The sequence below is a fragment of the Cygnus olor genome, chromosome 4, assembly GCF_009769625.2.
Source record: "Cygnus olor isolate bCygOlo1 chromosome 4, bCygOlo1.pri.v2, whole genome shotgun sequence".
In the NCBI taxonomy this organism is placed as follows: domain Eukaryota; kingdom Metazoa; phylum Chordata; class Aves; order Anseriformes; family Anatidae; genus Cygnus; species Cygnus olor.
In genome coordinates this window covers 6,885,073-7,173,430 of record NC_049172.1, presented here as the reverse complement: position 1 = coordinate 7,173,430, position 288,358 = coordinate 6,885,073, and the positions used below count along the sequence as shown (strand labels likewise).

The 288,358-nt window shown below is 41.2% G+C and overlaps 1 protein-coding gene and 1 long non-coding RNA gene across 5 annotated transcripts; both read right to left on the bottom strand.

The window, feature by feature from the left end:
* Positions 1-7,692: 7,692 nt before the first annotated feature.
* On the bottom strand, positions 7,693-18,396 carry LOC121070018. 2 transcript variants are annotated; one of them, XR_005819828.1, is made up of 5 exons: positions 17,494-18,396; positions 11,512-14,130; positions 10,390-10,494; positions 7,846-7,937; positions 7,693-7,730 (listed from the first exon to the last, which is right to left on the bottom strand). It is a non-coding gene; the product is annotated as an uncharacterized LOC121070018 (long non-coding RNA). The 2 variants fall into 2 exon arrangements; XR_005819829.1 differs by having other exon boundaries at positions 11,512-14,127.
* A 56,723-nt stretch (positions 18,397-75,119) lies between these two features.
* PPP3CA (protein phosphatase 3 catalytic subunit alpha) lies at positions 75,120-272,836 on the bottom strand. 3 transcript variants are annotated; one of them, XM_040554880.1, is made up of 14 exons: positions 272,418-272,818; positions 191,285-191,485; positions 134,868-134,992; positions 125,544-125,655; positions 124,423-124,568; positions 122,023-122,162; positions 110,313-110,390; positions 108,337-108,431; positions 98,565-98,690; positions 95,898-95,972; positions 87,009-87,093; positions 82,765-82,862; positions 80,060-80,089; positions 75,120-76,868 (listed from the first exon to the last, which is right to left on the bottom strand). In XM_040554880.1, exons 1-14 carry the CDS (start codon positions 272,473-272,475, stop codon positions 76,675-76,677), a joined length of 1,563 nt encoding a protein of 520 aa, XP_040410814.1. In that variant the 5' UTR covers positions 272,476-272,818; the 3' UTR covers positions 75,120-76,674. The 3 variants fall into 3 exon arrangements, with proteins under 3 accessions (XP_040410814.1, XP_040410816.1, XP_040410815.1); XM_040554882.1 differs by lacking the exon at positions 272,418-272,818 and adding an exon at positions 271,562-271,579; XM_040554881.1 differs by lacking the exon at positions 80,060-80,089 and having other exon boundaries at positions 272,418-272,836.
* Positions 272,837-288,358: the final 15,522 nt, after the last annotated feature.

Sequence of the window (288,358 nt, the reverse complement as noted above, 5' to 3'; positions counted from 1 at the left end):
ATGGTACTCTGCCTTCCTCTGCAACAGACAGGCACGCTGCAATCGTGTGGTTGCCAGCCTTCTCTTGCTTTCACGGCCTGGCAGACGTCTCTGTATCATGTTTCTGAGAAACAAGGTGATTGATGACCAGCTCAGAAACCCCACTACAAAAGCAAGTTGCAGAATAAGAAAACATAAGTTTAAAATACATCTGAAGCTATTCTATTCTCTGAGCTGTCACACAGGATTCCTCCGAGGTGTCTCTAAGCTGCACTAGTGCAGATAAAGCCAGTAACAGCCTCCCACTGAGATCTGGCTTCCCAAGAGGTTTCCCCTATTCCAGTTAGATCTGAGGTACCTGTTAGGACGTTACTATGTGACCTAACCTTCCAAGCAGCTCTGGAAATCTGATTTCTCCCTTTATTCTTTCTTTTTTTCTCTTTTTTTTTCTTTCCGTTCCTTCCTTCTGTCCTTTCTTCCTTCCTTCTCTCTCTCTCTTTTTCTTTGTTTCTTTCTCTTTCTCCCTTTCTCTCTTTCAGTAAATCAATCTAGGGGAACTCAAACAGGTACATGGCTTAAATGAGTTTGTGATGTTTACAAGAGTATAAATGAAACACCATTAGAAACTGTCCTGAAGGGGTCTCCAGCTGATTTCTCCAACTGGACCCCAATACCTGCTTAAGAAAAATCAGGCAAGGTTCAGAATGTATTGCATGACCGTGAACCACAGCAGGATCCTCATGTCCCATCTGAAAGGTTTCTGCACAGACCAGCTGTGTGCTTCTGTCCTCGAGTCACCTGCAGGCTGGAACTGAGCTGCTGCCTTTTGGCCTGTGTCTTTGGAAGTCCTTAACTATTCGTGGGATAATTTTAACAAGATTAGAAACACTTTGAGGTGGCTGGACTAACTTTTTCGAGCTTCTTGTGCACAAAGCTTTAACTACCAATATGTTTTTATTACTGATCAGAATAACATCAGTAATTAGAAGTATCGCTCCAGTCAGCCACAGAAAATTACAGAAATGGTGACTTTCTTTAAACTTCTTGCCTGAATCAATTGACACTGGAGAAGGACTCCCGCTGGGCTGGGGGCTTTAAGTGGGCTTTGGTTTAGATTATGCTCTCTCTATACAGTGCTATTTTGACCTGTCAGTGGGAAAATCCAACTGACTTGAGGAGGAGCAAGGGTAAGTCCCCACTGAAAATGCCACCCATAGTCTTCTTTTTATCTTCAAACAACGCACATAAGCTCAGGGAGACTATTTCAAACGAAAGAAAGTTTTAACATACAAACACTAAAAGTAGCTCCATAGTTTCAGTGGATTGCCTTTTCAACTCGTTGTTCCTTTTATGTCTTGACTCTTTTATTTTAGAAGTTTTTGCACAAAACAAATGGAATAGACTTTATTTCTGTGCTACAGAATAAGGGGCATAATTCCTCTGTATGTAAAATCAATTGGAATTTTCTCAATGCTGTTGAAAGGGGTAAATCTGGGCTCTTGTGCGTCTAACACTTGCCCTGTTAAGAGCCACGGCAAAACAGCTACTGAATTTAATGGAACCTAGATTTACCTTTAACTTCCTAGATTCTTTACTTGCATTGCAAGAATGATCTATCTGCCCTATTACATTTGCCCTTTCTTGAACAGGATCAATCACCTGTCCATGTCCAGATGTTGCCCTGTATCCAAAGCTCTGTATATATAATTTCACTCATCTCCCCATTTGCAGCGGCATAATGCCACCCTACCTAATAAAAGTACACGGTTCAGTTCTCAGCAGAATCAGGAAAACCATTTCCATTGAGATCCCAGCGATGTGAACTGGACACTGATCCATGACTGTGAGCCTTCCTCCCTGGTTCCTCTGCTCTTCAGCCTTGAATTCCTGCAGCCTGGCAGGAATCCTCCCAGCTTTTTCTTCCAAAGCTTTCAAAACAAAACCGATAAAATGATATCCTTCCCTGCAGCTCTTCAAGGTTCTTTAGGCAGAGCAACCAAACAGCAAAGGAAAAAAAAAGAAAAACACATCTGAGACAATGTTTTGCAAACAGAGGCCACTGGAGCAATATTGTGAGCAAGATAGGAGCTGCCAAGCCAGAACAGGTAAGTGGTGCCTCTGGTCCTGTGTAATTCTGTGGATTACAGATCACATCTCCTTGTCAGGTATTATTTCCACATATTTTCCTCCAAATTACTATCTGAAATACTGGAACTAGCTATGTACAAGAGTTATTTTTGTGCTTGTGGAAGTGAAGGGTAGCCACAGCTCTGGCCTCAACAAGAAGGAGCCTCTGTTGAGATTCACAACTGACTTGCTGTCCATCACAGGTCTAGCAGAGGGGCAGGGATCAAGATGATGCCACTGGAGCTCTTGAAGGGGACATACAGACCCAAAGGCACTCTGTAACTGTATGGCTCCTTGTATTTTGCAGCTACTAGCTCCTGGGAAGGAACACATTATTCTTATTCCAGACTGATACAACTTGAATTAAATTAGTCAATAAGATTTCTGTCTGCTCCAATTCCCTTACTTAGCTATTTTATAGAGAGAAAAAATATGTCTACTTGTTCCTCTAAACGGAGCGGAGGGTTCCTCATTTATGTATGTTGGTTACTTGATACCATCCTCCCAAAAACTTGCTAAAGTTTACCAGTAGCAACACTATCAATCTGTACGTGTGAGACTCCTGAGTCAATGAAACTCTGTCTCTTTCAAATTCCACTGACTTCCCTCACTACATGACGTTCAGGATGGGGTATCACATTTATAATGTGCATCATTATTATGTTAATGTGTATGTTATGTTGATATATTTTTAAGTAAACAAATGTTTCAACACTGAAATGCTGCCATTTCTGTTTCAAAGGCATTATTTTTCATTTCAAATGGTAGTTAAGCTTCATTCTTTCCTTTTTCTTTTCTTGTTGCAACCCTTCCATTCTGAAATCAAAGATGTCAAGACTTCTCCTGAAGGAATTTTCCTAACAGAATTGTGTCCCAAATATTAATAGCATTAGTATCGTCCAAGCTGGATAATTGGCAATCCCAAAAGAACTGATAGGATCTGTTGCCTATATATTACTAGCTCAGGGCTATGTAATGGCCAGTACTAATTGATTTTCTTTCTTTCCAGCCATACAAACATAAATCATAGTTAATAATTCTCTCAAGTAATTTCTAAGATAGTAAGCGTCTATAGTACGCATGCTGCCACCGCAAGTAATACTTTTGATATGCTTTCTTCCGAGGACAGACAGAAAAACATCGTTCTTCATCCTGTCATTAAGCACAGATTGGAGATTTAAGCACTTTAAGCCCAAGCTCAGACTATGGCGGTACAAGATGTATAGCAGAAGGGGCTATGGATACGTGAGTTCCATAGAAAAAGCAGACACTATTAAAATATAATGATCAAAATGCAGCCTCCCTGGCTCCCACTGCACTCAGCTGCACTTACCAAGTCGTACAGTGCAGTAACAGCTACCTCACAAAGCTTTGTCTAAAAAGTGTGGCAGAACAGCTGTAAAGTGCCAGGACTTCTAGAGCTGGTTAATTGGACCTTTAAAGTGTATTAAATGTCTATTGAAATGCAAGCCGTAATAGCTCCCAAGAGGAAAAGGGCTGTAACAGCTTTACGCATTTATGGATATAAGCTTACATATGTATTAAATGTATAAAAGAAATGTCTGTATAAACTTATTATATAAACATATGATGAAAAACACTTTTTACAAAAGCATAAATTAGTATGTGAGAAAGAGCAACATGGATGAGCACAAGATGTAAATGTCTGAGAGCTCGTTTTGCACAGAGACTTTCAGTAAGAAAAGGTCAAAGCCTTTTGTTTGAAGAACAGCCTGCAACATCTCCAGATAGGACATAAACAGCATAGCAGCCACAATGAGACACTCTACCTCCTCATGTAAACAAATGATGTTAGTTAACAATTGTTCAGAGACTGATATGAACTGAAACAGCAACCCACGTCTTTCAGATCGGTTGAGCTGTGCTGGGTGCCCATCCCAGTAGGGAAAGCAAGGAAATGTGGCACCAGCCCAGCTCCCCTCTCTGGGAGCTGCTGGCAGTCACTGGAGAGGTTCTGACATTGCTCTGCTCCATGCCCAGAGCCCCCTGGACTCTTTTCTGCCACCAGATGCTGACACAGGACGCCTTGCCTCTCACAGCTAAGGTTGGGTCCTTTCGGACCAATGAACCAAATCATGCATCAAACAGCACCCCCGTGGGTGTAGTTACCACTCCACGTGGAGTCAGCACGTTTCTCTATACTGACCTCCTTGTGTATTTAAATGGAAGTGTTGCTGGCAACTGAGTCATGTGGACCAAAGCCTGAATAAACTTAGAATATGTAGTCTCAGATTGGAGCAGCGTCCAGCAAAGCTGTTATTTGTATAACTACAGACGTGTATTGCCTTCCACAGCCTTTTTTTGGTTTTGTTCTGCTCCTTCTTGACTCAGGCAAAGCTAGTGGGAGTTTCTCCAAGGGCAAGAAATGAGCCAGTACTGGTTAAGTTAAGCATCTGCCTGATTCAGGTGGTGTCTATTTTAAGATATATGCTATGTCAAATATATGTTAGTTTTATATTAATAACACACCACACTGCATACACACACACAGATATGTGAAAATGTAAAGCTATTACATGGATATTCATAGTGAGGCAAGTCAGGAAGGCGGCTGTTACTACTGCGTAAGCAGTGTGTGGGCTGTCGCATCAGTCCCTGTTCCCATGAAATCGGCACCTTTCATAAACATTCACATGACCCTTCACAAATACTATGGCAGCAAAGATTTTCAAGTGGTCAGGCCTGGCCTGCCTCAAATTGGTGGAATCAGAGTGAGGATGAGGCTGAAGATTGTCTCCCATTCAGGTCCATTGCCCTGAGATGGCTGCTAAATTGCATCACACTTCCCAACGAGGTAAGAAATCCCTGGAAGAAATCCCACAGAGGGGCAAAGCCCCTACCCTCTACTTTCATGAGGAGTCTGGTCAGGCCCCAAGTCAACCCAGGAGAAAAGTGGTTTAATGTACTTTTAACCTTGAAATTCCCTTCTGCTTTTGGACATCAGGGTACAGCGGTTCGGCTGGTTGAAGACGCAGACCATAAACAATGTTCCCTGCTTCCATATTTACTTAGGAATGCTATACTTGGCAGCACACATTTCCAGTAGCGGAAGGCTGACTTCCTGATGTCAATATGATATTTGGCAGTTAGCACATACTCCCCAAAGTAAACCATGGCACAGCTTGGACACAGTCTGTGAGGGTCTACAATGTTCAGAAATACTGGCTAAGCTCTTATTTTTTTGACAAATCATGCACCAAAATGTGCAATACAGAAGAGAGAAGGCTTAGACACAACCCAAGCAAATAGTGGGCTGTTGTTCCAAAACCACTGACAGTAACTACTGGGAAATTTTCTTTGCATACAAATGAATTGCAATAATCCCTGAATGAAGGCAAGCTTTTTACTATTTTGTGAAATAAATATTTTCCTTGTATAACATTGCCCGGCAGATTAAAAAGCAAATAAAGTACAAGCCTGTTCCTACATTATCTAAAGCTGCAGGATCCCAGGAACCCCTGTATTGTACAGCTTCACATGTATGGAGCATCATTAAGAAATGTCAAGGCCATATTTTACTCTACTCCCTTCATACACATAAGAGAAGAAGAATTTTAGTCACAAAAACATCTCCCTATAATACACACAAAATATGCAGCTTCCCTGGGAAAATCATGAATTCTAATTTGTTTTTGAAGGAAGTAATTTTTTTCCTGGCAGATCTGATAAAAACAACAGCCCATGATTATCTAATCTGAAGGTCATGTCACACTCAAATAACTGGAGTATCTACACAGTAGATGGAAATTCTGCTGTCACCACCCATCATGACAACTGTCGGCAAAATAAAAGCAATACCACTGCCTGCCTTCCTGGTACATCCCAAATTGTCTGGATGGTAAAAATAATTCTCAAGAACAAACAAACAAAAATCTGTGAAATGCGGCTATGCCAGTAAATTTTCAGACAGGACAGAAACAGAGGTCAAGAGGAAAAGAAGCTTTAGTAATAACCAAATCTTTGCAATTGTAGTAATTAAGCTATGCTCCATTTAAGAAAGCAAGAAGCAAAGGTGGCTTAGCTCTGGGAAACAAATAACTTGTTCTGTCAGCAGATGTGTTAACGAAGTTTGGTCTTCCAAGGATTTGAGTCTTTCCCCGCTTCCTTTTCCATCTCCCATGATCTTACCCTGCCCTGGCAATACTTTTATTTCCTCTGCTCCAGTCCCTGCCCTGTGTACCTCCACCATGCCACATCTCTCATGACATCTGCCTGGGCACATCTTTTCTGCCTACCTTCAGAGCGCGTGCACTGGCTGGGCAGCAGAGAAGGCAAGGTATGGGGTCCACCATGCTGATTTCTCTCCCAAGGGACACTATTTGGAGGTCTCTGTCCTCTACCGTGCCATCTATTTTCATGAAATTTTTCATCTTTTTCATCTGGTCTTTGCCTCATTGCCAGGTATGGTTGAAGAGACCCGATGAATTCAGAAGCAGCTGAGTGAAGAGGGACAAAAGCCAAGTGTGAGGTGGGATGGTGTAATTCTGCCCTTCTGAAGAGACTCAGAAGCTACCTACACTCATGGTGCCAGAGTGGAAACCACCTCCAGGATTCACTGGGGAGACTGCACCCTCTCCATGGCCAGCTGGCCAGGGACCTGTGTTGGTGGGGAGGTGGGTGGCTCGCAGGGGTCTCAGGTGTCCCCCACTTCATCCCTGCCCACGGCTGGTGGCCCTCCACACCTCAGGGTGCTGACAAATTTTAATAACTTTGGCAAATTGAGAACATCCCTGTCAGTGAGAGGTGGTGCCTGCAGCCAGGTGTTGACAGGGAGGAGGAGAAACAGGAGTGTGGGGCAAGGACACGTTGCTGCTACCTATGTGTATGCCAACGGAGAAGAAGGGGACTGAATTTTCTCCCTGTCCAGGTGCAGAAGCTCAGGACTTACTGGACACCTTGGTGGCAGGAAGCATGGCGGGGCGGGTGAACGCTGCAATTGACATGGTCCCAAAGATGTCCACCTCCGCTGGAAGCAGCACACCACCATCGTGTTCGTTCCTCTTCCACCTCCCAATGACAGATCCCCGCTTTTTCACGGCCAGCTTGCGAAGGGGGCTTGAAACCCCCAGCTGGAGCTGGGTGCGAGGATGGATGCAGCCCTGCCGAGGGGAATAAGAGTGGGCATTAAACCAGCGTTAGGCCTGGTGACTACCAAACCGCAGAGCGTGATTTTTCCTCACAGCAGCTCACAGAGAAGAGGTGGGCAGAAGATGGCTGCCGATTCCCCCAGGCCACACCAGGTGGCACCAGCGTGTAGTGAAGGTGGCAGCCGTGCTGCATCTGCTCGCAGGTCGCAGGGCAGAGCCACCAGGCCTTCCTGCAGAAGGTATCATGCCAAAAAATGAAGGCATGGTGCCTGTTGGTACCTTAAACCAGCCCCCTTCCCCCCCCCCACCCGGTTTCATGCTGCCTCCTCCCTGGCAATGTGCAGGGAGCTGAAGCCAGCAGCTAGCTGTGGCTACTGCTCTCTGATTTCAGGTTTCGTTTTCAGCTGTTGCTGAGAGTGATTAGCTACCCCTTAGTTAACAAACCGTCCTAACATTACTAACTTGCTGCAGAAGGAAAGGGAAGGCTCGATTCATTCAAATTTCTTCAGAGCAAACCTAAACAGTGCAATTGTTAATTAAAGCACCTCATCTAATTTAACTATTTGGGGGAAAAAAAAAAATCAAAAGCAAATGAGAGAGAAGAGTTTCCCCTTTGTGTTGCCCTACTGACCTGTGCAGTCATAGACGTGTCTTCATCTTTTGCATTTTTGCTGGTTTAAACACAGTATTTCCCCCAGACCTTTTGTGTTTGCACTTGTGAACCTGGCAAGGAAATGGCAAACGAGAAGGAAAAGTTCTAGCAATTAATGGCTATGTAAAAAGCTTTTGTTTGCCACACAGCAGTGCTGGTATGGTTTTTGTGTGAGGGCTCAGTATGAGCTAGGTCCAGCAGAGGACTTTGAAGTGTACTCGAAGGACGGTTTTCTTTGTATTACAGCAACAACTGGGTGGGAAGCAAAGAGAAGCAGAAAATTCTACAAAGGTAGAAAATTCATTAAAATGTGGCTGGATTCTCACTGAGATCCATCTCTCAGGACCCTGACCTGAACAAGGTGCCTCTGAACAGGGACCTACTAAGAAAAGGGGAGGGGTTGCTTGCTCCTAGGTAAGGACCCAAGTGACTTATTCTCAGCTGAACACTGCTGTTGTACTCCAGACCTCTTTGTTGATCAAGCCTTGTGTACTTGATATCAAAGAGCAGTGATTTACATTTGGGCATTATGTTTAAACACAAAGGGCTCCGCATTTTTTTACAGTCTTTGTATCTAAATTACATCACCTCCTGCTGAAATTCAAACAGATATACTCGATATGCAAAACAGCTTTAGTCTAATTAAAAGCACTGCAGCTAGATTACCCGGCATGCTACATTGGTATCCAAAGATGATTTTATTCTGTGTGTTATGATGAGTTAGAGAGGGGCTTATGGGAGGACAACAGCATCTTAAGGACACAAACGCAAGGCAGAAAGAAAATCATGATCTAATAATATGCAATGCATTCTAATAGTAATAAATATTACAGCCTTTGTGAATTCTTATTTAATTGTAACATCCCTTTTGGATCCAGACCACAACATTGCTATCGGAGTGATGTCCAATTCAGAATTCAAGACTCTCTGCTATCGACTATGATGTTTTGTCTTTTCTGAAATGAGCGAGAGGTGGTTTTGCACAGCCAGTATAGGAACGGTTATCAAAGGTTTACTGTAGTCACTGTAGAAACTCTTCCAGTGCTCATGATAATGGGTTGTCAGATATAAGACAGCACGCAAATGGAGAGGATAAGAGAAGTAATTTAAATACAGCACTGCAGAACAAAACTCTTGAAAATATTTTTGGTTCTAGGAAAAGTAAAAAACATAACAGAATAGACCAAGGCAACTGCTGCAGAGCTAATAAAGTGTTCCTATTTCTACTCATATGTCACCTGTTTGTAAGAAATTAAATGGTACTTTCCAAGGACTCCCCTATAGCTAAAGTGATAATTCTAGTACTAGAAGCAATCTAGAAGCAATGTATATCTCAGTAGTATGCTTGGTCTCCCTTAATAAAGTTTTTCTTGCAAAGGCACAGTCTGTCACGTGCATTAATGCCTGAATTCACAGGAATATTTTTTTTATTAGTGCATTACGTATATTAGTTTTGTTCATACATGACTGAAAGAGGAAAAAATCCATTGGCTTCTTGATTATTTTGATGAAGAGAAGTGAAATCCCATTTAAAGTATTGGAAATGTTTAAAGTGTAATGCAACAAAGGGGTATGAATTTTACCAACATATAATCAGTTGCAGCTGATAATGCTAATGCTAACTTTAGTAACCATCAGCATGTCTCCACATGAATGATAAACAAGAATGAATATTTGCCTCCAGCTAATTCTTAGTTCCTACCCAGTGAAATAGATAGTTGGTCACAGATATGTCATTGTTTGATCACGGAAGTCTGTAACAAAATCTTTCAAATAACTTTCCTTATCTTCTCAAAGAAATTTCAGAATATTTGACATCCCATTCTGTCTGCTTTGTGTGCATGTTCCCACAGCCTCGTTAACTTTGCATCCTTCTCTTGGATGGTCTTCATTATGCTCCTTTTATTAGATATGATATTTTACATTAGATAAAGATTATGCAATTGGAGTTTCTAAGTAATTCAAAATGCAGAAGATGGAATGATAAAAAACCTTTACAGTGATGGAACACAACCAAAATTTCTTTCAAAACTTTCTTTAAGGATTTTATAGCATGGCTCAGACAAACAAGACTGGCTAGCCTCATACATGCTGAAGTTCACGTTAATGGCTTGACTGAGGTAACTGCAACAAAAAGTTAATGACAAATCACTTCCTCAAATATACTCTTTCTTTGGAAAAAAAAAAAACAAAACTCATAATGAAGCAGGAAAACTAGTAAAGGGTTTTTTTTTTTTCCCCAATGAAACTCTTCCCATCTAATTGTGGAAAAACAAAGTTGCCTTAATAGTTGTTTACTTATTTACTTTTGAAAACAAAAATTAGGACATCAAAACAGTTTTTAAGAGTTCAGTAGTGTTTGTATTAATAATATTGTGCAGTGTATATAATGTGTGTATGCACTCATCCTTGAATCAAGAAATGGTCTGACATTCTATAGAAAATCATAAACTAGTTTTCTATGTTTTTAGAGATTTCCCTGCTTATACAATATAACAAATCTTTTAACCTACTTTAGCATACCTGAATAGATCACAGAAATCTTCTAAATACTGATTCTTTGAGAGTTGTCATCTCCAACCATTTGTGTAAAGAGCACCACAAACTGGTTTCAGTGAGCAGAGGTACCTGAAATATACTCAAATTAATAACCCTCATATTCAGTAATGCACTTAAGATGGCTGTCTTCAGATGTATATTAGAAAAGAGTGTCTTTTTTCATTTTTTAAGAAAAATTACATACAAATTTACATGAAATGAGAGTTTCTTTAAAACGTCCCTTAGTATGCAGACACTATTGGCTCTTACCTTTCATGTACTTGTCCAAGCAAACATGCTCATTGTAACAGTAGTGCTAGTAGGTAGCAGACCTTCTTTTAGAAGGGCTTAAGCAAGCACTGGTTTGCAGCTGATTTTTTTAGCAGAACTACTCAGCCCAGTGCTTATGCCACGGGGCTGGAGGCTGCAGGGAGCTGGTAGAAAACCAGCTGCCAGGTTTCTGGTTTGCAACAGGTATCGTCCTGAGCTTTGCTGGGCCTTTGCAGGATTATGGCACTTACAAGTGATCCAGGGAGGGGACAAATAGAGAAGAGAGAGACAACACCCCAGCAAGAAGCAACCTTAATAAAGTGAGAAGTTAGGAGAGCAGCATGAGGAAAGTAGGAAGAACTGAAGCAGAGTAGCAAGCTTTGAGATGTTTAGAGGAGTATGCCCTGCTATCGTGGGCCAGCTCTTCTTCACAAGGGTCACTTGTGAAGTGCTACACAGGAGCTAATTGGGGCAGATGAACACTATATTCAGGTACCAAAAAATATCTAAGTTGGTATCGATAGGAAAAATGGGGACTGCAGTTGATAGCTGATGGGAAAAATAATTGTGGCTATTCTTTGTAAGGGCAAGATCACAGAAGAAATGGGATTTTGCGTATAGCTAGGATTTTCTTCTATTTGCAGCTTCTGTGGAAAGGCTTTTTCCACTTCAACTTGCCAACGTGTGAGCTAAATAAATACGTGGGCAATGGCAGCCCCTATCCTACAGGGAGCATGCTGGAAAATATGTTTGTTCAAATAACACTCAGTGGAACAAAAAATACATTTAACTCACAGTTAAGGGGCCACAGAGTTCAGCCACATTTGACCAACTTACCGCATGCTGATTCAAGCCTGCTGAAGACAATTTTTTGAAGTTCAGTAAATACCTGCCGATGCCAGTGGTGCAGAGTCATTGCTATATACAAGCATCTTTCAGATGAACTCTTCGGTAAGCAAAAAATTTCCATTAAGAATGCAGCCTAGTCCCCAGCATCTCCACAACACTTCGCAGTCATCGCACCTGGTGCTCTGATCTAAGCTCTGGTGAAACAAACAGAGACTCGATTGCTTTAAAAGCCCTTGTTCAGCTTTGGCTGACGCCCAGGAGACATAGGCAAGGGTGGAGAGCAGGGGCCTGGAGCGCTGCCCTGCACAACACTGGAGACTCTCTGGAGCTGTGCAATGGTGTGGGTATGGCTCTTGGGAGCAGTAGAAAGTTGGGAGCTTCACAAACACCTTCCTGTTTTTTGCCTTTCCTCAAAGAAGTCACCAGTGCTGCATAGATGGCAGAGAGCAGGTTGCGTGGTGAACCGAGTTCTTCTTTGCCCAGCCTAATGCAAGAAAGAGGTGACGAAAACTTCACACTGATTTTTAACCACTCCCATGCACCCTTGGACAGGAACTGCACTGTGCTGGGTAAAGAAAATAAACACTTGGCATAAACATTAGAGAAAAAGAAAAAAACTTCTATTTTTCCTTTCCCATTCTATTTTCTTGATGTTACTTCACTGTCCCCTGATAGTTCCTGCTCCTGTGCCATGCTCCTCTTTTAACATGCAACATCTTACCCCTCCTCAGAGCTCCTGATTTTCATAACCAGCCTTCAGCTTTTACCCTGTAAATTTCTCCTCCTCTCCACATCACCTTTGTCATCTTGGGCTATCTTTTCTATCTTTTTTTTTTTTTTTCCATTACCCCTCCACCTGCACCTCCATGTGTCACTGCGAGGTGCCTCCTACACCACACCAATGGCCCACAGCAGAGGGGCCCCTGAGTATGGGCTCCATGGGGATGCAGAGCAGCACAGGGGGGGAAACCCTCACCAGTTCCAACTCAGGACACATCTGGCAAGAGAAAATCCTGAAGAAATGCAGAACCAAAGTCTCTGCTGGACATAAGTGTGTTCTGCTTCTGCTTTAAGAGCTTATTGTTACTGCTTTTTTTTTTTTTTTTAATGTTGGCTAAATGTGCTCGGTTTGCCATATGTTCAGCAAACAGCACTGTGACCTAAATGCTACCACCATGCCAACTTTCAAAGCAAAGCGATTGCAGTGATCTTTTAATATGGAATAAAATACTCCTCCCACTTGGCTTTGAGCTGGGGAAAAATACATTGCTTGATTTTGACTTATACTTTGCATGGTCTGCCCCATCCCAGGATGGTCAGTCTCGTCCTAAATGGTTAATGCTTGGCTAAACTATAAGCATCTAAAAACAGGATATTACAGCAGAAAACTGGATAAGCACAGTAACAGTGGGAGCTGCAAGGCCCTCCCCCGTTGTCTCCTCTTCCCCACCCATCAGAACAAGTAGAGATAATATCTGAATGTGTTTGTGTCCAGTTAAAATCCTGCACAAGCTCATAGACAAATTAAATGCAGACTTCTAGCTTCCAGCAAGTTTTGTTTGTGATTATCAGTGCTGCAAAAATTGACATGGACAACCAGGACTGCGGTGGAAAGAGTGCTTCTCAAAGGCATTCCCATCAACACCCTGAAAAACAGCGTTTCCTCCTCTCACCATGAAAAGGGGACTGGCCACGATGGGTGACCATCAAGCAGCTCCAGGCTGGATGTGCCATGTCCTTCCACACCCACGTTTTTCTGCCTAGCTGGTGGGCTCAACTTTACACTGCAATATGAGGCAGGAGGTAGCAGCCTGTCCCAATAGTTCAAGGAAACAAAATGGAAAGAAGTGGCTATGTCTGCCCTAAATCCATTCCACACCACTTGCTCTCCAGTGGGGCAAGAGGAGACTGCTCACCTTGGTGCCTCACCTTGGTGGCTCACCTGGGCCAGCTGATGCAGGCAGGAGATGACACCAGCCCAACACATGGCTTTGGAGGAAGGGATGCAGTAGCACTGACACAAGTTCAAGTTGTCTGTCCCAACCATGTATGTAGGAAAATGAAGGGGACGATGTTCCCCTTGCCTCCTTTTTCTTTCTCCTGCAGCATAAGAGCCAACCTCACTCCCAGTCTTCAAATCTTCCTGGACACTGAACTGTTTACACGAGTGCTGAGGGCCAGAGATGCTTGTGGTGGCATAGGAGCTGCTGGGATGGCAGGGGATGAGCGAGTACAATCATCGTGCCGGAGCTAGATTTATTCTCTAAGAACCTTTTATTTTGTGTGGTTTAAGCCACGTTTGCTTTTGCTGCTCAGATCTGTTTGTTGGGTGTCATTATGCCACCACAAGAAAGGGATAAAATTCATCACTTTCTAGAAATTCAGTCTTTCTGTGAGAATTCCTGAAGTTCCTCCCTTTATTCAACTTTGTGGCTTTTTGTTTTGACTTTGCTTTGGGTTTTGTTTGTTTGTTTTTTCACTTTTGCTTTTTTTTTTCAATGTAGAGGTTCCTAAAGCTGTAAAGCAAGAGGCTGATCTTTTCCATTGCACTCAGCTGCTTCTATGCCAAATCCTAACACATCCAGAGTCATGCACGCTTCTTCCCTGCTTTAAAATAAACAAAGGAATCCATGTTTCCCAGAAGAGTCATGAAAAAAAGGAAACCTTTATAATAAGCCACATTTCTTCCTGAAAGGGAAAAGTAGCAGAGAAGGGAAGAGGGAAAAATACTAATGTAGGATGTGTTCATGCTATTAGCCTAGCAACGAAACACACTGGAAGGCAACAGCACTTTCAGCGTTAAACACACTGAAAGTCCTCATGTCAACAAAACAAAACAAAAACGCATTTGTGATGAGAAAATTTCACCTTAACTTGATGTGTGCAATTTTGCCACTGCCACCAGTGGGGAAATAAATCCCGCGATATCCATTGTATGCGAGAGTGTATTTACCATAACAAGATAGATTTGTTCTGGAAAATTTTTTGTCACTATATCCTTTGTTAGGCAGTATCTTCATCTCCTAGCAACAGCGTGGGGAAATCCATCAGAGACATGGAATTTAACTGCAAGATATGAAGGCTCACCGCAGCTCGGACATTTTCTGAAATCTTTACTGACATGCAAATACCTTTGTGCACTTATGTGTGTGCCCACTGATGAACAGATAAATTGGTCTAGAGAATGGAAACGGTGAAAAAACACTCTGTCTATCATTAAATACAAATTGAACAAGACACATGAAATGCTGGAAGAACTGCTCTACCTCTCTCTCCTCAGAAGGCTCTTTCACACCCATACACATTACACACGCCTCGTGGGAAATTGGACACACACAAGCCACATTTAAAATGCTTAAATGCAATCACAAAGCAGTTTTCCCAGCCTCCTAGCTTTGCAGTGTCACATTTCAGAAGACGGGAAAGCAATAACAAGCCTCCTGCAAGCAGCGCAGGCAGGGCTGCAGAAGGTGGCAGCGGTCCCCAGGTGCCTGTGCTTTTCAAGGCACGTCCCTGCCTCTGCTTTTATTTCATTTTTCTCTCTTCCCGGAGAGAACTTGTGCGCCGTTTTAAGGAAGTTAAGGGTGAACTGAAATGCTCTAAGAGTCACTGAGGGACCTCTTTCAGCTGCGCTCTGTAACACCCCTTTGGTCTGCAGGACATCCTGCTGGCTGTGTTTCAAGGCTGCTCCTGTCCCCCTGGCTGGTCCCAGCTCCCCAGGAGGTGGCTCGCCTGCCTTGGCTCAGCTTGGAGCAGAGGGACGGTGCTGCAGCCTGGTGGCTTGCCTGTGGCACCAGGAGATGGACGGTCCCTTTCTGATGGGTCCTGCTCATACCTGGAGCCTCGCAGCGGGTAAAGCTCACCTGTGTCTCAGGTCACCCCATAAAGGTACGAGCCCCTCACTTCATAAGCTGCATGGCTGCAGAAAGACCAGGGCTGCAAGAGAAGGTGTGGGATGTGGCAGTAGGCTTTGCATAAGGGATTTGCCAGAGAATTTGGGGAGAGATTAAGGATTTCTGACTGAAGACATCCTCCAGCACATGAGAGCATCCATGCAAGCACTGGTGAGAGATTCACCCCTCTGCTCCCTATCACACAATGCTGTCTCAACCAGTCCCTCACCTAAAACAGGCTTTTATGAACAAAATTCAAAGCCCAGTAAGGCCTCCTGAAATCTTCATGTGAGGGGGCACAAAGACAGTTGAAATTGCCTTTATATGTTTAGTCAAACGTCCCTCGGGATTTAAATTCTCCCAACATACATTGTGGAGGGATTTTCCTACCGAGAGGAGAGGTGGCCCAGAGGTCCCATCAGTTCCCCTGAGGCACTGAGCTGGCGTATGTTGTTCTCATGGACCCTTATTTCGGTTGGGAAGAGATGAGCCAGCTGCGGGAGCACCTCCACATTGCTGAGCCAGCCTGAGGCTGGGGCTGCTCCCCAGAGGACTTTAAGAGCATCATCAAATCAAAAAGAGTTGCGGTTTGTTGTTGTTTGTTTTTTAATTATGCCTTATAGACTTGCACGGGCTGGAGGGGAGGGTTAATTGGCAGCAGAACGATTTAATAGCTCCTGATATAAAAACAACTATTCCAATCTCTGCTGAAAATGCAGCAGGGGAGACAGGCAGGGGAGAAGGCCTTTGTCAGAAGTCTGTGCTTGCAAGAGAAACATATTATCTGATTGTTGGCTATTGCTGCTGTACTGGGGACATCTGAGCATGGGCCTGAACTCATTCCTGCCCATACCTGGAGCAAATAGGCTTTCGCTGCAAGGAAATGGCAAGCCTCTCCTCTCAGCTTGCCTGGCCCTCAAGCATCTGCAGAGGACATGGGACCCATCCCATGTAAGCCTCCCGCTTTAAAAAGGAGTTTAAATGGGTGTTTGCTCCTCAGCTGCCCTCGATGAAATTAGCTTTCTGACTCGGGCGTAATGATTTCAGGCACCGTGAATTTGTTTCCACCGAAGCTGTGTTTGCTCTTGAACTTTTTGCTATTGACTCGCACACATGTTCAGTATATAGAGCAAACACTTTGGTGTGAAACAACATCATACACAATGAGTCATCTGTGCTCTGGTCCCCAGCCATCCCACGGAGAGCTTGTGCTGTCAGTCACGCTGTCATTTGCAAACATAGCTACAAACACTCAAAACCAGACAGTTATCTTGTATAACACCTTATGGAGAATCTGCCTTAAGCAAACAGGAACCATGTTAATGTATTTTTGGAAGAGCTAGAATAGAGGGATAGATTTTTTTTTTTTTTAAGGAATCAGGTTTTGGACAAGTTCTGTCTAAACTGATGCCTTTTAGTGAGATGATTTTAAAAATAATTATAAATTAACCTTTGACTTACAGCTGAACCTGTCCTAGTTTCTATGGCAATGTGCAGCTATCATCAACCATTATCTTCTAGTGTGCAGAAAAAATGCATTTACTCATCCTGGGGAATTGCATTAAATAAATTAACAGTACTCACTCCAGACATCCTGATGCCACTGCATTATTGACTGATAAACCTTGAGATCCCTTCATCATGCACATCCAATCATGTCAGAGCTCACACCAGTCAAAAAGGCAGCAGTATTTGGGAACTAAAGTGTTGGTGAAGTTTGGGTGCCACCATTTAGTCAATTATTTAATGAAAAGTAGCCACAGACTGGTAAAGCGATGTCAGGCAAGATGCCTTTATAAATTAAATATATATATAATATAGCATAAGGTCTATATTTTTCTTTAAACCATTCAGAGATTGAAGTAACACATAGTTTGCATGCCCTCAGCACCAGGGCACTCATCAGTCAGTGTTAGCAAATACTTTACTTGGCATGTCACTGCAAAATTTGGCAACTCTAATCCCAAGCAAGCAGCTTGCCACCGGCATAATTCTGCACAGAAAACAATCACGAGAATGATCACCACTACTGATGTCAATGATATGCATTCTCTGACATTAAAAAGTTTGGTAATACCTGGTCGTTCACTGCCACAGAATCCAGTCCAAAACAGTTCACTCCAAGATCATCCCACCAGGTCTGGTGGCCAAGCTCTAGTGTAACATAGTGATGTAGAAACCCTGCCAGGTTTTGCCTCCCCAAAACAGCCGTGACCTTTGAGAGTTTGAGAGTTGACAGTCACATTTCAGCAGATGCAGTGATTAAACAATGTTAGGAATAGTTAATCGGTGCACAAGCCTCTCTAAAAACATTATTGCCTGCAACAATAGAAACACAGGCTGGTGTACAATTATGCCATCCCCTGAGAAACAGGCACCCAGCTTTTGTCCCTCCATCCCTGCCACCAAAACAGCAATCCCCCCCTGCAGACATCCCATAGGATCATTAGGAAGCAAGAAGAACCTCTCAGCCCTGAATTGTAATCCCAAAAAGTGCTTGTGTGCTACCTCCACTACACCAACCCAGGCTGTGGTCTGTCAATTTTAACCTGCCATGGATTTAAATTTTTTTTTTCCTATCAGCACATAGCCTGGCTCCAGGGATACAAGCTGAAGTGCTTGGAAGCGCAGATGGCCCAGCTTCTGCTCAGAAACGTGGCTTTGCAATCCTGCGCAGCCAGAAACAAAAGCTTCACCTCTCTTCAGAGAACAGGCTCTGCTTCACAAAATTTACAGGTTTTTTTTTTCGACGCGGTAACCAGTTCTTCCCCAGGAGACCTTTGTGTCACGAAAGACGGAGGGGAAATCATTTCAAACTTCACACTTAGGTCCATATTGACACACACAGCCCATCTGCAGAGCCACGTGCTGTTGCTGAGGGGAGAGAGCTGCTGCCTCCCCTGCAAATGAATTCATTTGGGTGCACAAAGATTGGCCTGGAACGAAGCAGAAATCCAAAATCCTCGCCAGAAAGGCTTTATTCTCAGTATTCTCAGACCTCTCTGCAATAGAGGCAGCCTCAACTTCTGCCCACATGAGTCCAAAAACACAGAGCAGATCCAATTACCTGATAGCAGAATCTGGATCGATGCAAATTTTTTTTTTTTTTTTTGTCCAGCCAATATGCCCTGCTGCTACTTATTTATCTAGATCAGAATCGCAAAAATTAAACAGTCAAAGATCGTAAATTCTCTTTCCCAATATTGGCACGGAGGGGGTATTAGGGAAATCCATTCTGCAATTGATCAGAGTTGCTTTAGGATCCATGATCGGCGCAGTTAAACTCATTTCCTCCCATAAAATATATATGCAATTTCCATCCCGAATGGGAAACCTGGGAGTTTTGCTCTCCTCACCCTCCACCCCAGCCCTTTCCCTTTCCGATCTGGGAGCAGAGAATTCACATTCCAGTCAGTTAGCCCTGTCACAGCACACCATTTCCAAACCATCTGCTATCTAATAAAACAGCCCGTCTAGACAAAACCCCAGCCGGGCAGCAAATCCAATATTGCACTTGAAGCCATCAGAAGTATTAATAACCTGCCATTGCTAACCTGTCAAGCCTCTTCCCTGGGAAAAAGGCTTGTCTTTGCCGTCCCAGGCACCGGGTGTTCACAGCAACAGGAGCCCCCTTGCTTCCACATGTCCCGGGAGAAAGCTGGAAATGCTTTTGGTTAGCTACCTCTGTCTTCAGGAGGCATCCTGGGTTTACTGAGCTCAGGCTCGCTTGTGAGAAAGAGATTAAAAATATTGCCCGTATCCAACAACACGATAAAAGCAGTTTTGTGTTTTGTGAGCTGAGAGCTTTTTCTTCCCCATCCTCTCTTATTTTTTTCCCCTTAAGTGAGTTGATTTGAAAAGAAAGCTGTCATCTCTCCTTGATGAAAGAGCTCTTAAATACCCAGAAGCACCGATGAAACAGGGCTCCAGTTTGCAAGCAACTGTGCAATTCAGCACCAAAGTCAGAGGGCAGCAATCTTTCCAGGGAGGGTCACAAGGCCTAGAAATAAGCTCAATTCCAGATATTTCAGGGAAACCGTATTATGGAAGTACGTAGGCTCTTAAAAGGCATTCCTGAAACTTATTTTATTCTCTTCAGAAAAAGTCAGCTAGGGGATAAAAGAGCACAGTAAGAATAAGCATAGTTCTGTAACACTTGGACTTGGGTTATTTATCTAGAAGCTCAATTTTCTAGCAGTTTGGTCCACTGAATCTACATCCACAAAGAAAACACCTCTAGCCAGGCCTGGCCTAGCACCTCCTTGAAAGCCTCCATCACTACCAAACCAAGCAGCCACAGAAATGCAGTCAAGATGGGCATCTATTTCACTGGGAGCTTTTGCATAGCCTACAAAGCGTTGGTCTGCATCAGGATACCATATTATATCTGATGAATCAATCAGTGTTTGCCTGTCCAAAGCTTTGCTCAGGGATGGAAGGCCAAAGAGATGCTGCAATGCTTGCAAGTTGGGTCACTGCATTACAGACCGGTCTGAAATGGAGAACAAATAGTTGGCCTAAATTGTGAATTGAGGTCGCAAGCACTGTTCAAGGCTTTTCAGATGTGACCGGTGAGGTCAAAGCAGTGACTTCGTCACTCTGCGAAAACTGCAATCTGAGTTTTCAGGAATGAGCTGAGTTTGACCTGAAGCTCTTCACAGTGAAATTGAGCTTGATCTTGAGAAAAAAAAATGTTGGAGAACTAGTAGAGATAAATCTGGAACAGAAAAGCATATTTGGAAACTGAAGCGAATGGCAATGCTCATCCAAATGGGAAGAAGTCTGCCGGCCGAGGCCCACCAGCACCTCCTCCTCTGCCATACCATACGTGGGTTACAACGATGGATTCAGTCACAAGATGTTTCACAATTTGCCATCATGATACAGTGTCACCACTCATTCAGTCAAGTCCAGGTGAAGAAAAGGTGGTAGAAATGAGAGGGGGAAAAAATATTAAGAATCTGTAAGTAAATCTTGCTGTGTTGATACCTGGAAGTGGGATGAAACAACAGACTGTTTGGAAATGGATTCTGTAGATGACAAATTACAAGACAGCCATGTCACCCTTAGCAGCACAGGCAAGGCCATTTAAAATCCTATTTAAATTCCAAGAATTATAGCTATATTGATTAGGAATTGCAGTCAATTTAGTGGTTTCTTTGTAGTAAAGTAAAACTAAGCTGTTTCTAAACTGCAGTAAGTGTTATAAACACATCCAATTTTGATTAAACTGCTACCAATGTAAACACATCATTATAATGAAATTAAAGTAGTAGCAAGAATTGTGGTATGAAGCCCTAGCCAGATCTCAGTGACATTGAGATAATAGGTGGAAGTGCAGAAAGTATTGATTGTGTGTGACTAATAGGCTGCTTCATAAAGGGAGAAAGACTTGCACATTGAAGAACTGAAGATAAAAAGTATTAATAGCAAACCTGTAAGTGCTGCTGCAGTGCATGCATGAAATATCAAATGTTAGAAAAGCCCATTTCCAAATTAATATTCCTTTCATAATTATGAAGCATGAGAATCTAAGGTAGCATATCTGTTATTGGCGCACAGGACATTGAAAAGATTTAAATTAGACATAAGTGTATTGGGGAGGGGTTATACATTTATAATCCGAGCATAAAGGAAGAATGTATTTCTGTTTAGAGAGAGTGCACAAAATACGCTTTTTCTTTCCATCTCACTTAACATCATAAATCATTGGTCTATGTCCCTCCATTTTTTTCCATTTGTAAGCTGGAGCTAATATTGCTGTGACATTTAAAAGGCCTGCTCCTAGAAGGGAGTCATGAAGACGGAGAATTCAGACATTGGTGCAATGAGTACTATCTTAATTATGTATTTATTTCTTCTCAGTGCGTCTCAGGATGCAAACATTTGCTGTTTATTTTCCATCTGCGAGAGCTATGCCCAGTCCAAATTCCCTTTTTTTCCTGCAAAGATAACTTTGGGAGCAATGCTTCCAGCCTTTGCACACAGCCAAGGAGAGGTTAGGGGACCCTTACCCGCTCATAAATGCTGGTGAACGCTGTTCCAGGTTTCCTGATGCCGAGCGTGACCCAGCTGCAAATCACTCTGTCACAGCAAGACAATATAACCGCGCTCAGAGGAAGCCATCAAAGACTTCCAAAAGAAACCTGCTTGGAGATGAAAGAGAAAATTATGATGGTAATCATCTTTACTAAGAGAAAAGGAAAGCTCTTTGGGAAAATTTCCAGTGTTCAAGAAAGGGGGAGAAGGCGGGGAGGGAGCATGATAAGGTCTCACACGTTCGATTGATTGTTCACATCTAACAAAAATAGCCCCAGCCTGCTCCCATTGTCCTGCAGCTGCTGGCTTCATTATGCTCATTGTGTGTTTCCTCGTGGCCCAGCAGCGCGGTTGCCCAGTTTCCTCTCCTTCATTTCCTAACAAGATCCGTGATGAACTGTAGGAAGAGCCAGCAGCACTTCAAAACAACGCTTTGCAAGTCTTGCTGTGGCTCTGCAAAAAAAAAAAACAAAGAACAGGCAGCTTGCTCATAGCATTGCAAGGCTATTTCAGGCAAGCAGTCATTGCAGGTAGCTGGGCACTGTCCTGAATCGGGGTTCCATTGCTTGCATGTACGTATGTATTTATTTATTTTGGTAATTCCCAGGGCATGTTTGTATTCCGTGTGTATTTCACACTTGCTCATTAGGTGACAGGAGAAGCCTCCTGCAATCGAGGCCAAAAGATCTTAATCTTGGGAAAAGAATCTGTGCACAGAGATGTGAACATTGGGTTTAAAAGGTCCCCCTCGCCTTTATGCACTTAACAGCGAGTGTTAACTCTCTGAAGGATCATTCCTCTCTATGCAAGCAGTTTTAGGATAAAGAACAAGGTGTGGAGTGGGGTTCCCCCCCGCTCATTTGCTGCTGCTAGAACCATTTAAGCTACTGCTGAAATATCAAACTGACCTGGTGCAGCTGGATTACTTGTATGGCGAGGCTGCCCGGCCCCTGTGGACAGAAGCCGTAGAAAGCAAATGATCACTCCCAAGAGTGGTATTTTCTGCATACAGAAGTTAAACATCAGAGCATAGTAAATGAATGCTGTGAGATGGCTGAAAAAAAATCCTACAAATATTTTGCATTCTATTAAATCCTCTTTAGCTGAATTTCTCTCTGTCTTTTTTTCCATCCCTTACGAAATTACAAAAAACTTTTCTATAGAGAATTTACAGAGACCACTAGTGTGCATGTATGCCTTTCTTCCAGCATGGATTGAAGATTCAAGCTCCTTGTCATACCCCACCATGTTTCTTGTTCTTTAAGAAATGTTTTCTTCATGAGAGAGTTCCATTTGTGCAGAAATAATCTCAGATGTTTCAAATAAAACCAGCTGAGGGAAAGATTTGTTATTTCAATCTGTGTTTCTTTGTTATTCTTTATTATTTGTCAATGCCTCAATAGTTCCACCAATAAAATCAGCTTGAACAAATCCTGTAGGTGAAACAATCAGTTTCTGATGTGAGGTGCTAGATAAGACCAGACAGCTATGGACCAATCTCATGGCTAGGGCGGAGCCTTCTGCCCTGATATTTCATCAAAATGTCACCCTTTAGGAGCAAACACTGGCACCCAGATGTAGGTGAGCCTTACACAGATGGAGGGGGAAAAAAGCAGTGTGGGAATAATCAGCAAAAGGGAAGAGCACCTTTGAAAGCATCCTCAGTAAAAAAAATACTTTTCCAGCCCCACTCCTCCCTCAGCAATCAGTCTGCTTCCTGGATGAGTGACTTGTTAGCCCTGGAAACCCAGCCAAACAGATAAGCTACACTTCAGTTCACCTTATTTGCTGCCAGATATTCAGTCCCAAAAACACTTGGTGATCAACAATTCTTAATCCAAATGTCAGCCTTCTCTTCTCTACTCCTCTCACATATTTCACGTAGCTTTGAGCAAGGAAATTCTTCGCAGGCGTCTTCAGAGATGCTCACAACCCTCCCCACAGCCCCTTCCTGCTCATGGTCCTTACTGAGGGCACCAGACCCTTGAAACATTCATACTTGTAAACAGGGATTTAAAAACACATCAAGCCTCCAAGAATAATGGAAAGGGTGAACAAATACTTTTTGTGTTTCAAATAACAAACGAGGAAAGGAGATAACATAAATCACTGACCAGTTCCTGAGTTATCCATGATTTCACAACACCTCACACAAAGCTCATTCGAGAATCTGAAGCCCACAGACTAACTGGGGTCTTAAAACTGCTGTAAAACTCTATTCAGAGTCTGTCCTTGCTGTAGCTTGACCTAAATTCTCCAATATCCAACAAAAGCCCTGATTTGACAGGAGGCAACATAAAATAAGCTTCCTTTAAATGCTGCTACTAATTCTCTGGCATATGTTTTAGCAGCTTTCCTAATACTTTTGTTCAACATCATAGCAATGTATTCATTCTCCCAATATTAAGACCCTTGAATTTTTACTCCCAAAGTAAAACTAAAATTAAAATACAAAACAAAACAAAAAACAACACCCTGCATTAATTAGATAACAACAGAGAAAAACAACAAAGTAATTGTTATATCTACCTCATCAACTAAATGGCTTTTTCAAACACACAATACTTCATTTAGTTGAATTAAGAACAATAAAGATCAATTAATATTGATTAAATGTTAAAAAAAAAAAAAGATGACATTAAATAAATGGCAGGTCAGTTCCTACTGCATAAAAAAATGAACTCTGCTGAATGTTTAGGCAAGGCACTCTCTTTTGAGTTAAGTTAAAAACCTATCTAAAAACAAAAGCAAATTTGTTCAACAGGCAATCCCTGTCCATCTTGGGAGATGTAGATAAAGCAAAGATCAGGTGTGCAAATGAATGGGGCCTGTGGTTACTTCTCTCTAAGACATCCAGAGAAGCAATCCAGTACAGCCTCCACCTAATGACTTCTTTCTTGGATACTCTTTGTACTATACTGTCCATTTGTTGTCCCTAAAAATCTCCAAGTCCTTGCAGATATTTTTCATTACTATGGTAACTGTTTTGAGAACAGCTGGTGATACAATCAGAGACAACCGTCACTAGCCAGACTAAATCAATCACTGTTTTATTAGTTGTATTGGTTCCTTCATACTCTCACAGAGAGCTAAAATGGGAAAACTGAGAACCTGCTTACTCCCAGGCCTGAGGCAGTTTGCACCACGTGTTGGGCAGGCTGTGTAATGAGAAACAGGCTTTGTAGCCAACCAAAACCCATCACAACAACTGCCTAAAAATACTGTGTCCTCCAATAGCCCACAATTTATTTAGTTTTCCTGCTACGTCTTACTCCTCAGGCACATCAGGGTAAGCCTCGTGGAAGACTATGCTTGAGATGCCCAGGCTCAGTCTGCCCAAGGCAAACCAATTGCTGGAAGCAACTTTCATGTTGGAAAGGTCCACATCTGAGCATGTGCACAGCTGTCTTATTTTGACACCTCATGTTTATGCCCCATTGGTCTTAGGAAATGAAATCAGGAAACACTGGTGTGAGCTTTGAGGAAGACATCTCTTGTTCTCACACTGACAGCTTGGAAACTCTCTTTGGAGATCAAAAATTTAGCTTTAAATCTTCTTAGGCTGAGGGAAGATTTGGACAATGTACTACCGATATCCCAAAAATGCCTTCAAGTGAGAGTTACTGCAAGTACCCTTCATGTTTTTCAAAAAAATCTCTCTCTCCTCGCTCCTTGAAAGACTGAGGAGAAACCATTTTCCTCAGGAGAGGCGGGCAGCTGCTGGCCTTCCTCACAGCCCCGAGTGAGGAACCTGCACGTAACAGTGATTCCAGATCTTCCGATACAAACTATTTTTCCCCACGACCGTTCTGGGCAGTGTCACCATGACGGTTTGCCACAGAATCCAAAACGAGGTAGGCCGACACCCGATGGTTTGTGTCTCCTGTTCTCCAGTTTGGCTCATGTCTTTTCTTGCATGCATGACTGTTGAAAAATAACTTTTCAGTTCTTAGACAGGATGCCTCCTGACATCTGACAGGGTACCAACAGTCCATGAACCAGAGTCCAAAAAGACTTATTTATCCACACTGAGGTACCAAGCACCTATCCTGTTCCAGGCCTAGGTATCTGTCTCTTGAACCTAGACACCAAGCACTGCTGTCCTGTGAGGTAAATGAAGGCATTTAGGCTGTTGATTGACTCCAGCTCTACAACCGTCACAAAAGATCTCTCAGTCTAAAAAATGTGCCAGAGTTACATATTTCTTCCTGCCCCAGGAGTGCCGGAATGATCTCAGGTGCGTTTTGGAAGGATTAAGTACATCTGACCTGGTAACAGCTTGCTGATGTTCTCAAATACTGTAGGGAATCACGATACTGAAACTCTCCTTGCTAGCTCATCTTTCCACAGCATATAACCTATAAAAATCCTGCATTGCCTTTTTGGGACTGAACTGAGAATTTTGGCTGGAAAGGGACTGTCTCCCACTCTTCTGCAGGCTGCTAAATAAAGCCAGAAGAGAGGTATAGACCTTTGCGAAGACTCACACAGCTGTGGTCATACTTTGCATCAATAGAGGTTTTTACCAACTGGTTTTCCTTTTAGGTCTGCTGCAGATCCCTGTGATTGCCAGTGCCACCTCCTGGTACTGAAATGTACTGAAATCCAGCCATGTAGGAATGCCAGAATAAGGAAATGCAAAATGTCCCACACCCCAAGTTACGTTCAATTTCTGTTGTTCTCCACAGCCTTTCATAAGCAGCTATTTATTTTGCAGATAATCAAAAAGTTAAATATTCTTGTACCTATAAATGAATGAAATGGCAGAGGAGCTGTCAAAGGCAAGAGGTCACTATGGACTTTCCTTTCCGAGGTGTTCGTAACACAGCTAAACCCAAAACAAAAATGGCAATCAAATTAGCAGGAGCCAAACAAGAAAAAACCTTGGGAGTTTAAAGTTTTAGTGAGAAATGCCTGCATTCACTGAAGGACCGAGGAAATTCCTGCAGCATGTATGAACATTGGAAACAAAAATGGAGATTTTGATCGAAGATTTGAGAAGCCCCTTAAGGAATTACCCCAGAACCCCCATACCACTACTCATCTCCTGGAGCAGGTCAAATTTTTGCCAGCCTATTTACAAAAATCACATCCTGAAAAGACATGTGGAAGAGGAAAACTGGCATGTATCCACAAAACCAAACAATCCCAAAAATTGAAGCACAGAGCATGTTTGATTTTTGTTTTCAGCAATACCTTCCCACCTCTTTCCTGTATGTCTCACAGCCTCAGGTCTGAAGGAGCAGCAGTCTTCTCTCTTTGCCATCATATGAAATAAATCTTTGCTAATGCTGCAGTAAAGGGCCTAAAATGCAGCCGAGCATTCAACCTCTGGCTCCAGGAGAGGGCAGTGAAACACGGTTAAACTTGGAAATGGCAAACGCACACTGAAGTGCTCAGCGACGCCTGCTAAGTCAACCCAGGCATTGACCTTGGTGGCACCGGCGTGGGCAGATTCAGCGGGAGGAGCTGCAAGAGAGTGCACGTGTTGCGAGCACCATAAATTGATTTGTGTCACTATTTCCCAGGAAAAAAAAAATTATGCAACCACTTTCTCTCTGCCCACAGAGAGGAAAAAATGTCATTAGGAGGCGGTGTTCACTTACACTTGGGTTAATAGGTCTCATTTGTTCTGCCAGTGTGGAGGGAGGCAGAACCAATGGAAGAACTTGTAATTCTGCTTTATAATTAAGATAATGTGCCATACCAGCCCTCAATCATACTTTTGGACGCTGCAGTGTCCATGACACATCTTGGAGAGACCGTGGCTGCGATTAAATATTTTTGATAACCCATAAATATAACATTAGTTGCCTGGGTTAGGTTTCTGATAACATCATTCATTTCAGATCATTCAATTAGCGCAGACAAAGGGGCTCTTTCCAGGAGACATAATGTCATTGTCTCTGGAAAGGAACGCACTTCCCAATGACTGTTTATCACTCTGTAATTACAGGGCTGTAGCAGCCATTCTCTATATTACAAGGAGTCCTTTCTGTGCCCAAGGATCCAGCAGTTCTTTGTTTTAATTTATTTTCCTCTTAAATACCTCCTGCTATTTAAGCAATAATTCCCTGTAAATCAATTGTTAGCAGCAGTTAATGACTGGTTGGTTAATTAATAACTGAAAGCAAAGCGGAGGGTGTTCGCCGCTCTAATAAACCACCCCATGTTAACCATGGTATTATTGCCAACGTACCCTATAATCAATGACTTCTCCTGGCAGTGGCGTAGCCTATGTATCATTTAAAGAAGGGACCGGCTGAGTTGCAATAGGTGACGGCACGAGGAAAAAAAAGTCACCAAGGTAGCTGTCAACACTGCTGAACCATGGTGTCAACCTGAACGGGGCTGTCCCCGTGCTCTCCCTGATGCCTCCATCCGAGTGATTTTGGTCCCACAGATCGCTCAGCCTCGTCTCTTGCTCGCCCTGGGGTCAGCCAGGAGCTGGCTACTGAAATCCCTGCCAGCAACACGACAAAAAAGCCCTGGGTCTTTGCCTGTGTCAGAATCTGATTACTGGAGTACTCAGGGGTGTCTGTGCTCTGCTGGAGAGCTGCATTAAGATGTTTTTAATGCGAGGGTCTGCTCTGCTTCTCTCTCCAAGGGACAGATTCTCGGATAATCTCTTTTCACAACATTCTCATTTAATATTTATATAAGCCTGTTTTGTCTCTTATCTTCCACGAAATAAGGTTTGGAGTGATGCTGCCATGGAGAACGAAGGAGAGTCTAAAGCAGGCAGTAATTGATGTTCACAAAGAGAGTATGTGTAATGGACCAGCTGGCTTATTATGAACTAAAATACTGCAGTATCTTTAGTACAGAGGATGGTAACAGAGAATAAATGTTGACATTTTCGTGGTGAGCAATGTAAGACCATCAAATCAAACAATTTCTGGCATATAGTCAAAGCAGTGTTAAAATGGAAACTCTAGCGATAAGAACAGTTTTGCCTTTTTTTTTTGCCTTTTTTTTTTCGCCTTTTTTTTTTCCTGAGCAGAAATGTGAGGCTGTATGAAACCTCATGGAATGAGCTCCCTGCACTGAAACAGAGCCAGGGCCTCCCAACAGGCACTGTCTGACTTGTCTGAAAGAGAGAAAAGGAAAAAAAAACAACAGCAAGGAGCATCCTTGCATGACTGCGCCAACTCTTCTCACCCTGATATTAAGTGGCAAATTAAGATAATTTCTGCTTGTTATCCTCTCTGTGACCAAAGAGAACAATTGATCACTGTCTTGTTCATAGCCACCACTTATGTATGTATATACACACACATTTATATATACTGGAAGTCTTACCATATTTCTCTCTCAGCCTTCCCTTTCCTGAAGTAAACAAACCCAATTCCAAATTCAGCATCTCCTCGCAGTTCGTGCTTCTCAGCACTCTACGTGCTGACTGCTTTCCTTGTATTTTCTCTGTTTCCTCTTCATTTGCAGCAAAAGGTGGCACCCACAAGTGGATGCAGTACCACAAGTGAAGCAAAAACAGGAAAGTAGTCATAGGCTGTGTCTCAAGGATGGCACTCCTCATACAACCCAGAACATTTAATTCATGATTCCCTGCAATCCTCAAGTCCTTTACAAACATACTGCTGCCTAGTTATTCCCCCCAGCCACCACCACCCCACATCATGTCTCTGCATCTCGTCTTCCCAGGTACAGCACTTTGGACTGTTCCTGAGAGAATTTCATTTTAATATTTCAGAATCATTTCCCCAAGCTGTAAAGATCATTTCAAGTTCAGATCCTGGCCTCCTTGGTCTTTCGGTATCTCCTAATTGTGCCATCCACAGGTTGCACTTGTTTGCTTGCTGTTCAGCTTCCAAGAAAAAATATTTATTAAAACCTGGGTATAAGACAAGCTGCTGAATTACATACTTGAAATATCCTCCCTGACAGTGATCCAGCACTAGCTGTTGCTACAGAGCTATTTTTCAACAGGCTACACACCTATTCCATTGTAATTATATCTATACCATACTCCTTAGCCTGTCATATATGTCAAAAAGTGTTACTAAAATCAAGCACTGTTGCATTTGCTGCTTCCTCTTTATTCACTAGACAAGCTACTGTGACAAAGAAGGAAATGAGATTGATTTGACATCAATTGTTCTTGACAAGTCTACGTTTTCTTTCTTTTTCCTCTCTTTTTTTGTTTCATCACCACATCAGCTGGCTACTTGTAAATTGATTGTTTAATGATTTGTTCCTGCATCTTTTAAGGACCTAAGTTAGACTGACAGGTCTGTAATTCCCAGGGTCCTCCTTCTCCCCTCTTTAAAGCGTAATACACTGTGTTTGCCCTTCTCATGTCTTCAGGGACCTCCTCTCTCCTCCATGAGTTCTTAAAGATAATCACTAATGGCTCAGAGATTGCTTCAGACAGCACCTTAAGTACTCTGGGGTGAACTCCATCAGGCCCTGCTGACTACACTACATCCATCTTATCTGAATATTCTTTAATCTATTCCTCTCCTGTTCCAGTCTCTACTTATGACCCTTTGAAAAAACGCAGTTTAAACCACTGGTAACTGATAAAATTTGTAATTTAAAACAATTGGACATTTTACAATATATTCTTTAATAATTAGCCAGGTTTATATTTCCTTTCTACGAGTTACAATTCTAAAAAATATATAAACTCTTTGCCTGTACTCATAGAGCCCTATTCACTAGCTGCTAAACCAAGACTTATGGATAGTTTCACAACCAAGAAAGGAGCAGAAAGAGGAAAAGCAAGTAAAACATTGTGTTTTTCCACTCAGGACTCCAACATCCACTTATATACTTGCACTGATTGCAGAAATAAAGGTTTCCATTTCTCCCTACAGCTGTTCCTAAAATTATGCTAGCACCTTCATATCCAAAACTGTACCTCTGGCAGCGTCCGTGATCCAAGTACTGTCCTTAATGAACAGCTAGGGTAGCTTGAATTTGTGAAACTGTTGGACCTGTCTCTGGAAGTCCTCTAAATTACAATGTACTAAGTCAACATGTTTTTTGTGTGTTTTGTTTTGTTTCTTTCCTTCGTTTTAAAACAGCAAGATCTGCCAAAAATTATGATGGGTTTTCCACGTAAGTGTGATGTGAAGACTCACTCTGTTTTGCTCTATCAACCACCTGATGCTGCAGTAGTCAATGGGAAGGTAACTCAGGTTTCTGCCTATGGTAGCAGAACAGAACAATTTCTATAGCTGTCTTTAATAAAGTCTGTTTTTGCCCACCTTTCTCTTCAATAATTCACAATCATTAAAGATTTCAGGTGCATGCTTAAGGCTCTAAACTCAATGTCCTGCTGTGCCAAAGCCTGGATTTCAGTATAGCTCTACCAGCAATTGCTGCATGTTTCTGAAACAAGGCAGTCCGTACAACCTAGGATGAAGCTTGGGATGGCTCACAAGAAGCATTCTCATTTGAAGGGATCTATCTCTGGAAGCACACACACATTCAGAGGCTGTAGGTAAAACAAAAATATAATCCTTTTTCCAAAAAGCTTTTCCCCTTCAGAAAGAATGACATTTGAAATGACAGCTGGCTTGGGAATTTTCTACCTACCTTTTTCATCAAAATTGCATGATGAGTCAAAAGTGACCCTTTGTGCTGGAATGTTGGTTGTGGTGAAACCCTCACTGGCAGCATCTCTGTCGTCTTGAACCGAAATTATATGAAATTGAAGAAGGGGAGAGGTGTACCACAGAACAGGCAGTTGCCAATTGGAAGGACACATGCAAGACATAGGAACCTCTCATTTGCATTCATGAATATCCACACACTGCTCATCAGATCTACCTTCTGATACGGAGATTTTCAAAACCCCCACAACAGACAAACTCACTGCCACTTAAACCAAAATAGATTGGAAACTCTCATGTCTGGGATGTTGTCCTATGGAAAACTCCACTTTAGAGCCATACTTGGAAGAGCTAACTACCACATAAAACAAATACTTTCCCACAGCATCCCCAACTTACTTTCTCATTCCTCTCTTGGACTGGAAATGACACTGTCGAGTTCCTCATCTTAGACAGTTGGCTGATATCTATTCTTTGCAGCTCGCTTGGAACAATTACTATGTTCATCTGTGTTTTCTGAATTTGGAAAAACATAAAAAAGGAGTAATTTTTGTCCCATGAATCTTCAATGCCTCATCTGATATACAAACATAAATGCTGCCTAAAGGACCCTTTTCTCTGAGCTTCACAGCCATCCTCCTTTCATATCCTTTGTTCTTTCCACTACTTTTTCAGCCATTTTACTTTGAAGCACCCCCATCAGTCTAAAAATGCTCTTTTTTCCTCTTTTCCTTTCTTCTTCTCTTCCCTTCCTTTTCCTTCCCTTCCATTTTTTTTTTTTTTAAATTTATTTCAAGAATCTGTCCAACCTACACTCAGGTTATCCATCTCTGGATTTTGCAATTTCATAATCTATTTGAGGATGACTGTATTATTAACTCCCACTAGTAATTTTGTCTTCTGTTACAAAACCACCTTCATAAATTTTTGATGAAGAAGAAGATAAACAATCCTTTATCCCGTTACCATCTTCCTCAAAGTTCAGTAACTCAGCAGGCCAGCTTTAGCAGTAAGCTTCAAGTTCTGCTTTTTCCAGTTCTTGAAGCACTGGAGGAGCCAAGATTGTAAATCAGCTTAAGATTCAGTTGATAACAACCTATCCAACTGACAGGTTGGCCTTAACCAGCATTGAGTCAGTTTAGAAGTATTCAGGACTTTTCCCCTTGTCCACATTCCCAGTAATCCTTTAAATCAGAGTTTTCGTGGTAAGTATCAGGAACAAAATCAAGCATATCTCACTGGAATTAGGAACGTCTCGTTGTTTGTTACATCTTTAGAGATCATCATTATTTCTGGGAAGGTAGAGTGGCCCACAAAGCTTTGCTCCCCATAGAAGGCACATTAGACAGGCCCCTTAACGTCTCTGCATGAATTTGCTCATCAGGAACAGAGGGGAACACCTGACTACTCCCATTGTCTTGGGTAACTGGTGCTGGTTTAGTGATTTTTTTAATGCTACACTTCCAGTCTTTAGGAATAGTAAGTTTTCCAGTAGAATAAATTCCCTGCTACTGCAAGCACTATTCAGAGCATCCCACTGAGCTGTTCAATAACTACTTAAAAAAAGGGGGGAGCCACTGTTACCTTTATCAGGAGGAAGAAAGTGTAGCCCTTGGATCAAGCAGCTGTTCCTGGCATCCGATTATTTGTTTTCATTGCATAATAATAATAATAATAATAAAAGAAAATTAGCTACATTGATTCATGCATTGATTGCTGGCTGGGGTTTCATTTTGGGTTGCTGCTGGGACTGCAGCATCAGCAGGAGCGGTTACTTAGTCATGGATGTGCTGCACAGCCAGTAACCTGATCATGCTGTGTGAGGAGCAGGGCTTTCTTCTGGTCTCTCCTTGTCTGAGGAGGAAACCCAGCTCCTCCTAATCACAGGCTGCCACCGCAGGGACACAACTCACTCCTACAGCACATCAACTACTACAGTCTTTATTATATGGTTCCCCAAAATAAAAAGGCCCTGTTGGTCTTGGCTGTGGGGTAGCTTGGAAGTGGATGCACGTCTCTGATGAGAACGCCGTCCTGGACTTCCCCAGACTCTTGCAATGGTTTGTTGGTTCAGCCTTTTTCAAAGAGGCACAAGCCAAAATACGTCACTATGAAGTTAATGCTATCCAAAGTACAATTCCAGCAGACTGCCTTAACTCTGCTTTTAAGCTTCTTTGAAACCTGGACATTTTTAGTTGTATCTTGAAAAATCTCTCTGTAATAGGCTCCCGATTACAAAACCCTCATTATAATATGATAGCATATTAAAGCTGCAGTCATGCTCAGCTTCCCCTCATGCCAGAAACCCTACAATGGACTCACAGTGCCCTTCCTCAAATAGTAGTTACACAAAAGCACAATAGAAAAAATAAAGCCTAATAAGTAGTCAGGAGGAAGAGAACAACTCTAAGCCAAGCAAAAAGAAAAAATCAAAGCGGGCCAGAAATCCAGCACTAGGCTCGTACACTGGCCAGGTTTCAGACACAAGATACTACTAAATAATCTCTCCTCATTTAGAAGTCATCTTCCTGGAAGTGAGTTTGTCCTTGTAAAACATATAGTAACTTGCCTTATAAGATAGGTGTACATTCTTCATACTACAAAATACAAATTCACGTTATTTGTGAGAAATTAGATGAGTCTCTAGCTACATAATGCATTTAGTATGCATCCCATCAATTGATGCTTATGAAGTTGAACGTTACGTGAATTACTCAGGTTTCCCTCTGCTGAAAGTAAAAAACTACTTCAGATACTGTGCCCTTTAATATGCTCAGGTATAGCAATTAAGGGTTCAGTAAAATTGGGAATGTTTTTATTTATTTATTTATTTTAATTGGACATGTTAACTTTAGAACCACTGAGAAAAGAAGTACACTATAAGAGCATCAAATCTATAATGGAAAAAAATAGCCTTCCCTGAAAAAAAACACGCCTGTAATTAACTACAGATACTACATTCTGCAAATTGCTGTTTTTCCATATCTTGAACTAATCATCAATGCTTACAGTCATGCTTGAGCAAAACTCTGAATTCTTTGCAAAAAGAAACTTCAGTATGCCAGTACGCTTTACTAAACTAACTTTAAAATACACATTCTAATGCAAAAATCCAAGTGTTTTCAACATTTCACCTGCTTGGCCAGGTGAAGCCAAGGGACAGACGGATGGAAAGGGGAGGCTGCGGTTTAGGCATAGCCCCAGTGTGCCTAGGCACTGCATTATCCTCCAAATTGAAACGAAAATAACCACGAGTAGCACAGCACATCTTAATCTTCACTGCCGGTAGTGACAGCTTTACTCAATTTTAGTCAGCTATCAAGTAATCAAAATGGATTAAGCAGCAGAAGGAAGGACTGCGCTTGGCTCCAATAAAGCAGTGGGCACTCAAGCGCTTCGGGGAGCCTCCGCACAGCTCCCTCTCTTCATTATCGCTGCAGATTCCCCATTGCTGCCCTTAGGCAACTCCCATCCACCAGGAAGCCAGCTTCTCCCACCACACCTAACACACACCTTCAGAAATAGCGGTGGGTCTGTATGCATGCGTGCCTGCGTTTATGTGTTTTGAAGAGTCTAATAAGAAGGCTTAAAGCATTACTAGGTCCCAGCAAGGCCCTCTCACACCTTAAACAAGGAACAGTGCTTGCACTTGGTCAGGTTTCCTCACCCCACACGTGCTCCAAGAGCTGGGACGGACACGCTGGGACATTCAGCTGCTTGCCTTCATGCGAGCCACGACAGCACGTATAAGCACGCAATTAGGGTATGAATTAGGACAGCTCTTGTGAAGTCTCTGACTTTAACTGCAGTTTACCACTGCCATTAAGCTGTCACATATGGACTGTGATCTGCAGTAATTTCATGCGACTGTACATACAAGGCAAGTGGTTAATGTCTCCTCCATAAATCCTGATGGCCGAGCTGTAAGTAGGCTGTGGACACAGGCTCTGCTAATTCAGTCGAGCATAAACCTGTTCTTTATAATACTAATAAACAACTATGCCCATTTCCCTGGGAACAGGGCTGAAAGCACTTGACGGAAAATGTTCATGACGGGTTAAAAAAATAGAAATCTAGAGGAAAGTGACTTTCAGCACAAGATGGCTTCTCTTCATCGTTCAGGTAGCTTCCCTTATGCAGGGAAATTCAGGCCCCTGCTACCTCTGGAGAGAAAATAGATTTAAAGACAAATCCATCTCGAAAGTGATGGAAAACGCTTCTGAAAGTATCTGAAGAACGTTCAAATAGCCTTTGATTATGGATCATTACAAAATTACCTTGATCCGAGGCCCTAATTTCTTCTCCAACAGCTATCTGCCTCCTCCTAGCTGCAGCACCCCCACCCCTTGGTACCTCCCTCTTGAAGCTCTGTGCAACATCTCAGAAAATTCAAGTGTCTGCTCTTAGAGGAAAATAGTTTCTAATTAAGCATATTGTGTGGGTGTGAATAAAGCTGGGCCCACTCCTTGCTGCACTGATGTCAACAGAGAAATGCTTTTTTTTCTTCTTTACCATGAGTGTCAGCAGAGGCAGGGGTACTGGTGCATTGCTGCTAGCTGTGGTTTTGAAGGAACAGAGGTCCTACACTACTGACAAAGAACGTGGATTTTCTGTAGGTTTGGTGAAAGACTCTAAAGCTTTCTAAATTTTAGATTTAGGGTCCACGTTTGACTGGGATGGAGTGCACCAAAGAGCCACACCGGAGGTCAGAATGAACCCACTGAGCAGATAGCCAAGGAAGATGGTTGTTCACCTACATGTTAGGTACCTGTGGGTCCACTCCAGACGTGGACATCGGAGAGAGTCTTAAAAACCTTTCCTGTACCAGATCAGAGCACGATTTTGTGGATTTTGAATCAAATGTATATATTCAGGGAATGCTCTGCAGTGTTTTCATGGTAAAATAGGTTATTTTGCAGACTGACAATCTAGCTGAATCATTTTCAGATTTATTCCTTTGTTGATTTGAGGACTGAGCTCAAAAGATAATCCTATATTTCCTCATTTTTCTCTATTATAATCCTTCCACAGACACATCCAAAAAAAAAATAACAGAAAATTGTTGTTATAAATGCAGACAAATAGACACAAACCTTGCAACATCACAATGTAATACAGAAAGGTGAAGATACAGTACCTTTCATCTAGGTGGCCGTCCCCTTAGGCCAGAGTAGCTTTAGATGGTGTTGAAGCTCCCGATGATTCGATCTCCGTCTCCTCAGTTCCCTCCCTCATCTTCTTGTGCACCACTGCCACAATCCTCTCCGCAGCTGGAGCAGCACAGCAGCATCTTGATCACTTTTGGTGTAGGTCACGTTCGGTAGTAGCTCCACGGAAGATACCCATTTGGAAAACAAAAGGAAAAAAATAAGAAGCTGAAAGCCTTGCCTGACACCACCAGAAACCACGTAGTTACTTTGTTGGGAATAACTTAGTTTTACAGGGCCACCATGACTCCTGGTGAGATAAGAAGAGAGCTCTGCCTCTATTCTAGATATATCTCATACATTGCATGAAAGAAAAGCGGAGTTTGCTGAATGGTCACAACTCATATTCCATTTAAATTCTCAGTTACGAGCACTCTAGTTATTTCTGCAATAGTAGCTGGTAAAGTTAGGGCCTGCGTGAAATATTAAGAAATTTATTATATTTCAGTAACACAAAATTACATTTTCCTTGTAGAGCTACACAGACTCTTAGAAAAAAAAAATAAAATCAGTAGCTGATCTCTGGAGGTCCATGCAGTCCTATAAGTTCATCAAAGTTCATATTCCTGCATCTAACCATATATTTTGCTTCAGAGCTTAGCTTGTCTGGAGCTGGGAAGTAGTGATCTGGTTTTTCATTTTGATGAGGCTAGCACTTCTCAAAGTTCACCTATGAATAATGTCGGCAGGGAGAAGTGCATCTAGATGATTCAGAAGACACATTTGTGTCAAAATCCATCTCTCCTGATTTTCAATGAAGTGTTTTGATATGCTATGGTACTTCACAAGACTGAAATAAGTGCATTTCATAGCCCTCATCTCCAACTCCCACCTACCCTATCACTAAATTTCCATCTTTTTTTTTTTTTTCTTTTCAGAAATACCTGAGGCTACTTTTTGTTTTTCTTAGCACAAGATGCAGGGTAATTTGAAGACTTGTCTCTCAGACTTGTTTCCCTACAAGCCATTGTTCATCGGTATGGCAGCATCTTTCTGCACAAAAGCATCTCTGGGGTCTTTCAGGTGCTGTTTCCCAGAGGAAAGTGATGCCAAGACAGTACTTTCCTGCAATAATTGAATTATGCATTTCTTTTTTTTCCCCTCAAATGAAAACTTGTCATGGTGGTTGTTCTCATTTAAGGACCAGCTGGGTTTGGTGGAAAAAAGAAAAAAAAAAAAAAGGTTTTCCTTCATCTGCAATGGACACCGTGGCCAAATTTTTGAAATTATCAGAGGATATAGTTAGGCACTTTTAAAATCCTGCAAATGAGAGCTTAATTACCTTCAGGACTACCACCGGAACTGTTGCTCCAGCTGTTTTAACTTTCGTCTCAGCCCCTTGGAGGATTGATTAAAGCCAAAGACTGAGTGATGTTGATGCAAGGCTTCAAGGTATTCCCTCCCCCAGCTGCCACCCTATCAAAAATTATTTTTCTCACAGGAAAAGCAGCAAAACAAGCTGTGTGAGCATGTTTTGGCCACCTGGGTTCACAGTCCTGATGTGATGCGAAACACTGATCAGTTGTTTCGTACTATGCCACCAGTTTTGGTAAAACTTTAGCTGGAAAGCAGTAGCCATGGGCTGCGTGTTCTCGTTCAGCTAAACAAGGAACCCTTCTCCTTTCTAGCACCGGTGGGACATGAAGGGAGCTCAGGAACGAGTGAGCATCAGGGGCAAACACTCCTTTAACCTTCACGTTCTCAGCAGTCACCAGCAGGGCTGCCAGTGCCCTGGACCTAATTACCTGCGCCTATGTGGCATTTCATACTGACTCCTTGAACTCCACAGCATACACTGTTCATGACATTAATTCTTCTTATTAGAATAAGTTGGAGGACACAAGTGGAATAAAATATACTTCTTACTAGAAGAATTTATCTTTTCCCCGTGTGTAAGGGAGAGCCTTGCATACAGCATAGAAATCCTGCAGTGATATTTGAGAAAGGGACAGAGCTATTGATAGCAAAGGACAAAAGTTTTGGGTTTTGTTTTTGTTTTTAATGTTAACCAAACTGCATTATTCCTCAGACTTATTTAAAACTGAACCAATTCCATCTGGCTTAAAGAGTCCTCCAACAGTGTTTCTGTATCATGCCAGGAAAGATTTGCTGTGCCCCTGGGATAGGAGCTGGACTCCTACAGATGTCATGTAGGAAAGCAGAATAATGAGTATAGTGGGACAAACAAGACAGAGAAAAAGAATAGAAGTATTCTCCAACCCTGGCTCTTTTTTTTTTTTTTTATAAACTAAATTTGAATTTCACTTATGTGAAAGTGTGGGGTTCACCTTGGCTTTCTGTGACCTTGTCACGGCGTGATGGCTGGGCTTTGCCTGTTTGTTGTGTTCCATCAGCACAGGGCATAATGAGTACCAGAAAACCCATGCATGAGCTTGAGGGGGGTGGAGGTAGAAAAAACACATTAATTCAGCTGGTTCAAGAGTTTCGAATACTCACTAAAGTTGCTGAATTCTTGTTCAGCTTAAACCTCGAGGGGATGGCTACTGGTTTGCCACATGGACACCAGGGTTGCAGGGTTACACGCACCCTGCATGGCAAGCAAGTCCCAACCCCATTTCCCCATATGCCTGAGCTTCACACAGCCCCACATGTGATATGGCATGCTGGTCCAGAGTAGAAATTTGCCCTGAGGACGGATGATGTTACTTTATCTCTTCAGTAAGAGAACAAATCTTTTTTTTTTTTTTCTGAAAACAGTTTCATTTCCTAAAAATAAATAAATAAATAAATAATAATAAAATATGTAGGTCTTGGGCTGGGCTGTTACAGATCCTGAGTAATAGAGACTCCCCATGAAATAACATCCAGGCCCCTCGGGAGGTTTTGAATATCACAGGCTTGCTGTCAGTGCTAGCCCAAAAAGCACTACACAAAGCCTTGCTGAAAAACATGAGGTATCTCATGGCAGGCAGTGAATTTAAAGTGGAAGAAGGGTCCAGGAGAAGGGAAGCAATGGCAAAAGGAGTCTTGTGGGTTGTAAGAGCTCTAAACAAGAACGCTTTAGTGACCCTCAGGTAGGCCTGATTCCCTGAAACAAGGGAGAGTGTAGAGACAAAAAGGATGTAAGGAATGGGGGCTACTCCCTGTCCCTGTTTCTGTATCCCAAGAAAACATAAGAAGATCCTTCACAAGGACTCAGCTCCATGCACCATTTTTTTTCCCATTCTAGCAAAAATGTTATCATTGTAGAATTTAAGCAAAATGGTTTATGGTATACGAAACTCAAAATTTTGATCTTATAAGATAGTCCAAATATTACTGTGGGAATATGAGCTAAAACAGCATAAAACAGAGACAAAACACTAATGAATCAGATAATTTTTCTTTACCCAGATCCCCTTTTATCACCACCCCAGTTTTCTCAGCAGATCCACATGTGCACAGGAGTTATTCCATGTTGTTGCTGCCCCCCCCAGTTCAGGTGCCAGTTTTGTGAGATGACTTTCACCACCCTGCGTAGCTGCACACCACAAAATGGCTGCAGAACTTATGGCCTACTTAAACTTTTTGGGATTGAAGCTATTCAAGAGTTTTCCACTGAACTGCTGGAGAGGAATGAAATCCAACTTTGGCATTGGTCTTTCCTAGGCTGTAGCTTCCCTTTCTCTCTTTTCCCCTCTCTGTAGGGGAAAAATAGCCCAAACAACAAGCACAGAAGTTTATCCATTGAGTAAAATTTCACAGCTTGCTACAGGTTTCACAGAATGACTCAAAGAGCCTATTAATTTGATTTTCAAATTTTGCAGGTTTAAAAAAGGAACGTCTGGCAAATCCTACAGTCACTCCGCAGTGCCCTCCCGGTTGTGCTCCTCCTGGAGTCAAGTCTTCCTGCTCATCTCCTCAGCTAGAGAAACCCACCACCTCCTCCACCTTAATTTAGATTTTGCTTCTGACAGAGCAACATGAGATGCACCACGGCTTCCTAGTGGGAGATATGCTCCCTCCATCACAGACAGCTGTGCTCTGCCGGTCTCTCCATTTTCTTTGTTCAAGGTGAGGACCAGCACGGTCCTACCCTAGCTCAGCTTGCCCTGTCAACACTAGACTAAGCAAACACAGAAGGTTCATTCAGTTCTGAAATGAACTTAATTTTACTTTAGAGAGAGAAGACGGGGGAAAGAAAACTGCCTGTGATTCTCCAAAAAAACGCTGATTAAATACAACTTGCTCCATAAAGATTTGTTGCCATCTCTTGACAAGGATGATCTGGTGCTTGCAGCTTCCACTGAATTTCATTCCTATTGTAGCTGAACTTGGGAGAAGTGACAGGGGAAGGATATTAATATATCTCAGGGCTGAGAGGGAGATGTTTTTCAAGTGAGACAGAAGCAATGAGTGTTTTGAACACCCCATACTTCAGAGAAATCCAATTTTCTGTCACAGGCTTTGCAGCGAAGCAAGAATGCTCTTGGAAGTCAGAGACTGGGATGCTATGTGGCATCTCTAAACCACACAGGAGATGAATGTCTTCTCCTCCTTTGTTGCTTGCAAATGTACCCTTCAGTCTGCAGCAGGAGCGAACATTAGCCCTTGGCACAAGGCTTTGTGCTCAGAGGGTTTTGCACAGAATCCAAATTGCAGCTTACAGCTCCTCATGAAGGCTAATGAAAATGCCTGTGAATTCCCATGCTCGGGAATAATGCAACGCCTTCAAATGTTTCTAGAAGGCAGGGCATCTCTGCTGAGACTACGGCTGATGAAGGCAAGCTTGGGCCAGCAAACATCTGTGTTTAACCCTTGGAGGGCTCTCCGTGCCCCATCTGCTCGCCAGCTCTGGCCAGCCCCGAGGGGAGCCAAGGGGTGCACAGAGGGTGCCCGCTTATGGGCAGCAAACACGAACTGTTTGGGACGGGAAGGCAGCCTGCAATCTTCTGACCAAATCCATCCTGGCAAAGAGCACAACAGTAATAACAGCCCTCTTAAAAGGATAAAGGCAAATCCCAGCGCTGAAGTCAGTGGGATCTCCGAATTCCTGGCGGCTTAATCACAGAAAAGTGCTCAACCACTGGGGCCACTCTGCAGGCTGTGCGATGGATGCACCACACGGCAGACCTGCAGCCATCTCTTCTAACCCAGCTGCTGCCCCGCTCCTCAAACCCCTCACACTGAAGGCGTTAGCACAGGCAGGGCAGCTCCTTCGGGCAGAGGTCTCTGCCCCTCGGGCTGAAATGTTTCATTAACTTCAGCTGAACTAGATACAGCTAAGCCCTCTGTGTCCAGAAGTAATATGCTTTTTACCTCCTGCCCAATTCACTAGTATAAACAAATTAGATATACATTTTAAGCATGTCATAGACCACACCTGGCTTAAATTTATGCAGTCTTAATAGCACCACATTTAGAATAAACTCCCAAGTGAGGTAAACATGGTTAGAAAATAAGGCTTTGGCTCTCCTGGAAACAAAATATATTCTTTTGTCACTGCTAAATAATGAGACCATTAGTACAAAACATCAGGAAGCATTTAATAGGACATAAGTGGAAGATTTAGTTAAAAGACTATGTAATGGGAAATATTTTCTGTCCAGGGGAGAAGAGCCTGGGAGAAACCAAGCCAAGCCAGGCCATGCCGGAGAGCATGGCCCTGCTCGTCCCTTCTGCCTCTCCACCCCGGGAGCAGGAGCCACGTACGAGCACAAAAGACGGTTATTTAAAATGGGGTCAGTGACCTGAATGCAGGAGCTGCTGGAGCTTGAAGCTTTGTTTTATTAATCAGTTTTCATGCATTTAGTTGGGGATTAGCAGAGGCTGCCAGCTTTATCGGCATTAATTTAGAGTACCTTGAGGTATTGGGGGCAGAGCTGCCTGCTGCTCCTGTAATTTCAGTGCATCGCCCGCATCCTGGATTAAGAAACAGATTAAGAAACAGGGTAGAGAAGAGTAGATGCCTCGCATACAGGGTATTTTGGCACTGCTCAGCCTTGCTTGCCTTCATTTTGGTGTCTAATCAGGGCTTTGCAAGTGCACTCATAGCAGGAGCTGTGCGCACAGCTGTCGTGCACGGCGAGGCCTGCTAGACCCGGGTGGGGAGATGGAGAAGGAAGACAGCAGGAGAAGAGATTTGGGGTTTGCAGTGTGCAACCACATGGAAACCCTTCAAACAGGAGCCCATAATGGCACAGCTGATGCAAGGGCAACCTGAGGTGTTGGGCAATGAGAAAAAGCAGGGTCCTGGTCAGTGGGAAGGGATGTTTCCTCGTGCTGGACACCACAGAAGGTGGAACCATAACCGCATTTTTAGTACCTGATGGAAGACAAGCAATTAGTAACAAAGTTAATGACCATAAATGCTAGTATTTTCAAGACTCTGAGATTTTCTGTGGAAAAGAGCAGACCTTTGTGTGTGCAAAGGTCAGAGGAATGTAAGCTCTTGGCTCCTCCAGCTGAAAATCCAAGCACCTACTCCCATTTCTCTGGGTTAACACCTTTTCCTCTAAAAGAAGCAAAGGCTGACTATGAAGTAATGATCCACTACTCCCAGGTGGACACTGAACCAGGAAATATAGCTTCATTTTCAAACACAGGCCAAACTTTTCTGCCTCTTCATATTTTGCTCTTTGACCTTTGTGACTTCCTGCTCCGCCTGCCGATGTCGGAGAGGTGACGCAGGCCTCTGAGGTGCAGGCCTGCAGCCAGGCCTGGGCCTCTGGGCCATGATGGTGGCTGCAGAAACCACGGTCTGGGGGGCAAGCTGACACGACAAGAGATCAAACAGGGAAATGCTGTTGTGGTGAACCAAATGGATAAATTAAAGGCAGTAGGCCCCCTGCCCAAGCACACTCTTTGCAGCTGGTGTGGATTCAGAGATGGAAATGTGCACCAGACCATCGCAAAGGTGCCCCAGATCCTGAAGCTACCGTGTGTGGCCAAGCTTTTGTACACCTCCTCACTGAAGGAACAGGCTACTCCCACAGGAGCTATTGGGCAGAGGGAGAAAATAACCCATTAGCCACAAAAGCCTGGGGAGGGGCTGGCTCTGCTCCCTGCAGATGGAGGAGCCGGCAGCACACTGCAAACACCATACCAGGAGCACTTCTCCCCTCATCCACCGGCCGCTGGTGCCGACTCTACGTTTAGCACAAGCGCTGCAAGCAGTCTCTAGGGCTCCGTCTCAGAAGTTGGATTAAATTAATGTAAATTAAATTAATTAATCCTTAGATATGTCTCTGGTTACTGTGCTAGGCCTTTGCCAGCCAAATGGAGGAGACAGAAGAGGCAAGTGTGGCGTGACGAGGGCCAGTGAGCTGAAAAATTCCACACAAATTTTTGCAGAAATTAACTCCAGCTGGAAAAGGCATCCTGACAAAGCTCTGCTGTCTCGTTCATAAATCGTCGTCTTCACTGATGTGAGGCTTACCTGCTCAGCAACTGAAGGAAGTCAAGCCAAATGACCCTACAGAAACCAAGCACCTTGACTGGTGCACTGCCCAACTCCAAATCGCCCTTTCAGCCTCGTCCCCGAGGTCTTGGGATTAATCCCACCTCTCAACTCCATCTCTACATGTCCCCCAGGCTGTGCGACCACACCAAAGTGTTTGCTTAGGATACAGCCCTGCTGAAGAGGAGAATGAGAAAATCTGCCACCAGCCAGCTGCTGCTTCCTATTTGGGGCTGGTTCGGGGGGAGGCTTCTGTTATTTAAGCCCTGAATAACCTGGGGGTACCCTCGGCCCCATCGAGCTCTCCCCACAAGCTCCTCTTCAGCTGATGCTTTGCTGCAAAGCCCATGCGAGAGGGGACCTCTCCCTGCATGGAGGCATCTCCCAGCCCCAGGAGGTGCCTACAGGTTTCCCCTACCGGTGCTAGTGCCACCTCTGTGGGCACCTGAAGCACAGAGGGCCCTGGCGACCAACTGGGCAGAGAGCACGCCTCGATTTTTTGTTTTAGTGATAAATATAAAATACTCATCAAATATGTTATTAACCTTACAAATACTTATCAAATATTCAAGATCAGACACAGCTGCTTTGAGCCAAGTCAGGAAGATGGGCTCAAGGAAGTCATCTGGAGAGCTTGGCCAGCCAAATTTGCAAGACAGAGAATTAGGCAAGTGAGCTCCCCGCGGAGTTCCCAGTTAGCACATGCTCTTGATCGGCTTCTTGCTCAGGGATGGCTCTTCTGTCAGCATGTGCTTGTTCTTTTAAAAAGCTGTTTCTTACAACAGACTGGAGCATTATTTAACCCTGTCCAAAATTACAGGAGCCTGCTACTCCTGTAATTTCATTGCATCACCCGCATCCTGGATTAAAAAACCACCAAGACAAAGCAAACACCTCGAGCGTGCTCTGCTGGTTTTGGCTTTGGGGTCACAGCAGAGCGGAGAGGACAACGCGATGAAAGCAGCACACGCATGTTACTTTGCAGAGGCAGGATGAGGCTGCCGAGCAGCACCCCCTGCATTTTCTTACAAGAGCCCTGCAAATGTCTTGCACCACTTGTCTCCATCAAAGCAAAATGGATGCCCCCACAAGAGGTCACTACCTCCTGTGTATCCTCTAGGAGGTGGGTGCCAGTGCAGCTTGCTCCCCTGAGGGCTCAGCTACCTTCTGGCTGGCGAACCATGTCTTGCCAAAACCAACCCAGCACACCGCCATGGCCACTCACTCCCCTTCTGTCTCATTTGGATTTATTTTTTTTAAATTATTTTAACCACAGGGAAGGTTTCCATGCTGTAACAATCTGTGTGGACCCTGTAAACAGTCTTGAGGGCAGAAGGCATCAGGTGATAGTCTGTTTGCCTACAGCTTGAAATAGTCACCCACAGCTGCAACAACACAATAATTAACACCTCCCTGTTTGAGGGATTAACAGTTCCCTATTCAACAAGGACAGACAACAAGTCTCTCAAGCTCCAAGGCCTCAAACCTGCTGTGTAAGGGCACCTGGGAAGGCAAGTCTGTTAGGGAGGGGGGTTCCCTGCAACGCTGAGCAGGGACCTGTTTCTCTCCTAGGTCCCCTCCCTCTGCCCAACAGCGACAGGGCAGGGGGTCCACCACTGTCTGGGGTGCCTCACCCCAGTGCCTTTCTTTCAGGCCTGGCAGGGAGTTGCTCCACCAGTCTATCTCCCGCTCACACTCCCTGATAGCCCTTAACCTCTCCACCTCCTCCTCGAGCTCTGCCACCAGGCTGAGCAGGCCATCCACCTGCTCGCACCTCACACACACAGTGTCTCTGCCACCCTCAGATGGCAGCAACAGGCTCAGGCACTCCCTGCACCCAGAGACCTGAACTGCCGCATTTTTGAGCGGGCAGTCAGTCTGGGTCACCACAGACTTTCTAGAAAGAGCTTTCTGCCTAGTGCAGACCATGGCGGTTTAGCTACAGACAGCCGGTAGACGAGCTGTTCTCCTGAGCGGGGAGGGACGCTCTGCTCTGTCTGAGTGCGCCCTGCCCGTGCACAGTGCCGCGCCCTGCCTGAGGCGCCATGCCCTGCCTGCCCGGTCTGGTGGCCGCGCTCCCCAGGGGCTGCCTTTGTACAACATGGAGGGGTCACTGCTGGCTCCGTCCACATCTCCTCAGCCTCCCTCACGAGGGCTTCCAGGCCCTGGGGGCTCCCTCGGCTGTCTCGAGTGGCCTCGATGCCGGAAAAAAAGCCCTGCCCACCTCCATCCCATGGCTCCGCTGCACAATGCGTCTGTCCCGGAGCCGATCGCCTCGGCGAGTGAAATTAAAACACTCAGAACACTGTAAAAAAGCACCATTTTCCCTGTACTCGGCTTGTTGCAAGTGCCAGAAATATCAGGTGCCTTTAAGCAGAAGGATTTGGAGCTGCGATCAGACAAAAGTGATAATTTGGGCGCTGAGGGGTGACGGAACACCCTCATAATGCTCTTTTTGCCAGACTATGTGGCAGACCTGGAAGAGTGACTTAAACCTTGTGTTTCTGTACTACGCTCAGTGTTTCTTCTGGGATGTAATTATGAGATTAGAACAAATTAAAGTCAGATGTAGGTGTGCCACCTGCATAGTAAAGTTCACACCCTTCCATAAAATAAAAGACAAAAATCTCTAGAAAGTCAGGACAAAGAGGGCATAATTAAAAAGCAACTATAGTTTGTCAAAGCCTGGTTGCTTTAGACCCAAGCCCTACCTGATCCAAGAATCTTTTTGCCAACACTGAAGCAAAATATGAATAGCTACCTTGGGCCTGGTGGATGCCTCAGTTGGACATCACAGTGCCACAGACACCAGAGTGTATCTGGAGCATCCACGTGGCTTGGGATCTCCTCGGAGCATCTCGTCTGGAGGCAGGTGTGCCAGATAGAGTGGCCTGGGCTCTCAGCCCACCTCCAAGCTCACCACTGACGTCACCACGTCCCCCCCAGACCAGCAGCCCTTAGGTGTGTTCATTTACAACCAGCTGGTCACTCTGCCCACCAGCTGATGCTGCTTTGGCTCCTTTGGATGGACAGAGGTTAGAGAAGGACCTACCTGGTGCCTCGTGCCATGTGGTTGGAGGTGGTGGTCCTCTACGGTTATTTTCCCATGCTGTTGTACCGTCTTGTCTGGTTCACTCCCAGAGTAAGCACATCTGGATTGCTTACTTCTCACAGACTGTAGGGGTGACTTAAAATGGATAATCCTGGAGTCCCTTGGTGGCCCCAGGTAACAGCCCCATGGCTTCTGCATCGCTCTGGCCCATTCGGTTCAGGATGCAGGCAGTGGCCTGGGGGCCTGCGCCTAACAGTGTCATCATGCCGCACAAGAGGCACTGCCAGCTCCAAGCAGTGACAGCCCCCAGTGCTCAGCAGCAAATAAAGCCTTCTTAGGGATAAGCTTCCCATTAATTGTTTCTTTGAAGTCCTATCTGGGGAGACTGCCATGAAATCTAGCAAGAGAATGAGATGATTGCTCTCATGCCACCTTGCGTGACTCACTAGAGAGACAGGAGCACAGCGGTGTGGAGAAGATAATTACTCTTTTGTGAGTATGTGCCTGGTTTCAGTTTGTTTAAGTGTCTAGTTCTTGGCCGTTGTATTCAATCTTATTTTTATTAGGGTCTTAAAATTGTACAGCATGGAGAAGTTTGTACCTCAATGGGAGCTTTCATAATGCAGTAAAACACCATCATAAATAGCAGAAGTGCAGGTTGCTCTCTGGCATTTACATATAGTGCTCTTCTCTTGCCTCATTAATTTTGTAAGCATTTGGGTTTGCTAGAAATCAGCGTAATTTATACTAAAGCAGTAAAGCGAGCAAGCCGAAACACAAACATATCAGAGCCACTCTCGCTGCTGCATTGCACGTTGCTGCAGACAGAAAACGGGCTGCTTGAGGCAGAGCGAGGGAGGCCTCCAAGGCTGTGTGGTTTTGGTGACAAACATCCCGCTGGACATGCGCTGAGGTGTCACAGGAAGGGACGTGGCTGCAAAACAGGGACAGAGAGGTGACACAAGGCAGTGGTGGGCACGAGCACTACTACACACAGCGCGGGATATACTCTGTCCTCTCTGCAGAAGAGCTGCTGCTCCAGCCATTGAACAGCGGTGTGCAATACCCTCTCTCTAGATCAGTTTCTTCTGCCTGTATCCTTTTTTTTTTTTTTCAGTGGTTCAAATCTGAGGAAGGAAAATGGCCAGCCTGTTCTGCTTTGTGGGCTATATTCCTATGGGATGCTGCTCCTTAAAGAACACAGCTGCATGGCTGTGAGGCAAATGATCCCACCCACCAGGACTTGTGTTTGTTCTCTATGGGTGGCCAGATTATATTCTCTAAAACACACAAAAACCCCTAACCTCACAGATAAATTATCAGCAGGCATGTCCTAGTTTCAGTTAGGACAGAGTTAATTTCCCTCCTAGTAGCTGGTAGGGTGCTATGTTTTGGATTAGGATGAGAAGAGCGCTGATAACATGCTGATGTTTTAATTGTTGCAGAGCAGTGCTTACACCAAGCCAAGGACTTTTCAGCTTCTCGCTCTGTCCTGCCAGCGGGCAGGCTGGGGGTGCAGCAGGAGCTGGGAGGGGACAGACCCAGGACAGCTGACCCAAACTGGCCAAAGGGGTATTCCATACCATCTGGCGTCATGCTGAACAATATATAGGGGTGGCTAGCCGGGGTGGGGGGCCGGCTGCTCGGGGATAGGCTGGGCATCGATCAGCGGGTGGTGAGCAATTGCATTGTGCATCACTTGTTTCATACACATTATTATTAGTAGTACTATTATCATTATTATTATTATTATTGTTATTATTATTTTCCTGTCTTAATAAACTGTCTTTATCTCAACTCACAGGTTCACTTTCCCATTTCTCTCCCTCATCCCAGAGAGGGAGGGGGGAGGGTGAGTGAATGGCTGTGTGGTGTTTAGCTGCCGACTGGGTTAAACCACAACAAGGCATGTAGCCCTTCCACACACTCCCCTTCCTAGCTCTGCATAAACATCAAAATTTAATTTTTCTCTCTCATTGCCATATGCATTTTTAACCAGCTGTGTATCATTCCTGCCATAGAAAATCCTTGGGGAAAAAAAAAAAAAGGCAAAAGCAAAAGAGTGTGCAAAGAGACTTCACTTTTACTGCAGGACACATTATGAGGTGTGATGCACAGGCCCAGTACCCTTGGTTCTCTAAAGAGGACCACTCGGAGCACATCACAGCTCCTTCCCTGCCTGTGTTTCATTGCCTTCTCTGGAGTAAGATGGTGTGGTTTGCCTTTTCGTGGAGTAAGACCACAGGTGGAGCAGGGGCTGAGGGCCAGGGCCGTGGGTTACAGCTGACTGCTAAATGGATGCAACAGCCTGCCCCGAAAACGTGGAGCCCAGATTTTGACCCTTGCTGTTTGGAAGAGGAAAATCTGTCTGCAGGGAGAGCAGCGAGTGCTGCTGGCAAATGCACACTGCTCCAACCCTGCTCCGGTGCTGGGTTAATACAGGCCATTCAGTGCTTGGAGGCGCGGGCAGGTAGCCAGGCACTGTTGAAAATCCATTACATAGAAATAGTCAGAAGCACATTTCCAGTCTTTGCAAATTTTTTTTTTGTATTTCCTTTGACCAAAGAAGTCACTAAGAACAATATGTGTTCGTGAAGTCCACCTAGCCCACTACCCTGCCCCTGTGAAGGACAGTAACGAATGCTAGGAAAAGACCTTCAGGAAATAAGAAATAGGACCCTAGTGAGCAACCCTACCTGGTCAGCTTCCTCACCTGCTGGTTGCTGTTCAGAATGCTGTGTTTTCTTCCAATGGTCAGCCAATGCAATAGGGTTTTTGAGCAGGAAAACTGGATTTTAGAAAGAAATCTGGATTAATGAGTTAGGATTTATGAATGGATTTAATGAATTCTTAATAGCTACCACTCAGCTGACAGCATCTTTAGCTCTGCTGGCTGAAGGTTGCAAGTGGACGCTATACCACTGGTCAGACCTGCTCAGTAGAGACGAGAGGACCTCCAAAAAACTGATGGACATCGCAAGTCAGTTGTCTCTGCATTGCTCTTAGAGAATCCTTATCTTTCCCATTTCTAAAGGCAGGAAGGAATAACAATGCCATAATTTCCTTGGAAGGGCATCAGAAAGCTTAATGAAACAATGTTTGTCAAGCACATTAAGGTCATTGGGTGCTCCGAGTGGTTTTTGTCTTATTACTCCATTCCAGCGCTTGTCCTTCACAAAAAGACAGAAGCAAAGGGCAGTGCCTAGAAATGGTTATTTCTACAGCCCTCGGCGTTCAGTCTTTGTGGGCTGCAGCACAGGGGCACCCCCAAGCCTGCTTGTTCTGGTCTGTCCCATGGTAGTTAATGTTTGCCAGGTGTTGAAATGCACAGACACATTTCACCCTGAGGTTATTTAGAGCCGAAATCCACGGAGGCAAATGAGAGCGGTGTACTAGGGAACATATTTGAGTTCTTCCTGCGATCTTGTGATTCTTTCCCTTGACATTTTTGCACAGTTTCAAGCCAATGATTAACTTTCCATTAGCAAAATAAGGGCCATAAACCACCAAGAGAACTTGCTAGGCGTGCTCTTGAAATAACGTTTCGGGCTGAGCTGGCTCCAGCACTGATGCATAGAGGAAGAGCAGGGGTTATAAAGCATGCTACTGCTTCGGTTAAAAGCCAGACAAAACTTCAGCTCAAGGGAGCACAGGGACTGCTTTTTCCCCTGTGGTGGCTGATAAGCCAGGTTAGGCAACGTCCCTTGCAAGTTGAGCAAGGAGGAGGAACCTCGGGTGGAAGAGGAGGGAATTTAGCAAAACAACCCCCACAGCCCAATGAGAAAACCTGCCAAAAATAAAACGAACAAGCAAAAAAAGCACAAACAGGAAGATAAGAGCTGCTGAGGGTCCCGAGACAGTGGTGGCTGTGGTTGACCACCACGGAGGGGAACGGCATGAGTCAGAGGCACGTGGGGACCATCCTCTGCTAGGCTGACCAGGGTGGCCCTGGCAGCCCCTGGGATGGAGCAGCGTGGAGAGATGACCCAGGCAGTGTATCCACCACGCACCGTGGCTTGGTGACTGACTGACCTCAGCCTTCATTAGCTGCTAAGAATACAGGGGCCACCAGTCCATCCGTACGGCAAAGCTCAGTGTTTTTCCACTTGGGTTCAGTCACGTAGACGCCCAGCTTCTGAGCCAGGGCCCCGTATATAACGGGTAGCACTTTAATAAAATTGTTCACATGAGCAAACGCCAGTAGGTGAGGATAAGGATGGCAGAATCGGGTTCTTAACAATCTTGAGAGATGCTGTAAGCAGCCTAAAGAGAAGCCTAATTCAGATGCCTCGGTATGCAGCCTTTTTTATTACACCCACAAACCACCCACAACCTCCAAATTGCTATTCTTTAGAAACACCCTGCAGCACTTTCTGGTTTCCAATATACAGCAGTGCTGTAGGCTTAGCTGCTGGATTTGTGCATGCACATGCAAAAATAACTAATGGTGAGCTTGATCAGACAGCAGGATTTTCTCTCAAATGATACATTTTAGTATTAAAGTAAATGTATTCTGTTATCCTGCTAGCATGGAATAATGAAACCAGAGCTTTTCCTTCCCAGCCTTTTTTTTTTTTTTTTCCCTTTCCTCTCTTCTGAGCCTTGCAAAGCAGCAACGCTCCTTGGCTCGTAGGCTGCAGCAGCCCACAGAAGCTTTGAGAATAGTGTCAGAAACCCACAAACCCGCGTCGTTAATTGGGGACTGGATTGCTGGTGACGCTCTGGAGCGCCGGGCTGTCATTTCAAAGCAGCAAGGTGCTCTGCAGATGCCAACGCCTGACATTTAGCGGCGGAGGGCGGACGGGGAGAAATGTTCGTTTTGCAGCTTTTCTCTGCGAGATCAAATCCCTCCTCCTGTGGGGCCCTACCAGCAAACCCCAGCCCCATGCGCCTCCTAGGGGACGCGCGGCCATCGTGAGAAATGGTGACCGTGACATGGCCGAGGTTTCCTTTTAAGACATGCATGCTGCTTCTCAAATCTGCTGCTCGACACTGCTGCATTCACTGTCCAATTGCTGTAATACTCGAGGGGAAAGACTAGAGGAAAACAAGAAGAGGCTGATATTTAGGCCACCCCGCAAATTTCTGTTTTGTTTCTTGGGCAACTGGGCTTTTTTTAATTGTGGTTTCGGTTTAAGGCACAGGAGGGAAGAAGATTGAGGAGGGAAAAAAAAAGCCTGGATTTTCTTCCATTTCACACTGTTGGGTGTGGCTGAAGAACAAAATCTTCCCAGAGAGCATAAATGCATCTATAAGGAGAAAGAAAAGAAAAACAGAAAAACCCTGCTCCTGGCTTTTAAACAGACTTTTAAAGGATGTCGGTGTTCCTCTGGCCTCCCTGCTCACTTTAGACCTCCATCGGGCTCCCTGCAGCTTGGTGGTGCCCTCCCCAGCTCTTCCTGCAGGTGCCCCTCTCTCCATCCATTGCCCATGCAGCATGCTGCTCCGAACCCACATGGCGCCAGAAAACACATACTCTGAGCAACATATAATGTCCACCAAAACCAGTCGTTTTTCTTACTGGAAGAAGAAAAACGGATGTTTCTGTGGAGCCATTTCTGCAATGGAATGTTAAGAAAAGAAATACCTAATAGGGAAGTTAGGGGTCAGACCAAAAAAAAAAAAAATCCTTTTATAATGCACTGAAATCAGCAGCTCTTCCATTATGCCACTGCCCTTGGTCTCAGGCAGAGGAACCTCTCCCTCCATCCTTGTACCCTCTCTCTCAGCACTGCCTCCTGCAGCAGAGAAATGCCCCTTATTGTATCCTAAATAGCACTCCCTCCATTCCTGCAGTGCCCTGCGGTTGTAAAGCAGTCGCCCCACGACTTATTTCCATCTTTGCTCTGTGTATATTAGATTATTCTGTGGACAGAAGTGCAGTTCAGGGACTGGGAATTGCCTTACGCTGTCGTGTTAGAAAAGACTTCAGTTATAACTCCACATTTATTAGCACCTCCACCAAAGGAATCTGATAGTAAGAAACACAACTTGTACTCTGTAGCACAGAAATACCATCGCCTCATCAAAACAAGAGCACCAGAGGATCCTCAGCTCAAGCCACCTCTCAACTAACTCTGCCTCTACGGCTGCCCCCAGACTATGGCATCCTCACGTCTCGGCTCTCCTCCTCCAGCAGCCGCCTCTGCCAGCCCTGCAGCGGCAGCAGAACAGCCCAGCCACCCTCGTGCTGAGTTTTCCCAGCGCAACTCACTCCTACGTTTGTAATTAGGTTCCTTGCCTCGCTAATGATTACATAAGCTACCTGGGAGGCCAGAAACAAGAAGCTAATGCCTCTGCAAAGTGAGAATTGTTTCAGGCACGCAAAAAGGTGCTGCGCTCTCCTAGCAACCGGAGTTGTAAAATAATGTAATCACAGCCAAAATAATGTGATAAAAGATGATGCGACGCTTGTATCAGGTTGTTATGGCAACTGAAATAAGCTTAAATGCATGTATCTAGAGTTTCAAGCAAATAACCTGATTGTATGCAAAGGTGCATTTCTAATTAATCCCATTCAGTTTACCTTCATCTCCATTCACGCTTACTCCAGGTCTGCTGTTAGGTCTTATTTTAACAGCCTTTGCCCTCTTCCTGCCTGACCCAGTTCTTATTTTGTTTTCAACTTTCTGTTCTTTGACCCTGGAGATGTACAATTGTTATTTCATCCCTGAGAGCCTGGTAGAGACAAGAGATTTGCATTTCAATGCATCATCTGTAACCTGACCTTATTTCATTTTCTTTTTGAAACAAATTCCTTGCTTGGGGAAATGTTGCCATAAGGTGTCAGGGTTTCCTCAGCTCCCCCCACCACACACACACACACACACACACACACATTTCTCCCACACCGGCACTCATCACGAGGAGAGCCCACCCTAGGGAGATGCAGGAGCCTTGTCCACAACTGTCTCTGGTCAAATCAGCTGCCTTGCTCTCGAATTCTGCATTCTCATCAGGAGACACACTTTAAAAACAAACAAACAAATAACAATGAAAAAACTCAACATGTTTTCCACGTCTCTTGATTCCTCCCCTTCTAGACTGAATAAAACTCTAATTTCCATAGAGTGCCATCCTGAAATCACCCCATTTCCTGTAATGGTCCCAGCTGAGTTATGTGAAAAACTGATTAGAAAACTGGTTAGAAAAACTGATTGTTTTCTGGATCCGGGTTCTATTTTCCCATTTCATACCTGAGCTGTTATTTTTGAACTGAATCAAAGAGACAGATACACTATTTTAACCACTACCTCCATTAAAATTTCAGGGTGAACTTCCAGCAGTAGCATTCTCAAGACATGAAGGCAAGGACAGCTTCATTCATGCTGTGCTGCCTTCCCCATCACCCCAAAAGCTGTGTTTGACAGATATAGCCCCTTGAAGGAGGCTCAACAGGTGCAGACCAGTCCCAAAATCTGGTCAGGCACATCTGGGGCTGGCCATTTCCCTGCTGCTGGCTTCCAGAGCAAAGCAGCATGTGTGGCCAGGGACTGCTGTGGACAGGGATGTAAAGCACCGGTAATGCAGCTCAGCTCCGTATGGCGTTCCAAAACTCACCCTGTCATCCCTCCCCAGGGCTAAACTCAGCTTTTACTACTAGTTTTTTGCATGATAATGAAAATAGGACTGGTAACATACAGTCTTTGAAGGTATGAGTAGCTCTTCTGATGCACTAAAAATGCTTTTGCGAAAGAGTTAGTGCCATAAGGGTTTTTTAAATAGGATGCCCTATCACCAAATCACAGTAGCAGCATGTGTAATGTTCCTAGCATTTACCCATAACCTTCCATCTATCAACACAATTTGGGGAACAGAAAAATTGGCTTAATTTCACTCTGATATTGTACTAAGACCCAGGGAAACGCCTGGCTGCATGACGTTGCGTACATATGGTTCATACCACTCGCATCATCCTTCTGTACTCACAGTCTCACCAATTAACTCCAGGCCGTGACACCTCTCCTCCATCTCAGCGTTATCCCAGGGGCCATCCCACTAGACTCGACGGGAGCACCCAACAGATTACTTTCACATTTAAATACATAAACTATAACACAGGGTAGGCATTGCACAGGTACGTTTTTAAACCAAAGATCAGAAGCTCTAATTCCCTGAACACATGCTCATGCTTGAAGGACAGCTATGGTACGTGCAGTAGATGACATTTCCTTTATTTACATCTTCTCTGAGTGCCACTAAACAGGACATATGCTTGACAAAGGGTTATGCCATTTTATTTTGCCTCAGTATGCTACCTCAAAATCAATTACCTTTGTGGATTACATAAAATATACAATTTCTTTGTAAAATTACAAGTCATCCCTAGGAGGCTAGCACCTCCTTTTACCCTTCTGTTTCTGTTTTTTACAGAGACATCTTTAACTGATTTCCCTTCTGTCCCACTGATGTCCCTAGCAGTTAAATGCACTCCTAAGGAAGCGTGCGCTCAGACCCAGCTGTCACCCCAGGGTCGGCAGTTTCACACTCACTGCACCCGACCTAAGGCACCCTGCCAATCCCCACCAGGACGTTATTTTATATATATCCCATTCCCAGCCAGGTAACATGGCAGACAGGTCTGGGTTACAGCCCCAACTATCACTCATTGCATTTCGTCAATCAGGATGGGATGGGGAAAGCCACAACACAAGGTATCGAGGAGCAGCTCCCTGCATCTCATCTCACTTTGATGGGGCCATCGCAGGGAAGATGGGGGAGGCTTGCTGGCTGTGGTTGAGCTCTTCAAACAGTAAAGCAGAATAGGCTGAAGAATGAGCACTCAGCAGCCAGGAATGATGGCTGCATTGGCAGGGAAGGAGATTTGAGATCATGAAAGGTCATGGTAGAACCCAACATCTGTATGGGCTGGGTAAGAAGGTGAAAGGGGATCTGTGGTTTCCATTGTGAAGAGATCTGACGTTGGCTCCCAGAAAAAGAAAAACCAATTCCACATGCTAGGAGAAATAACTTTTACAATATTTTAATTTTTTAATGTCATTACTTTTTTTCAGACAAAATGTCAAGTTCATATTTATCTGGAATTTAACTAAAAAGGGAAACCTGCATGTGAATTTGATTTTTGATTGGTATGTTCTGCAGCCAAGAAAACATCAAAACCAGCCTATAATTTGGTTTGCTCATGTATAAACACTAAAGTGAAAAAGAAAAAAAAAAAAAAAAGATCATTTATCTTTGCATCCTTAGGGCTCTCAAACATTGTTTGAAAGCCCAAAGTCTCCAAGCACTTCCTAATAATCCTAGTGGTGATATGTAAATTATTGGAGAAGTTTCATGCAAAAACATCTTGTGCTAGTTGGTTATCCCTTTGAGGCTCTTTGTGTGGCTTCATTGAAGCAACTTATGCCAGCAGTATCAGAGCGGGTCATTTATAAAGCGCTCATAAATGATGCACTTGGAGAGCATTTCTTGTTCTAGTTGATAAAAGTTAATTGTATGCAAAATGGCAGACAGCAACTCATCCCATATCTTCCTTGCAAGGTAGTAATCACCATCCAGGTAGGAAGACCATTTATCTGGATATTTCCAAGCTAATCTTAAAAGCATTTTAAGCACTTTCTTTAAGAAATTAGCAAAGTACTATTTGTCCGGTTGCTATAAATATTAATAAAAGATGCAAATCGAGTCGTCGGCATGCAGGAAATTGGAAGCTATGAAAAACTGTTTCTAATCCAAATCCCTGCACTGAGTCCCTCTGCAGCAGCAAGGAAATTATTATCTCTGTTCTCAGCCCCAGTTTTCCCCCTAAAGTGCTAATGCTAATTATACCTGCTTCGCAGAGGTTTTGTAACAAACAGCCTGTGTGTGAAAAATACTTTGATGCAAGCAAGTGCCAAGTTTCAGTAATAAACATATGGTGAATGACATTTTGTCTGGATTTATACACTGTAAGAGCTTATTTAAATCAGATTTGGAAACCAATAGTGAATCAGAGGAACACTGGGTTGTTTCTCAATCGATAAATAAATACTTCCTTGTATCCCTTGCTCCAAATACCAGAAGCCGTGGTTCTGCTATAGGCATTAGGCAGATGGCGTGCCCAATTTTTTTTGCTCATAGCTTCAGTTATTTGCTGCGTAACATTTTTTTCAAAAGCATTTTTTTTTCCTTTCCAGAGGGTCTTCATCCTATTCTTTTCCCCCCCTTTAATTAGAAGTGCTTAAAGGGAAGAAGCTACTGTAATCTATGGCCACCATATTTGTAACCTATATCCAGGTTGTATGCATTTGAAGTGCAGCTATCACTTAAGTCTCTAAATGCTAATTCTGGCTAAGTTATGAGCATTTCACTAAAGACATTGAGGACTCAGGTCTGGCGAAAGCAGACCAGGAAACAGGACAGAATAAAATAGCTGTCCTCGCTGACACAAGAAGCCACCACTAGCTCAGCAGAGGTGGAAGTGTGCTTTGGTAACTTTTCCAGTAGGCAGGCTAGTCTGGCCAGAAACATCCTGAAATAAAATAACTGGTATCTGCTGAGTTACATTAGTGCACTTAAAGACTCATTGTCTTAAAAGGCAGTTACTGACTTGGACAATCTACAAACCTGAATTATTTACAACATCTATTCCTCAGAGCAGCAGGAGTAGGAAGTGAGGAGACTGAACCCTGACACAGACGTAACTGTGATGGCCGCGTGCAAAATCATAAGTGCACGGAGATTTTCACCAGCACAAAGAGCTCAACCCCAAAATGCTTTGTTTTAATTACAAACCTCCGAGGAGACAGGCCAACTTTCTATCATTCTTTGATCTGGAACCTATCTTTAATTTCCACCTTGCTTGGGCCAGGTTGAATTCATGGCTGAGGTCTTAGCCCTGCTGAAGGGAGCAGCAACTGCCTGATTCCCTCCAACCAGGCCAGGATGCTCCTGCCCTGCAAACACCTTCCTGACTGCTTCGCAGCCGCACTGTGAACACTCAGCAGAAATTGCCTTTGTTCTTTTGTTAATATTTAATGCGAAATTTTAGTCTCTGAGGAGAACGACCTCTTGATTCTGAGGCAAATATAAAATGATTATCGTATTAAGGCTCTCAATTATTTCTTCCCAAATAAGCGTTTCCATATGGGCAGTTGTATGACAAGTGGGATAGAGCTGTTTCTGCCTCCTTCAGCTGCAGCTGTTGACAATTTTCATCACTCAGGATGGATTCCTGCACTTCAGCCCCAAATTAATGTTCCAAGATTTGCGCATCTTCTCCTACCCCACATCTTAAATTACCAACACCACAGTCCCACTGGAGAACTGGGAAGCCGAGGTTATAAAAATGTTTAATATTTCTAATAGTTTTAATTACCATGTATTTTTAAAAAGCTGTGATTTCTCATGTCCCTGTGGGATAACTGTTCTAATTTGAGTGGTGACAATGTACGTGGGTATAGAATTAAATTTAAATCTTTCATGGTTGCTAACAACTATATAGCTAAGCTCTTCCGGCAAAGTAAAGCACCCATACCATCCCAACACCATGGTAACTGGACATGTTAAGATGTCCGTGCTGACGCTTGTCCATATCCCAACAGTCATCAATGCTGTGCAGAACACGGGTAAGAGCCAGCTAAATCTCACAGCAGGCAAGGCCTGCAGGAGGTGGGGCCTGCATGGAAAACCACCAGGTCCAGCATCACTGACCACTGGGCCATCCAGAGCTGTTTTCATACCTGAAATGATTCTGAAGGTGCAGCCAACCAAAGTCACTCACCTGCCTGTGGTTTTCTGCAGGCTTCCCCTCGCTGCAGGACAGGGCCCATCCATCCTCGTGCTGTGGTGAATGCTGTTTAGGCAGTGCTCGTAGTGGTTATGCGCCAGCGCAGCAGCAACCAGGTCTTCACTGGCACCCTTACAGCCCCTCTGGTCCACAACATAGTGTGTTATGTGCCACCCCTTGAAATACAAGGGAGAAGAAAGACTTCTGTATTTCTTGGGTGCTTGCTTTTACTTATCCCTTATTGTACATGCTTTTGGGGATCAGAAGTCACGTTACTTGGAGTTGCGCTGCTTACCAGACAGAGCAGAGCCTCTTCCCAATCTGCCCATGCTCCCAAGCTTTCACCACTCAACTCCACACAGAACAACCTTACCCTTTGCCTTGGGGCCTCCCTTTCCGTGGCTAGTTCTTCCCGTCTCGATATTTAAAAGGGATCCTAGTGCCTGAATCTCACCAGTTCTTCTATCCAGGCCATGGATACCACACTCACCCACACAATGCTCTGGGACCTCTTTATCTGGCCATGGGGCTGCTCTTGATTACATTAGAGGTAAGAGCCTGACCAAGACACACCATAAGCCTTTTTGATGTTTTTCTGTTGTATTTCCCTCTTCAAACCTATTATCTGTGGTTTGAGACATGCAGACATGAGAGATGAGTTCACAAAGTTACTCAGAATGGGGCATGTCCTGGAGGACACTTCTCCCCTATTAGATATAGAGGGGGGATCAAACAACCAGCAGCCTGTCTTTGATGCTGATACTGCATGGCTTCGTAATGGCACATTGTACGTAAAACCATTCAACCACAGAGTTCAGATGACAGCCGTGCTATTTGTCTGAAGCTCGCAAGAAACCACTTCCAAGGCATAACTACTCATCCACTGTAACTCCCAGTCCTCCCAAGGCCAGGCTGGGAATGATGTTACGTATTCCCAAATGCCTTGGATCAGCATTTTCCTGTCTGTGTGCACAGGCATCCCACTGTGCTCGTCAGACAGGCGTCGATTGCCTACCAGCTTTCTACAAAAGCCTTTCACTGAGCTTCATGAGACCAAACCAAAAGGAGGTGGTGTTGGCAAATTTGTTGCTTCTCAATGTGTCAAAATTTTAATGCCCAGTGATTTCAGACAGGACTTGAGAATGACAAAATTTTTGGTGGTAGGAGGAATGTCCCTCAAGGAAAGCCAGACTAGCAAAATGGCTTCACTCCTTATCTACTGCAGTCTAAAATCACTTGGAAGAACAAAGCCAAACAGTTTTCCTTCAGTAAACATAATGATTGCGCTGACCATTCCTCCTTTTTTTTTTTGTCTACTCTTAATATTTACAAATGCATCAAAGCCTACAGGAACTGTGGGCCCCAAAGCCATCATCCCCATAGCACAGATGAGGCTTTCCCACCCAGCTGAACTAGAGCATGGACATTGCTGATAGTGACAGTCCTAATCCAAGGTCCCCAGGCTTCCAGAAACCGTTACCTTCCCAGGTGATCTTTCCCAATGGCTTAAGTTGCACCCTAATACTGAACACCTGCACTGGATTTTTGCCTGTGCTGCAAAAGACATGGTGAATGTGCTCATTACAGCAACTCCTCCCAGCCCTCTTCCTGGTGTGCGCCGAGCTCTGGGGCACACAGCAGAATAAGTTTCCTATGCATCAAAGACTAACAAGGAAAAATAAAAGCCAAACAATAACAACAACAAGGGGAGCAAAGTAACATCATAAATTACAATGTAATATAAACACATCTATAAATTACAGGTATAATATCTTTTAAATTATCACTTTATAGCTGATCTATTACTGCATTAGAGACAGTATTTTATACTCAATAGGAATTGTACTGTTTTACAAATATTGACTTTTCTAATTCCCCATCAGAAAATTAAAATGCTGATCCAGATGACACAGCTGGTTAGAATAAGCATTGTATTTGCGGATTTCCAAGAAGACTGTCAGGATGACTTGAAAAAATATTTGGTTTATTATTTATAAGAAATACTAGCTTTCCAATGCCAGCTAATTCACTTAAGATGCTATACCAATGTGCTAGGTTCAGCTGAGCAAGGGATTTCCAGTTTTGCACTATTATAGTTTTGGCAGATAATACTGCTTGCAGCAGGGTTTTTAGGGGTTTGTTCTTTTTTTTTTTCTTTTTTAATGCGAGTTAGCTAAATCCCCGAGTTTCTTCACATGCCCCAGAATATAAATCTGCCGTTTTCAAGGCCAATTTGTTTTCTTTTAAATCATATCAATTCTCTCTTGAACTTAAACCCAGGAATACTTAACTACTTGGAAATACTCTGAACTCGCTGCCCTGCGGGGTGTTTCCCAAGTCAGCTCAGATGCTGAGGTGAGGGTACCTGGGAAACGGCAGCCCCTGTGCTCATGCCGAGGTTGGAAGAAGTGTTTTGGGGTAGAGAAGAGTAGATGCCTCACATACAGGGTATTTTGGCACTGCTCAGCCTTGCTTGCCTTCATTTTGGTGTCTAATCAGGGCTTTGCAAGTGCACTCATAGCAGGAGCTGTGCGCACAGCTGTCGTGCATGGCGAGGCCTGCTAGACCCGGGTGGGGAGATGGAGAAGGAAGACAGCAGGAGAAGAGATTTGGGGTTTGCAGTGTGCAACCACATGGAAACCCTTCAAACAGGAGCCCATAATGGCACAGCTGATGCAAGGGCAACCTGAGGTGTTGGGCAATGAGAAAAAGCAGGGTCCTGGTCAGTGGGAAGGGATGTTTCCTCGTGCTGGACACCACAGAAGGTGGAACCATAACCGCATTTTTAGTACCTGATGGAAGACAAGTAATTAGTAACAAAGTTAATGACCATAAATGCTAGTATTTTCAAGACTCTGAGATTTTCTGTGGAAAAGAGCAGACCTTTGTGTGTGCAAAGGTCAGAGGAATGTAAGCTCTTGGCTCCTCCAGCTGAAAATCCAAGCACCTACTCCCATTTCTCTGGGTTAACACCTTTTCCTCTAAAAGAAGCAAAGGCTGACTATGAAGTAATGATCCAATACTCCCAGGTGGACACTGAACCAGGAAATTAGCTTCATTTTCAAACACAGGCCAAACTTTTCTGCCTCTTCATATTTTGCTCTTTGACCTTTGTGACTTCCTGCTCCGCCTGCCGAAGTCGGAGAGGTGACGCAGGCCTCTGAGGTGCAGGCCTGCAGCCAGGCCTGGGCCTCTGGGCCATGATGGTGGCTGCAGAAACCACGGTCTGGGGGGCAAGCTGACACGACAAGAGATCAAACAGGGAAATGCTGTTGTGGTGAACCAAATGGATAAATTAAAGGCAGTAGGCCCCCTGCCCAAGCACACTCTTTGCAGCTGGTGTGGATTCAGAGATGGAAATGTGCACCAGACCATCGCAAAGGTGCCCCAGATCCTGAAGCTACCGTGTGTGGCCAAGCTTTTGTACACCTCCTCACTGAAGGAACAGGCTACTCCCACAGGAGCTATTGGGCAGAGGGAGAAAATAACCCATTAGCCACAAAAGCCTGGGGAGGGGCTGGCTCTGCTCCCTGCAGATGGAGGAGCCGGCAGCACACTGCAAACACCATACCAGGAGCACTTCTCCCCTCATCCACCGGCCGCTGGTGCCGACTCTACGTTTAGCACAAGCGCTGCAAGCAGTCTCTAGGGCTCCGTCTCAGAAGTTGGATTAAATTAATGTAAATTAAATTAATTAATCCTTAGATATGTCTCTGGTTACTGTGCTAGGCCTTCGCCAGCCAAATGGAGGAGACAGAAGAGGCAAGTGTGGCGTGACGAGGGCCAGTGAGCTGAAAAATTCCACACAAATTTTTGCAGAAATTAACTCCAGCTGGAAAAGGCATCCTGACAAAGCTCTGCTGTCTCGTTCATAAATCGTCGTCTTCACTGATGTGAGGCTTACCTGCTCAGCAACTGAAGGAAGTCAAGCCAAATGACCCTACAGAAACCAAGCACCTTGACTGGTGCACTGCCCAACTCCAAATCGCCCTTTCAGCCTCGTCCCCGAGGTCTTGGGATTAATCCCACCTCTCAACTCCATCTCTACATGTCCCCCAGGCTGTGCGACCACACCAAAGTGTTTGCTTAGGATACAGCCCTGCTGAAGAGGAGAATGAGAAAATCTCCCACCAGCCGGCTGCTGCTTCCTATTTGGGGCTGGTTCGGGGGGGGGGGCTTCTGTTATTTAAGCCCTGAATAACCTGGGGGCACCCTCGGCCCCATCGAGCTCTCCCCACAAGCCCCTCTTCAGCTGACGCTTTGCTGCAAAGCCCATGTGAGAGGGGACCTCTCCCTGCATGGAGGCATCTCCCAGCCCCAGGAGGTGCCTACAGGTTTCCCCTACCGGTGCTAGTGCCACCTCCGTGGGCACCTGAAGCACAGAGGGCCCTGGCGACCAACTGGGCAGAGAGCACGCCTCGATTTTTTGTTTTAGTGATAAATATAAAATACTTATCCTCGACCCAAGGTCAGACACAGCTGCTTTGAGCCAAGTCAGGAAGATGGGCTCAAGGAAGTCATCTGGAGAGCTTGGCCAGCCAAATTTGCAAGACAGAGAATTAGGCAGGGGAAACACCTATGCCTCTGTTTTGTGCATATTTTGCATGATTTTTCGCTGGACCTTTAGGGCTTTCCACCTCTGCTGGACTGAGGCAGCCTGCTGAGGGGCCTGGAGCCAGAAAGGAAAGGGAATAAAACCAGTCACAGATGATGACATGCTGCAGGGAGAACAAACCGACAGAAATGGCGGATGAGGTAAGAGACGGGGAAGCTCTGTTAATTACTTAACTGGCATAGGAACCGGGCTGGCACCCCTGCCCCATAGGTGAGCCACTGCAGCTCACCAAGCCCTAAACCAGCTGGGCTGCGAGGGGTCACCACCTGTGACTTGAAACCTCCCTGGAAATGTGCCAGCAGCCTTTGGAAAAAGATTGGGGCCCAGATTTACTGCAATGGGGTTTTCTATTAATTTACATATGTATAATTTTTAACCTCCCTCCATGGCTGCATGTCCAAACAGCCCTGGGTGGTAAAACCAGGGCGTTGCTTTCACACAGCTTTACAAAAGCACAGAGAAAATCAGAACATAGTGGGCAGGAAAACGCAAATGGGATTAAATACCATCCTAAATAATTCTGAGGGTGTAGGACTGAGAGCAATTTCATTTTGCACATTTCACACAAAAAGCAAAACCACCTCCAAGCTCCACATGACACCTCCTCACCTCTGTTTTGAAATGGAAACGAGGGCGACACGAGGGGAGCACAGCAGTCCCAATGCCATCCTTGAGCCTCCCTCATACTGAATTACATGCAGTCATCTCCTTTTTGCCCCCTTGGATGTCACTGGCTACAGCTCAGCCCTGGTAATGCGTGCTTGGCCATGCGCCTTGGATCAACCTAGAGACCAGACCCAGTGCTGAAGCTGGTGGTCCTCCCAGGGAAGATGTCCCCAGTGTCCTTTCAGTCTTTAAAAAATTCCTGTTGCTGTCCTCTCTTTTGTACGTACGTGTTTGTTTTTTTTTCATCTGACAAATTCATGGTCCCCCTTTTCTGTCCCTTCGCTTCTCCAGCGAGCAACTGCACCAGTCCAGGACTGCCCTACAGGCTTCATTCCTCCCCGTCTGGCTTTGCTTCTGGTTTTATTATTTATTAGCTGCAATGGCTTGTGGAAGGTTCGTGGCATCATATTTCTAACTCCCCCCCCCCCATGCCTCATACCTCAAATATGAGCTATTTGTCCTTTTGCAGGAAATCTGACATTTATGAAGGTTTTGGCTGCTCTGAGAAGCTGGGAAGCTCTGGGAAGCAGATCAAGCAGAAGCTGACCTCTGCCATACTCTGTCCTCCTCCTCTTGTGGCAATGCCAAGGGGTCTCCTCGCTTTGTGCCCTCTCCCGTTGCTTTCCACCTCCATCTCACCCCACAAATCATCTTGTATTGCTTGCAAAGTCCTGCATATGCCTCCTGCTGAACTTCTTGTCGGTCAGGGCCAAATCCTGATGCCTTGGCCCACACTGAGGACAGCCTGGCACTAAAATAAGCCTTAGTAGGGGACCCCAGAATACCTTACACTGAGGAAAGGGGTCTTAGGAACTCTGCAGGATATTTTTTTTTGTCTTTACAACCTGCAGAGCAGAGCCCGTCACTCATGATGACAATGCACCAGGCTCAGATCTTGCGCCTGGATCTGAGCTTGTCAAAGACGAGAAGTATTCTATAAATGTCTCTGGCGATTACATAAAGCTATGATTTCTGCCCCAGAAACACAGCTCCAGTGCTTGAGGGGCGGCTGGGCACACACAGACAGCGTTCACACCTTGCAAGGTGGTTTCTCACCCTCAGGCACGTGACAGCAGGACGACAGCTGGTACAGACAGACAGAAATGTGCAAGGCAGGCGCTGCTGCTTCAAACACGTCGTGGCATTTCACACTGCAGCTCTTACTGAAAGGTGTACGCAGAGGTTGGGCAGACACAGGTTTCACTAATGCTCCCGTACCTGACTCTTGGTGGATTCAGATGCTCGTTCTGGGGCTTTTTTGTATGCAATTATACAGCTGATAATTATATACGCTGCTTTAAGTGAGAGGAGGAACCCAGCAACATCAGTTACTTAATGCAGCGCAAATGCCCGTGCGTATCTGTAAGATAAATACAGCGTAGCTCCTCATCACCCTCAGCGTGCAGGGCCCCACAGCTGTCACCTCCGTGTCCTGGCCTGGAGAGCACCTGCTGCGTTGTGGGAGATGGGAATCAACATCCTGTGGCTAACACCAGCTCAGCAAGTTCACACGCCAGCGCCAACACTTTCCTTCCAGACAAGCCCCGACAGCAGGCCTCCGATGGCTCAAAGGACTCTACACGCACCTCAACAGTTAACGTGAAGGGGATTTTGGACATCACATGCCGAATTTAGAAAGCCCCTAGTCGCCATGGAAACAGGTTTCTCTTACACATAGTGATGCGCGCAGGGGCTGTGCCGAACCCCGGGAGGAAGGAGACGACAGCAGAGCTTGTGGCAAGGCTGCTGCAGCACAGTCAAGGTCCACGATCATGAACGGCTTGGCCTTTCTGGGCGTTTTTGCTGGATGTTCAAATGGGTTGCCTGGCCTTGGCAGCATCGTCGGCGTGAATATAGGTGGGCACAAGCCCCTCACCCTTCACAGCCCTTAGGACTGTATTAAAATTGACGTGAAAAGCCCATAGGACTGATAGCTCCAGCTGGGCTTGGTTTTCCTTCATGTTGTTACCATCTAGATCAGCTCTCCTTTGGCTTCTCCAAGCCCTCCCAGCCTTGGCCATTCATCTGCCCACAGAAGAACCTGAGCACTTCACAAGGAAATACTGCCTTGCTTTCCAGCTCGCTCAGCAGCACCAATTGCGTGGAGGGAGCAGAGTTTTAGCACTACTGGGTTTTTTAAAACACTTTAAGAAGGTGTGACTGAGCTTGGCAAAATTGGAAAGTCCCAAGTGACCATGTTCCACTTGAAGCCAGATCCTGGCTGGGGATGGAGGAGGGCGGGACTTCGGGGCCTTCAAATATGAAGCCTGGCCACCTTAGCTCATCTACACATGCGCAGCACTTCCAGCATTAATGGGCAAGTCCATGTAGATGGCCAGAGCCCATCACGCTGCCACGAATGGCCCTGCTCATCACTGGGGATCACAAGGTCCTCCCGATGGCCTTGAAGGCTCGGGCACCAGCAGAAGACATCACATTGGATGGAAATGAGCAGGGCTGAATTTAGAGTACCAATGTACATCTAAAAATATATATTATTCCCAGTGTCTTCTGACTGTTGGTGTCACACTGTGCAACACCACGTAGCTTTACAGAATGGAAAGATGGGTGACACATTTCATGCTGTGACTTTTCCACTTGTTTTCTTTGCATTTGGGAGGGCTCGTGTCCTGCCTGTGAGCCCACTGGAGAGAAGGGAAGGCAAAATTGCTCCCTGGAAAAGTGGCAAGGTCCCCAGACAGGTGGTGTCCAGCAGCAGCACGAGCTTTTCATCTGTAATGCTCACACCATCGCATCCCCGACAGTCGTGAAGGATGGAGCTGCTGGCAGAGCAGCAGCCAGTGCACAACCAGGCAAGTCCACCCCGTAACAGCCATCCCAAAGGGTTCCGCATCCAAACCAATTACAAAACCCAAGGGTTTCATTCAAACAACATACAACTGCTCACATGAGCATAACTTAATTTAATTTTCAGTACTCAGCAGAATGTATTTTTCACTGCACCTCAGCTGCGGCGTAGAGATAAATGATGGATTTAGTCTTCTGACAATTTTGCTAAAGCTTCATTCCCAGCTGATCTCCTTTCAAATGATCCATATTTCAGGGATTTTTATCCTTAATTAATCTTGGTGATAAAAAAAAAAAAAATTGAAATGGGGATTTGGGAAAATGTTTTCTGCTGTTAAAATTTTATTTTTTTCCATTCCTATTTTGTTAAGCATCCCCAACCTTAGCCTTTTGCTGCCCTTGCAGCTATGCAATACACAAGACCTCTCCAGTACATGTGATACTGCAGGAGACTGGAAATATTTCTGAGCCAGGAAACAATGACAGTTGTTCCATTAGGTACAAAGGTTTTCCTCCACAAGCTTCACTAAAAAGGCATTATACAGTTAATAATATTACCTAAACCTCACTACCAGCTCTAAAATGGCCCAGATATCCTTTTGTCCTGCTGCTCCGTGCTATATCGTTCTCTGCTTCCAATAACGCTTTGGCCAAAGAGTATTTTCACAGCAATAAACATGCTCTCATACGCTTGATGCAAATCCCAGCCACTGCGCAGGCAGCTCTGCTGGGTTCCTGCAGGTCCAGGATTTTTGGAAATATCTGCAGCGCACTCCACACAGGCAAGCTCCTGACCTGCCTGTTGGCTTGGGCTCCTCTGTAGCACATCGCCACGTACACAGGGTAATTTATAGCACATTGCTCCAGCTGCATTAAGTGGAATACAGGCAGGAAGCGCCTGCGTGGCCACTGCAGTGGAACAGCAAGAAAAATAATAATATTACACAGACACATGCTTTTCAGCCCAAAAGCTCTGTTTGCTGGGCTGTGGTCTGGTTCCCAAAAAATTTTTAGCTTAGGCAGATCCAATCTAAAGAGCTGAAAAAAATATCATATTCTCTCTCTCTCTAAAACATCAGTGTTTTATATGTGTGTGTATATATATATATATATAATATATATATATATATTTATCCATCCTTGCAGCACCTTGTGCTGATGCTAAATTCACACTCCTGATTAAGCTGTGAGGAGCCTTAGCTGGGAGTAATTCCTACACTGTAGGTACAAAGGTTAAGTCGGGTTAACTGTGTTTAAAAACAGCAATAAAAGCACAACCCATAGGAAGAAGGAAAAAAAATAAATAAATTCCATGGATAGTTTTGCCCAAATCTTTGTACTCCAGGACCGGCAGAGGCACAACGATGCCAAAGACCAACCCAGCAAGGAATCCCCAGCGGTGCACAGCACTTGCGTGCTCTGTAAGTAGTGCGTGGGTATCTGTATTGTAATGGATATCCATGCCTTAATAGAATAATATGTTAGACCGAGTAGCACATATTCTCACTCCTCATGGAAGACCAGCACAGGGGAGCTCTTTCACAAGGGCGAACCCCCTCAAGCCTTGGAGAAGCCACCCCTGACCCAGGCGGTTTAACAGAGAACGCATCACTTGGCAGCCAGCAGCCCCGCCACGGCAGGCATGGGAGCCGGGAAGCTGCAAGAATCATAACTGCGATTACACAAATCTTTCCCCCTTCGGGAAAGCTCTTGCCCAAAGCTCCTGGCAGGAGTTTTGCAGACCCATGCCCTTGCCCAGGCATGGGAAAGGATCCTCATCTCTGAAGCAGAAAAGGTCTGCCCTGAGGGCAACTGGGACATGTTCTCCAGTCTTGGGGGAGAAAGGGTATGTTTAGCATGCAGGATTGCTTCAGACTGTCCTCAGCTCCCGTCCCTCACTGCCCGTCTCCTCCAAATCTCGGTCCCTGCAGATGCCATTTGCTCTGACAGCTCAGCGGTGTTTCAGCCGCCGCCGAGCCCTCCCTGCAGCTGGGCTTTCTGGGGACAGGAATCCCCCTGCCCTCCCCAGAGCACCTGTGAGTCATGGAGGAGGTTATTTCTGGATGGAGCTTTCTGGACTTGGGGAATCGCTGCCACGCCAGCGCCCAGCTGCACTTTCAAGAGGTGCATTGTTTGGCCAGCCTCGCAAATCTATTTCCATATGAAAGCACCCGCATGAATCGCTCCTCATAAGAAAAAGCTGTGGAAGTGAAATGGGCAAGAAAAATGGTTTGCTGGGAGATAAGGAAGGGAAAACTGACAGTTACTTTTTCTCCTTTGTAATTAAATAGCCACGTGGAGTCAGAAAAGACCACAAGAAGCCCCCCTTTCTCCCTTCCTGACCCGATCCCTTTTGTGCTTCTCCCCACCAGCTCCTCGGGAAGGATCTGCACTACCACTTACTAACGCCAACCTACTTCTGGGGCAATGTCAGCACTTCTCACTACATATATGAAAACTTTTGTTACCAACATTATTTCCTCATCTCAGGAGGAAAAAAAAAAAAAGACATTTTCCTGCAACTCATCCTCTCCCTGCAAATATCAGTGTATTCCAAAGGAGCACAAATTGTTAATAGGAATAAAAAACTGGAACTGATCAGCCACTAGTGTTGCTCCTAAAGTTTGGGCCAGTCTTTGTGGAATTCACCAAGTTGTTTTTTTTGTTTGTTTTCCTCACCTCTGAGATCACGTGAAGGGCTACTGCACACTAGCATATTGCTACTGTGAGGCATCACCTTAACGTCCTTACGACAATTCCCACTGTCCCTAACTTGATTCTGATGCCCATACGGCACTGTAGCAAATAGCCACCCCCTCGCACATTTTGGTCAGCAGTTCCCCTCAAAATTTTCTTTAAAGCTTTGCATATGATTACACTCAGACCAATGAGCCTGCAGTTGCTCCTTATTTATATATCCTTCTGTACTTACATACTCTGCAAGTATATTTTCAAAATACACCACCCACTCAGAGAAGTGTTAAAGAGCACTGCCATTTGACCATTAAGCATATGTGGTATTTCTGTTGCAGCTTCAGGAGAGAAACTATTGCATTTTCCTGGAAAAAAGAGCATTAAACGCTGAATTTGCCTGTGCCTTGATTCTGGTAGTTCTTGTTTCCATATCCTAAATTTCATCCTTGGCTCTTCTTCCATGGTCCTTTAGCCAATACATTTACTTTAAATCTTTCCCTTACCCTTATTGCATCATTTCCCTTCTTTATACCTTGCTCTTCCTATTTAAGGGTCTGGAAAAGTTCTGTGCTGCTTTTTGACCACGATCAGCAAAGAAACTTAGCTGGACTCATGCTGATTTTCACTGTATTCTTAGACTTTTCTGGCAATCCACAGCTTGCTTGGCTGCCAGGTCATTTTTCCAAACACAAAACAGTGCCACCTCTTACTGATTCTGTGACTACAATTTGAAGACTTTTGTCTGCTGTTTTATCTGAGATTAACAGCGTCCAAATATTGCTAACCAATGCCTATCCATCAGTTCTTGTGCTAGGAATTAGCCTTCCAGAGAGACAGAACTTCTGGTGCTACTTTCTCTCTCTAACATCATGACAGGCATGATGTGGTGGATTTGGGTATGGCTTGTAAAGTTGCCGTTCTTCTATTTCTCCCCCAGCAAGTGAAAGCAAAGCAAGCACAGGCAGAACTGAGTTGTGTCTTCACTTCACAGCCCACCGTGCCACCAAACCACATCAGGGAACCAGCTCTGTAAGCTGTACTTGCCTCACCTCTTGGCAGCAAAGCCGTGCCTCTTTTCCCTTCTGATTCTGCTTGTTCCTTCTCTTCTGTCTCCCCAGCAGTGAGATGGTCCCTGCTCTCACCATCCAGCTCTTACCCAGTGTCCTCTGCCTTTGCCATGGTCCTGTCTCTGGCTCCACAGTCCAAGGTTACAGGACTTCCTCAGACTTTTGCCTAAATGTCAGCTCTGCAGCCGTATTTCAGCTCAGCTGGAGCGTCAGCCCGATATTCCCTTCAGAAGGCACTTTCTTCTCATTTCAGAAAAATGCAGTCCAAGTGCAAAGCTTATTAAATAAGCACAGAAAGCAATAAACCACCAACTGGCAGATAAACAAATTACCTTCTCCTCAGGCAACCTCCTTGGAAGGTTACTTCTCTGTCCCCAGGGAGGCACAAGATCTCTCATTTATCTCATATCCTGATAATACTCGCAAATCTGCACTATAATAATGACTGTATACAAATCACATGCTTCAGGGCTTCATCCATTTGCCTGCTGAATCCAAGAAGGGACTGTTTCCCTCAGTAAAGCATTGGCCAGACTTCTTCACCTTCTGAAGCCCTGAGGACCAGCAGTAGGTGGGACACAATGCATGACAGAACTGTACTGAGATGGTGAAGTGGATCCCTTTGCACTGATACCTATCTGGACGATCTGTGATCCAATTTATTATCAGATTTGTCAATAAATACTATTCCTGGTCTTCCACTGTTCTCTCAGACCAGTGAGGCCTTCATTTTCTTACCTTCTTCAATCTGTATCTCAGTACACCCCTGCTCTGCTACTGCAGTATACCTCTGCTTCCCCTGTTTTCTGATATACAGCTCTCCTCATTCTGACTTCCAAAGCTGGAAATGTCTTCTTCTGTCTTAAATTACTGGTACCAACATACGTGATCAGCATTTAATAGTATACAATGGAAACCAGGCAGGTAATTTAACTTTACCATGAAGGTGTTAAGGGACGGGAGCCTCTGACTTATGAGGAGAGATGGAACTATTCAGTCTAGAGCAAAGGAGGCTCAGCGTGGACTCATCAATGTGTATAAATACCTGATGCCAGGAGTAAAGAAGGGGGAGCCAGGCTCTGCTCAGTGGGACCCCATGACAGGACAAGAGACAATGGACACAAACTCAAGTACAGGGTATTAAATGCAAGAAAAAGCTTTTTGTTGCTGTTTTATTTCCCTGAGAGGTTGTGGAGTTTCCCTTCTCAGATGCCCAGAACCCAATTAGACACGGCCCTGATCAGCCCGCTCCAGCACTGCGTGAGCGGTTGAATTGGTCTGGACCACCTCATCTCTTCTGACCTAAAGCTGTGAAATTATTCTGAGTCACAATGTTCAGCTGCTCACACAAAGCAAAAAGAGACTATTAAATACCCAGATGCTGAGAAAAACAGGTTTGCTTGATCGCATAATGGCTGTCTGCATTGACTATGTCTGAAATGACCAGCTCTTGCTCAAGTTTTTCTGCTGTAAAAATGGCCCAGCTGGGAACACAGCCCCGAACCTCCAGCAAACAGGCACACAAGACTCCATCCAAACGGGAGGAGGAGGCCTCGGTGAGCCCCAGCACAGCTAGTGATGGCCTGTGACAAAGGAGTAGGCACTGTCACCTCTTCCACCATGCTTGTAGACTTGTCACTGGTGGCAAAGCCAGTCCTTTAGCATTTTCTTGGCGAAGTTGTGTTACCAAAAACAAGCTTTTGAACAAGGATGACAGAGCCGAGCCAGCCCCTCCTCCCTTTGCAGGCTTGTGTCAGAGCAGAGTACTGCCCAGAGCACGCAGTTATCCTTCAGCTTGATGAAACATGATGTCCTGTATAAAACTGAAACTGCCCCCAAGTTATTTTAACAAAACAGAAATAAATCAAAGCCTCATAAACCATATATTTTAAAATACTTAGCGGGCTTGATACTGCAAAGTCAGCTCAGCAAGACTAATAAAACCCAATCTCTACCTCCATCAAATCCTCCTCCTTTGTGTCCCCCATGGGGACGAGTACAGTCCTCTGTATTTTCACACACATGCGAACATACACATATGAACACATGCAAACTGGCACATTTTTTCTAAACCTTTCAAGTTCCAGAAACTTCATCCTTTTGCACACTGAAAATGGACTTTTTTTTTTAATGAAGAATTAAACACCCTCCCAAAAACAACTGAGAAAGTGATCTGCAAACTATTTTCAAAACAGCTGCTTTGGTGCCTTTTTTTTTTTTTTTTTTTTTTACATTTGAAATAACTGATTCTCACATCCCTCTCTTTGTGAAAAAGTGGGACGATTCATAGATCTGACTAATCTGAGCAACAGTACCTTGAAAAAGACGGGAAACAGATTTCTAAAAACTAAAAGTATGAATTCAGTTTGAACCTAAAAAGTGTCCCTGAAGTTTCACTGTGAACTCCACCCTCTCACCAAAAACAAATCTGAAGCTATGGAAGAGAGAGATCAAGTCTATACTAACAAGCAGCTCTTTTCTGACCTCAATTTAGCTGGCCAGGTTCTCAGGAGAATTATGCCTAAACTGCTTTGGAGGTTGCAGACAAATCTCTGTCGGCAATAAAAAAGGGAGTAAAAGAAAACACTGAAAGAGTTTGTGCCTGTGTGTGACAGCTGGCAGTTATGATACAACCTTAAGCAGGTTTGACTCTAGCACAATTTGGGGGAAACCCTGGACAATAATCAAGATTGTCTCCTTCGAAGAACATACACTAAAAGCTTACACACTTGATAGCTGTTGAAAAGGAAAATTATCGTCGTGCAGAAAATATAATACACGTATCCAATATACCATATCCCACAGTGGAAACCTAGAAATTAAAAAAATAATAATCCAGTAAATCCTGATGTAGATACCAATGATGCAAAGAAACCTGTAAAGGGAGATGTACTTCAGTGTGTGGCATTTCACTGAGTTAGACCATCCAAAATTCAGCCTTCAGTGGCACCATGGTTTTTCTTCAAATTCATCTTTGGCTCTTTCTGTAGCAGGAAAAAGGACGGCTGGAAGAAATGGGATGCCCTGGAAAGAGATGACTTTTGAAAAATGGTTTTATCCTTTTAGAACATTTAATTATGGAGTAGAATACCCCTCAGAGCTCACCCAGAACCTGCCCCACGTTAGGAGAGTGGGACCCAGTCCTGCAGAGCTGGGCCATCTTACCTGGACCCATGGGAAACTGCTATTTCATATGCTCAGGACATTTTCTATTCTTCCAAGACAGAAAAAGTTAAATAAATGTATATATTTCCTTACTGACCACACAGAATTTGTACATTTCCTGATGCAGTACTCAGCCTGGGCTCCCTTGCTTACTCTTAAGCTCTTGAGCAACTGCAGAAGGCATTTGCAAACCCACTGCTGATTTTTAGCTTTGATAGTTTGGGTTAAGCTGACTGATTGAGAGGTCTAAGCAACACCACCACTGCTGATGGAAAAGCTCCTTTCTTCCTATTAAATTGAGTTAGGCAACTGCCAGGGCCCGAGTTAAACGAATCCAGACAACATTTTGCACTGACAAACAACTTGGCTTTATGTTGCACAAACTAGCTGCTGAGTGCTAGCTCAGACATCTCTACAGAAAAACTCACACAAGGTAACCTACAGTTGTTCAGCTAGCACGTCCCTAGGACTGATTTGACAAATAATCACTCAGTTTTACCATTACTTTTTCCAGAGACCATTTTCATTCACCAGATGAGCAGTTCCACCGATCAGATGAATAGTTAGACCCTGCATGTCTCCCCTTTGTGTTTTATTTCTATATAAGCCTAAATAAAACTTTAAATCTAAAATTAATCCAACTTCGTAGCCATGGATATTATGAATTCACTGTATTTTTGCCACCATTCCTACCTTGCCAAAAATAACAAGACAGAGCTAAAGTGGGAAGAACACATAAGAAAACAGGCACCAGGCCAACATTTAATAATGCTACCTGAAAGGAAGACTAAAGCAATACCCACGTTGTCACACCGTTTGGCATTTTCCATCACTTCTTCACAGGATGATGGACTGTGGAAGGATGCTGAGCACAGTCAGGGAGAAAATGAGAAAAAAAACACAGAGCTTTGATAATTCATCTCTGACTAAAAGACAGCATTTGAAATCTGATACTGAAAAGCATCGATTTTTTTTTTCTTTTCCTAAAGGAACATTGCAAATGATACTAATTCACCTTTTCAAATACAGGAAGAGAGCTGGCTAGGAACATTTGTGAGGTCTGTCCATACCATTTCCTTGTTTCCACAGAGGGTGGGATGCTAGTCACATACTGTAATTACATCTTCATAATTCACAAGTCACAATGGAAAAAGAGGAACCTGTATTTGAACTGGAATTTTCTCTCTGCCGTGAGAGCCTAAGATGAATCTTTCTGCTACCAATTCCAAGCTTTCTCTGTCAGTTTAGATTTCCAGGTATGAATCATCTATATTTGTTTCTAATAAAAAAGTCTGCAACAACATTGGGGGGATAGAAAAGCAAATTACAATCACAGGGCACTGTAGATGAGAGAGCAAAGCACACAGAAAGCACACAATTTCTTGTGCACTCTATTAGTGGGATACATTCTACTCATTTCAGAGAAAAAACACCTTTTTAACTAGAACTTGGGGGAAAAAAATCAGACATACAGGGAATTTGCAGAAGCAGCGTTCAGTAGCTTAGTACAGCTAGGTAATAAATGCATTTTTCTTAGTAAAGAACTGACCTTGAACTGTGAAACGTGTCCTTCTTCCTTTACACAGATGGTCTCCACTTGTTCAAAAGCAAAAGAGAGCAACAAACGCACGTACGTGTGCGCACACTTCTGTGATTTAGTCAGCAAGAAAGGGAAGAGCACTTACGTTCATGCACATTTTTATTGAGTAGTAATATAAAATGCTTCTTTCATTGTTACAAGTGCATGCTTTTGATTGCCAACATTTCGAAGTCAAATTACAAAGGCAAGGCTGTAGGCTGTAGTGAATTACTTGGGCACTTATACAATTGTTAAAAAATATCAATGGACTGTTGTTTTGTTTCTTTTTCTTTTTTAGAATGAACCAGTCGAAACCCGTAACTGATATACAAAGGGAAAAAAGTGAAAAAATTACACATTTTGTGGCACATGACAGAACATAACAAAATGACCAAACCATTATGACATTAACAGTTATCATGCATTTAGAATTTCACATGTAACTACAAACTTATTTAAATTTCACAAGGTTTGCTAAACATGCTACCCATCTATATGTGCACTGACAAGCTTATGTTAAAAACTTTAAGAATACTCTCCCCTTAGATTTTTCAAAGCTTTTTTTTCGATTACAAAATTTCAAAGGCATTAAGCATTTTTTTTAGAGAATATAAAGTACGCCAGTATACATACATTTCCAGTATAAGTCAGACCACTAAGCGCATTACAGTCCCATACAGGCCTATACAGCCATTTTTTTCTTAAAAAACATGCATAGGCAGATTTTTACAGAATATAGATGCTTTTCACTGCACTTAATATGGTGTCTTGTTCACTATACTTAAAAATGCACCACTCATAAATATTTAAATTCAGCAAGCCACAACCAAGACTTGATTTACCAAAAAAAAAAAAAAAAAGAAAACCCCCCAAACCAAACCCCCCCTAAATATAAACAGCAAAAAAAGATAATTGTTATCATTATTCCAGTTTTTTTTTTAAAACAAAGAAAAGGATAATCGCTGCCAAATTAGTAAGATAAGTGTTATATTTAAAGAAGGGCATTGAAGCACACTAAAGAAACCTGAGGTAAGCATAATCTGTACAAAATTAAACTGTCTCTCTCTCACTCTCTCTCTCTTTCTCTCTCTCTTTTTTTGGCATTTTAAACAAATTTCCAACATTCTTTTTTTTTCTTTTTTTCTATATTTTTTAAGACTGCCTAATTTATTTCATAGCCATTGTCTGACAAGAGTAGCAAAACATTATCAATAAATAGTCCTTATTTAGTTTGTACATTTTGTTAAAAATGTTTTGATGTTGTCCATGTTTAGTGCTGCAACTGTAAACGTACAATAGTTAGTAAGAAATTAAACAAAGTTTTCATGTCCAGTAACATAACAAAAGGCCTTTCAGTAACATATCTAGAAGTTCCCAATGCAGTAGGAAAACATGTTCATTCCCCTAACTTTGCAATATATACCAGCATTAGCTTTCATTTTTCTACAAGCATTTTAAAGGCATATCCAAAGGAGGTGTCTATCCCCCACCCCCCTCCCACCAAATTAAAGTTTACGATCTCTTCGTAGATGATTTTGTAAACTGAATCCAACACCTGGCCCCCAGAGCAAGTAAGCTATTATCAGAGGCAAGAACATCCAACTGCTGATGTGCAGCAACCCCATCGCGCCCTGCAGCTCAACCCCCCGCCCAGGAAGTGGTCACTGAATATTGCTGCTATTACTGCCGTTGCTGTCAGTGCCATTAGTCTCTGTGGAGATTGCCTTGTTGATGGAGTTAAGGTTGGCATCAGATGGCACATCTCTGCGCGGAGGCATTCGCTCATTAATTCGATCTAAGCCTTTGGCCTCTTCGAAGCTAGTGATCTTATGCTGGGGTGAAAATCCTTTGATAGCTAAATAAAGGATTATTAAAAAGTACAATTAGCAACGTAGAACTCTTGGCAGTTTTTCCCCCAACTCAGCAATGTCCTTCTTTGCGAAGAAGGCAATGAGAAGATCTGACAACACCACGGACTCCTTACCGTATGCAGAAAGAGCTGGGGGCAAGCCACCACCGTCTCTTGCAACCCAACCCAACTATGTTTTTCAAACAAGACCAGCTTCCACTACTTTGCTGTCCTCTGAGGCTCAGCTTAAAGTACTAAGAGGCTGCTGTGATGCTCCGGTCTGTAAGTCGGAACAATGCTTAGGGCAAGCAGTGACCCGGTGAGGTGGCTTTGGTTGTCACGGCCTACAGCCTGAAAAACGTTAGGCCTCTCCATAACATCCTTACTCAGGGAAAACTCCCCTTTGATTTTCAAAGCCCACACAAAATCTGGAAGCACTGGCCAGTTACAAACAGTGATGATGTGATGTGGCCAGTCTTCACGTTAAAGCTATAGGGCATTTGGGCTGACCCTATAACAGCTTGGCCTAGGGTCTCAGTGCAGGCGAGCCACTTGCCGGTCAGTCACTCCCCAACCTCCCTGGACTCTAAAAAGCAGTTTGAGTCAAACAGCAGTAATGCCGTGCAACGCAGATGAGGGCTATCGTTATTTTGTCATATCGGTACAACTGAACTTTGAGAATAAATTCACAAAGGACCAAAGTTCCAACTGAATTTGAGGACTTTTGAACGGCAGCAGCACCGATGAGGCCACATTGACCTCAGAAGGCAGCCGCAGGCTCAGGAATGTATTCACAGAGTGTGATTTATTTATTTATTTATTTTCTTTGATTGATGAGTTTAAGATATTTAGATTTAAAGCAAAAGAGAAAAAAGCACTGTAGGCAAACAGCAGCTCACAGCTCCATAGCAAATTTGTAATAGCCTTCTGTGTGCTTTTCTCTTATCTACACCAAATCCGTGTGCTGTACTTCCAGAACGCTGGTTGCACTTTTGTTATGCCTCTATCTTAACATGCCATATAGCAGAAATGGTGTGTTAGTACCAGGAAACTGCAAACTCCCTGGGTAGAAAAGTGGTAGGGGAGTTTCAAAGATCAAATTCAATATTCTTTCCCACCTTTTACCTTCTCCCCTCTCTTCCCTAAAGTACCCCTCATCTCCTTCCAATATGAAGTCCCAATTCTGTACAAGCTTGTACTTCTGCTAACCAAAAAAACAGCAAACAAAACCAAACCCCCCAGACCTCCAAACATCCCTGGTACCAATCTACCACTCCTTGCATTTTGTGGGGAGTGAGAAAAGCATTTTCATGCTGATATTTTTGCCAACCATTCCTGTGAAAATGGATAGATCCTGTTTGCCTCAGGATTTAGTTCCGTAACCAGTTTCACAAATGTTATATTGGAACTTTGAAGTGCATGGTTTTAACATGTATCATACTTTAACTTAGAAAAACAACAACAACAACATAATGGTGATTAGTCAAGTGAGCAGGGATGGAGCAGTGAAAACAGAACAGGCCCTATGATAAGTTTTTTCAAGTACTTTTTCTTTATCGTCTATCACAAAAATGAAGATGTCTAACAAGCACCCAGGCCAATCCCTTAAAGCAACAGTTTAATGGATGGCCATGTTGAAGCTGAAACAGTTGCTGTGTTCTGGAGCTTGCAAGTAGCACAGCCCAGTTGGAATTACAGGTATGGAGCACCTGGTGTCATCATGCCCTGAATCAAACTGCAGAGGGACAATTAGAAAAGGACGAAACATTTTCTCCATCGTTAGCTTCGTCTGTGTAGACTAGTCGTTATGACTATGGTTACGTGCCTAACTAGCGAGGATGGCAAATCAAGAATTAACTTGAAGAGTGCGTATTCCTGGAACAGGATCATGTTCAACCAATTGTATTTCAAGCAGACACATTATCATCTGTAATACTGAAGAAGGTGCTCTGCTGTAGTTGCTGGTCAGACAACGAGTATTAGCAGTTTACATTGAGAGTATACTAAACACAACACATAGTCACAGAAAATCACAGAAAACAGCCAAACTGTCAACGAGAATGCACACTGCAGATTAGAGATTGCCGATAGGAATAGATAATTCCAACATAAATAGCAGCTTACTCACTGCTATTTAGAAAGCAGTTGTATTTTCTCTTACTTATTTGTTCTAGAATCTTATTCACTGCTTTACAAAAATCAAAAACAAATTCAACTGGCCAAAAGGGCACATCTCACCAACAGACAGCAATCATCAGATTTTATTTTTTTTTAAATTAACTAAAAAAATACCCGCAGAAAATTTGAGAGGGGCAAGAACAAAATACAACTGAAGAATTTTGTTTTAAAGGGGAATTATGAAAATTCTTCTTCCAAAACTTTATAATGCTGAATGAATATTGTACATCTGTACTGCAATATGTAATTACTTAGGTCTTAGCTGTGTAGTTAAAAATTGCTTAGGGGTTAAATTAGAGGTCTGTCAATAAAGCACCATAGCTTTTGATACTAAACACTCAGAAACCTTCTGAGGCAGCCATTCTCTTTATGTTTGTAGCTAAAATGGTGCTAGTGTTAGTGGTTGCTCTAATGTAAATATCCAGTGTGTAAACTGCCACTACCAGAGGAAACAGACGTCTTACAGACAAATGTGTCATGTTGTTTTACTTAAAGAGAAACAAACATGCTGAACTTTAACAAAAGACCAATAAAAATTTTTCAATAGTGACCTAAAAGTAAAAGAAAAAACAAACTGAAAAAAAGAAAAAAACAACAAAAAATATTTAAAAAAGTTGTGTGTTTTCCTTGACCAGAGATTGCTGAGAATGATTAGAGGCAGAGCCAGCCTTTAGCGTACAGCTTTGGAGCTATGTGTCACAGAGTATTTATGAGCTGCTGCCGAGTTATGTCCCTTGAGATCCAAGTCCCCTGATCTCCTACTGTGGCATTACTCAGTGCTTGGTTCAACATACAGGAAGAATTCCAACATGATTGTAACTTTCAGAAAGAAAAAACAGACAACAACAACAACAAAAAAAATACATTTTCCCCTTTAAAGCAATTACATTTTGGTTAATACCGAGCCACAATTGTTAGCCCAACACCCACACAATCTGTACAAGCTACAGCAAAATGAATACACCCAGCAGAGCCCTTATCTGTTGTAGCACCAACAGAAAGGGGACTGGCCAATTTACCTTCATCAGCCTCAATAGCCTCAACAGTTGCTGAAGAGAAGAAAGGGGTAGCAAAACGAATGAGAAAAATGAGCAGAGGATTTTAACTCTAAGAACAAGTCAGTGAATAGCAAAGGAGCTAACACACTAATGTTACTGTAAGTGCTGGATTTTGGCAAAACAGACACACACAGGAATGCTACACAAAAACAATAAATTGCAGATTGAATTAAGCTACAGTTTGTTTTGAAGCAGAAAGATTCACAAAGTTCATAAACGCATATTTGAATAGTTTTCTTTTGACTCAAAAAAAAAAAAAACTTAAAAAATGAAAATGTCTTCCATATCGTATATCTGACCTGCAATGTTTATTGTATAATTCTCACAGTTTTAAATAAGAGTGGTTTGATTTGCTCTGTCAAAAGAGAACAAAAAATGGCATAAAGCCATCACACAAAATTCATACCACTTACAAAGTCAGCTTGAAAAGTATTCACTGCTGGTACAGGGCAAAAGAACCACATCTGCAACTTCTAAGAAAGTTTTTTCTCTCTCCTGACTAAAAGAAACCTCCCCACAACATGGGAAAGAGTTTGCTCAGAGAGCTTTTTTCTTTGCTTGCAATCTCACTCAGTCTGCTCCATCGGTAAGCATCCTTTATGGCAACCTAATCTTTGAAAATAAAATTCTTTTAATGTTTTCAATTGATGGACATAGATACCATATTGAAAACCCTTGGGCCCCCAGAATTGCGAAGCCTGGTCAGAGAGAGAAAATTTTGTAATCAGGAGATTGCTGCAGTGTTACGAATACACCGTATGTTACCACTGTTTTGAAAACTTCATTGTTCTTAAAAAACATAGCCTTCATTTGAATTCTAACCATCAGTTCTGGTTTCAATTTGTTTCTACAGTAGTCAGAGATTTAGAAGCTGAAGCAAATCAGCAAATGTGATCTAATACAGCACTGCTATTGTTAAATATTTAAAGAAATTTTGATTTTCAAGAATTTTGCTGGTGTAGAGAATAGCTCAAGAAGCAGTTTTTTTTTGTTGTTTTTTTTAGGAATTTCTCTTTTTATCTTATTTTTCTCCACAGAGAAGCTTTTTTGCCCTCCAATGGATTGAGATCAATATTAAAAGATACATACCGTTATCTTGCTGCATGGGGAAATTAGAGAAGCTAATCCACATGCATCAAGGTAATCTTATGCCTCTCAAGCTACAGAGCAAGAGAGATGGCAAAAATCAAGGAACTAAACCAATACAAGCATAAAAGAAAAGGAAACATGACAACTACGATGAGAAACTAAAATGAATAACCAGATCCAAACCAGCACTGACACATTAGGGAAAAAAAAAAAAAAAAGACAGCTAAGATGCATTACTTCCACAGAACATACTACTCATATTTTCTGTTAAAACACGTAACAATGTGTGCTTAACAGAAACTATGTAAATTTCGGATTTAGTGAATGAGGTACTACGTGTTAACCAATGCAGGAGCTTGTGTATAGTAATGTTTTACTATGCTAGAATACTGCAGTATGAGGAGATATTACTTTCAGTCATGGTAAACAAGAAGTGTAGGCAATTTTCTCCAATTCATTTCAATTCCTAATATTTTGCTAGGGCAACAATAGCAGTTTTCCTGGACAAAATTTTCTGACAAACATAAAGCAACTATACAGTGAAAAGCCTAGATAACAAACGCGACCCTGTGGAATCATATTGCAGCATTTTCAAAGCAGAACGTTACTATGTCTGTAACACACAAGTTGTCAAAAAAGAAAAAAGGGAAGGAAAAAAGGGGAAACAAAAGTTTACCACAGAATACCTGAATCTTCTAGGTAAGAAAAGAGACAGTAAAGGGGAAAAAATACAGAGAAAAGAATGCTCCAGGAAGGAAATAATAAAATCAGAGGCTGAGACTCTGTTAAGATTATAAAACATTTCTATTTCTAACATCTACTGCCAATAGAACCTCAGTAAGTGAGAGACATTCTTGCGTGCCTGGTATATACGGTACAGTAATACACACAGAAAAAAGGAGAGCTTATAGTAGTAAATTAAATACTTTGCAGCTCCTCATCCCACAAGGAATATTTCATCAAAGGCAGACTTACAGATTTCCTGTAACAAAAAGCACTTGGTATAAAACTGAACTGACAATCTGTATTGTGTTTGTGCGCAAGGCAAACACAGTGTTTGTAAGAGCCTCCCTTCACTTTGGTTTAAATCAGAATGTGAAATTGTTCTCATGCTGTCACCTAGAATTGCTAGAAGATAAAATCTACTTCTAGAACTATTTTCATTGGTGATTCTCTGTGAGGAAGAACAAATCAGATAAAATAAGAGTTTGAGTGTCATTATCTAAGCTGAATCTTCTGTACTCAGTGTATCAAAAGCTGCTCTTGAGAAAAATAAAAGACTACTATGAACTGTGGAAAGAGTGCACTTCACATGTGATGCTGATCTACCATTCTGAACAGTTGATTCTCAGGGACTTTTTTTCTCTCCTTCTTTGAAAATCAGTGGTACGTAATAAGTCTTAAGAAATGGCCTTACGTGAACTGCTCCAAATGCTCCAGTACAGCAAGCCATCTGTTTTATTCTGTCCTTTATTTATTTATTTCTGAGAAGAGTGTGGTTATTTTCCTTGGGTTCTCCAGTTAAAAATCAATTGTTACTTTTACACATAATGACACACAGAGGCAAACATGCTTACCGCTTTGCAGTGTTTGTTTTCCTCCAGAGAGCACACCACTGGGCAGCATTCCTGTTGGAGTCAGACCTTTCAGCGTCAGCACACTTTCACTCTCTTCTCTGCAGAAGAAAAAATATAGCAAAATCATTGTTTTTTGTGTTGATTTATTTTTTTCCACCCAAAAAATACAGAAAGCGTTCTAGCTACACCTCATGCTACACCTGTCCTGCAATAATTTATCTCCTATCTCCTTACCAGGAAATAGAGAATCTTCTGTTGGTGCAGTTCCAGCATTGATGCAGTTTCCCCTCACAACATTTGGGATTTCTCCTTTATATATGTAAGTACTTCACCTTGGCACCACACAATACACAGACTCCCCCTATAGCAACAGTATAACCTGCATCTATCAAACAGCGTATGCAAATACACACATTGGAATACAGTGCTGAAACCACAAACTTGAAAGGAGGAAGACCAAAGGAGCAGTTATTGCCAACAATATATTTAAATCTGTCTTAGTAGTTGATTCTTGGATCACACAATAAGTTGTTGTTTTGTTTTTGTCTATGCTAGCACTAAGATGCATTATTTATTATTGATCATCAGCCACTTAAAAAAAAAAGAGCTAGAAACTCATTAAAATTAATGAGCACTTTCAACCTTGCTAGTACTCTTATAGTTTTGTATGCTGAAAATGATACAGGATTTAAGGAAAATATTTTAGGAAATATAAATATGTTTTACAGGTCCCCAAATACATATAGTTTTCAATATATGCCAGGAGGAATACAACAGCTCTATCCAGACAAAGTTACATACAGCCTTCTGCAAGCACTGTAATGCTGATGACATACTTTCTCAGCAGCAAAATTGACCCCAATTCTTTAAGAGAAGAATATTTTGAAATGTTTTACTTTGAAATATATAGTGACATTAAACTGGAGGAAGCAAACACAAAGGCAGAATTTAGTTCCGCATTCACTCGAGGATAATGTGGTTTTGTCTATCAAAATTGTCTCTCAACAATTCTAGCACATACAATTTTCTTTAGACCTCTACATGTCCTGAATTAATCATGTATTTCAAACTACTCTTGTTTATCTATGACATATACTCTTCAAGTTCCATTTTTAGTTTGAAAATGTTTCTTCTTGTAGACATACTTTTCCTAGTGTAAAAGTCAAAATTAGACTGTGACTGTTTTCAAGCTGCCCAGGCAATTAGAACTAAAGCAATAGCCCAATATTGCCTGAACTAACAGGGTATTGTAACGCCACTACAGAGTGTGACACGTTAAAAGATTTGCTTGCTCTTGATTATTTGCCTCTACAAGAAAATGTAGAATCTGCATTTTCAATTCAATCAATTTCTTCTCTTTTTTGAATTAAACTGCAGTATCACTTTTAGCTTCACCTTCAAAGGAAATGTTTATCCATTGTATTTTTTATTATCTTTAAAATACATGTCCCCAACGAATCTCTGATTTGATCTCAACAAACTTTAAAGACTTTTAGCTAGCCTTCAGTGTTCTTAATTTTGTATTTCACCTCCTTTATTTAATTTTTTAAAATAAAAATGAACTGATTAAGTATTTTATTTGCTTCCCCCCTGTCTAGATACATCCATAGAAAAGCTAGACTGGAAAATACAAAGTTACAGAGAGGCAATGACAGAGAATCACAAGGTCTTCCACTGAGCTTAAGTCTTATGGCTTTCTTATGGCTTTTCCTTGAAAAGCTCATCTACAACCTTTGAAACTGAATATAGTGCTTTTTTGATACCTAATTTTGAGATGGAAGTGGCTGAAATGATCTCAGATATGAGCTTTATATTCAGGTTACATTTAAAACATATCTCAAGGGAGGTGGCCATTCTGGCTCAGAGAAGAGAGTCCTTTGAATGCGGTCAGATCAGGTGAAGATTATTTGGAAAAGCTTTTCAAGAATTAGTGAAACAGGTTTCACAGAACAGCAATGACAATCAGGAACCTCAAAGATTTCTGAAATATGTTGTTTTAGATGACAGTGTCACCTCAGTCTTTGTAGGGTTATACACCGTTATCAAACACTCGGGTGTTAAATGTGGACTGTGCTGGCAAGACTGAAAAAATAATCCAGGCTATTCTGTAGGAATAGTACTTGGAGGATTAACCTCACGTAATTTTATCTGTGTAGAAGTCTAGCATCAATTTGAGGAGAATCAACCTTTACCAGGCAAGAGAATAGGTACACCCAATGGTGGCTGGAATGAAGTGGCACTCATCTACCTGGAAGACTGGTCAGCAAAATTGTCCATTTGATGTACCTGTTTATCTGCCTATTATACCCGACCACAGTGAGGGTGTGCTATATTTGCTGGTTAAAGTTAAGGGAGAACAAATATACTCTTTGTATTCACTCCATCCTGCAAAGTTTTAAGGCCCATCAGTATCAAAAAAAATCTATCCAAGACTCAGCAGCTTCAGTGAGCGAACCACTGGCTTCTCTACCAGATACAGTCCATTCTGGGCTTCTGGAGATGTTGGGATGCATGTAGTAGTGGTAAGAAAAAAAAAAGTCTCATGAAACACTGAGATAAATTAGGCTGATTTTCAGGAAAAGATAAAGCCTGATTTCCATTAGTACCTCAAAACATTACACTGATTTTCATGAAATAATTTAAGAGAGCTCCAAGCTTCAAATGGTGCTAGTATCCTGAGCTATGAGGCTCGTGCATGTCACTTAAAACAGGGCACAAACAAGAATTACACTGTATTCTTACTCCATGCATGAAATGATTCCTGCCCCACGGTTCCTTCTGAAAGTCTTTGACATATAGGTGATGAGAATCATTGGCAAATTATCAAAAAAAACAAAAACATCAGCTGACCATCAAATTCCAGACCCTTCTGTTTCTGCATATTAAAGGCCAGGTTTCTGTTAAATTCATCCTATATTTCAAAATGCAATCCAGAGCAAAATACAGTGGGGATCCAAAAGCTACAGTTCAAGGGCATGGGGAAAGCCAGGTTTCCCAAACTTTGTTTGCTCAACTATCACCAGAGAAAAATAATTGTGCTGTTTTATGAAGGTGGTTACAATGTCAGCTCCAGGCTCTCTGCCAGATTTAATACAGAGGAACAGGTGGAAACATTTGATTGCTCCCCCATCTTGTTTAGGGAAAAGGCATTATGCCAACTTTTAAAAAATTATTTATTTTTATTTTTTTATGGGTACCACTGAACTGATAGTTCGCATATAACAGTTTTGGAACCCCAGGTATAAGGTTCTCCAACTCAGTATGCAATTTAAAGCTGTGCTGCTGCACTCCGTAACGCACAGGTGAACTGCTGTGTCCATGAGAAGCCCCAGTGAAAACCTGCCCAAGGTGCATGCTCCAGGAGAGTCTCAAAACAAAAAAATTTCTAAGTTTCATCTGAAATCAAGAACGTATTCTTGAAGTAACTATTTTTATTCCCTTCTCTTATATCAATCATAACTATCATACCAATACATTAAAAAAATTAAACACCCCAAAAACCCAAACCTCAATTTTATACCAACTGTAGAAGCCATAAACTGACTACAGCAGAGCAACATACAATTTCCTGGAAAAATTCCCTCTGCTGAAAGGGAGGAAGAACTGTATTTTCTATATTTAGACCTCAGCACAGTACAGCATGTTTTCTATTCTACTCAGAGACATCAAATGGAAAGTTCTAAACATTGGCTAGCAATTAGTTACTCATGTTCATGTGTTTGGGGGAGTGCAGCTGAAGGTAATGAGTTGCTGTTGTTTGCGCTGATTTCCTGGATTTTTAGTTAAATGACCCTAATGCTTTCATATTTAATCATCTTTACTCGTGGCTGTAGCAATAACTATAGGTGACAGTGGTTCAGCTGGCTTCCTTTTTAATGGGATGTTATGTGGAAGATGCTCTCTCTCCATTTAACTCTTGCCTCACAGTTAGAAGCTAAAAGAGTTAACTTGCACACCTGGACAGAAAAGGACTTCAGAAAAGGGTAATTGCAATTTTCTTTGCTGATGTCTTTTGTCTGTCTGTTGGTTTCAAGTTCAGCAAAAACACTGAGGAAGATTTTTCAGAGCCATAATAAACAACAGCACTGTCTAAATAAAACAGTCTTTAAAAGGTTCCAGCAAAGCTCAGTTGGGTGGTAGATTAAAATATTAAGTTTGCTGTTTGATGAACAGTAGAGCTCTAAGTAATCATTAAAAGCTGTCCTTTAACAGAAAATAAAAGAACAACAACAAAAAAACCTTACCTTAGCACTGAGAAAACTCTAGCCATTTTTCCTATTGCTCTTATCTTGTTCCTTATAACCTCCTTTCGAGCAGCAGCTGTTGCTCCTACGGAAAATACATTAAAAATAGTTACAGAGACTTGTAAATAATACATCACTGTTCTGAACTCTAAGTAAAAGAAACATCATTTTTATACTTCAGTTTGCCAAACTAAGCCATATCTGCTCTCAGAGCCAAAAATATTTTTTTATTACTTACAACTCAAGACTAATCACTTTTGAACAATCTAGTTATTAGCAACTTTACAGTTGCAATCCTTCTTCTGCTACACATTAAACCAGCATGTTTTTCATCAATATATTCTAATTTTCCATTTAAAAAACATTTTCAGAGATCAAACTCTTTTGAAAACAAGTTACTTCGAAAATTGTCAAAATGTCAAAAGATATTCAACATGAACAGTGTTCAAACCATGAAGTTAAAAAAAAGTGGGATTTTAAAAACTATTTCTTAAACTTGCTATTTCAAGTGAAAAATAATCATGTTTCACTTAATTTTCTACAAAAGGGATTGGGGTACATTTAAGGCCAAGAGGATCCTAATACATCTTTCACATCCCTAGCTGAAAAGCTTTTAAAAGGTTATGAAACCTAAAAGACAGAGCCCTGAAAACCAGCATGATAACGTAAGGATAGTGTTGGCTGGTAGTAATTGACAGATTTCTTTAGATAAAACTTTCTTTTCATCATGCTATAGCCTGCTCAAACTTACAATTACTCTCAAATTTATGAACTCACAAAATACATTGCCTTAAAAACATCATACACTGTAACAGTGACTGTAGTTCAGCTGATTTTGCATGTGTAATTGCTACCAACAATATTATATATGTATAAAAAAAGAAAACCACCTTAATGGGGAAAACCTATAATCGTAGAACTAAGTTATCAGAACTACCCATTTCTTTTAACAAGGAAAAGTAAAACACTCTACAAGAAAATGCCACAGTATACTAAGTAAACAGCTTCACTTAATTATCAAAACCATAACCACATACATCCAAAAGTTCTCCCCAAAGCATTATTAACAAAAGGTGACCTCGGCTCATATGGATGCTGACAGCTCCTACCTCAGAGGTTCAAGAGCGCAACTAGAAAAATACCACACCAAGATACTACTTCCTTCTTTGCTGTGCCAGAATTCAATGGCAAAATGAAAATTCCTATCTTCAGTTCCTAGGAAAGCCCTCCGTTTTATTAAGCAGAATCCATTGTAGAAGCTAAAATAGCAGAAAGAGCCAAAAATCAGGGAGCCAGAGCAGCAGCAGAGATGTGCCGCAGAGGAGCAAGGTGCTGCTGAATGCCAGTGATGGATGGAGTAGGTGAAGAGCAGCAGAAAACATGGGGCCTTGCCATGCAGGCCTTCTTTCACTATATTTAAAACATGAAGTGACCTCAGACAGAAGGGGTTGGAAGGAAACACTGGCTCCAGCCATTTGGCAGAGCGCAGGAGAGGTCCGATAGTGCAATGCAGGAGATTTGTTGGGTACTTCTCAGGGCCAACTGTAAGATAATTCTCATCGTTGTGGTTTTCTCCACACTTCTCTGCTGATGGCAGCCCCATGGTTCCACTATCAAGCGCTGTTACTTCCCCTACTGCAAATCTCTCAATTACAATTACACTCATAACAGCTTGAGACAACTCCTGGAAACACAAGGATTGCTTAATGCTATTTACCAGCTGACTAGGTGGTCTGGCTGATACTCTGGCATTTTAGAAGAGGTGAAAAGGATGTATTTTTTTTTTCCTGTGCTTGGATTTCAAAACAAATAACAATCCTTTGCAAAACTTTCAAAACTGAAAATAACTCAAACTCTAGAGCTGTTCAAAAGAAGGCTAAATAACCTGAAGAACAAATATCACAGGTAACAACACAATATCTTGGGATGAATCACACTGCAACTCTTAATATCATGGTGGAGAGCAAGTTCAACCCCTTAACAGAACAAGGGATATTTTATAAAATGGGAGCTTGATAGACGCACAAAGAATTTTGCAGAGCTCTTTGTACACTTGCACGTCCCCAGCCAGCCTGCATACAAATGGGGACACATGAACTACCTTGCATGCACCCGCAGCTACCACAATCTGCATGCTGAAATGCTGGTAACTCTATGCTTACACACTGGTATATCTTCATCCATGTGTCAAGGAGCACAAACTAACTGTCTTATAATCATGCATGCTACTTTTGCCTTTCCATCTCTTGGGGCAGCTATTAAATGTGTTATTTCCAGACATTTCTAACTGTTGTTCTAACCTGCCTGAATTAAGAGTCCATTTCTTGAAGTTCAAACTGAAAGAAACTATGCTTAGAACAATGTCTTTCAAATAGAAGGCTAGTTTGGGGCATAAATGCATCATTCTAGATGATAAAGAGTGGGAGAAAGGGCTGTAATTCATCTGTAACTGAATTATATCTAAACCTATTAGTAAGAGCTTAATGAAAAATTTAATTTAAACAGCAACAGGTTCATCAGGAAATAGAGGGGATACATTCCTACCTCAGTTCCTAGAATCTCACGAGGCCACTGAAACCACAAGGTATGTAAGACAAGGTTTTCATCCCTTTTTTTCCCCCCACGAAAGCATTAAAACACAACTTGTACTTTCTTTCAGGTCTCACTACTCCTTTATTACAAGCCCACACTGTTCTAGTTGATCTTATAAGTACTTTTGACCTTTTTCCAACCAGTGTTTAATTTCTAGAAGAGTTGAGAACTGGAAACCAGGAATATAATTTATTACTGAAGTAAAATACAATGCTCTACCCACAAATGAAAAATAAGAAATAAAACCACCCTCAATCATAAAACAGAGCAGGCTCAGAACGACTACTTTATTTCTCATCAATACATATACTTTACTAAAAGATACACTAAAAGATTTCTGTCTCTATTGAATTCCCTAATTTATAATAGATCTGTGTTATTTTTTTTTAATGTTCACTGCTCAATTATTGGTAATGATTTTATTTATCCTTATTTTTTAAGAAAACTTTATGTGCTAAATAATGCACCTACTATTGCCACGTGACATTGCCCTGCTACTTTTGACTCAATGCTGCTAACCTGATAATATCTGGATTCCCTAATTATATATACACAAAACTTAGACTCATGTTTCAAGTGCGTCTACTCTATTTTCATATTCGGAAATTCACCATTATGGAAAATCTTTATGAATTACTTCAGCTACACTTAAACATACATGTATATGAAAGTAAATAGGTCATAACTTGAGAACTGACTATGGGTAAAATGGTTAATTTTCATGTCGGCAAACATTGTCGAATATCCCCATATATACTTTTAAAAACAAACTATTCTTTCAATACCTTAAACCCTATTTGCATGAAGAGAACTAAAATAAACAAAGCAAAAAAGTGTTATGAACACAATCACGGTTAAAATTGGACAAATATGGGGGGGGATGTAGAATAAAAGCTTTGAACCTTACTTCAGAAATTTAACAAGTTCTATTGGAGCTCAGATTTGTAGCATCTAAGCAAGTATTTTGCAAGCTGGATATGTAGGACTTAGGTAAAATGTAATTTAGACCTTCAGATTAAGAAGTAGAACAATGAAAAAAGACGGTAAACTCTGAAAATATTCTGAGAGGTAGGATTGAATGGATAGATAATACTGATTAAAAAACAACAAAAAATAAATCTCTCAATGATATCCTAATATATTATGTATGATCTAATTAAGCATTAGGAAAATGATATGAAAGCAAATTAATTAAACTTAAGCCTTCCAATTTAATACCTTTCTTCTGTGCATAAATGGGATCTTCTTATGAATTCCAAAGGGGGGGAAAGAAAAAGATCAGTGATGTTTGCAGAATGAAAACAAAAAATAATAAAGAACATTTGACAACATCAATGGAAACGCAATGTTTAAGTAAAGTCTGAAAAACAGAAAAGAAACAAGTTAGGCAGGGAACATCCAAAAGGAAAGAAACAGATTGAGAACTATGGGGAAAAAAGAAAAAAAATAAACAACCGTTTTCAGGTTAAAGACTTGTTAGTAGATTTGTAGGAAACTAACATGCAGGCAGATCAGCGTGTAAGCTTAGCCTTGGTGCTATGATCTCTTGAATGCATATTTTCTTCTACATTATTGCAGCTGCTTTGATAAGGCTCAATCACTTCTCAAAAACAGCAGATATTAAAAGATCTCCATCCCTCATCCCACACTCCATTTGGGGGTGTGCCTGCCTGATGACGCCTCTTTTTCTTAGAGTGATCAAGCTGATTCTTCCAGTTTATTTACATCTGATATCCGAAAGAATTGCTTACTATCACAGACGTATGCTGCCTCTACCAAAATCAGTGTTACCTAGGGTACCCATGCATTTGTCAGAATCATCCAGCAGCTTACAGTTAGCAAATCCAAGCGGCTACAAGGTACTGCATTTTAAAATCAGCTATTTTTGAGAGCAAGATGAGAGCAACCCTCAGAGCCCTGGCACAATTCCACCATAAGAAGTGTTTTGGGGACATGGGTTGTCTAGTGCATACTACTAGGCCGGTTCAAATGCGGAGCACACCGATGTGCTGTATTGGCTGTTGTGAAAAAGATTTTGGGTATGGAACAACTAGACCCCACCAGGAAAAAATAAAAATGCCATTAAAATGCCCCTCTGCTACTAATTCACAGAGGGGAGGTATGCATTGCTGCCCAACGTTGCTGCTTTGCAGGAAGAACAAGAGTAATACAGTGAAAAATAACCTCCTTGTCTTTCCTAGCTAAAAATTAACTTATTCAAAAGCTAAGTCTATCCTGTCTGCCTAGCTAGCATCATGAACGCTCTGATCAAGGCATTGGTAAGTGACCATGACCTAAAGACAAAGGCTTGACTTTTAGTTGATCAGTCTCCGTGTTAGTTGCTGCAGAGCTTTCCTGGGTGTAGTTTATTGCACTGAAGACCTGTGGAAACTCACGTGCTGCTGTTCATATTGGAACCAGGTTACGATCAACAGCACACGTTTGACATGGTAATTCAGTTTAGTCTCAGACTACAGCACTTTGCTGCGGAAGCTGTGTTCCAACCGAGGAATAAATGCTGCACCTAGTGTTATGCCAGTAGCTTTTTCCGCAAGAAGGCTGTGAGCTACGATGTTGAAGGCAATACAGAAATTAACGCAGGTAATTTAGAAGTGCCTTTATGCCAAATCATGACAGCGATGCATACAAAGCAAGGAGAGCATTTGTGTCAAGTTGTCTATTACATTATTGCACACTTTTAATTAGCAGCTTCGTTTTTCAATCAAATGCATGAGGCCAGAAATGTTACTAATTAAAATAAACCAGGATTCTGACTACATGCTGGCTGGATACAAGTATTTGTAGCTCCTGTTGCTAAGCAATACGTTTGATGCACAAACCACTAGCTAATGTTCACCTAAGACATTTTTTACTGGATCCGATTATGTTGCAACCACCGTAGTGAACAGGAAAGAAAAGGTACAGCAAGAGGAAGCTATCAGAGATGAGAAAATTTAACGTACCATAACCTCTCATTTTTAAAGCAAGTGAAACCAAAAGGCCAATGCAGGCCACCAGGGAGATATGGTCTAAAGGGCACTGCAATCACTATTTAGGTTCTCTTCTGCTAAACATACACAGAAACCACCTCTAACAAACTGATCATATCCCCACGATATATCTCCTTAAGCAAAAAAAAAAAACAAAAAACAAAAAAAACACAGGGAAAAAGAAAGGAATACATGCTGTTGGGCATCCTGCTCATGGCTAGATGCAACATGCATGACTTGGAACAAAAAGATATATATAAAAAAAAAAAGGCTCACAAACACCATGCAGTGAGGTCAGGCAGTACTGATGGGGCTTTGTTTTGAAAGGGAAAGTGAGTGAGAGGGGAAGACAGAGGGCAAGGAAGTGTAAGAGAAGATAACAAATGAATGATCAGTGCAAACCATAGCGATGGATCATTCTTACTACATGTGGGAACCCAGGTCAGGGCATGTTCAAACTGCAAGGAGAGAAAGGAAATCAGCAGCGAGCCCTGAAAGCTACAGATGTTGCAAAAATACTCATTGATTTTAAAGAATCATTCCATCAAACAAAATGCATCTGCTGTTGCAGGTATCAGGCATTTCCTTCTACGGGAAATACTGCTAAAGAAAAATGTCAGTGGTGAGCAGGACTGTGCTGCTGCAGTCCTCCAAGGAAGGTGGACAGAAATTGTGAAAGAATAGTGGAAATGTTGAACCACTACAAGACAGTCAACACACCGCCCTTACAGGAAGTTTTAAACCGATAATCATTCCAGTTTGCTTCACCAAGAACACAAATAAAACACCTTGTACTTTCTCCCCCTAAAAGGCAATGCTCTAAGTATAAATAAATAAAAAAATAAAAATGAGGAAAAAAAAGAGGAAATAACTACCTCTGAGAGAAAGATAATTTTCCTTTGTTGTACAGAAAATAAATCAGAATGCACTGGGAAGTCATTACAGATATCAGCCTCTATTTAAATTTAAATCAACTCTCAAATTTACTTTTATGCCTGAATCCTTCAGTCTCTCCCATGTGTACAGTCCCCACAGGCCCAGTGCTCCCAGTGGGCTGGAGGAACAAGAGTACACGCTCTACAAGCTGCAGCACCGCTGCCACAGATTCCACTTTAGAGCTGTAAGGGGATTATCTGGGGATACAGACATGAATGTACATCAACTGCGGTTTTAGCTGCACATCCTAAAGAGGAAGACACTGCTAATAACTTTCTTAAAATTATGTTTTACACAGAGAAAGCATTCATACCAAAAAATCTTGAAGTAGATTTAGACAACGGTATTAGCTTTACAGTACCAGGAACGGTTTAATTATTCCTCATCTAGAAATTTTAACACTGCTGGATATAATTATGGAGTATACACACATGCAAGCCAAGGGGATTTCAGCCTGCGTTCCTGCTTAGGCACCTGTAATGCTGCAAACTCCACGCCTGGAAGCGTGCCATGGCAAAACTCACTGGGAGACAGCTGGTTCACACTCCTCACAGCACACAGCGAGGAAAATACACAGGAAACACAGAGCCCTCCTGCAGCTGGGGAGAACTCCTCTCATGGTCACTGCAGAATTATCCGCCACAAGAGCATCTGTCCTGAAAGACCCCTAATGCCTCTTCGTTTGTGGCCGTGGGTTTGAAAACCTGCTGCTGAGCTGTAACCTAGGCATAGGAACGATGAGGCAGTAAAATTTCAGAAAAGGTCTACAGCCACTGGCCTACGTATGCTCTGTTCAGTGTCAATGGAAGTTTATAGCACAACTTTAAGAGAAAATGTTAGGCCAATGCTGAAGTGATTTAAAAATCCTTCCCATAAAACCTTTGCTTTGGCAATGAATTCAGTGAAATTTCAGCCCATGCTTAAGTGCTTTCTTGAGCCAAGGATTTTAAGCACATGGTATTCCTGCTACTGTATTTAATTTGACACAGTTTTTACTCATTGTATGCCTCTGTGCTGTTTCACACACTGCTTTAATTACACAGTAGCTACTTATCTAAATTTCATGAGAAAAAATTCAGGCACAATATTCAAACAGGTGTTTTCTTCTTTGCACTGATTACTGGTTTCAGTAAATCCAGTCTTTGTCCCAAGTCCTGCAAGATAATTGTTCACGTCCACACTGTGGCGGCTACAGAACAGGGGAATCCAATTGGCTTTTCAGAGTAAATGCAAAGTGCTATAATCCGTATCCTTCCTTCCCATCATAAAGGAAACATGTCAAAATCCATGATTTAACTTCCTCTTCTAAAGATTAAGAATAAAGGCTCTGAGAGGGAACTTTTAATTATTAATTATAATTTCATTAAATATTTGTCTTACTTGATAGCTTTTCATTCTCCCCATTCTATCATTCTACCTACAGACATCATGAAAATATTTCTAGTGGTTGCTTGGTAGTCCTATTTTTCCATATTAAAACCTAAATAAATTCCTGTTCTCTAGATTTTTATTTTTTAAATATTGAAAGCATCCATAGTAAGAACAGCAGCGATGCATGGTTTTTTTTTTTTCCAGTTTTGCTCAATTGAAAAGGAATATTCTGGAGAGCTGCAATTTTCTGTTAAGCTGTGCAAGAGTAAGTAATGGCTAATGAAATAAATTTACTTCCAAGAAATTCCAAATTGCAAGATATAAAGTGTCCTTTACCATCAAACCAACAGGAACATGGCAACTTATCATCATATAAATTCCAGCCCAAGTGATAACAGAAGTGAACGTTCCTTTCTTCGTAGCAGAAATGTCAGGTCAGAACATTCTCTGCATCTGTACAGGTTGATTTTTATTGATTAAATGGATTCTTAAAGCCTTTTAAATACACAAGTGCATTAAAAGATGTGACGAACAAAATATTTCAAGTACAATTCTTCCAAAGGTACAGCATCTACATTTTGGAATGAGCTCTGCAAGAAGCTGATTTTATCGTAAAAAGATAATTTCATTGATATAATTATATTTTCTATAGGAATTGCTGGCATATTATGCATAAAATCAACACCGTATCCCCTCATGACATCACAACCGAGATTTCATGGAGGGCAAATTTTTATTTTATTTTATTTTTTAAAATCAAAACCAAAGGAGTGAGACCAAGGAAAGATTTGTACTTTTGGCTAGGGTTAGAACAGGGCAAAATTTCCATTAATTCTTTCCAACACATGCAGTAAGTAAATCCATTGGAGTCCAGCACAACAGTTGCTTTCAGCAGCACAGAACTTAAACGGGACCCAGAAAATTATCCCAGGGTTAGTAAATAAACCTTTTAAAGTAGTTTCAAGGCGAACAATCTCAACCAATGGCAGGAGGCTCTTACCATCAAAACCATCTTCCTCTGTCCCTAATTCATCATCTGAGCAGATGTTCAGCACATTTACCAGCATCTCTGTCACTGAAATAGAAAACAAAATGCAAGATGTTGATGTCAGGCTTCCCTGGTCAGTCAGAGAGCAAACTCTAGCTGTAGTAGCGTTAATGAAAATTCAGTACACAAATGGCACTCGCTTTTTAAACATGGACCTTATTTTATGCATGTAGTAATATAAGCATGAACTGTCTGGTGTAGTTTTTAAAAGGGCAGTCTGTATAATTTTACATAAAAATTGTTGCAAATATACCAATCACTGCAACAAATGATTTTTTTTTCTAAAGAAGTGTTTACAATCTCTCTTTTTGCAACTGCCAACCAAGTACCTAACTTTTGTTTTCTCCCCCTCTGTCAATTTTTGATTTTCAGTCAAGTTAGAATTGACTGCTCTTCTCTTGCTGCTACATTGCAGTAGGATTTGAATTCCCTGCATAGCAAATGGAATATCAATCCAAATCAAAAAGTTACAGCAAGAAGGATGTCCAGAAGCTTTCATTTCTACAGAGGTTTTAGACACTGTAGTTTTTGTTCAAAAAATATTAAACCTTTTGAGATATCTATAAAGGGACAGCATCCCTAGAAATCTAGGACAAATAGCACCAATACAAATGTCATTATTGGTAAATTCAGAATATGTTCAGCTTGCTTACTTTGCAACTCGGGCATGCAAAGATCAGCATCAGGCTACCCCTAATCCCAGCCCATTTGGAAATGGCAAGAGTGAGATGTGAACCAGAGAGCACACAGAGTGAGAACAGCAGGGAAAAAAAATCACAATCAAATAAATGGAATTCAGAGATCAAAAGCCAAAGTTATGAGGTAAAATGTAAAATCATTAGCAAATTGATAAAAACTCCACTACATCTACATGTAGTAAGCACCATTAAAACTGTTACCCGGAATGTCTAGACTTGCACTAGCTACACAGGCTGAAAATTTAATTTTTTAAATCAAGTGTTTGTTAAAATTCTCTTCTGTGACAACTATGATGTTTGAAACATTTGAAGGGCAGGGCAAAGCCAGATTTTTCCTAAATTAGTGAAAGATTTAACATTTTCCTTTGACAGTATTAGTGGAAAGACTTTCCACACTAACATTGACCAGTGTTACTAACTGCTTCCTACCTTGGTTGGCCTTTGAGGAATAAAAAAAATCTATAAAAGAAATAAATAAAAAGCTGTGTAGAACATCGACTCTTACACCCAGTGAGTTTTGTTTTGCAGAAAAAGGGAAAACACTAATTTTACTTCCTCTTTCCCTTCTTGGGGCTTCAAAGTTTCCAAGCAATTGGCAAGAATGACTGCTGAGAAGACGGGGAAAAAAAAGAAAAAAAGACCAAAAAGGAGTGTTCATGGCCTTGGGATCTCACTGAATCTTGACTATCCATTCTGCAGCCTCAACTGAGGAGGCCACCTATGGGAAATGATCTTACAGAGCATGTCACAGAACTGCAGTGTGTCATGAGAACAGGCTTGTCCTAAGAACAGGGCCTGACTGAATTTATGGCCGAACAAAATGAAAGCGTTTTATCTGCCTCACAAGTCTGAAACATGCATCAGCATGGATTATGTAACGTCTCCATTAGTGGAAACAGCTGTCTCTTCTTCGTTAATCCCCGCTTTATTGTCTATCTGTTCTGTCTGTTCTGTTCACAGAGGCCTCAGGCATGTCACCAGCAGCTTTCCTAGTACAAAAGAGTAGCTGCAAACAAAGCTGGTCATGACTGCAGGTAAGAGCCATAGCTGGCTGTACTTCCACAGTTGCTTATTAAGAGAGAACTATTTTTCCAAGCAGCTTTTATGAGTTTATTATAGTTTTCTGGCAGTAATTGCTGTTGCAGCAACATACTATAATGGATGGATCAAAGCAAGTCTCATCTCAGGCCTTGAATAAAATGACTTGGAGTTTAAGCAGTTTGCACTATGTATTCATTTAATATGTTAGACTAAAGTTTTCTTCATGCCTTTTATGTGCTTGCCATTCATAGCATGAAGTCGTCTTCAGGCAAGATCAGGAGCATCATGTTTCAATAAAACATCCACTATGTTTTAGGGCGAGTCCTCTGAGGCACCATACGCTCTGGGTGGAGACAGGGCTGAGAAGCAGATTTTCCTTCTGGACATCCCTCTGCTCTCAAGGAACAGTAAACCAGAGCAGGTCTTAGCATCACCAGCTCTGTATTTACTGATGAAAAAGCAACCCATCATCATCTTATTGAGACAGGTCAGCGAGCTAAGGCTGTAACCATGATGTAGTGAAGTCTGATGTGCTGTCCTTCAAGCAGTGGACAACATCCATGGGAATTCCCAAAAGCTTATAAAGTAACAAGCAGTAAGAATTTTATTCAGTGAATTCACCTCTGGCCTGCAATGACATAAAAATCTATTTCCACTGCAGAAACAATATCATAGCCTGGAAAAAGTGGAAATCAAAAACATGACAAGTGTGATTAACCATTGGTAATTGCTTGTCCCTATGGCCTGTTTCTTCCAATTTGTCCTCAAAAGCAAATGATCTATCTTCAAATTATTCTTGTCAGTTCAAATAAACTAGGCCACATGCACAGTGACTTGCAAACCATTCTGCAGCTTCTATGAACACAGCAAATTTACATACCTTTCTCACCCACAAATGGCAAGGACCAGGTAAACACATCCATGAAATTTGGAAGCCAATACGGATGCGGGGAGCAGTTGAACTGCCTGATATTCATAACGTTGTTTTCGTATTTCAATACTGCAGCTAAAATGGGGAAAAGAAACAAAAGAGATGTCAGCAACATGTACGACTCGCTACCAGACCAGTAGCGCTGGTAGTGTTCACAGCCTTCTGGCTGCAACACCGGCTTTCAACCACTTGACCCAGCAGCAGCACTTGACCACTAGTTATGATAGGATACAGCCTCAAAGAAGTCACAATTCATTTCCAAGCTGAAAGCGGTGTTGTCAGCTTTCCCTTGCACTAAGATGCATTGTTAAGTGAATTAATAACTCTTTGAACAGACGCGAGCACAGGCTCTAGGATCTGCCACCACAAGGGAATCAGGCAGACTTCCATTCCACAGTTATCTGAGCTCCTCACAGCCACATTGGAGATAATAAATGAAAATGTTAATCATTCAGATTCTGAATGCTGCTCTTTCAGGGAACATTTTCCACATATTTCATTCATAGTTAATGTACAACACATGATACTTTCTTCTCACATTATTTAAGCTATATGCACATGAGACTGTCCCCTATAATAGAAATGCATAATAATATGAATTTTAAATGCTACAAATCCTATCATTCTTGTCAACAACTGTCAACAGAAAAAGGAAAAAAAGACTACACCTGTTAATAGGCAGAAATATAGGTATTTATGACATAGCTACATATAAGCTTTTTAAAGCACCTTGTCAAGTTCAGTGCTAACTCGTGATAATGGACTTCAGGCTCATACCTGAAACAGGACCTGATTGACTTTAAGTTGTCTATCCAATACTCAGAACAAAGGAAAACAAAGTGTCACAAAGGACATCAGTAAAAAAAACAGCTAATTGTTTCCAGAAGAGACCACGCAGTACCCAGGCCCAGTGCAGCTGAAAGTCTGATGAAGGAGGAAAGGCATGAACAGTGCTTGGGTATTATTAAGACAGCCAAGAGTGAAAGCAGGAGAGAAAGGGGAAATATCAATTTGGCTAGAAAGGGGTAAAGTAATAACAATGAAAAAGCAACAGATGACATAAAACAAAGTCTACAATAAACCTAGATAACTGCCCCTATCAAAGCTCGTTTTCTGAAGCATGAAGTTTGCCCAACATTATGCTAATACCATGTTCCACAGCATTTCTAGACTTCTATGCACTTTGAAATTATTATTATTATTTTTTAATAGCTGTAATTATTAGGTTGCTGTAGATGACTAAAATTTCAGGTCATTTACTGAGACCACCTGGAAGAACACAGAATGGGGATGGGTGCAACAGGTGTTTGGATCACAGGTCTATTTGTTGGCTTTAAAAGAATATATTGAGGGAGAGCTTTCAATAATATGGTGTTTCAATAAAAATCACCGAGCGCTGGATTTCTATTGTTTGCTTTATGGGCTATCTGCTCCCATTTGGGAAAGAGTAAAGCAGTAAATCTTATCCTTTCCTTCTCCACTCCTTCAAAAAAAATTTTTTTTGTCTTCTCATAAAAACCTTGATAATCTTCTTGTAAAATCTTAATAATGCAGTTGAAGACTCAACCTGGTAACAGCATCTCTAACATAATTAGGGTATAATTTAATTTACAGATTGTGCTTTTTAAAAGTCAGTAGTTTCTCAAATTATGCACATGCACAGAATAAATGTTCTGCATGGATGTGAACAGAGCCATTTATGAACAGAAGAGAAAATATTTCTTTGCTCATGGAGAGAAAGGTAATTTTGAGAAGACCATCTAAAACTGAAGGGACTCATAACTATCTCCAACATAAATAAAAGTTCCTAAATAATATAGGTACAGGATCGCAGACAAGATTTTTGATCAACACGGGACTAAGTCAATACATCTGAAGGTTACATCCATTGTAAAAGGTGCTAGTGCCTTACATTTTTATTACTGGTAAAAAAAAGTGGGTTTTCAGTTTAAAAGACAGCTCAATGGACTTAAAATCAAGTTCACTGGTTAACTCACTACTAGCATCTACATATAGCTGTGAACATAATTCCCATTCAAGTGCTTACCTTCACATAAAAATTACTTCGCTGTGTTCTGCTGTTAATGACCTGATCATGTCACAATTCTAGTTCTGTAGCTGTAGACAAGCTGTCATCAAATACTGTTTATGCTGGAGACAACATGCTGCACGTTTTGGACAACATATATGTAACTGTAAATAGGCTTCAATTTGCCTTTTGAAGCTCTGAATTAAGCCATCCTAATGAAAACTAGGAACCTGTGACCCTGGGAACGATCCTCTTCAGCTTTAGTCAAAGAAAAATGACTCAGAGAAGGAGCATGCATGATAATACCATCATAAATGAAACAGCAAGAATCAAGAGTATGTCAGAAATATACAGATTAGAAGATATATCATTCCTTGTTTTCCCCTTTCCACCTGCCTTTGCATTTGTGCCTCACCTAGGAGGAGCATAGTTCTGCAGCTGGTTATTCCTCAACAACCAGTACTGGCAATGAAGTTGTATGACTGCAATATGTCAAATAATATAGGAGATGCCATGTATCACAACATTGACTGAAGGGGGTGAACAATCAATTTAATTATTCATCTATTTCCATTGACTAAAGAGTGTTTCAATTGGACAATAAACTTTTTTTTTTTGTAATGCACTACATTGTCAGTTAGCACAAAAATTCAATAGCTTGCTAAAGGTCTTCCATTTTGTGGCTGATTTGCTAACATTTACATGAACTTTTGCCAAACACCCTTCATTTAAATAAACCACATTTGACTCTTGCCCATTCAATCTCTTTTGGCAGCCATTCTGCTTTTCAGTAAAAATGGTTTAATACTGGTATTAGCAAAAATGAGAGAACTAGTATCAATGCTCTTAATATTTCCATCGTTTTTTGGCTGAAATTACCTAGGGCAGATCAAAAATCATTTTCCTTCCATTACAGTGACACAATTGCATAATAAAAATAAATAGCTTGTGGCTTTATAGTAAAAATGAATCAAAACCACACAAAAAGGACTATTTAATGGATGTGAAGATTCATTTAGGAATAAAACTTCAACTTCATCATCTTAGTGAGCTGAGGTAGAGTTTTTTTTTCCTTTCTGCTATTTCTTCAATTTATCAAGTTTATTTCTAAATTATATGAAAGTTGAATAATTCAATTTTATAAGATTTTTTTAAAAATTAACTAGCCTCTAAAAAGGACCAATCTGTAAACAGAACATTTGGCAAAAATCAGATTAAATGGTTTTAGGGCTTTTATTTGGTTGGGTGGTTTGTTCTGAAGGAAGATAATTTGAGATTACTGTCCAAAAAAATCTTCACAACATCTTATTAATTTATATACCTGAATATCTTACTAAAGCAAGTTCCAACAACAGTATTTCAGAAACTTTTCCCCTCTGCAAATGACCTGTACAGGTCCTCCAATGACTTCAAGAGCCACTTGAAGGAAAATAACACTGAACAATAGAGCAGTGTAATAACAAAGAAGGAAGTCTTCTAAAATAACTCTACTCTTAAGAGAATAAAATAAGGTAGGTTAGTTACCAGTGTCACAAATGCTTTTATGAATTTGTAATTTTAAATCTTTACTCTATATGTATAATGTAGACAAAATATTTTTTTTTTATTAAATAACTAGTATGATGCTTTGTAGTCAGAAGAAGAAAATGTTAGCTTGGTCGAGAAAAAAGTCCTTCTCTGGTATAGCAGCAGTTTCTCTGAGGTTTTCTGGCCCCTTGCTTTCTTCTGGTCATAGCTCTGTTCTTTCTTTGTTGGCTCAGAAAAGGTTTGGGCGTTTCACCTCTTCTTCATTCTGAAGTCCACATTAATCCGATGCCTAAGTAGCTACAGGAGACCTCAAAGGCCCTGAAGGAGGAGGAATTGTTTGAGGATTATATGACTATGGGCCACATGGTTGCTGGTTGAGGAGATAAAAAAGCGGGATGGGTTCCTTTGATTATGAAACTGGTAACTGAGGAAAACCCAACTCTCTCAAACTTTAATTTCCAAGTTTAGTTCCTCGTTATCCAGTCCCTAAACTTCTCTTTCTAAAGCTGTACTCAGACAGATGCTAGCAGACTAAGCCACCAGTAACAGTTTTATAGTCTATAATCACAAACCAGAGCAAGAACCTTATTTTATTATTCCTAAACAGCCACACACATTTTAATGTAATTTTGGTACTTGCTCTTGTAAATGAGTTTTAGAAGCCAATGTTTTCTAAAGTGAAGATGTGCAGATATCCCAAATGACATTATACCTCTTTCCAATGCTTGTAAACTGAGATATCGGATGCTGAAATCACATTAGAATGAAATGAAACACTAATGAAGCAGACAAGGGGCATTCATACTGTTTAGCTTTAAGCATTTTACCTTGGTACCTATGGCTGGACATACAGGTGATGAAAAATAGGCAGGTGAGAAGCCTCCTTCCTTCAGCTAGGAACAGAGACAGTTCTTCTAACCTTCTCAGGGTCAAATGTAAGCACCTGGTGCCACCTGAGATCCCCTGGGGGATCTCCTTGGCCTCCCTCTGTTAAAGATGAGTCTAGATCACTCATCTTGTGTCATACCTGTCAGATCTGAGTGGATGTCAGATCCTTCTGGCATCTCAAATAGCACTTTAAAAGCCTATATATTGGGAGCTGAATTAAGGCCTTAGGCAAAGTTAACAACATTGAACTGTATGACCTGTAGTTCAGAATTACTGAAATACATTACACAACCTGCTTCAAGTACTGCTGTGTAATTGTTCAGTAATTGAAAAAATGTTTGTCAGAAGAAAAAAGTTGAGCATGGCAGAAATATTAGCCTAGGATGAACTATATGTTTTTAGGTAAACAACCTCAAAGTAATTTTCACAAACAAGTTAACTAATTTTCCCATCATTTTTCAGAACACCCATCCTGCATTTAGGAAATAAAAGCAGTGAAAGGTCTCAACTTCTTCACGTTTAATGAAGACTTGCAATTCCTGATTTAGTGCCAAGTTAACTAGCACTAGCTGCGCACTGGGGAGCAGCGCTCTCTCCTCCAGCAGAGTTGCCAAGTAACCACCGTGTTTTCTGCCGGAGACAGGTCGGTGAGAAGGGTTAGCAAAATGCTTAACAGAGTTTAAACATTGTCAAAGGCAAAAAAAAAAAAAAAAGCCTTACAATGCCAAGGTAATGATGTAAATAACACAATACCAAAGTAGGGCTAATTGCAGTTGGAAAATCTTCCCTTACAGAAATCAGAAGGTTTTTATTTTACACGTACAATTGTGTCTTCAAAAGAAATAGTGCCACAGTGTTCAAGATTTTATCAACTGCCCACAAAAAAATCACTTGTAACAAACATCTCTGCGTTGGCAATGAGATGGCCAAGATAGCCCAGCAGGTTCCCTTTAAAAGGTTTTGTTTCCACGAGAAGGCCTCATCACAAAAGCAGTGATAAAGCATTCAAGAAAACTGATTGGGCCAACAGAAGGTTGCACAGCTTTTCGTTCTCCTGAAGTGCTGTTATTTCTCAAAGATCATCCTTGCCTTCCAGGTACATTGCTCTGCCTTTTTCCAATAAGAAAACAACTTTCCCATCAGATTCGTTTGCATCAGGTATATTTCTTAACATATATCTACAGTATACCACATGCTGATACTTTACACACGCTTCATTGATATGTTACTTATCGGATTTGTTAACAAGCACACCAATGTACATCTGTTCTTGATTTTTGTAGTCTTCCAAACCCCCCTCTCCCCTGCATATTTCCTTCGTTTCTTTCCATCATCTGCATCCTTTCAGCAGCAGCACATGTACTTTGAAGAATGTTGGAAGAGACACCGTGTTATTTTTTTCAATAGCTTTGGATTCTCTGGTGGTTATCTCGTCACTGTGAAACCTAATCTTTTAAAAATGTTCAAAAGATAATAGTCTGTGTCTTTAGACAGCTAGTTAAAATTGTTCACTCAGCCAAAAAGCATGCACATACATGCATGACACTGACATGACAGCCAGACACTGAAATATTAAGTACTGGCAATAATTTACAAATAAATTGCCTGACTCTCTAGATCCTCTCTAAAATCTTTTTGTTGTTGTTGTGGCACAAAGAGCATTACAGCTAGCCCTAATTAAGGCAGCAAGAGACACTAAAAATTGAAGTGTGGGAATGAATGTTTAAAAGCTGTACAAGGCCAATAGATCACACAATGCAGTACGTTCTGGCAACCTCTTGCTCTGTTGCTATACAGAATTCCTCCTGATGGTGGGCGCCCTAAAATCTAGAGGTAAATCTGTACTTATGCAGCTTTCTCGAAGTTTCTTGACCAGTACAGCCTTAAACTGAGGCCTCAAAGTCACCAGTAGCTATCACAAAATCAACTACCACAATCAGCAGGAAGATTTTTGATCCTCTCCAACAACAGCAGTCTTAGAAGATAATCAATGTACCTGTATTTCCTGTAAAAAGTTTTAATAATTATCTTATATTATTAAAAGTCATAAAGAAAAAGATACTTTAATGCACAGAGGTTTGAGAAAGCTATGAAACAATGAACAGAAGCTCAGAAGTTGCCAAAAACGTATGTACACATTCCTCACCTTTGCCAATGTTCTTCATTATAATGAATATGGAAGGCATTAATAACAATAATGAAGAAGGATAGTGTTGGAAAGAGGAGATGCACTAGACTCCACATATCTAGGTCATTTCTGAGTCTTTGAATACTCTGAAAGCATCTGTCTCCATTAACTGCAATAGGAACCCCTGACAGTAGCCTCCTAATTGAAAAACCTAACTTTGGCACCTGAAGTCATGTATGTGGGTGGGCTGGGGTTGCAGCAGGACCAGCAGCCACATGACAGATGAATTACTCATGCAGCCTTCAAGACACCATGGCCAAAGGGATACCAAAGGGATACAGAAAACTCCCTTCAGTGCCAGCATCCAAGCAGTCCCAGCCAAAAGACATTCCCATGGCCGATCAGTACTGTGTGACAGCATATGCAAAGGGTCCATAACAGCATTATTAACAGCAGATATGCTGAACGTGGTCTTCTTTGGGTACCTTATCTCAAGCTATTCCTGCTGAATCCCCTTTTGCTCTAGTAATGTTCCCTATCTACTACTCTCTGAGTGATTATCTGAATCCACTGATTGCCCTCCAGTGAGGACTGAATAAACCCTGAAAGCTGGCAGCCAAGCTCAGTCCTTGAAGTGCTCTGAAAACACACAGAAAAGTATACGTGCTTTAATGGGTATAAGAACTATCAACCTAGGATAGAAAATGAGCGTTCTTAGCCCCTTGCAGCTTTTAATTTCATTTTATTTTTTAAGCAACACCATTTTTAAAAATGACCCTGGAACACATCATTCATATCAGTGGGAGATGGAGCCTCCCATGAATTTATGTAGGGTTATTTTACTAGCTAAAGTGACAACCAGAAGCATACTAAGAACGTATTCTAGAAATGACAGGCACTTACTAGGACAGTAACTACCTTTCCAAAACCTGACAGTAACTGAAAATCCAATGATTTGGTTTAAAAATCAATCAGGTTCTGCACCAATGCACAATGAGTCAGATACAGCAATTGTTCTGTAACACCTCTGCACGGACAAGCCTTCCTTCACTTACTGAAATCAGTCTGTCCGTCAGAAGCTGTGTTCTTTGCTAGTTCATTTGCTGCAAATCAAGGAAGTCAACAAGTGGCCATTTTTTTGTTTTGGTTTGGTTTTAGCTGATTTAGGATGGCCGAGTTTTTCTTTCTTGAACAGGGAAGCAAGCACCCAAATGCTATCCAGATGAAGATGCATGAGTAAGATGCAGCATGAAAAAATATGCATGATGTACTTCATAAGCCAAGAGACAGTGCAATCAGTCTCATGAAATAACACATCTAAAACTTCTAATGAGAGAAAAGGAGGCAGTTAAACTGAACAGAAACGCATTAGAAATCCAGTAAAGGTCAGCCTCTACATTTACAAAAAGTGATACATTAAAGTGGCACATCAGCACTGCTCTCGCACCGCTGCAATCTCGCTTGAGCTCACTCAGACCAGATATGCCCAGCAGTGCCTCCAAACTTCACTTGTGACCGCAGATAGTCATTACCTCTCAGAAGCTGGCCTTGAGCCTCTTACCAGAAAAAACTTTCCACCAGTTTTAAAGCCTGCCCACCACAGCAGAGAACCTGAGACAAGTGAAATGACTCTGCTCTGAAGCAGAGATAACAGAAAGGCAGCTCTTTTTACCACCCAAACTTTGTGGTTTAAAATTCAAGATTTTGAATATTATAAATCATTACTTTATAATTAACATTTGCTGACATGACAAAATCTCATGTTGTTCACTCATTGCCTTCATGTGCATAGAACTGCCTTCACGTATTATGAAACAAGAGGCAAATGCTTTATGTCAGATTACTTCTACAGACCTGTCATCGGTCTGTGCTCTACCCAAAGCAGCCAACTCAGAAAATAAACACTTTTCCACTAAGAACAACGATGCTGCCAAGAAAGGTAACGCATTCCTTGTTTCATTCTGCTCTTCTTGTGTTGCTAACAAGTCCATATACTATTTACTTTTACAAAAATAGCTACTGAAAGCTCTACTTGGGTGGTGTTTTTTGTTGTTTTTTTGTTTTTACAGAATGCTCTCGTTAATTTTTCCACAAGTTAACATACATTTTGAGAACTAAGTGTACAAAACCCACTACCTAACAGTGAACTATCTGAACTGTTTTCTCCCCATGCACACAGTTCACGGAATAACACCTTTTAGGTTAAAGGTTTTGTAATACAAAATGATGCCTGAGGAAGCTTTCTTTTGGGAGAAAGAAAAAAAAAGCTTACTCCCTTTGTAGGCAAGTATCCAAATTAAAAATGTCTCTGTTCAAGAAAGATTGATCTCTCTGCAATGAAACTGCTTTCAATAATACCACTGGGAAAAAAATATTTTCCTTTTCTCACAAACACAATAACGTTACCTTTACTAGGAATAGGAGAAAGGAGATATTATTGCTCATTTCAAGATATAAGAGGACAGATTTATTAGAAAGCGTTATTTTTAGAAACACGATTTTTTTTTCCAGTTCGTTAGAGAAGATTTTAAGAGAAGCTGCAAGCACTTGTATTTAATGGAGTCTTTATAGAGTGACCAGTGACTGCTAATTCGTGCAACAACTTATTTTTGGCTAATGATATTTTATTTCCTACATAATAGTTTTCAATTGATTAATAAACAAAGCACAGGTATTCCACTCCTTATCCACTGATGCTCTGTCAATGTTTGTTAGCTGGGTAGAGGGTTTGTGTGTACAAACCCCATTAATTTTAAGGGGAGGAGCAAAGGGACAAACAATTGATTATAAGGAGCACTGGTCTCCAAACACCTCAACCACAGCATTTCATAATATACTTCTCTTAGTTAATAGAGCTGTTTTTAATTTTGTTTCCTGTATAACGTTTACTTAATAACTTGCAGTCAAAATACAGAAATATCCTAAGGCATATTAGAATCTACAGTATATTCAGAGGCGTACATCTGCCTGTAATAAATTTAATTAGATTTGCATTATGTAATAAATTGAATGGGCATGAACTAATAAATAGAGGAAAGAAATGGACATGAAGTAATGAAGAGAGAAAGAAGAGAAAAGGAAAAACAATGTAAAACATTTGAGTAAAGAGAAGTACAGTCTACTGTATATTAACAGAAATTAAATCTTACCTTTGTTATTGTATACATCTAGATAGTTTGGTGCTGAAAAAATTGTGATTAGTGAAGGGAAGCCTGTTGTTTGGCTTTTCCTGTACATACGATACCTAAAGGAAAGAGAAGGTATTAGCATCCTGCGTTGAAAGTGCACTTGTCACTGACCAAACGCAGTGCAAAAAAAACTAGTAAATTACTGCACTGGGTTTTACAAATGCCAAGACAGAAAGCATGCATATATGCTTTTTAAAATCACAAGAAAAAAGATTCTTCCTGCAGATTTATTCATTATTTCCACTCGGAGTGGCAAGGGAACCACACCATACTCAAAAGTACACCTCTGTCTGCAATTTAGCATTGCAGAGGTTGTTTTTTTGTCACGGATTTGCTCAGTGCCCATCTCCGGCGTCAGGTGGCCTGCACATGTGCACACCCTGGGATGCTCCCAGCACTTTGCCTTCCACAGGACTGCGAGTAAAGGCTAGCACCAGTATGTGCCTCAGAGGTGACTGTACCAAAGGGAAGGGCATGTCCTCCCATGACCTCCCAGGTGCTTGCCCTTCTGCATGTGCAAGTGAAGGCAAGGCCAGGGTAGAAAGCATGAGAAAGGAAGGGGAAACAAAGGGTCAGATATTTTCGGTGCTATGTCTAATCTAATTTGGTCTATTAGCCACCTTATTAATGCTTGCATATTTTCATTACTTAACCTTGCTGCCTTTTGTAAAATAAAAGGCTTACTGGTCCAACAGAGCAACATACAATCGGTCAAGCATTAAACCTGCAAGTAACTGGAAGCAAACCAACCAAGGAGTACTTTTGTCTTACTTAGAGACAAGTAACACTAAGTACTCCTCTTTAGTCCTCAGTGACAAGAAACTGAAGAGTCTGGCAACCATCCACAATAGTTGCACTGAAACCATTGTACAGTCTCAGTGCAATCCCTTCTACAAAATTTTATTTTTCACCATTTATTGGAAAGCAATACAATAAAAATGAAATTTCATTACCCTTGGGTATTTTATGCCAGTTATTTTTGGCAGAGTAATCGATTGCTTTTAATTGCATTGAGGTTTTTAAGTATGTGATAATTCAAGCATTCAGAACAGCTTTTTATATGCGCAGTGAGTATCGACCTCATTCCTATAAACTTGTTACTTTATCTTTCATTACTCTTCTGATCGGGTAAAGTTTGTACCTCCAAATAAACACAATAAACACATTAGTAATTTATGCAAGATATGCAAAACTATTTATTCAGGTACCAATCCTTCATTATAGTCTCACAAGTGTGGTACATTTCCCCAAAGAGATAATTTTTTTGATTTTTTTTGAGGTGGCAGAAAGAAATGCTGTCTTTACACTGGCAGTAGTTTCATGACCAAACTATCAACAATACCCAGTACCTGACCTGGATTGTTTTTGCACACAGTATCTTTAATAAGACTCCTTAAATTCATTACTGATACTCCTGCACAAAAATAATGTGTGGCCATTTTGAGTTCCCTTAGATTATTTTCTTGCTAAAATGTAAAACCAGTAGGCCCAGAAGTTTTGTTCATGTACGTATTGAGAGAAGACAGTTCTGACCATCAGAAGCCAAATCTTTTCCTAGGCATTATGGCAGTCTGTGTGTCAGAAGTCTCAGCCACACTTGCAAAATTTCTTTTGCTGAGCTGAATTAGTTTTTCCCCCAACACTTGCCAACCAAATCACTTTGGGTCACTGTATGCCACTTAAAATCGCTAAGGCTAAGTGGGATATATAAGGATTCATTAAGTCCTGTAACTCAAGTAGCAATCATGTACAAGACTGCACATTCTAATGCCAGTGTATGCTTTTGTATCGTTAATGAAACGCAAGAGCTGTTGCAAATTAAAATTAAGTTTTCCAGTTCACTCTCACTCAGTTATTCTTTCTTTCCTTGCCATGTCTGACAACAACGAGCCATTATTCATTATTAGTGCCCCCTTTCCCTCTCCACATGCACTTACCCAGCATCCTGGGCTTCATGAGCTCGAAGTATAGATAACAAGTTATTGTGCTGGAGGAATTCACATACAGCAGGGTAACTGTTGGAAGAAAATAACAGCACCTGTTATGGTATTATCAGAAACACCACATTTAGTTCTAGCTTTCAAAAAATGTTTCATCCAAAATGCATCATTCATGAAATCAGCCCCTGCTCTGCTGGCAGATTTCTGTAGAGACAACACTAGAAGCAGTACTTTTTTCCCCCACCCCATAATTGCATGGAGAGGAATACTGTAAAGTTGCAATTCATTACAGTAATCACCTTGTAGCTTGTGGGAAATTTCTTCCACTGTGCTTTACGATTCAATGAGCTCAGAAAAAGAAAAAAAGCAATACAATGGTTGCTTGCAACAAACAACCTTGCACACACTAACTGCAGCATACACAGTTTGCTTACGGACACCAGATAATGTGGTATGTGAGAAGAGTAGGAGAAAGAACGAAGAAAGGCAGAACTGCTTCCAAATTACAGATTTGTGATCTTCTGAACATCATCTCCCTGGTAAACAAGAATCATCTTTCCCCTTAGCAACTTCAAATGTAAATTGCATGACTTCTGAAAACCCCCAAAGCATGCCCATCAAATACATCCTCACAAGGCCTGTTCTACAGCATGAATGTAAACAAAATCATTAGATGAAATGTACAAATTCCTCTGTCATGATAATTTTCACTGCACATGAACAGTGTTGCTTTCAAAGAAAAATTAGGAGCCTTTTGTCACCACCTCTGCACCATGAAACCCCTTCGTACCATTAAAGACGCTGACCATGAACGAAAAGCATGTGCAACAAAAACACAAAACAACCTGTACGCAGTTTTGACAGCACAAGTGTGAAATATCATTATTTTAGATATTTATTTAAAATTATACCTAAATAAATGTTACAGAAATTGAAATTGCTCCATATTGTTGCTTTCTAAAATAAGTTGTTTACTTCTGTAACGACTGTTTTCTTCTTGCTTTTAAATAACTGATGACTTTCCATGTTCAAGGACAACCAGCATGATGGCCATCTATCACCTCAAGTCAGGAAGCAAAACAACTCTTCTATCTGTAGTAATTTAATGCAGAACTGTCCTGGTTTCCCCTGTCAAAAGCCAACTATAGCAAGAACAAAACAGGACTAAGAACATGCTTGTAAACGCGTAAAGTAGAAGTAGCAAGGGAATTAAAAATATGCTTCACAGATCTGACAAATCCTTATCAGGCCTGTTAAAGGCATCTAGGATGGGAAAGACTTTATCCAGATGACATCTAGAGGCTCTTCTCTTTTTTCCCCCCCTTCAGGTCAATTCTATGCAATTTGTTTTGCTTTATGCAGATTTATTTGCCACCCTTGAAACCCAGCAATCATTAAGTTAAAATGCTGTATCTTTCACGATCGTTCATCCTGGCAGGGAAGTGGGCACCCCATGAGGTAGCAGACAGCCTCATTCCAAATCCCGGCACCTGGTGACCCTACGTCTGAAAGGCACTTCTGAATTTAGCCTTCCTCGCTGGCAAAGATCCAGCACAGTACTGGCCCCACGCTCACAGGAGCCTAAAGAAGTTGCATTTAAAACATTAATCCTGGGGAGACGGCAAGTGTTACCACCTCCTGTCACTTGCTTCTGTTTGATTAACGCTCACATAAAGACAAAATTCCATAATAACCAGATAAGAGTGCTAGTGTGCTGTGTTGTCCTGCCCTCAGCAGTGCTTCTCAGCACCAGCAGACGAGCCATTTGTGGAATCAAGGCCAGAGATTCTTCAGCCTGCCATTATCAGGCAGCAGATATATCCAGGAGACATGTTTTCCTGGAATGAAGGCCCAGGATATGGCACACAGATGTTACAATTCCCTCGTCTCACTGCTGGACAAGCTGGAGAGCAAAAATCAAACCTGCTGCAAAAAAAAAAAAAGCTGATGACAAATGGTGTAAACTTCACAAAACAGCTCTGAAATTTCACCTGATGGCTGAAGAAAAAGCAGAACAGACCCTGCATTAACATCCATTCACCATGTTATTTTCCAGTATTGATTCAACGTCTCCTGTAGTTCAAATAATAGAACAGGCGGAAAGGTTTAAAAGAGGAAATAGAAGGTGTCGGGGAAGACACCAAGGCATCTCCGCGATCACTTCTGTGCTGGCTCTGCAGCACAATAGGCTCACGGCATGCCTGTAAGTAACACAAACCAACCTGCAGAGTCTCTGAATCTCTACGTGTAACTCACACACAGGTATTATGTTATGGGGCTGTACGTAGTATCGAAGAGACTAGTACGAGTACACTATTTTGCAGAACCTTAGGAACAAGATGCAGCCATACAGTAGTAGCACGGTTAAGCAAAATACATAAGTAAAAACTGTTGTTAAATATTATGACCAAGTTTTAAAAAAAATATCTCAACCAAACATTATAAAAAAGACCTGCTGTCCCAGCCATGATTTCATGGGCCACCTTCAGAGCCTACTTACAACCACTTAACAGCTCCATCCCATTTCTCGCTACATGCATGAAAGAGATGAAAATTCATGAGAAAAAAAAGCATAATCTAATGTATCATCTTTCTTTGGTTTATCCAAGGGAAATGCTACTGTTCACTTCCAACCTTCCTGCACATTTTGAAGCTGAAATGTTCTCTGCAGCTAGAGCCTACAAACCCACTCAAAGGATATATTGCTGGTTCCAGATATGGCCCACCTCCTGTATATTCTCAGGCACAGGTACGGTATACGGAATTGTCTAAAAAGATTGGAAGTTATAAAATAACTTAAACTTCCAGATTAGATAGGATATAGTTTTGGCAACTGCAGTGATCTCAAATGCTGACAGGCTGCCATTCAAACCACTGGCAAATGAGATCTAATTTGCATACATTTCTCTTCATAATTAATTGTGACTAAATGTAGACTTATGGTACATTTTGTTTAGAAATTTTTACATTAACTTCTGAAAACTGGGGTCTATAATGAAAAATCTGATAGACAGTTGATTATGTTCATTATCAGTGCAGCTGCTCAAAATGTCTAGACTATTATTTTTTTTTCTATGGTATTCTTTTCATCCAGTGTTAAGTACTGCTTTTAAAGAAGATATAATGAAGTGGTAAAAAAAATGCTTCTAAATAGGTTCTTCTTTCCATTTCAAAGTAGAAAAGTTATTTTTTTTTTTTTAAATCTTTATCTTATTCTTTATACAACCATGGAAAATAGACTTCTATTAGCAGGTGTTGGCTCTTTTTCAGATTCTATAGGGTCCACTACCTAGAAGGACAGAGAGGCCAAATAGTGCTCCATGCACATGGAGGAAAATTGGGCTGCCATCTTTTCCTGCAAGTGAAGCATGATAATACTCCTATTACCAAACCTCAGCAGATGAGCAGCCTATCTGAATATTTTAGTTTAAAAAATGCAAAGCAACTCTGACTTATTTTTTCTTTAGCTGCTTGCTGAAGTGAGGGCTGGGGAGAAGCAAAGTTTTCAGCTGTATGCAGCTGTTACATATGCTTTACCAGTTTGACAAATACAGGACTTTAATTTTCAGCACTTTGTAAATATGAGTTTGCTCCTGCCTAAATGTGATTTCATGTTAAATAATATCCTTCAACACAAAATATAGAAAAACATTCTACAGTAATCTAGAGAAGCAAATCCAGAGATATAAAATATGAAATCCCGACGTTCTGGGCCTTGGGAGGACAGGATCTCACAGCCTTCAGACAAACAGCAGTAAGCCCTGGAAACTGCCAAACAACCAAAGATTATGGCAAAGGTTAATAGAAACAAGCTTCTACAGAAGAGAATTTCTACTTGGATTCTTGATTTTTTTTTCCTAATTAAAATTGCTGGATTTTCAAATCTTTCTTATCAAAACGGTCCTCCTGTAAGCAAATTCCCAACTTTTTTTCATGATTGCTACCCTTCCAGAAAGCCTCTCCTCCTTGCCCTGCTTTGCAGAGCCCAGGCTGTAATTCAGCTGAGCCAGAAATAAAACAGTTGGCCAAGAGAGAAAACAAACAAACAGAACCCCCCCACGCAACAGGCTTTTCCAGAACAACCTACCGCTCTGCCTGCGCTTCATGTGTCACGCTGAATCACAGAAGAGCAGTGACTCACAGAGAAAACAAAATACCCCAGTGCTAAACTAGAGATGTTATTCTCCATGGACTGTGTGTGTTATTCCCTCCTTCTGCACCCCTTTTTCATTAAAATTTCTCATGCATATTTTACTAGTTCGGAGGTATCTTTTGCATGATCCATTTCTTCTGTACAATTGTGAAATAGAAACAATACTTTGCTAATATGAACCAAAATGTTAGATACTGTCAAGCTGGTCTTCCAACAGCTGGAAAAATTGAATGGACTGCACAGCAAGCACACTCAGCTACACGTATACCTCAATAATTTCTACTTGTGTGCTGATCCACCACAAGGCTGTGCTGCCATTCAGAGAGACCTGGACAGGCTGGAGAGTTGGGCAGAGAGGAACCTCATGAAGCTCAGCAGAGGTGAATGCAGGGTCCTGCATCTAGGGAGGAATCACGGCATGCACCAGGGCAGGTTGGGGGCTGGCCTGCTGAAAAGCAGCCCTGTGGAGAAGGACCTGGAAGTCCTGGTAGACAACAGGTTAACCGTGAGCCAGCAATGGGCCCCTGTGGCCAAGAAGGCCGGTGGGATCCTGCCCTTCTTCTCAGCCCTGGAGAGGCCACATCTGGAGTGTCGTGTCCAGTGATGGGCTCCCCAGTACAAGAGAGACCTGGAGCTCCTGGAGAGAGCCCAGCAGAGGGCTACAAAGATGGTTAGGGGACTGGAGCATGCCTCTTATGAGGAAAGGCTGAGGGAGTTGAGCTTGTTTAGGCTGGAGAAGAGAGGGCTGAGAGGGGATTTTATCCCTATGTATAAATATCTGAAGGGAGGGTGTCAAGAGGATGAGGACAGACTCTCTTCAGTGGTGCCCACCAACAGAACAAGAGGCAATGGGCGCAAACTGCAACACAGGAAGTTCCACTTGAATATGTGAGGGTGACAGAGCACTGGAACAGGTTGCCCCAAGAGGTTGTGGAGTCTCCTTCTCTGGAGATACTCAGAACCCACCTGGATCTGATCCTGTGCAATGTGCTCTAGGTGACCCTGCTTGACAGGGGGTTGGACTAGATGATCTCCAGAGGTCCCTTCAAACCTTAACCATTCTGTGATTCTGTATTATTATTTGAACAAAGTTTATTTTGCATCCAGAAATGTTCTTACACTTTAAGACAACAGGCACAAGCACCTTGGGAGCATGGTTCTCCTTCATTCTGCATCAACACCATATCCTGAAGGCACTAACTCTTCAGGAAGCCTTTCAAAGCTACAAAAATACCAACAGTACATAAGAATAACAGCTTCCATCTCAGCCTCTGTTAGATCTCCCCAAATTACAGTGAATGATCCTACGCTCCAAGAGCCCAGTGATCTCCACCTCCCGCATGGCCTCAGAGGTCAGTTCCTAGCAGGCATAATTTAAAGGTTTCAGCCAAGCACAACTAGAGCCCTCGGCTAGATCTAGGATTAGAGGAAATGTGAAGATGGAGCTAAGCAACCTATCTGACATGGACAGGACAGAAAATGAGTCATACATTCGATAACGATGCTTTAAATATATTTTGAAATGTTTGTAACATAAAACAAACAAAAGAGGGTATCTACACATACTGGTTTTCTAGAAGGTAGGAGGAAATGACAAAGATCTACCAAGACAGTTGGCTTTCTTCCCCCCACATTCGCCCCCAGATGACTTTTTGGAAGCTGTAGAAGCAGCCATAGCAGGACAACAGCAGAACGTTCTGGCAACTTTTCTGCTCTTCACTAACCTGCCTTTAACCCTGCTACGTGCACCTGGCTAAATGCAACTTGGACAGGTGGCTAGTGTCATAGTAGTAACTTCAGAGCTTGATAATATATGTTAACATATTCACAAATTGCTCTTTTGATTAAATGTTTAATCATGAAAGCTCTTTTCAATATATGAGACAGAATGAATTTCTTAAAGGAATGATAATGACAAAATTCCCCGTCCTAATTAAAATAATCTTGTTTCTCCCTTTTATACTCATGACATCCAGCAGATTTTTACTACTGGTTAGCCAAATAACTGTGTATGCAGTTTTAACAGTTACAAATAATTACAAAGTTGTAAACCATTTACATTTTCTTCTCTTTTAGTGTTACACGATAATAACTGAAAAGACAAATCTTTGCCAAGCACAAGAAACTTTGGAAGCATCAGAGGAAAAGATGAGTAAGTAGTAAATCAAGTATTTCTTAGGAACACATGGCCTTGGAAATAGGCTTGATCTCCCACTGTGAACCAGTACCAAAAAAAAATTAATTTTTCTTCATATCCTTCACCATACCAATAATAAGGTGATGTGAACATTTCCTTAAAAAGAAGGCATTCAAATTTAACCCAACAACTTCATAAGATTGGATGCAGGTATAAAAAAGGTTTTCATCAAAACTGATTGACCTTGCACTTCAGTCATCAAAGGCCAAAGTCAAAAGCAAATGCTTTTGCTACTCCACAGTCCTAGGCAGCTGCTATCACAGCTCTTACTGCCTGTTTTCTCTTGCCCTTCATCGTGCTGTCTGCACTCAGAAATGGACTAGGGAGCTGCACTGGATTAGAACACAAACACGTATTTTTTTTCTGCAAAGTCATTCTTTTTAAGACTGGATGTGTTCCCAGGTCTGATGAAGTACATGAGCAATCCTACTAATACAGCTGATTGCATAATATGAAGGCAGCATAAGACTTCTGGCCTTGGAGATGGCAGAATGAAAAGGTGGGCAAAATAATCTGTTCAAAATGCTGCTAAAGCTCAAAAACATTCATGTAACTATGCCTCACACCTTAAGGTGAAAGGTGCTACAATCTTCAAAAGCTTTTTAGCACACATTTATCTAGTGCTTGCATACTCACAAACTCAAAATATGTGTAAAGTAAGCCACTGAAATGATGTGCTGGCAGGTCTAGAATTATTATTCTAACCCACAGCATCTGTAAGGCCAAGTCATTTCACTTTTGCCCAAGGCTAGCAAATGAAGAACATTCAGGGGTCTGCAACGCCAGCCACTCTTTGCTACCATTAAACATCTCTGCCTTCCTTTTTTTATTGCTTTTTAAAAATATAACAATGTAATCAACAGCCAAACACCTTTATATATCTCAGCATTCCCTAAGAACTAATATGAAGCTCACTAACAAGACCCATGAACCTAGAGTGCAATACCTGCAGAAAATTTCCAAGTAGTTGCTCTAGTTCTAAGTCCATCCGTTGGCTTGGGCCGGACTCGTGCCACTCTTGTGCTCTTGTTAACAGTTATTAATTAACCAAGTCTCATACACATAAATCAATCCCAGAAAGCGAGTGTTTAGCTTCTGCATGTGCTTACTCCTGATAGGAAGCCCTTTCCACAGGACAAGACACAGTTAATTACCTCAGTGGCGTAACCAAACTCCTGAAATTCTTTACCAGAGCTTTGACACAAAGGAAATTAAACAAGCTGGGCTCAGATCCAATTGCAATTTTCACGGTTAGGACTACATTCGCTCATAGTAACTTTGTCTAAATGTGATGAAAGAATATTTTAATTCTTCATCCGTCCCATAAATCTCCTGGGAACAATGACATTCATGATCCTAGTATGGTTTGGAAAGGAGAGTTTTCCCTCCTGCCTCACAATTGCCTAAACCCACTTACTGGCTGTCTCTCCTTAAGTTAGTACTATTTTTCTGAGGGGAAAAAAGTCTAGCTGACTTCTTCAAGCTTTCCGTTCAGTGAAAGAAGCCATTCTCAATATAAGTAGCAGCATACCTTGTCAGGTTAGATGCATTTCTCACAGAAATGCTCAAGTTACTGTAACCCTTCTCCATGAAGTAAGTGCAATGGGTCATTGGCAAGATCAGTACAACCAGCCAAGCACAAATAAATATACACTAAATAAATACAAAGCAAAGCTACATACTCTGATAAACAAAGAGGAAACACCTTTACTGGCAATCGGCTGAAAAATATGTTAAAAAAAAAGACAAAACAAAAACAACACACTCAAGGAAAAATTACTTCCTTTGTTTGTAACATTTCCTGAATACAAAGTAATTTTCTATGGGTTAGGATGGAAGAAAAGTTTGCTTTAATAATTAAAAACTAATTTACACAACTAGCACTCCATTAATTATTTTTTACTCTTTCAAGAAATTGCATCAACTAACATGACCAAAACTGTAAAGGTCATATGAGCTTTTATTTCAGAAAAGGGAAATGAAATCTCATCACTGTTGTTCTTTGTTTACTTTAAGGTACAAAGAAATTAAATACATTTCCAAAAATTACTTTTTTCTCTAGCATTGTGTTACTGCTATTTCCCAGGATGCACAGATTTTGGCAATCTACAGTGTGAATTGTTGCTGGATACAAAAGACATTTATTAAGTCCTCACTCTTAGCACCCTTGAAAATTAAGCTATTCTTTACATCTCTAAATGACAGGTTAGGTCTGTAATTTCCAGAACTGAGATTTTACAGTGCTAGCCATACTAGCTTCAAGGACTGTTATACAAAAGGAAATTTCTTGAAGAAAACCTTGATCAGTTTGAAATTCAATAGACTGTGAGAGATCACCTAATAAAAGTAGTGAAAAGATTGTCAGATTAATGTAAACTACATTCTTTGTAATTTCTCATATATATTTAGCTCATACAAATGGCTCAACAGTTCACAAATGAGTTGTGGATGAATAGAGAAGACTGAATGTACTACTGAGCTGGAAAGCCCAATTAACACATTGCATGTACACGGAAAGCTGCATTACTGTTGAATGCATCTTTCTCATAGCATTTTGTTATAACTCTAAAATCACTTTAAAAGTCACTTGGAATTTGCCATGATCATGAACATGTCTGACAAAATGACAACTATCTATTACTGATTCTTCCTGTAATTAAGAGATCTTAATCATCTAGAAATCATTTTTCTGGCTTGCATGTCTCTGAAATCTTTCTGACCTTCCTACAAAATGCCCACTGCTATCTTTTAACTTTCCATTCTGGAAATGGCTAAGAACTTTTATTTATCAAAGAATAAACAAAGTCCATTCTACCAACGGACAGGAAGGACAGCCTTGAGGAAGGACAGCCTAATTAAGTCATTTCTCTACAAGCTGAGCTGCTGTTTAGGAAAACATGCTCCTTTTCTTAGGAGCTAACTAGAAAAGGCAAGCAAAACTAGATGCTGCACTGTGTAATCATGGATTCTTTTATTATTATTATTATTATTTTTTGCCATGAATTATCATTAGGTAAGCAATTAGTGAACTTAAAAACAATTAGGTACTTCTTTTTAGAGTAACACTTGCTTTTATATAATCTCGGATAAAGTTGGCACCAAGCTAGGCATCTGCTAGTGTCGTTACGCAGTTCCATTTCCCCTCACACGTTACCTCACAACTAGGCATCTTGCAAATATTTCATCTTTTCCTGAATATGCACTTTTCTGAATATGAAACAGAATACAGACTAGATCTGATATCTTACATTTTCAGGAGAAAAATGGATATATACTTTAGGGGAATTTTAGGGTAATTTTGAGAAACAACCCTGGAAGACAACCCTAAAATCTAAAAGGTGCTCTGAAGAAGTACATAACAAGCATCTGAGCACAAGGCATGTCTGCAAGGCTTTTCACATTTCAAGAGAGGTTCATGAGAGGAAACTGCTATTACTCATTATTTGTAGTGAACAGTGCCTGGGAGTCCTAGGCATGCGTCAAGCGCAGTGTTCAGTGTTATTCAAAGGAAGAGGAATGATTTTAGCCCTCGGAGTCATAAGCCCATTTCTCCACAGATCAATTGTTTGCAACAGTTTGACACCTTCTTTCATAATGAGACCAAACACATTTATTGAGCACATTCCAGGCTTTATTGATCTGAGCACTGTGGTATTACTTATCCACAAAAGGTGCGTGTGGACAGCACAGGCTGCGGTACAAACTGCTTTGTTCTCAGCCCATCCCATGCTGGAGCAATTACAGCTCAGAGAAAGGAGTAGGTAAACTAATTTCTATAGGTCAACCCATCAGTTACCTTTCTGCTAACATTACCAACTAGGGGGCCGATTCTAGCAGCTCTGTCTCCTGGTTACTGGTGGAAGTCATTGATTTCTTTCCACATGTTACTAAACAGCTAAGGGTCAGCTGCATTCCAGGTGAGGTCTTCTGAGATCACTAAAAAAGCTGGATTCCTCATTTCTGATGACGTCTTATGGAAAACTTAGACCTGCATATCGCTAGCATGGACTGAAGTAGAACTGATCCCTTCAGAAGATTCAACAACCTCTTAACATTTTGACTGAACCCTTTTTTTAAAAAAATGAAGATTTCACTGAATACATTTCTCATTCTGCCACTCAACCTCCCCCTCTGTCAGTTCCATTCCACTCTTTTCCTTGCAAGCTTGCCTGAACTACCCTAACAACAACAAAAAAACCTCAAAATCCCTACAGTGTACACCTCAAAATCACCACCACTGTTCATAAGGTAACACAGACTCTTCTTATGATGAAGAGAGAACGGAAGCAGCACTTGAGTAGTTCTTCACCAGCAGCTCAAGCACACCTGCAGGGTTTCTACTGCCTGGTGTCCACAGGACTCTAGAAACCAAGAAACCTACCACTGGGAATGGAAAAAGGCAGCAACCAGCTACACGTCAGACCAAACTGAGAAAAGGGAACTGGTTGATTGCTTTGGTTTCCCTGTGTGCTGACAAGGGCACATTCCCCATCACCCAAAGAAAGGCACTGCTTCAATGTACAGTAGTTAGAGTCTCCCGACTCTTTACACTGATAGAGACACATAAAAACCATGCTTAAAGGATAGAATTTTACAATAACTACTAAGCAGAAAAGGAACAGAAAGCTTCCTTTAAACAGTCAGAAACTGACCCACAGGTTTCTTTTAGATTTGCTTCTATACCCACTACTATTACTTTTCGGTAATATTCTCAGGTTTATTTTTAACACATATAAAAAGAAATCACTTAAAGATAATTATAATTTGATGTCCTTGCATTTAAATCCATACACGTTTCTGCAAGAACATCACAGGCAAGTTGTCTACATTTCAGCTCTTAGCAAGTCCGATTTAACCAATACTGTTCAAATACTAAATTTCATGGGAAGAACTAGTCCCAAATTTAAGCAGAAGTTCAACAGACCTGGAAAAAACGTGCCTGTGTGGAGAAATCAATTTTTACCTACCCTGCAGAGCAATAGGTAGTGAGTCTTCTAACGCTAGTATTTTTCATTCAAAATTAACTACATTTCTAGTTTGAAACTTAAAAGTTAACTACCCCTTTTTAAAAGAATCAAGTTCATTCCCTACCTTCCAAGGAGAAAAATAAATGAAATACATGGGCTTTGGTGAATAAAATTAAGTCATTTAGGTTTTTACAGTTGTATGAAGAAGGCAAGAGACAAATAAAAGACGAATTTACTTGAAAGTAAGCCCAGCCTGCAGGGAAAAAAAAGGGCCAGACCTCTTCACAACCCAATTATCTAAGAAGCACTGTAAACTTCAAGCGAACATTTATACCAAACCAGAACAAGTTGACACAGAGAAATCCATTAAATCAAAGAAGTAATGTTCACCTGTAGAAGTACGAGCACCCCCTGACTGTGTTGTGAGTAAAGTGTTCCTGAGTCTTCTCATTTCCAAAGTCCTCTAATGGATCTGACCACAGGATGTCACACATAGGTCCGTATGCAGGTGGTTCCTTGAATCGATCTAACTAAGAAAAATAGGAGACAAAGAAATACTAACTTCTTTCAATAGAAACACTGAAGCAAAGGTATTATTTTTTTCATTCCATAGGTTGCCAAACTAACACCCAAAGCAAACTACTTTTCAGCTTTGGGTTACTCTCAGCTTTAAAGCACCGAATTTTGAATAACAGTAAAATGTTCCTTGCTAACACTGATGAAGAGAAGCAGTACTAGATATAGATGAAAAATGAAGAGATACAGTGGATTCCCATTCAATGTGATTTTTTTTCCTTTTTTTTATGTTTTTTGTGAATATGGAAAAAAGATAGTAATTCTGTATTTTGTGATTTTTCAAATATCATTGCACTTGATTAATGTGACAGACAATTCAAGAAAAAAATACAAGTTATTTCAAAACTAGCTCCCATTTTAATTTCAATACATTCATATATATACACACATATATATATACATTCATATATATAAACATTTCTGCATTACAGCATCTTGCCATGGTATTCCTGTTGCTCCCATAACACTAGCTCTAATTAAGCAGCTAAAAATTAGTGTTTCTGCCTGGTATTAAAAGACCACTGGCATTAAAAATTTAAATTATATAGAATCACACTGCATATAAGAGTATAACAAAATATGAAAATATTAGAAAGCAGTATTCCTCTGTAAGCATCCTTTAATACAAAAACAGTCCTTGTTAAGATGGCTGTAAGAGTGAAGCCAGCAGTCCAAAACATTCTCTAGAAAGAAAGAGGATCTTTCTCTCCAGAAAGATCAAGTGAAGATTTGATAATTTAAAAAAAAAAAAAAAAGTAATTTTCAACCAGAAAGAAGTGGTCTTACCTGTTTGCAACACCAAGTTAAAGAGTCTTAATGAGACCACCACAATTTTATCTTTGCATCCTCATTATGAAATATTCATAGCATACCTACACTTCTAACTTATTTCAACCCTCTAAGCAATTAATGCTTTTGTAGCTATAACTCATTTAAATTAAATAACAATTCATAAATATGCAAAAACAATTCCTACTGATTGCCAAAGATGAATAAACCTGCTGGGGAAGGGGGGGGGGAGGGGGTTGAAGTGAAGATGTTAATGATCCTAATCTAGAATCTAAGCACTAAACAATGTTGCAAACAATGTTGCTCTGCTATTACACTGTGCAAAGCCAGCTAATTTTCAGGCAGAGAATATTTTAGCTTAATGAGATAGTGACCCTTTAACTCAGAAACCAAACTTTGTATTCAGTAATTTTTGAAAGTGCTGTCAATATCTTAATCTAATTGCATTTAAATCAGAATATGTAATTACTGGTTTAAGAATTATATTTTTAAACAATATTTATTTCTTAGTAGGCTAAAAATTAACCTTAGAATACAATTCATCTTTCAGTATCTGTAAGTTTCAGAAGTGTATACCCATATTTACAAGTTTCAAACTGCATGCAAGAAATATGAAATCTTTACTACTAGAAACACTAAAAACGAATGGGTTAAATATCTCTTTTACCAAAACACATGAAAAGAATTAATCCTTGATAGCATGCAACAACACTAGAGTGCATAAAGATACTGTTTGATATTGTCTAAGTGGGGCTCAGTAAATTGGTGCTTATATTATACTCTTGCGTTATGAAAAGTTTCTTATAAGCACTGCACACCGAAGCACAGTACTATTAAAATCATGGCAGAAAATTTTGACAATGAAGCTCTTGACTTTTTTTTTTTTTTAAGTAATAATGTTTTGACTACAATTATTGCTATCATATCACAATTTTTATTATATTATTTAGGTATTGTGAGATTTTTCTAGAAATTATATATATATATATATATATATATATATATATATATATATATATATATATTTAACTTCTCTCCAAGAGTGCAGAATGCGTAACAAGGTGCAAGGAATCATCAGGTGGTATGCTCACAATCTGCCAATAGATTTTACTTAAAGAAATTAATGTTGTGTTCATTTGTTCCTAAATACTGATTTCCCTAATGCAGTTTTTTTTTCAGAAAAAAAGATGATAAATCCTGCGTTATACTGGATGCTGGTGATTTCTTCACCTCAATAAAACACCACTAATTGCAGCAATTCCTTTTACATTCTATTTAAAAAGACCTTTAAAAGACACTAATGTCAATGTGAATGTCAAAATGACATACAAGCATCTTACACAAATGAAAGTGAGAAAGGATTCAATTTCTAGTTATCAGTGATTAACCGTTCTCTCATTAGACCTAAGCACTACTCAGACTTACTTTTCTGATGTCATCTAAGGTGTTGATCTCTGGAGACAAGCCACCATGTACACACAAGAATTGTTGGTTCATCAGAGCAGCCAAGGGAAGGCAGTCAAAGGCATCCATGCAGGCATCGTATACTCGTTCTGAATATTTGATTTTACCTTTTAAAGATTAAAATGGTATCAAAAAGTGCAACCAACGCTTAAGAGGAAAACAACAATAGAATGCTACTTAACCCTAATCTTGCTGTCACTGCTCTCTCTTGCACTGAGAACTACAGCGAAGCTTGCTTCATGCAAAAAAAACCTTTAAGGCTACTGTTATTCATTGGTGGAAAAATTCTTCATTTACTATTTGAGGCGAAACTAACAGAAGTTCTGCAAAGTTCATTACATTTTTCTTAAAAACTGTAAATAACCAATTTAATATGCCATTGTTGTCTCCCATGAAACCTATACAGCAAGGCTTAAAAAGTCTGCTGAATGGTAATCAGCTACTACATTTTCACTCAAAGCTCTCTATGAAGTAATCAGAACTTTAGCCCAGTCCCTTACAATTAATTATCTACCGAAAGACCATTATGAAATGAATGAGGTGGTACAATGAAGCTGAAATGTTAATTTACCAATGTGCATATTAAAGTCAGAAAACCATGAAGCCTTTGAGCCAATTAACATTTCCTTTATACCCACTGCTAAAAAGGCAACAGAGGAGTATGGCAATAGCTTCAGTTTACAGTGCCACAGAAAAAAGTTTCATTGTGCAAGTGAAGGTCTACACTTAATGAGCTTTTGTGTGTCACTGCATCCTTTCTTGCAATACAGAAAGGAATTCCTATAAAAAGAGCATACCAAGAAGTGTAAACCAACTTACAGGGCAAGAGTGAATTGCACTTCTGATCAGAAGTTAGCTCAGAGACTAATCCCCTCCTTTCTCCACCACCGAGACACCCTCCCCAACCCCTGCAGGATGACGGCCCACTCGGGGAACAGGGATGACAACTGAAAATTGCTCAGAGTAAACATTAGGAGTACCTTAAAAATTACTGATAGTTAAAGCAAGTATCAAATACAAAATAACAAAACGAAGCCGTTGAACAGGGATTAAAGACAAGACAGGCTATAAGGTACACTTACATTCTTGCTTAAATGTGAAATACTCTGTTAAATGTCTACATTCATGATTCCCACGAAGTAAAAACAGTGTTTTGGGGTAAAGGATTTTCAAGGCCCACAAGTACAGCACACACTGCAAAGCAGAAACAAGAAAGAGAAACATAATTTATAATTCATTACAAAATTCAACCACTATGTTCCCCCCCCCAACACCAAAAAGAAGCAGCAGCAGAAAAAGTACTCTGCATGAAACATGTTTTCAACACTTAAACTTCATTGTTCATGTATTTATTACATGCAAACATCTCTCCTTGGTGAAACCCGGACTGGCAGAAGCTAGTATCAGTGTTCTCTGATATCAAAGTCTCTGACTTTGGCTAAATGAATCCCTGCTCAGCCTTCAGTTGTTACAGCTATCAAGAATGCCATGCATCTCCAAAACAAAATGCGTACACTCCACCTGGAAGGCGAGGCAGAAATCTGCTGTGGAAACCATTTCACCGGAAGATCTGCATATCCTGCCTGAAGAAAGACTGTTGCCCTAGAACAATTTAACCCACACTTCAGGAAATACCTTAGCTTCCAGTATTACAGAATTTCTACAGGAATACTTGTAACAAACACTTGCTTGTTATTCGCTTTATGCTGTTCCGCACAGACAAGAAAAAAAAATCCATAAAGCTCTTGCATTAAATGCAGTTACTACAAAGCTTCAGATAAAGCCTTTTGTCTTTCCAGACTTCGATTTGAGATGACATTTCTTATAGACATGTTTTTAAAAGGTAGAAAAGAAGACTTGGAGGGGCAGTCTGTGGTGAGACCTCTCGAGAACATCTGAACAAAATAGTTGTTTTGAAACAAAATTGACATGGCACCAACGTCAAAGCATTAAGAAGCTCCTGACAGATGAATAAATTTGCAACCTTCACAGAATATTTATCCCTTGCATGACGGCCCTGGCCAGGTACCTGGCTGACAAGCTGGCAGCTCCAGGGAAGCCAATGGAAATGAGACACGTCCCATCTCATCCCACAAGACTGCTGGATGCGCTCAGCCTTCCCACTGCTGCCAAGCTGATGAGCCCACTGTTCAGAAGAACGTGGCAAGGACCATGATGGCGTGGGGAAAAGTGAGCTACAAAACTGTCTGAACGATTTCTCCTCCAGCCCTTCCTTTTGTAAGTACCCACCAACTGCACGATTGTTGCACAAGAAACAAAAGGTGTCAAAATTCAACACTTTCATTAGCAACCATCCCCTAATTACCTCCCTTCATTCTGTTGGGGAGTTTAGTTACCTTAATAACCAACAGCCCGGAATCTGGAAATGTACTTCTAATAGTGGTTTCTGCCTAGGGGAAACCCAGCATTTTTGTCAGTTTCATGCCTCTAAATATAAACAGTATGAATTCCCTTCTATGATTCAGAATGTCTTCATAAAAAGGAATAGAAGATTTATGTTAATCATATCTGAACATTTTGATCTCTGCTCTCATTTGCTTTACAGTCATCATCTTAAAGAAAACATAATGCCGCATTTTTCCATTTGTGCTAAAACTCACACTATCTATAGATAATTACACAGCAGCAGGGGTTTTACAATGCTGCACTTTGTCTTGAATTTATTGTGCGTAAACATCTAGATGCTCTGTCTGGACTCCGTAATTTGTTTGTTTATTCAGAGGCTTTAGAGGTAGGTTAAAAAGTAGAGAAGATACAGGCAGCACCCTCCAGTACTTAAAAATATAAATAAATAAATAAATAAAAATCAATCCTCCCACTTGGGAAGGTAAGGAAGGGCTCCCAGGCTCACATTGCCTCCTCCACCTACCAGGTGTTACTGCCACCCCAGGCAGCAAGAAGAAATGTCCAAACACTACGCACACGATGTTGACCTAATCCAGTGGGAAATTATGCTGTTGGGTTGCAGGCTTTAACGGCCTCAGGTTGTGCCAGGGGAGGTTTAGATTGGTATTAGGAGGAATTTCTTCATGGAGAAGGTGGTCAAGCCTTGGAACGGGCTGCCCAGGGAAGTGGTGGAGTCCCCATCCCTGGAGGTACTTAAGAGAGGTGTGGACATGGCTCTGAGGGACATGGTTTAGCGATGGGACGTGGCAGGTCAGGCTGATGGTTGGACTTGATGAACTTGAAGGTCATTCCCAACCTAGATGAGTCTATGAATTACGTGCTGTGGCTCAAAACAATCATGAGGGGTGTGCCTAGGGAAGGCTGCATAGACAGGGAAGACTTGGCTTTGAGGATTTCACTTCAATAGGCAAGAAAGCCTGGACTCTCCACGTTACCAGCAAAATTCTCCAAATCTGACGATGACTGCTTGGTTTCATCATTTTTCCAAGAACTCAATTCTTTTAACTTATAGGTTAATGCAAAAATTTGAGGTAAATGCTGCAAGACAAGATGATTAAAGTGACACCTCCATTCATCCAAAAAAAGTTCCAACCATAAAAAAAGTTGTATTGAAGCTACCCTAGAGCTTCTAGTTCTGCCAAATCACTTTATAATTTAGGAAAGCACAACATTTAGTGCATAGATGAAAAGCTTCATTAAGAAAAAAAAATAGAGTTGGTTATATTTTCCTTTTAAGTTTTTCAAATTCATAACGCCTTGGCAAGATTGAAATGAGCACAAAATACTTAAAGTATCATCCAGGTCTAGGAAGCAAGGCAAATAAGGAAAACTAAGTTTTATCTTTTTTTGCATTTGGTACTTGCTTATAGTTAGATCACTTTGTTTGCTTATCATACTTTTATTTTTCCATGTTCTCTTTGAAGCATTCAAGAGAACTGGAGAAGATAAGGGGGAAGCAACACAGTCCAGAAAATACCATATTTCAAAGCTACTCCTCAAGAAACATAAGCCCAGCCTTCACAATTTGTGTTGTTTTCAGTACTATCATATTTAAGGCTTATTTTCTTTAGATATTTCCTTTGTCTCCCTTTTCTGTTCAGAAGTCCACTGACGTAATATCATAAGAATAAACGAGAGCTAATTAGCAGATTTTTTTACCTTGCAAACTAAACAACAAATATGAAGGTGACAGTTTTTCATGGCTTTTCAACTTAGTCATTTATATACAAAAAAGTAAAGTCCAGAAAGCATAAGAAAACTTGTTTAAAACAAATGAACAAAAAAATGAACATTTACTGAAGTCAATTTGCTGTTGAAAATCTGAGTTTATAATCTCTGGTTATTTGGTAGTGTTGCTTCCCAGTAGCAAAACTTTAAAATCTCTTCTTTTCTCCAAGTTTTGTTATTATTAATAATATGCTACACGTCATCTTTGCTGTGGCTCTCCATAAAACGTACAGGAGTAACTTTGCAACCCAGACGTCCCTAAGGTAAGAACAAAGAGGTGATCTGCCCGGCTCCCAGCTCCTACAGTAGTCAAGCTGTTTTCCTGCTGAGGCTCTGGCAGCCTCACCACCAGGAAAAAAGGTCTATGCAATTAAGTGCTATGTAAGCCAAAGAAGCATATTTTCAAAATGGACTAGGGATTTAACTCCATTGTTGCATGCTGAGTTGGAGCCTTCTCACAATTTTAAGTCTCAGCTCCTTCTGAAAAGGGAAAGCAAGAATCCCAGACCTCCTTCCACAAATCTCACATTAAGTGCTCAAAGCAAGTAACCTTGAAAAAGTTACCCTTGCCACTAGATTGCAACCACAGCAACACAGCCCTCTGCCTCCTGTGTGCTCTTTCACTGATGATGCCAAGAAGAAAAAGCTGTAGCTCACTGCTAGCTCTACAGCTTTGTACGTGTAACAAAAGATGAACTCTTCCTCCAAATGACCGATGCCATCGGGCACTCCCCCAGCACAAGAAGTTCAATGTGAATAAACACAAGGTAATTCATACTCAAAAAGATAATTTGAGCCATACGTTACTAAGATCTCTACTGACGCTCTCTGAACAGTATTTTAGCACAGCTCCTTCACTCTACCTAACACACATCTCATCTAAATATAAAAACTGCATTATTTTAACTGCACTGCAGTAATTGTATCATTGCAGTACCTAGTACAGATGCAGCTTTCTAAAATGGAATAGTTATCCCGAAGGAAACTATGTGCCTTTTTACACACAACTGCACTCACACTACTAGTACCATTCATTGTGGCATTATTTCAGAGACAAATAAAGACAGGTTGCATCTGTCACCAAAACACATGCCACTGATGCAAATACTTTTCTGAACTACCTACATCAACCACACCTTCAGTGACAACTTACAGTTCTTGCCACAAGTATTCTTTGCCAACGTGCTCTTATTTTGCCAGTTCTTTGTGTTTCAAAAAGAAGTGCTCAAAAACGTAGAGGTTGGATGTTTAAAAATTAAAAAGGCTACTGCCGTGGAAATCTACTTCTCGTGGACTAACGGTGAAACCGTTCCTTGCAGTCAGGGTCTCAGCTGGTTCCAAAATGTTGTTGAAGAATTCAGTTCTAATCATTCAACCTTTGTTTAATTTATTGTTTTTAAACATCTGCTGAATATTCCCAAGCTGCTTTGGGAACTTGTTTTGACACTTGCACGGTACTTTAGCACCTCTAGATTTTAATTACTGAAACACACTCTTCTAGCTGGTCTCCCAGATGGTTTTATTAAAAACGATCACATGCAAAACATCGCTACTCGCCTTATACTCTTTCCTAGTGTTTAAAACACATTACACCCATTTCAGCCTTTTGGAAGGATTTCAATTTATACCAAAAAGGTGAGCAGATAATTTTTGTTTTTAATGTTCCACTAATTCTTATAAGTAGTACTTTCTAAACAAAAATTTAAGTGCTGGCTCCTAGCTCTCTTTATTGGACCTCGTGTCTTGGCCCAAGCTGTTTTCTATGGAAAAAAGTCCCAGAGAGATATGGAAGAAATGAGGGGAAAACAGTGCAAGTGACCTTCACAGCACCGTCCTGCGCTCTCTCCCTGCATCCCAAATGTGTTCTTGGTACGCTGGTGGCTCACTCTGGAAGAGCTGATGCAGGCTGCTACCTGGGAGGACAGTCCTGACACAAACAGGTGTTCTAATCTGGGAATCTGATATAGAGAAAAATAACTTGAATTTGCTGAATTACTGAATATTCAAGGTTCTGAGAATTATTGCCCAGCAAAAATAAGATCTTACAAGATGCAAACTCTTGATACACAGGAACACATCTGGTACTGCCAGAAAAAAGAAAAGGGCAAGGAAATTTAGGATAATGAAGTTCCTAGGACTTTATTTGCTCTGAAAGAAGTAAACAAAACAATTGACTTCAATGAACTCCTGACTGACCAAAAATATTTCAAGCTTTTTATTAGGAAACATTAATACTCTGGAGCTATGGAGAAAAAGGTGCTTATTCCTCCAATAAAGCCCTCAGAAGTGCATGAAGACTTGAGAGATGGTAAACACATGACTTCGCCAGCATTCACTTCACCCACAGCTTACTAACATGAATTTATTACATGCAACTCTTTTCTTGGGAGAGATCAGTCAAATTCTAAAAGCTCAGCGTTCGTAAGCATCTAAAGTGCCAGGTGCTTTTTTTTTTTTTTTTTTTAACTGAACTAAGGTCTGATGGTCAAATTCCTGATCTTCAGACTTACTCCAAACACCTCACTTTGTTCTTGCCAGAAACACCACAAAAGCAGCTTCTCCTTTTGGAATGTCAGTCTTTGTATTTGGGAAGTGAACAAGTATACATATTTTGAACCTTAATTAAGCACATTTCCACTTCTGTTCGTTTTGAACTTTTGTTTAATTCTACATATCTCATCTGTGCTCTGTCAAAAATGATCAGAAGGGTGTGCAATTAAAATTTAAGCCTGTGTGTTTTTATGTGGGATTGAGCAGGAAGAGAATTCCAACAGTTCCTCTACGTGATATTAATGCATTACATTTGGCATTTACTGTGATTGTCATTTTTCAAACATTGATGAAAAGCAGTCTACACACATACTCCTTTGCACTGCATTGCATTTGTCTGACTTTCAAAAGAGTTTTCAGACTCAGGTAAAGACCAGTTGTTCTTCCTTACAATCCATTCCTGCAGAAACACTTACAATCTAACTGTTCTTTGGATTTAAAAATAGCCCTCTGTTTTGATCATTTGGATTTCTTTTATCCATGACCATAAACTTGTTTTAAAGGGAGAAGTGAGGGGTTTCTACTCTGGAGTCAAAACCCTGGAACAGTGCACAAGCATAGCCTGGAAATGTTATCAGTTACAGAGCTGAGGAAACAAGTGCACCACATCAGATACTGCAAGTTGCAGAAGTCTGTTTTTCTAAGAGAAGAAACGCGAGAAGAAACGCTCAGGCTCTGCCAAAAGGTCAAATGGAAAAGAGTGCAGCTAAGGGATAAAGATTTGGTCTGTGCCAAGAAAGCTTGTCTCATTGTATCTACAGTTTTGAATTTATTTTTTTTTTTTTTAGCTATTGTAGTTTCTTTACTAGTCTTTCATCCCGCAACACTGTGCTTAGAAGTAATTTTACAGGCATAAAACACCCTCTACAAGCAATGGAGCTAACTCTGCCTGGTAAAAATGGAGCACACATGTGAAGGATTGAGCCCTTAGATCAAAAGCTCTGTGGGGCAAGGACTGTCATTTCTGCTGAGTGCCTTATACAAATACTTTTCTCTTTTTCCCTTTGCATTATCAAATGCCTTCCACCTACCTTATGCAATTTCTTCTTCTGTTCTTAATGATAATAGCTTACATTATATAGTACCTTTCATCCAGAAGAATCCCAAATGCTTTGCAGCCCACAGACGGGGATTATCTCGCCCACTGCCAGAACTCAGCTAGGTTTAGGCTCAATGGTGTCACTTTTACGCTAGATAGCTCACGGCAGTTGAAGGGATTTTTAAAAAGCTCGTATTACTCGTGATTAGTACCTTGGACCACCTACTTAATTCTTTTGGAAAGACCCCAAAACTGCGATTGTGTCACGTCTACACTGGCAGAAAGAAGAGCCAACAGATATATGGAATAAAGATCACAGGGTGACTGCCATGGTGCAAATAGGTACTGAGGCCAGGCTGGGTTGTTTTCCACCATGACTTCTACACCAGCACAAAGTCCTGGCAAGAGCTGGCGCCTGCTAGACGTGCTCAGGACCCCTTCTCCACCAAAAGCATCCCCCCAGCCTGCCAAAGTGCATTCCTCTCCATTTTCCTCTCCTTGTCACTACTTATTCTGCTGAGTTCATGCCTGAATGCATAGCTGTAAATCCGAATACAGTTATGAAATAGAAACCTTCCTCTTCTTTCAAAGGCATTGTTTAATCAAGGTGACAGGTGGGGACAATCAGTTATGCACCAGAAAAGTAGTACTTTGAGCATCCTACATACAAAAAGGAATAATATAAGGGACAGTTCAGGTATTTCCTTTGCTCTAGAAGAAGCCAGCGCAGCTTCCAGTGAAAAAGCAGTGTTCCAGAACGGAAAATCTAAATGCAGAATATAACTTGCTAAATGTGTATGTGCAGATTGCAAAATGAATTATTTTAAGGGGCTTGTTCCCCACCCATAAGCTATTTTGCCATGTTATATGGCTTGCTCTTGTCTGTAACCAGTAATAGCCCTAAAGCAGATTTTGGCAAACTGTCAGACAGGCACTTGAAAGCTGGAGCAAACCACTTGTTCATTCTCTTCTAATAAAAGGTATAAGGAAATGGAGACAAAACTCTAATCTTCCAGATATAATTTGCTTCAGTCAAAGTCTTCATGAGATAAACCTTAGGCTATCACAACTGAAAAATGGTAGTGCAAGATTCAGTCACACAGCAACGTAAGCCTGCAAAGGCATCTTCCACATTCCCACCCTTCTTCCAGCAGTCCCGTACGGCAATCCACGCAGTGATGATTTAGCCCACAGCTCGCCAAAGACCAGAGAAGGGAGAAAGCAGACGCATGGTACAACAAAAAGCCTGATCGCAGCATTGACTTTAGTGTAAGACTAAATCCTGACTATATTAAACATTTATGGTATGTGGGCTAAAGAACCTTGCAATTTTGCATTTGAAACGGTGTATTTCTACTTGTAGAATGTATCACCTCCCAAAGATGCTGTTAACACTTAAAAGTTAGTTTTTAAAAAATCAGCCAATAAAGCATAAGTAGTTTTATAGAATCTTATTTTTAAGAAACTTCTCTGCATAGTGTAAATATAGAACTGGCAAGATAATGCACTGATCCATTTTACAAACACATTGCAAGTAACTCAGCTGTTTGGGACTACATGTTTTTATATCAATGTGACAGAAGTGTACTAAGATGTCATTTGTAAAACGAAACAGCAGTGTATGCTGCCATCTTAACTAGTCACTGCTACACAACCATGTACCATAGGACCTATGTTGTTTCTAACATAACTCCCTTGGCTCAGAGGGAGTTCAAGTCTGAACTCTTCAAAGGAAAGACTCAAACTATAGCTCAAAAGCTGCTGCAAGGTTTTCTGATGGACCATTGAGTGGTCAATCAGATGAGATCCAGACCAGCTATGATCTGGATGAACAAATCTAGATTAGATTTTATTGGGTAACTGTGCACCTCAATTGTCAGTTTGCAAAACCAGGCAACAAAACAACTAAAGAAATCCAGTTTGTTTTATGAGCACTCTAACAATGCATTTGTGCCTGGTAGTTGACTTTCTTCTAGTCAAAGGTAGGTATGTTGGGCAGGACAGTTTTCTTCATAGATTTTCCGTCACAAGCCAGCTAAAAATGCTACCATTTGACCTCTGCATTCTACATCCTGATGCTTGCGTCTGCACCGGGTCTCAGCTCTTTCAACAGGGCACATGTCCATCACTGCTCTGTGGATTCAAGTGCCAGAGATCACGCACTGCTGCAACCCAGATTTAAACAGAACTCTTTCATTCTCTCCAGCACAGCATGTTATGTTGCTGGCTTTTTTGTTCTCTTTCTATATCTAGTCCTTCCATTTCATAAAAATTTTGCATACAGGAGGCTCAGATCAACTAAGTCAGTACGTCAAATTGTGTGTCACTTTATTCCTCTACATCTCTTTTCTTACAGCTCATGTCTATTAATCCTACTTAACTTAAGCTGCAGAGCAGACTGCCTTCTGTGCTATATTTGGATGGTCGCTATAAGTTCCTAGGACTGTTCTCCATCAGCTCTCTTGCATAGATGTAGCAGGATTTGGCTGGATACCACACAGCCTTTATGAAAACCCCAACAGTGACATTTAACACGGACCTCTTTTGCTCACGGTGGTATCCGCAAAGAGCCTCTATTCCTGAAGTGGTTAAATTACTATGTCAAATACACACAATAGGCTGCAAGCAGTTTCACAGCCAAAAAAAGAAATAAGAAACTTACTTCAATGCTGAAGTACCCTCTGTCCACATAGTCCCCCAGGAAGAGGTACCGCGTGTTGGCAGGAGAACCTCCCACTTCAAATAGTTTCATCAAGTCAAAGAATTGGCCATGGATGTCTCCACAAACTGGAAGAAAAAGAAAAGAAGGAGCTGTATTCAGTTTCACCATGCTTCACAATCATCTTAGACACCCACATTCTGAAGTCAGTCTCTCTTATAAGAAACGTTATGGCAATTTGTGCATCGTCCTCTAGATAAATGATCAGTGAGAGCTGGCAGCTGTTCAGCAGAAGCAGTTTTTCTATGACGTGCATCCACCTAAGTGTGCAAGATGCTACCAACTAATTAGAGGAGAGCTATCAAGCAAACCTGACCAATATTTATTTCCACAGACATCTATCCACACCTTCTGCTGCCCAGCAGAGCACACAATACTGGCAATAGGAATAAGATGAGCCAAAGAAGGCCTGAAAAGAGAAAATGCTGAAGCAAATTTACTCTTCCTTTCACCATCATGCCTCTGTTCATCTCAGCCCCAGATGAACAAGGCCAGGCTTAACGGGAAAGATGAAACATGCCAGTCCTGTGTATGCTACTGCTTCATAACTGACAAATTTTGGACTTAAGGTTCCTTTAGAACTGGAAGAAACCATACAAAAAATGGCCTGCTTGCTTCTCTAAAGCATGTCTTAGACAAGACGACACAGATTTTTCATGCTTTAACCTTTACCACTTTATGTAACCTTGCATAATTATGATTTGTTTCACTTCATTACAATGAAGTCAACCTAACCAGCAGCACCTCTAAAAAGAGCAGTTCCCAGGACACCAGGCAGAGCACAAACGATGTGCAGCCAGGGCTAAGCAGAGATGCCTCTTTTTGTGTCTCAGACTCAATAGATTGGCTCTGCTATCTTGTGAAATTTCATACTCACTAGTGGGTGATTTCAAACATCTGCAGGAAGGAAGGCAAAGCTTTTGGAGTCCCCCATGGAAGCTTAACTAACAATGCTGTGTCAAAACCTGGTTTGTTTTGTTTCCTCTACCCAAGGGAAGGGGAGAAAAAAACAAAACAACCTGGCCCCAGTTTAGGGCCAAGTCCAGGCCTTTTCAGGCAACAAGCTTTAAAAAAGGAAAAATGTTAACAGCCTTAAGGCCTGAAACTGAAAGAGATAAGAGATGGAAGGAGAAGCACTGCAGCTTGGTCCCCCAGGAGAGTGGATGCAAAGGAGTTTAGCCTAAGAACGTCTGTCAAACACCAGTCTTAGGTATGTCAATATCCAGACCAATTTTGGGCTGCTCCTGATTAAGTCTTTCCTCCAATGCTGTTCTATTCCCAAGGTGAACAACATGTCGTGGTTTAACAAAACTGGTTTGTTACCATTGGCTTCTGGGGATTTTCACAAGCTTCTGAAGCAAAGTGGCTTCCCTTTCTCCAGGCCTTTTTGGTAAGCACAAAGACACCTGCATGAATCTCATTCCTCCCACTTTTAGACTGGGTCTCCCTTCAGCAACTCTAAATATTCTGATTTGCCAACTGGAAGGGTGATTACAAAGAGACCGAATAAAGCAAGGGTCAAAGATGTACCTTATCTTGCAACAGCAATACAACTAGTTTACTGCTAACTATAAATTCAGAAGACTTCAGATGCTTTCTTTGATTTTTTTTATTTTTTTTTGTACTCAAGCAGTACTCGTATTTGAGCTTTTATTTGGAAGTCAATACTGAGGTCTTGTACCATCACAGATGAATAAACCTCAAATTTATTTCATGCCATGGAGAAGCTGAAGTCACATCTCCACATAGATACAATAGAACAGTATAGATGATACAGAACAACAGTTGTAACACTAAATACAACAGCCTTGCAGTGCAGTGCAGTCTCCATGCTTTGTCTTTCACTGCAGTTCATTTTCGCATTATATTGTTAACTTCCATCGCTTTTCTCTGAATGCCTACATCAACAATAGGACTGATGTAACATTGTCATACCATCCAAAACCTAACTAAATAAAATCAACAAAACAGAAAAAAAATCATTGATCTTGCAGTCGCTGTTTTCATGAATATTTATGTGAAATGGGTGACAATTCATAACTGCTGGCTAGCTGAGCAGTTTTCCGTGAGAGCAACAGGGTATTTTCAAAATGCTCTTATCACCACTGAATTACATTGCATAATCTCTTTTTCCAAGTCGATTTTTTCCCCCATGAGTTTTAGATGACAGCCTTCATGTTGAAGCCATCAACAGCTAGAATTTCTAGCTAAGAATAATAACTGCCATAATTTATGCAACATAAATACTATTTAAATCCTCAAGTAGTACAAAACCACTCCTATTTCTTTAAAAAAATAAAATGTGTACCCCAAAAGGAAAAATATTTTTATCGTGTCTTCATTTGAACATGTTCATCCACGAAACCAAAGCACAGTGCCTGACTGTACTCCTCTGCATGGACACTGTGGGAAGATTACGAACATGTGTCGCACATTGATGGCCAGGCAATCTGCTCTCCTAACTTCCAACAGAAAAGCTTTTAGTTATATAACTGTACAGTTCTCCCAATTATCGCCCGCCCCCATTTGCTCCAACCATAAAAAAAAAACACTGAAGTTGAACGAGACTGAAAGATTTTAGATGGATTTAACTTTTGCTCTTTCCCAAAACCACCAAGAAAGAAGGCTAGTTATTTATTTATCGCTCTGTATGTGGACAGGTAAGTACACCGAGGCCATTACAGAGAAACCAGCACGGTTAAAAAGCTTTCTCCAAGTAGCTACACGTCCACAAGCTTGTCACAAGTCAGAAAAGCAGAGAGCAAACCGGTGAAGAGGACAGAAAAAAACCGCAGAGCCTTGCAACCCCACAGCTTGCAAAAATTCTGAATCGGACTGGAGAATCAATAGCTGATGGGAACTCCAGACGTTTTACACACAGCAGCCTATTCTTTCCAGACTTGACAACAGATCCAGAAATACATCCAAGAAAAAAAAGAGAAAGCTAAAAAGCCCTCGAGCTCAGTCTTGCCAAGCAATTTCAGTAGTTCCAAAATAGAAGCATAACATCAGTAGGTAAAAGCAGTGGGAGCAAGAGAAGATGCTCAAAATTAAGAGTTAACACAGATTTAATTTTCAGTGAGATCCCAGAATTCCTACTGAAAGACCACAGTGTTACATACAGGCAACCCAAGCCAATATTTTGCTTTGGAACAGCGTGAAGTACTTTACGGATCTTACACTTTCCAGGTCTGAATGTACAGACCTGAAACGTCCTTTGACTGTGAAGTCTGGGTACCCACGTTCTGATGGGTGGTCTTATTCGGAAACAAATTCAAGAGCGATTTCTTAAGAACTGTATGCAGTTTGAAATCAACTGCTTTAAAGCTATAGTTTTGCCTTCTTTCTTTTCCAACTCTAAACCCATACAAATCTCCCATCTGGAAGATTTCCCAGGCAGCTGAATCAATACTTCATCTTTCCTTAGGTGGGGACAGAAGAGATCCAGCATTGTATTTCCATTCATAAAGGCAGAAACATCCATCAGCCATAGCTCTGCTGTGTCCCTTCAGGTCTTTGAGCTTCTGATCGCTCGCACTCTTGCAGCACAGTCCAACTAACAGCCTACAGCAGAGGTCCACATCCACACCACCTTTCCCCTTCATGTTACAGACGAAAATTTTGAAAGCCCAGTGATTACTGTGGGTCTGTGTTTATTCTTGGACAAGCATTACCACTGGATCTCTGGTTCCTTTCAGTTTTACTGAAAACTTCCCTTTGTATACTCTTTTGGTATTGGAACACTAGCTATTGAACAACCTATTATGCAAAATATGAACATTTTTTCCATTAAATGATAACAAAATAAAACCTCTGCACTCCAACAGCACAGTGAAGCAGGAAATTCAATTCTTAATGAAAATCTCCAGGATCAATGTACTTATGGATTTAAAGTATGAACACGGGGGACATAAAACACAGTTTGTGTGTGTGTGTGTGGAATTAACATTAGAAGCAGCTGTGTTTATACAAAAACAAATTCCTCAAAAGGAGGAATACTGTATATGGTATGTCTTCTATTAGGACTGCCCATGTTTTCCTGTATTACTGGATTCCTGAAAGTGCCATCGTGTCATGACACTAAACTGATTTTTATGTTCATCAGTTTGTAACTACATCTGAGTGCCTTTTTTTTTTTTTTTTAACCCCCTCCCCAAAAGGGACTTTTTCATTTATCCAGTGCTTTACAACCTTCTTTGTGCCCTTCCATTACCACCTGCACAACAGCAATTTTTCTAACAACAAAGCAACGCTTCCTCCAATTTACCATTCTCAGCACCAAGCTTCAGTTCTGGCCCCAAGCTTGTTAACCACGAATTTGTGTATCTGGATAATCTGATAGTGTCTACCTACCTAACCTCTCGTGGCACCAAGCCCACAAGTGCACTACAAGCTCCGTGAAGAAAACTAATTTTAGAAAGTTTTACAGTCATCTACTGACTTCATTGAGGCAATAAAAAGGTTTAAGAAACACTGTTTATTCGGGGACTCATTAGAAATTTACCTTTGTTGAGGAAGTTTTCACAGATAAAATGGGCCCCTCCAAAAGATCCAGGGTTACAGGACTGTCCATGCTATTACTGGCACTGTCTCCTACTTGTTATAATGAGTCCTTTAATACACTACGCTTTCTTGCACTATACCACCAGAACTTGTCCAATGAAACAGTGCGTAATACCATTTTAATATAAAAATAGGGATTGGACACAAAGGAGAGAAGGTATTCTCTCTTTTTCTTGTAAGAAATTGTCACCCTAATACAAATTAATTTATGTTTCGGATGGCTTCACAGAGAGGATGTCCCTCTGAATTATGTCAATGGAACAACAATAGTGAACTAGTGAGTTAAAGCTGCACTAGCAGTGGAGGAAGCCCAAAGCTCAGCAGTTGTATTGCCACACTATTTAGAGAAGAAAGTGGCAGAGTAGCAATTTAGATTGCATTATTATTGGAACAAATAAAAGTCTGCAAATGCTCTTCAGATGTCTTAGTTCACAGAAATAATGCTCTTCACTACATACAATCTCAGTCCAGAGACAATTATGTGCAGTTTCCCACTGCAGTTGAAAATTAAGAACAGAATGCATATTCATAGTACATTGAACACATTCAATTCAAAATTTTTCTGTATGTACGAGCTTGGATATACTGCACTTATTTTCACATTTATCATGTAATTATTTAATTGGTATGAATTATGGTCCAATAGTAAGACGCTATTAGTATTTCAAATGAATTCACATTCCATGTACCACAAGATTATGTTGCCTCTTCAAATAGCATCAGGGATTAGCAGCAGATATGTAACACTCCATCATCAGCGTCAGAAGCAACATCTGCAAATTCATATTGTTATAACAATTAACAATAATGAAACAAAGCTACCTTTTAAATTTGAAACTAGCACTGTGTAGGGAGTATTATGCATTGCTTGAAAACTTGTTATTTTCGTTCACTAAGCCAGGAATGTCTTTGCACAGAGCTCAAAGAGATTGTGCTTCAGCAAAGAAGCATGCAATTCTTTAAATCTAGAGGGAGAAAACCATCCTATTGAGTTACACTGCAGAATGCAGACTGCAAACAGGTTTTCTTCATACACTGCTCAAGAACTGTGTAGCTACTCATGGTTCCACTACTCGGTACGTGCTTCCAAGAGCTTCCCATTTTCCAAGGACCTACAAGGCCTTACTGACAAAGGGACGAGCACACTGTAAACCTGCACATCTCTGAGCTTACTCTGTGGATGTTCTGAAAACCTACTGCATTCATCCAGGGCTGCTGGATAACGTGGTAAAGAGGCTGCACACCCCAATGAGGAGTATGCCCCCATCCGCTTCTCCAGGGAAGCGGTCTGTAGCAATAAAAAGTTACTGAAGGCTGAATGGAAAAGCCAAGTGAGAAAGGAGCATGTACGAGCAAGAGTGGACACACAAAAGGAAAGCAAAACCAAATAGATGAAGAGAAAGAAGTGAAAGACTGAGCTTAGCCGACTGATAAATATGAGGAAAAACACCTGCAAGAGCTATATGCATTAAATTGTCAAAAACTCTGCTTCAAGGAAAAGTACTGCATTGCTGCTGATGGGTTCAACTGCTAACCAGAAGGCTCTCATTTTTCCCGAGATTTAAGAACAAAAGACTTCTATAGAAGTCACGTGTCCTTCATAATGCAATCTTCGAGTTTGAAAGAACTTCATTTCCAAGTGTACCTACTTCAGAGAAACATTATGTTGCCACAGCAGTATGAAATATTTTAAATGCCACAGATTTGTTCCACGCAATTTTTTTATTGCTAAAGATTGAGAGATTTTCTTTACTTTTTGGAGAATGAGGAAAAGTACAAAATAAAGGAAGGAACTCCAAAAATTTTGATCAGTAGCTGCTCATTGTAACACTACTCAAGACAAGCCCAGTGGTTACGTTGTATATATTACTTTACAGTCACACACTTTTATTTCTCTTCATGTGTAAGTAATGAAGTCTGCAAGTTCTTTAGTTTGAGTCAGAAGCATTTAGACAGCTCACTAGGTAACATATCATCCTAAGAAAACATCTACTAGACTTGACACAATGGTCTTTCATATGAATGTTTGTTATATGAAGTGTATTTAACAGCATAGCTCTGTAGTTCCAAAGGAACCGTGATTTCATTCATATCTGTATCTGCTTATCTTACATGGTTATAATAGGCTTTCGTGCATCTTTTTCTTTCACTTCATGCAAACTGATGAGCTGATCCTACTAGGGACAATTGGCGTTAACAAAAAACTGCAATTAAATATTTTTATAAAGAGGCCTGCCTTATCAAAGATAATGCCAGAAACCATTAGACCCTACAGTGCAGCAAAGGAAACCGCAAATGGACCATCGATGTCGCAGTTGACAACACTGTTTGGTTGCCATCTTTCCTTCTTTGTACTGAGCAAAACCAAGTGTCTTGGGAAAAGCTGTTTTCTGTGCAACAGAGGAGGATGCTGTACCACATTCTGGTCTGTGAACAACTGAAATGCTAGTGCCTATAAAGATCAACCCACACTCGCTCTTGGTAATAGGAGTTAGCTTTCTCCCACCATCCCCTGAAGGCTAGAACAAATTAATGACACTTGATTTGGGAAGGTAGAGTGAAAGAGAGTGGGGAAGGGAAAACATTGCATCAGAAAAGACCTTCAGGACAGCAGTCAGTAACATTCTCTAGGGAAGGAGAAAGCAAAAACCCAAGACACACTGCAGCAAACTCTTCAGATGTTAAGGCTACAAAAATATCTTCAGCAAGAAGTTTTTAAAAATAGCTCTGCAAAACTACTTTCCCATTTGCATCATAAAATTACTTGCAATGTCCCAAAACAACAACAACAAAGGTATACAAACCTGGCAAGCAGAGCAACTTTCTATACTCAGGAGATCACCAGAAACAGCAGTTCTCAATAAACAGCCTCTACCAACTGCTGTAAAACCTACACCAGCAGAGAAAAATCCCCTCGGCCCCAACTCCTACCCCACCTGCATTTTTCAGGAGAGCAAGCAGGTACCACAGCAGTGAGGTGGCAAACAGAGACTTTCAATTCCCAGTCAAAGCAACGTAGCAGTAGAAATGGAATGTCGGTCTAGTGAATTCCCCCAGCCCACACCCAACTGCTGTAAAATCAGTGGGGAAAGGTCCTCTCATCACTCACACACCAGAAGATGCTGAATCAGGCTGTGGGGACAGGACCAAAACAAGGTGGGAGCAAACAGCATTCACTCCCATGTGCATCAAAAACTACTGGCTCTTTCCCTGCCACCCTCCAAGGTCAGCACTGCCCCTGAGCATCTTCCACAGCAAATGGAAAAGCAAGCACGCTGTCATCGTCTCTTGTTAATGCATCCTCAGTATCAGCGAGCAATGCTTATTCCCCAAATAACCTCATCAAAGGATTACTTGCGAGGAAAGTGCTTCACTGGTGTATGGGCTAGGATTCCCAGTTCATATCCTTAGACCAAGGTTATTTATAGCAGTAGGGAAATTCTCTTATCCCCAGTTTTACAGACGTGAAAAGCAAAGGCCTGAAGAAGCTTAATAATTTATAAGGTCACAAGCTCAGTCAGCGGAAGAGCAGGGATAGCCAGAGAGGGAATAATGCATCCTCAGAGTGCTTCATCCAGTCTCACCAGAGCAATGGATACCTTTCTGTAGAGGAGGAAGGTCCTGCACAAGAAGCAGGCACAGACTAGCCTTGCACAGTGCTCCAAATGAAATGGAGGGGAAGACAGAACAGGGGAAAGGGCTTTTGAAAAAGAAAAGCTCTGATATGCTCGTTTGATCTTCTTAAAGTAGAATTTCAGAGCATTATTTCCCTAGCAGATTGCAATCTAATTATCTTCCAAATACCCAAGTATTTACAAGATTTTAAAGGTAGCAGCATTAGCATGTCAAGCTTCAATATATCAATGCCTGGCATCTAAAAACCTAACCACAAAAAAAAGTGACGTTCACGTTGGCTTGTAATAAGTATTTTCCATTTTTACCAGAGAATATTGTGTTGTCACAGTCTCTTTATTCTAAACCATAACTAATTTGCTTCATGCTCCATCCCACCCCCAACTTGGTGTTTCATTAAGAATCAGAAGCAGTATTCTGTGACAAAAAGCATCCTTCTTCCTTCAGCATGACAGTTTGTCTTATCAATGGGAGGTGAACATTTGCTCGACATGAACCAATGCATTTATTACCCTTAGATCTGTAGCACTCTGCCTGCATTTCACAGAAACAGCCGTTAAAGGAAAATAAAAATAGTGTCTCTCATATTCCCGGGCTTTTAATAAGCAACTGGCAGTATCAATATGACACTCGTATGCACCCTTTCTGGCAGGAGACAGCACGACTAATTTCTAAGGAATGCTGTGAAATTCAGCATTCGGCTTTAATGACCTGTATTGAGAGCCATGGGAGAAAAGAACAGGCAGTGAGGGCCTACTGAGCTTTAACCTCAGCTTGTGCACCCATGTCTTTAATGGGCTCCAACTATTATTTTATTCCAACAGTTTTTTACTACAGGTGTTCATACGCTAAGAGGCTACCTCCAGGACAGTGACTGCGTAGGGTTAAGGAAAGCAAATATTTTCACATTTTTAACTCAAGCCACATAAGATGACCTTTTCAAATTACAGAATCCAAATTCCACAACCAAAATCTTATACAAAACTCAAGTAAAATTAACCATTTATTAAAGATTATAGAGTACTTATGTTATCCAGGAAGTACTGATGTTGCACTACGCTGAGAAAATGTAATCCTCTGTGAAAAAAAGATTAAATTCTGAGAAAAGAGAAAGCTCTCCACAGTAATTTCTATCCTGGTAAAAGCTCATCTTACAATTATTGAAAAGAAGAGTTGACCACATTAATTTCTTCTTGCTGAAAACATATGCCTAAACATGATCTTGAGTAGGTGGTAAAATTCATATGCTGATTCTAATTCAACATGACTATGTTAAAAAGCTTGTTTGTTTCCAAAAAGCTAACACTGATTAAGGAAAGACATGTCATGCTTTATGGCAGACTGGTATGAGCATGGACAAAATTGTGCAAATGGATTTGAAACTGATGAAGAACAAGATTATGAAATAGCTGGATTTTTCAGCTTTGCTGAAATGATCTTTAAAAACAAATGGTATAGTAAATATATATATCATCTTAAACATAGCACTGAAAAAATTAGCCCATTTAAAAAACTTATTACTTAATGACAATTATGAAAATGAGCCCCTCCAAAAAAGCGAGGCTGATGAACAAATTAGCCACCTTAACTACATTTCTTCCTACAACTTTGTTATTAAGGATATAAAAGAGTGGACACAATCTCAGCAGCACTCTAGTATTTGGGGTGGCAACCAGGCAGATTTGGGCTAGGTGTGCCTTGCTCCTCAAGCAAACTAGGCTCTCTCTCCCACTATATCAAACTGGCCGAGGAAGAAAAAATAAATATGTATGTATGTATGTAAGTAAGTCAGAGGGAAGAAGTATTTTTTTTTTTTTTTTTTTTTTGCAAATAGCGGCCAACCACACCCTATACAGTAAGCTGTTCTGGGAGGGAGCAGAGTACTGCTATTCATAAACAGAGGAAAGAAGACAACGTCACCATCAAAAGTACTTTGCAAAGAGAACATTGGGTGAAAAATACTCTATTATTATACTGAATTAGTCTTTATGGTCTGTAGTCTTATCAGTAATTTCAAATGTGAGATCTTTTCAGGTTTCTGGTTTAGAGTTATCAGATGCATTTTTAATAATTACAGACCAAGCATTCCAAATAGAGGTAAATGTTTAAGTATCTTACCAATCAAACAGGATTTCACTGGCATTTGACTAGGATAAACATTGCATGCAAATCAAGTGTATGCGAATTAAGCATCTCCATCATCTTACTCTTTGCACTTGCAGGATCAAGGCCTGCTTCAATTAGCCTCATGTGAACAGATCACATGTACGTAAATAGGCAATAACAACACATATGGCCTGAAAACTCCCCCAAACACAGCGCCACATAAGAAAAATCATCTCACAGACTTGATATTTTAATGAAAAAATGTATGTACGGAGAGCAAATAAACTCCTGAGTCAGCTTTTGTAATACTGTGTATTGCAACAACGTGATTTTCAGGCAGTTCAGAATTTATTAATTCTGATAGGAGCTACGTGATTATTTCTTCCACAGCACTTCCCAGACTATCTAGTTACAAAGAACAAAATCCCAGACATATATAATCTAAATATGAAACAGTATTTACACGACCTTATGACTTTTTTTCCCCAATATCATATATAACCATTTTAATGAAGCCTTTACAATAAAGGAAGTATCTGATAATACAATGCTTTTCTTCTTAAAGCAACATTCAGAAGCACATGCTTTTAGCAGAAAACACAAAAGAAAATGCAATAGACCAGCAACCGATTCCCTCAGACACCAGCTCTTTTCTGAGAGCAATTCCAACAGTAAATGTGAAAGAAGCAGAAACTAACTGCACTGTGCATCAGAAGAAACAATTACCATCCTTTACCGCAAAAATATTCAAAGTTGCTGACAAAAAAATGCATAAAACCCCTCAAATATAGATTTTTGCAAACTAAAACTACACTGCAATTGTAGGTGCGTGTTCCTGATGGCAGTGGCCAGACCTGTATGGCCATACCAAAAGGCTGCCATAGCAATACAAAATAAAGCCTTTTATCGATGTCACATTACAGAGAAGTGCCTAGCGCTGCACACTGCTGCTCTGCTGACTGCTGTAATACCCAAACCAGAAAGTATTTGGGCCAACTTAATGCTACAAAATGCCCATTTCCTTGCTTCTTTCTTAGCTTTGAGAGCGGACTTCAGGGATGTGAAGACACACAGCTTCACCCTGCACCCACTGGCATTGATTGCCAACAGCTGCACAAGCCAAATTAGTTTCTGCTCCACTTGATCAATACAACCCTGTCATCTGTTACAGGGATTTCTAAACTACATCGGAGTAGATACACAACTTACTTCCTAAATTTTCATTTTGTCAAGTCATATCGACCAAGGGAAAGCTTGCCAAGAGAAGGATTGCCATTAAAGTTGCTTGGCTGCTTCCAAAAGTTTGGGAATTACCTATTGCCTTGTCTTTTTCCAGATGTACCGGTCAGTATTAGTGCCGTAAGTCACATTGTCCTCTCAGCACCACGACAGTATAAACAAGCTAAACCTTAGTTCAACTCTTCCCAGTTCAGGGACAAGTTCCAATCTTTTACACCTGTTGGTTTTAATAATGAAATTACAGATAAACTTAAAATATGTCAGCCAAGGAAAACTTTTTTTTTTTTGACTTACTGAAATCATTTCTGAACGTGTCCCTTGTGCTTGTTCTTCTTGGAGGATGGTGCACGAACTGATACTAGACACAAGCAAAATACTCCGGCTCTTGTAAGACATTACGTATTTAAGGAGTACAGTACTGCTACAAGACTACTACTCCCAGTGCAATAAGACAAATCTGTATTTTAGCAGGAGATGCTTACTGTTCAGAACCTTGCTGGGTTAATATCTGCTGTATTTCCACAACACACTAGGATAACTAAAGCTAAGTGTGCTCTGTGATCATTGTTTCAGACCACAATGCATATACTCCTTTGAATATTTTATGTAACACTGTTCTATCACAGCATACAAGAAAACAATGTCTTAATGGGGCAATAAAAAGATGACCATTTTCCTGCTTCTACTCCATGCAAGTTATGTACTGGTCATTTGTTAACCCAACACAATGCAGTGACTGAAGAAGTCAAGCCCTTCTTTCATTAGAATTTTCTTCTTCTTTTTATTTTTTAATTATTATTATTCTATATACGTATATATATATATATATACACACATACATTTTAACTCTGTTCCTCTCTAGAGTGACTCATTTTTCAGAAAAAAACATTGTCTACTTCTGGCTAAGATAAAAAACATACTATTATCAGTTCAGTTCATTCCAAAAATGTTCTTTTCAACTACAACTACTACAATACTAACCCCAAACCCTGCTTATAGTTTGCTTCACTTTTGTCCTGCACACATACACAGACAAATAAAAAATGATAAAAAAAATCAAGCTGTGCTAACCTGGTCAACTCCAAGCAAAACCACAAAAAAGTGCACCCTCCACTCCGACTACGATATCACTCACTAGAACGGTAAATTATCACGGGGAGCTGAACGTTCATTAGGAAACAAAAACTACAAGCAAAAAAAAAGCCAAATGAAGAGAGCCAACCTTCTCATGCATTCAGGAAAAATATACTTAATCCCGCATCTGTACCATTTCTCGTGCAATAAAACTCCTGTCACTAGCAAGGAAAGAAGTCGACAAACAAAGCTCCATCATCTTTTCAAGAAATAACGTTTTTGTTCCCCCCCCTCCATCTGCCTCATGTTTATAAGCCTTTCTTGGTATATTGAAACTTCCAGACGCTTAAGTTTTAGGACTACTGCTACTACTGCTAAAAAAAAATCAAGAAATGTTTTCAAGAGTTGAAACTGGTGGTTATTGTCTGTAAAGCCATGGTTTTAAGAACAATACCCCCATCCACGCAGTATAAGTCAGGAAGCCCAGGCTTCAGCATCTAGTAAGAAATCAGAGCTCCAACATGAGCTCAACAGGCTTTCACTACAAAAATTAGGTCCAACCAAATTTCTTTTGTTTACTCATTTATTCATTAGTTCCTTTATCTGCCTTGTTTATTTTCTACAACACATATGTACCTTACCTAACCTGCTCCCTTACAGGAAAAAAAAAAAGCTGACCTGCTATCTTCTACATTGACAACACATTTTTAGGATGGAAATTGTCTATGCTCATCTTTTACGTATGTTTCTAGCTACTGCAGTCCTAGATGTAATAAGCAAGCAAAAAGATTTTATTCCCAAGAACATGCTGTCTTGATTTTATGCAATCTTTTGCCCGCATTATACATTCCTCTATGAAGCACAGTTTCTGCTGCTGATTCTCCGCTGTATTAGTTAGCACGACTGATTGGTCAAATTTGGCTCTCAGCAGCCCAGCAATTCAAGGGAAACCATTCTCTCATGGATTTGTTACTGTCAAGTGAAAAATGCGTGCTAAGAAAAAAATGCACTATTTGCACTTCAGTGGCTTTTCAGACTACTCCCCCTGGATTGCAATAGCAAGGTTATTGAAGTGACTGCAAAGCAGAAACCTTACAGGCACATAAAAATAATAAAATTCTAATGTATTCATATGTTTGTTAAAGATTGTCTGCACTTAACTGAAACTTTAGATATTGCTTGGCAGTCTCTTTTTTAGCCTCTTATCCGGCCAGGTAATAAAAAAATAATACCTCCTGGATCATAAACCTGTATTTATTACACCCAAATGTTTTCATGGACTCCAAAGGTTTTACAACCTATACTTTCATGGAAATTTTAATGATTTTCCTGTATATACATTTTGAATTGAAATATTTGTTACCAAATTTTGTACACAAAAATCATTAAAGACCTTAGACTGACAACATTTGATCTGCTGCTGCACATAGCTTGCTAGAAAGCTCAAGAGCATGTGTATCAGGAGGGAAAAAAGAGCCACCAAAACAAAAACTTTATATATATAAAAAAAAGCAGGACGCACAGTCATGTTTAAAAACATGAGCCAGTACAGATAGGATCTTATCTTCAGAAAACAAGCAGGTAAGGTAATTGGGTCTCAGAAGATCATCACCCACTAAAGAATGTAATTGTGGGTGTGTCTTTCTGGTGTGTAAGAGAACACGGGAGTGTCTAATCACAGGACACTCAGTTGATGAATCTGCTATGAAAAAATACAATTCAGGAAGAATAGGCTTTCAATCCTTTTTTTTTTTTCCTTCCTTTTTATGCAGTCTCAGACAATACATGATTTCTAAATACAATCCAAAAATAAATATTCTTTTAACTCAAAAGAAAGCTTGTAGATCTAGGAAATAGTTGAGTTTTTTCATCAAAGTAAAAAGCTATATAACAGAGCCAGTTAAGTATGAAAACATCTATATAGAAGATGAGTACACATTCCTTGGCATAGCATTTTATCAAGACTACAAACGAATCTCCACAACCACTGCTAAGAAGAAGAGACAACGCCACCTTTCATAAATGTTAGTACTTTGTTTAAGAATTATTTAAGTCTAAAAGACTAAGAGCTAAATACATGAAAAAAGTCCTCTTGGTTCATGTCACACGTCTTCAGCTTTGATTAAACTCTTATTTAAAAGACACTGTGAAAATGGACCAAATGACAAAATCTAAAACTCTAGAGCTGTTTAGACAACTTCTCTAAGAGGTCAGAGGATTAGAAACCTCCTGTGGACTACTTTGCTATAAACCATTCCATCAAGGACTGAGAAAGCAAACACAGAGCTAGAAGGGATCTCATGGTCTGGACAGTCTAGAAGATCCTCCTCCAACATACAGAGAGCCTGAGTTGTCCCTCCCAAGCTGAACAAGGCATCACAGGATCATAAGGGTTAGAAAAGACCTCCAAGATCATCTGATCTAGCCATCACCCTACTATCAATGTCACCCACTAAAAGGAGCAGCTTCTAGTCCCGACCTTCATCACAGCTTCCTTTCAACCCCTGTCATCCACCGATCTTTACAAGCCAACAGCAGCAATAAGGCAATGGAAGACCAAAGCCCAAAACTTTGTCCAGAGGGCTTCTGCTGTGTAGCAAGTCTTCAGTACCAGACATTAAACAAATCTCACAGGAGTCAAGAAAGCAGTTTTCACTTGTTCACCTGTAGAAATGCAGTTCTACTACAGCTATTCATGATATCTCAGCTAAAAACAAACTGTTTAAATTGCATGTTCTTAGCAAGCCATCAGTAACACTGGTAAACAATAAGGAACAAATGTGATTTGTATTGGATCAATGATTGTTAATATTCACTGAACTTCTCTCAAGATTGTTTGCTGCCCGGCTTGCTGTATATAGCTGAATACAAATAAAACTGTCTCAGCTAAAGAATATATTTTTTTGCCATTAAAAAAAAAATACTGTGTAGTTTATACACAAGAAACTAAATAGGGTTCAGCATTCCCTTCAAAGGAAAGTCTTTATCCACTTACAAAAATATCTGACTCACACAGGTCTCGCTTAGACTACTGTCAGTTCAGAAAAAATCTCAGAAAAATCAGAAAAAATACTTGCCAAAGAGGGAAAAAAACCACCAAAACAAACATTTACTGCTTGTTTTCTGTTTTTGCTTGGTTGGTTTGTTGCTTTTGGTAGTTACAGCTAATAAATATGATCAACTTACTTGCCTCTCTTTAATCACAGTGTCCCTTAGGCATAGAAGGCGAGGTTGTGAAACTTCAAGAGTCTAGCACCACTGAAGAAGCACTACAAGATGCAGCCATGAACTGGACTAGCCCTGCCTTCTTTCTGTAGAGCACTCATAGTTACAATTTGTGCTATCGTTTCATACCTGAGTAGCCAAAATACTTCAAACTGAGGTTCTGTTGCTGCCAGAGGTTTTATTTGCCACCTACAAATCACACCATTTCTGGGAAGTTTCTTTTAGGTAAGAGGGTAAGGAGCCATCATTTAAGGTAACTTTTTGAATGGACTGTACAATAGCTGCACTTTTCTAGGCAGCCATTAAACATGGATGCACTAATGACGTGGGTTCATTAACTGCAAAGATATAAATCATTATTACAACAGGAAATAGACTGCAACATTTAAAACTCAATTAGTGACAACGCAAGTACATGGTAAAACTCGTCTTTTCAGCTGAATCAGGAATGTAATAGAAGAATCCACACCAGTCTGTTTTTCTACTTCAGTTTACTGGTTAATCAAGAAATATTTCTACATTGAAAATTGCAACAGTAAAGAGTTTATTGGGTACCTTAAAAGGCCATTTCTGTTTGAGAATATAATATTCTCCCTGTATCCTCATTTTAAGTTTCTCATCATTCTTACATACAGTATTCTAATATTCATTACTGACTGACATGGTTTTTGAGTTGCTAGCCAGCATGAAGTCATTCTGTTAGCCATTGTAAGAAGCAGAGAGTGATTTCACACAAGACTGCGTATTGCCTTTTTTAAATGTTTTAATTTAGTAAACCTCTAGAAAGTGAAAATTCATATTTTGGAATCGCTGAAGGACACATTTGTCAAAACAGAGAAATGGTGGAAGTGCTGGGAGAAGGGAGGAAAGCACAAGAGAAGAACCTGATGAGATGCAGGAGGTCATGCTGCCTGTCCCCTAAACTTCTGGGATGAAGTCTTCAGTTCCTTGGAAACACACCCACTTGGGGTGAGAGATCAGAACTCACCAGGTTTACAGGGATTCTTCCTTTTTTTTTTTTTAAATAACCTCAGCCTAATTTGATGCTCTTCAGGTTGCCAAAATCACGCAAAGCACAAGCTTTTCAGAGTGCCACTGAATTCTAAATCAGTACAAGGAATTTTTCTACAAATAATCATTTTCTTATCACCAATTCCTGTATGTGTCTCATATCACTACCCTTATCACCACAAAATCAGGCTGTTAAATTATTATTTTTTAAACAAAATACATCAAAAGAAAAGTAAAAATAATTTTAAAAAATCTTGGTTCATTGTTGCATCTGAGAACCTCATGCAGAAGAAGTTACTGTAAGAAACCTGCTTTGCAAATGTGAAGTCTTCTGAACTGTATATAAGATTAATTCATTCAACAGGAATACAAATTATGAGCTGGCAGCGGTCAGAAAGGTCTCTTTCCAACTTACTGCCCTTAGAAAGGGTGACTTGTTTAAACTATTGCCCGCTTTCAGAGTACTTTAAACATACTGGCCTGGCCAGAACAAAAAGAGAGTAATGAATAAGGGAGGTACATGAGACACATCTTCCTTATTAAATTATTGGGCAAAATGATCTTGCAATGTACAAGTGTTGCTTTGTCCACACAATCTGAGAACTAGGTATCTCCTAATTAGATAGTCTGGAATTATTAAAGGAAACTACACCAGCAATTATGCAGATCATTTTCATATTGTGCCACTGTAGCTTGGCAGACTAAATAAGGTAGAGAAAAAGAACAGACTGGTCATTTTCTGCATCCACAAAAAAAAAAAAAAAACTAATTTAAATAAAAAGCAAAATGGTATTTTTCTCTCAAGACCATGTGTATCCTGAAGAAAATACATATAAAAATAATGCAAGGAAAAAATGTTTTCTTCTGCTACTTGGATAATCATTACAGGAGGAAAAATGCTGCCTAAAAACAGCTGAGGGGAAAAATTCAGTGATTTCATCACACAGGTTAGCTATCTGATGTTGACTTTACTCTTCAGTAATAAAGATAGTGAGTGGTTTCAAGTGGTAGATGCAGACCTTGTCAGAAATTACAGCAAGAGCAATGCTAAGAAAAATAAATATATATGGTCATGCAAAAGTATTGATACACTTTCAAAATGAAGTACAAGCACAATGTTAAAATTGATCTAAAGACAGGGCTTTACAACTGTTTTAATTCCCACTCTTATTATTTTGTTCTTTCCCTTGTGCTTTTTTTTTTGCCCTATTTTTCAACTCATCTGGACAACGATGAAAGTGCTACTGCGGGAGGGAAGGAAAAGAGTGCACATTTCAAGGCTCCTGTTTGCACTGAAACTTGGACTGCATCAAAATCTGGGTCAACCAGAATCAATTTGCATCATCTCAGGACAGGAACAGGTCCACACTTAAGTGGAAGGCCAAGAGTAAATGAAGCACAGAAGTGAGAAAAAAATGGTTTTCTGAAAAAAAAAAAAGCCTGAGACAACAACCATTATTTAATAATCCACTACTATGCACTATCATTATTTTTTAAAATGCTGTAAGCTGGGAAGAAATACTTTATCCTGAAAGGAACTGAGCAAACAAAATATATATTCAAGCTATATTCAATATCAAGTTTCATGCTTAGTTCAATGCATTTTTAGAGAAAATATGTCTTCTGCAATCAACAGTCTAATGCTACCCGTAGGCATGAGTCATACACAGATCTTGCATCCCAGATAAAACCAGTTCTCCCTCATGGCTTTCCTCTTATTATTAGACAGAAGCTTATTTCAGCAGAAAACAATACAAAAGAAGCATTTCATTGTTTCCCTTGAAAACCATCAAGAAAACAAAGTGGAAATTAGCAGCTTCAAAATACAGAAATGCAGATGAAGCTGCAAAACATCATTAAAGTTTTATCATCTCTTCAGGTCTTTAAGCTCTGCTGGGGTCCTCTAATTTCCATAAGTTTACCTATCACAAATAGCTGCATCAGCTCAGACTCTGGTTTGGTAGTCATCAAACTTCCTAAGTAAGGCTCAGTATGAAGGCCTTGTCACCATGAAGACATCACCCCCACTTCCACATCCATTTACACTGCAGCCTCCTTCTGCAAAAGTAACATCATAAGTGATAAATGAACCGTGGCACTGCACCACATGGTCTGGCACCAGAGCATCCTGCCTCGTGCTGCCAGGCCAAGCATGGAAAGGAGGCTCAGGTTGGTGGCATTCATTCCCAGGAATCATCTGCACCCTCCTTAGTTTTTGTTTGAGAAAATAAAAGCACTTCTGGAGAAGTACTTCTTCGGAAAGATTTTGTGCAGTTAGTTTCTCAGTGCACAACACTCAGTGCAGAACAGCTGTGGCACATTAGGTGGATAGCCTACAATAAAGTCAGGTAATATCTGCTGGCAGCACTTCAAATTCATTTTTAAGGACTGTAAAGGACAATGTCAATAGAGTGCAGGGGTAGGCACCATGCTATGCTGAGTAGCTGCAGTTACATTAGTCACTGTATTAAGCAGTTTTACAGCCTACAATACAATACACTCAACCCTCACCTCAGAAATTCATGCGTTTTCTTTCTCTCTCCTTTTCAATTCTGCTTTATTTGATTTTCCATTCAAACCTAATTCTGTTTCTCTGCACCTCCAGGGGAAACAGTTTCTGTTTTATTAAGTGTACAAAGGGTGTGCCTGATGTTGATATGGGAACACATTTGATAGTCAGATCCATTATTTGAAAAGGCTTCATAGGATTCCTGGTTGAAAAGAAACAATGTAAACCAGAAATCACAAAATCCAAACAAAACCTGTTTTTAAACTGCCTAGACATGAACAGGAATTAAGGAAGACATCCAGAGTACACCCTCTTTTTACAACTAATTTTCAACAAGTATCATTAGATCCTTATCCCTCACCTCACCTATTCATCTCAAGGGGTTACATTTGGCAGAGCGACAGCACAAGGAAACAAATCCGAGCTTATAGTCACTTAAGTCAACTTTTGTTTAAAGAGCAGAAATCCACAGCTCAAAATAAAATCTACTGCATGACATAATAAACTAACCTTAGAACAGCTGTTTGTTTTGCTTGGTCTAGTAACTCTTACCCTTGGGATGACTAAAACTCCAGAAAGGAGACACTAAGAAACAGCACCTATAGATTTAAAATAAAGGAAATGAAAGACCCATAAGGTAAGGCTGTATTTTCAAACATGGCAAGTAAAGCCGTAACATCATCACTGGCCACATCGGATTAAGTACTAACCAACACGAGCTGTTAGAAGCTGGAGAGGGACCAGGAGACTACAACTAAACGGAGAGTTCACGGTGAGTAACCTCCTCTGCCTTAGGTGTCCATCCAATCCCAGTAGCACCAGCTTTACGGAAATCTGGACACTGTTACTGAATGGTGTATCACCTTTTGCAGCTTATGTTCCTCTTACACAAAAGCTTTCCACATATTTTGCAAGATTGAGAAGTCCATTAGCATCTCTATTAAAAAGGTTTTGAAATCAAATCCTGGAGTTAACAAGCATGAAACAACAACCACAAAAGTCTAAAAAGCTTTTGGTTTTCCAAGAAGGGTTGTTTTTTTTTTTTTTTTCTTTTTACTTCTTTTTTCTTTCTATTTTCCTTATCAGCAAATGAAATAATAACAACAAATGGTTCTGATAATTAAATGCCTCCACATGTTCTGGACATACACAGACAAGTAAAGTAACTGTATGGTATGTTGCATGAGAGTTTTTTCTTTAAGAGTGTTTATGTCCTCTCTCAGGAAAGGAAACAATTAAATCACCGGATGCTACAGATATTGACATCTCTCTATCATGCGGATCATGCCAAAACTTAAGCAGACATTCACACAATACAAATTATAATTTGCCTTCATTTCTCTTTAGAAACCTGTATTAAAGTTTAAAAAAAAAAAAAAGGCAGCAGAAGCTATTCCTCACCTGACAGAAATTTCAGCAGTTCCTTGTTAAGCTGCATGACTTAACCCAAGTCTTTGTGCAACAAATGACTTCTGGATGGATTTGTAGAGAAGACTGGGTAGGCTCTGCCTGCCTTCCAAAACATAAGCTAGAACATTCACTGCCAAGGTCACAAAAGATGGTATGTTGCCTTGTGACTCCAAACAGATGACTAGACAGGCCACTAAAAGCAAGTAGAAAAATACAAGCACCAAAGAAAATCTCTGTTTCCCTAATGTTAGTGTAAAAAAGTCTGTGACCATATGATGTTGATAATCACAGGAAGAAAAAATAACTTAAAAATATTTTCAATAACTTTCAGAGAGCCTAAAAACATGCATGATATTAAATTCATGAAAAGGCAGAAATATCAGTGTCCCGCTTCTTACTTCCCTTCTCAATAATTTCAGGTAAGCAATCTCATAACAGAATCTGTCCCGTCTTCCATCTTACTGAACTCAACTCACCGAATTAGCTACCAGAAGTGTAATTTACTCCTTGTGCAACGCTACATGACTTGCAAAAAGCTGTCTGCCTTGCCAGCTATGACAACTTTGCATCTTTTTGGTGATGCCAGACATTTGGTGCTAAAATAAATAAGAGCACAGTACAGTTTTGCAGAAATGAATCTATATCTTCTCCAAATTGGCTCCCTGCAATCCTGTCCTCCAACACGTAATAGCAAGGTTTATATCCTCGGCAGGAGGCTGTGTTAATAGCACTGCATTTCCCACATGGGAAGGGCAGCTCTAAGAACAAGTGCATTAGCAGATCCAAAACATGCGATTATTGGTTTGAATAAGATAAAGTGTTAAAAGATCTTAACGGGTAAAAAGCAAAAACTGAGTTTCCCACTGATGCTGAGTGATCCCCAGGACAGACATCTTTAATCTCTATCTCCTTCCTCCCACCCAGACTGATAGCATCCTCTTCTGGCACAAGTATTGTTATTAGTCACATAAGCCTTTTATTATTATTATTATTTATTTACTCAAGTTTCTCCAGCCAAGAAATCACAGGCACATAGCCTTGTCAACAGGGAGAACAGATGGACATTCCCAACAGAGTCTCCTGTCCCCTCACCCCAGCCTCCTCTTCCAAACCTATTTGATATTCCTAAGTGATGGGATAGAGGTTTGGCTGCCAGCACGACTACCCATGTGCTCAATTTGCAGAGTGCCCACTGCAGTTATCTGGCCTGCTCAGCCGTGTCATAGGTGCCAAATATTGGTGACTTGGGATGTTCAGGCTGCTTTCCTTGAAATTTCTGCTGCTGATGCGCTAGTATGCCAAAGGATAGAAAAGTAAATAAAAATAACACAAGCAAGACCACACACACCCCAAGAGGACACAAAAAATGAACAAACAAGTATCCGTTGTCCAAAGCTAGTTACATTGAACAGTTAAGCGTGTAACACCAGCTCCTTCACAAAGCTGCGATTCCCTCACAGCATGTTACATGTAGAGCATTGGGCTATGGGTTCATTTCCTGGCCATGTTAGAGATCTCTGCACGATCACTATCAGACCACTTAAGTTCACAGCCACATTCACACTTAAAGAACTCGAGCAGTTCTCATGAAATCAAACTGAAATTTATCTCTGCTTGTTTAATGCAACTTGAGCACTAGTACCTCTCTGTTCCCTGCTTCAGATAAGGAAGATACCACTTCCCCAGTGCACACAGTAAGATACCACCAAAATGCTTTAGATAAATGTACAACATTCAACTTTGTACACATTCTCTTGCACCTCTAATATTACACCACCATAATTAAATGCATAGCAAAGACCAGAAAGGGATCATTTGCTGAAAATCAGAGCAGCATATTTTTACAAAGGCCATCAGTACAGACTCTGGAGACTTTGAACCATAGAATATCCCGAGTTGGAAGGGACCCAAAAGGATCATCGAGTCCAACTCCTGGCACCACACAGGTCTACCCAAAAATTCAGACCATATGACTAAGAGCACAGTCCAAACACTTCTTAAACTCTGACAGGCTTGGTGCCGTGACTACTTCACTGGGGAGCCTGTTCAAGTGCGCGACAACCCTCTCAGTGAAGAACCTCTTCCTGATAGCCAGCCTGAACTTCCCCTGTCACAGCTTGACACCATTCCCTTGGATCCTACCACTTGCCGCTAAAGAGAATAGATCAGCGTCTGCCCCTCCACTCCCCCTCGTGAGGAAGCTGTAGGCCATGATGAGGTCTCCCCTCAGCCTCCTCTTTTCCAGGCTGAACAGGCCAAGTGACCTCAGCCGCTCCTCGTACGTCTTTCACTCTAGGCCCTTCACCATCTTTGTAGCCCTCCTCTGGACACTCTCCAACAGTTTCACATCCTTTTCATATTGTGGTGCCCAGAACTGCACTAGAGGTGAGACCGCACCAGTGTGGAGCAGAGCGGGACAATCCCTTCCCTTGACCAACTAGCAATGCCGTGCTTGATGCACCCCAGGGTACAGCTGGCCCTCCTGGCTGCCAGGGCACACTGCTGGCTCATGTTCAACTTGCTGTCAACCACAGCCCCCAGATCCCTCTCTGCAGGGCTGCTCTCCAGCATCTCGTTCCCCCAGTCTGCACGTACAGCCAGGGTTGCCCTGTCCCAGGTGCAGGACCCGGCACTTGCTCGTTAAACTTCATGCGGTTGGTGATCGCCCAGCTCTCCAATCTGTCCAGATCTCTCTGCAAGGCCTTTCCACCCTCATCCGAGTCCACAACTCCTCCAAGTTTAGTGTCATCGGCAAATCTGCTCAAAACACCTTCTAGTCCTACATCCTACATTGTTTATCAAAACATTGAAGAGAACTGGCCCTAAAATGGAGCCTTGGGGGGAACCCCAGTGGTGACCGGCTGCCAGCCTGATGCAGCCCCATTTACCATAACCCTTTGAGCCCTTCCCATCAGCCAGTTATTCATCCATCATAAGATGTTTTTGTCTAGCTGTATACTGGACATTTTGTCTGACTTAAAGAATTTCCTTACCATCTTAGATAAAGGAGTTGTGCCCCTGCCTCTGAACTTATATCCTCCTTTGCATGAAACTTAAGCTTCCCCACCCCTTTTCAAAGTGGCTATTTCAGCTTAAAGAACTCCTTTTAATCCACAAAAGGAGTCACACAGAGCTCGAAACCTTCATTTTGGGGCTTATTCTCTGCAGTTGACCTCTTCTTTTGATATTAATTTTCCCCCTTCTGTTTGGAGTGAAAGTATGGAACTTCATGATTTTTATTTTTTTTTAAATCCTTGTCTGCATTAACCCAAATAATAGTCCTAAATTGTAGGCACTGTATAAGAGTTAAAAGAACATTTCAAAAATGCAAAGTAAAGTATTCAGCATCAGAGTTCAGTCGTCTTTGCATGCATTATCGGAGACAAGGGTATCATCTCCTTTCCTCCCCAGGCATCTTGCCCCATGGAGTGCAAAGGATGGACCGTGCTCATTTCAAAGAGCCATGTTCTGTTTTTCTCCTACTGCAACACATGGGTCCATGCTGAAGCTTTGCACTCTCACATCAGGATTCAAGCAGTGAAGTGGTCATTTTCCTCAGAGATTCTTCCTAATGCGTGCAGCAACAGACACAAGGGGGGCTTCAGGTGGATTCCTGACAAAAAACCTATCAGTTCTACACATCAACTTGATATATTTGCAAGGCTAACTCAAACTCTTAGAAGGAAAACAAAGAAAAAACAACCACAAACATTCAGGCCTTGATGAACTCAAGCACACACCCTAACAACTTCATGTGCAGAAATGATTAACCAGCAATTCAGCAAAATCAAAACCCAGGGTTTCAACTCAGGAGCCCACAAAATGAGACAAAAATCTGATGAAGAGCCTGCTGTAAAATGCCTGGTCTGCACCAACAGGCAGGCTGCTCTGCTCTGCCAGTGGGAGAGGCCTGGGCAGACAGGAAGATTTCAGTATCAGCAGAGGCACTATGAAAACCTCACACCTTCATAATTACCTTGCAGTGACTTGTTCGTCTGCTTGTGTCCTTTCTTTTGGGATGCCTTTGAATCACAACTCTTACAAGTACAAGCAAAGCCATGGTCACGTACCTTGTCTACATCAACATTTTAACAGTGTTAGTGGGGGCTCCCTCATTTACGCTACACATGTGAAATTAGAATGAGGTAATGAAGCCTAAAGTTCTCTCTACAGCTAAAGTTAGCCCAGATGCCATAAGTTAACATCCCTGGTACTTCTACCAATGCTGTACTGCAGAAATTAAATATAGTGAGAACCGTCTGGTGATCTTTACAGCCTCCATGCTGCAAAACCCAACAGAATTCCTTTTGGACTTCTGCCATATCATCTCCAACATCTTAAACTACGATACGTAAGATTTCAAACCTCTAAGTATGCCAGCAATGTTTTGAAATGGAAACACTGATTAAGTAGATAGCTCTCTCATTCTTCCATTCCAGATTTTTAATTCTGTTCAGTGTCCAGTGAACCCCTGTAAATCAGTTAGATTCCCACCAGCAGCTACAACTATAAGTGTTTACAATAGACTCGTGCTTCTAAATTTTGTAGATAATTCTCTTTGTTCTTTCCTTTCTGAAGCAATTTTTTTCCTTTCAAGATTATTTGCTGTTGTTCTTCAACAGGTTCTTTCCTCACTAAAGCTACTCTGAAGTCTTTTGAGCTTATTTTTCATAATCGGCATACTTTTTCATTTTTTATACTGCAATATGAAATCTTAACAAGAACCACCAACAGGAATTCTGCCTCATGTGCTACTAAATTTAAAAAAAAACACACTACCATGTGGCTACTTCTCCCCTAAGATTGCTTTCTGAGGAAAAAAATTAAAAGATCTTCCAGTGATATGATATTGTGGGAAGAATTCATTTGAGCACTGAGAACAAATCAGTTGACAATCTACGCATGTCAGAATTCAGCTGCCTTCCTATAGCAGTCCAGTTTAAGCCACAAGCACATACATAGATTAAATATTTAAAAACAAACAAAAATCTTTAATTGGTCAAGGCTTGTTAAATATACGTGAGCACTCAGTTATGACTCTTAGAGGCACTGCAATATAGGATTGAGATGGTCAAAGCCCACAGACCTCACAAACACCTTTTGTGTTAAAAAATCTGTTTAAAAAACAAAAAACAAAAACTAACCAAGTCCATTTTTAAACTAATTCATTTTTTGTTTCTACTAATTCTAATGGAATCATTCCAGAACATTTTTGCTGTGAAGATGAGGAACATTTCTTCCCACTCACAGCTCAGTTCTTATCTTTATTAATAGGTGACCATCAGTTCTTGTACCAACACTGTCTTTTAAATAAAGTAGGTCATCTTCCCTTAACCTTTTGTTTTCGGACTCGCCTGTTCCATCAGTCCTCCATCATTTGTCCTTGTGGCCTTTTCACTATTCCTGTTTCTGTTTAACTTTACCTTGAACACAAACAAATCAGAACTCTGTGCTTCACTCCAGACAGGGTTTCACCAGAGCTTTGAACCACACAGACACACAGATGAAAATCAGCTTAACACTTCTGTGTTTATTGGAAATGTTTTTTCCAGATAGGACAGAATTCACCTTTCTCGCAATTACAGCCATTCTGCCATTAGCCACCAAACCCAGGACTTTCTCCCCGACAGACAAGCTGAGGAACAACCTGCTCGCAGCAGATACTCTCAGCTTCATGCTATGAAACCAAAGAATTTCATCCTTTTCCTACTACTGCAACCTTTCATACATTCCAGTTCTTCCCTCATTTCCAATCCTTCTCTATCTGACAGTGCCTCCCACAATGTGTCCCCTGCAAATTTTATTAGCACATTCCCTCTTTCTTATGCCAAGATAATCAATGAAAATATTATACGTAAGTCGTCTCTTGATAAACCTCTGAGCCTTCTGGAAAGAGGCTTTTCTGCTTCAACAGTTTCATACCACCTCATCTCCTCATTACAAGGCTGACAGAGTTTTAGCAAGAATCACAAGCCTGATGACCAGATGACCTAAATGCCCAGCCTACACCAAAACTCTCACGCGGCCAGTCAGTCATAGAGCAAACTGATTGCAATATTACAATCACTAAATCTTTACCTTAAGTTCTGGTATCTTGTGATACTCACCTGGCATTCATCTTTTATCCCTGGTGCTAAATTCCAGCTTGGAAGGATGTGACCTAGCAGCTTGTCTTATTACCCTTCCCCTTCCTCAGAGCTACCTCCCCTCACCAGCACCTGCACACGCAGACTGACAGCTGCAGCTCCATTGGGAGAAAATGGAGCAGGCAATTTGGCAAAATGCAACCCATCAGCCACTATACCTGCTCACTTTTTTTTTTTTCCTTTTTCTGTCTTTTATTAGTCTGGCCCCTTCTTTCTGACCAACTTCCTTGCATCTCCTTGTTGCACATTCAGAGGTTGACCACATCATACTCAGCAGGAATGCTGCAGCCACCTTTGTAATGGAGCAACCTGACAGTTAGACTCCTACTCACATACCTTTCCCCCGACCCTCTAATCTGTGACCAACATTGCCCTCAGTACCCTTTCCTTGGCTGCAATGCCCACTGTGTCCAACAACAGAAGATAAATCAGATCATTCACATGTTCACTGAAAGTAAAAAATACAATCAGCTAGGCAGTGAAAAACAGCTGGGTTATCCTCTCCTCAGTACATACCTTAATAAGAACTGATCATCAGGATAAAACCCACAAGAGGTAGCAATACAACAGTTCTGAAACTCTAGCTAAGACACTTGCAATTCACACAGCTATTTACAAGCCTCAAATGTGATTAGCCTCCAGTACCTAACATCACCATGAAAAACTGTCAATGCACAGCCAGCTATAATCATACCACAGGGAGTATAAGATGGAATTTCAGACGCACAAATTGCTTTTGCAGGGCATTACAAGTCAGGTTTGCCTCCTTCCTTGTTCCTTTTAGGTGCCAAGGTCCTCCAGTCACACAACACAGCTGACCGTGCCCATGGCGATGTGCCTGTGCATGACTTGGCTTCATTTGGCTTTCTTCCATCCATGTCGCTTGGTCCTGCAGGTCAGGACTGCAGAACTCTATTGGCACTGTCTGCAGAACTGAATATGTTTTCTAATCAAACACTGTGTCCTAAATTACAGCCTTAAATCCAGAAATGTGAACACAGTCAAAAAGAACAACTACACACCATGACACAAAATATAAAACCATAAATAAATGATTTCTAAAATGGTAGAGGATTCCATCACTTGTGGTAAGAGGACTTTCAAGTTTCAGCATCTCCCATGCTTAGGAAGAAGTCCTGTGGATGAGGACAGAAAAAACTGGGACAAAGGCAATGTATTTGTAATATATATGTTCATATTTTCTGTATAAAATACAGAACAATTAGAACAACAGAGTAACTGCTTGCTGCTTCTCTCTGTTAAAAGCACATCCAGGGCCTTCAAAACTAGGAACGGAGGGAAAATAACCCAAAGTAAGCATTTGGTATCTTTGTGTAACTCCCAGGACAGTAGGCAATTTCTCCATCCTCCCATTTCTCAACACAAGAGGCAGGCCATTTGCAAGATCTGAAAAGGACAGAGAAATGCACAAGGGAGAGCAAATGGAGAAACATCGTACAGCTGTAATATGTGAGCTATGTAACAACTGGCAGCCTTCTAGTTACTGACCATCGGTTGGTTCCCTTTGTCTCCCAAAACACCATGCTGTCATCCCAGCTTGGCTCAACAAATCCCTTAAAGAACTACAGTACCACAGACTAAGTGTATTTTTTCTATGTTGGGTGGAAGGGATATCAAGCAAACCTCAGGAAAACTTTAGCAGCTTGTATAATTCTGGTGAACTGAAACAGCTCCACTGAAGTACAACAGAGAAGTTCATCTTTCTTCTTATACGCCTGCTGCAAATTTTATCCACAATCTCGGAAAACACTAGCAACCTGCTTTACCTCAGCTGCACTGATAGAAACCACATGCAAAAATCACTGATTGTATCTTGAAAAACTGGCAAGCTCTGAAAGATGCACTGACAGCACCCTCTTAGCACGAGGACAAAGCTCCTCCCAAAGCCTCGCTATGCATCCATCATCAGGGAACGGTTTGTAGGATGGCCAAAGTTCAGCTGTCCAGATGGACAGCTAAAGCCACATCCTTCCAAACACCTCAAAGGAGGCCTCCTGCCTGCAGGCTGCTGCAGCGTCTCAGGGCAGGCACCTTCAGCAACTGCGGGGAACAGTCCACCACCATCCCAGGTGTTTGTCTCCAAGTGTTTCAGAGCATCCCAGGATGAAACATCCTGTCAGCACACAGTGCAGAGAAGAGGCTTTGCGCAGCAAGCTGACTACAGCCCTCAAGAGCTGGTTGTTTCTTTTATCCTCATTCTCTTTTTGGTGCAACTTCAGATAAACGGCAAGGCTGCAGACATTACCGCAGCACATCAGCTGGCGGGCACAAGACAGCCATCACATATGAAGGGGGCAAACATCTGCACAGCAGCCAAGTACTGCCTGGTATTAGCATGGCAAGGGGGAGCACCACTTGCCGGGAGCGATCCATTACCTATTTGACAAAAGCATCAGCTACGCAACGTGAGTCAGACACCTCCGTAGGCGACTCAAGAAAGGAATTAAGGGTTGGCTTGTTTTTTCTTGACATCGACACCAAGGCAAGGAATTGCAGAGACTTTCTGTTCACCTCCTCTCTGCGCTCCACCTCCCACGGCGAGAACAACCCCCGGCGCACACAATCGAGCGGTGGTGGTGAGCAGCACGGGCCATCCACCCACACCACTGAGCTCACTCTCTGAAAGAATTTTAACCCTTCCCCAAACTAACTTGCACTGCAATAAAGAACTTACACGAGGCACCTGCTTCATACCATTTAGTACAAAGCCACTGCAACACTTCTGTCGAGAAAACACCCTTCTGTAGCTAACACGATGCTATTTGAAACCCTGTTGTTCAGCCAGACTCGGAAACACATTGCTGGGGAGTGTGCAACTGTACGTAACAGAGCTTTACCACGGGTGAATGCACGGATGAGGGATTATTCTGCTGGCATTTCAGTTACTGCTCTCAGTAAATTGTGTGCCTGTCTCCAGAAACCCCTCACCTTTAACTGTACCAGGTAAAGCACCCTGCCCTGGCAACAAGCAGCTGCTGATGTGAGCAATGCTGATGTCCCTGCAATCACAGCTACATGTCCAGGAACTAAAACTTACCCCTTAAAGCGTGCATTAGCAACAGCTGATCAACCATTTGTATGCTCCTTAGACAGTTTTCCAAGACAGCATCTTTTACTGTTTCAATTTCAAGACCAGTCAAAACTTGGCGCACATATTCACACTGCACAGTAGTGATTAGCATAAGAGAATGTAATGTAAAGTAATACTCTAAGAAGAGCAGGCCTACTTTTCCATTAAATTCAGAAATTCACATTGTCAATTTTAAATATATTCATTTTATTGAGAGAGATCATGGTTAAATTCATTCCCCATTCCTCCCTCCATTAAAAAAAATAATTAAAAAAACACTCAGTCTATCAAGAATCCCATTTAGACAATAAAAATCTGAATCTGAATTTAAGCAATTCCTCATCCCCTTTTATTCACACATACTTAATGTTGTATTATATTTTATATAGAAATAAAACTAAACTTGCTCTATGCTTTTGTTTCTCACAACCTAGTTTGCAACTGCTGGATTTCCCTACACAAATCTAACCTATTTGGATGTAAGTAGAAACCGCCATCTTCACCAATGGCCTCTAGTAAAAAATAAAATAATGTTTGTAGATGCACATTAGAACTGGGAGGCTTAATTCTACACTGTCAGTAGTTTCAATAGCTTCCTAGTACAGTATATACCTGGGGATAAAGAGCTGGAAATATTTTTTCCTTCAATTCAATTTTTAAGATTTCTATAATTCCCACATGTAGTTCTCTGACCTCGTCTCCCTTCACAAATCTCCCTCTTCACTTCTTGGGCTGAATCAGTTGTATCAGCCTAACCTGCAAAAGCTGCCTCACATATCTGTAGAGCCAAAATGGTCATAAGGTTGACAATCTCCACATCATGTAGCTGATACTACCCATACTGAACCTCCAGACTTAAAATCCGAGAGAATGGAAATATTTGTAAATCAAGAAAGTTGCAAAAACCATGGAAAAATTGCTTAAAGTATTTTATAGAAAACATGAAATTAAACTGTCACATACATGCTAAATATTTGCCTCTTCTCTGGCTCCATACTAATGCATGTTTATCCTTCTCTTCCATGCAACTATCTAAAAGCAGAGCATCCTCTTCTGTGTCATGCACCATACATTCCTACCGACTCACAGCTAAATTTGAATAAATTTGCTCAATTATTATGGCTCTAGAGATGTATTTAGCAGAATACAAAAGCAGTATGCCCAGCTGAGCCAAACAACCCCTCAGTGCTCTGCCTGACCTCCTGGGCACTGACATACCAACCATGGCTGCAGCCCAAAGCTGGTAGGACTCAGCTGATGCACAGGTGCTGCTCTCAGAGGGGTGGAAGACAACTTGGGGTCTTCCTGAGACTGGACCTACCAAGTGACACACAGACTTGGTTCTCTGCTTGTAGAACAAAACATCACCAACAACAGTTATTTAATGGAAATGAAAGCCACAGAAAAAAATTACAGCTTGAATCCACTTTTCTCCTTGAACCCACTTTTCTTCTCCATGGTGATTTTCAAAACAATTTCTGTTGCTTCTCTAGAAGCACTGAGAGAAACTGTGTGTATCAGGCACGCGTGCTTCACCTTGACTCTTTTCCTGTTCCATTCCTCATCTCTCTCTCCCTTCTCTTTATACTCTGATAAAAGATGTCAAGTCATACAAAATGATAAACCTTCTTACTCTCCTTTGGAAGGAGCAAAGGCACACCATTCAACACTACTTCCCCAATGCCCACACAACGATGAGTTGAAAGCAAAGGCCAACGTTACTTTAAAAATCACATCAGAAAAGGTTCAGGAGCAACACAGGATAAAAGAGAAGACTTTAAAGGCTTTCTAAATAAAGGATTATACAGTGCCTTAAAATATTGTTTGGATCAAAAAAGAATACTTTCACTCTCAGCTGGTAATGAAAAACTGGAAAACACCAATCATTTCCCTCTATCCAATGTACCTCTGAAAAAAAACGTGCTGGGTAACAGCACGTGAAGTTTGCTCCAAATGCTGGTTAGCTCAAATTTTTACCTTGACTCCTTAGCACCAGTTAGCACCTTAGCACATAAGCAAAAGCAAGCAGGCAAACAAAAACAGAGGGGACAAGAATGAGTGGGAAAGTGATCTATTTGTGAAGCAGAAATTGCCTTTTTCTAGATGACTGCAGAGAGCTTGGCATAATGGTGCTGCAATCTGATTAGCATGGCTCACTACTACTTTTATTAAATAATAATTTACAGTAATGAACTCTCAGACGGTAGAAATTAAAATAATTCAATATTGCAGTAAGTTCGGGGGTGCTAAGTACATGACCAAATTTGATTTCTCAGAGAGATTCAAGCATATATGTTAACTGATCATCAGGACCCTCCCTCTCCAAATTAACTGCTCCATGTCACCTGTATGTATACATCACAGCAGGGACGCTGACCCCTATGGCTTTGTCTCCACGCCTGCTGCCTCGCTCAAGTACTGACACACCCACACACCTAGCAAAAACCCATCTTGGCAGTGGATATGCAGCTAAAATGAGGCCAGGACTACAGCCCAAGCTGTCCTCTCCTTCACGCGCACCGCACCGCTGCTTCCTGCCTGGATGCGTGGCTGACAGGCCCACCTCAGGCGCTGGGTGACGCGGACCCGCTGCTCTGCACAAGGAAAAATCTTGTCAACAGGAGAAAGCAGTAGGCTAAGGGCATGTACAAGAAGCCCCCGTGGAAGATGCCTGTGTTTCAGTATCGTATTTAGCCCTACAGCCACTTGCCTTACGCCAAACAGAGCCATTACAGGCAGATGAACAAGACACCATCGGCAGAGCTTGGCCCAGAGTCCTAGGGAACACTGACGTACAGCAGAGAGGTCCATGAGCTCTCCCTGGACAGACACATATCAGTACCTGCTCTCTCCTGGATCTTTCAACCCAAGGGAGAGGGAGAAGTCTTTTATTCTAAACAAGACAACAAAACCTTGTACTTCTTTTTGACAGTCTCACACTTACACGTATGTCAGCAAAAGGAAGTACAAAAGCAAAATATGCCCCAAGTAGGAAGCAGCATGTGCTTGTAAATTAATTATATTCTTTCAACCATCAGCTGCTTAGGAAGGACTACTGCATAGATCAAAGCACTGTTACACACCAGAATTCTTGGTTGCTGCAAACAGAATTAAATTGAAAGGAAAAACGCCTCATACTTATCTTAAGTTTTAAGACAGAACAACAGACATTAATCAGTTGAAAAACCAACATAATGCACCACTTCAAGAAACCTCTCCAGCTAGCAATGCTGCAAGATGCATTCCTTCTGACTTCCATTCCTAGTTGAGTTTCCATCTGCTGCCTGATTTTCATCAAACCTACCTACTTGCTACAAAGACATTAAATTAACACTGGCCTGCCTTGAGAGCCTGCTCTCTGAGATGCAAACCCACCCCATCTCTCAGACAGGACATCATGAGCCTCCCAAAGGCAAACATAATGCAGATACGCTGAAGAATATGAGAAAAGCTAATATGAGCAAGCCCACATTTCTAATGCAGAGGCCTTTCAAACTCTGCTTGTGCACCTGCGGAAGAGACATAAAATGTGATTGAAGGCCAAAGAAAATAATAAAAAAGATGCTTCCATGGTGAGATGGGAAGCACCACCATTTTGATACAAGGTATAGTTACATTATCTGCAGAAAATTCTGCAATTTAAAGAGCGTAACAGAAAGGAGAGGAATGTAGCCCCTCAAATAAACAAATGCATGACTGCATAAAGGACTGGACTTCGCTTTCAGAGAAGGGGAGAAAGTGTAAAACACAAGATTTGCAGGACTTACTATATGGCCAAAAATGGAAGGATTCCTTCTACATCTATTTATGCGCGAGGTGGTCAGCAAAGCACGTGTTTATGGGCTCATCACAGGAAAGGGGGTGACAGCTCTTAAAAGTAATCTTTCCTCACTGTACAGTTTGGCCACTCAGTAGGTAAAATAGGTAAAAGCAGGGAAATAAATTCAAATACAATTATACATTTAAAATCCATTCTCTCCTACCGCTATTCAAGCATTTATTTGTGTTCCCCAGGAAATACTCCATTAAATTTTATTCTGTCCCACTTTGGACTGTGACTGTTTTTCATCTGTGAATTCTGGGTTGTTCCTATTCTGCTTTTAAGGCAAGCTTAGGCAACAGATTGTCCTGCATGGTCTGGCACCATTAGATTGCACTCTGCATTTCTGCATTTCACTCTCCTGGTGAGAACCATCTGCTCCACAGGTTCAAGATGCTGACTGCCTGGGTGGAAGCAACTTCATTAAAGAAAAAAAAGGAAAAGAAAAGGAAAAAGTACTTCTGCACCATACTCCCCCTTACTTAGGATGTACATCTGTAACATACTCTCTGTATTTTTAAAAATACATTACATATACAATAGTGTATATGTAATGTATTTTAATATATATTTTTTTAATATATATAGTAACTTTCTAGTTACTATAGCATGTATTTGATGAGTTCTTGGTTTTATTGCTTTGTTTCAATTTAGGGTATTTCTGAGCAGTGCAATAACCTTCTGCAGAATTTGATGGATTCTTTCAGATCAGATCTACTGTCTTTTCATCAGGGCAGATATCTAGAAAACGTATGTGAAGGTTCTATATTCATTTAAAATTCAGAAGGAATAGTCAAAAATGAAGCTTGGACAGGTAAATGGAATAGTTATATCAAAGACTAGTAATAACAAAAGGAATTTTTTTTTTTTTAAGTTGAAAAAGATAAACAGCATATACAATTATGCTCTGAGCTGAGAAATGCCTCGTTAATCCAGTCAGCATGTAGGAACAGGGAGCTTTTCAAAACCTTTCAACATTTGCCTGATTCTGTCCCTTGGAAATCCTTTTCCATTTCAGCAGGATGAAACAAAGACCTAGGCAGAGTACTTTCTAAAAGCCTTTGGCTACAGACAACCTGCTGTATACATCATTATACACAAGTCCTCAGGGAAAAAAGGCACAAGAAAATTAACTCAGTCTACAAATCCCAGCATTTTCTTGAGTGCTGTTCCCTGAGAGCTCAAAATCCATTCAATTTCGCCTTTTTCACTCCTGGAATATTCTATTTTCCAGAATGTTACCATTATTACGTGCATTGCCCATTTGATACTGTGCTCCTCTGAACAACAACTAAGCAAAATGCACGCCTTCTCAGTGTCCTCTTTCCATCACACATTTATGGGGTACTCCATGTGAGTCACCTACTGACAAAAGCTTTTTGATGAACATCAAGTTAATGTGCCTTTCCAAAGAACAAAACATACTCCAAGAGAATACAAAAGGTCATACCATGCAACTTTCAATTTTTTTTTTTTCTGGTGGTGGTAGTTGGTTTTCTTGGTGTTTTGTTTTGTTTGTTTTAATAGCACGTGCCTAAGCCTTTGGCACAAAGCTTAGAGCAATACACCTGGCCACTCTATACAGTACACACATTCTGCTGTTTCTTTCAAATTCATTTTCCATCGGAGCATCTAAACCAGATCATTCTTTAGCACCTCCTCATCTCTGTTGGGATGAAACAGCAGTCCAAACGAACAGATCTAATTAAAAAAAATCAATACATATAGAGAGATGCATATGTAGCATAACAAGCATGATTAAGAACAGTGCTTAAACACCATTTAGGGTTCATCTGTTCTGAGACGACTATACTGAACCTCGTAAAATATTACATGCAATCACTGACTATGCTTGATTCAAATGTTAAGGGTAATAGCAACCACAAAAGATAAATATCTCCAGGAATGTTTACACCAAGGAATAAGCACATGGACTTGTGTTCTTCCCAGGTTGACTGAATGCATAAAATAATGTTTTTATCTTTAGAAGAGGCTTTCCTTCAAGAATTCCCAGTTAGTTTATTGACCAATACACTAAGTTTCCCAGTGACCGCTCTGTAGTAGGGCCCTCCCGTACCCACTCTTTTGCCCCTCTCCAGACACTGCTGCGTGAAGGTGCCCTGGCACTGTCCCAGCAGTGGTTGGACACTGCAGTCCCTGCAACCTCTGGGGTTCAGGGCTTACAGCTTCATCCTGCTACCACAGAGTTAACTCAGCCTGTCAGAAATAACTGTTTTTTTCTTCTACTGGAGAAAATCCAGTGCGTGACATGTCATCGCAAGCAGGACACTCAGTAGAACTACAGCTAGCCCTGAATCATGTCAAGCACCAATAATGTGAGTGGTCGCTTCCATAGTCAATATTGTTACAACCCAAGAAAACCCAAACCCAACAGCAAAGTGGCTGCCTGTGAGCTGCCTGTGCTAAGAACAGCAAAGAGCTGCCAAGAGCAATCAGTCTGCCCAAGCAATATATAATGAGCTAACAAATAAAATAAGGAATGGAAAAGGAACATTAGATTCCAGAAAAAAATTGCTACTAACACAGGAATCAAAGCAGTATTAATTCATAGTTCTGTGACATTTATTGCTATATACTGTGTTAGCTATCTCATGGAAAAAGAAGAAACAGAACTCAGTACAGTTTTCTCCCGCTGCTAGAAGCACCACAAGTGGAAGGCTGCGCAGTACCTTGGGACAGCAATTAACCTTCAGATTACCTGCTTCAACCTTGCCTGCAGCTCCACTATGACAAAATTAGGAGGCACCTAAAAGGTGCCTGCAAGATGAAGTACTTGGAATAAAATCTAAGTAAATAAAAGCACAGCTGAAAGCTCTGCAAACACGAGCAGTGACACAGAAGAGAAAACGTGTGCTCTGCTCTGTCAGAACACACACGGGTACAGAGCCCCTAAGCTATTCCCAAAACCAGGGCCCACTATATTAAAACTCCCTTCAGCAAACACACTGCCTGGTTATGAAATATTAACTACAGCAAGAATCATCACTCAGGATTAACAGCAGTCATCCATTAGAGGGAGAGAGCCAAGCTTTACATGTCCTTTGAGAACTGCTGCAAACAGTGCTTGCTGCAATTCTTATTTCAAAAGCAGCTCTCAGTAAATGAATTAGAAGTTTATTCTTTTTAAGCTGGGAGCAGAGAACACTCATGCCCGATTCCAGAGAAAAAGAGGCCTGATAATGTCTGATTCCGGAAGTACAAAGGCCATTTAATATCCCTTTAAATGAGATACTGTACTAGGTACTTTAGGAATGTCACATCCACTACTGCAGTATAACATGGATATAACATCCCAAATGACTCCACAGCAGTACTTCAGTGCTAGCTGAATTACTACTACTACCATTACCAAATGCAGACAAAATGTATTTCATACTATGGGATATGAAGAAAAAAATGACCTAAAACCTGTTTAAATACCATAGTTGTCATAGCTGCTCATCTTGTAAGAAAAGTCTGAGATAAGAACTATAATAAACTCAAACTCCTTCACAAAGAATTTTTTTTTTTTTTTTTTAATTTTTAAGCACAATTCCCCCTCCTCACCTCCTGCTTAGAGACATCTAAAGCATAACCCATTTTCCTTGAGGAAGATAGAAGCAGAGACACTTATTTACATTAAGATTTTGCTTTTTTTTTTTTTTTTAAGGCAACATTGCATTTTTCTCCAGAATTTCCTAAAATCTGTTAACAAGCATAATCGATATTAACTAATCCATCTCCACATTTCCTCACACAGGAGGCAAGTTATACAGCTTGTTTTCAAACTGTACCAGACAAACTTGTTGAATATTTGTGCACAGAAAATACAATGTGCCAAGGCAACTCAATGAGATTGAGTGTAAATGAGACTGCTGAAGTGATCAGGATTAAAGACAGAACTAGAATGGGTTTTCTTTGTTTTTAAGATGCAAGTCCTTTCAATTCTGTTTATAATGGGACTTGGCACACACACCAAATTCAACAACAACAAAAACCACCACCAAACACACACACTCCAAACTAAAAAACAAGCAATTGCCTTTCAAAAGAAGGAAGAAGGCTGTTGAACTTCATACATAAACCGCAACAGCTGATGAAGAACTGACATACTAGTCCTAGAAAGGTGCAGCTTGGTTTCACTAAAATAAAGAATTTCAAACGAAGTTGTACATAATCCACATACCAGCCTTTGGCCACAGCATGCAAATGACAGCCAAAATAAAGTGAACACTTGCACTGATCTCACGTGTCTCTGCGGAAGGATGTGACTGAGAGGAAGCGGGCTTCAGATAGCAAAAAGAAACAATGAGAAGAGCCAAGACCAGATGTGCTGAGAAAACAGAAGTGAGCAGAAGGTCAGAGAGAGCTTTGAAAACTCTCACAGGAGAACTGGGGAAAGATGACTGGAAGAGAACTTGCACAGGGCTTTTGACAAACAAAGGCATTGTAATTTCAACAAGAAGAATTAGCAAGACAAATTGTTACAGAAAAACATTGCATGATGCAGTAAGAAGCAGACATTTCTGGGTGATTTAGATTTTCTTGTTTGAAAGGGGCTGCTTTTTAATTTAAGAGAACACATGAGAGAGTGTGCAAAGTTCTCCCCAACATGAGATTTTTTTGATTTTTCCATGCTTTCAGCAAAAGGTTCTGATGAAACAAAATGGGACAAAAAATTAAATTAGACCTGAGTATTTCTTGGCCCCAGTATTCAGGCAGCCTCCACCCAAGCATGCAATAGAAAAGATGAAATGCCAGGTGCCTGCCCCTAAAAGGACACAAGCACGAGATCAACCTACTTATACTCAGCAAAAATGGAAAACACAGGGGAGGAGATAACATCAAAAAAATCTCCACTTCAGGTCACCACAGCCTACATGAAGAATATAGCTAAAAGCTTCCTGCCGGAACTAATTGCAGAGTTAACTACGTGTTGACATTCCTAACCTTACACAAGGTTAGCTGGCTTCTTTAAGGACATCGTAGAGACAACACAGCCAAGAGGAAGTAGATCATTTATCACCAGAGACAAACAATCTCTATAAACAGACTTCATGGCTGAAAACAAGAAAAAGTAGCGAATGGATGCTAAGCTATCAGAAATTACTTTCTCATTGATATTCCTTGTAGTACAACAAAATGAAACTTGCAAGGATAGAATTCAAAACCCCAGGAAGTCTGCAGCAAAAGATATATCTAGTATATAATCATATGGTATTTAGAATACAAGTTACAAACAATTGCAAGCCAAGCCATAATTTCGAGCACTTGCACAAGTGACTCTGCTACTTTTGAAGAAGAATGCAGGCTTATTTACTATCAATACTTCACATACCTTTAAAAAAAGATAAAATATATATTCTGATGCCTCACTAGGATAAAGTGTAATGTGTGTGTGTGTGCTTATACACACAATTGCATGAAACCCAGGCCAAAATAAATTCTGTCTCGTGTGTTCATATACCCATACTGATTTCAGATTCTCTTTAAGCCTACAAGTGAACAGTTGACCTCCATTACATTGGTTCCACAGAGAATTATTTCAGCGAAACCAAATGCAACCTTTTCATCTTTTGAGCAAATTTCACGAGTATAATTTCAGCATATTTACCAGATAGAAATCATTGTGAAGAAGCGTCATGCTGTACTGAATTCCTTGATGACAAAAGCATCACAGCTCATTTGAAACAGGATGACTCAAATATTGAGTCTAGGATAATTCTACAACAGTCAGAAAAATATCAGCAGATTTTCCATATAATAGCAATACTTCAACACAGGACCACAGCAAATTACTTTTCAAGAAGTACTGAATCTCTCCTATAATTTAAATATCATACCATAAGAAAATGAGAAAAGCATTACACACTTTGGCTATGCATATTAAACAAGCCTCGATTATATATTTGACTTTCTTGCACATTTGAGGTACTGGTATTTATTCTTTCCTGAGCATTCAGGAAAACACCTTATTTCCAAGAAACACAGTAGCTTTAGCTTCCCTAATAAGTAAAAGTAATTTCAGCCTGAGGTTTTGTGGCAGTCTCAGCTCATCATGCCCTTGGCCAGCATAGTCCCCCTTGCTCCAGCTCCTGATCCCAACCACCCTTGAGCAGAATGAACCATTTCAGCACAGCTCAAGGACAAAAAGTCAGTCGCTATATTTAATTATGTAATTTTTGCCAGGTTAGGTCTCAGCATGCTTAGCGCACTGAAACAGCTGCGGACAGGTTCAGAGGTGCTCCAGAGCCTGGGGAGCCCCGACAGCCAGCAGGTAGGTCAGGCTGCTGCCACACAAATGAGTCAGAAAGCCAAGGTGGCAGCAACCTCAGCTCCAGGGGTCACCACCACACTGGAGGAAATGTCACTTACATGGGCTCAGCAGTTCCTCAGCAGATGAGGGAAAATGAAGGCCTCAAGATGCTCAGTTCTGCTAACCTGAGGAAGCAGCTTCTGAAGGACTTGTTTCACCCTTCAACCAACAACAGGTATAATGTTGTTAGAATAACTCCAGGATTGCATCAGACCAAAAAGGAGAGTAGTTATGCAGCTGGCAAACTAGCAGTGGGGATTGCACCAGAACATGCTCTAAATTCCTTATGTAATGAGCGGAACTTACTATTACAGCCAATTTCACAAAACTGTCTCAGCATTTTAACTTTAAACCTAAAAAAGTAACAGTATTCATTGAAAAAAAAATATGAAGAGCAATCTCTTCATATATCTCAAAAAAAAGGAAGCAATTAAGCCTTGTACTTTTTCCAATATCATCAAAGACACTGGAAAATTGCAGAGAAAATACGAAGATTGCCAGGAATTATACTATTTTTGTAGATGAAAAGATGGGGAAGAAGTGGGAGGAGAATGAGCTATCTTCCATACTGTGCTGCTAATTTTCCAATTGAATTGTCATAGCAATGCTTGTACTTCAGAGTTTACCACACAACTGCAGAAACATGAACTGCTACCCAATCTTGCAAATGCAGCTCAGATTTTCAGTCCAGATCTAAACTATCTTTATACTAAATTTCACAAGATAAGCCATGCTGAAAATTCACAGAAACAAGGTGAGGTTGCTCCTAACCCAAATGTAACAAGCGTGGCTTGATTGGCCAGGTTCTCCACCTCCCTGCTTTTTCCATACAACAATTAACCCGGTAACACTTTTATTTTTTCGTTTTTTTATCAAGATACTCAGCTATAACCTCTGAAAGACTGTACTCGACTAGTCAGGCTTCAGATCATGTTTTTTTTTTTTTTTTTTTTTTTTTGACAGTGGAGCTCTCTCACCTGCAAGAATCCTCTGATGCTGCTGAATTTGGACTGTAAGATGCATTACACGCGTAGCTTCAAAAGCATACTTAAGAAGAAGAAAGGACAGATAACAGATAGCATCCTCCAACAGACACACAAACACAGGTTGACTGCATCTGCAGGATAAGAAAGTGCTGAAAAATATACAGCAGCATGATAATAAAAATACATATATATCTGCTCCCTTCTGTTTGACCCAAGAATCTCCCCCAAACCACATTCTGTTCACATTATGATCAGCACGTGGAAGTACTGTAGGTAGCTGGTACCATGAAGACACAGCCTAGGGAGCCATCTTCCACATACACAAGCCAATGAGATTAATATACTAATTATACATAATTAAACCATCTTATACAGCCACAATACTTAAGGAAAGGACAGGAGACAGCAGTTGTTTTCCTGCAGTTTAGTGCTAGTTTTCCTGCACGTTTAAACTAAAGGGACTACCATCATTTGCCGTGGCTTCTATCAAAAAATTTAAAAGTCACTGAAAATACATGATGATGCTAGAGAATTATGAATCTCCCAAAACTTCCTTCTCGCACCATCTTACTCATCCTTTTATCCTCATGAAAAGGAATAAAATTACCTGTACTGGAAAACACCTAAGTAGACAGCTGTTTTCCCTTGCATAGTTTATTAGCCCGAAGACTAGGCTTTTCCTCTTTCATACGATTTTCACTGTGTTTTTCCCTCTCATTTCTTATTTATGCTTTTAAACCAAACATCTGCTTTATTTGTGACATGAAATGTGATGCCTCGGCAAAAAAAAATGGTAATAATAAAACATTCTTTCATCTAACTGCATCATAGTGAAGGGTTTTCTTCTGTTTGTTTTACAAGTCTTCTTGCTGCAGCGGTGCAGGAAACAATGCACTCTTGGTGTATCTGATGGATCAGAATAGGAGGGTTTGGGGCACAAAGTGTCATATATTACTTCTTCCTTACTTAGTTTCACAAAATAAAGTTTTTGTTGTTGTCTTTTTTTATGTTTGTTTTTGTTTTTTAAATATACTAACCTATAAAACTTTACTCTTCAATCAAAGCATCAAAGCACAACACCCAGTTTAACAAAAGGAATCTCTGGTACCCAAAGTTTCATAAGGAGGCTTCCCACCCCATTATTCAACCTCTAGTAGAAATTTCATATTGGAGAGTATTGAGCAATTCAGAGAGTCAGCTTTGGAATTCCTCTTGGTTGTAATTTCTAAATTGTTCTCCTCCGCGTTCTCTTTTCTAATATTTACCTTTGCACCAGGCTTTCTGTGCCTGTTTCTAAATGACATAGATATCATGTGAGTAATCTCTTCTGGTTGAAAATGTAATTTATTTTAATTGGAACTGAAAACTTGTTTGAGGGGTGGCAGGAGGAAACTGTTCCTATTTCCTGCTATAGTTCTCTCAGCATCTAATTACACCCATAAAGAGGAACAATGGGGAGGCTGTGTATTATTCAGTTTAATGTGGTTAATTACATGATTCCCTGTATGCATGCAAATACACCAGAGCCTCACAACTGATACAGCACCCACACAGCACATTCATCAGTTACAATAATCATGCTTTGAGATCACATATAGTATGCCCTGTAAATATAAATACTTATTTACTGGAAGAAGGCTTCACCAGGAAGAAATGGAAGAGGATGGACACTGAACGAAAAATTCTAACATTAGCGTCTATAGTTTCCACAAACTTCTCAATGTGAATTCATTTCTTGCAACTAGAAACATGCCCTTCTTAACTACTTCTCCCCATACTGTTCCTGTAGACAAACACGTTGAGGAGACAACTTGTTTTTATACCCCTATAACCCAAACTGCTAACAGGAGCTGAACCTAACACTTCACTTCCAAAGGTTCAAAAGATTTAGGCCGTGACTTTAAAACATAAAAAAAGGGATAAGTCAGATTTTTTGCAAGTCAGATTCCATATCCAAGTACACCTCAGGACACAAAACTCAAATTTTAAATATTATCTGTTAGCGAGGCCAAGGTTTCAGTTGGAATAACGACCCATCAGGTGGATCCTCTTTGTTATTAAAATATCTTCAAAGTCTTCTACAAGCAATGCTTTACAACTCCAAAGGCAGACAGAGGAGGCAGCTACTCAAGGAAGGTACAGACAAGACAGCTACAGAAAGGCACGACTGTCTTTCTGAATAACATGCTCTCCCCTAAACCCTTCTGTACGCTTAATGGTGAATAATCATCAGTCAGGCACTGCAAAGCGGTAGCTATTAACAACGGTTTGTGTCAGCACTGCCTGCCCCAGGAAATACATGTGAAAGAACCTGGTCTTTAGAAGAGAGACAAGCCAGTGCACTGAAAAAAATTACTCGTCCACGGCCAGACTTTTTCACGGATAAAGTCACAAGGAGAAGAGGGAAAAGACAAAAAAACAAGGGGTAGGGGGATGGGGGGAAGAAGAGAGGGAGTACTGCATATTAGTCCTCCTTGTCCAAAGAGTCAAAGAAATGTTTCATAGGCTTAGTGTGAAACGGTCTGAGCTCAGAATGAGTCACTGGGGTTCGTGGAGCAAAACAGACAATGTGGATAATTGATAACACGGGATAGGCTTGATGCTTAAAGAATATGATTCCTTCCCTCGTTATACAGTTGGAACAGTAGGATGTCTGTTCAGAAACATGGTGTCAGAAGAAGGAATGCATGCAAGTTGGAAGATGGGAGCCGAGAAACAAAGCAGCAGAGCTTAGCCCTGACCTAACTTTGAAGCTGGCCCTGCTTCGAGCAAGGGACTGGACCAGATGACTTCCAAAGCACCTTCCAACCTAAATTATTCTGTGATTTTGAGGAAAGGGCTTGTGTAGCGAGAACATAACAAAAACATTATCATCTTCATTACTGAACGAAATCCCATGCTGAAAATAAAGACTTAGTTTGGAGAACAAGTCACTGATGCCTGGGGAAAGCATGTGATGAAATGAGAACAAAAGAACCTGCAAATGTGACAGAAGATAGATGTCTTTTGGCAGACTAATGCTTTGATTTTGTTTAAACTAGCTTAAGTGAGTAATTTAGCTTCAAAAGCACAGTGAAGAACTGCTACTGCTACAACGTTTTAACCTTTACCCACTCAATTAATATTAGACTTTAAGACCACTTCTCAAAGATAAAACGCCTTATATAAAAATCAGGAAAGATGATATATTCCTGATATTCTTACTGATTTTTTAAAATACAGCCCTTGAGGTGCTACAACACACTCAGAGGCAACAAGGTTGGATCAACTAAAGTCAAAACTTAAAATTTCCGCTTAGGCGATTGAAACAAATTTCCTTCTGCAATAAAAATGTGCGCCAAGCAAAGGTGGCAGATTTTCATCATGTCATCGCCACCTCTATCCAATACAAACCCTGTTTGTCCCTGCCTGCGCCATTAAGATAACCAAAACTTCTCTGAAATGCGCAATTTGAAAAAGGAAATTGCACTTCAAAAATAAAAGGCTGACTTGCATTAAGTGTTTATACTCATATTCTCACGCACGCTTGTTGGAGTTTTCTGGCCTATGACTGCAGCAACAGCTGGAGACCTTTGTGTTCTGGACTTACCATAATGGCTGTGGCTATTCCTGCTCTCATGCGTATGGAGGAATATATGGCCTTGATGGAGGCAGCCAGGTGTACCAAACGCATACCACCAGATGACATCTGCAATCAGTTACACTTGAAACAGCTAGTATCTTCAGAAGATCTTGCATTTGACATAGCCTCCATATTTTGCAGCCTCAAGCCTCTAAACTACAAAAAGCAGAGGCACTTACACATGCCTAGACTAGAGGCAGTGGTCACAAGACATTTTGTATTGCTAAAGTCATCAGTTTACTGAGGATAGATCTGTTCCCTTAACAAGAATTCAGGGAGCAATACAAATAGTCTACACCATGCTTCGTTGGTGACTTCTCCCCACACGTCCTTAGTGCTTCCTCTTTAATTTTACGAAAAAAAAAAACAAACTAGGTGCATTGCCACTGGATTGCCATGGAGGGACTACTGACTTACAAAGGATTTAATTTGTTTGATTCTGACCCTTTATATTAAGAGGCATTTTTGGCCCTAAGTAACTTCCATATGCATTTAGAAATTAAGCTATTGTTTTTGTTGTTTTTTTATCCTGTAATTAGCAACTCTATTTCCAGTAGTTACCTTAATGAAAACAAAAACAAACAAAAAGTGATTGTAAGAGTACCAGCAGACTACAAACCTATTTTTAATCTGCTGCAATCCATCATTAAAATAACAAGCATCACATACAAACCACCTTCAAATTCTTAACAATGATCGTATTAGCTATAATTAAAGAGCAGCCTACTCTCATTTCAACACTGGCTTATCATGCTAATCTCATTGATTGAAGGTAAAATTTTGGTTAAACGGCTATCACCTGTCTTAGGCTCTAATAATTAATAACAATATACATTTTCTCACTTGTTCAAAATCTAAAGAAGGCAAGATTCTCAAAAGTATTTTACCCTTTCAACCACAGTTGTTGAGTTTCTTCAGGGAAAAAATATACTCAAGTTTTAAGTATGTAGGCTAACCTCACAAACAGCTCTCCAGTCTTTTTTTCTTTATTTTTAATTGTGTTATCTGCATTGAGGCTAGCCTTTTCTCTCTTAAGCCTGATAAAAAAAATAAAAATGAAATGAAGTGGAACAAAGAAGCAACATTAACTTTCATAATTCATTGTTTTAGACAACCCCGACTATTGCCTGTGACAGAAAGTAAGCCAAGCAGAAAGAAAATAGAAGTGTTTTTGCATTGCCACTTTGCCAAAGGATGAAGTCACAGGATTGATTTCTGTGACCACCGGCAGTGCCTCCCACCCATGCTGCCACCCTGCAGTTCTCAGACTGCTGTACAGAGGGCACGGAACACAGGAGAACACGCATGAAAGATGAGCTGAAATGTGCTTGGCTTGGTTTTTAAGTTTCAACATTTAAAACGATACTTGAAAGTTTTCTTTATTAATACAGGTTAATAAAGAATAAATCTGACAGTGCACTCAATTCTATCTCCTTCATTATTCAGACAATAATTTTTGATCTGGCAGAATAAACCCCTGCTGTGAATTCTCATGAGCAATTCATTTGGGTTTCAGAGTTCTGTGCCTTTTGATTGGAACAATCCTTTCGTGGTGTTTTCCACCTGTAAAAGTAGAATTTCATATAGAGGTAGATTTGGAGAAGGAGCAGAGGGGAAAAAGTGTCTACCCAGTAATCAACATAGCAATTTTCAGACATAACCTCTGAAAGCAATGATACTGATGTACCTAACAAGCCAGAAGGACTCTCTGTAGTGCCTTCCCTTGAGCTAAGCACCAGAAGAATATTTTTGATATTTAGTCACAGGCTCTTAAGCGGAGCTTACTCCACTGCTGTTGTTGCCTTAGGTTGCCTCTTTTAAAGGTGACTGTGCAAGCTGGATTCAAAAAACCTCACAGAAAGCCACAACACTCAGAGCGAGTGATGCATGAAGTTCAACACAACTGCTAAGCTCCAGGTATTACTTACGCAATAAAGAAAGGCAGTAACCAAACAGCATAGGACTTCCTGCTTCAGGACCAGGAACAAGATGCTCCTCACTTACCAAGAGTATTTTCACAAAGTAATTAGCATCCTGAATGGTATCAACGCATAAATTTCAACTAGCTTTGGATGCCAAAAGAAAAAAAAAAAAAGCAACAAGGAACAATTTGAAACTCATTCACCCTTTAATAGTTTGGTACCCTAAAAAGGCAGATAATGACCCTTAGAGTCAGTGGAAGACTGTATGGCTGGACACACCATCAGTACAAATCACATACACTACTGCCACAATCCTATCAGTGACACTTGCCAAGATTCTCTGAAATCAACTGCAGATTGAAAACATGCTCCTGTTCAGCACAATGAATCTTCACAATTGGTGCATTTATGTAAAGAGCACGGATTTTACAGAGTTTAAAGGCAATTTAGAAGTACTAGATTCTTTTAAACTAATTAAAATGTTTTGAACTATAGCAGTTTTTCCATTTAAAAGGCAAAATCTTCACAGAGAATATTATATACACTTGAAAATTATTCTATAAATGTTTTATCTTGATAAATCGCAGAAAACCAAATAGAGGAAGTATCCATCTCAGCTCTGATAGCATTTTTTTAAATGATTAAAATGCTAATGAAAAAGCATCTAAAGGCAGGGAGAAGCAGAAAAAGAACCCAGCCCAGAATAACATCCTTCTATAAGCATCACTTCCAACTACTAACGCTCTCGGAGTCATGCTCTTCCTAAGTGAAGGCAGGTAATATTTATAGTATCTCTTAATAAAGAGCCTGCCAGCGATCTCCTTTGCACTTGCCAGGCTTTGGTGAAAGGCTAGCTGCACAACCATCAAGCACAGATGAAAACAGGAGACAGCTTGTGTTAGCTCCGAAAATGCAACAGGATTCTAAGCAATAGGGGAACGCATCTGCACAGCAGCTCCCAAATCAGATAAACGTAGTGGTTTATCTCATCAGGATATAGTCTCCAAGTGGCAATGATCAGCTAACACAAATGCTGTTTGTCTCTGTCTTGCTATTAGTCCACCCCCTCACACTCCTCCAGTTCCTTTTCTTCTCTCTTTTAACTGTTCCCAGCTTGATTTCTATACTCTGGCTGCTCTACAGTTGCAGGTATGGTGTGAATAACACAGAATCAATTCCCTTTCCCTTCCCTTATACATAAAGTCCTTATCCTCTATTTTTTCCTCACGTGCATGTACACACACACACACACGCACAAAGGGGAGGGACACTCCAGTTCGTGCACGACTGTTAGATTTTGGGTTGGCCAGGGGCGAAGGACTAAAAGGCAAACATATGCTGGAATTTCCCTCTACCCCCTTCTGTCTTACTCATTTCAGCAGCTCCGCAATCCAAACTGGGGGAGGAGGAGGGAACGTGGGTGGCTGTGATTTCAGCAGCAATCCCACTGGATTCCCACACCTCCTTCCAATATAAACTATGACTTAAGATGGAGCTAAATTAACCTGAGGCCAGAATCAAAAGGAGAGATAACCAGGCAAAGTGAAGAAAGCACAAAAGGCAAGAACAAAGGATCTCTTTATCTCTAACAAGCACTACACAGCGCAAACATCATGCTTGTTTTTGAAAAGAAACCCAAGGAGCAAAACTACAGAACCACCGAGTGCTAACCCCAGTTGTGCCACTGATTAAATGATCATAAAACAAATATCCAAGTTTCAAAAAAAAATATCTTTGAGAAACAAAATAAATAATGTACTGTTCTGTGTCTTCATGAAGTAGCCCTAGATGAAATGCTAACATGCTATATTGAGTCATTGGCATTTACATGATGAAGAAGCATCCCTACGTTAAAATAAAAGTTAAATGGTCAGAACGAAGGCCTAAAAGGGCTAGGTATTTGCAAGCAGGTTTTTTTTTTGGTTTTGTTTTTTGTATTTTCACTGGTGGTTATTTTTAAAATCAATACAACTTGTGTGCTGACTTGAAGCCCAATACAGATTTGATCCTCCATTTCACAGCCTCAAATTAAGCTTCATACCTGAAGGGAATCTACGACTCCACGATTTCACTTTGGATTATTTGACTATGATTTCTGCACCACAGCAAGTTAACTATAAATGGCTTATTTATAAGAACAAGTGAGGTAGTTGTAAAGAACACTGTCTGTAGTATCCACTGCCTTGGCAATAATGATAGATTTAGGCAGCTGCTACTAGAAAACATCAGCTCTGCCAAAATGTCAGATGCTAATGTCTGAGGCAGCTCAATTAAGCTACAAGACGCAATCACTTTGTTCTACCAGGGATGCAGGCAGGCATATTTCAATCCATATCTGGAACTGACAGAAGCATTTAGCGAAGGAACAGATCAAAAAACTGCAATGCATACAGCCTTACATCTTCACCTTGTTTCAGAAGTCTCAGTTTTTAAGTCGCGAGTGATTCGACTTATTATGAGTTCTCAATAAAGCATGCAAAATAGCTGGAGCAGTGTCAGCTTTAATCAGCAAGCCAATTAAAGGATTTAATCAAGTTCACTTTAGCTGTTCAACAGTATGTTTATATCAAATTATTTTTTAACAGAAGTTTAACATGGAGGTTCTCTATTCTAATAACATTTTCAGCAGTGATATGTAAACGTAAATAACTGCTACAATAGTAAACTTCACTCATGCATACACAGAGTAAACCTAACCACTTTAAAAATTATAGCAAATACGTCTTCATAACGTCTAGTTTATTTATTGAGTCAAAGAACTGCCTTACACAGCCATGTAAAAGCAGTGTAGCATCATTTGTTTTAAATAAGGATGCAAGTGTACAATACAGTTAAAGCAGCTGAAGTTACTCAAGTGAAAGATACCACTACTTTGCTGAGGTACAGAAAATGACATTACATGGGACCCCCCGCACCCTGCTCAGAGTGCAGACCCATGTGATATAGCATCTGTATAGACCCATGTGATAGCATCACAAACAGCATTAAAGACAGCCTTTAAAGATAATTTTAATGAATGCGATATGGCAAAGATGGGAAAATAAAAATTCTTGTGATTAACACTTACCCTCAGAAGCAGCAGGCGTCCAGACTTCCGACTAGCATTAAAGCATTTAGGCTTGGCGTCTGAAAACACCAGCTACTTGGGAGGAAGTTTTAGGATTTGACCATGCAAATGGTTTTCTTCGAGACAAGTAAATATTTTAGTTATAACAGTGTCCTGGAAATTCAATAGTGTCCTCAACAGTAATCATGGTATGTTAGGTTTAGAGTATAAATTAAATCACTGAAGTGTGAAATAGAAAAGTTTTAACTAAAATTGCTTTTACTGAAATGTTAATTTCAGACAAACTTTGATGTTGTGCTAATATAGACAGACTTTACATTACTCGTAGGCCGCTAATAAGTGATCTTGTTTATTTTCCATGCTGGAATTCTATCTCAAACTGCTTCAAAAGTAAAAAACAGAAAGAATTGTTTTAGTTCAGCTCCTCAATTGCATCAGATCATTTAAATGTGTGCTACAGTTTGAGGCAATTTTAAGCATTATTGCCTTTTTACTATAACGTGGGCATAAATACTTGTATTAGCTCATCTTAGCATTCATCACTTTAGCTAGAAGCTTTCTATGCTTACAAAGTTCTAACTGATGCAGTTTAAAGGAGAAATGTACGTGGAACATGAGGAAACATTCAGACCCAGGAGGCCTGACCATCCCATGGAATAATGCCTCTGGGGAATATCCAGAAGCCTCAAAGATCAGAAAGGCACATGCTGGCAGGAAAGGGCTTTCCCTCTATAGTTTTTATGAGCCTACAATCCAACAAATGATTCTGACGGTCACCAGAGCTGCTGCGGTTGTTCCCACACAGGCCATTCTCAGATGCCTACAGCCTCCCCCCAGCCAATCAGTTTCTCATTCAAATTGCTGAAACTCTGTGTCCTCAGTACAATACAAACATAGCAAGCAAAACAAGTATTTAAGTTATATTTCTGTACCATTCTGACATTCAACCAACCCAATGAAATTCTGCGCCCTCTCCCAAAGACAGTACAATGAAACTGGAAGTGTGTTAAAGGATAACGCACCCACTTACATACCTATTGGAAATGTGTATTTACCGACCTTAAATTATGCAATGCAAATAACAAGGAAGGCTCTGCAAGCAACAGTGTTTTCTGTGTGTCTACAACATCTATAAACATGCAAACTCCAAAAACTAGCACTTGTAGAGGCAAACAACGCAGCCAAGGAACCGACCATTTCAGAAAGCTTTGCACACAGGATAGCACACGGTAAGTGCATTCTCAACAAAGGACGTGGAAGTTTAGGTAAAACAAATATATGCTCTGATTCTATTTTCCTGTTCTTCTAAATGAGAGACTGATAGATGCTAGCTCCACGCCATGCCTGCACGTGGCCTGGCTACTGTCACCATGCCAGAAACTGCTGTCATTGCTACTGCTGGTGATGGTACCCAGGCAAACAGAATTGAGAATATCTATACACAGGCAGCTAGCTGCCTGTGTAATGTGGGTGTATTACATGTAAGCACCATATGCAAAAATGCACAGGTTTATAAAGATGCGTATGACTTCGATTTTTGTGTTCTTAGTTCACTAGAGGAAACTTTTCTTAATAATGATGGGCAGAGACTAACCAAAAGGTACGTACACTGAGTATACATTGAGAGATGCCACATGTTACAGGAATAAACGGAGTACATGCTAATTTCTTTTAAAATAGATAAACAGGAAAAACAGACTTACCTTAAAAACCCCAACACAAATCTCTTACAAATTTATTCACTTGTGCTATCATATATACAAAAGATATCATGGTATTTCCTTTCAGTATCTGTAAAACTAACAACGTCTTCAAGAAACATAACTCAAAAGGTAAAAGATGCACAATGAAATATATTAGACAAACCACTCAAGTTCTAGGTCTACTCTGGAGTTGATGTCGTTTAAGAAGGTATAAATTTGAATCACAGAAATGTTAAGGTTGGAAGGTCATCAAGTGCAACACACTAGACTCAAAACTGGGCCAATTTCAAAATTAGATCCAGCTTTAAAGTTAGAATTGGCTGTTACCATCAGTTACTTTACTGTTGAAATAAAATTGTGCAATATGACTGTTCACCGCTTCTATTTTATTAATCTGGAGGGGATGGAATAACACTATTTAACCTTTTGTAGAGATTTTTGCAGATGTAGGAAAACAACAATATATAATGTTTCAAAAGGTTTTGTTGCTCTGAAAAGGACCTGTGAATTGAGGCCCACTAATGACAATAAATCATACACCTAGTAATTAAAGAGAACACTACAAATATGATGAGGAGAAAAAAACCCTCCATATGTAGGATGTGACAAAATTAAGGTTTCAAGTACAACCTCTCTTGCATATGCTACAAATTCCTTCATCATATTGTCACTTTCCACTTTTTTCAATGCAGTGGACAGAATAAACCATTGACAGTGACCAATTTCCAAGTTGTGGTCTCTTCACTTGCATGAAGTATGCTTTAGTTACAAAACTTTTATAAACCCTGGTCTGAAGACAGCATGGTCAACTTGCTCACATCCGTTCAACACCACTCAGCATAACAGTATCTCATCACTTCAAAAAGACATGCATGACTTACTGTCTTTGCAACACAAGCAAGCCAAGGGGTCTGTTTTACAGCTTGGGACTAAGCAAGACAACACTCCCATCAAAGCCTCTACCTACATTTTTTTTTCCTGACTGAACACATTCAAAACTCCCCAAAATTACCATTTTATAGATAATGCCACAGAAGTCGACACATACACCTGTGCACTGAAGTCAAAGAGGCAAGTGCTCAGCATGCAGGTAAGAGCGTTCAATGAAATGCATATAATAAGGCCATATAAAACTATTCAGGCAATCCTAAATCTGGCATTCCCAAGTGTTCTGCAGTGTCACTCCAGTAATATTGCCATCAGGGAGGTTCAGAGTTGTGCTTCCTTAGCCTTTTGAAAGAACCAATTAAAAAGGAGCTAATTTCACCACAAGCCATTATATTGCTAAGTACATAATATAGGATGGGGAATTCTAAGGCTGCTATACAGACATCTTTCATCTGAACACTGAACAGCTGTAGGCTAGTGGTACATTAACCTCATCGAACCCATGAGCTTAAGAAAAAGACCACATGCCTCCAAGAGAAGATGGTGTAGATGAAGTCAGAAACAATTCAAAGCCACGGAAGGTGGCAGCATCCCTGTTCCCTTGCTGGCTGCCCATTCCCCTGGGGATGAAGGCTGGCAGGGATACTTACTTCCAAGGTGCTGCAGGCAACCAGACAGCATCCTGGTAGCCCAGGGTGCCTGGCTCACTTCTTCCCCAGGCTAGGGACCTAGAAGCCCCCACAACCCTTGTGGAGCCCACCACTGCTGTCATGAGCACATGAGACAGGTCTGTGCTGGTAACTGCTCCTCCCACAGGCAGCTGCCACTGCAGCCAGGCCCACACCACCATGTGCCCCCTCCGCCTCCCAGCCCAGGTGCCTTGCCCAGCTACCCCAGTACCCCGTCAATCTCCTGCTTGGCCTGCACAGCCACCAGCCATCGCCTGCTGCCTCAGCGCTCTTGGCTCCTCATTCCCCTCATCTCCCAAGCTTTCCACCTCCATCATGTTCTCGACCAAGACAAGTGGCCAGTCTCAACCATTTTCCTGCTGTCTTCTGAGCAGTTCTTGGGACCATTTTTAATACCTACTTTCAGCCTTCCCCTCTACATAGCTTTTATTATTTTGACGCAATTCTCTCCATCCTTCCAAACTCACCTTCAAAAGTCAAAACAAAGTTGCCTAAATGCTTTCCAGACGTAAAAAGAGATCCCTGAAAGCATGGACTTGGAGTCTCTTCTTAGTTCAGGCTCTGGTCAGACTCATACCAGCAAACAGCAGCCCTGAGGAACAACTGCAGGATACTTCACCTTGATTATAAGCCAGAGCTGTAACATACATACATGCATAGTTTGCATGTAGCAAACTGTAGGAATTTGAGCTAAAGTCTCAAATGAATTAATCAGGAGAATTTGGAAAGCCCTGACAAATTTGAAAATAAAATATATTAACTCAAAATGACAATCATATTGGTACTTCCAGCTCACCACAGAATCAGAATAAATTTTGCACAGATACAAAATAATGGATTATGCATTCCACATTAAGACTCTTCTCAGAACCTCTGCCCCATCCCCTAATTATACAAATCATCTTCTCCCTCTAATCAGGGTCTTCTATGTACCCTCTATCTCACATTACTTCTTATAAGCAGAACTATGATATTTTTTTCTGAGGAAAATTATCTCGCCCCTCAAAATGAACAAAAAGAGACATTTCAAGCTAAGGGGTAGCTGCACAAGGCTTCAAGAAAAATAAACTTTTCATGTTTTTTAACAAGTATCAGATCGCACTAATCCACAATGCTCTTATTTCAAGAGTTAGTTTTCTCTCTCCTCCTTCCCTTTTTGATGATCATCATCTCATCAACCAGCTACAGGGATATGTTTCTAAGAGATGAATGCATCTCCCACAAAGGATCTCATATTAATGATTAATGACTGACACTCTTCAACAAGACTGCCTGCCATGTCTAAAATCTATAAATTTATTCTCTTCTCCACTATATCAGTGATTTTATTTTTCTGTATGCTTGAAAAAAGCCTTCCTCCATTCCATAGTTATTTCTTGATTGCCTGTATACCTTGCACTTCCACCACACCATCGGTCAACTGATATTCTCATTATCCAGTCATCTGCTGTCATACTACTCATACAAAGCAAATTGTCAGGCCTGCAATGTCTCACAAGCTTTGCCAACCTCCCTTCATATTTTTTTCTTCTTTTGATGATCACTTTCACAACTCCAGCTTTCATGTTTGTTCATACAGAACATTAGCACTTCTCAGCTACCCCACTAACAAGCATTAGGAGTCCAGCCTTCCTACGCTAGCTTAAAAGAGAATACCTATCAGCTACCCTGAAGAATGCTGCAGTACCACAATCATCACATAAGAATAATTTCAAAAGCAAGACGTAGGCTAAACTGAAAAAAGAATCAAAGACTTAAATTATACCAGTGATATACAATCGGGTAACCTTCAGGAGATTAATCGCCAAAATACAATTCAAAACAAGCCACACACCTTCAAAAGCATTTAAGAAGCAATAAAATTAATGTTCTCTTTGTTTGTTTTTAAGTATGGACTTATGGAAATGAGTCAGGACACAGCAGACCTATCCCACAGTCTCTGTCTCTCAGTAGATTAAATATTCCACAGAACAGCAGGCAGAATTTCTGCACGTCTGCCACTCAGTTACGGACAACGGTACTGCCTCTCCACAACTTCTTCCATTTAACATCCTGAACAGCCTGTATTCTCCCTTCAAAGAAAATGTCTGTTGAACACTATTCTCAGTCTACTCAGGGGATCCTTTTATTCGTCCTATTCCCTTTATTCATCCTTGAGCTGCAATATGATTGACATCTTTTCCATCAGAATTGTAAGGCAGCGTGACAAGCTAATTATTACATAAGAGATGATATACATTACCTCTCCAGGTCAGCCCAGAATCCCTTATTTGGATGTCATTTTAAAAATTACAGGCTTTAATAACTTCTGCATCATTCTAGTCCAGACACTACGCTCTTTGGTGAGAAGAAAAGTTTTCCTGAAAATGAAGGCTATTTCTATGTATTTTTTTGTGAATGCTACCAGTACAAGACAATAAATACGGGTAACCCTTCTAGGTTAGAAAGAATAGAAGAAAATATTGCTTTGATTTTTTGTTCATTTGCCTGGGGAGGTGAGCGGGGCCTCCCCAGGAACAAAAGAAGTGACAAAAAGACTTGCCTTTTTAAATCAAGTTCATGGTTTGGTTTCACAGTTTAATCTGACTAAAATTAGTTATCTTTTGCCCCACAACTAACTTTCTATGCCACAGATAGATCTCATGCCAAAAATGTATTAATATCTGATAACAGCAACAAAACAGGGGAGGAGGCACATTAGAGCAAGCAAATGCTTTCATACGTTCAGAATGTAGTCGAGGCAGGAGACAATTAGAGAAGGAAATTCAAAATATAAGGCATTTCCTGAGGATTAATGAGTGGGTGGTAGTATTTGATAGTCAAGGGCAGAATGGGTTCTGCAGCCAGCACAATTCATTAATTCCCCAGGCAACACAAACTGGGATTCTGTTAATTTTTTTCCTTTTTGCTGTACTCATTATTTTCCTCAACTTTTAATTAAAATTTCCATTTACTGTACCACCATCGTTCCTTCAGAGCCAAACTGTGTATGTCTGAATAGTGCTACTATGGTAAAGGACATCTATAACATTTTTGGATTAATTCCTGGTACAAAAGGCCAGACACCTTTTTCAAGTTTAAGAAAGTTCTTCTAATCATCTCATATAGGCTAAAAACATTGTCTGATTTAGAAACATTGGGAGTTCAGGAGATATGATCATTTCCTCTCTTACAAGCTGCTTGATGGCCTCCATTAACTTAGTGGTAAGAAACGAAGAGAGTAAGTTATTTTCAAGCTTCCTTTCAGCTCCTTAGGAAGCTGCATCCACTAATGTATTATTTAACATGTCCCAAAACAACAACCATCACCTCCATCATCATAAAAAAACTCCATACTAACCTGTGACTGGTGCATCTATGTCCAGCAAATTTTTTTCCTGACGAAGAATTGAAGCTCCCTCTGTTATTATTCTCAAAGCAACGCTTTCTTCCAGTCTCCCTTCTTTCATAAGGTGTGCCTTTAAGATATCCACACGGGGTTTTCCATCATTATCAAACACTTCCTTAGCTGTGAGCCGGTGACTTGGAGGAAATGGGACAGCTGCATGAAGAAAAAAAAGTGTCATCAGTTTTTACAGTAAAGCCTCTATTACTAATCATGACACATTTCAAAAAAAGTCATCTCTGCTGCTGAACAGTACTGGAATGAATTTCCTACTGCCTCTTATATCTTGTGGGTTAAAGTGTACATAAATGAAGATATCACTGAAGCATACGTATTCTGCAGGCTGAGTTATCCACGCATACGAGAACAACTACTTTGTGTTTATAACAAAATTGAAAGGAAGACTTATGCCACATTTACATATAGATATGTGCAAACAAAACAAAAAAAGGCATGGGAATTTCAGGGAAAGAAGGGAGTGGAGCTTCCAGTGCTCGGTAGCACTGCAAAGCATCGACATGAATACACAAACCAGTGTGATATTTAATTTCTGTGCACAGACATGCACAGATACACTCCAATTAAAATGCTGAACTCCAAGACAGTCCTCTCTCTAATGACTTGGGAGGAGGTAGAAGATGTCTTCTCCAGATCAGTTACACAAGACACATTCCACCACCACCAAAGCACACCTGCACGCAAAGCAGACCACTCTAGCAAAAGCTGCATCGGTCTGGAGTTTTAAATAAATTAATAAATCAGCTGGTTGCCCTAGCAACACAGCAATGACTAGCAATCTGCGCACTGCCATCACGTAAGGGCTCAGGCTTAGAGCAAACTTCAGACGCTCACGCCTTCCCTCTCCCAAAGCCAGCTGGAGCAAGAAGGCTCTGAGGTGATGCTGTCGGCTGCCAGGATGAGGCTGGAGCATTATCCCAGCTTAACCCCCTTTCCCTCACGGTTCAGTCAGAGCAGCATTAGGCGCTGCCTGCTGCAGGGTAATTACACTGCTCCCTGCCACAGCTGCAGGACAGTCAGATTATAGGGGAGCTCTGAGAGGGAAGAGGCAGCTGCAGGGCTGACCTCGGCCCTGCATCCCCTGAGCAACCTGGGCCCTGCCAAGGGCCTTTGTCCCCTGCTGAGCCTCTTCCTGGGAGCTCTGCTGTGAGAAATGAAACACAGCAGACCAGTATGTCTGTTGGTTTCAATTTTCTTCACATTTCACGATCCCTGTGCGTTGGAAGCAGCCCACAGATCACACACATCGTTTAAAGCCTGGACCCAAGAACTTCTACCAGAAGTATCGGAGCAGATAATAAACAATTTCATTTTGTGCAGTTGTTTTCCACTGATACTTGAAACACATATGTCTTCAGAAAACACTTTCTTTTTTTGTCTCAACTTTTTGCTGCCCTGACTCCAGTAGTCCATGCACTGAAATACTCTGGTGTGGACTAACGAATACGGGTCTATGAAATTCACTGGAACTGGAGAACAGACTGAAAAGGGAACAAAATTGGGAAGAGGTGAAGTGCTGTCAAGCCCCAGACCCCACCTGGATTCATGTGTGCAGCAAACAATGAAGTTGAAACGCAGCCCTTGGTTTCAGAAGGGCCTTCCCCAGATCCATTACAGTTTTCTCACGCAATCTACAAGAACTCCTAAACTGCTTTAAATTAGTTCATGCTTTGACTGCTACTTCTATAATTAAACTGGTAAAGACCAAAACCTCATTTTACTTTTTGCAACTACTGTGGTTAGGCGTAGCCCACGACACTCACAAAAATCAGGAGGTTTTGTGCTTTGTGTCTCTTTCAGGTATATCCACTGTAGGCCTCAATTCCTCAAAAGCAAGTCAACGATCTACACAAGCTATGAACAATTCGTTATATAACACAGAAAAAAAACCAAATCATTGTGAGATAAATGAAGGTGAGGGAGAACTCAGCAGTTCTCCACGTCTTAATCGTCCTGCTGGAGAAGAACTTAAATAAAAGGCCAGCTAGTTATAATAATCCTTCATCCTTCCTGAATGGGGGAAGGAGAGGAGAAAGTTATTGCTTATCTCCAGTCCACGTGGCTGGAAGAAGCGCTACCATTAGCTTGCATTCCTTGGCAAGACAGCAGCCTCTCTTCTTCCCCCTAAGGGATCACGGTATAAAAACCTATGCAGCATATTGCTTCTTGGAGGTAACCGCCATACACAAATGCATGCCACGAGGAGATTTTTACATTTATAAAGACAGAGAGCAAAACAAACAAGCAAGCAAGCACACAAACAAAGCAAGCTATAAGACGTTACCTACTGATTAACAGAAAAATATGGCCCACACTGCAGCACTGGAAAAGCTCTGCAGACAGATTTCTAACAAACATGTACCAGTGGCTAATTAAAGGAAAAAAGATACTGTTCCAACAGCGGATGATTAATGATTAATTAGCACAAACATGAGCGACTGAATAGAGCACAAATTGCATCTTCCATTATGAGAATATTAATTTTGTATATACACATACACAGCGCTTCCACAGAACAACATAAGAAATGGTCATGTTCACGTGGAAATCAGTTCAACAGAGTTCATTACTGGAATCGCCAACAAATGCCAGGATCAATCACAGTCCTCTTATAAATATAACAAACATTTAGTTTACATTGCTTTATACAGCGTTACCATCCAAATACACAGGCATCTATCAGCTTCTCCATACCTGCTTGCTTTTTCTGCTTTTCCTTAAACCTATGATATTAGTGCAAGCAACAAATAACTATCTCTCTCCCAGTGGTTTAGTATTTGTCAGAAATAAAACTGAGAGCCTAACCAGACAGCAACTGTGCACACAGCATGCACAATAGGGAAAAGTATGTAGCTAAGACCAAAAAAAAAAAAAGAGAGAATCAGTTGCAACCTTTTTTCCCCTCTTTACAAAAAAATGACCTAAGTTTTGATCTCTTTGTGAAGCAAAATCTTCTGGTACTTGAATAATTCTCTGCTAGATACTCTGATTATCTAGAGGTGAGGAAAAATACTGCAGCAGCCTCTGTGTTAGCAGGAAAAAACCCTGGGAGGGAAAATGCTGGAGGCAGAGGCTGGGGAGAGCAGAGCCAGGACTGGGTGGCTGGCGAAGGCTTTGCTGGAGGAGCCCTGGAGAAGAGCCCAAGGAGGTGATGGCTGCTTAGGGCTGCTGGCACTGCCCCGGTGGGTGCTTCTGTAACGAGAGTTGGGGTCTCTGCTGCACAAAGATGGGGATGCAACCTCAGATGAAGAAAAGGGAGAGGCCATAAAACATGTGTGCATATAGCAAACACGTTTTGAAGAAGTTTGATGACAAATCCCACAAGAACACTAGACAAAGAAGTCATGCACGCTATCCATACGCTGGAAAATATAAGGCCTGGTCGCTACCTCCATTTATAGTTGTTTGAAACGTTTTAAAGGCATACCATTTGTTTCCTGGTATTGGCATTAAACAAGAAAAACTGCTCGCCATATGAAATACTATCACCAGGATGTGGTAATAAAACACAGACCATAGCAAAAAGCAATGAAACAGATTTTTAACCCTTTACCTCACCGTGTCAGTAGCATCCTCCCAAGACCTGAAAACACAAGAAAACTGTTGAGCCACTCGCTGTTTTTTTGGTGGTGGTGGCAGTTGTTTTTCTTGTGCTTTCAGGTCTCTTGAACGTGTTCCAGCAAATGGAGAAAAAGATCAACCTGCTATTTTCCTGTTCTTGCAGACTCCTGCAGAACCCATCTTACTGATAACACAGCCACGGTAAAGGTCAGACACATTGTTACTGCTTCTCTCAAATATTAAGCAGCATCTCCAGAACAAATAAATAAACCATAAAGAGCTGTGCTTAATTAGTGTTGAACATGTGCACACACATAAATAAAATACAAGCATGCGACAAAGAATGCATTATTTTGTTTATATATTATTCATTTCAAAATGAAGCTGTACACTAGATTAATACTCTCAGAGGTGGCTGCCCATAAGAAAAACTATCTTTCATCAATATCCAAGTTCCTTGCATTTTATCTCCCCTCTGTAACAAACTTGTCCTGTAATTTCATACAACTAATGCCATATGTCTATTTGTAACTATGTCTAGAGCATGACGGACTTCTAGGGGAAATAAGTAAATGCTTTCTTCTTCATTTGTAGGGGAAACACACCAGTGCCTACCATCATCTCAGTATTACAATATATTGCCTTTGTTTGATGGCAATTTGCAATTCTGCACTTCAAGAAACATTGGCACAGCAGCAGTGGTGACAGCACGGGTTCGTGAACAGGTCGATGCTTCCTCCACATGCAGAAGAAAAGCTCACAAAAGGGTCGCTGCAGCTTTCCCCACCCCACTCCCATCTACTTATTCATAATCTTTGGACCCAGATACATGCAATTTCTCCCTGCCACCTCAGAAACTCCAACAAAACCGTGTTTTCAAAGGACAGTAACATTTTTAATAGCTACCTAAATACTTTTTTCAGGCTGACTTTGAAGTCTACCCCCATTTCACATACACTGTGCATGGTCATGCTGGCCAATACATAAAGCAGCAGACGGATCACCTTTCGACCTACTTTCAACATTTTGTGATCTGATTGTCTACGTTCTTATACATTTACCTGTGAATTTCTGGCTTACAAGGTTTCTATGAACCAAAAGGGAAAGGATGAAGTAAATATTTTTTTCCATGACTTACTTCAGGTGACAGATAGGAGCTAGAGAATGAATCACTGTCACTGATAGCTGCTAGAAGAACAGAGCGAAGCCTCCCAGGCAGCACAGAGCTCACCAAAGCAGGGAGAGGGGGAAAAAGCACTGCCAAAATCTCTCTTAATGCTGACACGTATAGAAAGTGCGTAGAATTGCCACATGACAAACATCCCTTTCCACAGATTTCCTCAGGCAGCATATAGATGGAGGATGTTTTTGTCTCCACATACAAGTTATCCAGTGACAGATTAGCCATTCAATCCAACCAGATCACTATGATCTTCTCTTAACCTGCACATTTTCCTAGCAGGTATTTTAAAGAGCAATAGACAGGAGAGTGAGTTACTTAGAAGACATCATTTCTTTAAATATAAAATTTTGTACAATAGCACTTTAACATATGCAAGTTCTTGTTTTCTTTTTTTTTTTGTCCATTTGAGTTGAGAGTAAAAATGTCATTAACTGGTAAAAATCCAAATATTCGTACGAGAGTGAAAAACTCAACTCAGAATAAAATTTTCTCAGTGGAACTACAAGTGGAACTCATTCTGCTATTTCTGAAGAACTCTCGGGTTTCACCTTACAATAGCTAGTTTCATTAAGGCTAGGCACAGCTGATACAAACCCTAGCCTGAAGCTATTACTGACTCTGAAACATCACTGGAATTAGCAACACACCTCTAAAAGATCAAACTCTAATGTGCCGTTTTAAGACATTATGTACCTGAGGACTACTTCTTTATTTATTTTATTAAACACGTTCATCAGACTTTCACAAAAACAGTTTGACTAAACTAAATAATTGCCAATACGGTGAAAACAGCAAAACTGAAGTCTGGAAAACGTATCTACAGTATAAAATAAACTATGAGGATTACAAATTATCTACAGAAATTTAGCATCAATTTTCCCATGGCCAAGAAGTTCTTGCAGCATAGTTGGAAGTGCTCGGCACAGATGTATTTGTTTAAAGATGTAATTAGATCAATCTCCCAGAGAACAAGGCATGCTACTTCACAGAAAGCTGCCTGTTACCAGGGGCGAGCTAGTCAATAACCTATCAAGAAACAGTCCATCAAAAAGAAGGTGCTGCTACATGAAGTCACCTCAGAGTAACAGCATCTGCAAACCAAATCAGGAAGCAGACAGAAGGGTCATTCCCCAGTCAAGCCCACATATACTGAACTTACGAGAAAAATAGAAAGAATAGAGTTCCTTCGACAGATATGTTAAACAGCTGTCTCATTTGGCAGCATGGAAAGTGGGGCACTTGAGAAGAGGTGATAATACCTGCAGCCCAAAATTAACCACTACCAATAGAGTGAGCAGTCAGTTGTGTTAAAAATAGTTAACTCATAGTCCTTTTAACATAACACATGTACAAAACCCACCACAGCAGGGTTGCTTTATTGTTGTTGAAGAGGTTAACCAATTTTAGTCATTTATATCATCACCAAAAGGTACTACGAGTTGGCATGGAAGTTGCTGCACAAAACAGACAGAGATAAGTTGTGCTAGCAGCATTTCTCAATATCTGTAGGCTCAGAAAAAAAAATAATAAAAAAAAGAAATAACTAGCCAAGACACTTCATCAAGTATTACAGCTCTGAGGAGTTAGCTCACTATTTTTAATACCTTTTGACATTTCAATCACAACTAGAGAACACAACAGCAACGATGGGAGTGCCCCCCGACCAGCTTGCCTAGCTCTGGATAGAGGCTGTGCTGGGAAGGTGTTTGTAAAAGGAAGGCCTAAGTCCATCACGCAGCGCCCTCAACCTAGCACCAAGTTGTTTCCAGATGCTAAAGCTCTTGAAGTGGCCACCTAATTAAAATGCTGAGTTGTGCACTTTCTCTACCTGCTTTTCTGAATTAAATCATCAGTTTCACTTGGAATAATGGCACTTTTGCAGAAGATTGATCCCTGAAATAAATCGCTAGCAGTTCCTTCACTTCCACTACTTGGGCAACTTTTCACCTTGAGGTTGGAAGCTACGTGTGAGCTCAGGAGCCAGAAGGCCACGTGGCACATCCTGTAAACAGGATGAACTGGAATCCCTAGCCACACGAACAGGGGCAGTGCAAGCTCCTCCATCCATCTCTAGCCAGCACACATCACCTCCTCACCCCTCACTTGCATTGCCTTACTTAAGCCAATCTGCCTGAGCACACCACAAGCAGTACTCATGCAGCATAGCTCTGTGATACATATAGGAAGACAATCCTTCACACAAAGCACTTCTGCAGGATATGACCCTCAAGCTTGCAAAGGAATGACCGATTCTCCCCCCATAACACCTAACCCTTGCTACTTTACAGGAGAAAGTCGCATCCCACCAGCCACAAAGCAGGGACTGTACTGTTTTGTCACCTCTCAATGATGAGGCTACATTTTGGACAGGATAATCTTGTCTCAACTACCTCTGTTATTTGAATAAGCACAAATGGCCCCTTCTGCAAGCGTATTTGTGACACAGTGTACAGAAAGGACGCCAGAAGTCCCCATTAGCTTGGAACCCACAGAACAGGGCTGAAATTCTGTTATTTCTGTTGAATTATTTGGCTCAGCTAAGAGATTATTTTCAGCAACTTCAAATCTGAATTACTGTCAGTCTTTCCATTAAAGTTACCCATTCTCATAGCTATCAGGCAAGAGGATTAAATGTCACAGTGCTACCCCTTTCCACCATTTCAAGAATCAGTCTGGTCTTTTCATCAAATTATTGGCCTCTTCCAGACCTAACAATAAGCCAAGTACATAGCAACCCTTGTCTTCAATTCTTCAAAAGAATAAAGACAAAATAACCAATGCCTCCATAAACTCCTCATAAAAATCTTACTTAAGAACAACCATAAGTAGCTATTCCAATTTAAGCCACCACAAAGAAATAGTCATTAAAAACAAAACAGAACCACCCACCAGTACAGGACTGGGTATAATTTATATTCAATGTGGGAAACCTTAAGAGCCATAAAGACGAATTCAGATATAGGGGTTCTTTAAGGAGGTTAGAGCAGTGAAACATTCTTACTCAGAGCTCCAATCAAGAGTAATAAAACATACCAAGACCTGGATAAACACAGAAAACTGCTTCGGTTGTTTGATTTTAGTCTGATGAAGTGATTGACATGTATCCATCCCAACTGCTCTGAACACTCTTCATATCAGTAACAAATATAAATTTTCATTACTGCTAGTTGAAGCGAAGGAGTTTTTAGACTGGAATCATTACAAGCCAAATCTAACTTGAATCTTGCCTCCACAATCATTATCAATCAGCAATAAAAAAAATTATTTTCTCAAGAAAAAAATCTAAAAAGGCACAGAAAGACATCTACAGGCAACATACACATCACACAGAACACCCTGGGAACCTAGGAAAAAGCACACATTGGAAAGGGGAAGGGAAAGAGGTACACTTTTTAAAAGCTGCCTTAAAGGAACGTTTCAAAAGTCAAAGAACTGGGTTTGTTTGAAATATAAAATTGTAGGGTGTGTGGTTATTTAGCAACAGCATTGCCGAAGTATCTTTTGGCCAACTGTTGGAATAAACAAACAAATCCTAACAGTCTTACTGAGCGCAAAACAACGTGTGTTCCTGTAAAATATTATAAAAATACATCCTTTCCCTATGTTCAAGATCATACATGAATATTTTTGACATTTAATGTTCCCTCCTGTCCACAGTTTATGGATAAAAAACAACTACAAAGTCAAAGAGAGAGGAAAAATTAAGTTTTTCAGGAAACCTTTCCAATTAGGACCAAAACATACAGCTAAAACTGGAAAATGTGATTGTAGCTTCCTGGCCTCATCAGCAAAGTTTGTTTTTCTACTTTGTGTGTTACACCCAAGTTTTTCCATAGGCCTCTAACTGCATACTGTTGAGCTTTGTTTTTATTAGCTTTTGGAACAGAGAACAATCATTATCCACAGTTTAAATTCCTTTATAGGAACAATTCATTTGGAGAAAACAAAGTCAGAGGAAAAAAGCCCTGTAACAATGGAAAATACCAAAGATCTTCCAAGACTCAGATAAGGAATCAGGCGTACTCCTCCATCCCCCAAGATACTTGAGTGATGGATAACTTCTCTTCTATGGTAAGACTGAACTATTGTTCCCAATTGGAAGCAATTAAGAAGCAATTGCATGTGGGTAATAACTGAAATTATTTAAATATATTGGGAAAAAAATATCAATTCTTGGACCTGAATAACCTACAGGTATCAACACAGATTATGGAACTGTTTTGCTCTGAATTTCTTGTTCAACCCATTTCAGTCCATAGACACTAATAAATCTATCTCAGTCTCGTATCTGGCAACACATATAGAAGAAGCACTGCTGACAATTCCTCACCTAGAAACCGAAATCTTAGTTCGGTCCCTCTCACAGATTTTGGGCACCGTGAGGTACCATAACCAAGTCTGACCAGAAATCAGCTTAGTTCAGGTGAAAGCCTGCTGTGCGCCATGCAAAGGGGAAGAAAAGCACACATCTTTTCCTTTCCAAAGTTGTTCAATCAGGACAAGACTCAACTACAAGGAAATTTCAGCATGCAAACACTGACCACTGTGCATTATCTCACATTAGTCCATGAAGTTGTTAAAAAGGGTCTTAGACAGAAAGATGAAGTTATAACATTTATGGTTAAATGTTTTATTACAGAAGTTGCTTTGGTTAAACATCATACTACAAAAGTCACTTCCTGGAACACAAAACAGTAGCTCACCTATCCCTGTTACATGAAAATCGTGAAGCTATTTACCAAGCAGAGGAAGTAGAACTTCCTGCTATCCTTGCAAAGTAATCCCTAAAAAAAAATGTACCTTTATGTTGTCACATTTCAAATTTAGGATGTTTTGGCATCTAGCAATCAACACATTGCCCAAAGAGCCTGCAGCCAACAGAACAAAGACACTGGGATAGGAACACTAACAGATCTTGGTGTTAGTCTGACTGCTTCTTCCAGGCTCTAAGCCGCTAGTGCTGACCAATGCCACCCTCAAGTAGCACGTCTGAATCGTTCAAATTTTGATTTATCCAGCCCCCTCTCCTCAAAACCTTCAGGGGAAAAAACAAAAAAGAATAAAAGGAAAAAAAAGCAGCACACCTTACCTAAGCCAGTAACTTTCAGGACATGAAAAACATTATAACATTAATGTCTGAACTACTCCATGTGAACTAAATAAAAAAAATCATGTTGATTCATAAATGGCAATATGGTTTATTATTTTGCTGGTCACGAGAAATGCAGAAAGTAGATCTACAACATCACTTTCCACATCAGTCAGACAAGGCCAAAAACTGTATAAAGAGTAAAGGCTTACAACCATAGATACGTGCCTGGCCTAAGTGCACCAAGAGCCAAATTAACCTTAAAATGTAGTTGGAAACTGCAGTTGATGGATTATTTATTTATTCGGTCCCAAATGGCTTTGCTTTAGTAGCATTTTTTGCCTTTGACAGAGATTTTAAATCAGCATAAAAGTGTATCTACATGGACTCACACTGGCCGACGCTTTGAATACTCAAATACAGTTCAAATGACTGGCTTCTCCTGGAACTGAACTTTAATCAACTCACCACACGCTCAACACAATTTGTTCTGTCTTGCCTGATAGCCGAGATACTGCTTGCTAGTTCAGACTAATACCCCCACTTGAAAGTCTATTCAAGACCTACGAGAACCTTCACTAAGGGAATTCGGCACAGCATTTTCAGAAGGGGTACAAGAAGAATAGAAAGGGTACCCAAGTCCTCCACTGGCCCTGTAAACAATAGTGCCTTTCACTCCTGACGAAAAGAATTGAAACTATTCCAATATATTGTATGAACCAATTCCCAACAACTCCTTGTTCTTCCTTCAACATACTTGAGAACTAATTTTCTTGTGATGTTACTGCAGTTCACATAGATCAGTGCTAAAGATTATGGACCCCATTCATCACTGTGTTATGCCACTATAATTCCATTAAACAAATGGTCTTTCTAATCCAGCCTTAGCAGATCATGCTGCGAGCTTTGAAACAGGGTTCAGCCTGCTCTAGATGTCTAAATAAAACTTACCAAACCAAATTGAGTTACGCTGGCACTAATCTGAAGTAATGTGGCCATGAATCAGCCCTGGTATTTTTGTTCTGTTTTCATGGCTCGGCTCTACTGGCAGTTACACCACTGCGTGTCAACACAGAAATTTTCCCCTGGAATCGTCTCCAAAGTAGCACCTCTCAGCGTCCATATTTATTTCCATCAGCTAACCTGGACTGCTGTAAAAAGCTGCTTTTAGTTTAAAAAAAATCTTGGGAAAACACATGCAGGATGTAAATAAAAAAGGGTGGTTTTTTTGTTTTGTTTTTTAAACTGTTGTTCAGCAGTGTTTTATCTGGGCATACGTGGCAGAAACAGAGACAGTTTCAAAGCCCTTGGTATAAGCCTCTAGTCCTGTATTTAAAAGGATATTGAAGCCAAATCCTCCTTTTTTGTCCTAAAGATGCTTTTATATTTTTGTAAACCGTATCTCCCCTCAAATCTCAATCGCCATGTAATAAACATGTTGGATAAAAATAAATCTGTCTAAACTTATCATTTTGCTGATACTCAGTGAAACATCCTGTTCTTAAGCAGAGCATTTGAGTTTGAAAAAGCTTTATTAGGCTATGAGAGAGGAGGAGATGTGTGCTTCACTCCTAGCTCTGTCATGTACAAGCAATTTAATCTTCACTTGCCGATGACTACATCCAGAGACCTCAGCACCGGGGTGCTCGCTTCTGCATCCCGCAGGTGTGTGTCAGGCACGTGGCTACGTGAAGGATGCCCCAGGAGAGATCAGCACCGCAGAAGAGATCTCCCAATGTGCTCACCAAGTCAGCAAAGCTATGAGAGAGACAGGGACCCGCGGAGAGAGGAACCGTGCTGCTGCAGCCTAGGCAGGCGCAGTCCCCGTGCAGAGAAGAAGCTGAACTTACACGGTCTGCTCCAAAGCCTGTCCCATATTTAACGCTCAGGAGTTGCTGGAGAAAAAATGGGTTCATCTGTTCTAGGGCCAGGAAGGTGGGCAGCGCTCCTCTCCTGCACAAACAACTTGTCTCCAGTCCTTAGCTGACTGGGGTCTTTTGGGCTCCCATCCCCACCAAGCAGTAAATTTTCAAGTTTCTTCAGCTTCTTTAAGCTGAAGAAATTGTCTTCTCCTCCAGGAAGAGATAGAGTGCCAGTGCACCTTCCCTGGAAGTGAAAGTTTCACTCCTCTTTAAACTGATGAGCTTTGATTAACTTGGGATGCAGCTATGGCTACAGGATGAATTGGGGGGAGGACGAGGAGGAGAAGAAGGGGTGGACAATTGTGCAAGTTGATGGTGCAGCAGGGCAGGCTTGCAGTGTGTGCACATTTATAGAAATTATTATTAATAATGAACATTAGAACAGATATAAAATGAACATGTTTTTCACAAAGGAAACAGCAAAAAGAAAAGTAGCAAATAGGACTCAAGGGTTGTAGCAAAGCTCTCAAGTCAGGTTTTCTGTAATATTTCTGCTAATGCATGAAAGTAATCATCATTAGCCAGCAGAGAAGCCACAGATGATGTTGTCATGGAAATAACAACAACAGATCCATTCACCAATGGATGGCAAACAATAAAACTAGCCTACACATTTGCACTGGTTCTTAATCTCTCAAAATTATTCATTTGCTGCGTTACCAAGATATGAGCTTACCTCTAAAGGTTTACCAGAATTTTTTTGAATAGATGACCTTAGCAAGAAACAGGACTTTTATCCAAAATTATATATAGCTGATACTACTGATCTAAATAATAGAGCTGGTCTATTACACTATTACCGACATAAAGCAATGCAGCAAGCCTTATTCAAAGCCTAGCACCAAGAAGTGACCCAGCACATACAATCACAAATGTGCGAGCTGTTTTTTTGTTGTTGTGGTTTTTTTTTTCTTTTTTTTTCTCCTCTGAGAGATAGTACTGTGCTGTTCTACTCTGTTAGACACGTTACTTCATTTCTGCATATCTTGAGTCACAAAAACCAACTTTGACTTAAGTGGAACATGGAGCTGTTAGTGCTTTTATTCAAATATCAAGGGGCTAGTTCCTGCTACTAGTGAATTAAAGAAGCATCCTTCCAAGACTGCAGTTATCTTTATCATTGAAAAAACGGCTTTGCATTAAGTGTATAATAAAGACCACAGATGAAAGGCATACTTCACAGCTCGAACAAGGGGGAACAATAAGGCACAATGCAAGAGGATTCACTGGCTGTTGCTTTATGCAGATCTCCAGCCCCACGATGACACAAGAGAGGCAGCAGCAGCAGCAGGAAGATCAGAGACACTCCGGGAGAAAGAAAAATTCACAGCCTGAACAAGTAGGGGGAAAACAAGCAGGATAAAAGGTAGGAAAAAGTTTGATAAATGCAGCAAAATGTCTGCGACAATGCTGCATTCTAACACCCTGATGCAAGCCAGACTAGACTAGGTGAACACATCACATAAAACACAATATTTGCCTCATCTCTCAGCTGAGCCTCTACCGTGGATCCTGCAGATGTCTGTTATTTACGCACAACACAAGCACTTTATACCATCTCTGTCAAGGCTTGCTGTAGTTTTCTCCTAGGTAAGAGAACAAAGGCTTTTGCAAAGGGGTTTGTTTAGAGAAGAGACAAACCCCTTCTAGCTTTGAATGTGCACACGAATGACATTAAAAAAAATGACACAATATCCACAATATCATTAACTGGAAGATAGAGTTGAAAGACCTTAGAAAGGTATGTGAAGAATTACACAGCCAGTACCTCAAACCCATTTCTCTGGATATGATATGACCAAAGTAATAGTTACTATAGTGGATGGAGTAACAAAAGGGGGCACCTTTAAAAATTACAGTGATATCCCACAGCCAGTAATTCCCCCTACATTTTCAAAATCAGCAGGGTTCTATATAAAGATATACTTCCAGCTTTGCAATATTAAAACATTTGCAAAAATTACAGTGATTATGTCTCTTAGAGTGACTTCTCTGCTTTTAACTTCTGTTATCCTGCACCATCTGCAATCCACAGAAGTACCTATCAGGTGGACAGACTGCACCTGGACGTGAAATATTTAGAATAATCTACACAATTATTCTAAATAAAACATTATTAAATGCAAAATATAACAATCTATTGAAGAAAGAAAATCTATACCACAGTGGTATCAAGACATACTGCCTATGCTCTTAACACTCGCATGTCTAGTAACAAAGAAAGGAATTACGACTACAGAAATAATGCATTCATACACCTGTATTTGTGTTTTCATTCACACAAAACCTATATAGATTACAGATTGTATCTATTTATCTATCTATACACACGTAGAGAAAAGTACCAACACCTATAACGACTTCTAGATCCTTTCCACACACACACAAAAAACTTAAAATCACACCGCACATAGCTGAGAAATCAAGAGCACTTCTCTAGGTTTGCTGAACGGTAACATCATCAACTGGTCACTTCTAAGACTGACACTCTAAGAAGTTCTTAGAATCAATCGCAGAACGGTTTGGGTTGGAAGGGACCTCAAGGGTCATTCAGTTCAACCGCTCCTGCCATGGGCATGGACACCTCCCAGCAGACCAGGTTGCCCAAAGCCCCATCCAGCCTGGCCTTGAACACTTCCAGGGCATCCACAGCTTCTCTGGACAACCTGTGCCAGTTCCTCACCACCCTCAGAGTAAACAATTTCCTCCCAACATCTAATCTATATTTCCCCTCTTTTAGTTTAAAACCTTTCCCCCTTGTCCTGTCATTACCTGATTCAGCAACGAGTTGCTCCCATCCTTTCTATAAGCCCCCTTTAAGTATTGAAAAGCTGCAGTGAGGTCATCCCAGAGCCTTCTCTTCTTTAGGCTGAACATCCCCAGCCCTCTCAGCCTGTCTTCGTAGGAGAGGTGCTCCAGCCCTCTGATCATCTTTGTGGTCCTCCTCTGGACCCGCTTGAACAGCCGCACATCCTCCTTGTGCTGGGGGCCCCAGCCCTGGCTGCAGCACTCAAGGTGGGGCCTCACAAGGGCAGGGCAGAGGAGGACAGTCACCTCCCTCCCCTGCTGCCCACCCCTCTGTTGGTGCAGCCCAGGACGCAGCTGGCCTTCTGGGCTGCAAGCTCACACTGCTGGCTCGTGTCAAGCTTTTTGTCCACCAGAACCCCCAGGTCCTTCTCTGCAGGGCTGCTCTCAGTGAGTTCTTCTCCCACTCTGTCCTCATGTCTGGGACTGCCCCAATCCAGGTGCAGCACCTTGCGCTTAGACTTGTGGAACCTCATTTGGTTCAAATGGGCCAAAATTAAATCAATTTTTTAAAAGTTTGAGGGAAGTATACGTCAAAGTCTCACCACTTCAAATGAGATACTCCATCTGAATTCAAAGGGCAATGGACACTACTCCACATGCTCCCAAAAGCTTCAAGGATCATAACTAGCAAACACAATGAACAGCTGTAAGGCTTCTAAACAGTACTAACTTCCAATCGATGCGAATTCAAGCACAAACTCCCAAATGCACATTACCACCAGAAATTCCTATTCCATTTGAACAAGTTTTCAAGTGAAGATGTAAAAAAAGAAATGTACCCTGGAGCTTTGAGTACCCCAGGCAATTTGGATCCTTCAGATCCTTCTAAAATAACGTGTACTACACCCAAAGTGCATACTGAAAGGAATTTCTCAGTGCCAGTTACCTTCATTTTGACCCAAATCACTACAACAGCCTTGTCTCTGTTCAAAGAGCATCTTAAGGAAAGCCATTATCTCTACAAGCAATATTACTTTGAGAGGAACGCAGAGAAGAGTCTCTCATGTTCCATGGGCAGCCAGTGGGTAGCTCCACGTTTGAAGTACCCTCTTTTATCACCAGAAAACTCTAGGGCCCTAAGGAGAAGGTGAGTCTTTCGAGGGCCTCCATTTAGGCACAGCTAAACCAGTCATACACTGCAGGTAAGTGCTCAGCTGAGGGACAGATGCTTGTCTCCTCCTCACCCTTGGGAGTAATCTTAGATCAGCTATAAGGTCTTAGCCCTGTTATGAAGGTCTCAAAATACAATCAAAAAGGTACTGAATACCCCCATTTCCAATTTTAAAATAAAATTGATTTTTAAAATAAATTCTCCAAGGCAAAACAAATTAGTATGGTGATAGCAGCTCCCAGCTCTTCCATTCTGCTAATTGGACTTCTGGAGTGCCACTGGAGAGCTGAAACAGTATTTAAATTTGCCTTCACACCTTTTTATAGTCTTTTCGTATTTGTAACGTAAGAGACACTAAGCACAGTAGACTGTCTGGTTTTCATGACTAAACGGCAGCTTTTTCTAATGGCCTACACTATTTCCTTAGAAATGCAGCTGTTCTGAATGTCTGGTATGACCAGACAAAACCAACAGTTGTCATTATTAACGCATCATACGCACATTACCAAAAAGATAAAATAATCCAGTATAAAAAAATGCTTAAGGAGAAATAAATTTATAAATAGAGTTGATAGAGATCAATAACCATCTTTGCATTAGGAATAACTTTGTTCTTCCCCTAGAGCACGTTATGACTGGAGACAACAGCATTTTTCTATACTTGGCAAAATCACACTCTTGTAGACTTCATAGTAAAAGTTAGAATAACAACATCAAAAAAACTGTGCTCCAGACCAGAATGCTCCCAGTCCATTAATCTGGTTCCAGTCCTGACATGCAAGAAAGCACATATTTTACTCTGTACTTCACATTTATGAATGGCTTCCAGTAGCACATGTCTAAAAAAGACTGCAGAATCTCCCTCTATCTCATATACACAAACACACAATCTCGACTACATTTTACCATAGGATAAAACTAATTTTCACAATGCTTATACTGTATAGCACAAGACTTACTTAACTGAACTAATTCCTGTCATCAAACACCTGCAAAATCTTAACAGAAGCTGCAAAGGCCTAGCTGACTGGCATATAATTTTGTCTTGAAAACACATCACTGATGTATACTTCGGGACACTGAAGTCTAATTTGTGTCTTTTTATTACAATGCAACAAACTACTCCTCGGTGGGCAGCCAGGAGGGAAATCCAGCCTCCTCTCCAAGCGTAACTCATTCTGTGCCTCCTGGCCTACCGCCCACAGGTGGCCTGGTAGTCTTCTGGCGTCTGTGACACAAGTTTTTCTATTGGTTTTCTGCCTGTAGAAGTATATCCAAGAATTAATCCATCTTTGAATACTTAAGTACTGCAATTCAGCTCAATGTATATTTAAGCTCCAGAGAGTCTGGGTTTTCGCTCTTCTTTTTTTACCACAGCTGATTTCCTTCTGCCACAGCAGTAAGGAGGTCTCCACCGCAGGAGACAATGCACAACCCAGCATACTCCAGCTGAAAGTAGCACATTTAACCACTCATGCCTCCCACCGCCTGCACAGAGCCTCTGTTCGTGTTCATCCCTGCTTGGAAAGGTGACTGTGCTCTGGTACAAGCCGTGGCAAAAGCTTGTCCAGCAGTCTTCCCCCAGCATAACAGCCCACATGCCTTTTCCAACATGCTTGCCCCCGAGGTTTTCATTAATGATGCTAATGTTGCTACGTGACCTCTTGATTCAGTGCAGCAGTCAAAGAGAAGGCACTGTTAGGATGATTTTAGCCCTGCCTGAGCCTCACGATCTTTACATGACTTGCTTTGTTGGGCACAGGGACCAGACAAGACCTGTGGAAACCCCTTGACAGAGAAGCTCTGCAGTGCACTGTCTCAAATTCCTGACCAGAGTTGGTAGGCTCAAGCTTCTTGAACCATTTTCTGAATAATTTTAAATGAATGCTTGAATTGACAAGGGTTTATGGCATGCAACCATGGACTTCCCTCTGTCTTTAAGTGAAAACCCACATTTCTCCCCTATATTACTTCTTAGTCAATGCCCCCAAAAGTAATGCACAGTAGCAGCAATATAGCACCAACTGTTGAAGGAACATCTTTCACCTCACAACTGAGAGGTTATTTCAGATTTCATTTAAACTAAAAAATAGTAGGTTAATTACAGTCATTATTTGCTTAAAAGTTTTACCCTTCCTCTACCTCCCTCAAACATTATTAATCTCATAGACTGTTCTGTTCATAAACCGTATCTGATCGTTTTTATCAGACATTTTGTTTTCCTGAATATCTTTAAAGAACAGTCTTCAAACCATCACCATTTTGTTAGACAACAGGGGGACAACTATTTTTTAACAAAGAGGATGGTGAAGGTCAGGGACAAAATTTGCTCTGTTGAGGATGGGGTAATATTTCTAGCATTGCCTTCTGGGGGAAAGTACAGAACACCCTAAACTTTATAAGGAAAAAAGAAAGGACAAGATACTTGTTTCTCTCTGGTGAAAAAGCAGCACTGGGGGCATGCAAGTGAGACACTCTCGGCAGTATCAAGACAATTGCAATGACTTAGATGACAACTGGCTGGGAACTCATGTTACAGAACCAGCACCCTGATCGACCTTCTGGCAAACCAATATCTGTGAAGAAAGCAGCAGAAACAATCCCAGCCAATTACACGTTCCCTTCGCACATCCTTTTCAAATTGCTTTCATAAATGAACAAAAAGAGATTTGCTATAAAAATCTAGAAATCGCCAGGTAACAAATCAACTATTAGCCACCTTATAGCCAGCGACAACTTGCATGAATTACTAATTCAATGTTCACACCACAGGAGAGTGAATAATGCAACAAATACGTTTTAGAAGCATGTTTAACTGGCTGCTCCATGGGCTCTGGATCGAGCCCATAAATGGCTTAGTTTGCCAGCACAGTTCACATTACAAGTAAGATCCACTGACCTTTAGGAGGGAGCAAAAAACAAAAGAGCAAACCAAAGCCTGGTTTAACTACAACTTTCTGAAGCACAAGTTGAGGCATTTTCAATTATCTTTTATCAAATACTCAGTGAAACAGAGGAGATTAAATTAAGTGCACTTCAACTGAATCATTTTCTGCAGAATGAAGCAGTCTCAAATTGCTTGGCAACTTGATAAAGAGTAGAAAATCCTACCCTTCTGTCACTCAAGTGAAAGGCAAGTATTTATTACATATTACATTTGCATGACACAAAGGCTTTTCTAAGCCTAATATTATCTTAGCATTAAGAACATAAAGTTACAATGTTTACTAAGTAGGGTTTATGACACAAACAAAATCCTTTATGCTTAATTTCTTGAATGTCTGTTAACAAAGTCCAAGACCTCCTCTGGGAATTTCCCAAAGCAGCAGAGAATCCACCCTGTCCTTTCCTAGGTGTAAGTAAGGTTATAGATTCCATCCATACTCATACTAGTCCAGTATAGCATGTCAGAAATAATATGATTATTTAGCCTCTAAGGTTTAACTTTTAGTAATATTAACTTTTGACTTCTGCCTTGTTGCCATTTTCCACCTGAGGCACCGTCACACTGCATGCTTTGGCAAATACCCCATCATCACCCAAAGCCATACTCGGTTACTACCTTTCATGGACTTACTCTTATAGAAAGCCTAAAAGGCCCCAAAACAAGGGAATCCACAACAGAAGGGCAGTTAGCACACTTTTAAGGACTTCAAGTCAAACTCAGACCTGTTTCATGGTTGTACCCCGCAGGATGCTTTAAAGAATCACAGTACGTGGATATCCATTCTTTTTTCATTATCTGAAGATCTTAAAAGATCCACGTCACTGTCCTAATCATTTAAAATATTTAAATATTAAAATAAATTCTTAATGGCAAATTCAAAAAGGATAAATTCTTCATTTAAAACTTTAATGGTCAAAGTTAATGTCTTCTGATTTAACTCCTTTTGAGAAAAAAAAAAGCTATTTAATTCTCAGCTTTACAAAAATGCTATTTCTAAATTACTTGTGTCCTACACTTCGTATGTTGGTAGTATCACTGTTAGAATCCACCCTGCCTATAGTCGGGGGCAGATATGCTGGGAGATTTGTTAAACTGCATCCCAAATTCTCAACCAGCAGTCATCGCTTGAATCTGCGACCTCGTCTGACAGGACAAACAAAACATTACTGAATTTACAGTTTTAGTATTTCCCTATTCCGCAGGCAGCCAAAATGATCTGACACATTCACGCACATCAACTTTAGCAGCAGATGTCAGCAAGTTAAGTTGTTTGTCGATTCTTCCCCCTGCTTAAGACCTTCCAAATGGAATCCCAGAATGCTTCCTGGCTGGAAGCTATATATTGAGCTATGTTTTCAAGGAGAAGAAAAAATTGTTTGGACTAATCCAGTAAGCAAGAAGAAAATGTTGTTCCTCACAAAAAATGCAAGCAAGGAAATGGATTAAGGTGTTTTCTGAGGTTCACAGACTCCCAGAAAGTGGAAAGAAAACATTTCATATCCATCTTTTCCATGTGAGGGCTGTGCATTATATATTTTATAATGCACAAGTGTAGACAAAACAGATTATGCCTTCTCCTACAAAGGAATGACCTTGGCAGAGATCCTGCAAAAAGAAACTGAACTAGTTTCTACAGCAGTCCCTCTTTCTTTAAGCTTCACCCTGAAATTTTTGTGATGCACATTGGACTGCATTCAATTGTGCTCTCATCTGTGGGATTCCCTATTAACCTAGTGAACATACTGAACTCACAAATCCAGCAATGCTCATACAGCAACTTACAAATCAATTAAACCTAACTTGCTTGGGTTACAGGTAGACATCTCAGCACAACTGCAAAAGGCTTGCTTTCCAGTCTACCAGGTCTACAAACTGCTAGTAACACTAATTTTCACATTTTCCAGAAAGAAAAAAAAACAACAACACATAATATAGAAGCATGTTGAAGATGTATTCATTGCAAAAATCTTGCCACAGGGGAAAAAATGGCTATGAAAAAGCAAAATCTATGCTTATACATACATATGTTGATGGAGACAACTTTGAATCCTTCCCTCTGGAATTCAAAATGAACCAGGACATGCAATCACACTTCTATCTTCTCTTTTTGAAACACTAAGAAACAGTCTGCTGCCATCAAGGCCATTTAACTCTACCTGATTACTTGAGAAATGATGTTTCAAACCATATTTGAAAAGCACTCTATCCCTCATCTTTCCGCATTCAGGAATTTAGATTAGAAAACCTTAATGGCAAACCACAAAGCACAGAATAAACGCATCTATGAGGCAAGGACAGAACAGGGGCCTACGTGTTTCTCTGAAAACAGGCGGATACACTTGGTTCAAAATACAAGACAAAATAAGACTACATTCAGAAACGAGAAGTAACCTCTCCTGTAGGCAACACACTATTTCCAAACAGTTATTGTGGTGTAAGTACTGAACAGCTCTTTGAAGATAAATTTATACCTAACGCACATGCAAGTCCTTCTTTCAAACAGAAGGCTGCATTGCATTCCTTTGTAGGCTCTTGATGTTTTTCCTTCACTTACTTCCTTTGCAGGAAGCCTTAGAGCCCAAGGAAAGGCTTAATCTTTTCCAAAATTGAAAATACTCCCTCAACATCTGGCAGCTTGCATTACCTCAGCACTCCAAGGTTTGCCACAAAAGTGAGGCAACATTCACGCTTGGAGACTTCGCCAAGAAAATTCCTAACTATTTTCTCCTCCCTAATATAAGGGTTTCCAATCAGCATTTGTTCCTAAGAGGTAAAAAAGTATTTGTAACATTGTGCATCATTCTGCAGGGCTTTATAACCGTCATGGTGTGGGTACTTTTTTTTTTTCTTTTCCTTTCTTAATAACCAAACCAGGTATCAAACCAATCTCATCACATTTATATAAACAAGCAGCAGCAGCACAATACCAGGACAACCACGCTTTTTGTTAGATTAGGATTAACACCTACTCTTAAAAATAGGAAGGGAAACACAGATGCAGACCCACTGAGGCTAGATCCCTTCCAAATTCTGGTTTACAAAGCCCAAACTTCACTATGCACAATCTCACAGGGCCCTCCTGGTCTCACTGCTACACATGGTTGGGAAAATGGAAAGCTCAATTTAGGATCCTCATGGAGAACTAGGGAAAAGATTGTGTCTGCATGCACGTGAAAGGGGGGAGGGAAGGCGAGATGGAGGGGAGAAAAAAAACACAAATTGCAGACACACACAAAAGGCTAGAGCAACCAAAGCAAAGTAACTTTTCTCCTTGCCCTAAACACAGAAAACAGCTTGAGTGACTTATTTCATACTCAATGTTGGGGAAAGAAAAAAAAAAAAAAAAAAACCTTTAAAAGTGTTTCCTTCCCCCCACCCCAACTAAGCTTTTATTTCTACAACTGTTTCTGTTCCAGGGCTTTTGAGATCCACCCAAACACAAACAATATTCAGAGCTATTTTATCTTCATCCAGAACATGAAATCGACTACTTGCTATTAGGAGAAATAAAACAAACCAAAACTCTTTTAAATAGAAACCTATACTTTGGAACGGTTCTCTTTTCCCCTTCCCCTCCATCTCAGAGGGAGAAAAAACATCCTCTTAAACAACAAAACACAAATGAAGAAAATCAAGTCTACAATGAGCCTTGAGAGGACAGAGGTTAGTGCCTTCTATACAAAGAAAAGAGCTCAGAGCCAAGGAAATAAGTCACATATACACCTACACATAAATACCCACCTAACACAATCTACCCTAAATAAAATGAAATATTACCCTTCCAATCTACTCTGTAAAAAGGACTCAAAAAAAAAAAAAAAGGCTTAACCACAGCCAGCAGCCCAACTAGCCCCATGGTCTTTGTTCTGGCAAGCCACCCCAGCACCAGGGGGCTAAGTGAAGCAACAGGGATTTGAGGTTCCCTTTGACTGTGCTCATCATGTGCTGACTTTTGTCTTATCTGTCTGCAGTCATCTTTTCCCAGGCTTGGGGATCCCGACTATGCGCTTCCCCTGTGCATGGGTGCTGTTTCACACATCTGATCCTGTTATTTTACTCCACTTTTCCACATCCATTCCGATGGAATAGCCCAGAACTGCTCTGAATATTTAAGATGTTGGCACAGCGCTGTGCAATGTCATCTCATCATTTGTTCTTCATCTTTCCCCTACTAACACCTGGTGTTCAATTTGCCTTATACTACCACTAAGTGCTACTGAGCACAGAGCTCATGCTTCCCCAGAGCCACCTATGGGAAGATGATCCCACAGTAACCATAAAGTGGTACGAGCCAGAGCCCACCCCAGCAGAGCTGTAATGTCTTGATGCTTCCCATTCCTACGTGCACACTTGCACTTACTTTTCTCTACATCAAGTACCATTTACAATTTTGTGGCTTAGTTAAGCAGCACTGTAGGGTAGTTGCACAATTCTTCAGAGCTGGCTCTTAAATACTCTGACCGAATTAGGACTTCATTACCTCACTGTTCACTTGCTCTTCCAGATCATTTATATGGCCAATGATAAAGTAAGCAGAAATTATCTCATTTTTCCAATATATATTGCAAGATTTCCAGCTTTCCAAAGCACAGTTGATAGTGTCTATTATAAAGTGTATTTATACTTGGAAGTTACCGTTTAATTTGACATTTAGGGCTATGGAACACAGTGCTTTTCTGCAGGGAAAAAACCCACTGTCTTACTCATACTCTTCATTTTTGGCAGTCTCTCTCAGAAACACTTTGTCTCATCACGGAGATCATTATCCTGAGATGATGCAGCCTGCATGCAGGAATGAGCTATATGCCATTATGTCTCACAGTAACAGACCTGATTCCAGTTTCACACTGTTACAACACATTGCACTTCGTCCTCCTTTTATTGCTCTTGACTCCATTAAGAATGACAGTTTGATCTATTATCAGGGACTTGGCTCAAAGGGAATGCAAAATAAGGAACTCCAACTTCAGGCTAAGTACACTAAGCCATGCTCCCTGCAAAACTAGAATAAGATTGTTCAAATGTCATTTCAGCACAAGAAAAAGCTTTTTCCAAGCTTACAATAAATACTTTAGCTTTTGCTAACAGATCTTCAGTCCCATTTCATGAAATTTCAGTATAGTAGCTTCAAGATAGTAGCTACTGAAATTTCACTGCAAGATGCACTAACAATCAAGTGGGCCTCCTCCCCCAGTGACCTGGGAAATACATGGATTAATTTTGAAAACAGTTAACAAAACACAACACTGGCAAAAAGGGTGAGATTTCTCACACTTGAGCAAGGTAGTTGGTAAGATTAGAGAGGAAAAACAGTCAAACGGTTGCCTACACTCAAAAAGAAATCTAACTTAGCAGCACATATCTAATTGGCAGACTATACAGGAATTAATACATTAATAAAGGAGGAATCTCATACACTTGAAGTACTTGGTTGAGGCTTGGATTTATGTACAAGACCTAGCAGATGAAGATGAAATCAGCAGCTACAGAAGCCAACAATAAAACTTCTGCTCAGCCACGTCTTGCTTTCATGCAATATATAGGTAAAACTAATAATGGATTTTACTCTGTGCCCATCAATTTCAGCAGCTGATAGTTGCGTTGTTTTTTTTAAGTAATAAAGAACAGGTACAAACAAAAAACTTGTGTTTCATCACAAACATAGTGGTGAATTGGCAATCCATGTAGCAGTAAGAGGTCTTCCTGATGCACACAATCAAAAGTCATTTATTAACTGCTGTAGCATCTGAGCCTGGAGAAAAGGAGGTCTCCAGTCGTCTGAGTGAAAGCAAGTTTTGGGCCCATGAATAAATGCCTTACTAGGTATCTACATGTGTCTGGGATTACAAAGCACACAAAAGAAATCAAGAGTGATTATTCCCCTATGCAGTGAAATATCCTGGCTGTTCCTGATGCTGGTAGGTTACCCTAGTCTCTTCAACACTAGACGTTATCAAACATTTCAGAAGAAAATACTAGAGGCCTACACTGGAGGGGGCTGAGGTCTAACTGTACCACTGCTCTTCACCTCTAGTAGCTAGAAACTGGCTAGAAACTGGCTTAAACAGAGAAAAACGAATTTTTATAGTTTTTATATTTCATTTTTTTAATTTTTATTTTTATTTTAAATTTTTATATTATATATATTTTATTTTTATTTTTTTTATATTATATATATTTTATTTTTAATTTTTTATATTTCATAACACTAGCTCTGTACTGTAGCCATATCGTATCATTCATCAGAATAGAGGCAACCAAACAGCAGGAACAAGTGTGAGCTGGAAGCTAACTTTTTGTTGTTGCTGTTATTTTCTGAAAAATGTCTTCATTCTGTGATTTACTTAGTGCTTTCTCAGTTTTCTCTTTCTATTCTGATTTTAACAGAAATTACTGATTGTAGCAGAATGCAAGAGACATGGAGAAAGAGCTCAATTAGAAACTAAAACACTGCATTTGGGGAAGACTTATTTTCCTTTTGCAACTCTGCACTTCAAATGGTAGATAGTTTTTGGTCTGGCTTCTCCACACAATTAATCTTTACTTCCTTTTGTCTCCCTCTACCCCTGCCTTATTACAGAAAGGGAGAACCGGTGCCATACCCGTGTGCCTTTTTTCCTTAGCCTTATTCCTCATTCATTCTCTTACTTGTGAGCATTTTAAAGGTCTGCATAAAACATTGGGCTGCCCAAATATTTAATCTTACTGACTTTTCAACCCATTAAATCGTGGTTCATGATGTTATCATTTATAATCTCTTCATACATCACTCTTCCAATTTTTCAGTAGTAGCATATTCTCTTAGGTAGTTTATTTTCAGAACTTCAGTAATAAGAGGACAGGAGAAGAAATCATTTTCTTAAATTCTAAATGTTAGATTCACTTCCTAGATTTCATAATTTGGCACAGAGGAAGGAAAAGGAGAACAGAAGACTCGCAACAGATGCAATGTGGAGTTAGTTATGGAGATGAAGATGATATCCACGTCTGTGGGACATGCATAAGATGACGCATAGTGAGACGTGAATTAGCCCTGTCGTGTAGAAGGCGTGTAACCACTTGTGGATGGCACCTGCCCTAATGTCCTGCTTAAGCAGAGCGTGTGCTTCAGCTCAGGGCGCTGCTTTCTGTTCACAGGCCAAGTTTGCTTGCATTTCCTTTAAACGTACCACACAAGTATCCTGGAAGAGCAGAATCTGTGCGTCTGGTCTTTAAAGGTGTCCTCAGGCACATCCTGAACAAGAGTGGCTTTACGAACTGTGAGCATTTGTGACAAAGGGTATGAGTAGCACAGGGTATCCAGACCGTGGCCTGTCTGAAGTGCGGTGCCTGAACACTTCTCTGGGTGCTCTGGAAGCACACGGCCTCTGACAGTCAGCCATTAATGTGGTTAGCTTGCATGGGGATTGTGACAGACGTTATGACAAGATTACACCACTTTAGTCCAGTAACAAGGGGAAGATGGCAAAGGGAACTGCAGTGGAGGACACAAGGGGGTCAAACGGAAGAGCAAAGACAAAAGCAGAGGAGGCGGCAGGCAGCCTGTGCTCCACAGCCTCCATCAGCCCAAGTCAAGTGGCTGCAGAAAAGCAAGTGCAATAGCAAGAACTGGTAAATGCGACTAAATGATTTCACCTAAAGTAGAAAACTATACTACCGTCATTTTCCAAACTTACTACCTTTAACATTTACGTTAATCCTGCATTGTTTTCCATTTACATTGTCAGATTCTCACGAAAGGAAAAGTGCCGAAGCTGACAAACTTGTCCAGTCATTTCTGAGCATCACAAAGGATGAAGACTGCACAGCCTCTCTGAGCAACCTGTGCCAGTGTTTGACAACCACCACAGTCAAATGATTTCTTCAAACCACTTTAAAACAAAGTTTTAGCGTTTCACTTTGTGCCCACTGCCTCTTGTCCTGTCAGTGGCCACCACTGACAAGAACCTGGCTCTGCTTTCTTTATTCCCCTGGTGGAGATGCATGTGTTTCACACCTTGTACAAAGACACCCGTTGATATTTAATAATGAGCATATGTCTGAATCACTATAGATTGTCCTACAGCACAGAGCGATCTGATGTACTGCTGGCCTGTAGTAATTAATATCACTCTAATAGAATACTGTCATCACAGTCTGAGACAACAAACAAACTGAAGTTTCCTACTGAAAGTTAGCAGAATTGGTCAAGAAGTGACCAAAAGCACAAAAATCTGAGTTACAAACAGGGATTTAAGTTTACATTTGCTACGCTCTGGCTAACCAGAATATCCATTTGCACTCTGACTCAACTGACTACTCAGCTCATATTCTGACACACAGAAAGACAGATCTGCTGACATTGAGAATTGCTTGCCAAAGGAAATCTGTCAATAAGGAACATTTATAACTTTCTTAATAAAAAGCAGAGTAGCTACAAGAAGTCAACTGTGTAAAACAATATCTTCCTTACTCAATGGCACACAAACAGGAGCTAATATTCAGAGGCAAACGGAAAGTGAATCACAAAGGACACGAGGAACTGAGACAAGGGCAGACTGAAAAAAGATCTTGGGAAATTCAGTTGTGATCACACAATGGACGTTGTGATTGTACTGTGATGCATATGCGAGCAGCAGCTGAACGAGTATTCCCACTTTAGGGACGCTTGGTCTGTAAGCTTTAATGTTTTCTACTGATTTTACATCACCTGCTTTGAGATAAAACTGTGTCCTACTATTCTTACTAACAATACAGAATTAGCAACTGAAACCTATAGGAATAGGTGATAGATTCTATTCTGACTCATGCATCATCAAAAGATCTCTTTAAATTTAATTGCAGAACTTCTACTCAACAGGAATAATGTATCTACTAAAAATATTTCTTTCTTCCATTTTCATGCTCTAGGCTAGGACTGAAGAGTTGGCAATTACAAGCTGAGAAACATCATATTTTTACCTTCAGACTGAGCAAGTTTGTTCTAGAGAGTCTCTGAAAGCACAACTCAGTCATGATTATTCACGCTTTAAAAAGCAACTGTTGGTATATTGTTGCAAATAACGTTTTCTAATGTTATTAAAAAAATTCTCACCTCTAAGCGCCTAAAGTCTCTTTTGTCACAAAAGGTATTACTTACTGTCAGTAAGGGCTAAACAAAGTTGTAGATTCAATCTCATGGTTGTCATTTCACTCAACACATAGCTAAAACATCAAATAACATGCACACACAAACTTAGCAATAAAACTAGAACTACTTTGGCCTCACTATTTATTAGACCACAGGAAACAATCTTAAAAGAGCAGGAAAAGCAATACCTACACCCATTGCAAAAAAAGTACTAGTCTGTTATTGACTGGAATAAAACATTGAGAAAGGTTACCCACCCCATCATATAGGGCAAGTATACAAAAGCAGCAGCACAGCCTGATTAGTATCAGAAGCTAATCAGGCATTTCTTTTAGGACACAACTTGATGTTACATCTCATTGGGAGTTAACTAACATAGAAAAACCTGCAACCCAAAAAAAAAACTTAAGCAGCAGTAGTGCTTGGTTTGTGCAATCCTCAGATGTGACTGTGTTCCTATTTTTTCAATAACTTACAACAACAGGAAACATCAGCAAATTTTGATTAGAGCTTACTGTGCTCTCATTCCAAGAGGACCAAAAAAAAGAGCATATTAACAGCCAAACCAGATAGGGCACACATGTTGATCAATTGGTTGTCGATTTGTACACTATCTTTTTTATCCCTAGCATATGATGGAAAGGGAGAAATCACTCTGCAGCTTTCCCTAGTAATGATAAACTGCCTTTGTTCTTCTAAGAAAATAAACAAACACCAAAACAGCCCACAAGTTTTGATTTAAGTATCCCTACAGAAGAGTGGAGTGGGGACTGTGTTATTCTTAAAATATGTACACAAGCATGTTCTTGGAAATTTAAATAGGCTAATGACAGGTTTCAGGTCTGATACTACTACCTCTAGAATAAGGCCAGTCAGCATTTCTCATTCTCTGTTTTAATGCATCTTTTGCAATCAATTAGAGCAAAAACAAGTACATCTTTCACTGAGCCGCATTCACTACTGCCCTAATTTCTTTGCACACACGACAGATTGACTTTACCACTTGAATACCTAGGCCTTTACGTACTTGGCCCGTCTGATGTCCTTGCTCTTCAACGGTTACAATCACAGGCATTCCTATTCATATTTAATATTGCTCTCCATATGCCACGAACGTCTGTAAATGGAAGAGGCAGCTGCAAGAAGCCATTAGAAACTTCATTCCTTTGAACACTGACATTGCTGTCACTGGAAAAAGGGGCAAGGAAGACGAACAAATTCCAAGCAGGTTGCTTGTTCACAGCCAAGACCTGCACATGCCATTCATTTGGGTACCATCAGAAATCACTGTGAGACCAAGGCATCAAGCGCCCACCTCCCATCCGGAACACAGCAGCCATGGAAGGGGAGAACGTGCTGCTAGCACCATGGGACAGCAGCACTCACCTGAGTGGCAACTTCACATCCACTTTTAAAGTCTCCTGGAAGTACCAGCCACAAGGGTTATACAGCTTTTTATCTGCTTTACAGCAAACAAAGCAGTTGCCAAGATAAAGCCATTGTGTGCAGCCCAGCACGGTCACAAACATACACCAGCAAGCTTACAAGGTAACACGAACAGCAATAGACTTATTATCCACCTCTCTCCTCTAACTCTAAGGCTATTATATTGGTCAAAATATGAAAATAGTCTTGGGGTTTTGAAGAAGAGGGATGAGGAGGAAGAGAAGTAGATAATCTCCGATTGTTTACAGGATTCTGCTGTGCAGACAGACCCATCTCCTACCTCCTGCACCCTGACGCCAGGCCATGACTCGGCCAGGGGCTCTCTTCCCCTCCTAGGTGCTTCTGCAATGCTTGCACATACAAGGTATTAGGACAACTTCATCAACTGCTGTTAAATGTTCTCACGCAAAACTACCTTTACATCACATAACAAATCACAAAAGCACAAACATGCTGTTAACTCCAGCCATATTTTTTCTCGCTTTTCTTTTTCCTTGACAGATTTTTTTGGAATTGGAATAAAAGGCAGACAAAGAGACAATGAGGCTTTAGCCCAAACCCTAATTATGACTGAATCTGCAACCAAGAAGTCTTCCTAGCTTTAAATCTCGTTATCCACCATTAAGGGCAGGAATTTACAAAGCAGAAATTAAACGCCAGGTTTTAAAAATTACAGTTGCACATAGGTTTCAGTATGCTTTTGTCACTGTAAATCTATTTAGCTTGTTACTGTCCCCGTTATTTACTTGCAAAAGTGGGTTTCCAGTTTTGGTTTACATCTATCAGTTGCAAGTGTCATTTTTTTTTTTCCTCTGCTGGGAGACAAAATATAGGACATTATGCATCTAATCTATACATTAGCATAAGCAGCATATCCATCTTTTCACAGCATGCAGGAGAAAGCAGCTGAAACACTCAGATACGTTCATTTCCAAGTAAAATACAAAATAGAGGAAGTTGTGTTTCTAAGTTGTGGGTTTTGTTTGTTTTTAACTTAGAAAAGAGGGTTAAGGGAATGGTTTCCCATCCCACCCATCCATGGTTTCATCCTCAACATGGTGGATCTCCTGTATTTTACTGAAGACCTCATAACATTCAGTATGTCAAAATGAGGATCAAAAAGCTCTGTCTGACCCAGTTATAAAATTATAGTTAGGTCATACTTATACTTACAGATATGACCTAGCATATGGAATATCAAAGCAAGACCAACCTATTTATTCATGCTTTGCTAGATGAACCTAACGGTTCTGTCCACAGGACTACGTCCCTTGTCAGGTACGCTTTCTTGGCTCTGTCATAAACCTGCTCTGTGACTCCAAGCAAACGCTGCTGCTTTCCTGTACTCTTTGCTTGCCCACATTGCATTTTGACCTAAAATATCTGAACACAGATCATAAAACCACCTCAATGACCATCTCAGACACAACTGCACTAAACACTTTTCAAGCCCCCTGGAATTCTCCATTAATGTGACAAATGCTGAGATGCTGTCCTAAAGCAAAACATGCTCCCATAACAGAGATTTCCACTGCCAGACCACCTAAGCACCTAGAGAAGAGGTGGAAGTGAGTAGCTGAAATGGAGTCACAGGGCAAGATGAATCCAGCCCTAAGTCTCTATACATACCCCTTAAAACAGTCTCCTTTTCAGCTACAGCCTCTACCTGCTACCACCACACATTTAAAAAGATTTAAGTCAGTGGAGAAGAAGAAAAGTCCCCCAATCACGGCCCATCCTCTGGTTACATACAATGTGGCAGATGTAGATGTAAACCTCTAGATCTAAAAGCTGGGCTGCTGGCCCATCTGGTTTGAATCCTTACATGACAAGGTTTTTATCATATATCTACATTTCTTTCTGTGAATTTCTTTTGAAGAAGATGGCAGCCACACTACCCTCATGCATAATTCCTAACACAGGAGAGAGTCAGCCTCCACGAACACAGCTGACACCATCTCAGCTCTGAGACGATCTGATTCAAGTCTACCTACCTCCTGAACCACACTCAAAACATATTTTACCTTTTCTCTTTCAGGAATTCCTTCTTCCCTCTACTACAGGCACGTTATCTAGTAACTGAGCAATGCTCTCTTCTTGAAACAGATTTTTTAAGTGGCTTGACAGACTGAACTGTGAAGAAGGAAAAATTAATGCCTTCATTTCCAGCCTATATACTCAAGATGTAGCTTTCCACATGTCTATTACTAGACAGCAAAAATAAGTATAAAGCCCTGACAGCATGACAAATATCAGTTAGAGGTAATGGGTACACTCTAAATGCAAACTTAATTAGAATGGAATTGAAAAGTTAAGAAGCCATAAAAAAACATTAATAAAATATTGCCAAAAAGTACAGATAATGGATTAAAAAAAAAAAAACTACTCATTTTTTCCTCCCTCCTTCCCCCAAGCCTTTCCGTGTTGCTTGTACAGACATATTTTACTCAGTTGTCCGTTTGTTAAACTGCTTAAATGCAGTAAGGCTCTGCCCCTGGGATAAAAATCTAGGGTAGTACCTTCTTCCACAACCAAATCAATTTGTAAAGGGCAGAAGTGATCTCCTACCCCATCTTGCAAGTTTTCGCATAGACATCCATCAGCTGCAGGACTCTAAATAACCCCCAACTGAGAGGATGGACAGGCCATCCTTAGAAGCAATATGGGCAAGCCAACACAGTTAAGCTTCAAGTCACCTCCTTAATACGACCTGAAAACATAACCCCACAGCTACAATCCCATTTTCATGTTACACTTGCCATAATTCAAGCAAGGACTGCATTGTCCACAGACAATAGCCTTGAAAACATAAAGCAAAACTAGCCTTGCATATGAAATAACATGAAATTGAGAGATGAGTGCCTGGGCAAGCAGCATTTTTTCTCCACATTTCAATTTTACTTTTAAATTTATGTTTATAGTTTTTCTTTTAAAGGAAATAGCAGATATTCGGTAATCAAGGAGAGCTTTTAAAGATGCTGCCAAGACAACAGTCTACGTCTCCAGTTTTCCTCAGAGCTGAAGGGAGAAATATTGGATATTTTTACTGGGTAAAATTAGTCACAATTCTCCCCCCAGCCCCCAATAGGGACTCCTGCATTTAATGAACCCTTCTTTCCCTTTTCGTGTTAAACTACTAAAATCCAGACAAAGTTATGAAGTATCACTGCAAGTAACAAGAAGGTGTTATTTATTAGCACCAGAAATAAGCAACATACTTCATGTGTAGGTCACTACCCATTTCATTCAAACATTATACAGTTCAAAGATCAATTATTCACTTGCTTTAGAACAATGCAGAGTTTTAGAATAGCAACACATTTGCTTCATCTCAAGATCTATCATAAAAGTGTTCCTTTGTGCAAATGCTTTATTTTATCTCTTGCTCGCTCTTAAACTTTATTGCAAAAAGAAAAAAAAAAAGGACAAATCCCCCTGTTATCATGGAATACTGTATTGAGGACTTTTGATATATTTTCTTTATACTTATATTCTTACAAATTATGTATGTGAGGAGCAGATGATGAGCGGCAATTTGGCAGCACTTCACCATCTGCTATTTGCAGATCTAGTCAAATTCAGAGAGTTAATTAAAGATTAAAGACAGGGACCGATACTGTTGAAGCAAAGAGCCATCTTCTTTACTGTTATGACTGTAAATAAATAATTTTGGTAGCTGGTTCTGACTCACTCCAATACAATCGTAAATCTGCAGCATCGCAAGGGCAACGCAACTTGCATTCGTAATATACCTGTGTATCTTCTATTGGAATCAATAACAGGGCACTAAAAATCACATCGGCTTTGTTAGCATGCCACCATCACAACAGGATACCATGGCTGCATGCAGGAGAAAAGAGGAACACATCTACCACAGCAAGGAACAGAATTATAACTGAAAACCCCTTGCAGGAGGGGTTGGAGAAAATCCTAGCTGGAAAGGATTTTTAGTCAGCTTGCAACGATTTTCCTATTCCATTACACAGGGATCTAAGCAAGTGACATCTACGGGTGAATGAAGAGCGAGGTGGTTCCGACAGCTCTCTTGCATCACTACCTTGATGGCAGGCTGCCTCCTTGCCTTCCAGCCTACATCTCCTACATCCCTTCTCCAGAGACAGCCCATTTTGAGCATCTCCCTCCCTCCTCCGGGCCCCCCAGCCCCTCTCCTCCACAGCCTTGCTTCAGTTGTCTCCCCCATTCACTGCACCCACTCCATCAGGGCTGGGAAGGAGGAACAAAAGAGCACCAACTGGAAGGGGTGCAGGTCCTTGCAAGATGCTGATTCAGGTGCACAAAGCGATGGTTCCTGCTCTACGTCAGTGAGCAGAAACCAAGTTTGCTCCTTCCAGCTGGTCTGCGAGCATCACACTGCTTCCCCAGTGTGCCAAGGCCAAGACCTGCACGGTGCTGCTGCCATTGGCTCACTTTGGGCAATCAGAGCAACCCCAATGGAGCTAGGGGCTCCTCAGCCACCAGAGACCCATCGGTACAAACATCACAGCCCCACTGCTGGGCACAGAAGTTATTTGGGGTGGGGAGCTGCAGGGAGAAAGCAGGAGAGGTCTACAAGCGAGGTCTATGAGCTGAAAAATGGAAAACTCCTCCCCCTCTCCCCATCAAACAGAAGCTGCTGATGGGTAGAGAAGTAATTACTGAACAGTAATTACACCAGGAACAGATTACTTCTGTCGATTGCCAGATTTTTTTTTTTTTTTTAATTAAATTCCATCAAAAGCCCGTCCCAAGAAAACATCAGTCTTCCTGCTTTCTCCTGCTCTTTTTCCCAGCAATAAAAAATTTGAGAACTCGCTGTGAGAGCATTATGGCAGCAAACAAGCTCTGGTTCACTAGCACTTCATTGAAGCTTAGCTCCTACAGGATTGTTACACAGGAAACGGGTCAAACAAAGCATTTGTGGAGCTTATTTTGTTGAGGCTAAGAGAAGTTGAACCAATGAAAAATGTACATCAAAATATTTCTTTCTAAATGTCAAGGTTAGGTTTCCCTTAACTTTTGAAATGTCATCTCCCTGCAAGAGATAAACCGCTGCACAAAATCAAAATTAATTCCAGAAATATTTTAGTGTTTCTAAAACTGCATTTTTGGCTGCAGGCACCAACTGAAAGCTCTGCCCAGTTCCAGCCTCTATGAGCTCAGAGTGCTGAGCTGAGTTTCAGGGGGTGAAGAGGAAAAGGAAGGAAAGAATTCTGACACATTTTGTTAAGGTTTAGACCAAACCCAAGATTTTCAGTGGTCCCATGGCGGGGAGGAACCACACAGCCAGAATGACTCACTCATGGTGAAAACCTCTATGCGAGGAAGCTGCAAAAGTCTCTCAGATTTCTTTAAATGATTCCTTAGCTGAAGGGTATTACCTGTCAAAAGTAGACACACAGGCATGTTGTGAACCTACAGCTCCTAACTGCAAAACAGAACTCAATTTACACAAGCAATACAGTTTTTGGCCCTGTATATTTCATATTTGCTTGCTACACAAGAGAAGTTCCCAAGAAGTATTCATTGTGGACATAATATTCTGCAAAGAACTGAACTGCCAAGCAAACCTTGTACTACGCTAACTATGAATGACTTATTCACCCCCAGAGAAAAATATCTAGATTAATTAGAAATGGATTTGCCACCACTTACAAAGTAGAATTGCTGCCAATGTAAATTCTGCGTTGAAATCACGGAGTCGCAGTGTGAGGACTTAAATGAAGAAAAAAACTAGGTTGTTTTCTAGTTCTTGTACCTAAACCGATTCTTCGGAAACGATGTAGGCAGATACTAATGCCTCGTGCCGTTTCACTGCAGGGAACTCCTCAGCCCTGCAGGCATGCCACAGCCCCCACCACATGCAGCCCACAGCAGCAGCGGGAGACCCTTGCGAGGTTTGAGCAGGATGCTATTTCCAATGGAGTGGTCAGAAACGGTTTTTATAGTCCCAACCCTACACGAGCATCCACAACAATTCAGCCAACAGCACAGTTGTGTGTCCCCCAGACCTTCCCCCAGTTTTGGGATCAGAGGTTCAGGTGTTGCCACACAAGGGGTTCCTATCTACTTGCTACCTGTATAACTTGGGCTATTACCTCATTTTACCAACATTTGCTTTGCTACTAGATTTCTCCCTCTCACCTGTAAGAGTTCACACCAAGCTCAAGAGATTTCTGTAAGCAATGCTTACAGCTACCAATACGACAGAGGAATTTTGAATAACTAAGATTGTGTGAGGCTTTTCGAGTTAAATGAGGTTAAAAAATAAAATAAAAAAATCATGTTTAATATAAAAGTAACCGCATCTCATCCACAATGACAGCAATTATATAGGGTTGAGGCAAATCTTTGCTAGGCTAGGCCTTCAGAAGGCCAGAGTTACTTTGAAATTTGTGATGACTGTTCTTTCGTGACCACAGCAATTCTTAAAAATTGAAAGATTTGTTTGCTTTCAAACTGTGCCGCTCCCCCTACTCCCGCCCCCCCCCCCCCCCCAAAAAAAAAAAAGGAGAGGGAAACAACAGCTTGACAAAAAAAAATTGAGGTGTGTATTCCCACAGTACCAAATGCAAGCACTCAAGGTCTCCACCACTACATCCTAAACACCGAAATCTGCAATACGGCAGGTTTTTGATGTGCAAAAATCCAGCTGATAGTTCCCCTCAAGCTGCTTACTGCACTTAGAGACTTGGTGCATCACATCCAAGAATGTTTTTAGGCTGTTTCCACTGCAGTATTTATTTCAGACTGCTTCTGTACATGATTTTCTGAAGTGAATATCAATGGTATATTGCAGAAATAGAGGTTAAAAAAGGAAATGCTGATTGCATCACCCCAAGCATTCTCCTGACAGGGCAGGATTTTGTTCCTATTTGTAAATTTAGGACATTTTGCAGTTTGACTTGACAAATATTTAGCAATATTATTTTGAACTGCTCTTGTCACTGATTATCTGTTGGCTAGTGGAGGTTTGAGGGTCTTTTGCTTTTTTTCCGCCGCAAGACTCCACGTTTTTTCATTTCATTAGTCCAAGTTTTATGTTTCTATTTCTTCAGCTTCGTATTTTCAAAACGCGTCCTGGTCCTATATGCTCACTGTCAGCTTACCTCTTGCAAACAACATGCGTTGTCTTTGTCTCTAAATACATTTAAAGGAGAGGGAAGAACAGCACAAGTTATTTACCATGCACAACCCTGGGATGCGTGAGGCAGGTTCGAGATGCAGTAATTAGGAGGGCTCTGGAGAGAGATGGCTGCAAGTACCAAGTACAGCTCTGGCCACCTGTGTTCAGGAAAATCTCATATCCTGACAGGTGCAGAGCAGGGCTGGGGAGATGATCACAGCAGCCCTGGGTCTGTTTTATGAGAAGCTGCAAGAGTTTGCATTGTTCTGCTACGCAAAATGGAAGGGGGGGAAGGGAGAAAGATGACTGCCTGCTATAAATAATTTGGATCCAGCAGGGGGGAAAGATGAACTAGGGATAAATTGGTGGGCAACGCTGACCAGAGAAGTGGGTATAAGTCTGGCCAATGATAAACTTTAAATAAGAACTCTTCATGATTCACGTTTGTAGTCTTTGAACACAGCAAATGGGGAAACAGATCTCAACAGTGTTAAAGTGGAATGTGAGCAATTCTTGGAAATAATTTGCAAGAACACTGGAAGGTGACAGGTGAGAGGATTCAGTGCTCCAGGAGATGTCTTCCCCATGCCCACATATCCTGTACCTCCTCGTTTTGAGATTTATTGTATACCCCCCTCCAGGTTCTTGGTCGGTTGCCATCATTACTGGGCATGTTCCTCCGCTCTGTCAGCTGTGCCATGCAGATGCTGGTTGCCTTTTCAATCAAGCCACAGGGTTCACATCCACAGCTTCCCAGAGGAAGCCATTTCAAGTGCACAACACTTTGCATTGTCCTACCGAGAGCAGAAACAATGCTGCATTTTCTTGAGCAGCAACTGCTAGTTCATCATCAACCAAGAGTTTGCATATTCACAAACACAGGGAAGAGCCCTGATGATGAACGGCAAGGCAGGGAGAGGGCAGCAGCTCCTGGCTTTGAGGCAGGGCTTTCTTCAGAGATCAGATTTGCATTTATGGGTCAGATTTCTGCCATACTGCCTGGTCAAGTCTGATCTTACTCAGTGACCACTGTAATAAAATATTTTAATATAGTTTTATACGTATTTATATGACTTCAAATTTTATTATATGTGTACTACATACACAATAGATATTGCATGTGTAAATAAAACATAAAATGTTCCCATTCAAAAGTCGCTCCAGATAAATATTTAGGAAAATACTATTGCAAAATATGGTTCCACTGAAATACATAAAAAATTCCTAATATTAGGTATAAAACCATGAATAATTGTATGATGTGGCTTTAAATAACACCATGCCCTGTGTACCTTTCCACTTTTTGTGCAATGCATGTAAGTGAATCCATTTTACCAAGTAAGGCTCTTGCTTTTTCAGCCAGCAGTAACCCATCTGCTAAATATTTTTTCTAATTACTGCCATTTTTGTTCCATTGATAACATATTACCCTCTGAGAACCTCTTGCAACTGCTTCCATTATGAAATCCTGCTATATATTAGGCACCATTCACAAAGTTCATTTGGCTTAGCAGGAGGAGAATTGTTACTTTCATTTTATCCAGTCGATTATTTCTGAGATTTAACACACAGAGGCAGGAAGGGTCTATAGTCTTAAGATCCGCATTTTTCAACAGATGTTTATCTATAAAACTAGACTGCTTCCACCTTTAAGACTGCATTTTGGGAATTCTCCCTTCTTCCACCAAGACCAGATTTATTGTATTCACACACAAGGAAAACATCACCTTAGTTAATCCCCATATATAGAAGTATTCCTCAGGCCTCTATGAAATATAATGCATATAGACACGTTTCAAACGTCATTAAGACTTCAAATACTTGATGCATAAGAATTTCTAAATTATTAATTAGTCAACTTCTTCAGTTAATGTGCCAAACAATTTGATTAACTTACACACAGGTCAGCACATTTCTGACAAGCAGTTCAGCAACTAAAATTATCACATCATTTACCCAACCTAATTTCTCCGAAATAAACTAATAGTGAAGGACCTAATTACTAGTCAAAAACTTAGATATTTGCTTAGAAATGCACAATTAACTGAGAGGCTTGGTATCTCCCAGCTCAATTACTGAAAGAAATGTGGTAATTTAACAAGTATTGAAAAAAATAAGAAAACTTAGCCATGAAAGAAGATGATCATTTTAACAGATGTGTACTTAAAATCTTAAAAAGAAATCCATCCATTGCTCTACTGTTTCTCTCGAAAGGATAGAGAGCTCTGAACTGGACAGAAAAACATATAGTCATGATTCTGAGAGAGCAGTTGGTTTAGAGTTTTTTATTATTATTATTATTTATTTTTTCAAGTGAAGGAAAATTTTCCTTCCCATAATTCAAGACAACCTGCTCTACATTCTTGGGGGAGGAAAAAAAAGAAAAGTTACTGTTAAGATACTCGTAAGCCTGGTTTTGTTTATTCCAACACATCAGTCGGTGGCTTTGGTTATGACCTAGCAGGACTATCAGTTGATCAGACCACATGTGAACGTGGGTCGGGTTTGACACCTCTGTGCATCCCGCAGGCAGCAGCGTGCAGTCCTCGCCTCGGTGCATCACCCAGCAGCTAACTGCGCAGTCCTCAGGTAGCAACACCGCTTAGACAGGTCTTCCTCTTTTTATCACTGAGATGTATTAAATAGCTTGGAGCATGCTGAACACCTTTGGTTCAGGGAACAGCTGTATCAAGTATTTCAAGACTGACCTTTTGTCCATGAACAAGACTATTTCCCAAACACAACTTAACTTCCTCTCAGAATATGCGGGCATCTCAAGACTTACTTATTTTGGTAGACTTTTATATTTATTTCTTTTTCTTAGCTATCACAGTATCATCATCATAGATAACAGAAATAATTCTAAGTAAAACTAAGTATTAAAATGGCAGCATCTATTTGAAACTGCATCACAGACTGATTTGAGAATTCACTCTCAGCTAAAATTTTAATGGAGCTTTCAAGGAGACTTGAGATCAGTCTGTCAATAAGATAGCAATACAGAAAACAATCAAAATTGAGAATTTTGGTATTTACACAATTCACATATTCCCATAGTGCCTTTTTGTTCTCCCTTTCCAGTAGGAAAACTACATGCAGACTTTTATTAAGTTTTTCCAGGTTTTGTGCCCTGTGTTGAAAGGTTAACATTTTACCAATTTAAGAAAGGAAAACAAATGGTACTGCTGCAGAACAAACCGAACAGATTTCCCATATATCCTAATATTTTAAATGATCTAGTGAACTAAAACAAATGGCAGAACAAAACGATGGCCTGCGTGCTGCAGAAAACGGTGAGCAGGATGTAATTTTGGAGCCTATGCGCCAATCGAGTCCCTTTGGTAGGAAAAGCCTTTTCAAAAATATATAATAATTAATCCCCAAACAATAAAGTCATCCAGTTGAGTTTTTAAATGGCGGGTGGAGCAAAAACCTGCCTTGTTAATGTTTCCCAGCCAAGAAGGCACTGTGCTACATCTTCCCAGGACTCCAAAGGTCGAGCTATGCAGCAGTCTGAAACTAACAGATGGCACCACACTACTTTTTTCCAATGCAACAGGAACAAGCAAATCCAAGCGAGGAAAGCAAATACTTAAATAGTGCTAACAATTATCTGAGTAAAGAACTAACACAGACCAAAACACCTACACACACTCATGTCCTGGTACATGCACAGCATGTTACTGCAAATCTGACATTAAGAAACCAGAGGGAAAAAAGAAAAAAAAATCAGTTGACTTGAGTTATGGAACACATTAGAACAAATGCCAAAATAAGTCTCAGCATTAGAATTCAGAAAGTGAGACCAAGCAAATCTAAAAGTTGGATTCTGTGAAAATTATTCTATTAAAAACACACTCATTACCAAGAGATAACCAAGAGACTTTTTCCTCTTAGCAGCCGTTACTACTGAAATCCACAAACAGCTGTGCCAAGGACGAGTTCAGTGCTGGGTGTCCTGACAGCCACACAGGATCTGAATGCAGGTGGCCCAGTGCATCTTCCTTTGCAAGCACGAGGCCCAAATGTTTTGACACGGAGTGGGGAGACTGCCAATTTGTTCTGCATGGCATGTTTCTCAGACTTTGCTAATGCCAGAAACCACAGTATACCCAAACACAAGATTCAACATAGACATCATTAGAAATCAATGTGTAGGTCAAGAGGAACTATTGATATTGATATAGAGGAGATCACATCATCCCAAAAATGCTCAGCATGGGGCTTTTTTTTGGAAGATGATTATTGAAAGGCAAAGTTGAGACACTTCATTAATTTCATTAAAGTAAATGAAAACCACCAAATGAACCACAAAAACCAGTTCTTGGAGCCACTGCCAAGCTTAATGGGGTTAAGAAGAGTGCTGTTATCAAAATTAGGTCAAATTGGAAAGTTTAGCAGTACTACCAGTAATTACATAAAGTTATACTGCCCAAGTTAAAAAAGTGAATAATCTGAAAGTTTTAACATCTAGAATAGTTAGTAATCACTCCACTTCATTTCATCCCCAGTAAAGTGGCTTACACAGACAAGAATGCAATTAGCACTTCAATGAAGATTTTATTTCATAAAGAAGAAATTGCATAGCCAAGACCCAAGCTCAAGAGCCACGCCCATTTATCCCTTTGGATTTCCAAGTAATAAATAATCTTACTGCTCTTCCTTCCCTTCTACCCTAACACAGCTACAGGCAAAAGCAGAGCACTAAAGGAAAATTGTCAAATTCTGCCTATGTTAGTACACGCAGGTATAGAAAAGCTCTCCAAGCACAACAAACCCAGTCCCCTCACACACTCCAGGAGATCAGGCACCCCAGCAGCCACTGAATTCAAGGCACAGCTTTAAACCCATCCAATTCAGGAGCTTCCTCCCTGCTACCAGCACTCCGATGAACACACAAGACACGGACATACATGCTCCAACTCCACCACTCCTAAGGCAGAAAAACACAAATATAAAGCTTCCCTGTACTATGAAAGCAAGAGAAAAAGCAAAACAAAGCCAGACCCATGAAATACAGACAAGCCTCCCTATAGCCTCCCACCTACTATGGTCTCTGCATCCATCAAGCAAACCGTAATTAGTACCACATTCCACTATGACAGGCTATAGTGACTGTACTCATCTTTTAGCATCTTTTCTTTAACGTTCCTGATCAATCTAAAGGTTTTGTTGTCCTATCAGTCCCTTTTAAGCATTTATGATTTTTTTCCTGATGTTTAAAGTGATGATAATCAGCAAGCACAAGGCATACCTAAATATATTCTGCTACATCTACTGCAAAAATTTAAGTAGACAAAACAGCTTCAGGGAAACTGAGTAGCTGCAGGAGAAACTGCAGGAGACTCTCTTAAATAGAGTCTAAAAATATTATCAATGGACTCGGCAAATTCCAAGTAGACAGCACAAAAGCCAAACTCAGTTTATACCTGTAGATTTTCAAAGGCAGTAGTGTGAAAGACATCCCTTCAGGTCTTGACCACTATCAAGAAATTGAAAAGGTGGGAGACTAAAAAAGGCCTACAAGCAATTTTTACTTTCACTCACATGGCTTACCAAACAAAATTGAGGATTTAACCCTGCCTTACAAGGAAGCAGTGTTTACAGGTTGGGTGCCAGTGCGGGCATTTCCAGCGTGCACCACAGAAAAGCCTGATCTATGTAAAGGCACCTGCCTTAGGACTCCGGTTCTGAAAATTTTTAAAGAACTCTATATGTATTGTCAAGCCAAAAAAAAAATAAATCCCTTTTTCCAGAGTATGTTTTATTTATTTTAACATTGCCAACATGCAAGCCTGCTCCCCACCCCTCTCTCTCTCAAAAAAAATAAATCTGAAACAAAACTGCTCATATACATCCTTACTGGTAGCTTAACCTTTCTCCAGAGGCTAGTGGTAAAGTGTCTACCTTATCCCTCCTCTCCTTAACATGTCTAGGAAGCACTGTACATGAGTATTCAGCTCTTCTTTGTGATATTAAAATGCATTTTAACCTTTCACAGTTTGAAATAATAAAATTCAGATTTTACATTATGCAAAACAACAGAACCTATGATATCATCAGTATACAGACTGTTTTCTTCACCTTTTTTTTTAAAAAGTTTGTCACAGTATTAAAAAGTGTAAATAATAATAGGAGACTGATCATCTTTCCATAGCCTTAGAGAGACTTTTACTGACTGTACATCAATAGTATGAATAATAACAAGCATCCTTTTCAGTTTTCAGACCACAAGCACACTGCTAAGCACCTTTTCCTTTTAAATATGCTTTAGTCTTTTATTTCATGTAATCTGCTCAATGGTTTCGAATCTGTGAAAACACTCTGGCTTGTTTGCATTACCTTTCTAAAAACAGGTCATGACAGCTGTTACAGTCTTAAAATGCAACCCCCCCCCCCCCGCAGAGTCCAGGCATCTTTCCACCTCTCCAGGTGGCTTTCAGAGGTTAACAATTACAATTCTGTCTAATTCCAATTCTGGACTCAGCATTTGCAAGTTGAAATCTAACTTTTTAGATTTGCTGTTCTCCATCACTGTATCTGGGAAGACAAAGCAAGAGGCAAGAGAAGGACTGATGCCAGCTAAAGAGGAAATTATGCAGGCTCTCTTCTTTCTCCTAACACTTTAAAAAATCTAGAAGGTGATTTCTGAACACAAAAGATATATGTGCTTGCAAAAGACTGCTCGGTAGGTGAGATCAGGAAGGAGCACTTAGTGGAGATTTGATTCAGCAGCCCCGTTGTGTTCAATTACTGCCATATTTGTCCACCGAGCCCAGTCTCAGAATGACTGTGCTCTGGGTACATACTGCAAGTCAAAGAGCTCGACTGAGTGCTTACTGCACGTACGGCGACAGAACTGCACTGACAGTTTAATATCACTAGCATGAGTAAGACATGAAACAAAATGCATTTCCTTCACTGAGAATCATCTCTCTCAAAACCGAGTTACAAAGCTTAATCACATACACACGTATTTAAATGGGATACCCCCTTCAAGCTGCAAGTAGATGTACCTTGCCAACAGGTAGCTTTGCTTCCTTCCTCTCAAACACCCAACTCTTTAGGCAGCTTTAGCCCATGCAAAGCGGATCATGCCTGCAGCTGGGTGCCCCATGGCCCTGGGTTCCCTCCCAGATGCACACAGAGCACCTTGTCCTGGTGTGCTGTTATGGCAGGCATCACTGGGTGGCACTGTTAGACAATCTTCGCTTCCTTTGCGGGGGAAGCAATATGCTCTCTCTCCCCCCACAACCACAGGTTTTTAACTGCTGGGAGTTCAGCTGTGCAGCTTTTCAAGGATGCTGTTGCAAGCAGCAGCAGCGTTGCTCTCCGACGGCCTCTTTCTCACTGCAGCACACGCCAAAATAGCACCTTTTCCTCAGAATACATGAAAGCATGCACTTGCCAAAAATTCCAGAAAGCATTTTTTTTTTTCTTTGAGTACTGTAGGTGTATAGCACTAAATTTAGAAATCCTCAAATACAAAATAGTCATACTGGAATTCCAACATCGCTCCATGATTTTCTTCTGTCAATACAGCAGCTGCCCAGACCATCCTAAAGATCTGCTGTCTGAAGGACCACATGCATTATTAGTGTTACACAGGCACTCCCAACTTTGCCCTGTCTGCACTCAGAAGTCCATTTTGCCCAGCTAAATAGAGAGAAAATACTCATTATGTATTGTTGTGCTCATTGAGACATGTCAACTGCTAATCATTGAACTTGGCCAGATACCATACAAAGCAAAACTCATTATAGAATAAAAACAAACTACCTAAATACAGATACATTAGTAGCAATTACTTAGAGTAATATTCTTTACAAATTAGTACATGCTCAGCAATATGCTCAAAAATCCTAGTAATACACTTATTGAAGACAACCACTCCTGACTGACCAAATGTGTGGGCTAATAATTACCCCAAGTTTCATGTAGATTCTTCACCTCCCAGCAAGAACAGCAAAGTTAAGTAATATTACGGGATAAATGTAGAAAATCAGAAGCCAGTGCTAAGATAATGACTACAGAACTTCAAATACAGCTATTATTTGACTAAGAGCAGATTTGACTCATGGCAAAAAAAAAATCCAACTCTACAAAGATGTGTGAGGGTCAGAAGTCAGCTGCTGTATTTCATTATTGCAAACAGTATAAACAGTATAACACATTTAAGAATAATGTTCAAAAGCTTATGTAGTGCCATTAACTATTTGTATCCACCACGTTATACAACTTTGTAAGCATAATTAACAGCTCTGCTGAAAAAGCATCCCTTTCTTTTCAAAGAAAGAGGATGGAGTAGAGGTTGAAAAATGATGTCGAAATATAATACTTCTACCGATTACAGGTTTTCAGTGCTGTGCTATGCACAAAGAATTTGGAGTAGTCACAAACACTAAATTTGGAGCCATACAGACCTCATGACACAATACCTCTGTGGAGATGGAAATTAGAGTTGCAAATGATGTGGATGCAGCAGGCTGGGTCACCCAAGGATTCCCCCCCACCTCCCACAAAAAGACACATTAGATATCACGCATGGCATCTGACTTCCAGAGAAGGAAATGGCAGCTCCTGAGTGACTGAAGGAGATACTCTATTAGGACTTTGTTCTCAGCCTCTTGAACTTCACAGGCTCAATTACTTTCTATTCCTGAATTTTGCTCTTGGGGTTGAGACAAGCCAGAGCTGCTTGGAAGAGAAGTCTAAATGCAACCACTGACTGCGTGTCTTGAACTGATCTTGGCAGAGCATCTCCCCTCACACCTACCACCATGCCACAGGCTCCTGGCAGGAGGAGAGTTGAAGACCATGGGGTGTGGGCCTGCTGGGAATTATCATGAACAAATTGACTTTGGAGAAGCCAGGTTGTATGGAAAGGACAATTCCAAGAAGGAAATCCAAAGCCCACGGACATAGGCTTTCCACAATCATTGCAGTACACATGCTTTAAGAATGCTGGTAAAATCTTCACAATTTGTTCTGCAGCCGACAGCTTTCTGATGCCGCAAATCAACCTCTACCACAGCCTCGTCTACACTGCGTTGGACACTTGAGCATCTCAGCGCTCAGGAGGCCAAACGCGCTTACCGGAGTCATGGCAACCTGAGGAGCCAGAGGACTGCCAGCCTTAACTTAACCCGAACTGTTCTCTGTTCATTTCCATGCTGTCACAGCCTGGCAGCTAACCAGAAAAGCCAACCAAAACAAAGGAAGCAGGGCTACCAAACAAGCACAACATCTGAGCTGCTGCCTGCAACATACTGCTCAGCCACAAAGCACGATTCTGAAGTCCTGCAGAAGCTTGTTTTTTCTTCACTCTGTCAGTTTTGGTGTAAGAGTTCATATTTTGCTTTCATTTAAAAAAATGAAATCTCAATGGTTAAGTGAGCTGAGAATTATCTGTTTTATCCTGTTCTCCCCATCATCACACAGTCCCCTAACATCACACACACACAAAAGGAGCAGAGCAGAGGTGGAGGGGGGAGCAGCAAACCCAAAAAAAACCCACACCATTCCGGGAAATTTAAGTCCTCCTATTAGCCATCTCCAAACTTGGGATCTGCCCTCTGAACAGAAACGAATGCCATATCAGGACTGAACTGTGAGGAGTCCCAGCCCAGCAGCTTGCACTTGGACACCAACATGAGCTGCTTTACCCTCACTGCACAACGCCCTCATTAACATCAAGTCACTACAGTGAAAAGCAACCTTTACAGGGTGTTGAAAATATTTTTCATTTTCTAATTGACAAGCGTATTTCTCTTCTGCCTTACGCTCATGTTGTTTTCAAGTTGGTCAAACCCACAAGATCTTGAATCAACCAAATTGCCATCAAGGACTACGGGGCCCCTAGCAGGATCTGCTCACGAAGCAGAGATTTCAGATCTATTAACATACATCCATTGAGGTCTGGTTTTGAAATAGAGACACAAAGAGAGGGACCACACAGACAGATGGAGGGATACACAGATGGAGATCTTTGTTTTACCTAAAAGGAATAGTAACAGGTTCCCTCACAAGGCACAGCTAGGGAGCACTGGCACCAGTGCCAATAAAAGCTGTGCTTTGGGCAGTTTCATTGGTCTGATCCCTCTTGGCTTCTTTACCTCTTCTCGCAGAAATAGGATAAAAGCCTACACGAAAAAATTCTAAGAGGCTACGCTGTACACAGGCATTATTTCCTTTATTTTAAGGCTCATGAAAACATCAGTTCTTTACAGAGAAAATTACTGAACTGCACAGTATGACTAATGGCCCCGGCTGAAGAAAGCATTCCAGCTTGCACTCAGCCCCAAGCACGCACTCAAGGCCCAGTGATACGAAGAGGAACTAATTGTTTTCCTTCCTCGGGATTACTGTCAGAGAGAGCGCAGGGCATGCGATACATTTCCAATTCCACTTGACTGACTTAAATGGCCAACACACAAGCGACAATAATGAAAGTCCTACTGATGTGGTGCCTCTCCCTCCCTCCCACTGCAGTCCTGAAAACAAGTAAATTAGGAGCACACAGTGATAGGCCTCTGCTAACATTTGATGGGAATTAATATGTTCTTTGAAGCAATTAGCAAGCTAAGAGAGGACAATTAATCAGGACTGGCAGTACGAGAGCCTGAGCACATACGTCACCTTATGCAACTAAATAAATTGGCTTATTTCAAGGAGTTTAAAAAGGAGCAAAGCACCATTTTTATTGGCATTTAAATATATATACGTATATATACACACACACACATATATTTAAAGGATATGGAAGTTACTCTGTGAAGTGGTATCATCCATGGATTGGGATTTCCTTCCTTCTACAGCCTCTCAGCTGCCAACCAGCCTCCTTGGGCACAAGCTCATGTGGAGTAGGACTTAACAGCACACCTTACCCCTTTCCTCTCCCCCCGTCTGCTACCCAGTCCAGCTGAAGGTACCACACCACCATTAATTGTGGTGAGGGGCCAGTGGCCTCCCCTAGGGCAGGATGTATTTTTTGGCTAAGAAATTGGCTTTTTCGCGCCCCCTCACCTTGGTTTTATAAAAGGAATGACAGGAGCAGGAAGTCCTTAGGCTACTGCAGGCAACACCTCTTCCCCTCCACTGTCTGCTGTCTGTTTTGGAGACTTGCACAAGAATTAAAATGCAAGAATTGGTAATTTTAAAGAAGACAAACACTAATATAGTCAGTATTTTCAAGTCTGGAAACACCCCTAATATTTTTTTTGCCTACCTAAGCCTAACACATCATGCCTCAGTACATAATCAAATCAGGGAGGGAAGCAAAGTCGTACTTACAACTTTAAGTAACCTCCAAAATACCCCCATTTGATTATATATACCATCTACTCTTATAGTCCTGCCAGAAAAAATAAACACCCTAATATCTATCACATCAGTTTTTTTTCCTTTAAAACGCCTATTCCAAACTCTGTTCTTCTTGCACAAACATTCCTGAAATGCACATATCACTGTGGGCATGTTATTTTTAAGTGATAGTTTTCACTGCATTTTAGCTACAGCTTTGTCCATCACCTGACTCACCACAACTGAAGTCTCTAGAGCAAGCAGCACTACCTTAAACTTGAGCTTGCTGGACCACTGCGGGACAAGGAGGGGGAAGATGGGTTGGAGTTCAAGTCCTCTGACACTCAAGCAAGTGAAGAAGTGGGGATACAACTGCTCAGGTTTCATCAGCTCATCAGCTGCTGCTCCAGTCCTGCCACACTGCAATCAAGATTCATCCTGGGGAGCCCAAGTGCTGCTTTTGCTATGCGGTCACTGCCCCTTTACTTAGCTCACTTATCTGCACCCAGGGCTTCAGCAAAGGCAAACCTCAAATGCAGAAAGCTGGATCCCATTCCGTTTTGGGTTTGAGAATTATTTTTTAAAAAGAAGAAAAAAACAACACGCCTCTATGCACTCTAAATCCATATCTGCAAGATGGGACAAGGTTATCCTCCCTCCTCCAGTACTTGGACTTTCCTAGACAAGGTTCATGAATAGGAGAAAATGTTTATCTCCCTTTTTCCCCATAAAAAGCATTTCTCTTCCTTGTATATAAAAATATGCATGTCAAGTAAGCTACCTAAGCGCCTCATGTACATCTCCTCCTCTGACGATACCTTCTAGCCATTGGATGTGAGGGGCAGGGGCAGCCTGGGAGCAGCGAGCATCCAGGAGGACAAGACAACACCACCACCCATATCTCCCTCAGCCCTACCTGCCACTGAATGCACATCTATTGCCAGCATGAAGCGTCTCGAGTTCCATCCAATTCATGTGCCACCGCTTGGAAGACAAGGAAATTAAAATCTATTCTCCCCTCTACTCACTTCAAAAAAAGCTTTTAAGTTCCACTTGAAAAGGAATACAAAGGAGTCTTCAGGAAGAAAGAAGGAGTAGGTGGACAGTTTAAAAATTCAAGACCAAGCCTGCAACGGGAGTTTTGAGACATTATTTCTTCAGAAAGCGAGAAGCAGGTAAGATGTTCCACCTTTGCACGTATTCTCTTTATTTTGCAAGCACTCTCATCTCGTCTGCAGGGAAGGGTTTCTCCCTCCTCGCCATGCCAGCAGGAGGCTGATTTGCCGAGCGGGTGATGTCACCTCCAGGAATCCCCCCCAAGCCCTGCCAGCTGAGTCTTCCCAGTAACTGAGACACTGGCTATAAATAGGCACCTGGGGAAAACACGGGCAGTTAAGGAATTCTGAGGAAAACAATAAAACGAGGAAGGCTTAAAAAAATATATATATTTTCAGTGAACCCCTCTAAAAAAAAGGAAAAAAATGCAGGTAAGGAGAGAGACTGCTTTACATCAGTTTGCTCAGAAGAAACCTGCCAACATAGTGTTTCATCATCTTCGCATGTCAGATGTTTTCAGATTCTTATCAAAAGGAGACAACCACCAGGAGAACGCCTCTGCCATATGATAACTCTACAAAGCCCAGTATCCAGATTTGCTGCCATTTTTAAAGTTATCTGAAGGGGAAAAGAAGATGAGCAGATACAAGGTCAGATTCATATAAACGTGCTTCTATCATACAAATCTGCTATCAAAAACAAATCTCTGGCAAACACAGATATTGCATGCCAAGTAACATTAACCCATGCTTCACAACCTCGCAACATAAAGATTTCTAACTATGAAGGCCTTGTTTTGGAGGGCCCTGTACTGATTTCCTACCATTGCATACATTTCACACTCTAGCTTTGCGTGCCTTAAAGAACATTTTGAAAGCTCCATGGAACTGCAAGCAGCGAAAGGTTTTAACAATTCAGAGAACTTAGGACTCATGCTGCAGAGAATTATTTGGCCTACATAGAATCAGAGATTAAAAAATCCTCCCATGTAACTCCTTTGGTGACTACACGTTGTCATTAAGCACGCAATGTTCACAGCGGGACTGACAGCACGTGCTTCTCTCAGAGGAGATCAAGCAAACCTCGACCAGGAGCACCTAGGGCTTGGATGTGCAAGGACACACCAGCTGAAGACATGTCTGAAGTACGCATCATATTTAAATAGGTATAATGAAGTATATACCATATTTAAGTAGTCTATTTACACCTTGCAAGAGTAGCAAGTACAGCCGGTATGTAAAATCCTATTGGACATGAACAAATGCCCTTCACTTAACATGGAGAGCATTCGGTGTGCTCTGGGAGGGATTTGCAGTAGCGTTGGTGTGCAAAACCCAACACTAAGCTCTGCCTATGCTGGTTAAGAGCACACTGCTCACACTTTGGTGCAACAGTCTTATTTCAGATGCATATAAAATATGTACAGAGCCCGAATTTACAACACTGAACATTATTACTTCAGGTTTTCAGGGAAGTCAAGCCCCATCTCCAACACCATCTGATATTACACATGCCAAATCCCTTGGTGAAATACCTGCTGTGCCTCACACAGCGAAAGCAGAGAGCGGTGTGGGGAAATAAAGAACAGACTATCATAAACCAATTGTCTTAGCGCAGAGAAGGAAGAATAACAAGCCAAATGAATTAATGAGTTAGTTTAAGAGCACAGTGTCAGGATAGTAAAAATATCCTCTTTAGTGCTGTACTGAATAGAGGAAACAGCTGTCTAAATATTTGAGTTTTTCTGAAAAATATTTAGATACTATCATGAACAGCAAAGCTAATACTTTCACACACTGAAGGACTGACCAAAACCAAAGGGAACCCTAATGGTGACGTTAACAAATTAACAAAGCTATTTCCACTTGATGAAAACTGCCTGATAAACTTGTGTAGGTATTCTGTCAAGGAAGGAAATGAAATTAAAACGCAGTAGGCTAATGCAAGTCGCTAAATGAAGTAGTCAGGTCTGCTGAAACCGGCCTTACTACTGACAAACTGCACTGAAACAGCTCATTAGAGGCCTCCTGTCACTTTATCATTTAAGCTTCATCTCGATGACTGTCACAAAACAGATCTAGGGACTATCTGGAAAAACCTTTCCACTATTAATTTTACTCCTAGCAGTGAGATAGACTTCCAACATAATCTTTAAATCAGTTGAAGAGGCAGCTGCAAAAAGCATTGAATCACATCCACAGTGGAGATACAGAAGCCCCACTGAAGAGAAAATAGAGGCATTGAGCCTACTTCTCATTTCGTGCCAACAAGTCATACAGACAAGTCGTGATCAACGACAAGTAATAAAACATGCACTGGAAGGCCTTTGTGCACAGGGTCTAATTGAGTTTGATCAAGGTTAGGCAAATTTTGGTTAAAAAGATGTGCTACAGGAGTAGGAGAAAAGCCAAGAGACACAGAGAGAGAACCAACCCAGATACCACGATGCAAATAAATCAGCAGCCTGAATACCACTACAAGCAATTGTTCAAAACATTGTTTTCCAAACAAGATGCACCTTTCTCCTCAAGTAGCACCTGAATGAGGAATTAATGATAGCAGCCTAGAAATGACACTGTGCTAATTTATAATAACAACCTCCTATTAATCATTTGGAATGCGTGTTCCTTATGCATGAGGCCGTTTAACTTGATTTCCTTGAGACCAACGCAAATGATCAACGGCCTCAACATTGATTTTGTACACATGGCCATTATCAAGTGCTATAGAAAGACAAATTTTGTATTTAGAACATTTTGAAAATTAGGCCCTTATGTGAAAAATTTGTATGAATACAAGAGTTTCAAAATGTTAGCTTCTGCACGTTACACGATCAGTTAAAAAGCTAATTTGTTGTCTGAATGAGTTTAAGTATCATCATTTCACTTTTATGCACTTTCCTCCATCTCCAAGGATATAAAATCACTTCACACAAGACTCAGATTAATCTTCCCTCCTTAACTTACTTTCTCTTTTTGAAAAAGCACCTAAGTTGAAAATGACTTCACTGAAATCAAAAGCCAATCTCTAGTAAAACTTGTTTGGTTTTCTTTTTTTTTGGTAAAAAAAAAAAAAGAGCTCTACAGCTTCTATAGAACAGCTCATCTCATTTTCCCTGAAATTGTCTTATCCTCCCTTTTGTGTGCAAGAGATGAGACATTCATTTCAAAAATAGCAACTATATTTAAAAAGCAAAAGTCATTAGGATCTATAATCAGGAATTTTATTTCCTGTGATGTTCAAATATAACTAATGCTTTAATCTACTGCTCTGTTGTTTAAGGCCAGTGGAGGGAAAAAGAAAGAAAAACCATCTCTTACTCATCAGTGCAAGCAGCTCCTAGTACAAGTCACAGCAAAAAAGGAGTAAATAGTTTATCTGTGTCCAGTATTCCACGCAGCTGGATAGATGTGGACAGGAAAAGAAAAAGCACTGCGATTCCAGGTACCACCTAACTCTCCAAAGACACTAGTTAGCATAGGCTGGCTGAAAGAAGCAATCCTGCCAAACACAGATCAAAGGAAAGACTGCTTTTTTCTCTACACAGCAGCTGCAGGGCTGGGGAACATGCCCGAGACTCAGGTAGGTCAACCCTACGGAGACACACAAGCCAATTCTGAATGTGCTAGGTCAGGCACAAGTAGTAATTTAGCCATTGTAGCGCCAAGTCTCATTTAGGCAAATTTACCTAGCCAAGGACCTAACTCCGCATTGACTCAGATGGGTACACTACAGCCTGCTCTACTGTTTAACTTCCTTTAGGTTGGTAAACTAAACGCTTCTTATGAATCCAAGACTTGTTTTAAAGCCGCAAGCTAATCCTCATATAGTCATTTTCCTAACTTTGAAATGCACCTTTAGATAAAACTGAAAAACATCCAAGAAATAATCACTCAGTACTATTTAGAGAACATGAAAACTATCCAATTAAAGCATTCACACACAGAGAGAATCCAGAAGTACATGCTGTACTCTTCAGAAATAAAAAAGGAAGCAATAAAACTACCACTTGCTACAGAACTTCAATTCGTTGCCTAGTTGGACACAGCTTTACCAAAGCTAAAGGGACAACACAAATCCCAATAACCTTAAATCCCAAGACCGAAGAATCTGTATAATAAGGAAGAAATAAAGAAAGAGGTAGAAAAGAAGCATATTTTTTTAATGATAAATTCAATACTAGAATGACCACAATGAATATGGAGCTGTTTGAGTGTGCATCACATTAGCTTATCAAACACAGTTCATAAGACACTGGAGAAAAAAAGTGAGAATAATAATCTGTGTATACAAACATATAATAACTGTTAATAACATCTTAAAAGCAATATTACTAATGCTAATGCTAGGTAGATGAAAGATGCTGCCCTGAAAGAAGCTACTGCACAAACATTAAAAAAAATGAAAGAGATAGATTTAAGGTTTCAGATTCAGTCAGTTGCAAACAGTCTTGAGTTATACAAAGAGAAAACCGCAGCTGATCATTTTAACACAGAACGACAGAAACCCAGAACTCCAAAATACCCTCCGGCAGTCGTCTAAGCCTGTTCCTCCCAACTTGCAAGGTGTACTTCACTGCCGCAGCACCGCAGGAGACAAGTGAAGCACGAAGACCCTTCCTCACTCTAGGAAGCACACATTATAACAAGACAAGAATTTTTAATACAAAAAGCTGGGTATGGACTAGAAAGGCTGAGAAGCCCTGAATATACCAGCCCCTGCCCCCAAGGCAGACTCTGGCATCTTTAGGGCACCTCCGTAACTCTCAGCAGAGCCCTCAGCAGAAGCACTCAGGGCAGCTACATCAACAGAACCAGATATCCCTGGCTACGTCAGTGCAGCTCTGAGGCTGAGAGCACAGGCTCTTAATGGGGTTAACTCACCCCTCTGCTGTTCCGAGTCCAGCTGAAATCTCCTTTCCTATGCCGTACCATGGCGGGGGGGGCGAGGGGCTGCTACCTATTTAGGTCAGCTTTAATTTGTACATCTTTGCAATAGTGTCAATGCATCCATCTGCGAGTCTCTGGAGAACGTCCTTCAGTCCTAAAAACATTTTCAGTGCTGGAAAATTTCGGTTCTGCATAATCTAAATGGCCTCCACTGCAAATTAAAACAATTTGTTTTCGTCTCAGCCTCAACAGAAATGAGGAATAGAGTTGATCTCTATCTTCCTTACACCATCTTTTCACATCACTGAAGATTTAGGCATTCCCCAAGCTTTCAGTTTTCTGGATTAAAGAAACTCAGAGCTTTCAAATTTTCCCCAAAGGCTGAGTTTTTCAAGTCTCATATCCTATCCTCATTGCTGCCACTGAAACCCTGCCCCCTCTGTCTACCACATACTTCTTTATTAAGTGTAAAACAGAGAGCAAACACACAGCACTAAGCACAACAGAATAGTTATCTCCTCAGCTATTTATCTGACATGTTTATCAGCTACACAGCACTAATGAAATCTCAGTGCTATACACACCACCCCAACAAACTCAGTCTTTGATCCACTGCAATTCCTGGGTCCTTCCTGGCCAGGATGCTGCCTTGCCCATTTATATTTGTGCATTTGATTTCTCCTAAGTGTAACACTTTACAGTTGTCTTTATTAAATTGCATCTCATCGATTTCAGACCATTTTTCCAATTCATCATCTTAAATTCTCAATCTGTCCTCTTAACTGTTTATAATCCCTTCCAGCTTTGTCTTCCAAAAATGCTCAAATTATCCCCGTTGACAGTAACAAATGGATGATAATGACAATATTGACTAGTAAGCAACCTAAGCCAGCCTCCTTCAGGAATTAACTTAATAGTCTGACAGCAAACTACTGAGCTTAGCTCAACCTTTCAGACTAATTTCTCAGTGGACTGTGCGTTGCCTGCCATCATGCAGGCAATGGAAAGAAATCATTTCTTCAGCGGCTGTGTTACCAAGCTGGTCTCATCCTGTCAATGTGAGCACTTCTTTCCCTCGCCGAGTTTGTTGATACACTACTGAATGCCAGCATTACTTCAGTGGTCAGAGTTTGAACAGGGCATATTTTTAAATGCGTGTGCCTATTTACTGTCCTAAAAACATCCTTGTGGCCGCAAGTCAGTAATTAAGCAGAAACCGAAATGATATCTGGAGAAGTCCCTATTTAGGAATGGAACTGACTACATGAGCTGCAGACTCCTTGCCAAGTTTTCAGATGTAAGGCAACTCTCCTGAAACCATGCACTCCCCCAGATGGGACAGAGGGGAGGGGGGAGAAAAACCTCCCCAAATGCACAAAAGACACAGGTAATAAAATTATGCTAAAGGATCCATGTACTTGAAATAAAGCCAGAGCACATCTGTGTAGATTTGTAGCTCCACAGTCAAGAGAATAGGCTATTTCATATTTGTGAAGTTACTCAAAAAACAATTTACTGTTTAAGACCAAAAATAGCAACTGATCTTCAACCTGAACACCATGCATGCTTCGTAAACAGAGATGAAAATGATTTTATTTAATTAAAGACCTACACCTTCAACTGGAATTACTGAACCTTAGAGGAAAAAAAATCTATATAAACAAACTGCAGTTTAATCTACCAAAATTCTGTGATGTCAGCAGGCTACTGTAACATTATACAGATCACTTCAGTAGGACAAGTGCCAGCCTTTTCAGAAGCTAAGCATATCTTCCTGTTGCTCTATTCTGCACATGAACGCTCAGTTCTTTTTTTTCCCCAATGCCTATTATTGGCACTATTTCTTACCTCTACAATGCCCTGGATTTGTTTCTGGGTTCAAAACAAGAATAAGGTGAGCTCAGGCCCTTCCCTCAGTATCCCCCTCCCTGCAGAGGACACATTTGGGCTCCTCTCCTTCACCCAGGGGAGCCCGCAGGGAAGCCCAGCTGGGTGGCACTGCTGGCCACGCACCCTAGGGCAAGCTGCAGGCACCCAGGCACCCTGCCAACGCCACCCATGAGCTTCTTTGTGTTGGAAAACACAACAAAACTGAGTCCAGGCAAGGGAAAAGACGCTAGATGTCATGTCTTGTCCTGAGACAGAGTCATGGTGTAACTAGAAGGCAGATGCAGGCCTAGGAAGCAGCCTTGATCTTTGGAAGAGTCACACCAGTATTTTTAACAACCTTTGTACAATATACCTATTTTATAATTTAAATAAAATTTTGTGCAGTTTCCCCCTCTTCCATTCAAGAGTACCAAGGGAGACAAAATAGTAATAGAGCTGTTACATTCTAAAGCAAGCAATACATTTGTAAAATAAACCCTACTCCTTAGGACAGCAATTAAAACCTTGGTTTTATTCATAGAGGAAAAGAAATGTACATTTCCCCTGCACAGTTCACATATTCCTTTTTCTATAAATTATACACCAAAACACACAAGGACCACCTACTAAATAACTTAAGGTCATTCAGGCTTCATTTCCCGTAAGTGAACTAAAGCAATATTTGATATATACGCAATACAACGCATCATAATGAAAGTAAGCTTCTTAGCAAATGCACTCCGGATTTCTTCAAAACGCAGAACTACTAAACACAGTCATGTAAGTTGGCAAATTTATTTCAAAAGGATGTTTTTAGGTCACGTGAATCTTGCCGCTGCCAAATTAAGTTAAACTCAGAATAATGATAAAACAGGAAACACATGAATACTGTCTTCCTTTTCAATGGTTTTTATTTCTTATCGCTACACTTCTGCTTAACAAGGTTTGAAAGTCCACTTGCAAAAAAGAAAGCTAATAACAGCATGCTTCTAGTTGAAATATTTTTTCTACTCCCAGTTTTCAAAAGCTTCATTTTAATTCTTTGCAAGTAGTCATCTTACCAATCACAAAAATCACAAGAGCACTGCTTCTTGTCAACCACTAGTTAGAATTGCATGAAAAATTCAGACTTTATTGAGCACAGCAAAGACAAGATCTGGTATTTATGCAGACTGAACAACAAGAGAGGCATCCTGAAAGAAATGCAAACTCCACCTTTAGGATGAAGCCAAGCTTCTCATTCATTATGTGCTTCATGCAAAGGCTCCCTCAGGATGTCACTACGAGAGCCTGGTCTTTGCACACAATCATGAAATGCACACATTAAAATGCACCAAGCAGGAGGATTTCACCAATCTGAGACGTGGCACCACATTTGTACCCCAGCTCTTCCTCCTCTCCTCTTGCTCCCATGCCATAAGTGAGGGCCAACACACAGCCAAGGCAAGGGGCTGCATACCAAGAGCCACATTCTCCTCCTTCCAGCTCTGTGACCTTGCCAAATATCTCTACGCCTAGAACAAAGGAAGCAAGGAGCTCTACTGAGGCCCCATCCAGAGGCAGGTGAGAAGAGCCTCGATCCAGCCTGCTGACTGCACGAGCACCCATCTCAGCACCGCAGCGCACCCCACTCGATGCCTGGCAGCAGCTGGGTGGTTTTGCTGTTATCACACCCCCAAGGGATCACTTAATCAGACAAAAACAGGTGAAGGAATAAGACAGGCATTTCACCCATACCTCTTTCTATAGTGTCAAGAAAAACCTGACCACCACCAATCCGACAAGTTACCACAGAAAACCTAGCAGACTTTAAAACACCATCTGAAATGTATTCATACTGCACTAGTAGACATCACAAGTTCTATCATTATTATTTTGTACTTCAAAGGAAAGTCAGCGACTAAAGAACAGAATGAGAGGTTCTCACACCACTGTAAATCCAGTAGAAAACAGTACTTTCGGTCAGCTGCCTTGTGAATAGCCAAGTATCTTCATTTTTGTTTCGTCAACTTAGGAATTTCATACATTCCTGTGCATCATTTCAAACATACGAATTATGTATAGGCTCTATATTAAAACTAATTCTAATGAGGTACAAATAATTAGGGCTAATGTAACTTTTGTTCAGCCTGAGTCATTTGGAACCCTAAGAAGAGAATTTGATGCAAAAAAGCTCAGCCTGGAAGGACAGGTCTGTATTCCTGAAAAGCAAAACTACGAGAACTTTATGTACAAACCTTCACATACGTTTAAGAACTCTATTGGTTGAGGATGTTTTGCTCAAAACTTTAGGGGGAAATTGCAATGTGCTAAAGTGGTTAGTTTCTGTCTCTACCCATTTTACTAACTGCAACCAGGGACAGACTCTTCAATACTGACGCTTTTTCCACCTGTAACTTGCATGAATAAAACAAGCAAACATCTAGACTATTATCGTGAAACTGTCAGACTTCCTTGTTTGTTTACTTTTCGATGACCACTTATTTTTTTTCTTCCTAGGAAAACAGCAGATAAGAAAAGTTGAGGCAGGAAGGAAATGTCCACTCTTCAACCTCTATGTCTACGTCTTCAGGATTACAGAAGATTCCTAGGAACAAAGGGACCAAATGCTCCAGCCCTTAATAAGCTGGAAAAAAACTTCCCTGGGTAAGGCAAAAAGCATTTGGGAAGCCATTGGCTTCTAAATATCAGTAAGAGAAGCATGTCCACCTAATTCAATTTTGCAGCCCTTTGAGCCATGCTATAGGTACTGCAGCTGCTTGTCTGAAGACTCCAGATTTAAAAAAAAGAAAAAAAAAAGAAAAACGTGTTCCCACCCACAACATGGATTTGGATCTGTTTCCAGAGCCCTCATTTTTACTGCTGCATTCATAAGCAGTAAGAAGCGTTTTTAAAAGTCACAATAGCCTATGCTCTGCACATGGCTAGAGAAAAATTCTGCTACAACACTGTAAGAAGGATTTGTAAGACAACTTCCCTACCTAGAGACAACTGATGCTGTGTAAGCACAGCTCTGCATCATATCAGGACTTTCCAGCATAGTGGGGAGGTTTTGCTGGAATAAAATTTAAAAAAGGTAAAATACTGGATTTAGATTTCTTTAGTGATTTTAGGAAACCCTTACCACTTCTTCCATATACTTCATCTTTGGAGAATATTAAATTTCATATATTGTGCTTGGTGAGTTAAAGCTGAAAAGTTCAGCCCAATGAAATCTTTTTGAAGAAATTACTGAAGATTTTCAAATACACAAAAACCACTAAAAAGGGACAAGAAATAGCACATCCATAACAAATAGAGCCCTATACTTTATGAGCTCCAGATTTGATCTCGAATATTCTAGTAAGTCTTAAAATCCCTCATTTTAGGATAAATATTTAAGAGTAGTAGTTATTGTGACTTTTGCCTGGCATCATGGATACAACTGCTGCAAGTCTGGGCAATCAGCTAGAAAGCTGCTTCTTGTTGGAAATGAGGAGGAAGCTCAGAAGACCCATCTCCTCTTCTCACTCCTCTTTCTCCAGGAGGATTTCAAACTGGCAGAGAGGCTTTGAAGAACCCTACAGCACAGCGGACTACAGGCCATTCCCACCCTCAGATGAGAACTTATCTGGCCTGCAATCTATGACAGAGGACATGGCAACAGCACCAGAAATACTGAAGCTGCTCCATCTGAACAGTGGGTGACTACAGAAGGAAGCAAGCCACCAGGCAGCATCTCTTCCTCTCATATCAGGTCAACAGCACCTAAGACATCCTCGGCTAGCAGGTGACTAGTATCAAGTCTTTCAGAAATGCTGGGCAGCCACCTGTTATCCCTGCAGAAGGACAGGCGGCTTCAGGTTTAAAACATACTTCTAACAAGTTATCATAAAACAGAAGGATGTCACAAATCAAGCAAAGCAAGAAAATGGCTAGCAATGTTCCTGGTGTTTTACAGGAGAAAGATTAAGCAAGAGGATGACAGATTTAAAATCAAAATAAAAAGAACTGTAACTCTTTTATAATCAGCAAGACTTCACGAGCTGAACAAGACCTGGCAACACTACCAGAAACACATCATTAAGTCGCTGAACAAGCACTTTATACTTGGCTTTAGGCAAGACCCTGAAAAAACAAGCCATCTTCTAGCCTTTGCAAGAATGTGTCGAGGGCTGTATCTTCCTCATGGCCAAGACCCCACATCTCTTAATTACCCTCTCAGCAGACCACAGAGCAGCAAATGAGACATCAGCAGGAAAAAAACTTCTGGTCCAGCCCTGCTCCTATGAAACGACAATGTAACATACTTCAACCTTTTGCAGATGTTTGCAAAAGCACTGCGCTTAAATTGTTCTGAGGGGATGCTAAAACTCTTACAATCCCTGCAAGCTTCTGTAAGCCATCAGATCATACACTTCTGGAAAAATAACTAAGCCTTTAGGAACAAAAATAAGGAAGAGAAGTCATGGCATCACAGAGTTTAAGAGTCCAAATATAGTTAATTAGCCTGACTCGAGACCACCCATGCACGATTTTGTGATTTATTTGAGAACTTGCCATCACAGAGAAGTAAACCCTGGCTGGCCTCTTAAACTCATTTAAAATCAAATACTTCATTTTCATAGAACCTAGTCGAGATCATTTACCAGCAGCCATTTAGAGGAATTGTTTAGGTTAACAGAGATAAGGCAAACAATATTTACCAGTCCTTAAGTGAATTTCCTCAGCCCTCTGTAAACTGTTATGCTTACCCGATACATTAAGACAGGGCTGCCTGCCGATACAGAGGGCAACACAGCAAACTCCCGTGTGGCACGTCGTACGGAAGGGGCTCCAGAGCCACACCAGGAACCAGCGTTAGCGAGTAACAAAAGAAAAGAAATACAAGGTTGCAGCTGCCATTTTGATAAGCTGACTCGATAACAGGCCTATGAGCTGGGAAGACTCAACAGCAAGCTTGTCATCTTTCAGCGAGGAGGCTTTCTTGCAAGAAGCCCACATGGACTGCTGGGGCTGCGCTACACCATCGTACTTAGCAGGCATTGCTCTGCCCTGCTGCGTGGCCAGGCTGTTTCTTCTTCCACTGCTACCTGTTGGAGAGCTCTCATCAGCTCTTAGTCGGATTAAGAGCACAGCAGTCTCTGCACAGCTGAAGCAAATACTTCATTAGACAAGAGTGAAGAAAGGTCTGTTTCCATGCATGGCCAATCCAGGATGCTAACACCCAGGAATACTGCTCCTCCATGAAACACTGCAAAACCTCCATAAGAGTGATTTACACAAATACCCACAATTATCCCCTTCAGCTTACTTTCAGATGACTAAGTTCACACAAAATGCTGGTTAATGCACAAAATTGCAACTTAACAGCAATGCAGAGAGAGAATCCCACCCTACAACTACACAATCAGCCCTTTCCACTTTAGTATACCCATGTCCCCAGAAGGACAATACCACTGACAGCCCACCTCAGCTACAACACCCATAACAACTCGTCCCTATTTTGCAGTGACCAAAATGCAAGCAGTCTCCCATACAGTATTTGATCTGACTTTTTGTACGTGTTAGGACTAGGTGTTTTTCCAAAAGCCTCCTGGCACCAAAGCTCAGTGAATGCCAACCTGTCAACACACTTTGTTTTCATTGTGTTTCAGATCATGTCACAAATCAACACTGTTCAGTTAAGAATGAAAAAAAAAAAGCGAGAGACAAAGTAGAAGGAAAGATAAAATAGGACAGGGTTTCTTCTCTGGACAGTGCCACTCCTCTAAGCCAGCATCTCCAACCCACAGAATGATTTTTTCCTGCAAACAGACCCAATGAATCTTGGTAGCCCTTTTCAGAAGTCAAATACTTTACAAATAGCAATTTCAACTTCTGCTTGAAAAGTAAAACTCCTTTTTTTAATTGTTGTCACCACCTCCCCCAAGGAAAGCATTAGAAAAAAAAGTCATTTATTAGTTGTCCTCCTTAATGCTGTAAATTGATTGCACTTACAAATCGTAACAATACTTTCTCCCTTAGAGGAGCAGAGAGCAATATATGCTCTATGCACAGCTCTGCTATGAATTTATTGTAGATTTTCTTAAGGGAGAAAAATCACCACAAGCGAGTCAGATTCTACAGAATAATCACTTTGCCTTAGGAAAAATCTATATTTTAAAAAAGACCTTTCTCAAATTTTAAGAGCCTTTTCAGGCGGCATTTGCTGTAATTAGTCACTGCTAGATAAAAACAAAGTACCTACGAAAGACTGCAAACTATACTGGGATCTAACCAGTTTTCAAGGGCCGTGATACTCCGTGTTTGGCTGAATGCCTAAGAACACATTCAAGGTCTGAGGAAATAACAGTGATGCACAGAGCCTTAAGATACAGGAAAGCCTTCGGGGAGTTAAGTGACTGCTCACCTGAGCCACTGCCTGAAGGAGACACTCTGCCGTTCAAACCTACTTCCCAGTGCCAGAGAGACTGGGTTTGGACCAAGTTAGAGACATCAAAAACAAAAGCCGCTGTGAAAAAAAAAAAGCAACAGACTTTAAATATACATTGTAAATCTTCAAATACTGTGCTGTGAGCAGCTCAACTGCTTTCCATCCTAAAATGTCAAGTAAAGTTAAAAAAAAGTAGCAAGTTTCCTTTTTTTTTTTTTTTTAATTGGAATAAAAATTAACTGTGACCATTCTGGAAAAGAGATTTGCTACTGAAAACACAAGGACACCTGAATGTATTTAAAGTCCAGGCTTTGCTGTAATGATTCAGACTCTCATTTAAAGATCAATCCTTGTTTCCGTTCTGGAATCCCAGCTGGGGAGAGCAGGACTGTGTTCCTAGAGGATAAAATACGTGCTTCGACTTAGGCAAGAGGCAAAGCGGGCGTGTGCCAGACCAAACTGTTCTGTCACACAGGTAGCACCAGACACCACTATTTTGAGCAGCGTTGACACAACAGATTGGGGCACTGGGCTGCAACTCAGGAGGCAAAACGCTGCTGGTTTCCTGCAAGACCACGGGAAAGCCACTGAGCACGTGTGGACTTGGAGATATAAGAATTTCTTCTGTGTTTCAGAGAAGTTAAAGAAAAAAAAACAAAAACAAAAAACAGCCTGCATATTAGCAAGAGTACCAGCATAGCAAAATACAATTTATGTTGTCATTTCCTTTGATGTGCAATGTCACACAACAAACCCCAGTAACTAACATCGCATTTTCAGAATTTGCTGTGGATCCCAGCACGTGTTACTCCCACTGAGGCCACCTGATCCATTTCTCCTTTCAGTAACTTGTATTGAGAACAGAAGGAGGATGCCAACATATAATAGAGTAGCTAGAAACAGAAAAATATAACTTTCCCCCTTCTTGCTGGGCTTAAAATGAAAACAAAAAATAAATTGGTAGAGAACAAAACATTGTATTGTCTATTCTTTCCCCTCTTCCCCCTTTCTGAAGGTTCTCTCTCCATGCAGCACTTCTGTTAATCTCATGGTCCCCCCAATAAAACCCTAAAACGCCTGAAAACCTGAATAATACTCCATAAACAGATACAAAGAAAGATGCTCACAAGAGTTATTTAAATATGTATTTGAATTTATAATATTTAAAATCAGGTCAAAATAACCAATGGCTATACAGGTAAGGTGAACCCTAATTACCTATTCCATGAGCCAATAACTTAACCACACAGGGATCAAGCAAATGAAAGACCAATAACAATGTCTGAGTGAGGTTAAACATCAGATATGTTTGTAACACCTGGCTTTTTTTTTTTTTAAACCCTTACAACAATTTCTGGTAGATTTATTGTAAGAAAAATAAAAGTCCATATTGGATTGTATTCTGCACAAGAGGAAATTAAAAGTGATTTATGAGAAATCTTCCTGACTGTTTAACAAGGCATAGGAAGGAACAAAACCAGAAGAGAAGCTAAAGGAATATGACTGACCTCACTGAGATTTCCTCCTGGGAGAACTAGTGGGCTTGCTTCCACTATTCTTTAAGAAAACCTTGAGGTAGTTTATGTACATCACCATCAAGAGATGTTTTGGAGAAGGGAATAGACTGCTAAATAAACAACTGAAAAATGGAAATTTCTCAGACAGAGGTGAAAAACTGTTAGGGAAGACTGACTCCACAGTCAGGCAGTGAAGACCAGGTGACTAAGGCAGACACGAACAGAGAATCTCTGAAGGAAGACAGAAGTTAGATCACTGTATATCCAGGCATGACTTGTTTCTATTTATACTTATCTTCTCTTCACTGTTTCTTCTTCTTGCATCATCCTTCTTGCCATAAAACCTGAGCTGAATTAAACAACAATCAGCATCTGCAAACTGATATCTAAACTCTTGGCCTTTCCACAGAGGGAGTGGCAAGCAAAAAGCATGCTTCATTTGGGTAGGAGTTACACCAAAGCACCTAGATTTTATAAAGAAAATTGTTAGATTACATGAGAGAAGGGAAAGTCAAAGATAAACATGTCTTACACAGATAACACAGAGCATAACATCTAGGACCACCCTTAATTCCAGCGGAAAAAGAGGGACTTGGCTCCACAATTTCAGGCTAGGAAAAAAAAAGCAAAATCCGTATCTTCTTGCTGCGGGTACTCCTCTTGTACCAGAGGACTAAAACCACTTCCAAAAGCCTCATTTCAGAGCTCTACACTCCAGCAGTGTCTAAAAGATCCCCAGCAAGGAGCAATCCAAGAGCAAAGTTTTGCCTATCGCTGGGTGGGCACATTCTTTCACACTGCCTCCTCCGGGGCAGAAAACAGATGCCTGGCAATCCAGTTACAGGAGAACATCATCTATTACTGCCACCAAATCCTCTCCAGTTTCATGCCCTGGACTCACTCCAAGATATGCCCAGTTTAAAATATGAGATTCAATTAAATGAGTTTGTAGCCAGGTTTTAGAAGGTTTTTCTGTGAACTTTGCCCTGCAGGCAAGAAAGATTACAGCTGTAATAGTTTTGGGCTACATTATTACTTCCCGTTGGACTGACTATCAGGGTCTGAAACAAAAAGCTTAAGCTGCTTCTGTGAACGAAGCTTTTTCAGTCAGGTATGACACCAACTGTTCACAGCTCAGACACAATGGAAAGGAGACGTATCGCTCTGCCAAGCCCTGCACTGAAATTCCTCTGCATCCCGCTCCTACTGGAAGTAACGCAGCCGGGCAGTTACCCATAGGTCGCCCCAGCCACCTGAGGTGGCTGTCCAAGCACAGAGTCCTCCCCAGCAAAGCAGGATTTATCCCCCTGCTCTCAATGCCCTTCATTGGATCCACAAGAAGGTTTGAGTCTCTTGGCAGGGAACTCCCTGGTACAGAGCTTGGCAGCTTCAGTAGGTGCTTGAGGGGGTTTGAGGCCTGTAAGAAAGCTTCAGGCTTTGCACAGTTGCTCCTTCCTCCCACCTACTTCAGCAGGAAATCTTTTACGTGTCTACATGGCAAACCTTAGCCAGGAGGTCAAGGAGTTTGTATTTGATTCATTTTGCCAAACACCTTAGGTAAAAAAAAAAACAACAACAACAAAAAAATCTACTGTAAGAGACAAACCAGGAAGTAGACTTGAAAGGCAAAAATATTTAAGAGTGCTACAGCGTGTGTATATGTAAGAAGTCTTACAGTAATCACGGTACTGTAAATATTTCAAGTACCCTGATTACAGAAGTTGACAACATGCATTCCAGTCGTCAGTTTTCTTGTTCAAGAAGAAGGTTACGACATTAGACAGGCCATATTAACAGAGGCTTTATATCAGCAAGGTCACTAAAGCAAGAAAACATCCTCTTTTTCATCAAGTCCAAATTTGCATATAAAGAAAAAGAGATCCTGTATAGCTGTACACAATTTTGTTTGGTTGGTTTTAGATTGCTTTGTTTTTGTTGTTAAAAGGAACCAAAGGCATTCATTTGGGTTAACGTGGGAACAAAATCATTCATTTTCAGTAGGATTTAGCAGCCTGAGACTTGAGTCTTTTCTGAGGTGAAAATGGCAAGTATTTTTCTGAAGTGTTAACGTCAAAATCTAGCTAGTATACAGCACAAAGCATTAATGCAGTTGCCTCTGTGAGACCACCCAGGCCACACAACTACCCCCATCATTTCCCCATCTAAACTGGAAGTCAAAGGCTGAAAAGAGAAGTGGTGGGTTATCAGTAGAAAGCCTTTAGCACTTACCTCTCCCTTACACACTGGCTTGGTTCTGGTTAAGAGCACCTGCTCCTCTCACTACACCACCAGTACATGAGAAGTGCATTCACGAGCACTGACCTAGGATGCTGTTCTACCAGAAACACACCAGTAATGTGATGGTATTTGCAGCTCAATAGGAACTGTTTGTATGTTTGCTATTTCCAGTTCTGAAGTAAAGGTCTGAATCACCTGCTAATACCAGTAACAGCTTTGTACTGTACTACAGTACTGCCAGGTACAAACACATAACCTATGTGGACCCGTTTTCTTCTTTGGGTATCTTTCAGGAGAAACCAGCCACTCAGAGACTTCTACAATGCAATATAGATGCGCACACATGAATAAATAACCCTGCTCTCCAGTCCATTTATCATACTCAGCACTCCTCACTAGCGAAGGTCACATCAAATGAAAAGATTTCTCCTTTGAACTACTCACATGTAAAGTCGCCTCTAAATAGCACAGTTCCAAACTAGAGTGTTCCAGGGTGAGCCAGTACAGAAGTAACTTTCTTCTTTTTTTAATTCAAAATATGCAAAAGCAGAGTCTCCTAGGCTTGCAGGAAATATTTACAATGTTATTAGCATTCGCAGATGGAAGGCATAAGGATAACCTTGTGACAAGGGCTGATGAAGACAAGGGAAGGTAATTCAAACGCCACTTGTGTTTTTCCCTAGCTCTGAGCAGTATCCTCTCTGACCGCTGCTGAGCACTGCGCCAGCAATAAATTCAGCCTGCTCTTTTCCAGCCTCCTACAGCACTCAAAGTTTCAGAACTAATCCAGCCTGCTCTTCCCTGGATCCCCAGCCTACCGAAACTTCCAGAAGACTCATCCCTCAGTAAATGAGTCTGACAAATCTTGGCAGATGCTCAACAACAAATACGATTTTGCAGGTCCAGAAGGTGCAAAAAAAAAAAAAAAAAAAGCATTTCTTTCAACAAGGACTCCTGTAATGAAATGGTTGCCATATATTATTCCCATGTTTATAGACTACTGTTTAGAAATGCACCATGATGATTTCTTTTTTTTTTTTAATAAGAAAAGCTTTTTTTTAAAGACTGATGCTCAGGAGGCAAGGTGAACACCTTGAAATGAACAGTTTTCACCAAAATAATCCATGACAGTAGATTAAAAATTCAGGCTAAGGTAATTCATTCTGTAGTTAAAACGCAGTTGTGAAAGGATCTTATAGCACCGTCTGGCTAGACACGCCATCTGATCTCACTGACTTTTCACGTTCACTCAGCTGCTGTGCACATTAGAAGCGTTATTACTGCCACCAACTATTTTCTTTGAACAAAGACAAAACCTTACATCTTTGAAGACAGGTTTTTCTCTGCTAAACCTTTAGGGAGGCAGTTAAAATCCTAGCCCTGTATCAAGGCACAGGAAGAATCCATTGCCCTCACACAGCCCTTTATTTTTGGGGAATCACCACGGAACCGGGGTTTATCTTTGCACAACTTTGTTACGTTAACACTTCAGGCAACAATTTTGGAAGCCCTACAAAACTCTGGTGAATTTTTAATACTTGCTGATAAAATTATTTATCTGAGGGAGTTGCTTTATAGTTTCAGATTAAAAAGGGCACAAGTTGAAGTCAGCTTTTAATCTTGCCCGATATATATATATCACCGCATCAGGATACAGATCAGTTCACTCTTGAGAAGTTTTTCATGATTATAACCCACAGAAACAATTTCCTCCGGTAAAATATTTGTGACTATGACAGGTGCCCACTTTGATAACAAGCCTTCTCTTGGCATGGCCTCTACCTCAACAAAAGAAGAGTGCGTAACTGTCAAAGCAATTTAGGAAGAAATGCCTTGCAGCATGGCTAGAAGAAAGACTACTGGAATATCCATTCATGCTTACAGTAAACGTGTATATACTATTAACAGCACCTGATGGTTGTTGGGCTTTTTGTTTTGCTCTTCATTTCCACCTATTCAAAGCACCTCCTCAGCTCTTCTTGGGTGGTCAGTTGCCAGGAAGATCCTTCCAGGTTGCAGTACCTGTGTTCAACCTGTTGCCTTTTTGATTTGTTCAACAAGTACCTTTACAGCAACTCTTAACATCCTGAATCCCTCTTTGGAGACCAGAAGATTCTCCATAGCAATGACTCTTCTGACATACATTTATCTAATAACTAATTCCTTGGCCAAAGACGTATTAGCTGAACAAGCAAATCCTTTGCTGGTTCTTGTTCTGTATGTTACAAGGACAGTAAATGTATTTAAACTTCTTTCACATGTTGTCCCATGTCTTATTATACAGTATGATCTATATGAGCACTGAGGCAATTCTCACTTCGAATTACAATATTTGAATGCCTATCATTTTCTTCCAATATATCTATCTAGTCAACTGAACAATGCGAGAAAGCCACGTTTTCACTACAAAAAAAAAGGCCGTTATCCAGATTAATTATCTGTGAAGGTGATTCCGCATAGAGAACTTCCTCAGAACTTCTACAAGGGTAGTACCAGTAACTTCACTTGTTGCAGGTTTGATTTTACGTTTATACATACAGTACTCAGGTGTTTCCTAACTAGCCCTGCATGGCAACATGTACCTTCACAGGGAAATAAAAAAGCATGAGAAAGCAGCAAAGAGAACTTCAGATCTGAAAGACAAAGCCTTTTTCATTATTACAATTTTCAAAGCTTTTTAACTGATTGACAGCAATCTCAGTTTTAATCTTCATGCCATTATGAAAAGATCAGATGAACCAAAGACTAGTAAAAGGTAACAACTTCCATCCAGTAATTGAAAGAAAATGGACCTTTCTGGCCATCATGTCAGAAGCCTTGGTAATGACTATGAAAAATTCACATAAAAGCTTTTTCCAACTTTTCTTAGAGCTGCCCAAAGCAAACTACAGTGGGCATACTTCCTGTTCCCCCTTTTAAGTTACACAAAATGTTGGAGCTGTCAATGCTTAGAAAGTTCTGAAACTCATCAAAAGTGGTCTATGCAAGTGTTTTGCCAGCAACGTTACCATCTACATATGGATGTGTCAATTTCTGTAGAAATATAAAAATAAAATATATGATTCCCCAATACATTGCATTGTGGTGTTATTTCAAAGTAAGTATTTTATGGTGGATCCTCATAATCACACAAAGCATTCTTCCTGTAGAAGATCTCATTATCAGACACAGCTGTTCATTTTTAAAGGAAGAAAGATTTCTCTATCTCATGTCTGGTCAAAAGGCCTGTGAACTGATAAACTGTGCTTCAACTATCCATTTAAAAGAGTTCAGTGAAAGACGATCACAGGATCATTTAGGGTGGAAGGGGCCTCTGGAGGTCATCTGGTCCAAGCCCTTTGCTGAAGCAAGGCCACCTGGAGGAGGCCACCCAGGACCACGTCCAGACAGCTTTTGAATATCACCAAGGATGGAGACTCTATAGCCTCTCCAGGCAACCTGTTTCTATGTTTGACAACCCTCTCAGTAACTCAAAAATGTTTTCCTGGGTTCCCCCTGAGCCTTGTTTTTTTTTCTCCAGGCCAGACAGCCCCAGCTCTCTCAGCCTTTCCTCAGAATGGAGATGCTCCAGTCCCTCAGTCATCCTCATGGCCCATTGCTGGGCTCTCTCCAGTAGCTCCACATCACTGGAGTACTGGGGAGCCCAGAACAGGACCCAGTACTCCAGGTGAGGCCTCACCCGTGCTGAGTAAAGGGAAGGATCACCTCCTTGACCTGTTGGCAACATGCCTCCTAATGCAGCCCAGGAGGCTGTTGGAAAATTCTCAAAGATTACCTATAAAAAAAAAAAAAAAAAATCCATCTATTTCAACTCCCACAAAGCCAGGGAAAAAAAAAAGAAGTCTAATACATATTCAGAAACCATAGCAACTGGATTATAACCAAAAAGATATCTGCGGAGTAACTTTCTGACTGGCAGTACTTCTACAGCTAGCCTAGGTTAAACAAACAATATCCTACAGTGAAGTATTGTCTGTGGAAATAGGATACAAGACGTGAAGTTAACATTTTGTACAAAAAGTTACACACAGTTAAGACTTCGGTTAATAAGGGTGCTATCCCTCCTCTTGTGATATGGTGTGTGTGGTAAACAGGTACTGTTTACGTGTGAGATTGGTGCCACCTGGGATTCATAGCTCTGGAGAAGCAGCGGTGTCTTGTTAGAAAGTATGAGGACATGCTATTCCCTCATGTGCAAGAACTTTACGTGTATAAATTCGCTTGCATTTACATTTAAATTTCACACAGGAACTGCCTGCTTTGACATTTCAAAAATCAAATGGTGAGTGAAGTAGCGTAGTCCTGCACCGCTTGTCCAGCTCTGGGCTCCCCAGGCCAAGCACTGGAATAGGTTGCCCAGACAAGTTCTGGAGTCTCCCTCCTTGGAGATACTGGATATGGTCCTGGGCAAGTGGGCCTATGTGCTTCAGCAGGGGCTTGGACAAGATGACCCCCAGAGGTCCCTTCCAGCTTCAACCATCCTGGGACTCTGAAGTTGTCAAAGCTCATGCCATTAAGTTGCAAGTGACTGAGAAAAGAACTTTGATATGAAGGATAAATTGTTAAAATTAAGGATATCTTGTTACCAAAAAATACCATACACTCACACCTGCTAAGGTAGAAGACCACCCATAAGCTAAAGCTAGTCCGGCAACTGAAATGAAGGCAGGCTCATCCCCATTTGCAACAAAGAAAAAAGTCTTTTTTTTTTTTTTTTGTAGTTCACTGTTCCTTCTCCTCCACCAAAAGTAACCTCATCTTGTACACTCAAAAGACACCACCTTAAAGTCACTTTCCCCTCTTTATTACTGATAACGTATGGACAAACAGCTTAAAAGCTGTAACCAAATCTATAAACACTATCTCAGGAAACTTTTCTTAAGAGAAAAAAAAAACATGCACACACAAAGATCGTTTGCAGATAATTTAAACCTAATTTAGGGCTGTACACACAAAGTATCCAAGTCACTAAAAAAGTTTCACCTAGTGCCTTTGCCAGTCCTCCCCTTGTTGATTCAGCCCAGCTCCCTTGTGGTTACCGCACAGCTTCCCGCCCTGCTGCACACAAACACCTCTAAAAATCCAAGATATTCACCTGAGCCAAAACAACTCATTAGGCAAAGCGCTCCTAAAACAGCTCCGTGCTTTCGATTTCTAAGCAAGCTAGGACTCCCTACATAATGCTTTGCTGCCCTGAAAACGCTGCCCTCGCCCACTGCACTGTTCATTTCTGCTCCCCCATCTCCCCAGCCACATGTCCAACACACCTGATTAGGCTGCTGGCCTCCTTCCTAGGCAGGCAGCTGCTCACACCAGCCACCGCCACCCTGCTTCCCTCTTCTCACCCCCCAATATCCTTATTTTTGTGCAGCACAGAACTACAGGTCTCCCAATGAGGAAAATTACGCTTTTACACACATCTGCTATGTCCATCTTCAGTACTACCACTGTGATTTTAATATTAGGACGTACTCTATTATGCCAGAAAAATTGTTAAGCAAAGCAGACTACCTTTTATTTAAGGCAACCCAGATGCATTCACTACTAAAGAAAACTCGTTTTCAAGTGAGCAGAACACAGGCGAAAAAAAACTTATATAAGAATGGCTCCTATGTGTTTTTTCAGTGATAAAAACATTCATTCATGTATGGAAAACATTTTAGACAATCTCTGAAGACACGGCAACAAAACAAACTATTGCTTTAGCTAAAGAGCCACACAGACAACTCACTTTTTGCTTGCTAGCTGACAGCACTGCAAATAGGAGCGTGCTTTGCTCAGTGTGAAAATAAGAGAGAACGCTGTCCTGCCTAAGCCACATAAGGTCGGATATAACAACACAGTTTACAGTGGACAAAAATCAGGCACTGAAAAGGAAGAGCAAAAGCAAAACTGTAAGTCACAGGCTGACTACTTGATTCACAGTTTACTCAAGTTAATGAAAAGATTCCAACTCCTGCAGATTTCAGCGGGTTATGAAACAGGTCCTGCAAAGGGAAATGTTCCAAGTCACAAACAGCAATGCGATATTTTGATACCTAATTGCCACCATTGCCTACGAAGAAATCCCTGGTGTAAAGTAGAGAACAAATACAATAATCTCGCTTTCTCATTTTAAAATGGCATGAAAGGAACAATAAAAAAAGTTATTGAAGAGAACTAGATTGTTCCCAGCTGTTATCATAAAATACTACAGCTGTTCGTGTCATTGTAGCTAATGACCAGTTGCACTTTTTCAAAGATTGTAACACAGTATGACCATTGTAATCTACATCAAACTGAAACTTGGCAAACATCACGGAAAAAAAAAAAAAAAGACCAAAAAAATTATTTAAATTGCTGTGTTTGATGTTTTAGTTTTGTTTGTGGGTTTTTGGGTTGTTTTTCTGTTTGTGTGTTTGGGGGAATGGCTCTGAATTTTTGTCTGAATGGCTCTGCATTCAAATTGTCTATTATTTTAAATTCCTTAAAAAAATCACTGTAAATGAAAGGTATTTAATTATTAAAATTGTCTCTGCAGTAATAAAAGCAGGAATGAGCCAGAAATTTCCAAATTTGTTCCAAATTTGCTGAGTATAACAATATCTCAAGTCCAAAGTGGATGATGAAACATCTTCTCTCCAAGGCCAGCAAGAGGGTGGGTTTCCCCATCTAGAAGCTTTTAATTGTTTTGTTAACTGTATATGTGAACCAAATCAAATTTTCCATAAGGATTCAAACACACATGCAAAGAAAATGTGAAAATAGAAAAAAAAACAGAGAGAGATGAAGAAAGAATTTTCAGAGACATCTCTCTACTGGAACATTACTCCTAGACAGATGGAGAGAAAGCTAGGGGAAAAGTATGTATGCCCACAAAAAAAAAAAAAAAAAAACTCTGCAGAACCTGGAATATACTATTTCAAGCAATTTCATGTAATTTCCAGAGAAAATACATTAGCATATGTTTCTCTCTAGCCATGTGCTTTCCCCTCCAAAATCACCCATATAGGATTATAGACCAGAAACACATCCCAAGCTCCTTTTTTTCCCCCTGTGCTGCTTTTTTTCCTTGTTACTAATAAAAACACTGATTTATTGAAGAAAACCAGCATTCACTTTACCACCAGGTTTTCCATGTCAGAAACAATTCCAGAAGAACTCCAAACACTTCAGAAAGACTACCACACAACCATACATGGCATATATCCTTCTCCGTGGGAACTGATCTGGGACGTTATAACAAGTAACATACAGCCACAGCAAAGAAACATAAAAAGCTCAAGAACAGGAAAACCAAGGAGACAAGGAGCTGAGCCTCTTCTTCTCCCCTTGAGCTATTTATCTGGACCACTAAAGATTTATTTCAAAATGATGGGTAGTCCAAAACACGAACAACTCATGAACTTAGCTTTTATCTGGCCACACAATTACTTGGCTGTCACTATCAGCAAGAAAAAAAAACAACTGTATATAACCTACCTTCACAAGGACACTCACAAATGCTTAAATTAAAAATTAAGCCCTAGTCACACTAAATTAGGCCAGAAAACTGTAGTTGGGATTCTATTAATTAAGTCTATTGAACAATGCCCAGAGTGAGTGCTAAAGACTGTCTGCAACATCGCATCTGCATAACCCATTATTAACACATGTTATTTTCACCATTCCAATCACAAGGTCAAAATGCACTTCCTTTCTTGTGGCAACACTGTGCAGGCTTGATATTTTTGTGTAATTGGCAAGAATCAGAGCCAACATTATAGCACAGTTTGCTCTGCAGGAGATTAGTTATACTGATTTTGTTGGTAAGAACTTCACCACCACAAAGAGGTAACTTGGCTTTAGGATTCTGAATAAATTCTCTGGTTAAATCTGTTGCCTTTTTTTCCCCTCCAGTCCATCAACTCTACACTGTACGAGAGCTAGGACAACTCAAGGCCAACACGAACATGGTGCAACAGAACTAAGCTGCATGTATCTAAAAGACTGCCTGGAGAAAAAGAGTATGGTGTAGAATACTAGCATTTTCATACCAATACCTGCTTCATCCCATTGGAGAACTTCTTGATTTGGAAAACCCCAGAACGCAAACTTCAATTATTTTAATCAATCCATATATGCTTATCTGAAAAATGGAAAAACAGCTATCAATACTGCTAAGGCTTAATGCAACTATGTTTTAGAAGAGTTTTTTCTTCTTTCTTTGCCACAGAGATTTTGCCATAGAGATTAATCTCTATACAGACTAGGTTCTACACCTTTAACGCTTTGACTTTAAGGTGGAGGCTTTGAAGTTCACTCATCCGTGATGAACTTTGTTTTTTTTTCAAGCAAGTATTACCACCTTCATCAAATCTTACCTTCCCTTGCTAATTAATTTCTGTGTCGGGCTGCAGAGACACCAAAGCATAAGTACTTGCACTGCCTCTCTTCCCAAATTAACTAAAACCACCAATGACCACACTAGCCCTCACATAACTTTTTGCAAGCTACATGAGTTAAAACCAGGAGTCATGCTGTGAGCTTTCAATGTTACTGCTAAGCAACCTGCAAGCAGCAGCTGAACTGCAAAATACAGACATCCTTCTGGGACAAGTTGGGTAGAGCTTGAGTAACACACTGATAGTGGAGCTAGTCACTGAAAAGAAAGCCACAGAGTCAGCAGCTGGCTGCAGAATTACAACAGAAGTCAGAGGAAGAGTCATAATATACTTCCCCTGTTCTCACATGCTTCCCCAGGCACCTACAGATGCATCGAAGGCAATACACTGTACCCAGTGAACCTCTTACGTTAAGTAAAGTGCATCCCAACCACAAACAGGCAGCACTTAAGCTGCTCAACATACGGTGCAATAGGAAGAAAAAATAAAGTTAAAAAGAATATAAGGACAGAGTATGAACAGGAAAAGAAGGAGCACATTGAAACTTAAGAGGGAGAAAGTATTGAAAAAAAAGAAAAAGACTGAAAACAAAGGAAAGCTGCAGTGGAAGTTCAGTATAGCACACCTTGATTTCTAAGTACAAAGAGGTTTAATTGTTAAGATTACTGTTAAGCAAAATGTTTTCCAAAGCTACATGAAAAACCCTATAAAAATCTACACCTTTAGCACGTGCAACGTGGACACCCCACCCACAAACACCCAGGAATTAACTCCTAAATAAAAACATCACTTTTGACCTCTGATGCCCTTCCACTCCACTCTTTCTCCTTTCCAGCTCCAAATACAAGCGCTATCAACTTGCAAATTGTGTTGGCATCATAATTAAAGTCTTAAATAAGACAGTCATGTTCTCCTCATACACCAGTGTTGCCATATCAACGTTAACATGCCTAACCTCGCTAATAAAAATAGGTCTCATACTCAGCTTAAAACACATGGAAATGACTGTCAAAGAGATCCTACTCTGGGGGTGTTACTTCAACAGTATTGGCTTTCTGGTGAGGGAGTAAAGTAGTTTGGATTTTTATCTTTAAAAATAAAATTTACCACCACGGCATCTATTGTCCCTGTTTCTCCACATAGGCTCTTCCATCTCTTCCTCCATGCAAGGAATAAATAACCAGGAGGACATACCCAGGGCACAACACTGCTACATTTGCATCTAGAAGCCAAGTAGCAGATTATTCACCGAGCCCCGCTCCTACACAAACTAGGCCACACATACGCTAAAGTGTTTTTTAGAACTGGGATGATGCATTTCACCATTATCGACTGAGAAGCCATAAAGCGATCTTTTACGGGGTAAAGTCGAGGTAAATGACTGATTATCAGAACAGGAAATGATTTAAGCATTCAGCAGAAGAAATGATATGTAATAGCAACTTGCATTTGACTCGTGAAACCACATATAAAAGAATATCAGAAGGCACCTTTTCATGAAGGTGATTTGAAGTGGCTTTTACTTCAGAAACTTGTGGCTTCTTTTATGGCATACTTGAGAAAATAAAAAAAAGCGTAAAACAGTATCTTTGTGTCTTAAAATACTCTTAAGGGAGTGCTTTTCTCCATATTCTTTAAAGCTATAAAGGAGGAACTATCCCCCACACCCTGCTGCTTCAACATCACTGGGAAGCCTTAAATGAACTAACATCCATACTTAATGGAGTACCAAATCTAAATTGTGTTTCTTCTGTACTTTAAGTAGGAGCTGCCCAGCAAAACAGAAGGAGCTGAAGAAAGAGGATGAGTTTGGAACATACAAGCTACAATAAACAAATAAACAAGCTGAGGTATTAACACTGCCCAAGATAAATTTCCTTAAGAAATACCATGCAAGAAGAATCATGAGAGTTCTGGAAGACATGGAACTACAAAGAATAAAAAAGAATATCAAGCTGTATACTCAGAGATAAATATATTTTGTATTTTATCTTCCTGCCACAACCCGCACAGAAAAGCAAGCATAACCGTGTAGAATCTCTCATCTCTAAGTGGGATGCATGCAATGGAAGTAGATACCATTGAATTTGGGAATAGATAGCAGGGAGGAAACAACTGCCCTGTACAACATTCCCCTATGGAAAATTACCTCAACTGGCTCATATTTTCCACTTAAGTTAAACACTGATAACATCCAGCATGAACTCCTCTTTCAAGTTTCTCACCACCACCACCAGTGGTATCAAAAGCACCAGTCCTCTCGCTGGGCTCAGCCAGAAAGAGCACGTAACAGAAGACAGCTTTAGCCAACATGGAATTCAGAAACATAAAGGTTTTAAACACACAGATAAGGTAGTTTGTTTCTGCCCTCGCCTCATATCAGTCCAAAGCACGAGGAAAATCTCCCACCTATGCAGTGCAACGTGAATTGCGTAAGAAAGGTGTCTTCCAGCGCACGCATGGCTCTTCCTTATGCAGTAAAAGACTTGTTTCAGTACAGTCTTATTTACAAAATTATCTTAATGAGTAAGAGGTACGGAGAGTTCACAAATCAAAATAAATCACCAGTTTAATTACACAAGCGTAACTGTCAAGCGCTGTACTTTGCTTTTATTTAGGTTTCTCATTACTACGTTCACAATCCTTTACGACGAGTGCTGTACATTACTCACACGTACACAGGTTCACAAGGTGTCAAACACACACAGACTGCCATACCTAAGCAGCATCCAGCTGACAGAAGCCATCGGTTTTACAAGCATTAACTGAGTTTTGACCGTGAGACACAAGAACATAGTTACATGTAAGAAAATAAGCCAGCCTTGTTTTCTTTTCTAAGTACCTGTAAGATAAGGACTAAGCGAGCACATCCACTTGTTTTCTGTCCTCAACTGCTTCTCCTACAGCTTGTTTCATGAATGTACTGGGGGTCCTTGCTTACAAAGGTAGCAAAGCCAAGGGGGGGACCACCCTAAGAAGGGTGGTAAAAGGGGATGCGGAGCACACAGCTCAAGGTGGGTTCTCCACTCGGTAACATCCCTTAAACCCAGATGCAGGCTCCCTCTGAGTGCATTCTTAAGCATTACAAGGATAAATTGAATTAATTAAAACAAAAATAGAGTCAGCCTTCCTATGCCAATAGAAACCACTACAACGCAATTCCCTCCTTTTCCTCACGAGGATCAGACAGATATTGAACTTTCAGCACCCTCAGAGAAGGGGCACAGAACAGTTTCATCTCCTGCCACTGGACAGCTCTAACTAGCCAAGTAGCACCGGTCCTCAGCAGAGATTTCCTAATACTTAGATTCACACCAGAATACATACCAAATGCACCAGCACTACTGACGTTCAGGTCATGGCACGGAACTACCCAAAAAACACAGGACAGCCCAGCACTTGCAGGGTACGTGCATGCTGGGAAAAAAATGTATTTGATTCACGGGAAGACAGAGGCAGGCTTCTATAGTACTCCTATAAAGACCAGCCTGGTACACCAGCCTTTGGAGAGCGCATACAGGTCTCTCCTGGACTAATGGAAACCCTAAACTTCATGGCTAATTCCTATTATTGACGGCAATAAACACCAGTTTTATCTTTCATGAATCTGAAGTTAACACTGATGGCTAACATATCGATTGGGAACTGACATTCATATTATATTACAAACAACTGACAGCCTGAACATTAGGAGATCGTTAACAATGACACGGTTGGAAATTCAGAGATAGCAGAGGCTGGTGTCTGGCATTTTGGGGGGTGTCAGTTCTTGATATAACTGCGTGCACCTAAGCACACAATGCACAACGAGATTGCCAACACCAGGGATCAAGAGCCATGGCAACAGCCCATCTGAAGAGCTGAGATGGACGGATTCCATTAAAACTCTACTTTCCTTCAAAGGGGAAGAAAAAAAAAAAAATCAAAATCAAAAGCACACAACCATCTGACCTGTACAGAAGAATCAATCACTGTACCTAGCTAACAGCAAGATTTCCAGGAAATACTGCTTTTATTTCTCTGTATGACTATTACGGCTCACTTTTGAAGTTTTGATTTAGGATTACTCTGCTTTGGAGCAGTATTTCTAGAAGGCAGTAACGCAACACTGAATATTTTGAAGAGGTCAAGTAATCTGATACGCAGCTTTTGCCTCCAGGTCAGTGGGGTTCATATCTCGCTAATGTCAGTAGTGACCAAAAGCTGTTGACATCAGACAGCTGTTCTGTGACCCACGAGGAATGAGCTAGTATTCTCAGTCCAGTTTTTCCTGGACAGGTATCCCCACCTTCACTAGCACAACCGAGCCCACGCTCTGGCTAGCAGGTCTCAGGAGTTTAAAGCAGCGTAGATAAGGAGTAGCTTTCTCAATCCTGAAAGAGAACTAAAACTTGTAAACAGCTCTGTCCGGGTGAAGGCTGCATCATACCTCTAACAAAAAAGAAAGGAATTTCAATCTGTAAATATGCCAAGTCAGCATTTGCTGCAACACTATGTTGTCCTGAGCCTTGATCCTGCAAGCATTTGAACGTACAGGTCATCTTTGAATGGTCTGATAACTGCAAGTAAGCATTGCTCCTCTACAGGAGGAAAAAATAAAAATAAATCAACAGATGAAAGATGATTTGTCTAAATTTCATGACAAAGTACATACTACGTTAAGGAGAGCACAAAAATAAATCAAAAAAAAAAAAGTACTACTCAAACTGTAACTGCATGCTGCAGATTCACATACAGGAACCCCTTTCCCTTTAACTCCAAAGAATACAATTTTGCCAGCTTTACCAAGGGTTAATTTGCTTCTGAAAACTTAACGTGACACACAGACTTGAATTTCTTCTTTGCACCCCTCATTGCACAACCATCCCAGATCTGCAAATTTCACTCAAACTGTCAGATGTAATCGTGCACCAATGGCATAACAGAGGAGAGAGAAGACCAAAACCTTATAAGCATTAGGGACTCCTCAGCCATCTTCCCCTTCTCCCAAAAGCACGTTTTATTTGGGACTGCAATCAGTTTAAGCACAGTTCAGAAGATTCAATAAGCAATGCAAAATGAGCGTGAGATGCAGTTCTCGCCTAGAGAAATATCCCACTCCTCGGTATGCTCGATTGTTTCGGGCAAAGAAAAAGCCAAGGAGCCCACAAGAGCCCACCTAAGAGGCAGCACGCAGCCACGAGCAACCTGCAGGCAGCTGCTGGAGCTGGAACCTCCCCGAGCGCACCCATCGTTGCGTAACGCTGCCTGGCCGGGGCTTTCACCGGCCAGCTCAGAACTGTTGTTAGAAGGAGACATCTCCTGTCATGCACCAGCAAATCGAAAAGGCTTAACGCACACACACGCATAAATAAATAAAAAAAAAAATGAACAAGCCAAATAACAACAACAAAACAACCAACTGCACGCATGCAGGCGGAAAAGAGCTTAAGCCAGAGCTTACATCCATATGCTACAAACATCTCCTTTCCAAATTAAGTTAAAATATCACATGAAATGAAACCTTAAAAAAATAAAATAAAAATAAAGTTGTTTTCACGGTTCTATCTCAGCACCATCAGAAACCCTGGTCTGCCTTCTACAGTATCAGGGCTCTCTGGCTATTTGCATAGGAGCTAACAAGGTGTTATTTCCTTTATTATTTTTGTTTCTTATTCATTTTAACATTGTAAGCCCATTCCAGTTGCTCACCTCAAGAAAGCACAAGTGACATCCCATGGAAAAGAAACAAGGCAACCTCTTCCTATCCCCATTATCACCACCAATTGTTTTCTTACTAGATTTCCTTACAGTCTATATGAAGGCACTGTGGAGTGCCTATGATACAGCAAAGAATAATCCTATTAAGAAATCAGTTTACTGTGTGCTACCCTCGCCAGGTACTATTTTAAGACCTTGAAAAGAACTCACTATCTAATAAAAAAATGAACTGGTTAAACAAATCTTCATGTGACACAGTGACACAAGACAACAGTTACCAGCGGAGATGAAGAGACACCCAAGCAGCATTTCGGTTTTGTTCAATACTTTCTCAGTTTAACAAAGTCGATTTCTAATTGCATTATAAAATTATTCACGCAATACTGCTGAGTTTTCTAAGAAAATGATGCTTTGAGATATTACGAACGTATTAGCGTGTGTAAAAAAAAAAATGCAAGAGAGTGGTTGCTGACAAAACCCATTAAGATGCAAACCACTGGGGGGTTTGTCAATATGGAGATAGCAGTTCCAATTCTGCAGCAATTCTTACTCATGCTGAACACCTACTTTAGTCAAAGGAAGTTCTGTCACACACGCGATCAGGACGTTTGGTCATGTGTCAGGAACAAGGCAGATTTTAAAACAAGTCCAAAAAAAAAAAAAAAAAAAAGGCAGCCACCCCATAACGGCGATGAAGCCTTCCCAATAGGGTTTGTTGTACCTAGAGAGGATATGCATCAGCTAAACAGAGCTGCTTCAGGTCTCTGAAGCCTGCTTCTGGTGTAATATAACTGATTGTTATAAATATTCCGGGTATTAGAAGATAAATTTCCAAGCCACTTTAAAAAAAAAAAAAAGTGTCATGGTTGCAATTGCATTTCTTACGACATCTGCAATTCCATTTGGAGGAAAAAGGGTAAAAAAAAATAATAATAAAAGGGGGAAAAAGGCAATAGGAAGCGTAAATATAAACCTCCAAATAATAACACGGTAAATAACATTTACATGGAAGCTTTGGCTTTGGCTCGTGGAAATGGGGAAGCGCTGATGTACCGGGGCCGCCTTCCCTTGCAGCCCCGCGGGCCGGGGGAGGCTGCGGGCTGCCGGGGGCTGCGTGCTGCCCGGCACCGGGGGATACCCTCGTCGAGGAGCCCTCGGTGGCCGAACCGGGAGGAGGAGGAGGAGGAGGAGGAGGAAGGGGGATGCCCGGCGGAGCTCCCCCTCGCTCTGCAGCCAGCCCTGCGCAGCCTGGGCGAGGAGAGGGGGGGCCGCGCTGCAGCGGGGGGACCCCCCCGGCCCCAAACGCCGTGCTGAACCCCCTCCCCCGACCCCAACCCGCGGGGTGAGCCCCCCCACACGCCCCCGACCCCCGCGGCGAGCCCCCCGAGCGGCGGGGAGGGCGATACCCCGTCGCGGCACCCACCTTTCACCACCCTGTCCGTCGTCGACAGCTTGGGGTCGGTGGCCTTGTGCTCCGACATGTCGGCCGGGCGGCGGCCGCCGCTGCGGGCAGGGCTCCGGCTCCTCCGAGGTGGCCCGAAGTTGCCGCGTCCCGCTGGGTCGGCGCTGCCTTCCTCCCTCCTCCTCCTCCTCCTCCTCCGACCTCCGGCGGCGGATTATCCCCCGCTCCCCGCTGCTGGAGGCGGCCGGCTTCTCCCCCCGCGCAGAACCAGGCAAGTGTCAGCAGGCACCAGCGGCACCAGGCACAGCCCCGAGCCGGCGGCGGCGGCCAGGTTGCAAACGCAGCAGCCCTGCGCTTCCTTCCTCCGCGGCGCAGCGCCGGCTCCTCCTCCTCCTCCTCCTCCTCCTCCTCCTCCTTAAGGTCAGGATCCGTCTCCCCTCCCTTCCCCCCCCGCCCGCCCCGCGGGCTCTCCCCGCTCAGCCTCTCCGCTCCCCGCAGCCCCGCTCCTCCGCTCCCCCCGTCCCCGCCGCTCCGGCCCCGGCCCCGGCCCCGGCCCCGCTGCCGGCTCCGCGCCGCCCTCCCGGCCCCGCTCCCCTCCGCGCCGCCATTGGCCGCGCCCCGCTGCCAGTCACTGTCAGGTAGCGCCTCCCGCCCGCCCACCGCGGGGCCGCCCAGGTGCGCCCCGGCCGGGGCCGCCGACGCCTCGCGGCCCTGCCGCAGCGCCCCGCAGCGGGGGCTCTGGGGGCTCGGTGTGGGGGAGCCCGCCGCCCCTCGTCCCTGTGGGTGCCCCGAAGGCAGGCTTCGTGCCTCTGCCGGCAACCCCCAGCCCCGCGGTGGGTGCCGCGTAGGGCTTGTTGGTGCGTGTTTGGCGAGGAGGAGCTCGTTTTTGGGGCTGAGCGGTTCCGGTTGGGTTTTTGCGCTGTGGGGTTTAATTAAAGAGGAGAAATGGGGCGCGCCTCTTCGGGGAGAGGGGTGTTTAGAGAGCTCTTGTTGAACAACTCCTGTGTAGGTGAGCCAAGAAGCCAGAGACACCTTGCCCGGCTCCCCGTTTCCCTCCGGGGTGACGTTCGAGTTGCTTGGTTAGCAGATATTATTGCTTCAGAAAGCCACAAAGAAAATAACATGGCAGTTATGACACATATTCTCAGCTTTGATTTGCCTGGCGTTTCTAGGGGATGTTTGGTTGGCCATCCTTGTGGTATTTTCCCTGAACATGAGAAGGCATCGTACGTGACTGGCCTTCAGTACAACGGCATGAGTCTTGTTCCAACAGCCGTGGTGAGCTCCTTGTGGTGCCACCATCCTCTGGTCCCATGAACATGAGAACAAGGCACCCATCTGCGATTCCTCTCACAGCGGTAACACAACAATAAGAAACAAATCCAGTGTTCAAGCAAGGTATTTCCTATACACCCAAATAAACCCCAGAGCCCACATCAGGTACATATAAAGCTCCCCACATGCTAAGCATACTTTGTGAAGCACCAAGCACACAGAAGAGCCTGGGCAGAAATGCCCCACACCTTCATCCTGGCTGCTGGGAGGCACTGCTTAGCGGCACTTGGACACAGAAGGAGAAGCAGCACGTCAGGAATGCAGTATGGCCAGTAAATTCAGGTATTGCATACGCCTTGTGGGCCACAACTTCATGAGACGCAGAGGACCAGTTTGGATCCGTTCTTGTGTGACTGCAGGCTGTTTGCATGAGTCATTTGGATTCTTGATAGACTGCAATAACAGAGACTCTGGGTCTCCAGCTTACACTTGCTCCCCCATTAGTCACAGGACAAGACTTCAGCTCTGATTTTTTTTCAACAAGTAATTATGACTATTGTTGCAGCTATATAAGGACATTTAGTGTCACAACTCCGGCACCTTCCTAGGAATTCTGAAGGCCATCTAGAACTTCTTTTAGCATTTCTCCTTTGCTTCAAAGTTTTTAGTTATAATATGCCATCCAGGCCAGGTGAGGTTCTCTCATTTTATCTTGTGGAGGGAGGGTCTTGTTTATGCATTTGTTGCATTTAGTCTTCCTTTCCAAGGTAGAATCCCCATTGCAGGTATTTTCTTCATAACAAGTTTTCAGATAAGTTTACATAAGACAAAGATGAGTACCACTGCCAAGGACCGCATATCATACCTCTGCAATACATGGTATAGTTAAGATTCAGATCACAGGTAAAAGACCTCATCACCACTTTGTCTTGGTCTGGTGCAGTCTTAACCTCATGGCTTGTTTCAGCAGCATTTGTAAATTCCTTATCCTTGCCATGAGGGAAGGAAAGAAAGAGACAAAAATCAGAGAACACCTTCTTTGTTCTCTTGTAATGGTAACAAAGTTGAAAAATTCTGTATTTCGGATCCATGTTAGTAGTAAAGGTTGTGTAACTTCCTTAGTACTTAAATGTTTCTTTTCCCCCCATCTGCACAGCTTCTTCCTTCATCTTTTTCTCACAAAGACCTCCTTTACCATAGAGGGATTTCTTTTTCATGGGATCTGAGTTCTATTGGATTCCTTTATTTCATTTAACAGGAGGAGAACATGGAGATACCTCTGAATGGAAACAACATGGTCCGTGGATTTCTGGGCAAATTCTAACACATTTGACTTCTCGCATCAGGAAACCTTAGTAGCATTGTTAGTCATTTCATCCCCTAGTAGAATGGAAGCCCAGCATTATAAACTGGAAGCTCTGATCTTCTGATCACAGGTTTTGGAGACAAGGTCTGTGAGAGCTGGGGGTAGGGCAGAGAAGGGGAAGAGGGATTTTTTTCAAGTCTGAAATAAGCCAGTCCCTACCTCTTCACCTCATATGAGCAATTCTTTTCCATTTTAGCAGAGATGTGACAATTCTTTTAAGCACACAGCAGCTCCAGAAAGCAGCAGCACCCACCTGAAGTGGAAGGAGGAATAAATGACCACGCAATGAGAAGGCAGTCGTTTTAGGTCAAGTGTTTCATGATGATGTACGGGCTAATAGACTCCAAACCTTGTCATGTGTCCCATGAAAAATCAGTGGTCAAGTTGCCTGGACTTTATTTCAGCAGCAAGCTGAAGATTATTCTCTAGAAATGTAACCATATGTTTGCACACTGACTCAACCAATTAAGATCCTGTTTAAAAGTATTGATTGTAAGAGATAGCATTTTAAATTTTAATCATTATTATTAGAGAAAAACTGTTCTAACTGCAGGGAGTCTGTCCTTCACACATTAGCTTTAGCCCCTGGAAGTTCTGGCTTCACATATGATAAATGTAACTTGGGCAGTATTTTGGAAGTAAAGGGAACTGCGAGAGTGTGCTTGAATATTATGATGGCTGCATGGAAAATATGTGCAGCGAGGTTAGTCTGGATACCAGTGTTTCCTTAACTGATTATTTTCCTGATTATTTTTTTAAATAAGAGAGATTTGTAATTGTTTCAGTTTACTTCCCTGCACTATAAAAAGTGATGGGATTCTTAACACCTGTGTATCGAAGTCTATTGCATAGGCCATAATGTCTACAACACAGCTGTCCACAAGATTAAAACTGTTACTAGCCTATGTTGACAGGGCATTTCTAGGAGATATGCAGAACCCAAGGCTGAACTTCACAGTGCTGACTACAAGCACCTAAAACTTCCAAAAGGCCAACGTTCATCTACATCTGACAAAAGTAAATTTGACACCAAGTGCCTTGGAAGGCCAATATAACTTATTGGTGCCATTTGGTTCTGTTACGTCCAAGAGAGGAAATTCACGTCGGTGTAGAGAGCCTTTACAGCAATGTAGATCACTCTTAAAAGGGCCAAGGGGCACCATCCGATGGTGTTCTTGACAAATGGTTTCCCACACTTCTTCTACCTCAATACACAAGAGGGAGCTAGATAAAGGGCCTGTAGCAGGTAACAGTTCTTCGTTTCATCTAAACACGTTCTGCCCAGCTTGCAAAGAGATGGCAAGTTCAGATGGCAAAACACAAGCCACGTAATCCATCACTTAATGCATTCTTTGGGTTCCCCGTGTGTGATCCTCATGCATCCAGTGCAGGCACTTAACCTGTCGCATGGTCAGCCTCTCTGGAGCTTTGCATGTTTTCCCCCTGCACGCATCTGTTAGGCTCAGCTGTTTCTATAGGTTCTGGATTTGGTCCTGAAGCTATCAGCAGATTTTATACATGCTGTTAACGATACTGTGCCCGGTTTAGAAAGCAAAGAAAAATAGACAATTTTACAGAGTCATAGAGGGGATGCTACCAGAATGATTCGTGCTGGAATAAAATATAAGCAGTGGCATCAGGAATGCTGGAGAGGGAAGGCAGGTTAGCTCCAAATTCCAAGATGATGAATCTGCATGGAAAACAGTAACAAATGGTGCTATGAGCAATTATACAGAGCCTAACTGACATTTAGAAAGAGTCAACAGATAGTAATAAAAAAGAACACAAGTGAAAGATAATAACTTTGAGCCCTGGAAACAGTCATACCCCCTGCAAAAACTAGCCTGCTTGCAGTAGGTTTCAATATAAAAGAAGCACAGCTATGGTCATCCAAGGCTGCGAATGAAAATCTGCATTTGGATTCAGCCTCTGGTGCAAAACAGATCCACAAGCCGTGCCTGTCATCCCAAGCAGCATGCAGACCCAAGACAAATCATGCCAAGGTCTTCCATCTGCCCCCTTTCCAACACTGCAGACACATCAGGTAATGCAGGTTTCTTACCCTGCAGTTTCAGATTTCTTAAGAGGCCCATATCTTCAGCAGGCTAACTACTGTATTAAGCTCAAAGGTGAAGACCAAGTTAGAATTAAGTTTGGGGCTAAATACTGAAGCCAGCATAAGAATAAGTCAGGAGACCAGAGAAGCAAAGAGTCTACCAAACTGAGGAGCATGGTCAGAAAGCCATAGAGCCAGAAGTTTGAAAATCTCTGTTCTAAGATAAGTCAGGGCTGGAACAAGGTGAGGTCTAGGAGACTAACACAAAGGAGACAGGAACCGGGGATCAAGACTAAGCAAACAGGAATGAAAAGCAGGAGAGACAGAAGCAAAACTACAGCCAAGTGGCACTGCAGACTGCCAAGAGCAACTGGTGGAGTTGTCTGACACATCTGCTGTTAGAGGAAATTAGCCAAGCCTTAGCTCCTGCACAGCTGGGCCACAGTCCCGGTCGCCCTACTGCATCCAGCTGCAGGGACTGTAGCCCAGGCAGAGCCCGACAGTGTGGACAATTGTGCACCAGCTTAAAGCTGGACCTGCAGGAGTAGCTCGTCCCTATAAATTTACTGGTGCAAGCAGCAGATTCAACTTGGTGTATGTATCCAGTGCAAATCCACTGCCCTGATTCGCCAAAATATCTTTAAAATTATAGCTTTAATTAAACGCTGCAAGTTTGTGCATTGGAAAGGGCTTAGTGTAGAAGCAATAGATGTATTTGATGGCAGGCAGCAGTGCCAAGGTTCCCAAAAGTGGAAAGACATCCCCTCGTCTCCCCCTGCTGGCCTGAGCATCCAGGAGCAGAGTGCCTGGGAGCAGCCGCCTCCTCTGCCTCGCCTGTGCCAGCACTTGGAGAAGCTGCAGGAGGGGACCCTTGGGAGCAGCCTCCAACATCAAACCGTTCTCAAGATGCTGGCAACGGCTTAAAACCACAGTCCTGCTATCAAGAATTAGTCATTTGCTCCCAGGGAGTTCATCCTGCAGGCTCTGGTTCTTAATTAGGCGCTGCTCTTAATGGGAGGCTACAGAATACAGAATTTCACATTGGGCCTTAAGATGTTATCCCCGTGAATATTAAAATCTCCCAGAAAAAAAAAAATATATATATATATATATAAATTAAGAAAGGAATGGAAGAAAAGCTCATTCATTTTTTAAGATGTACTTGCAGCAGCAAACATCACGACAGACAGATGCCTGCTTAGAGAGAAAGGAACAGCATTTGAAGGAAATGGGAACAGCAAAGTAACGAGACACACGTTCAGTTCGTGTTATAGTCATCCCCTATCTGGTTAATTTAACTATGGCGTGGAATTAAAAACTACCAGCCGTAGGAGCAGCTGACGAGATTCTGAAGCAAAATGGGATGCTCAGCCTGTTTAATACCCAGGATGCCTTTCTGCCTCCTTTTTCAGGAGCAATGCTGTTGTCAGAGACAAAAGGACAAGGAGGAATGCATGTAGTTGTTTTTGCAGGAGTAGAGCCTTATTTGTTTTCATAAAGGTGCCATGGTTTATTATTTATTTTTGCTGTCTTCTGCTGCCAGAAAGCAGTACAGGCTAAAGCCCTGCTCCTGTAAAGGTAACATGCATGGAACACATCCTGGAGTAAATGATTTATTCAAGTGCCATCGGTGCCAACCGAGGGCTCGGTGGTAGCAAGCAGACCATAACTGGTGCTAGGGGTGAGATCACAAATAAGTTAATACCCAAGAAACAAACACTGAAAAATTCAATTTAATTGCCAAAAACTCCCAGAATATAAAGCAGCTTGTGATGTATTATTTAAAGCAGCGTGGTGAATACGAAAAGAAACAACAGACTAGAATGTGTTTTCTGTACTGGCCTCCTGTGCTATGCCTTTTCCTAGGAAGTTTGTTATGGAAAGAAAGGACAGAACAACCTGATCTCTGAACGTGTGTCCATAAAATTCCCAAATATTTAGAAAGCAAAACACTGAAACCTGGAGATTACCGTACAGTTTAAGGAGCTCTAATGAATACAGTTGTTGTCTTGAATTAAATGTAGCTGACTTATTCAGATTGGTTTAGTGGCAGCATTACAAAATATAAAAATCTTCAATTAATTTTCAGTCAGACTGGTCATAATTTATACACTGAGAATCCAGACTCCTACTTACCCCAAGGCTTTAAATTGCTGTAAGATGCAAAGCTGCTTTATAATGGTTATAAGTTACACTTGCACTCACTTAAAATCCATTTTGTATTCCCGGGGTGATGAAGAGCGGCCCTAATGTAAGGCAGAACCAGGTTTCTAATTGACTACCAACATTCTCAACCAGAGCTGCACGTTCAGGGCTGCGGGCTTAACCAACTGCTGCACGGGGACTCCCTCACCGCACCGGTGCCCTGCTGGTCCCCCACGGCTTTCCTGCAGGGCAGCCTGCAGGATCAGGTGTTAATATCCTTAAACAGTAGCAGAAAAGTCAACAACCAAACACCCCCCTTCTCCCACGTGCACCTGCGTCATTTAAAAACATCAACCTCGGGCACGCCACAGAACATCCTTTCAATCATATTTTAATCAAAATTGCTTTTCAGCTTCTCGAGTTTTATGTAAGAATCACATGAGCTGCTTTAATCTTTCCTCCTCCTCCCTCACTCCTCAAAAGAAAGTTTCAGTGCTCTGTGCTTACTCAAAGAATGGCATTCAGCACAGCAACAGACACGTAAATCTTCTGAATTGCTAAAAAAGTGTTACCGAGAGGCTGGTATAGCTCTAGATGATGACAATCAAGTGCACAGGACTGGGGAAGGCAGTTGAAAAGCACTCAGATAATATATTTTCTGTTTAAAATGTCCTTATTGGTACAGGGCACATCCATTCTATAAATAGATGTGCCCTACAGGATAGGGCAATTTCATCATCTTGACTTTAATGGTTTGTGAAAATAATTTAAACCGTAAGCCAGGAACAGATATTAACATTATTCAAAACTATGAAGATGTTGCTTATTGAGTGTAAGTAAATATCTTTCAGTTATTCTCGCCATCTTAACATTGCCAATAAAGCTAGCACTTGTGTTAGTTGCTTTGTATGACACTGCGTTCTGCCTAAGAAGGAAATATTTCTCTAACTCTCCTGGAGTTCACAGTTATCCCAAGAGTAATGACTTCTTGCTGGTTGTCTTCCAAAGGATGTTGTCAGCCCCTCAGTAGTTCATTTCGGGTGAAAATAACCCTTGAGCCGTGGCCAGGCCAAGATCATATACCAAATAAGTCCCATTAAAATCTTCAGATAAGGCCTAAGTGATATTTAAGTACTCTAGCACCAGCCTTCTGCTCGGTAGCAAATTCATCTCATATCTGCAAAGATGGGTTTGCTCTGGGTTAAAAACTAGCAAGGGCTTAGCCTGGCCTCAGTGTGGGGACCGGTGAGGCCAGCTCCAAAATCCCAGCGAGTAGCCCAGGAGACACAGGCCCTGCCCGATTCTCGTAAGTTTTCCACTTGAGCATGTCAGCAGGATCACAGCCATCCTGCTGGAGGATCTGGACGTCATTGCAGCACAGCAGTCCCTGGAGATTCAAAGGCCAGGAGCAGTGCTGACACCGTGGCTGGTGCTGAACAGGGAGTGCTAGCACCACGTGCTTGGGTCCTGTTCTCCCTCGCTGGGGAGCAGGGTGTAGAGAGAGCAGCCATGTCCCATCCACACATACACCCATTGCAGGCCACAGGTTTACATTAAAGAGCAAGGGGCAGGAGATGAGTCAGAAAAAAGTGATTGCTGCGATGCAGGTAAACAGTTAAATGTGGTCTACCAATACACTGAGATCCTACCAGACAGCAGATGGTCTGAGGAGTGGGTCATGACCTCCATCACTTCACTAAAAAGCTTGCCTTTTGCCCCGTCCAGACTTTGGTTGAGCTGACACCTTTTATTCTTGCTCCGATTTCTTCTAGGTGTTGGGTCAGCTGGAAAAAAGGTCTTGTTCCTTCTGGAAAGAAGCGAGACAAATGGATGTTTCCAGCACCATATAATTAGAGTGCAAAGCATGGCCACAGATAAAATATAGATGCATGTAAAATATGGGAACCAGACCTTCTGCCTTGCTAATGCAATTATTCATACGCATGGCAACACAAATATGCTGTGGAAGGGAATCTGTGTCAGTGATAATGTTTGCTCGGATATTCGCTTGCATATTCATGGGCTCAGATGGAGAATATGCAGTGGGAAGTGATTGGTCCACCTCCTTCCATTTCTGTGTCCTCAAAATCTCCCTCCTTTGTTTTCCTTTCTTCTTTTTCTTTCCTTTTATTGTTTTTCTTCTTATTATTGTTATTAATTATTATTATTATTTCCCATCCCCCCATTTCAGAAGTACCTGGAAGAGTATTTCAGACAAGCTTTCTAACAGCATGATTCCTCTTAATAATGCAGATTGCACCGTGCACATACAATCCTTTGCTCCTAGAAGAATCTTTGTAATGGCCAATTAGGGCTGCTGGGCCTTTTCTGCCTTCCCTTTTCTCTCATTTTCTCCTTCTCTTTTTCTTTCTCTCTCCTTCTCTCTCTCTCTTTTCCTTCTTTCCCTCCCCTCCTTTCTTTTTGTCTTTCCGCTCATCTTCTTAGCTCTGTTACAGCCCCTGGCAGGCAGTGATAGGGAAGGATGAAGAAGGCCCTACTGTGACATTTTCCAGAGATTCTTTCCCAGGAAGGAGCCATTTCACAGCATTCCCAGAATATACTCTCATAGTGTCCAGAAACACTTTCCAAAGTATTCTGGAGACTCTTAATCTTAAACTCCATTACTGCAAGTGATCTCCAATTTCTCCCCATCTCCCGTGTACTTTGAATGATTTCAGGCTTTCTTTGGCCAATGTTTTTGAAGTATCTACCAAAATACATTTGCAGGTAAAATCTGACTACGTAGCTCACAAGCAGAGGGGAAGCTTAATAAATCTATTGTTTCTCCGTTTAAAAAAAAAAAAAAAAAAAAGGAAGAAATTGCTAATACTGCTCTAAATACATAGTCACTGCCAACAGTAACACACATAGCAGCCAGCTTCCATCTGCATTGAGATTTCCCAGACAAGCTGTACGGTATCGCTCCAGAAACTGCTAAGCCTTGGCAATAATCAAAAGATTGGTGGGGAGACACTGCAGAGGCGTTGGATAAAGTTAATCGGGCAGGCCAGTGGAACAGATACAAGCACAAAAGTGAGGGAGAAGCAGCTGCTGACCCACCAGTGACAGACAGCAGCCTTTTTTACTCTGAAGCTCTGCGTATTTTGCTGGTCGTCAGAGAGAGCCTATTCATCTATATGATGTTAATATTTTCATATTATATAAGAATATATCATTCATACATAACGCTCATGCTATGTGAAGATCATATAGGAAAGCTCTTATGAATAAATGCTCAAAAAATTAAATTTACTTTCTCCTAAGAGTATGCTGAATGCCCAAGTGAAGGAGGAAAAAGGCTTATAATTTCTTGTATTCAGCAGCATAGAGATGCTTTTGAGCCTTTTGTTTACTTTATATTAGACTAAGAGTATATATTTATTATAATTCAGGGCATCTCCTTTCATTCCTGCTACTTCCTGGTAGGATTTATCCTTTCAGTGCTCTAAAAGCTACCATTTGGCATCTTCCATAATTGCTTATGCAGAAGGGCAGGAACACTAACACCCTTCTTTCTACCTTACTCACCAACCACAGAGCATTGTTTCCTTTCCTTGCACAGATATACATAAGTAATCGGCAGCAAGAGAGCTTCACATTTCACATTCAAAGATGCAGTGCCTGGAAGCCAAACGCAGCAAAATTCAAACTGGGGACAAGACACACGTCTTTAACAGTGTGGGTAATTAACCATTGGAATTGTTTGCCCTGGAATGTGCTTTGACACTTGGAGCTCTCCCATCAAGGCTGGATGTCTACAAAAAGATGCCGACCGCTTCGATTGCAAGATACTGAGCTTGGTGCAGGAACCTCTGGCCTTGTTATGCAGAAGGTTAGACTAGACAGTCCCTAGGGCTTTAGTGGCTAGGAAACAAATACAGAAACACAGTCAAATGTAAAACACAGTTTGCACAAATGCTGGTAATACACACTATTTATGAATTCACTTTGCTGAGTATTTCAAGCACTTGAACTTCAAATGAGCTTTCTGTGGGTATCCGCACAACTCATACCAGAATATACAACATACACACCAGAAAGTGTACAACTGGGAGACAGCACGGCTTCAGGTGCCACCAAGGCAAAATTCCCATAAAATGTAAAGCCTGTGTCGGCACACTTTTATTCTTGTATTCTTTTTCCTACTCAGTTCTTTTTAATAGCCTGAAAGTGAAGAAATGCTCTCCAGAAGCAGCAGTATACTGACGGGCTGCAGCTGGAGAACTGAAGGGCAGAAGTTCAGCAAAGTCACCCCGTGTAGCCCTGCATTGGCCAAGACCAAGCTGCTGAGACTCCCAAGGCACTGCAATTTGGATTTCCTCTGATACACCTGTATGTCTTCATCATTTAATTTGTATAAGCCACAGTCAAGCTCAGCGTAATTACAGTTCTGTTTGGCAGCTTTAGCCCCCTGCAAAGCAAAATCCTGGTAGGAGAGAGTAAACAGAAAAACTCCACCCAGCCCTCACCAGCAATTAACAGAAAGGAGCTTCGGCCTCTACTGCCGGAGCTTTCCCTCGGAGCGCTGGTCACCCAGACCAGGCATCACGAAGGCAATGAAGCCTCACAGCCCACGCCTTGTTGGTTTGCGTAAACATTTGGCTTCTAGCCACAGAGCCAGAACCCATGGCAGCTTCTCCTTCCTAGGAATTGTGTATTTGAATGCTGGATGTCCCGTGTCCTCCTGCCACCTCCAATTAACTCCAAAAGTTCTTTATGGCATTTTATGCCAGCAAATTCTTCAACCCAGCCTGTTGACTAGGTGGCTCTTTTTACAAAATACCGCACACCAAGTACCTGTAGGAAAGCAAAATAGGACGTCCATGAAAACACCAGACTGTTTTTCCTCGCAGCTCAGTGACAAAGTCCCTAATGTGACTGTTTCACAGCCCTGACACAGTGTGACATCTTTCTAGTGCTACTAGTCCAGGTTACTGCTCACAGTCTGTCATGGCTTTTCTTAACTTTAGCCAGTCATCCAGATGCCAGATAAATTCACTTCAGCTATTCAATTGCCAGATAAATTTCATCAACTGGACTAGGTATATGGAATATTTTAGCCAGAACTGTGGGCTGAAATTTACCTTGTTTAGGGTTGGAAAAAAAAAAAAAAAAAAAAAGACGACACTCGGCCCGTTCAGCCTGTGCATGAAAACCACTAAAGGCAGCGGTTTTGCCTCACTCCTCAATTAGTCCATTTATTTCAGTGAAGCTCCACAAGCCTGCACAAGAGCTAAATATGTCTCCTAGGATCCTTTTACTGCCCAGATCAGTCACCGTGCAATCCAGAGCCCTCTGAGCCCGCACCAAAGTGAAGTGAGGTGGTGGTCTCAGAGAAACCAGGCCTCTCAGATGAGACGTCAAGCTGGCATCCCTGCAACTGCATTTCCAGACAATAGGACTAAACCGAACCAGCTGGAGACAGCCCAGTCCTGTAGCCACAAATGAGTTGGTTGTCATTTTGAATTGCAAACTCTCCTTCAGTGTTTCTGCATTTTTCAACTCAAGAATTGTGAAGGAAAGCCCGGAGCTCTGTGATTTTTCAAAATGTGATAGGTGCCAGCAGCCTATTTATCCACCACACTGTTGTGTAAGAGTGGATCAACAAGTCTCGCTGCTTTTCCCTTCCCATGCCACGGCAGACATGATTTAAATCCTAGTCTGTGATGTTTGCTGTGTGTTGATGGCTTTTCACCTGAAATCCCTGACATGTCAGAGATCACAGGACCATGGGTCGCTAGCTAGCTATCAGCACGGTGAGTTTTTCCTGGTCTGTGGTTAGGTATCAAATAGGTGGAACAAGCTAGAGACCCCAAGTAGTCTTTCCTGAAAGCTGAACTCCTCAGGCCTGAAAACTGCTTAGCAGGATTCCGTCAGAACTCATCCCCCCCCCCCAAAAAAAAAAAAATCAGCAGGAAAATTTGATGTATGTGTAACCAAACTTACAGAAGAGGAAAAAACATACATTCTTTGTTTTTACTGATGTCTTCTATTTTTTCTCTTTTATCCCCTTTTCCCCTACTAACCTGAGTTTTAAATCCAGCGGATCAAGGCAGTGCCTATCACAGCCATACAAGTGGAAGCAAGCCCTTTACTCTAGGTGGTTCAGGCCCACATGCTAATGCTGAGGTACTGTGTGGATGTCCTGTTTGGTGTAATTACATCTTAAGTAGCAAATTAGACTCACTGTTCATGCTCCCTGAAAGAGATGAACAACTGCAATGGCTTTCAAGATAAGATTTTTATACTGATGCTCTTTCTGCCGCTGTACCAAAATTCTTGTGGTGAAGTCAGTGAATCACAGTAATATGTAAGTGTTGACAGCTATTTATGTTAGGTCCTTTTGAATTTGTAAACAGAATATGACAGAACTAAAGCAAATGCCAAGAGGTTATTTTACACTCTGCTGAACTACACGAAGTGATATAAAGGCATTTCAGAAAAGTTTTACAGAGCTGGGGGAAAACACTGCACTGTGGGACAAAAATTCAGATTGCGTTGGAGAGAAGAAAAAAACAGAGTTCCCACGGGGAGAGCTCATCCTCATAACATTGCGATAGTTCACGTTCGCTTCCAAGCTGCACGAATAAGCAGATAATTAACAAAGCAAGCATGCGCACTATGAGCCTACCTACAGTAAGGATGTGATGCCAAGGCATGGGCTCCCTTTTTATATCAGATACATGCATCACAGTGGCAAGCACCCTTACGGGCCTAGAACATACACAGGCACACAGAAGAGAAAAAAAAAAAGAAAGAAGGAAAAAGGTTGTGCAGGTTCTGGCCTAGCCACAGGCAGGATGTAGCCCACAGAACATTTCAGCAGCCAGCCACATCCTCCTTCTCTGTTTCTTTTTTAGATTTTATGGGAGTCCCCAAGATCAACGTGCAAGAAATGTTTATTCTTCATTCTGCTCTTTCCCTCAGCCTCCTGCTCTCATGCCACTAGAAATCACCTAAGAGAGAAAACAAAATGAGGTCTAGGGTATAGGAACGTGAAGAGCTTGCTTGGTGAAGCAATAGACAAAATAGATTTGGAGATAAAATTCAGAAAGAATCTCTGCTCTGTGTCCCAGCTCTAGTTTTCAAACAGCTGACTGTGAGGTATTCAGGCTTTTGGGGTGGTTTTCTGCCTGGCCATATTTCTGTTTCCGAACACGTTTCAAGGCAAAGGAACAGAGTATGTTTGTGTAATCAGGCCCAGTTCCCACTTGCTAATGCAGTGACTTCTAGCAAGGCTCAGATTGACCTGAAGTATGCTCAGACTGATCCTGTGATACCACAGACTGGCAGAGACGATGGGCACAACCAGATCAGCATGAGAACTAGCTGGTCTGCTTCAGTTCTCTAATTGCATGCCATGCCCTTCCATCTCCAAGAGCTTTCCTTCACTTGATTCTTAAAGAGAAATAAGACAGAACAGGTAGAGAGGGACCCTGATCACGTAAGTTCTAACAGGCGAAAAAATACATGGATTTTGTTGCACACAGTCATTTTATGAGTTATTTATGCTGCATTCTCTTTTATTCATGCTGGTTTAAACCAAGAGTAGCTCAGCCACTCAGCCGGCACGAAGGAGTTCTCAAAAGTGAGATATCTGATGTTTTCTCAGCTCAGAGGGGTCACAATGCTTTGTGTGAATATCTGCTGTCACTTCTGCCCTCCCCACAAGAAAGCATGTTTCCTGCTAGCTACAGGAAAAAGCTTGAAAATGCAAGCACTCTGGTTAAAAAGCCGTAAGAACTTCTAAACGTATTATTGCTCAAAGCGTTATCGCTTGTGAGCCAATTTCATGATTTTGAACACTCAGGATTGGCAACAGTGAGCAACTTGGAACAAATGAGGTGTAAATGATAAGTAAGGCCAACAAAATATACACAGCACAAAGAGCATCATATATGGTTGTGTCGTCCACGTTGGCTGACCTCTGAGTAGTATCTGGAATGCTACTTAATGAACATTGCTTCAGTAACCTCAGTCTCACTGCCAAAGTCAATACTTCTGTTTGTGGTAACATGGCACGTTATGATACATGAGATGAACTGATCGTAAAGAACCTGATGAAAGCTGGAAAGATTGAGGGAACAGATAATGTTTTCAGGAAAAAAAATATAAGACATGGAAAATTTTACTTATTTGGGCAGCTGAGCACAGCAGATGGCAAGATCTTCAGGGAAATAAACACAAAGTTTGGGAAAGCAAGAGTGTGTTCTAGCAGTTGCCAGTGATCTCATGCAGCAGGAAAATCAGTCAAAAATTAAATAGACACTCAGTAGCACCAGTGTTTTGTCAACATTTTGTAAAGAACGGGGACTTGGCAGCCAGAAAGCATAGGACAGAGGAGGCTGACTGGCTTCGAGGGCCAGCGTTTGCAAAAATAATTGTCAGGATCAGATGGTATTATAACTTTAGCAATCAGGACTTTTTAATGGAGATTCACCAATTGTGTATCAAAGAGCATTCAGCTCTAAAACTAAACTAAATGTGCATCTGCCACAGCCCCCTCCCAGGCTACTGACTGTCAACTGATCAAATAAACCACGAGCAGGAGCTGAGCATGCTACGTGACGGAGCAAATAACATTGTCCTAAGGAAATGTTTTTATCAATTAGTATCATTCATAAATATGTTCGTTAATTAATATGATCTGTAACCATATGAATAAGATTATACATCCAAGTACAGAGTGTTCACAAATCCATGTTATACAGTAGAAGGCCCATGACGATCTCTTTCAGGAACGGATGGGCTGAAGCACTGTGCAATATCTCACCTGGAATTTGATCCTACCTCCCTTCATTCCTACTCAAATTGCACATCTCACATCTGAGGGGTGTATAAGGCAGGCAAGATTGTGCCTATTAGGTCGAACTGAATTAGGAAGTGAATTTTGCTTCAGGATCAGAAATTAGAGAGAGCCAGAATCATCCATCCTCCTGCTTGTGTCGCAGGTCTCAATCTCTACTTGAGTTCTCTTTGTACGTGGAATTCCTTCTTAGTCCTCACTTTGAATTGCTGCATAGAGAGTAAAAATAGGTTGGTATTATTCTGTGATGCTACCCAGCTGCCAAAACCTGAAAAAAAGGCTACATATGCAAGGTGTATGGAGAGAAATTATAT

Excerpts from the sequence above, each read along its gene's own strand:
- PPP3CA (XM_040554880.1), bottom strand. The coding sequence starts at position 272,475 with ATGTCGGAGCACAAGGCCACCGACCCCAAGCTGTCGACGACGGACAGG. Across the intron at positions 95,973-98,564 it reads GCCATTTGTGGGTGAGAAAG|TGACAGAGATGCTGGTAAAT; the intron begins GTATGTAAATTT and ends TTTCTATTTCAG. Across the intron at positions 82,863-87,008 it reads AGAGTTTTCTCAGTGCTAAG|AGAAGAGAGTGAAAGTGTGC; the intron begins GTAAGGTTTTTT and ends TTTCTTCTGCAG.